General features: G+C 51.0%; 58 protein-coding genes and 17 pseudogenes across 58 annotated transcripts; 36 read left to right on the top strand and 39 right to left on the bottom strand.

Moving 5' to 3' along the window:
* Nucleotides 1-1,631: 1,631 nt before the first annotated feature.
* SAPIO_CDS0382 (uncharacterized protein) lies at nt 1,632-4,225 on the top strand (the record flags this gene model as incomplete). Its single annotated transcript, XM_016783177.1, has 8 exons — nt 1,632-1,681; nt 1,973-2,315; nt 2,374-2,525; nt 2,606-2,862; nt 2,943-3,335; nt 3,399-3,593; nt 3,656-3,760; nt 3,819-4,225. 8 exons carry the CDS (start codon nt 1,632-1,634, stop codon nt 4,223-4,225), a joined length of 1,902 nt encoding a protein of 633 aa, XP_016646377.1.
* Nucleotides 4,226-4,837: 612 nt separating this feature from the next.
* Nucleotides 4,838-5,377, top strand: SAPIO_CDS0381 (annotated as a pseudogene; the record flags this gene model as incomplete).
* A 175-nt stretch (nt 5,378-5,552) lies between these two features.
* On the bottom strand, nt 5,553-6,737 carry SAPIO_CDS0380 (annotated as a pseudogene; the record flags this gene model as incomplete).
* Nucleotides 6,738-7,671: 934 nt separating this feature from the next.
* On the bottom strand, nt 7,672-10,293 carry SAPIO_CDS0379 (uncharacterized protein; the record flags this gene model as incomplete). Its single annotated transcript, XM_016783176.1, has 9 exons — nt 7,672-7,883; nt 7,943-8,108; nt 8,245-8,302; nt 8,374-8,592; nt 8,690-9,268; nt 9,390-9,902; nt 9,996-10,039; nt 10,123-10,178; nt 10,245-10,293. 9 exons carry the CDS (start codon nt 10,291-10,293, stop codon nt 7,672-7,674), a joined length of 1,896 nt encoding a protein of 631 aa, XP_016646376.1.
* Nucleotides 10,294-11,242: 949 nt separating this feature from the next.
* On the top strand, nt 11,243-12,760 carry SAPIO_CDS0378 (uncharacterized protein; the record flags this gene model as incomplete). Its single annotated transcript, XM_016783175.1, has 3 exons — nt 11,243-11,780; nt 11,920-12,467; nt 12,533-12,760. The coding sequence occupies 3 exons, from the start codon at nt 11,243-11,245 to the stop codon at nt 12,758-12,760; spliced, it is 1,314 nt and encodes a 437-aa protein (XP_016646375.1).
* Nucleotides 12,761-16,059: 3,299 nt separating this feature from the next.
* SAPIO_CDS0377 (MFS general substrate transporter) lies at nt 16,060-17,891 on the bottom strand (the record flags this gene model as incomplete). The annotated part of the gene is made up of 7 exons (XM_016783174.1): nt 16,060-16,183; nt 16,237-16,698; nt 16,754-16,996; nt 17,068-17,188; nt 17,245-17,362; nt 17,417-17,545; nt 17,616-17,891. 7 exons carry the CDS (start codon nt 17,889-17,891, stop codon nt 16,060-16,062), a joined length of 1,473 nt encoding a protein of 490 aa, XP_016646374.1.
* A 1,266-nt stretch (nt 17,892-19,157) lies between these two features.
* Nucleotides 19,158-21,113, top strand: SAPIO_CDS0376 (Uncharacterized protein YjcS; the record flags this gene model as incomplete). Its single annotated transcript, XM_016783173.1, has 3 exons — nt 19,158-19,964; nt 20,028-20,342; nt 20,403-21,113. 3 exons carry the CDS (start codon nt 19,158-19,160, stop codon nt 21,111-21,113), a joined length of 1,833 nt encoding a protein of 610 aa, XP_016646373.1.
* A 1,107-nt stretch (nt 21,114-22,220) lies between these two features.
* SAPIO_CDS0375 lies at nt 22,221-22,703 on the bottom strand (annotated as a pseudogene; the record flags this gene model as incomplete).
* A 1,118-nt stretch (nt 22,704-23,821) lies between these two features.
* Nucleotides 23,822-25,372, top strand: SAPIO_CDS0374 (annotated as a pseudogene; the record flags this gene model as incomplete).
* Nucleotides 25,373-26,854: 1,482 nt separating this feature from the next.
* Nucleotides 26,855-27,757, top strand: SAPIO_CDS0373 (annotated as a pseudogene; the record flags this gene model as incomplete).
* Nucleotides 27,758-29,400: 1,643 nt separating this feature from the next.
* Nucleotides 29,401-30,481, bottom strand: SAPIO_CDS0372 (Dimeric dihydrodiol dehydrogenase; the record flags this gene model as incomplete). The annotated part of the gene is made up of 2 exons (XM_016783172.1): nt 29,401-29,973; nt 30,071-30,481. The coding sequence occupies 2 exons, from the start codon at nt 30,479-30,481 to the stop codon at nt 29,401-29,403; spliced, it is 984 nt and encodes a 327-aa protein (XP_016646372.1).
* Nucleotides 30,482-32,850: 2,369 nt separating this feature from the next.
* Nucleotides 32,851-33,279, top strand: SAPIO_CDS0371 (annotated as a pseudogene; the record flags this gene model as incomplete).
* Nucleotides 33,280-33,829: 550 nt separating this feature from the next.
* SAPIO_CDS0370 lies at nt 33,830-36,733 on the bottom strand (annotated as a pseudogene; the record flags this gene model as incomplete).
* Nucleotides 36,734-39,178: 2,445 nt separating this feature from the next.
* On the bottom strand, nt 39,179-40,454 carry SAPIO_CDS0369 (uncharacterized protein; the record flags this gene model as incomplete). The annotated part of the gene is made up of 5 exons (XM_016783171.1): nt 39,179-39,210; nt 39,267-39,621; nt 39,693-39,796; nt 39,894-39,942; nt 40,017-40,454. The coding sequence occupies 5 exons, from the start codon at nt 40,452-40,454 to the stop codon at nt 39,179-39,181; spliced, it is 978 nt and encodes a 325-aa protein (XP_016646371.1).
* An 839-nt stretch (nt 40,455-41,293) lies between these two features.
* Nucleotides 41,294-43,532, top strand: SAPIO_CDS0368 (putative 2,4-dichlorophenol 6-monooxygenase; the record flags this gene model as incomplete). The annotated part of the gene is made up of 5 exons (XM_016783170.1): nt 41,294-41,495; nt 41,555-41,635; nt 41,711-41,856; nt 41,932-42,548; nt 42,629-43,532. The coding sequence occupies 5 exons, from the start codon at nt 41,294-41,296 to the stop codon at nt 43,530-43,532; spliced, it is 1,950 nt and encodes a 649-aa protein (XP_016646370.1).
* Nucleotides 43,533-44,188: 656 nt separating this feature from the next.
* On the top strand, nt 44,189-45,235 carry SAPIO_CDS0367 (annotated as a pseudogene; the record flags this gene model as incomplete).
* A 5,588-nt stretch (nt 45,236-50,823) lies between these two features.
* On the bottom strand, nt 50,824-52,283 carry SAPIO_CDS0366 (uncharacterized protein; the record flags this gene model as incomplete). Its single annotated transcript, XM_016783169.1, has 5 exons — nt 50,824-51,310; nt 51,391-51,841; nt 51,918-51,954; nt 52,016-52,041; nt 52,112-52,283. The coding sequence occupies 5 exons, from the start codon at nt 52,281-52,283 to the stop codon at nt 50,824-50,826; spliced, it is 1,173 nt and encodes a 390-aa protein (XP_016646369.1).
* Nucleotides 52,284-56,504: 4,221 nt separating this feature from the next.
* On the top strand, nt 56,505-58,688 carry SAPIO_CDS0365 (uncharacterized protein; the record flags this gene model as incomplete). Its single annotated transcript, XM_016783168.1, has 4 exons — nt 56,505-56,595; nt 56,677-57,067; nt 57,128-57,524; nt 57,588-58,688. 4 exons carry the CDS (start codon nt 56,505-56,507, stop codon nt 58,686-58,688), a joined length of 1,980 nt encoding a protein of 659 aa, XP_016646368.1.
* A 2,021-nt stretch (nt 58,689-60,709) lies between these two features.
* On the top strand, nt 60,710-61,749 carry SAPIO_CDS0364 (uncharacterized protein; the record flags this gene model as incomplete). The annotated part of the gene is made up of 4 exons (XM_016783167.1): nt 60,710-60,975; nt 61,034-61,133; nt 61,221-61,359; nt 61,466-61,749. 4 exons carry the CDS (start codon nt 60,710-60,712, stop codon nt 61,747-61,749), a joined length of 789 nt encoding a protein of 262 aa, XP_016646367.1.
* Nucleotides 61,750-62,300: 551 nt separating this feature from the next.
* On the bottom strand, nt 62,301-65,199 carry SAPIO_CDS0363 (Xyloglucan-specific exo-beta-1,4-glucanase; the record flags this gene model as incomplete). The annotated part of the gene is made up of 3 exons (XM_016783166.1): nt 62,301-63,345; nt 63,952-64,742; nt 64,831-65,199. The coding sequence occupies 3 exons, from the start codon at nt 65,197-65,199 to the stop codon at nt 62,301-62,303; spliced, it is 2,205 nt and encodes a 734-aa protein (XP_016646366.1).
* A 1,549-nt stretch (nt 65,200-66,748) lies between these two features.
* On the bottom strand, nt 66,749-68,809 carry SAPIO_CDS0362 (uncharacterized protein; the record flags this gene model as incomplete). Its single annotated transcript, XM_016783165.1, has 2 exons — nt 66,749-68,188; nt 68,252-68,809. 2 exons carry the CDS (start codon nt 68,807-68,809, stop codon nt 66,749-66,751), a joined length of 1,998 nt encoding a protein of 665 aa, XP_016646365.1.
* A 1,447-nt stretch (nt 68,810-70,256) lies between these two features.
* SAPIO_CDS0361 (uncharacterized protein) lies at nt 70,257-71,161 on the top strand (the record flags this gene model as incomplete). Its single annotated transcript, XM_016783164.1, has 5 exons — nt 70,257-70,334; nt 70,405-70,603; nt 70,659-70,747; nt 70,813-70,985; nt 71,047-71,161. 5 exons carry the CDS (start codon nt 70,257-70,259, stop codon nt 71,159-71,161), a joined length of 654 nt encoding a protein of 217 aa, XP_016646364.1.
* A 1,780-nt stretch (nt 71,162-72,941) lies between these two features.
* On the top strand, nt 72,942-74,634 carry SAPIO_CDS0360 (Prostacyclin synthase; the record flags this gene model as incomplete). The annotated part of the gene is made up of 3 exons (XM_016783163.1): nt 72,942-73,153; nt 73,246-73,671; nt 73,728-74,634. The coding sequence occupies 3 exons, from the start codon at nt 72,942-72,944 to the stop codon at nt 74,632-74,634; spliced, it is 1,545 nt and encodes a 514-aa protein (XP_016646363.1).
* Nucleotides 74,635-76,768: 2,134 nt separating this feature from the next.
* SAPIO_CDS0359 (uncharacterized protein) lies at nt 76,769-77,392 on the top strand (the record flags this gene model as incomplete). Its single annotated transcript, XM_016783162.1, has 2 exons — nt 76,769-77,170; nt 77,366-77,392. The coding sequence occupies 2 exons, from the start codon at nt 76,769-76,771 to the stop codon at nt 77,390-77,392; spliced, it is 429 nt and encodes a 142-aa protein (XP_016646362.1).
* Nucleotides 77,393-78,197: 805 nt separating this feature from the next.
* On the top strand, nt 78,198-79,084 carry SAPIO_CDS0358 (uncharacterized protein; the record flags this gene model as incomplete). The annotated part of the gene is made up of 3 exons (XM_016783161.1): nt 78,198-78,249; nt 78,314-78,673; nt 78,795-79,084. 3 exons carry the CDS (start codon nt 78,198-78,200, stop codon nt 79,082-79,084), a joined length of 702 nt encoding a protein of 233 aa, XP_016646361.1.
* Nucleotides 79,085-82,102: 3,018 nt separating this feature from the next.
* SAPIO_CDS0357 (uncharacterized protein) lies at nt 82,103-83,953 on the top strand (the record flags this gene model as incomplete). Its single annotated transcript, XM_016783160.1, has 6 exons — nt 82,103-82,363; nt 82,450-82,696; nt 82,751-82,830; nt 82,926-83,623; nt 83,692-83,842; nt 83,918-83,953. The coding sequence occupies 6 exons, from the start codon at nt 82,103-82,105 to the stop codon at nt 83,951-83,953; spliced, it is 1,473 nt and encodes a 490-aa protein (XP_016646360.1).
* Nucleotides 83,954-84,406: 453 nt separating this feature from the next.
* On the bottom strand, nt 84,407-86,358 carry SAPIO_CDS0356 (Uncharacterized protein; the record flags this gene model as incomplete). The annotated part of the gene is made up of 4 exons (XM_016783159.1): nt 84,407-85,280; nt 85,349-85,604; nt 85,664-85,786; nt 85,854-86,358. 4 exons carry the CDS (start codon nt 86,356-86,358, stop codon nt 84,407-84,409), a joined length of 1,758 nt encoding a protein of 585 aa, XP_016646359.1.
* A 1,702-nt stretch (nt 86,359-88,060) lies between these two features.
* Nucleotides 88,061-88,648, bottom strand: SAPIO_CDS0355 (uncharacterized protein; the record flags this gene model as incomplete). The annotated part of the gene is made up of 3 exons (XM_016783158.1): nt 88,061-88,291; nt 88,347-88,438; nt 88,510-88,648. The coding sequence occupies 3 exons, from the start codon at nt 88,646-88,648 to the stop codon at nt 88,061-88,063; spliced, it is 462 nt and encodes a 153-aa protein (XP_016646358.1).
* Nucleotides 88,649-89,703: 1,055 nt separating this feature from the next.
* SAPIO_CDS0354 (uncharacterized protein) lies at nt 89,704-91,504 on the bottom strand (the record flags this gene model as incomplete). The annotated part of the gene is made up of 7 exons (XM_016783157.1): nt 89,704-89,968; nt 90,030-90,197; nt 90,284-90,561; nt 90,617-90,644; nt 90,705-91,114; nt 91,177-91,243; nt 91,305-91,504. The coding sequence occupies 7 exons, from the start codon at nt 91,502-91,504 to the stop codon at nt 89,704-89,706; spliced, it is 1,416 nt and encodes a 471-aa protein (XP_016646357.1).
* A 2,010-nt stretch (nt 91,505-93,514) lies between these two features.
* SAPIO_CDS0353 (Uncharacterized protein) lies at nt 93,515-95,136 on the top strand (the record flags this gene model as incomplete). Its single annotated transcript, XM_016783156.1, has 4 exons — nt 93,515-93,706; nt 93,764-94,321; nt 94,381-94,681; nt 94,763-95,136. The coding sequence occupies 4 exons, from the start codon at nt 93,515-93,517 to the stop codon at nt 95,134-95,136; spliced, it is 1,425 nt and encodes a 474-aa protein (XP_016646356.1).
* A 2,308-nt stretch (nt 95,137-97,444) lies between these two features.
* SAPIO_CDS0352 (putative fad binding domain-containing protein) lies at nt 97,445-99,488 on the bottom strand (the record flags this gene model as incomplete). The annotated part of the gene is made up of 3 exons (XM_016783155.1): nt 97,445-98,409; nt 98,479-98,870; nt 98,959-99,488. 3 exons carry the CDS (start codon nt 99,486-99,488, stop codon nt 97,445-97,447), a joined length of 1,887 nt encoding a protein of 628 aa, XP_016646355.1.
* Nucleotides 99,489-101,019: 1,531 nt separating this feature from the next.
* Nucleotides 101,020-103,389, bottom strand: SAPIO_CDS0351 (annotated as a pseudogene; the record flags this gene model as incomplete).
* Nucleotides 103,390-104,820: 1,431 nt separating this feature from the next.
* Nucleotides 104,821-106,781, bottom strand: SAPIO_CDS0350 (uncharacterized protein; the record flags this gene model as incomplete). Its single annotated transcript, XM_016783154.1, has 8 exons — nt 104,821-105,012; nt 105,070-105,199; nt 105,263-105,986; nt 106,062-106,101; nt 106,176-106,258; nt 106,334-106,462; nt 106,529-106,638; nt 106,705-106,781. The coding sequence occupies 8 exons, from the start codon at nt 106,779-106,781 to the stop codon at nt 104,821-104,823; spliced, it is 1,485 nt and encodes a 494-aa protein (XP_016646354.1).
* Nucleotides 106,782-107,704: 923 nt separating this feature from the next.
* Nucleotides 107,705-109,632, top strand: SAPIO_CDS0349 (Uncharacterized protein; the record flags this gene model as incomplete). Its single annotated transcript, XM_016783153.1, has 6 exons — nt 107,705-107,776; nt 107,850-108,403; nt 108,498-108,768; nt 108,838-109,120; nt 109,184-109,418; nt 109,476-109,632. The coding sequence occupies 6 exons, from the start codon at nt 107,705-107,707 to the stop codon at nt 109,630-109,632; spliced, it is 1,572 nt and encodes a 523-aa protein (XP_016646353.1).
* A 460-nt stretch (nt 109,633-110,092) lies between these two features.
* Nucleotides 110,093-111,681, bottom strand: SAPIO_CDS0348 (CFEM domain-containing protein; the record flags this gene model as incomplete). Its single annotated transcript, XM_016783152.1, has 4 exons — nt 110,093-110,540; nt 110,619-111,294; nt 111,367-111,502; nt 111,562-111,681. 4 exons carry the CDS (start codon nt 111,679-111,681, stop codon nt 110,093-110,095), a joined length of 1,380 nt encoding a protein of 459 aa, XP_016646352.1.
* Nucleotides 111,682-118,846: 7,165 nt separating this feature from the next.
* SAPIO_CDS0347 (uncharacterized protein) lies at nt 118,847-119,137 on the bottom strand (the record flags this gene model as incomplete). Its single annotated transcript, XM_016783151.1, has 2 exons — nt 118,847-118,908; nt 118,972-119,137. The coding sequence occupies 2 exons, from the start codon at nt 119,135-119,137 to the stop codon at nt 118,847-118,849; spliced, it is 228 nt and encodes a 75-aa protein (XP_016646351.1).
* Nucleotides 119,138-121,698: 2,561 nt separating this feature from the next.
* SAPIO_CDS0346 (Uncharacterized protein) lies at nt 121,699-122,580 on the bottom strand (the record flags this gene model as incomplete). Its single annotated transcript, XM_016783150.1, has 2 exons — nt 121,699-121,825; nt 121,886-122,580. The coding sequence occupies 2 exons, from the start codon at nt 122,578-122,580 to the stop codon at nt 121,699-121,701; spliced, it is 822 nt and encodes a 273-aa protein (XP_016646350.1).
* A 333-nt stretch (nt 122,581-122,913) lies between these two features.
* On the bottom strand, nt 122,914-123,314 carry SAPIO_CDS0345 (uncharacterized protein; the record flags this gene model as incomplete). The annotated part of the gene is made up of 2 exons (XM_016783149.1): nt 122,914-123,056; nt 123,113-123,314. The coding sequence occupies 2 exons, from the start codon at nt 123,312-123,314 to the stop codon at nt 122,914-122,916; spliced, it is 345 nt and encodes a 114-aa protein (XP_016646349.1).
* Nucleotides 123,315-127,091: 3,777 nt separating this feature from the next.
* On the top strand, nt 127,092-127,919 carry SAPIO_CDS0344 (uncharacterized protein; the record flags this gene model as incomplete). The annotated part of the gene is made up of 4 exons (XM_016783148.1): nt 127,092-127,126; nt 127,207-127,522; nt 127,737-127,803; nt 127,873-127,919. The coding sequence occupies 4 exons, from the start codon at nt 127,092-127,094 to the stop codon at nt 127,917-127,919; spliced, it is 465 nt and encodes a 154-aa protein (XP_016646348.1).
* Nucleotides 127,920-129,861: 1,942 nt separating this feature from the next.
* Nucleotides 129,862-130,277, bottom strand: SAPIO_CDS0343 (uncharacterized protein; the record flags this gene model as incomplete). The annotated part of the gene is made up of 3 exons (XM_016783147.1): nt 129,862-130,023; nt 130,082-130,093; nt 130,182-130,277. The coding sequence occupies 3 exons, from the start codon at nt 130,275-130,277 to the stop codon at nt 129,862-129,864; spliced, it is 270 nt and encodes an 89-aa protein (XP_016646347.1).
* Nucleotides 130,278-132,624: 2,347 nt separating this feature from the next.
* SAPIO_CDS0342 lies at nt 132,625-133,563 on the top strand (annotated as a pseudogene; the record flags this gene model as incomplete).
* Nucleotides 133,564-136,960: 3,397 nt separating this feature from the next.
* On the top strand, nt 136,961-138,807 carry SAPIO_CDS0341 (uncharacterized protein; the record flags this gene model as incomplete). The annotated part of the gene is made up of 5 exons (XM_016783146.1): nt 136,961-137,331; nt 137,387-137,534; nt 137,655-138,469; nt 138,535-138,729; nt 138,789-138,807. 5 exons carry the CDS (start codon nt 136,961-136,963, stop codon nt 138,805-138,807), a joined length of 1,548 nt encoding a protein of 515 aa, XP_016646346.1.
* Nucleotides 138,808-139,004: 197 nt separating this feature from the next.
* Nucleotides 139,005-140,008, bottom strand: SAPIO_CDS0340 (uncharacterized protein; the record flags this gene model as incomplete). Its single annotated transcript, XM_016783145.1, has 3 exons — nt 139,005-139,544; nt 139,689-139,781; nt 139,847-140,008. 3 exons carry the CDS (start codon nt 140,006-140,008, stop codon nt 139,005-139,007), a joined length of 795 nt encoding a protein of 264 aa, XP_016646345.1.
* Nucleotides 140,009-140,552: 544 nt separating this feature from the next.
* SAPIO_CDS0339 (uncharacterized protein) lies at nt 140,553-141,831 on the top strand (the record flags this gene model as incomplete). The annotated part of the gene is made up of 5 exons (XM_016783144.1): nt 140,553-140,579; nt 140,669-140,789; nt 140,866-141,019; nt 141,097-141,526; nt 141,811-141,831. The coding sequence occupies 5 exons, from the start codon at nt 140,553-140,555 to the stop codon at nt 141,829-141,831; spliced, it is 753 nt and encodes a 250-aa protein (XP_016646344.1).
* A 664-nt stretch (nt 141,832-142,495) lies between these two features.
* On the bottom strand, nt 142,496-144,354 carry SAPIO_CDS0338 (uncharacterized protein; the record flags this gene model as incomplete). Its single annotated transcript, XM_016783143.1, has 5 exons — nt 142,496-142,567; nt 142,624-143,402; nt 143,458-143,549; nt 143,613-143,934; nt 144,216-144,354. 5 exons carry the CDS (start codon nt 144,352-144,354, stop codon nt 142,496-142,498), a joined length of 1,404 nt encoding a protein of 467 aa, XP_016646343.1.
* Nucleotides 144,355-144,744: 390 nt separating this feature from the next.
* On the top strand, nt 144,745-146,492 carry SAPIO_CDS0337 (Uncharacterized protein; the record flags this gene model as incomplete). The annotated part of the gene is made up of 3 exons (XM_016783142.1): nt 144,745-145,942; nt 146,018-146,204; nt 146,267-146,492. 3 exons carry the CDS (start codon nt 144,745-144,747, stop codon nt 146,490-146,492), a joined length of 1,611 nt encoding a protein of 536 aa, XP_016646342.1.
* A 526-nt stretch (nt 146,493-147,018) lies between these two features.
* SAPIO_CDS0336 (uncharacterized protein) lies at nt 147,019-148,852 on the bottom strand (the record flags this gene model as incomplete). Its single annotated transcript, XM_016783141.1, has 5 exons — nt 147,019-147,158; nt 147,477-147,611; nt 147,667-147,888; nt 147,941-148,148; nt 148,208-148,852. 5 exons carry the CDS (start codon nt 148,850-148,852, stop codon nt 147,019-147,021), a joined length of 1,350 nt encoding a protein of 449 aa, XP_016646341.1.
* Nucleotides 148,853-149,709: 857 nt separating this feature from the next.
* SAPIO_CDS0335 (uncharacterized protein) lies at nt 149,710-152,275 on the bottom strand (the record flags this gene model as incomplete). Its single annotated transcript, XM_016783140.1, has 5 exons — nt 149,710-149,826; nt 150,719-151,140; nt 151,284-151,351; nt 151,419-151,792; nt 152,174-152,275. The coding sequence occupies 5 exons, from the start codon at nt 152,273-152,275 to the stop codon at nt 149,710-149,712; spliced, it is 1,083 nt and encodes a 360-aa protein (XP_016646340.1).
* A 4,460-nt stretch (nt 152,276-156,735) lies between these two features.
* On the top strand, nt 156,736-157,764 carry SAPIO_CDS0334 (annotated as a pseudogene; the record flags this gene model as incomplete).
* Nucleotides 157,765-158,146: 382 nt separating this feature from the next.
* SAPIO_CDS0333 (uncharacterized protein) lies at nt 158,147-158,877 on the bottom strand (the record flags this gene model as incomplete). The annotated part of the gene is made up of 2 exons (XM_016783139.1): nt 158,147-158,803; nt 158,875-158,877. 2 exons carry the CDS (start codon nt 158,875-158,877, stop codon nt 158,147-158,149), a joined length of 660 nt encoding a protein of 219 aa, XP_016646339.1.
* Nucleotides 158,878-160,454: 1,577 nt separating this feature from the next.
* SAPIO_CDS0332 (uncharacterized protein) lies at nt 160,455-162,116 on the top strand (the record flags this gene model as incomplete). Its single annotated transcript, XM_016783138.1, has 2 exons — nt 160,455-160,760; nt 160,854-162,116. The coding sequence occupies 2 exons, from the start codon at nt 160,455-160,457 to the stop codon at nt 162,114-162,116; spliced, it is 1,569 nt and encodes a 522-aa protein (XP_016646338.1).
* An 864-nt stretch (nt 162,117-162,980) lies between these two features.
* On the bottom strand, nt 162,981-164,876 carry SAPIO_CDS0331 (Uncharacterized protein; the record flags this gene model as incomplete). Its single annotated transcript, XM_016783137.1, has 4 exons — nt 162,981-163,273; nt 163,378-164,383; nt 164,461-164,621; nt 164,678-164,876. 4 exons carry the CDS (start codon nt 164,874-164,876, stop codon nt 162,981-162,983), a joined length of 1,659 nt encoding a protein of 552 aa, XP_016646337.1.
* Nucleotides 164,877-166,372: 1,496 nt separating this feature from the next.
* SAPIO_CDS0330 (Linoleate diol synthase) lies at nt 166,373-170,096 on the top strand (the record flags this gene model as incomplete). Its single annotated transcript, XM_016783136.1, has 5 exons — nt 166,373-166,578; nt 166,640-169,262; nt 169,335-169,553; nt 169,613-169,889; nt 169,966-170,096. The coding sequence occupies 5 exons, from the start codon at nt 166,373-166,375 to the stop codon at nt 170,094-170,096; spliced, it is 3,456 nt and encodes a 1,151-aa protein (XP_016646336.1).
* Nucleotides 170,097-170,323: 227 nt separating this feature from the next.
* Nucleotides 170,324-171,340, bottom strand: SAPIO_CDS0329 (annotated as a pseudogene; the record flags this gene model as incomplete).
* A 1,562-nt stretch (nt 171,341-172,902) lies between these two features.
* On the bottom strand, nt 172,903-179,908 carry SAPIO_CDS0328 (Uncharacterized protein; the record flags this gene model as incomplete). The annotated part of the gene is made up of 3 exons (XM_016783135.1): nt 172,903-173,736; nt 173,803-174,126; nt 174,191-179,908. The coding sequence occupies 3 exons, from the start codon at nt 179,906-179,908 to the stop codon at nt 172,903-172,905; spliced, it is 6,876 nt and encodes a 2,291-aa protein (XP_016646335.1).
* Nucleotides 179,909-181,533: 1,625 nt separating this feature from the next.
* SAPIO_CDS0327 lies at nt 181,534-182,610 on the bottom strand (annotated as a pseudogene; the record flags this gene model as incomplete).
* Nucleotides 182,611-183,553: 943 nt separating this feature from the next.
* SAPIO_CDS0326 lies at nt 183,554-186,229 on the bottom strand (annotated as a pseudogene; the record flags this gene model as incomplete).
* A 1,824-nt stretch (nt 186,230-188,053) lies between these two features.
* Nucleotides 188,054-189,211, top strand: SAPIO_CDS0325 (annotated as a pseudogene; the record flags this gene model as incomplete).
* A 723-nt stretch (nt 189,212-189,934) lies between these two features.
* SAPIO_CDS0324 lies at nt 189,935-190,744 on the top strand (annotated as a pseudogene; the record flags this gene model as incomplete).
* A 613-nt stretch (nt 190,745-191,357) lies between these two features.
* On the top strand, nt 191,358-192,632 carry SAPIO_CDS0323 (putative dioxygenase; the record flags this gene model as incomplete). The annotated part of the gene is made up of 2 exons (XM_016783134.1): nt 191,358-191,457; nt 191,620-192,632. The coding sequence occupies 2 exons, from the start codon at nt 191,358-191,360 to the stop codon at nt 192,630-192,632; spliced, it is 1,113 nt and encodes a 370-aa protein (XP_016646334.1).
* Nucleotides 192,633-192,771: 139 nt separating this feature from the next.
* Nucleotides 192,772-194,827, bottom strand: SAPIO_CDS0322 (Iron transport multicopper oxidase FET3; the record flags this gene model as incomplete). Its single annotated transcript, XM_016783133.1, has 4 exons — nt 192,772-192,997; nt 193,054-193,279; nt 193,347-193,923; nt 193,985-194,827. 4 exons carry the CDS (start codon nt 194,825-194,827, stop codon nt 192,772-192,774), a joined length of 1,872 nt encoding a protein of 623 aa, XP_016646333.1.
* Nucleotides 194,828-195,508: 681 nt separating this feature from the next.
* Nucleotides 195,509-196,214, top strand: SAPIO_CDS0321 (Plasma membrane iron permease; the record flags this gene model as incomplete). Its single annotated transcript, XM_016783132.1, has 2 exons — nt 195,509-195,664; nt 195,768-196,214. 2 exons carry the CDS (start codon nt 195,509-195,511, stop codon nt 196,212-196,214), a joined length of 603 nt encoding a protein of 200 aa, XP_016646332.1.
* A 1,626-nt stretch (nt 196,215-197,840) lies between these two features.
* Nucleotides 197,841-199,784, top strand: SAPIO_CDS0320 (Formate dehydrogenase; the record flags this gene model as incomplete). Its single annotated transcript, XM_016783131.1, has 5 exons — nt 197,841-197,843; nt 198,073-198,120; nt 198,573-198,727; nt 198,817-199,361; nt 199,438-199,784. 5 exons carry the CDS (start codon nt 197,841-197,843, stop codon nt 199,782-199,784), a joined length of 1,098 nt encoding a protein of 365 aa, XP_016646331.1.
* Nucleotides 199,785-200,594: 810 nt separating this feature from the next.
* On the bottom strand, nt 200,595-202,338 carry SAPIO_CDS0319 (putative permease C29B12.14c; the record flags this gene model as incomplete). Its single annotated transcript, XM_016783130.1, has 3 exons — nt 200,595-201,776; nt 201,834-201,913; nt 201,975-202,338. The coding sequence occupies 3 exons, from the start codon at nt 202,336-202,338 to the stop codon at nt 200,595-200,597; spliced, it is 1,626 nt and encodes a 541-aa protein (XP_016646330.1).
* Nucleotides 202,339-204,215: 1,877 nt separating this feature from the next.
* SAPIO_CDS0318 lies at nt 204,216-205,208 on the bottom strand (annotated as a pseudogene; the record flags this gene model as incomplete).
* Nucleotides 205,209-209,997: 4,789 nt separating this feature from the next.
* SAPIO_CDS0317 (GMC oxidoreductase) lies at nt 209,998-212,122 on the top strand (the record flags this gene model as incomplete). The annotated part of the gene is made up of 5 exons (XM_016783129.1): nt 209,998-210,172; nt 210,239-210,525; nt 210,586-210,709; nt 210,773-211,225; nt 211,293-212,122. 5 exons carry the CDS (start codon nt 209,998-210,000, stop codon nt 212,120-212,122), a joined length of 1,869 nt encoding a protein of 622 aa, XP_016646329.1.
* A 3,835-nt stretch (nt 212,123-215,957) lies between these two features.
* SAPIO_CDS0316 (uncharacterized protein) lies at nt 215,958-216,455 on the bottom strand (the record flags this gene model as incomplete). Its single annotated transcript, XM_016783128.1, has 3 exons — nt 215,958-216,011; nt 216,075-216,151; nt 216,221-216,455. The coding sequence occupies 3 exons, from the start codon at nt 216,453-216,455 to the stop codon at nt 215,958-215,960; spliced, it is 366 nt and encodes a 121-aa protein (XP_016646328.1).
* A 4,225-nt stretch (nt 216,456-220,680) lies between these two features.
* On the bottom strand, nt 220,681-222,104 carry SAPIO_CDS0315 (uncharacterized protein; the record flags this gene model as incomplete). The annotated part of the gene is made up of 4 exons (XM_016783127.1): nt 220,681-220,998; nt 221,099-221,338; nt 221,515-221,829; nt 221,949-222,104. The coding sequence occupies 4 exons, from the start codon at nt 222,102-222,104 to the stop codon at nt 220,681-220,683; spliced, it is 1,029 nt and encodes a 342-aa protein (XP_016646327.1).
* Nucleotides 222,105-224,109: 2,005 nt separating this feature from the next.
* Nucleotides 224,110-226,091, top strand: SAPIO_CDS0314 (Iron transport multicopper oxidase FET3; the record flags this gene model as incomplete). The annotated part of the gene is made up of 4 exons (XM_016783126.1): nt 224,110-224,478; nt 224,550-225,265; nt 225,324-225,974; nt 226,052-226,091. The coding sequence occupies 4 exons, from the start codon at nt 224,110-224,112 to the stop codon at nt 226,089-226,091; spliced, it is 1,776 nt and encodes a 591-aa protein (XP_016646326.1).
* Nucleotides 226,092-227,608: 1,517 nt separating this feature from the next.
* SAPIO_CDS0313 (uncharacterized protein) lies at nt 227,609-229,353 on the top strand (the record flags this gene model as incomplete). Its single annotated transcript, XM_016783125.1, has 9 exons — nt 227,609-227,638; nt 227,736-227,767; nt 227,843-227,938; nt 228,013-228,054; nt 228,230-228,313; nt 228,380-228,589; nt 228,697-229,024; nt 229,151-229,233; nt 229,320-229,353. The coding sequence occupies 9 exons, from the start codon at nt 227,609-227,611 to the stop codon at nt 229,351-229,353; spliced, it is 939 nt and encodes a 312-aa protein (XP_016646325.1).
* A 2,497-nt stretch (nt 229,354-231,850) lies between these two features.
* Nucleotides 231,851-233,228, top strand: SAPIO_CDS0312 ([Skp1-protein]-hydroxyproline N-acetylglucosaminyltransferase; the record flags this gene model as incomplete). The annotated part of the gene is made up of 2 exons (XM_016783124.1): nt 231,851-232,268; nt 232,327-233,228. 2 exons carry the CDS (start codon nt 231,851-231,853, stop codon nt 233,226-233,228), a joined length of 1,320 nt encoding a protein of 439 aa, XP_016646324.1.
* Nucleotides 233,229-233,858: 630 nt separating this feature from the next.
* On the bottom strand, nt 233,859-234,749 carry SAPIO_CDS0311 (5-valerolactone hydrolase; the record flags this gene model as incomplete). Its single annotated transcript, XM_016783123.1, has 2 exons — nt 233,859-234,561; nt 234,664-234,749. 2 exons carry the CDS (start codon nt 234,747-234,749, stop codon nt 233,859-233,861), a joined length of 789 nt encoding a protein of 262 aa, XP_016646323.1.
* A 5,709-nt stretch (nt 234,750-240,458) lies between these two features.
* Nucleotides 240,459-241,450, top strand: SAPIO_CDS0310 (uncharacterized protein; the record flags this gene model as incomplete). Its single annotated transcript, XM_016783122.1, has 2 exons — nt 240,459-240,671; nt 240,761-241,450. The coding sequence occupies 2 exons, from the start codon at nt 240,459-240,461 to the stop codon at nt 241,448-241,450; spliced, it is 903 nt and encodes a 300-aa protein (XP_016646322.1).
* Nucleotides 241,451-241,836: 386 nt separating this feature from the next.
* Nucleotides 241,837-243,264, bottom strand: SAPIO_CDS0309 (Uncharacterized protein; the record flags this gene model as incomplete). The annotated part of the gene is made up of 2 exons (XM_016783121.1): nt 241,837-242,900; nt 242,991-243,264. The coding sequence occupies 2 exons, from the start codon at nt 243,262-243,264 to the stop codon at nt 241,837-241,839; spliced, it is 1,338 nt and encodes a 445-aa protein (XP_016646321.1).
* A 1,235-nt stretch (nt 243,265-244,499) lies between these two features.
* On the bottom strand, nt 244,500-245,714 carry SAPIO_CDS0308 (uncharacterized protein; the record flags this gene model as incomplete). The annotated part of the gene is made up of 3 exons (XM_016783120.1): nt 244,500-244,712; nt 244,818-245,004; nt 245,113-245,714. 3 exons carry the CDS (start codon nt 245,712-245,714, stop codon nt 244,500-244,502), a joined length of 1,002 nt encoding a protein of 333 aa, XP_016646320.1.
* Nucleotides 245,715-247,628: the final 1,914 nt, after the last annotated feature.

Here is a 247,628-nt window from a genome sequence, read left to right as displayed (position 1 = left end):
CAGAAGCTGGGACTGGCTCACTTGATGCCTTGATGATGCCGCCTGCCAGTCTGCCTCGCAGGCCGTAATACCTGTGTAGACCCGTCCTTGTCCCCGAATCGTGCAACTAAGAACAATGACAGGTCAACGACCTGCCGGATTCAATCAAGCCGCACCATTCTCAACAAAGACAAACTCATTCGGGCCACCTTGGAAGGCGCATCTCGGGTTTGAAATGCCCGACGAACAGTTACAGTCATAATGAATTGATGATACCGTGTCGATTGAGTGGTACGTAGTGTAAGGATCCGCCATGGGAGACCCAGTCTAGGTCACGCACGCACTCGATCCGCTACAAATTTTTTTCCAACTTTTTTTTGTCTACTTGTTTTCATCCCAATCCCCAAACTTTAGTGGTTCGACAGGGTCATTATCCAGGGTGCAAAGGTTACTTTGAGCAGATCCTCCATGCATTCGATGGCCTGTTCTGCCCCACACTCTGGAACTCTCTGCACGGCTTCTCCCCAGAAGCTCCATGTACCGCAGATGGGCGACGCATGTCCGTTCCGGCTGTATCCCTCGATTTTTTGTCTTCTTGGTTTTACTTCGTACTTGTATTATTACGTCTTATATCCTACCTGTAGATGTGAGTACTTCGTACTCCGTGCACCACTCCCAGCTCCTGTCCTGGCCAATATCGTCTGCTCCCCAAGAAGACACTGAAAACCGGCTGCATCACTGCATCAAAGGACATCCAGCTCGATGCAAGCTCGACCTTTTACGTTGCCCTGGGCTTACTCTCATACACCCCTTCCATCTCGATCAAGGCATACTCTGGACAATACCACGCCATGCATCTGCCATTGCGGCGGTCTGCCCGTCCGCTTGCCCACCTTTCCTCCCTTGTCATACCAATACCGTGCCCTGTCCAGGTTACCCGCCGACCACCACACCACCTCCACCCACACACATCTCCTCCTCACCCCTCACACGTCCCCAGTCACTCCCCGCGGTAGCCCCGGTCCCAGTCCCGGTCCCCTCCCATCCCCCTGCTCATCGATCACCAAACACAAACATCGAGCTCGAATCTGCCATCTGCACCTCATTCACACGCCATATACTGTAAGTTCTCGGCCTCGAGCCACGCAGGACTGCTCGTGCTTGCAGGTTTTCGCGCACCCCGGACAGGGCTGGCCCCGAACAGTGGACGTGACGACACTGGTGGATTTGTACCGGGTGTAATGGAATGAATTTAGGTTCGTGTCATCCTGTATAATCAAGGTGACTAGCTCCAAGGAGACTCGCGTCCATGTACCTTTTCTGGCCGGCTCAAGCGACGTCTTAGCCTTTTTCTTGTTTGATCCAGATGTGTATTGTTTTCTCCGCTGGTGGGACTCCTCATCTATAATATCATCTCAGTCCCGACCCTTTCTCATCCATCTCCTCTTACCCTCCAGGCCATCCACTTCCTTTGCCTCCTCTCCGTAAACGCGTTGACTTTGTGTTTCTTTAAAACCCTAAGCGAGTCCCCTCCTCATCGGGCCGAAGCAAGGACGCCAACTCACCCAGACAACGCGACCCCAACTTGAGCAATTGAGCTCGTCGCAAACTAGTCTCGGCATTGAACGAGCAAGCAGGACATTGAGCCCACCATGTACGACGAGAAGAATGTTATCGAAAAGGCCGATGGCGACCAGGCATCGTGAGTTCCTACTCCTATTTCCTTTCCCCAACTGGTCCGCGTGAATTCTCTTTCCCCAGCCGCCATCTCCTTAGCTGCCCCCCCCAAAACCTTAATAGCTGCCGGCGCTAGTGACGTCTTTCCGTCTTTCCGGCATTCGTTCCCCCGCAATTCTCCAATAAAGTTCCCAGTCACTCGTTGGAGCACTTCACGATGCTCATTGTCGCACACCAAATAACAACCAAATAATGATATCCAAAAAGAAAATCAACACAACTAACATTGGCTTCTTATCCTTCACCCACCCTGCAGTGTCCACGCGCCCAAGGTCGACGCAGATCGCCTCAGCATCCTCAACGAGAACCTCGAAGGTGAAATTCGGAATCCCTTGAAGGGAATCCCCCGCGAAACCCTCTTCGAGAATGTCACCCGCTTCCAGCAGGAGAAGGGCCTCCCCGAGGACATTCTCCCTCTGCTCAAGAAGGGTGCACTTGTCGCGCAGGAACCCGCCGCCTTCCAATCTCTCGAGGATCTAGATGATGATGAGAAGAGAGCCTTGAAGGAGGAGGTCACCCATCGTTGGAAGCACCCGTGGCCTCTTTACTATACTATTTTCCTCAACTCCGTTGCTGCCGCCATTCAGGGTTGGGATCAGGTACGTCTGCTCTCCTGCACTCAGTTCCATATTTTTTGGCATCTCTGACTAGCTCTAGACTGGTTCCAATGGTGCCAATCTCAGCTTCCCCGTTGCCTTGGGCATTCCCGACTCTGGTGAAATTTGCAATGGGAATCAAAAGCTTTGCGACGACAACAGCTGGCTCATCGGCTTTGTCAACGCCATGCCCTACATCACTATTTGGATCTTGTAAGTCCATTTCCCCCAACAACCCTTTGCTCTTTGCGGCTCTTGACCGGTACTAACGAGGATCCTCCTTCCTCCTACAGCGCCGGTTGGATTTCGGACCCCCTCAACGAATGGCTGGGCCGTCGAGGTGTGATTTTCCTGGGCGCCATCTTTTCCCTTATCGCACCCTTTGGTATGGCTGTCTCTCAGACCTGGGGGCAGCTCGCCGCCACTCGTATGCTCCTCGGAATCGGCATGGGTCTCAAGGAAGTCACTGTCCCCGTCTTCTCTGCTGAGAACTCGCCGCCTTTGATTCGTGGTGGCTTGGTCATGTCGTGGCAGATCTGGACCGCATTCGGTAACGTCTATCCCATCCCAGAAACTTATACGTTCAAGGCGTTCGCACAATCCTGCTAACATTACATTCTTTACATCAAGGTATTTTCCTCGGAACCTGCGCCAACCTCGCTGTTGGCAAGACCGGTGATATTGCCTGGCGTCTCCAGTTCGCCTCCGCCTTCATCCCCGCCGTGCCGCTCGTCCTCGGAACCTGGTTCTGCCCCGAATCCCCTCGTTGGTACCTCAAGAAGGGCAAGTACGACAAGGCCTGGAAGTCGCTCCTCCGTCTCCGAAACACCCCCCTCCAAGCTGCTCGTGACCTGTACTATATCCACGCCCTGCTCGAGCAGGAGGTCGTCATGGTCAAAGAAGCCGGCTTCGAAGTTACGAACAACATGTTCACGCGCTTCATCGAGCTCTTCACCGTGCCGCGCATTAGGCGCGCAACTTGGGCTTCGGGTATCGTCATGATTGCCCAGCAGATGTGCGGAAGTAAGTAATCTAACTTGTTGAAATAATGCTGGGGGCCTTCAAAATACTAACGAGTGGAAAAAGTCAATATTATTGCCTTCTACAGCAGCACCATCTTCAAAGAGAGCGGTATTTCCGACTACACTGCCCTCTTTGCTAGTTTCGGCTTCGGTCTTATCAACTTCCTCTTCGCCTGGCCCGCCGTGTGGACAATTGACACCTTTGGTCGACGAGCTCTGTTGCTCTTCACTTTCCCCAACATGTTCTGGACTCTACTTGGTATGCCACCCAATGAAATTATAGTGATATATCCGCACAGGCAACTGACAACATCTTAATAGCCGCTGGTCTGTGTTATCTTATCGAGCCCGGCGTGGAAGATAGCAAGGCGCGTATCGGTGCCGTTGCCACATTTGTATACCTCTTCGCCGCATTCTACTCACCCGGTAAGAACTGCGGAACATTCCCTATTCCACACATTAAAGCAACTAACAGGTCCCACAGGCGAGGGTCCCGTCCCATTCATGTACTCTGCTGAAGTCTTCCCTCTATCCCACCGTGAGATCGGAATGTCCTGGGCCGTCGCCACCAACAACTTCTGGGCTTCGATCCTCTCTCTCACCTTCCCCCGCATGCTAATCGCCATGACGGCAACGGGCGCATTCTGTTTCTACGCAGGCCTAAACCTCGTGGCGCTCGCTCTCATCTTCTTATTCGTGCCCGAGACGAAGCAGAAGACCCTCGAGGAGCTCGACTACGTCTTTGCCGTCCCTGATAGAAAGCACGCCAAGTATCAGCTCAGTACCGTGCTTCCCTGGTGGTACAGGAAGTGGATTCTGCAGAAGAAGGGAGAGAAGTGCCCCGAGCTCTACCATGAGGATAACAAGCCTCTCACCCAAAACCAGGCTTAGGCTTAGAAATCCGCGGCCAAAATCGGCTTCTAAATCCTATTAACACTTCGTCGCGTGATGACAAGGTTTAGGAAACTGGGGTGGTCCTAATACAGAGCTATACAGGTGTGAAGAGGAGACAGTTGATAGGTCCAGTTGACTAGGGATGGGGGTGGGTTTTGTTGGAGCTAATTAAACCATTCTTTTCTACCAGACCACACCATATCTTATTTCTTTCTTTCTTAAGATACCTCTTTGCTTGACACAATATCGAGTTGCCCTTTCTTTCCTTGATTTCCTAGTTGCTAGGTTACTTCGTAGTTCGGTAAATGTGGACGCTGGCTGTGGACGCTGGTTGTGATCGACAAGAGTTCAGAGTCACAGGGACTTGTGCACTCCTCGTTGGCGACAAATTCTCCAAAAGCGGATATTCTTGAGTGGAAGTGTAAAATGAGGATAGTCGATGAGGGCTAAACAAGGCCCCACCAACCTAAAAATCCAGCCCAACATACATCTTTGGCAAGCCCTTACTGCCAAGATCAAGGTGAGTGGGCCATTTGATCAGTGTTCGAGTGTCTAATCTTAATCAATTATATCAATATTGATGACTGACTGACAGTTAGGACTCTTGCCATGGCCGAATCTCGTTTTGAATCGGAGCAATACTCCTCGGAGGCGTTCGTCGAAAGTGTGGGGGGAGTTTTATTCCGTCTGTCTTCTCGGGAGGTTTGTGTGCTACATCTTTTGGAGCGCGACGAGTATGTGCTGGCCAAAGGACGGCGCAACTGCGGAGAGTCTCGCCAGGTAACGGCCCTACGCGAGGTCACCGAAGAGACAGGCTTTGCCTGTCATCTCCTTCCTTTGAATATGCATACTCGCGCTCCGCCAGCGGTGGAAACCGAGCAGTTGGACGACCGTGCGCCCTTTTACACCAACATCTGCGAGCCTTTTACCCTGCAAATCCGCCGCCTTAGCGAAAGGCAAATCAAGCTTATTTGGTGGTTCGTAGCTGCTGTGGATGAGGATACGCAACCAAAGGAATCGCCGGAGAAGGACAGATATGCGGTGGAATTTCACAGCTACACTGACGTTCTTGACAAGTTGACGTTTCAGATGGATCGCGACATGGTTAAAAAAGCCATCGAGCTTGTGGAGAACACATATACGAAGTGAAGCGGATGTGCAGAACTCTCTGTTGTCTTGGTTGTTGTCTAGTAGCCCAACACGACTAAAAAGAAAGCAATAAGGTTTGGAATCAGTCATATCTCAAGAGCAGAGTTTGTTCAACAAACACGTTTGGAAGAAATATCTTGCAAGACCCCTTTCGGGGTAAGAATATTGGAAGCTATTATTTCCTCTCGAACAAATAGAGCTCTACCAGGTCAGGCTCCGAACCTGTATGTAGCAAGTACACCGTAGTCTGTTCTTTCACAACCCACCCATGCGTCGGCATGAGGTCAAAAAAGGCCCGTTCCGACGAGTGGCGTGGCTTCGTAGCCAAGAAGATCCGCAGCGGGTGCTCACGCGGCAGTTTGTTCTGGGATGTGGTTTTTGACTCTAGCTGCGAAAGTGTCTCGACGAGCGAGGGTATAGTGTCGGTGTTGTAGGTGCAGTCGCTGATGATGACGACATCCCACGATGGTGACATTACAGATTCGTCAAATTTGCCCTCCCTTCCATCCTCCCAGTCCAGATTCTCATACTTCATTTGTGGCGTCTTCCTTTCTGCTTTCTCCTGAGATTCTAGGAACCCCTGGATATTCGCCGTCGCCCTCTCCTCGGCTTCCACGATGTCGGTCATCAGGAATCTGTACTGGCCCAGGTAGTCTTCCTCTTGTCTGGACGTAGTGAGGAGTCCCGATAGCCCAGTGCCAAGAACACCCACGCCGCATCCGACCTCGATGATGTTCAAGGGGCGCTGCTGTCGTATCATGGATTCTAAACATGGCATGCTCCCGGCGAATCGGTTCTCATTTCCTAAGTTTCCCAACGTCTGGGTGAGGAAAGACACTGCTGCTAAACCACCGTCCCAGACATGGCGTGCAATGCTATCGCCGAATTCCTCCTCGAATTCTAGCACGATATCCTCTACGAGATGTAGTTTCCGCAGACACACATCTGTCCGGCCCTCAGTCCGATTCCCTTGGCTGAAGTCAAACCAAACAGGGACGATTAACCCAGGCGTGCCCCGCACGTTTCCGGATGGAGATGCCAGTCGCGAGAATTGGCGGGCGGCAATATTGATATCAGCGGGCCTGATCAACATCTGCTTCCAAGGCTTTGTGGGAATGGGAATGGAAATCTTGAGCACTCGGGCCCCTGGCTTCCAGCTCAAGTTGGTCTTGAACTCTGGCTTGAGTTGGTGTCCCTCATCCCTGCCCTGGGTGAAGAGACATAGCGTTAGAGCTAAGGGGCTGTTGACCGAGAGAAGGGCATCTCCGAGATCGGTGGATACGACTAAAACGAGGCTAAGGCTCGATTGTCCCTTTTGGACGTCAATGGCTGGCGGTCGTAGGAAGCGAATGTAGTGCATGGTGATAATCGGTGCGGTTGATGGAGGAGTTTTGAGTGGGAGCCTCGAGGTTGAGAAATTTTTAGTTGGCGCGACTTACCACGCGTTACGTGAGCAAATCGCCCACTTTACCTTAACCCGAACCTGAAGAGTCAAGACTAGAGGATTGTCTCTGATCTCTCGTCGTAAATACTTGGTTTGATTGATTAGTTATTTCTCTTCTTGGCCGAGCTACGAGTATCATCGCAGCCCGCTTTAGGCTGTTCTTTTCATCAGTCCACCTCTTTTGGGCTGTAAAATGAACCATGGCTTTATATGATCAGGGCGGCTTCAGAGTTCGCTGCATTCGGCTTGAGGTCAGGTTAATCGGTGATGATCACGCCAGAAAGCCCGGACCTGGTGCGCTAGTGCAATCCGGACAAAGTCGGTTGTATCTATGAAAAGGTGGACCACAGGTTAGACCCTATCGTACAAGGGTAACATTATCTGAGTGGTATAAGAATCAAATTGTCAACGTGTAGCCCAGGTTCCTCTTCAGTCCATTCAACTTGTCTTAGACTTGCTCTGCTCGAATTTATTCTTAGAAAATACCTTCTCTGCACTAGTATTCGCATAGGAGCTAACCCTGGTTGGCATTCCTAGACATTTTGCTATATCTCTCCTCGCGAGGTTAGGCTGGACCGTAAAGTTCTTCTGTTTCCCTAGGCCCCCAGGATCTCAGAACTTGCCACTGAGAGACGATGTCACCAGACGTGCGGGTTAAGCTGAGGTATGATTGACACGTCTAGTCCGCTTGAAAAAGTCGCCAAAAACCCATTAGGCTTTCGATTAACTAAGTGTCTGCCTCCTTTATGTGCCGCACGTTATTGCAAGGCGGATGCCCATCCTTGCTGGGCTGCACGTGTATCTACTTTGATGTATCACCGGAAGTGAATTGAGCAAACAATTTCATAAGCTACGACCTATTTGCTTTGAAATAGACATCTTTGGGCCTAAACTTGCGCTTGCCAAGCTGCAGCCACCAGCGGTTTTCCCCCGAGTTCATCTGGGTATGCAGCTCGAACTCGACGATAAACATCAACTTGCCATTCACCTCCCCTCGCTTGAGATGTTTGGCGGAGTTCGCATCTATCACCATCTCCAGGACGATCGGGGCATTCTTGAGTCCTTTTAGGCAAATTTAGCTTCAGGGGCTGGGATAAGGGGTCTTATCAAGGGAGACTTACGAGGTTCCGGGTGATCCTTGGTGTCCGGGTACAACGGCAAGTCGTTTATATCTTCTTCGCAGGTATGGATGATGACATCCGTTTTGAACTCTCCGCCATCACGAACGCTTTGCTGGATGATGAAGTCAGGGTATGACTTGGATACTCCCTCGCGGAACTTGTCTCCCTACAAGATACTTAGTTAGACGAGACTAAGACAGGGTAAGAGAAGGAAAGAAAAGGACGCCTCTCTCCAATGATAAGTCCCTTGACCCATTTCTGCACATTTTACAACCCTGAAGCTACCTTAATCCCATACTCACCTTTTTTATATACCAGTCGATGACCTTGACTATCCAGCCGCCGCTAGAGTCCTTGCATCTAGTTCTTGTCAGTATACTTGGAATCTTAAACGGAAAAAGTAGAATATTGGCCCTTTCCCTGGAACATACGGTCGGCTCTTGGCATCCTTGTGTCTCTCTTCGTCATATACCTCCCACGCCTCGACACCGTACGACGCTGTGGCGACGATTTGTCGCATTCGTATGAGCATCGGACCGGTTATAGTGGGCGTCAAACCAGAACCAGGCGATGGTTCAGCAGGGCGGAAAGCTCCTGCTCCAGAGGCGGAATATGCGTAGAGCACAGCTCCTTTCGCTATGGAGAGTTTTCTGCTCAGATCATGCAAGCGTTAGTGACGACAATGACAACATCGGCGAAGCGCGTCCTAAAGGACGTGCCCCTGGCTAACAGGGAATCACCGCTTACCCGTCGGGCACCTTGAGAAGCCCAATGCCCCGGTCAAACTTCCTTACGACTCCTTCCAACCTCCTTTTCAGGTACATGTTCTGTCCGAAGCCGCCAGCAAGTAAGACAGCTTTGATATTGCCTTCGCGGGCCTTTGAAGCTTCCAGGTGATCCTTCACAAGCTCTTCGATTTCATCAAGAACGGGATTAAAGACTTTCTCCCGTATTTCCTTTGCGGTGATGGGAACCTGGCCCTCGTCGATACCGTACCCGACCATTCCATCGGCAGGAAACCAAAACTGGTAGTCGTCTTTTTCGGTGCCCGTGAAACCTTCCTTGACTGAGGCCTCGAACTGTGCTACCATAGCTCGTACGCACCGCTTCAAGGTCCTCTGAAACTGATCGACTGGCCATCCTCTCTGCGCGGACCTGCGTGCCGTCTCTCTGAGGCGGCTCTCAATGTAACGCTCAAATAGGCCGTCGAGGAAGGTGCTCCCACACAGTCCACCACCGCTGATACAGAGAGAGTCTAGCGACATCTCGGGCCCACGTGGGCCGGTGTTGAACTTGGCAATCCGGTACGTTGAAAGGTCGACGGTGCTTGAAGTCGCGTGTTAGGCCAGTGATATCAGAGACGACTTGCACTTCTGCCTCTATTTTTTTTTTTTTTTTTTTTTTTTTTTTTTTTCCTTTCAAGGGGAAGAAATGAAACGCAACTTACCCACCGCCAGCGTCAAGGATCACGAATGACTGCCCTTGCTCCGGCGTCAACATCCTGTGGCCCAGCGCATAGATGCCAGCAGCTTCGGGCTCGGCAACAACCTGGATCTTATCCTTGTTAACCTCGAAGGCTAGGGCAGCACACTCTCTAGTGAGGTCCTTTGCCCGTGGTGTCCACATGGCAGGAACAGTGATGGTGTACAGTCGACGTGCGTTCGCGTATCCCGGATGCAGCGCATGTACTGATGTACGGAAGTAGTTGTCAATAGCGCGCCGGATGTGCTTCAGAAATGTGATGACCAGATTTCGACATTTGGCGAGACTCAGACGGGTGGCAAGATGCGCTGGATTATCGGGCAATATGGTGTATAGCTTGGACGTCGCAGCCCGGCGGGATTCTCGATCAGGATCGAGGCCGAGTTTGAACCATTCATACTTGTCGTCGGAATGCGATCCGTTCATTGCGTCCCTTCCGTACGTGGATGACGTGCCGTCTCCTTTCACTCTCAGGATGCTACAACCGGTATGAATGTAACCTATTAGTCGGCTTCAACGGGCTCGAAATCACGAAGAAGGGTGACAGAAGTATGCTGGCAATATTAATTACCTTGGAATCCTTTCGGCTGACCACTGTTCCCAATCCTTCATAACCTAGCGCAACATGCGGCATAAGTATCTTTTGTTGCCAGATAGCGAAGTCGCCTCGTAGCCTCGAGACGGAATATTCCGCTCACCTCTACCTCGACCTGAGCATCGGGTTTAAAGTATGCGACGGATGTGTGAGTGGTCCCTGTTGACCCTTGGGTTTTAGTATTGAGAAAGAAAATCAAGAGGGTTCGTCGCAGGAATGCCATACCGAAGTCCACGGCGATGAAGATTGTTGAGTGGAGAGAATTGGAAGTCATCGTGTCTTGATTTCAACTCAGAGATAATTGAAGGTGCTCGATCTGAGACATCGGATAACATGCGGCGTTGAAGAGTCAAGGAAAGTCTCCATCAGGCTGGACTGGAAGGGAAAAAAGGTGGTCGAAATTATAACTTGAACCCCTCTCTATTAGAAGACGAAACGCACTGCGAATGATTGCACATTCTATTTGCATCTATTGGATTAAAAATGGCCATCTCCGCACCAAACAGGGGAGGCGTTGAACAGGAGACTTGCCGAGCCTTGCTTGGAGGCGTGCCGCACCGGAGTTCTATTGAGTTCCATCGAGCAATTTCCACACAACCAGCTGGTCAAAGCAAGAGATGCCAGAGCCTGGTGTTAACGCCAGGCCAAGAGGGTGCGGTGGGATGACTGCCAAGTTATCACAAAACACTTAGAGGTGGCGTTGAGGGGGTTGCAGGCAAGGCCGTTATGGATGTCCGTCCTCTCGTATATGAGACAGGGTTGGGGGAAGGGGGAGGGGTGTGTGCGTCGGGTCTAGGCTATGCAAATGCTCGTCAAGGAAAAGGCCACCCACATCAGCGAGACTGCTTCCACCCCCCTCCTATCAGCCAGTCAGACCGCTACCCGACATCCGTCGAGAGAGCCACGTCAATATCGGCTGCATACGCCCATTCCAGTTCCCCTCCCCCTTCTTTTCCTTCCGGTTCCGAAAACCGACAAAATTTTGCCCAAGAGTGCTGGCCCGACAATCCGAGAATTCTTGGAGCCCCAGGAGTCCCAGACTCCTCGGAGCCCAGACGAGCATCGACCCAACCCATTGGGAGATGAATGAAGACGTAGTTCTGTGGGAAGCCCTATTCTTGTTTTGAAACCGGTTTTTGAACCGCCATAGACCCAGAACATTTACGCTTGGTTTTGATTTTGTCTTGTGTCTTGTAAAGCGCCGACTTCTCCGCTTGGCCGCTATGGACTCGTCCGAGTCGTTGACCCTAGACAGGGCGATTGGCCATATCGAAGAGCTCGAGAGACAAAATAGCGAACTGATCATGAACATCCGACGTCTCCAGAGGGACTATAATGTGATCACGGACACTGAAATAGAAGACGAGTACGTCAAGCTCCAGGTCAGCGTCGACAATTGGATTCGGACCTTGGTGCGAGAGGTCAGGGACCAAACGGGGATGAGCCTGTCCCAAGTCTTTCGAGAATCCATCCAGTCCTTTCACCCAACCACGATAGAAATGCTCTTTAACGTCTTGGCTTCGGCGACGTCGCCCGACGAGCTGTACAAAATGAGGGCCAACTGGCAGGCGCACCAGGCTGGATGGGTCGCTTGGTTCGCGAAATACACCTCGTCGGTCCACATGATCTTATCACTGGAAATTTGGAAGTTCCTCCACGAAAAGATATTCCTGGTCAAGCTCCCGGTGGGCACAAGGAAGCACTTTGGTAGGCTTGTCACAGAGATGGCACTGGCTGATGATGTTTCATCCAGCGATGGGAGTAAGTGCCTTGAAATCGGGTGTGTAGACCGTGAGGGGAGAAAATGTGCTTTTTTTTTTCTTTTCTCTTTTTTCCTTTCCCCCTTGCCAGGTGAGGGAGAGAGACCCGTGAGGTTCAGAGCTGACCAAACCGCCGATAGAGTATTTACCTAGATGGAGGACCGAAACCCTCCGAATGTTCGTCGAGTCAGAGACCTTTCAGGTAGACAGAGAAGAAGCGATAAAATTGCGACTCGACTCCTTAACACGCACTTTCGAACAATGGCCCTTCATGACTGATATCAAGAAGGATGTACTCGCACCGCATCTCTCCAGTTTCGAGGAGACTGTCTTCCGTCCCGCAGTAGACCTACACATGGAGGTTAGGCGCTCCCCCACGTTATATTCTTTCAGAAAACCCGCCATCTTTCTCGGCGACTCATGGGACACAGTGAACTCCGGCTACTGGAGGTTCAAGGAAATCAGCCAGTGGGTTGACTTGGTGGAAGGAGAAAGCGCGGAGGATATTTTTGACTGCCTGGTACCGGGCATCTACCGCGTCGACAACTCGGGACGTACCCTTCAGGTGTCCCGCCCCGTGATGTTGGTCTACGACTCGAGGCCCTCGGGCTCCATCAGCCCTCTTTGGGACCACCCTCCAGCTTCAGTACACCGCACCTACTCCTACCATTCGAGTGCAGGCACACCAGTATCAGAGTTTCCCGTCCACCGATCTGGAGATTCGGGGCCGCATTCCCTCTCCGAATCAGCCAGTGGCAGAATAGGGACGAGGAATACGGAATCGATGAGGTCCAGATCTCGACAGCAAGCACGCAAGGAGAAGGGAGAGAACTCGCATCCCAGGCAAAGTCCGAGACGGGAGAGCACATGGACTCTTTCCAGATGGCCCAAAAGCTGGTCGCTACCTCTAAACTCAACCACGCAGAAATCGCAGAAACACGCACCCCAGAAGTCATCGCGAAGACCATCTACTTCTCATGAAGACCGTCCATCTCACCCGCCAGACACCAGACCGCCACGTCGTAGCCGAACAACACCGGTAGGGGGATTAACTGGGAACATTGGAGAGCGTAGGATGACATTGTCAATGAACTCTACGGTGGGAGACGTAAGCGAGGGGGTCGAAGCCTCTGCCGTGGCAGTTTCTCCTTACAACAATCACAGAGGGTATCGGATTGATAGCACAGCAGATGATTTTTATAACGAAGTAGAGATAGTTCTGCAGGATTCGGATCCAACTTTCTCAGAAGGATGCGGGTGGCGATAAATAGAAAGGAATATTACTGTAAAATAAGTTCGCACGAGTGTCCATCCCAAGGTTCCTTCGCTACATGTTACGCCATGTAACCTCCATTCATCGTTATAGCTCATCAACGCCGACCGACGCTATTCATCAAGGCAACCCCGAACGGGGAGTTATATTCCACCATCTTGATCGATTGACGACTCGAGGTCCTGGGGGAACTTGCCGATCGGACCCGGGACTGACTATAGGCGGAGATCTCGGTGGTCTCGGTGGTCTCGGTGGTCTCGGTGGCGGAGGCCGCACTGATTCCTCTGATGGAGTCGATGACGATTCCCACGATGGAGGGCGCCGATTGCGGCGACGGTACCGGCGTCTGTTTCGGGATACCGCGCAACAATAACACGTAATAATGATGAAGACCCCAAGCAGAACGCCGACGATAATCAAGACAGTACGGTTCAACTCCTGGGCATCACCACCATGCGTCGAGGCCGGGGCGGGTGCTGGCTGGCTGGCTCCAGGTCCTGGTTCTTCGGCCGTTGATTCGGGGGTCGTGCGCGGTGAGTCGGGTGCGATTGTCCCGAGCAACAGAGTCGTGGTAAACGTAGTTGAACCCCGGACCACGGGTATAGTGACATAGTATTCGACCGAACGTCCTCTCAATGCAACATTTTCCTTTCGGATATTCATCCTCCCCTAGATCGTGCATTCGAGAGAAAACACCGTGTAACTGCGGTCTGACGGGGAAAGGAAGTATCTAGGATAAACTGCGTGGCTGCCCGAAAGGTTAGACAAACGGGGGTACGACCTATTCGCACCATTCCCGAGCCTCCGGTGCCGACTCGTGTGGATTTCTCGTCCATTTTTTTGTAGTTTATCAGCGGCGCAGGACAATTCCAAATCATCCCGTATCCCCTCTCTGGAGACAACGATGGTGATAGACACCATTACCGAGCCTCATTCTGGGGCGACCCCAGCAGCCTGGCCCCAATATTCGACGTTTGCGCATCTATAATGCAGACCGGACTGGAATTTCTCACCATCTCATTGGAGTATTTTACGTAAAACTCAAGTTGGTGTGCCACACGCTATCACAGGAAGGCGACCACTGAGGGTGCAATCAATGTCTCCTCAGTCTGCATTAGAGGCCTCGCAGGCGGTCGCCGAGCCAATGGCCTCAAGTGTGGCTTATTGAAGTGCTCGGAGCTAGCAATCTCCCGGGTAGTTCTAATTCTTTTCGACTTGCACGCCCCGGTGTCCGACGGCTACATTGATTCACCAACTGGCCCTGCCGCTTTCCCGGATGTGACGATTTGGCTTGAGGGGAGTTGAGGTACCACGGAAGTTGCGTGGGGTCACCTCGTGCGAGGCCCAATTATTAACCAGAGTCGTGTACAAGTGTGAGGACATCGGCCGTGGATGCATTGCTTAGATAAATAAAGCGAAGGACTTACGTGAGTTGCCATGCTTAAGAAGAAAGATATGTCCAGGCACACCCAAAATCGAACCGGGGTCCGCCTCTCTATGGTAGTGAAACGGGCTGGTGCAGCCTGCCCGCACATCACACATATGAAAAAGGAACAGGTGTTGCCAATGGTCTGGAATAGCTCTCGCAAGAAGCCACCGCAGAGCTCTGACGAGGATTGGCAAACGTCGATTTGATTGATCAAGGGGATCCTCTCAACTCTAAGGGTTCAGAAACGTAAACCTAAATCGCATAAGTAGATAGTCGTGATGTCTTCAGTCTCTGAGGGTTAGGATCTGCAGAAGAAATTTGGGAGAATAGGCATGCAAAACACGAATTTGAACCCAAGGTCGTTATTAGAATACTTCACTTGTTTTCAGCAGGCTTTTAGAGGCCAATCTCTCTGTACTCCCGCACACTGTTCGCTTTCGCTACACGTCTCGGGTTTCTTCATGGCGCGCACTTTAACGATCTAGGGTAGACTAGAGAAGGGGGTTTATCATTATCCGAGCTTGGTAAAAGGTAAAATTACCAGGCGCGCGAAGAGCATAATCAAGATGAGATATATAAGGGCAAGGAACAGTAGAACAGTACTGGGCCACTAACTCAAAATCTCCTGGCCATCCCCAGTCCACGCTCAAACTTACGGGCGTTGTTCTTTTTGGACACCGCATTCTTAGTCCATGTCGCAGCTACGATACCTGCCTGCCCTTCTTGTCCATTATCCGCTCGTCAAATATTGTCTGCACTAGCTAGATGAAGACCTCCGCCCTTAGACTCCTTCCGCCCGTTGCTATTGATTATCAAACGCATCCCCAACACAGCTTAACCGCTTCAGTATCCAATTTTGATGAGTGAGCCATACCGGTACAAAGCGGTCGGACCGAGAACGCCGAACGGTCGAAACCTAGAGGACATGAGTCCTGAGCATCCTTCCGGTGAGTACGGCAAAGCACAAAGGCCAAGAAATATGCCGGGTTCTTTCAATCGTAGTAATTTAGGGTGTTGTAACAAATAGAACATTGAGGAAGTGCCCTTCGATACGCTCCGGGCGATCTGAAAGGAGATTGAACCGAGCTTCACTTGTGCGAGGTTTCATTGTTTCCCTCAAGATTCCGGTAAAGCCGAAGCTGCGCCTTTTTGGGGCTGCGGAGAAATAAGGGGTCAAACTTCAAACCACTCTCAATGTTGAAAAAAAGATATTATCAAAGGGGTTACCTGGTGGGGCTGCCGAGTATCGGAACTCAACTTGGCCCGAGGTGGGCCCCGGGAAGCCTTACGATTCAGGCGCCCTGATCAATCCGCGTGCCGGGCCCGCACTTTCGGTATGCATCGAAGATGGTTGTAAAAGCTTTTCCTAAATTGACTATTTCCACTTCATAGCCGAGGTACGAAACGATGGAAGAAACTTTTCACTGTAGTTTTTAAAGTCTATTGGAAGGGACGAACAGCGGTAGAACTCGACATTCAAGTCGAAGTCTAGGCAGTACAGTTTCCAAGACGCAATAATGCCGAACCAGCCTGTACCTTGCCTGCGATGGAACTGGCAAAGGGTAGAAAACAGCAGATTTAAATGGTATACCGGAAGCTAGGAAGATCCTCAATAACCTTCTCACCCTTATCCGCCTTGCGATTGCTCACATAGAAATGAATGCTGAGCGCAGCGACAATGACCAAGATGATACCATTGGCCCTACGCCACAAGTTAGCGAGCAGCGAGACCTTAAGGGCTGCGGTATAACTTACGTGATGCACCCAACCATTCCAGGCAAGTACGAGGGCTTGTCCTGGGCTCGGAAAATGAGCGAACCGGCAATGCCACCAGTGCCACCGAAACTGATCATGCTACCACTGCAGAAAGCTCTCTTCCAGGGACCTCGGATGTTGTTTGCCTGGTACACCATGACGGATGCGATGTTGGCACTGGCTCCGGCCGTGACGAGAAGCGAACCAAGGTACTGAGCCCCAGCCACCGGCGCCCACTTCATGAGAACCAATCCCGTGATGCTAAGGATAGCGTTCATGATGAGGACAGGCGCGCGAACGCGGTGCTTATCGGAAAGCCAACCTTGGATGTACATCAAGATCATGGCGAGGACATACGGAGGCGTGCTCAGAACCTGAGAGATAGTAACGGAGAAGCCCATGTTTCCCTGGATAATGATGGGCAAGTAGAAGCCGACGGAGTAGGCCTGAAGAGTGGAGCAGCTGAGTAAAGTTAGCGGAATCTCTTGCCGAAGAATTTACGAAGCGTGTGACCTACAAGAAAAGCATGGCGAAAGCCCAGACCTTGAGGTCTTTCGCGGGCTTTAGGTACTTCCTCCAGGCAAACTTTTCAGGCTCGCCGTCGTCTCGATCACGGTTGATTCGACGAACGATGAAGGCAGTTTCCTTCTCGGTAAGGAAACCCCAGGCCTTATGCGCATTTTCGGGGAAGTCGACCATGAAGATGAAGCCTAGTATACCGACAATAATCGTAATCAAACCTTCCATGATGAAGATCCACCTATAAGTCGAGTCGTTAGAACCACCAGACCTCTTTAAACTTTTTATATTGTCGAACTCAGGGTAGCATACCTCCAACCATTGTAGTTGGCTATACCCTTCATCTGGGAGAATAACAGGGCGAGAAGTCCTCCAAGGGCAGAGCCGGCGACACCAAGCAAGTAGAAGACTGAAACCCTCTTGTGCAAGTGATCTGATGAAAATTAGCAATAAATTGCCATTACGCTATGCTTATACGGCGCTACTAACATCGTGAGTACCAGGAGGAGATGAGATAGTACTGGCCGGCGAAGCAACCAGCCTCGAGAGCGCCAAGAAGCATTCGAAGAGCAATCAGAGAATGCCAGTGCTGGACGAACCCAAAACACTATAGGTTGTCAGCGGAAGTCTCCCCTGAGTAATTTCGAATGTATGAACGCACCATCATAATGATACCCCAAGCTGTAACAATGGAGGACAGGAACATGCGAGGGCCGAGTTTTCGGACGAAGGCACCGGCAGGGAATTGCAAGGCTACGTAAGGACCGAAAAAGACGAGAAGAGTGATAGACTATCGACTTGTGTTAGTTGGGCTAGTGCTTAGCTGCTGGCTAGACACTTGAGTTGAAAGAGATACTCACGTAACGGTTTGAAACCCCGAGAGCCAGGTCTTTGGTCATTCCCGCAATCGCAGCGTTCGACATGTTCGCGCGATCCAAGAACGACACGGCCTGCATGGCTCCCAGAATGATCAACAAGCGGCGGTCGACCTTGTGAATGATCTTTCGCTGCTCGGCCACCGTGTACTCCTCATCGTCGTCAACATCCTGGGGCACGTTGAAAGGCTTCTCATCATACTGAACGTCTTCCGGCCCTGGTAGAGCCGCCTTGCTGTCCCTGGGTTCGATGGCCGCCATTGCCTCCAAGTCTAGAATATGGGAGTTGAGATGTGAATAGGACAGGATGCTCGACTGTGGAGTTTTCGAGGATCACCAAAGGAACGAAATCCGGGGTAATATATACTAGGTGGAGACGGTGTGGAGTAGGTTTCTTAGCGGCATTCAGATGGGAGCCCGGGACCCAGGACTCGGCAACGCATAGAAGCCGATGACCATTGCCCCATCCAGTTCCCCGGTGTGCTTCCCCGGGATGTTTGTTACTGCCATGCGGGGAGAACATGAGATCATCCCCCCGGCCGGGGTCCGCGATTCCGGCCGTAACGACATAAACTACCAAGATCAATTTGTTTGCGTTTAGTTTTGAACATTGGCCCCCGGGCTTTGGAGAACGTCCCGCATTCTCTCTTTCACTTCCCGCCACACACTGAGGCTGTTATGCACTATAGACCCGGGCTACAAGTTGCTTTAACCGTTAGACGCCAGGTGGAGAGCAGATTAGAGCCGCTCCCCGGCCCCCACATCGGATATTTAAACGGCCACAGGGCTGATGGGAAAGGGAATATTAATCTTTTGGTGCGGATCTCGGCCTGGGCGACCTGCGCTCTCCCGCTCCCGTGTCCCCCGCTTCCTATTTCGGCTACCTCCATCGAGGTAAGTCATAGCGTCCGATCTGCAATCTTTTGCGGGACATGTTGAGATTTCACCAGCTCCTTTCGGTATCGCCTCATCTAGGTAACCGACTCCTGTCAACCCTCAGATTTGGGTCGAAAATTGTGTTAATTTTTTCCGGACAATGCGGGGTATCTGTGCGGGGATTACATTTCGCGGAATTGGTCTTGGTCAATTTCTTGGCTCGCATTCGATTTGTGTGTAGAGGCGCTTTTGAGGCGAAGATTGAAATGATCGCGACGAGACCGCGAGAGGATACGGCCAAGTCGGCTACTGTCAACGAAGCCGAATGCCTCGCCTTGCCATGAGGACAAAGAAGAAAAATACTCCTAGAAAAAACAGTAGCGACGAAGCCGAGCCACTCAAGTAGAAGCCGAGCCACTCAAATAATCACATTGTCGCTAGCGGCAAGCAACTTGTGGCGTCTAGCGCTTCGAGCATTGGTTGCAAGCGCACAATAAAGACGAAGTCATTTCCCTCCATTTTTGGAGTCGCGAGAGTTCCGCTATCTCGGCGTCTCCTGTTTACCTTCCCATTTCCACCGCCTGCAAGCACAGACTTCATTTCTTAACACTTGCATAACTGCCGGAACAGGAAATAAGAAAAGAGGACGCAATGACACTTCAGCCATCATTTGAGGATAGGCAAGACTTCGTCGACGCCGAACGAGGCTTTATCGCGAAGCTCGAACCTGGCGTCATTAAGAACGCCGCCGGCGATGTGGTGTGGGATATTGACCAATTCAAATTCCTTCATGGAGAATGCCCCTCGACGGCAAACCCGAATCTATGGCGCCAGGGCCAGCTGAACTCGAAACAGGGTCTCTTTGAGATCTGCCCCGGTATCTACCAGGTTCGCGCCTTCGACTTGTCCAACATTTCCATCGTCGAAGGAAAAGAGGGAATCATCATTATTGATCCTCTAGTATCGTGCGAATGCGCGGCAGCGGCATTGGAGATTTACGAGAAACATCGTGGCAAGAGGAAGGTGACTGGTATGATTTACTCGCATTCCCACGGCGACCACTACATGGGAGCCGCAGGTGTCATTCCGCAGGATGCAGGCGACTCAATCCCCATTATTGCACCGGAAGGGTTCATCGAGGCCGTGATGAGCGAAAGCATCATGGCTGGCCCATCCATGAGGCGTCGCGGAGCCTACATGTATGGGAGAGAGCTTCCCCGGTCGCCCGAGGGTCATATCGGCGTCGGCCTGGGAATGGGCTCGTCTACTGGCGTTACCTCTCTCATTCTTCCCAACACGCTCATTCAGAAGACCGGCGACGAGTTGATGGTCGATGGGGTGAGGATTGTCTTCCAGATGGTACCCGGCTCAGAAGCTCCGGCCGAGATCAATTTCCACTTTCCCGAATTCAAGGCGCTATGCATTGCAGAGACAGCCACAAACTGCATGCATAATATTGTAAGTGGTCCAAAAGATGGCCTTAGAGGTGTGCAACTTAACTCGGTACTAATGACATTCTAGGTGACGCTACGTGGAGCCCAAGTCCGCGATGCCAAGGCGTGGTCTGGATATCTTGACGAGGCTATCGTAATGTTCGGCGGCGAGACGGATGTCCTTTTCGGAAGCCACAACTGGCCCACATGGGGACGAGAGGACCTGACGCGGAGGCTGGAAGAGCAGAGGGACATGTACGGCTACATGCACGACCAGACTCTTCGGATGATGAACTTGGGTATGACTGGAGTCGAGATCGCGGAGCGCATCACGCTTCCTCCCGCCATCCAGAAGGCCTGGCACTGCAGAGGGTTCTACGGGTCTCTGAGCCACAATATCAAGGTATATATACCGCGAAGCCATTACTTATGCCTAAAATTGACTTACATACATTATTAATAGGGTATCTACCAAATGTATATGACTTGGTTCGACGGCAACCCTTCACATTTGTGGCTTTACCCTCGCGTCGAGGAAGGCAAGCGCTATGTGCAGTGCATGGGTGGCACCGACAACGTCTGCACAATGGCCAAGAACTTTATCGAAAGCGGCGACTCCAGATTTGCGGCGACCCTGCTCGACCACGCTTATGCCACGGAGCCAGCCAATGGCACGGTGAAGGACCTCCTTGCCACCGCCTACGAGAAGCTCGGGTACGGTGCCGAGAATGCGACTTGGCGAAACTTTTATTTGGTTGCCGCCCAAGAACTCCGCACCGGCAGGTCGGCAGGCATGATTGGAGGTGGTCGAACCCCTCTCGGTCCTACGCTCACCGTGGGCCAATGGCTTGACATCATGTCGATTCAACTCGACGGGGAGAGGGCGACGGGCGATTCCTTCTCCGTCGACTTCGACGTCCTGGATGTGAAGGAGAAGTGGAGACTGATTCTCAGCAACGGTACTCTACACAAACGCAACCTAAGCTCAAGCAAGACGGCGCCTATTGCGAGCGCAGACTTGACGCTGCGTATGAATAAGGCGGAGCTGCTTGAGGCTCTTCGCGGGAAAGGGGTTGCCACGGATCAAGTAGAAGGCGATTTGAAGGTCTTGGATAAACTGAGGGATTTCATTTCCGTATCTAAAAGCTCCGGGCGCGGCCCTAGTCAGCTATAGGCAATACTTGTACCAATGGTCAACTAAAGCAGTGATCGAACGACAGCTCGCTGCAGCGCCGTATAGCGATGTTTCGTGGCCTCGCATGGCTTTCCCTGATGACAAGCTGACCGCTGGAATATATGAGGAAGTTACTAAGCATTATCATAATCGCATGTTCTGCTTCGGGTACACGAACAACTACGACTGAAAAGCAGCAGGTTATACACCGGATGATATTAAAGTCTTTCCGTCGAAAATGGCCAAATATGGAGCCGTTTTCCAGATCCAACCGATGTGGGCGGCGCAAGGTATACAAGCTTTCACGGCTCGGAGCACACAAATACTCAAGGATAAGGGAATCGCAGGCTATCTCGAACAGATCGTTGAACCGGCGAGGGGAATGGTGGAAGGCGGTGCAGCGGGGATGGGAAGCTGCCTAGCTGACGCTTCGGTTTGACAGGACTAATTCTAAAAGCGGGTATTTAAATCTAGAAGGTTGAAGACTAGAGCTTTTCTACAATAGATCCTTCTTTCTTTTCTTAACTCTTTTCTTGTTTTCCCTTTCTCTCTTTCTTCTTTTTTTTTTTTTTTTTTTTTTCTAGTATTATTTTTATTTTTATTTTTATTTTTAGAAAAGAGCTATACTACCTAGTTTTGTATCTTACTCGACGTAAAAGAGGCTGGGTGAGGACGTCTTATTGTTAGGCGGTTTCCCTATATACAGATCTTGTCTGTTTATCTAGCATAACGTAGATGTAGATTAGGGACTGATTTAGCTGAGGATAGCAATCCTATATCGAAATACATTTAGAGTCTTGACTCTTCTTGATTCCCAGGAGCTCCACCTGCTCTGACTTGAACCTCGACGACCAGAGTCCTGTGTCTTCCCACTCGTCACCATCGTTGTCTTCCTCCCATTCCGACGATACTCTCGAAGGTATATCTTCTAAGAGTCTCGTCCCTGTGGGGAGAACCCTCTCAAGAAATAATACAGACAGTGTCGCGATAGCTGCAGGAATACAGATCGATAGCTGCATACCAAAAGATACCATATCATTTATAAAGGGTACAGGTTCGTCAAAGTTCTCTTCCTTCTGCTCTTGCAGATACTGGAGTCTGATGGGGTCACGCTTCCAGCGCTTGTTGAGTGGGAGGATAGCAGCAAGCACGGCGAATGTAGATGCCGTAGGCAGGATGAATGCGAATGCCGCTACCAGAATCTTTAGCTTGGCCCGCCCAATAGCCCGTGGTCCAGATGACGGTGTAAGGACACCTTTCCAGGAGGTACCAGCTGGGGATCCAGGCCACAAGAGCGGATCCTAAGGCAATACCTTTATAGGTGAGGATTGGCGCAAATATCTCACGGAAACGTTGTATCGCGATGCTCTCGATATCGCAGTTGGGGTCAGAAAGGGTAGAGCTGGCGGCTGTGTGATTCTCGAATTCTTCGGATGGGTTCTTAGGCGAGCACGTGGGTGAAATTCGCGAGTTTGATAAAACGAAAGATAAAACCGAAAATGCAAAGAAGAAAAGATGAACAAACGCAACGTAGACGTTGGCGAGGGCATTCGCTAGGCGGCGGTTGGGGTAGGCGCAGCAGGACGGCATCTTGAAGTAGGCAAGCCTTCGGGAGAGTTTGATAAAAACTGGCGCTGCAACAAATTTACCTTGAACTCGTGGATAAGGGAGGTGGATGGTTTGGTTTTGGGTCACACAACCTACCCCCAGCAACAGGGGCAAATACAAAGTAGAAAAAAGGGGAAGGGTGGGAAGCTCAGCCCCTCGGCAACCCCCCTGCAGCGGACATTAAAGTCAATGCGTAGTCTTGATGCTATTTAGTCGTGGAATGGTCACATCCAAGACGATCAATCCCCATCCAATTAGGACAAGCACGCGGCATCAATTCACAACACGAGCTCACCAACACGCCTGATTTTCGGAATGAGCCTTTGCATCGCTTGCAAAAAGTTCGATATCCAGCCATTCTCCTCCTCGGCGCAGAGATGGCGAAATATCCCCATGACAAATGTTGAAAAAGGAGCCCATGGAGGGTGTCGCTTTTGTAAGCTGCTGCTAGACAGCCTCCAGTCGGAGATAGCCAGATGTAAGAGCCGGAACCCTCCACACGTCGTACGTATCTACTTTTACCGAGACGTATCCCGCCGACTGAGGTGGATGCGTGCGGAGATTTCCTCGTCTTCGCTTCCTACTTCGGAACAGTGTCACAGGGATCGGGAGAGCTGGCTCTATCTTGGCAAGCTACATCTTGGCTTCCACGTTATCGCGGACAAAGGTAGGAGCCCCAGAGACAACATAATCGTTTTAGCAAGCACGAGTGTAAATCAGTCGCTTACCATCTCTAACTAGGTACGCCGGCGGCGACATCTGGAGATGTTGCAACCCAAGATCTCCCCGATACCTCGCCGCTCGATAATGTCCCGGCCATCAACTCATGGTGGTCTAGCTGCCAACGGCATACGGTATGCAACAAGACATTCTCAGGCTTACAGGCCGTCGATTCACTTCGAACGCCACTACCTAGGCGATGTATTCGCGTAACTCGGTTAGCTCATTCCCCTGGGTACCGGCTAAATCTCGAGGAAACGGAAAATCAATGCGGGAAGTATATCTGCTTGAGCCACCGCTGGATCCAGCCAGACACTCGGAATACCTCTACGACGACTTCAAATTACCATCAGCGGATACATGGCTTTGTGTGCGACGATATGCCTCCTGTATTTCGACACGTCTTCCGCCTCAGTGCAAAGCTCAGAATCAAATACGTCTGGATCGATTGCCTCTGTATCGTCCAGGATGAGATAGCGGACTGGCGGGCCGAGTCGAAGAAGATGGGGAACTACTACCAGTTCTCTTGCTTCACGATAGCAGCAATTGGCACATTTTCCGACGAAAATATTCGTCAAGGGCTGGCCAACACCCTAATCAGACCACAAAATTTAGCCAGGCTTCCATATCGGGATAGGAAAGGAGAGAAGAGAGGTTATTTCTACGTATATCCTACGACAGAAGCCGGTAGTCTGGCCCAGTTCTATGAGAACTACATCACGGACAGTGAGTTGCTCACCAGGGGATGGATCTTTCAGGAATGGATTCTCAGCCGCCGAATAGTATGTTTTACGCCATACGCACTCTTCTTGCAGTGCCAATGTCCGAAAGAGGAGCCCCAGAACCATTTAGGCGAATACGTAAGGCCATACCCAGCAGAACCGAAGAAGCTCCTGAAACCACACGAAACACCCGCTCCTGAGTTATCCATCAAGTCCACCTTGAGTTTGGATCCCCCCTGCCTGCTCGGAGCTTACTGCATATGGGAAATGCTGGTAGAGCAGTACAGCAAGACAACTTTGTCAAGGCCGCAATCAGATCGAGTTATTGCACTTAGTGGTGTCGCCGGGGAGCTCGAAAAGCTTATAAAGTCAGCACTATCTCGCCTTGAAAGTGGGATGGCAGCCGAGGAAATGTTCGTTGCCGGGCTCTGGATGGGTGATCTATGCCGAGGTCTGCTCTGGGAGCAGGTTGTAGCAGGCCGACACCAGCGGCTCACTAATTTCCCCACTTGGTCTTGGGCATCTGTTTACACAGGGATCAGGTGGAATGCCATCCAGCACGGGCGGGGATTTATCTATTTTGCCGGAGACTCTGATGATCCCCTTGAGGGTTGGGTGCGTGACCGGATAAGCATCGAGTGTACTATTGAGGGCATTACTCCAATTCCTAGCAGCCAGTTCCACCTCGGCGACGAGGACACTGCCACCCAAGAACCAGATTCGCGCGGACAGAGCAATGGTATTTTTGACAATCAAGGCGACATCGATGGATGCTTCCTGGCGGTGGGTATCCGCGGCCGCCTCATAGCCGTCGTGGTAAGTCGACGCTTCGGTGACGAGGAGACCTTTTACTCGGCTTCGGACAGGACTGGCCACGACGCAAGGGCCATTAAAGGATACCACCAGCAGCGAATTGTGACCATTCCTTTGAATGGAGATATCACCTGCGGGTGGGCCTCAGTCGAAGAACCAACCCTCCAGAATGACGAGGATTTTAGCCCGAACCCAATGATTTTCGCACTTCTTGTATCGATTGTAACAGTCCGTGAGGGAGTATTTTCCTCAGAGAAAGCACTCAATGTCCTTTTTCTGAGGAGAGACAATAGGATCGTCGATGGGTTTGCGAGGATTGGTGTCGGGAGGATGTTTGGGAAGGTTGCGGAGAAAGGATTCAGACTCGCTACCATTCGGAACTTGAAACTAGTTTAACTACAAAAACAGGTAACATGATCGTACCTGGAGAATGAATCACAATATCTGTCTTACTATTTTTTTTTCTTAAACCTCTCCAATTCCCTCTCAACGGTACTTTGGGGAATGCAGCCGTAACGGAGCATTCGGGGATTCAAGCTTAGTAGAGGGCCGAGAGGGCCTAGCCTACAGAACCGACACATCCCTATTACCGATCCTCGCGGCCCCGCCTGTCATCCAAAAAGGCCCTAGAAGAGATAGGTACCGGGGCTAGGACAGTCTCCGAAGAGTCCTCTCCAACCCGCATTGAAAAGCTCGGTCGCGAAAAAAAGATATCACATCCTTCTATCGTACCTGCAACATAGCATCATGCTGAGGCGAATATACCGAGGAGAGAACGTGTTGACCAACTGGCTCCTGCCTGAACTCTCTGCCATTTGGCAATCTCAGATTTGACGAGTGACCTCGGGTGCCACTGGCTTGTTTCCCTGGCCTCTACGCCCCTACCCCTCGAGCTCGGCGATGCAGTTCTAGACGCTTATAATGAGGCACTCTAGAAGGGCCTTCCAAGCCAAGGTTAGTCCAGTCGTATCTCACTGTCTTAAGCACCAGTCCTGGCCGACTGTGGGATGTCGGCGTAGGGAACCGTCTTAGGACGGCCCCAGCCTCCAGAAGCTAGCCACGGAACTGTGATCCATTGCGGATTTGAGCTTGGAGTGCTCAATCAGGTTGGCAGGACGGACCTTCTTCGCGCTCTGTGTCGGCTTCAGCTGGAGCGCTGAAGCATCTAGCTATGCTGATTCAGTCAAGGCTGTCATATAGGACCATCCTAGGAGAATGTCCTCTAGGTAGAAATATTTATATTCTCCAAAGCATGATATTTATTATTACTTCTAAGAGTAAAACCTTATCCCCCTACAGTATACTATCAAATGTTATCGATAAGAAGTCTACAACTTTGCTAAATTCCTACAAAGCCGCATTCTGCCTGGTTGCAAGCTTAGGTAGATGTATAAAAGCGTCGTTTAGTCTCGTATAGATCCTCTTTTAACAATAGCTGGTCGTAATTGCCCAGATCGACGCTATCCTCGACCAGGTATAGTGGTCAAGCCAGAGTGGTGAAATGGCACAGAATGCACGCGCACTCACCTTAGCAATGGAACGGAATGCGCCGCTTCCATCACCCCAATGAGAACCTGGAATTGCTAGTCGTATATTTCGTATAATATAATGCCGTACATGGCTGTTTGATGTAACCATCAGCCCCAACGGTGACGTGTTGCAAGTACGCTCGATGAGCTCCCTCCCGGCACCGCACTGCCGAATTGGAGCTCACGTGAGTCTGTGCAAACAGCGGTCACGGACTCTCGGAACATCAATGGAATTATGTCGTTCGCAGTGCTCTTCGTCCATTCGCTTCACCACATATTGGCTTTGCCATCAACAAATTGCACTTGCGCTGTCTTGCCTTGGAGGTGTTTTTGATTCCGAATCTCGAGGATGGAACCGAACCAACAGAAGCAAAAGGCAGCCATTCAGCGTCGCCCTGTCCCTGAGCAGGCGCCGCCTCCGTACGACGAAGGGCTATCAACGACGCCAGCTCCCGAACCCGACCAAAAGACTTCGGGGCCAACTGCAGACCTACCTTTCAACTTTCCTGCTGCCGCCCCTCCACCTAGCTACACCGGCCGCCATGCATCGTCCTCCAGCCACAAGCCCATCGCGATTCCGCAGACTAGCCCGGAGACTGCCTCGCCTTTTGTAATAGCATACCCGCCCAGTTTATTGCGTCACGGTATCACAAGCGAAAGCTGGTATTCCTTCCTCAATACGCTGTCGGCGTTTTTGACCGCCAATGTTTCCGAGAGAGCCCTGGCCCATGCTGCCGATGCAACCAAGACACTCGCCGACACGCCCAAGGAAATAGCCAGGGATGTTTACTCCCACGCCAAAGACATCGGGAAGGGTATTTCCAGGGACGCCAAAAGTGGAAACGTCGTTGGCATGACAGTCGGCGCCGTGAGGGGTGCTGTGTCCATTCCTCTATCCGCCGCCCTCGGTATTGTCCGCACGATCGTCACCCTTCCCTCTTCCACGATATCGGCAGTGTCACAGAGGCAACAAACCCCACGGGAGCGGGCGACCGCGGATTTGGCAGTTGCGAATAAGGATTTCTTCAAGCCTAGGGGCTTATTTGCTAAAATTATGAGTACGGAGGAGCTTGGACAGGCCGTGGGGACGTCTGCGGAGATGTTGATACAATGTGCAAACACTGCGGGCGATAGCGGCGCAAGAGGCCAGCTTAGGTCGTTACAACAGTACCTTGCACCTTTGGAACTCAAGGAAGACAGCCAGCTCGAGATTGGAATACAAAACCTCTGGCTTGTTTTGACATTAGTGTAGGTCGCGAGGCCATATAGACTTTATTCTGTTGAATGGGACACTATTCCTCACTAGAAACAACCTCGGAAATAGAATATAGAAGAGTTATTGCGTTCTAAGTAGCTACCGAGGAAGAAAGAATCAGAGAAAGTGCATATGTCGGCCGAGAGTACCTCCAACTAGTCGGAACGGTTGATGAGATAGTTGATCGAGACAACGTAACGAGGAATACGCCGAATATAAATCGTTCCAGTACCTATTAAAGTAACCCTGAGCAATACCCTAAAGGCCTCATTACTAGTGGTGGCGGTAACGCAGAGGGAATGGTTCCTCGAAGCCCAATGATTGGAATCGCTGGTATTTCAGGAAGTCTAAATGTTAATTCTTAACATATTTTAAATATTCCAACTCGGGGTTGGGTGCGACTGCTAGATATTAAACTACAATACAAGCGATATCAATTTGGTGAAGACGCTTTCCTCCTCATCCAACCATAATACTGTCTGTATTCGATTTTGTAGCGGTGTTCCCTTCAATGCCGTTGGGGCAGCCTCTATCCCCACCTAATTCCCCTCTTCGTATCTTGGAAGACTTGAGCTAAAAGCTCAATCGTGAGCGCGAAATGGAATAGAATCAGCATGCCGACACCGAAGGCCACGACGCCGGCCGCAACCACCAGCACCATCACGCATGTAAACCAACATAAATGGGTCCAAAAGGTCGACAATGCGGGCCACAGCTTATACCCGCCCACACATACTCGCCAGGCGGTAACCAAGACCCAGTACGAGTCGACGCAGACTAAACCAGCGGCGCCGACGCTAGTGAGTGTGGCGCCAAACAGGCACCTGCGCGATGACAGGTACGGCTGCATCCATTTGGAGAAGGTTTGTCGGGGTCGCCATACTCTGCTGTCAGTGTGCGAGGTCTCTTGCGGGGTTGAGCCGTTCTTGGATCTAGAGGTGAGGATAGCCAGCCAGGCTAGACAGGCTACTGTGAGCGGCCAGAATGATGGATGGTGGACATGCTGGTGGATGTCTAGCCCAGATAAGGCCTTGCAATTCGGGTCGGTTGTCCATATCATTTCAAGGAAACGGATGAGGAGTATAATGAAAGTAATAGAGAGGAAGCGTTGGTTCGTGATCATGGTGCTAGTAGAATATTGCAATGAAAGGCGTCTTGCTATTATCTTGGGTTAAAACCGGCCTATCTACGAGAAAGAACTAATAGAAAAGAAATAGAAAGAAAATAGAAGTCGCTCGATAAGACTAACAACCATTTATTGATTAAAACATATTCGATGGGTTGAGGAGGCGCAGACCTCCCACCTAAGGGGAAGGAATAATCCAGAGGTAATGATCGACATTCACTGCCTCGGAAGGATAGCGAATGATGTGCCCTGCGATGTAGGACAGTTGGCAAAGCAAGGCATAATGTCACTTCCGAAACCCGGTTTCCGGACCGAGTCTCGACGGGTGTCTGTCTGACCACGTCGTGACAATTAGAACACGGGTCGTTGATATGGGCTCAAGGTATAACTTCGTTTAATAAAGGGCAGTATTGTCGGTGCAATAGATTCTTAAAAAATTGTCTTTACGGGCTACACCTACCCTATATGTGTCCTTGCGAGAATTTTTAAGCTTTTATTAGACTGCCCTGGCTCCTCATATTCCCGGTCCCTTCCCTTCTATGTTCTCTTCCTGTGGAAAGATTCCACCACCCTGCCTCCGCGCTTCATCCAACAACTCCAAAACCCGAATCGTTTCCGCCCACGGCATGGTTGAGTTCTCCTCGCGCTTCGCGGCAACATCAGCTGCAACAGCATCTGCTTCAAAGTAGAAGCCAAAGCCCGGCTTGTCAAAGTTGTATTTCCTCGGCTCTTGTCCGTTTATATTCACAGTAAAAGATTCGGGACACGAGGCAGCGCCGCCTTGAACAATGATCATTCCCTTGCTCCCCTCGATTCGGCAAAATTCTTGACCTCCCCTGATGAAACTTGAACAAGTCAGAATGCCCTGCTTTCTGCCTGGATAGAGGAGAAGGATGGACGTGGCGGCGTCGACCCCGTCGAGGAGGTGTTGCTGAGCAGAAACCTTGGGCTTCTCAGCGGTTTCCCCAACACCGTTGTCGAGGGTCACGAGGCCCCAAGTAAGACTGTAGATGCCTATATCTAAGAGGGTGCTGGCCCCGAGAGACGGGTTCCTGAGTCGAGAATCGGCAGGCAGCGAGGCGATATTCTGAACCAACGAGAAGTCACAGAATACTCGCTGGATATCGCCAATAACCTTTTCAGAATGAAGTAGCCTCTGGAGTTCCTTCACGAGAGGAAAGAACCGGGTCCACATGGCTTCCATAACAAAAACCCTTCTCCTTGGCCGCTGCGAAGACCTCCCTAGCCTCGACGGCATTTAACGTAAAGGCCTTCTCACACAACACATTCTTGCCATGCGCGATGGCGTCGAGACAGTTTTTCTTGTGGAAAGCGTGAGGGGTGCCGATGTAGACCACGTCCACATTGGGATCTGCGTAGACTTCCTCATAGCTCCCATACACGGTAGGTGAGGTGCCGGGGATGTGTTTTTCGACGAAGGTTTTACCCTTGTCGAGGGAGGAGGAGCCGACGGCTTGGATGATGTGGTTTGCCTGCTTGTTGGCTCGGTCACGGATGATGTCGGCGGCGAACCATGAGGAAATGAGACCAGTGGCCACGATTCCCCAGCGTACGGTAGGTAGTTCGGAAGTCATGATTGCGATGTTGAGGCATGAGATGGCGATCTAAGTTATGAGGTATGAGGTCGAACGGGTTTCGCTGTCTTGAGCATGAAGATGAATGAAGGTAGAGGTTTTGTAGAAAGAGCTGATAATTGTCCCGCGGGGCTTCCAACCAGAGGGGGGAAAACAACCTTGGCTTCCGGCTTAGAAATGCAACATCTGGTGTTTGATCGGCTTGCCGCCCCGAAGCTCCGCAAAAGTACCACTCCGGAACGACAACGATGACTAAAAGGCGCTAAGGCGTGTTCAAAGTAGAGCGGCCGTTGGCCAAGTCCCGCGAGCTTTGACCGGAAGGACGGGGTGGCCGAGTGAGGAGAAGTGGCTCCGCTACAGTTGCCATGTCCACCCGGAGGTAGACTCAGAGCAATCCACAGACGACCGTGATCACGCTTCCAGATGCCCAACCGGCAATACGAGACAGGCCGGGAATCGTATCGCCCGAGTAGTGGAGGTGAGATGATGCCTTTTGGTTGACGACCTGCAAATGTATGTGATTTACATCGGCCGGCAGCTTCCAATCTCTCTCTAGGGATAATATTGTAAAAAAACGAAATCAAGTTTTATTTCGGGGAAACAAAACATAATACATGATCCTTCTTCCAAGTCCATAGGATGGGAGTGTCGAATTGTCACTCAGTTAAAAAGCCCGCCACGAGGGCAGCCACGGCGATTCCAACACATAAGACATTACCCCCTAGTCTCCTTGTCCCAGCGTTCTCTTCAGAACTCCCATTGGTCGGCGATTCCGAACCCGGAGCCGTCTGCGTTTGTCCCGGATTGGCGGTGACGGAGGCCGCCCACATCGTGGTTTCGCTCGCCGGGCATCCCCCTAACGAAAGTAGTTTACTGTAGCCTGATATAAATGCCCCAGCTGTGAGCGTGACGACCGCCCCGCTGTCGTACGTGAGTTCCGTTAACGGAGGCGGGTCAATCTTGTCTGCCCCGGCCGTCATCACAATAGGTAACATATGAGCCACGGCATAGCAGTTGTCGTAAATTGTAGATTCGATCCGTACGTTGCCGGCTGACTCGATTGTTTTGGAACAGTCAGCCATGAGTTCGGCTCCGCTACTCTCCGCATCGGATCCCACTGTGCATCGCCAGGTTGTCGTGCTATTATCCGCAGGATAGGTCGTGGTCCCTCCCCAAATATCGGGTTTTGTGTGATAGATGTTGGCCGGGTAGATTCCTGCCGCACGGCACGCATCGTTTTCCGGGGACTTGGAGGACGGGCAGTCGACTCGGAGAGAAACGGAAACTTGGTTGCTAAACACTCCCCTGGTGGTTCCCGAACGGACAGCGTCAGAGACATGGAATACAGTGGCAGAATGGGATATAACAGATGCATCAAGAGAGAGAGGCTCCGAGTCTGGAATGAAGGCTATATCAACAGGATCGAACGCGAGGGAGTGGAGGACGAGGAGGGAAATTGCGAGTAGCCATCGTGTTGGGGCCATGTTGGCTGATGGCGCAGGTGTTGCTTCAAGACAAGATAGCTCTAGGCCTCATGAAAAAGACGAGATGGAGCCAGAGCATTCATAAATACTTCTCTAGGACCTTCTACGTACATTAACCGCAGTGTCTACCTACCCCCGTATAATGGCGACACTCCCTGATAGGCCAAGGATAATTGTTATCCCTAGCCTGAAAATGTAATAAGATTACAAGTGGTCCCAGGAAGTTTTAAGCGATATGTGAAATATCCGGGGGTTCTATGCGTAGGTAGTGAAAAACTGGGAGATTGAGCACCACTAGGCTAATTAGAAGCGGTAGTATAGACGGCACATAAATTGTATTAATGGAAGCCACTTGATATTGGTCAATCGAGCCAGGGAGTGTAAGTCCAAGGAATGACCCGGTCGTCCGAGTATGTCTAGGCCGGCATCTGTTTGACAGGGCGAAGGAGGAGACAGCACGCGACAAGCCTGGCACACGCTCATATTGCCAACAGCATTTTATAGGAGCCCGATCCGACGTACCCAATTCTGTGGGAAGTCTGCGGCATCAATAGCCAATCAACCGCGTGAAGAAGGAGGAAGCTTCAAGGACTACGTCGAATCGCGAACGTAACAGACTTGGGCAGAAAGATACGCCCGTAGAGTTGGCAAGCCCAAGATGGTTCGTTGGGCTTCGTGGCAACTTCTCCTTTTATCAGTTGAAACCGGCGATATAAAACCCAGAGTCTTTTTTTTACTCTTCTTTTGTATCGAGGGAATATGATGCTGTGAATCCGTGTTCTAAGCCGTTGATCAAATAATTCTCGTGCCTGTAAGAACCTTTCCTTCGCTGCTCGAGAGGTTATGAACTAACTATTTATAAGAACACGCGGTCTCCTCAATGTCATGGCGGCTAGCGTTCTTAGCATCGTCGGCTTAGCAGCCAATATTGCCTCCACGATAATTACTACTATAAATAAAAACAAGAATAGACGCGAAAAACGCCAGCAATTCACTCGATCTATTGTGAGACAACTCTCAAGCCAGGGCTACAATGCGGTCATTGTGGCCGGCCCATGGAGGGCATGGGGCTACGAAACCATGTCCGAACATTGCTTCGAAGGCGTGCAATATACATTATTCGCCGCGCCCAAGGATCGCCTGATGATTGTCGAAAACCGTGGGGATGGGGGCTACGAGAACTGGGCTCTCTGCGGATCGAATTGGGTGCGCTGGGGGAAAATAGTCAAGTTTCATCCTCACTGGAATTCGCAGACTATGGGCACGCCATATGAAACCCGCGACCAGAAAGACTTCCCTGGATGGCCTGACTAGTCAGGAGGGCAGGAAGGCGGATTATCATGCCGAAGAGTTTTGAGGACAAGGTAGACGACCACTTCAACCCTAGGCACATCACCTACTTCGAGGTATCATGGCACTCTTTGTCGTTCGCGTTCTCGTCTGCCAGGGGTGCCGTTTCTGGCGAAGAGCTTGGTTGCCGAGTTAGGCTAACAGGGGCGTATGACGCTTGCGACGCTCCCATGCTATATAAGTCTGGATCAAAGGTGGAGGACTTCATTGAGACCTTGGGCAATGGGCAGGCTGTTGGACTGGCGTCCTCTGTAGAGTACGATACAGTATGTGACATCGAGCACTTGATCAAGATGCCGATGATTGACGGATTTGACGTTGTTTTATCGCCTTGTTCCTCAAAAGACTAAGTGCATTCATTACATTGAGTAGTACATAGTACAAAATACAACAGAAAGTACAATCAAAAGCGAGGTGCGATCATGTTGCCTCCATTCTCCATTCCCAAGTTACACAGCCCAACGCCAGAAAGCCCAATAAGACTATTAAACAAATTTGAAACATTAACATACCATCAATAAGTCGTCAGCCCTGAAAGCACATCATGAATATCAATAGGCAACTCTAAATTCCTCCAGTCCAGGTCCGGCGGCAGAACAACATCAGCCGAGAGCATACCAGGCGGGGCGTCAAACAGCGCCGCGTTTATTATCGACGCACCCGTGGGCTGCAGTGAACTGCCCGGGGATGAGGCCATCATAAACTGCCTGTCGCCCCGCGACATCTGCATGAAGTCCAGTATCGACATGGTCGGCTCGCCCTCTCCTGGTATCGGCATGTGCATCCTGAGATAATCCAGCCGTGATAAAGGACTGGTACTGCTGGTTTGCATCGGGCTCGCCTGTTGCTGAGATGTGCAATTCTCACTCATAACAGTCACTGGTGGGCTATTAGGGACTAAATGAGGGAGCGAAGTGGTGATTTCACTCGACTCCGGGTGTATTCGGAAATCGCGATTCCGGCAAGTCGGAGTGTGCCGTGTCCCGGACAGGCTTGGGCAATGCCGTGCGGTGTTGGACGTTTCCGAGGCCCACGATGGATATCTGCGGGTCACTCGGTCATTCGCATCGTCCCTCAAAGATCCGGATCTTGTTGAGTGGGCGGAATCTCCTCCTCCAGACTCTGCCGGTTGTTCCTGGCCTTCTAGGTGCATTTCCAAGGACTCCAGGTTCTGCTCCAGTGCTGTCTTGGTGTCCCAGAACTCGACACACCTCTTGTAGGTGAGATAGAGGACATCAAACCGCGACTTAACCAGCCCCTGATTGACGTTGCTCCCTCCTATGTACTTCCTGACCAGCTGCACTGCAGCACCGAGCCAGATAGTGCTCGCCATGAACGGATTAATGTGCTGGACGTGATCGTCGCAGCTACGACTCACGAGCATAAGAATGTTATCCGCGGCCTCAAAGTATTGGCGTGCCACGAGATTATCTGCATCTTGGAAACCTGGCGACCGTGGCATTGAGAGGTTCGAGTGTTGTTTTGTCTGGGTATGGGTGCCGAACATGTCAAATCTATGAATCATCAACCGCGCAAGTTGCGTCATGGCATATATGTTGTAAATGGAGCAATGAAGTTGTCTCATGGACCCGATCTGACCAGGCACGGGTGGTTCGAAGCTGAGATATTGGTTGCGGTACTTCAGGTGCGCGGGCAAGGAGAGTATAAAGCACTGGACAGAATTCAAGCATGCTTAGCCTCTGCCGAGACTCCTCGACAGGGTTAACGCGGGGTCCTTTCCCGTTGCGACAGAGGAACTTGGCGCGTCGGCGTTGGTCGTGGTCCGGTTGATATGGAACTCCCCGAGGGCTCGATATTACTTGCGCGTCTTTCATGAGCGAGTTGATTACGAGGAACCAGGCTTTGGGAGACTGATTGCCACTCTCCTGCAGGGCCTTCCAACGGTGAACAGGGTCCGGCTCCATGAATGCGCTAGGGGCGGGTCTATTCTGGAACCAGTCGGCGTCGTCTACCGGCAACAGCGTCTCCATCTGGGTCCAGTCGATCGCCGTGGGAGTACGGCGGACCGTGCTAGCGAATACATCCATCTCCCAGATGGCCCACCACGCGCGGCGCTTTTCCTCCGCGTCGCGCCAGCGGATAGGGTCTACGTCTTTGTCCGATACCTCCAACGCATCGACCAAGTGCAGGTTTAGCTCGTACGCCAGGCGAACGCAGGTTCCCAAAAGTCTCCACGCTTTTCCTCGTACTCCGCGGGCAAGCTTGCAGTGCGCGGCGAGAATTAACGCCTGGACGACACAGATGGGTGGAGGCTCGTCGTCGCACTCGACAAGCGCCTCGTCGACGAATGCGAGGGCCTGCGTTAGGAGATTATCGGGAGAGTGGGATGGGGCCTCGGATCGTAGGAATTCCATTTCGGGATGGGCGTCGAGCTCCGCTAGGTAAAACTTGGCAGCAAATCCTGACATGGCTGCGATGAGAGCGCAGATGTGTATGGGCGTGTCGAAATTGGCAATTGTGTCGGTGAACGTCGGCTCGTGGAAGAGGTTGATGGCGACCATGTGGTTAAAGTAGATACGGATCCTATAGAAATTGGAGACGTTAGTGCCCGTGTGATCTTAATGTCGCGAATGGCATCTTGGGGCATACATAAACCGCGCCATTTCTTGTGAGAAGCCGAGCATATGACATGCTTGCTGGATTCCCTGCTTTTCATGTACCGGAGTGTCCTTTGTCGTTGAGGTCCCCGGATCTTTTTCAGGCGTCGAGGTCTCGTGGGAAGGATGTAGAATGAAAGATAAGCTATTGATGTTGAGCTTGGAGTTTCGTCTCTTCTCGCTCCAGTCGGTACATGTATCAGGGTCCAGCTGCGAGTGCGCATCCGAGTTCAGCTGATCGGAGAAGGAGATGCTTTCATTGGGATCTCCGCCATCGATACACGCTTCTCCGTCAATCTCCGCATTCCCCGGCGAAGAGGAGGCTTTGCGACTTTCCCCATCCCCTTTCTTCTCGGATCGATCGACGGCCCGACTTCGCCGCTGTTGGTTTCGCCTCTTGTGCTTTTGTAGTGACCCTGGATGTCAAATGCTCTCAGTATGAGGCTCCAAGGGACAGGGAACGGAATTTGCATGTACCCACCTATCTTCGGGCCTGGCTTTTTGGGTCTGAGAGGGTAGTTGCACTCTTGAGCTGTCTGCTCGCAGACGCGGCAGGTGGGGTATTCTCGGTCGCTGGAGATATAAGAGTTGGTGTTAGGAGTAGCGATTCTGATGGCGACATTCGACGTCCCGATATTGAGCTTACCATTTGACCTTTCGTCTACGAGTCGCCATCGTCAGTCCATTTAATCCGATACATTTATAGTTAGCGCGGGGCGAGCGACTTACTTGCGACAAGAATGGCACGCAATGATGGATCTTTGAGACCCTTCCTGGGTCGCGTCTGCCTCAGAGAGCATGCTTTGCTGTGTGGTTTCCCTGATTCCGTTCAAGATTTGGTTCTTGGGCTCCTCGACTCGGAGTAAGACAAGCCAGGCTTCACTGTCCTCATCTAGAGAAAGACGAGGATGAGCAGATCACAGACAGCCTCGAAGGAAATTATCTCGTCAGATCTGAAGAGTATCCACATTCATTCGTCATGGTGTAGGAACCAAAGCTAAGCATGCAGGACACCGAAGCACTGTTCCAGCCAGAAAAGGAGGCATCCATCACCGACAAAGGATGCTTGAACCCAAGCCACTAAACTTTTCTCCATTCTCCCGGCTCACCCCCGCATTTGGATTTCTAGGGTAAGGTGAACGCTCTAAGCTCTATCTTCTGGGGGATCCATGCTACCTGGGTTAGCTTGCGGGGTTTAAAGTTGAGCGCAGCCAACGGGGAGCGTTCAGTGGTCATCAACCTCGGGAGTTCGTTTGCACTAGTGTCGAATCGGGGATATCCCACAGGATACACATGGACTAGTGGGTATCCAACCCCCTGGGAATGGGTGGATAGAGGAAGGAAATCATCCCGAAATCTGTCCGGCTCTGCGCCCAGCAGTCGGACTGGCATGTGGGGAAGACAGGAAGACACAAAGACTCGCCTGCATGTTGTTGTGTCTGTCTTGATTCCCTCTGCTCATATTTCCTGTCCTCTGCCCCCGTCAAGGTAACATAAGCAAGCCGTAATCATTAGTCAATTGCTTCGCCAAGGTGCTTGCGGGTCTTGAGCTGGATCAACTGCCGATCTGCTCGATCTCGACGCCCAGATTATTCGAGGTTCTGAATCACGCAAAGCTAGGTTCAGTTCTGGCCGTGATCGTAATCCAGCATACTGGGTTGGTCTCCCTGCTTGGCAGGGGAGTGAGATCACGGTGGGTATCGAGTATCTTCGAACCCAGGGCGTACCACTCTTCATTCTGGTCACAAAAAGGGAGTCTCTCGTGAAGAAAGTCGAATTAGTTCTAGGGAGGCAGTCCATCTTTGTACTCGAGTCCTACACGATTTACAATTAATAATGATCGCCCGGACCCTTGACGGTCTCCGGATCGGTCGGGGAAATGAATGCACAATGGGTGCAATTGCAGTTTTGCTTTGTTGCGTGAAATCCTACCGTACACTACATATCGGCGACGATTGGATATTCGTTTCATGGCTAAGAGGGCAATATAAACTCTGGCTAGGCGGGCTTCTACATTGTCGGAGGAGCATGTAGTTTGTTTGTCCCAGCCCCTCGGTCACTCAACCTGACAAGAGAAGGGGGAAATGGCTGTATTTGCAAGCGAATAGAGCCTGCACAAGTGGCCAAAGATCGAATTCCTCTGTCTAAAGAGCACAGCACTTGGCGGCGTCATACTTCATATTCTTGCCAAATGCAGACTGCAGAGTCCTTAGTAGCGACGCTAGCCAAGGTGTGGTTGGTTCATGTTTCTCTTCCACCCCAGAAAGCCAGCAAAGCTGGCCAGCATTTTTTGGGTGTAGAGAAAAAACACACCGAAGATCGTCCGGGTGCCCAGAGTGTACTTCGACTCCGCCGTTCGCCATGTCCGATCACGACCAGCCCCCACTCCCCAGACTCCCCAGACTCGCAAATGGGACTAGTGTTATCACGAACGTATAGCGTGCACGCTTTTCTCCTCTTTTTGGTCTCCACGTCCTTGCTTGCTTAACGTTCCATGGAGTGGTCAAAGCAAGGTACACTTTGAACCGACCTTTGCCTGGTACCAAATTCGGCAACAGCAAAGTTAGAGAAAGGGGTTCTAGAATCCGAATCCCCTTCACCTACATGTACATTTTCGTCTGCAACCCGCCGTTTTTGGGTCGGAGGGAATATGCGATACCGCACTGCGAAGCATACCTCTCAGGAGGAAGCATTCCAATTCCGACCTGCCGATTAAAGTTACCGAGGAGGTGTTTCGCCACATTTAATACGATATTTGCATGGTGTAACGGGCAATCGCTGTCGAATAGTGACGAAACTTTATGGCCAGGCCACTTGACCTGTGGCACTGCGAGAGAAGGGCCTTGAATATAGATCTGCGGAGACCCCGCAGACGTGGATACAGGCGGCTTTAATCTAGTTCCCTGAACCCCCCGTGACACCTGGGGTGAACATGGATCCTTCAATAGGCAGTGGTATTGCAGCATCTATCCTATCACTTACTTATGGTTTCCAGGACACCGGTAGGCCATTGCGTAGTCCTGCGAATGCATAACAAAGTTGTTTGCTATGTTGGACTCTGGGTGTCCCTCTAAACAGGAGCACAATTAAGGGACGCTGCCTGATATTTTGGGATGGATTTCGTCGAAATTGTACATTCTAATCCTGCGTATCTAGGAGCATTGCTAGATATGATAAATTTCACTGGACTACCGCATCCCGTCCTATGCCACTAACGCGCAGCCTCCTCGCCGCCGTAGCATTCATTATTCCAAAAACCCAGGCGGGACATCAGGACCTTGGAGCGAGTCAGCAACGCTGCAATAAAAGACTTCCATCTGGATAGCTACTTACCCCAAACATGCAAGTTGCCAGGCGCAGCCAGGCTCCGATTCATCTTATAACTCGAGTTTACCAGATCGCCATCGACGTAGTGTTCCAGGATGAACTTCGAAGGGTCAAACCAGTAATCGAATATCTGGCTGCCCATGATGTGCCTACCGACTCCCCAGCAGTTCTTGTAGCCCTTGTTCTTGAGCCAGTCATGCCCGAGAAGTTGAGTATCGAAGTCGTACGTCTCGTACGACGAGTGGTGGACATGGTACTTAGGACCCTCGAAGATGAAGAAGCAATGGTGGTCAACCAGTTCTTCTCCACGATCTAGATGAAGGAAAGAAGTAATGTCACGACCCGTGCCGTCGTGAACAAGCTACAAGCGAGCGAGCGTTAGATATCAACGCTTCCCAGTAACAATGTAGAAGAGTGAAATTTCGAGCTTACATCGCTAGGAGCAAAGTTGAATCTGGTCGTATAGAAGCTGTAAGCTTTTGCGAAATCCGTCACGCACAGCCCGAAATGTCCTAGCTTGTGCACCGGCGCAGGTCCTGCTCGAGTCATCGGCATTTTAGCATTCAACTCGCGAAGGAAGGAATCCTGTCTCTGATCTTGCCGCGTATTCAATAGAATCTGCTGAAGACGCACCTTTTTGGAATCTTTGGAATTCATTTCCTGGCCGTGTCTTGAGAGTGGGCTGAAACACGGATATGGTCATAAGAATCAGGATCAAAAAGGGCCAGTCGCCCTGCAAAAATCAAGACTACTCACAAAATTAAATCGCCTCTGAAGTAAACCTGCATCGCTCTCCTCCACAGGTGTTTGTCCATACACCAGATGGAATGGGAACCCATCAACAGGGTCCTTGAAAGTCACTCTAAATCCACCTCCAGGCTGTTCCTTCATCTCATGGACAGGAGTCGCTCCTGGCAATGTTTCGGCAGCATAGTCTAGGTCCTCCCGCGACTCGACCACGAAAGCGGCTCCACCAAAGACGTCCTCAGATCCGGCCGTGGCGCAGTAGACAAAAGGGTCGGTGCCGGTACCCCGATAGTAGGTGTCGGTACCGGAGGTGAGTGTCTCTTGGAAACCAAAGTCATCGAGGAAGGTTTTCGCAGCGTCGATGTTCTTGTGCGTGTAATAGACATGCGCAATACGTACGAGATTGATCCTACGGAACTTGGTACCGTTGGTGCCGTTGGTAGCCATCTTTTTCGTCTGTGTGAGCGGAGTGGTAATATCGTTGACTGGGGAGATGTTGTGGATCGCGATGAGTTCGATCAACAGAAGCAGGACCATGAGATTATCGAGATGCACTAAATATCACCCTCGCCATGCTCCATTATATCCACTTGCCTGTATCGGCAAGACAAACGGTTGTCTCGTACTAAGATGCCGTGTTAGTGGGGCTGCAACCAGATCTCCCCGCTTCAGGTGGAATTCATCACGGCAACTTGGCGATTATCCATACGGCAATCATCACCCTCCTATGAAGAGTATGCAAAGATGGGCCGAAAAGCTTCCGATAGGCCGTTTGTAAAACGGTCCGGCCCGTATGTACAGAGGCGTGGAGAAAGAGATGTGGAAAAGGCCCCGGGGCTGTCGACGGACCAATTTCGGGGTCAGACCCCGGGATATTTACGCTTCCCCACAAACGCCTAGCAATTAGAACAGGCCATCATGTACGCAAGTGGAACCTTCAGGGGCATCGTCAAGATCTTAGTAAATTTTACGAATACATATGATCGGCTGGGGTGTGATGCTGGATATTCGGGTATAGGATGAGATGTTAATGAAAGGATTCTAATTCGTGGAGACGCGGTCACCATCGAGCCTCGAACATGGTCTTAGAAGACATGTGACGCATGCCACTTGGAGAGAAGGCCTGCAATATCAAACATTCGGATTCCTGGCGTCGTTATCAAAGACCAGTTGCTCCTTGTACTTATTGTGTCCAATTCCCCATCCTTCCAAGCAACGTTTCAACAGTGCAATAGCAATCTGAACTGAGTTCCATCCTTTCCATCTCAACGACTCCCTATCACAAAATGTCTCCCCATAGCACAAGAGACATCAGCACCGAAAACGCCAACGGGGCCGAGGGCTCGCAAACCAATGGCACCCAAGCCCAGGGCAGCATTCCGGCAGTGGAACAGGGCGATGGAGCCTCAACAGTCGTCGAGACGGACTTTCTTGTTGTCGGATGTGGTCCAGCAGGCGCATCCTTAGCTTGTTTCCTGGCCTCGCATGGTTAGTCCACCCCCAATTCACTGAGAAAGAAGGAGTACTAACAGGTAGAATAACTCTAGGACTTACCGGAATCATGATCGGTGCCGCGCCGGGCACTGCCAATACTCCACGCGCACACATCACCAATATGGCCGCGGTCGGTACGTTTTATCCTGGTAGAATATTATGAAAGTGTCTTCTAACTATAGCTAATCAATATTGTGCACGCTTTATAGAATGCCTTCGAGACATCGGACTCGAGCGAGACGTCAAGCAGGTTGCGTCCACGGGACACTGCATGATCCATACCAGGTGGTGTCACAGCATGGCCGGTGCCGAGTATGCGCGGCTTTATTCCTGGGGAAACGATCCGATGAGGAAGGTAAGTGAATCAACAGACAAGCTACCATGTCTGTGTCTGGGCCTGGACTTAGTATACTAATTTTACGGTCCATAGGGGGACTACGAACTTGCGAGTCCATGCGAGCCTGCCGACATTCCACAGACCCTCCTCGAACCTATCCTGATCCGTTACGCGACACTACACGGATTCAAAGTCCTCTTCAACACGGTTCTTAATTCGTTTACGCAAGACCCCAAGACAAGTTTGATCACGGCGACGATCCGCGACAAGATATCCAACCTCGAATACAAGATCCGCACAAAGTATCTCTTTGGTGCTGACGGAGCGCGAAGCCAAGTCGTGAAGCAGATCGACCTCCCGTTGGATCGCAAGCCCGGGCAAGGCCTTGCCATTAACGTCCTCGTGAAAGCAGATCTCTCCCATCTTGTCGATTCGCGCCGCGGTAATCTGCACTGGGTTATGCAGCCGGATCGCGAACATCCCGAATTTGGCTGGATGGCTATAGTGAGGATGGTCAAGCCTTGGGATGAGTGGATGTTCATCTTACTTCCAAGTCGAGACGCCGATGTCAGCATGAACCCTACGAATGAAGAATATCTCCAACGCGTGAAGGAGCTTATCGGTGATGATACTCCTGTTGAGATTCTCAACGTCGCAAAATGGTACATCAACGAGATCGTGGCGGAGAAATACTCCGTGGGAAGAAACATGTAAGATCCTCCTTCATCACCTGGACCCGCCTCCTCCCTCCCCCGGCTAGTACATCAACTAACCATTCCCCGGACTCAAGATTCTGTCTCGGAGATGCAGTCCACCGTCATCCACCCATGAATGGCCTCGGCTCCAACACTTGCATACAAGACGCATTCAACCTCGCCTGGAAGATAGCCTATGTGCACAAAGGCCTTGCGTCCCCTTCCCTCCTCGACACATATACCGTTGAACGCCAGCCTGTGGGCCGCAGCATCATCACCCGTGCAAACCAAGGTTTCCGAGACCACTTTCACGTTTGGGACGCCATAGGCGCCCTACCCACAAATGTTTCTGAGCGTCAAGCTATCCAACGTGAGCTCGAGTCAGCCACGCCAGAAGGGCAGAAGAGAAGACGCGCCCTTCGTGAAGCTATCGAAGGCACAGCAAAAGAGTTCCATGGCCTCGGCGTCGAGATGAACCAGCATTACTCGGGTCTCGGAATCTATGATGCTGATGAGGCCCAGCCCTTCGCGTGGACCGGACGTACCGCTGAGAATCCCGTCCTTTACCATGAGGCTAACACTTACCCCGGATCGCGCCTCCCTCATGTCTGGCTCAATAAGACCATCCCAGAGACTCCTACATCCACCATAGATCTGGCAGGTAATGGCAAGTTTGTCATCTTCACCGGTATCGGCGGTGATGCCTGGAGGGATGCCGCGGCGAAGGTGTCGACCGAGCTCGGCGTGCCCGTCGACGTGCACTCAGTTGGGCTTCGCCAGGACTGGGAAGACTTTTACTATGCGTGGGAGAAGGTCAGAGGCGTGGAGGAGTCTGGAGCCGTACTTGTTCGGCCGGACAGGTTCGTAGCCTGGCGGGCTCAGGAAGTCCTCCATAGCATGGAGGAATGCTCCACGAAGCTGTTGGACGTGATGAAGAGTATATTGGGGAAAAAAGACGACGAAGTCGCTGTCACTGGCGAGAAGACTGTTGAAGTGTAGAGTCGGTTTTGTTGTTGATACGAGGAAGACCCCTCTTTTCGCCCGTTAAAAATTTGGTCTATTCATGTGGTATTGTGTTTTCTTGTGTTCTCTTTTCCTCGTGTGAATTGGATTTGTCTTTGCATCTTTGCATATAATCACATGAGTTTTACTTACGATTGGTACTATCCGATGTCTAGTTGCTGTTCTTGCCAGGATGACACTAGCAAATTTGATGGGACCCGTGAGACACCGCCTTCTGGAGCCAAGGTCACGTCGACTGCCTTCGTGTAAGAACAAGGAATGCAATTCCCAAGACGAGTCTATCGAGGAGCTGAGGATTATCTTTCGTATGCAAAGAGTCGAAGACGACGTGGCCCGATCTATATTAAGCATGAAAAAAGGTGTCGGACAGTTTCACTAGCGCTGATAATCCGTAAACTAACGAAACTAATATCAAGTGATGATTTCACATGGGACGCTCATAATCAAGATAGGGTGCTATAAGGACCCGTTTGTGAAGATACTTTCTCTGAACTCTTCCCAGAAACAAAAATTTTATCCAATTCTCACTTATACGCTCCCCGGTTTCCCAAGAGCCACATTTCCATCCATGCAAGCATCAACTCTTATTATCTCCCAAACTTGGATACATTGACAGAACAACATCCTTGAAAATGAACCACGCAAATATCAAAACGACCTTTTTCGTCCTCTCCGACACTCACGGACAAAGGCCGCGGCAGATCCCGCAACAAAAAATTGATGTGGTTGTCCACTGTGGCGATCTCACCCAGCACTCAAAGCTCGACGAGTTCACGATAGGAATCGAGCTGCTTAAGGATATCGACGCTCCTCTAAAACTTGTCATTGCTGGCAACCATGACTTCTCACTGGACGTGCCTGTATTAAAGAGAAAGCTTGATGAAGCAAATCGATTAGCAGGCGAAACACTTGACGCAGATCTCGTCACGAGCGAATATGGTAGTTTTGGTGAAGCCCAAGAGCTATTATCACGGGCAGCCCAATACGACATCCACTTCCTTACAGAAGGAACATATTCCTTCTCCCTCGAGAATGGAACCTGTCTCAACGTATATGCGAGTCCATATACCCCATCGCCTTCATCGGCAGACGACCTCTGGGGCTTCCAATACAGCTCAACCCACGATTTCGATATCCCAAGGGGAACTGACCTCGTTATCACTCACGGTCCGCCAAAGGGTCTTTTTGATATGACGGCAGAGAAGTCGAGAATAGGCTGCGGGAGTCTCTTTGCTGCTGTCGCCCGAGCACAACCCAAGATTCATTGTTTCGGCCATGTGCATAATGGATGGGGATCGAAGTTTGTCTCTTGGAGGCCAACCATCTCGGAAAACCCGTCGCATTTTTCGGATATTGACAATGAAAAGTCAGTTCTTATTTCGAACCTTACTCGGGAGAAAGCTACGGCGGAAGGAGATCTGCCAACAACTTGTAGGACGAGTCATTGCAGAGAGGATGAACACCCATTGGAACCGGGGAAGACTCTCTTTGTTAATGCTGCGACTGCAGGACCTGACGGTATTCTGAGCCAGCCGATGTGGCTCGTCGACCTCGACCTCGCCTCTTCTTTAAAAGCCTCTATGGATCGAGAAACAAGCGACATGAATCAAAAGAAGCGCAGGAAAAGCGCCGACTCCATTGATGGCGAGACACAGACGAAGCGAGCCAGGATAGCTTGAGTTCACGACCCGAAAGACTTTAGAATGAAATATAATGATTAATGATCATAGAAAGGAGAACATACCCACTATGTCTCTATTCCATACCCTATCAAGCTAATACATACGTTGTACTACTCTGCCACTACAAGACGTTAATGCTCGGAATCAATACCGAGGAGTCCAGCTCCAGTGCGGTAATTTTTCTGTCCCAAAATCGCCGCAAGAAGCAAGCGATCAAACGGGCCAAGGATACTGCCCGCCTCGATCATTCACGCAATCTCCTGGTCCTGGAGTTCCGGGAGAATCTCTCCATCCCTAGCTATCCCCTAGAGCAGCCACCTGAAGTCTTCGATGTCTCTAACCCTTCTCCTCTCTACCACTGTCGCGGCCCTGAGTATTAACAGGTCCGGCTTCGATGCTACTGAGCCATTCAAGAATGGCTCCGCTTGACGTATCTCATCGATGAAGCCATCCTCGCCGCCTACTTGGATGAGATCGGCGCGAATTCGAAACCCGCCAGAGCAGTCGAATGTAATCCCTCCGTCTGGCTCGAGGCCGAATCGATCAGGCGAGGCGTCCACTGCCTCTAGGATGGTGACCAGCACATCTGGGGGCCCTGCGATGTCCACATCCTCGGTGTACTACGTCGCCGAGTGCGCAGTACTCGCCGCTCCGCCAACAAGGATTAATTTTCGCTGCTGGTCGGGCTGGACTAGGCGAGTGATAGAATCGAAGCATTCAAAGAGGCCGTCTCGCAAAGGAGCGGAAATCTCGCGACTACTCGAAGGCATGGGGAAATATAAAACTAGCAGGCTAGTGTACTAAGTAGAGATGACCGAGATGAACTGGAGAGAAGCGATAGATCAGCATGACCAAATCCTTGAACGTCTCGGTATTAATGTAGGAATGTCTAGACATACTGTTGCCAAAGAAAGCGAAAGAAAAGACACGGTCCTTATCGATCAATGTATTCGAATATCGAAATTCTTTGCGATGCAATTCTAGTAGAGTAATGGGAAGCAATAGCGAGTACCGATACCAACTAATTAACAAGATCTTGACAACGCCTTCGATGGAGAATGTATGGTTATGTTCGTGGAGAGTCATGTCAGAGCGATGCACGGACATATTCTTCTTCGCGGCAGGTAAGAACAAGGCAGTGAACCTGTGGGGTATCCTCAATCCACTCCGACAGTGCTAGAGCTCAAACAACCCTGTATCACCCAGAATCTGCAGCGAGTGGTAACCATCCAGTCACTGAAAGCTGGGCGGCTGGCGCAATGGTAGCGCGTTGCTCTCCTATTCAGAGCACCAAGCAAAGGTTGCAAGTTCGAGTCTTGCGTCGCTCGCTTCTTTTTTGCCTCTTTTTTAATTTCCGTTCCACCCGTTCGGAACAGCAACGAGAATGAATTGATTGAAAGTAAGCCGATTATGTTTAGAGAAAAAAAAAAAAAAAGAAAAAAAAAAAGGCTCGATTGGCTTCGATCAATAGAGTGCGAACTAGGATCTAGGCTGAAATGACGATATTGATTTTGTTTTCTTCGACCTCTTTTCTAAACCATCAACATAAATAAGGCTATTGCTAGATTGCGCCCGCTCAGAGGCGCCCTTGATCGGCTTTCAATCATATCAATATCAATCGATGTTTAGCCGTGGCAGAATTCTTCGCGGGCCTTGAGAGAGAAAGGATAAGGTTTGTATACGTCATAACTTTGGCCTTCCAGGGTTGGAGTGATGGAGAATTGGGGTGGTGTGAGCAGAAAGAGTACACTTCGTCCATGAAATGTTCTGACCATCACTGATGGAAGCTTCGATGTATAAATTAGATGTACTTGAAACTTGAAGAAGTCACTTGATAAAATAAACCCGCACCTTGTATCTATCTATCTATCCTGAAACCAAATCCCTTTGGACAATCGATTGCCCGTAATCTTCAAAATGTCGAAATACTCGTCTCGGCAGACTAACGATGTGCTGTCCGAAAATATTGACCAGAGTGCTCCAGAAGGCCAGGCCCAGGAAAGCGGCAACGTCCGGCGGACAGGTCCGAAAGAACAGGCTCCCGTCATGGAGAATGCGTCTCCTGGAGACCCTATGAAAACTAGAAGAGCCAGCTCGGGCCCACAACGAGGTAGGACGGGCACATTGAATTAAGCCCTGTTCATGATCAAGAGTCATAGGAGTTAACTGCGACACCATAGCCCAGGAAGAGAGGGAGGCAATTGAAAGGTCCCACGTGATGGAGGAACAACCCCATGCCCCAGAACCTCATCCTTGTACCTGTGGACCTACAGGTCGGGAAATGGGAGGGGACCAGTACGGCCGATGAGGGTATGTCTTAAAAATAGAGTGCTGGCCAGAGGCAAAGCAGTGTTGGGGGGAGCATTAGATGGGAGAGTCCTAACTTATATCGCCACTATCCATGGGATACATCATCGAGGGATAGTGAGAGGGAAGGGCTTCACGAAATACTTCCCCTGATCCACAATCATCGATCCAGACTCACAATGTTTCCTGGGACCGTGTGTTACTGCTTCTGTGAATACTAATGGCCATCGTCCAACGACTCAGTGAAGGTCGTAACTCTGATGAAACCATTAATGCGCAAGTATGAAGATGAGGGGAAAGTGGCCCACGGCCTCGGTCTAAATCCACAACCCCGTTAAGACCGCGCAGATATACCTTGAAGATGGTTGAAATTGAGACCGAGGGCAAAATCGCTGTTCCAGCTGTGGCATTTTGGTCTCGTATCTTCCGGCGGCGGGACGTATTCTATCGTTCACGCGAATCATCTGTAAGCTCTGGGTAATGGGTAGTGCCTCGTCCGTAGCAAACTGTGCAAGCAGAATCAATAACCTCACTAGCAGCTATCAGGCTTTATAAATACTGGGATATTCACGCCTTACGTCGTAGGCCCGCTATCACAATGCATGCTAGTTGTCAGGATCGGTCCCACTCCAACGTCATACCCATTCATATTCATGAGATCTCTGTCATACATGTAGTGTGCAGCCGAGCGTTGTATTGGAATTTAGGATGGGTATCTAAATAGGGCGATACCAGACAGCCGGCACTCTACCCTTTACCCAGCAGCATGGGCGGGTCACCATATACTCGGAAACCTTGGCTCATGGTGGCAGCTACTCCTTCTGGAGCGCAGATCTAAAGAGGTTGTGAGGCTTAGCTCGGTCAACCAAGAGGGTATACTGCTGGATTAACGAGGACAATCGGAAGATATTCCTCACAAGTTGCATGCCAATTCATATATCGACTGGGGATGATATTTCTTTCCGCATGGTTTCACTTCCCCTGGTGGAAAAGTACCGTCGAGGTCGAGGTTATAACAGAGGCTCCGTATTACCATCCGTACTCTTGAGCCGCTTGAAATGTACTGTCGCTGCACTCCTATCACATAGCTAACACTCTACCGTCCGTGTCATGGAAGCTACAGTATCTCAGCCAGGCGTGGAGACTCCCCTTGGGCGCCAGAAGCTCGCTTTCGACTGAGCATGACTGGAAGCCATTGAAAGACCCCATTTTAAGATCTCCTTCACCGGTTGGCCTGAGTTCCATGAGTCTATTCTCCAACAACACTGACCAATGATCTCACTTTCACCATTTCCGGAGCTTCCGTGTAGCCCTTTAGAAGGAGCTGCCTCAACCGCTATTAATTGTAACCCTACCCCAATTTCACCACTCGTTAGGACATGTTAGTTGTTTCGGGAAGATTCAAGTGCCCGAAGGATTACAGGTATACGCAAATGCGTATTGATAGCTAGAGAGACAGGTCGACGTCCTGGGACTTGCTTGGAAATTCACCAACCCAGCAGTTTATAGCGAAACTGAATCCATTTTTGACAAGTCCCGGAGATCGGAGATCGGACGTATAATGTGCCGGCCAGGTGAACTCAAGTTGTCCGAGATTCCTAGACGAGTCTAGTGCTTACCAGGATCTGGGGAATAGGGGGAATATCAAGACAACAGACTAGTGAGTGGAGATATCTCTGGATCCTGGCTGGAAACTGAGCCGGCTCCACATCGCGCATAAACACAAATATCCCTCAGGAGCCAGAAGAAGTTCCCCTCTGGAGAGGAGAAGAAAAGCGCCGTCGTGCTCTCGAGGAACACGACGGTTAGCCTGCCAAGCAATTGCCATGTTAGGGCCGTTTCGGAAATAGCTTCATTGAAATCTCTAATTGCCTCGTGAACCATTGCCTCTTCTTTCATATGATGAGAAATGTCGAGCCGGAGCTCAATTTGCTCGCCCCCTAGTTTTCAAAGTGTCCCCGGTTTTCTGCTCTCTTCCCGTGACGGGCTCTCGGAACGGGCAGCGCAGAAAGGAGGTGAGGGGCCGGAAGCGCACTGACTGGAGGAAGCACTGTCGTTGATTAGACTCGGTATTTTTTTCCGAAGAGACAGGTGGCAGCTTGGGACGCCCGCCCGTTGAGTCTGAAAGACAATGTAAAACCCTATCTGCGAATGAAGGCAAGCCAATTAGCAAGTGCCGAAAACTTACTGAGTCATAAAGGAAATTGGAATCGTAACGCCCGTTTCCAAGGTTAGCGAAGAAGGGAGCGAGGAAAGGAATCGTTGTCGCCCCTGGTGGTTTCCTCTCCAACCTCCCAGCCATTGCCAGGCAAAATTTGCTGACGTTCGTCCCATTCCCTTCATTGAGTATAGCGTAGTGCAAACATCCCCGGTTTCCCCTTAGTCTCTGTTAGTGCTTATAGTAGCGCCGTGAAAAAGCAAAGCAATGACAAATGTTGAGAAGGAAAACCCTTCTCTATCGCGATCTTTTAATTCGGCACTGGGAGATGGGGGAGCTTTCCCCGATCAAAACAAGGGGACAGGCTAGCCTTAACATAGAAACCACACTATGCCACTACTTCGTAAAGGTGATGTTCATTTTATCTCTGAAGTTGCCCGTTGCAGGGGATAGGATACGAGAGACGAAGAGAATCAGGGACCCATCCCAAGCATAGATTACCCTGCATCGTAGAATATCAAGGTCCTCCACAGACCCACAGACAATGACGCTAACGGAACCCCCCGAATCACCATCCAAGAAGCACTTGATCAAGGGGGCGTCCATGAGTGGACGACGAAGTACGAAGCACTTACCACTTACAGTACGAAGTAGGAGCAATTCATACCCTAGTGGAGCTCTGAGAGAGAAGGGGTCCGCCGGACAAAGGAGAATTTTAGGATGGTTGCCACTATCCTTTGTAGTTTAACTATGTTCATCTGGGGGGGTGGGACAAAGGGGTCCTTGTTGACCACCATCTTGGAGGCTGGAAGTGCTGATCTTGACGCTAGAAATCTTCGATTAGAGAGGGACCAGGCGGCTACTGCCTCCTCTCCATCTCAGGTGGCTTTATGATAAGTGAGAGTATGGGGGATTCTCGTGGAGAAAATCTGATAGTATATTATTTAATTTTCATGGGGAGTTAACTTCATCCAATAGTTTTATACGCTGCATCAACGCCATCCTTTTTTAGAGTCTTCCAGGGGTAGTCAAACACCAACGCTGATAGTATCCACCAACACTGCTCCTGCCAAGACAAAAGAAATCCACACCCCGTGTGGCAACCATCTCCCCTGTTTTATTATGCAGGACCTGGCGCCTTCAAGTCACTCTGCGTATCATTGTCGTAGTGCAGCTTGACTTGCGTAGTCCTGAGGATGCCGTTATATGTCATAATCTCTTCCTCGGATCCACTGGGTGAAACACTGCGGCACTCCGTATGCTGGCTCCTGCTTCCCCTCATACCCTTGAGGGCAATGCTAGGGCCCGTGCTAGTAATATTTTGTCGGTGGGTACCGCTGAGATGGGAACGACCGTCGCCGTAGAGATTGTGAGTGTTCTTCTTGCCCGAGAGACCGTACTTGTTCGTAGAGCCGCCGAAGAGAGTAGGCAGCCAGGCACGGAAGAGAGGTCGGAGGGCGGGACCACAAGCACAGATGATGGCGAGGTTGACTTCGACCGTGTTGAGCGTGATGCCGATGTTATGGTAAGGGTCCGCATCGGGATCTGGTGGCGCGTAGAAGAGATTGTAGAGTTGAACGAGACGAACGATGGCGATGATAAGCACTCTGTAAAAAAGCACGTTTAGTTAGCAAAATCAAAACATAGCAACTCCGCTGGAGGGGATCATAACGCCTCATCGACTTACGCAATACCAAGGGTGAAAACACCCATCAAAGCAACCTTGGCTGCCTTAGGCATCTTGAGACCTAAGAAAATCCAGAAAGGAATAATCAACACCAAGATATCGGTAAAGATGGTTAAGCACGAGATAGTAACGTGAAACGAGACATCGACGCATTTAGCCGTCGCCATGGCCGCCGCATCCCAGTTGGCTGAGATGGGGATACATTGCAAGAGAGCGACAAGGAAAACGGCGATGGCCTGGAGAGCGTTAAAGGTGTTGAGGCCATAGATGAACCAGCGGACCCAACGCTGATGCGACCCGAGACGTAGGAGGAAGACGAGAACCGATGCCTTAACGAGGGCGAGGACGGGGTTGTAGAAGAGCTGGGCGAGGTAGAACCACCACTTTCCTGGCGCGGGATCGAATTCGGGCACATCCTCCATTCTCCATCCGATGTATGATAGCTTAATGTCTGCGATGGGGTTTTTACGGTTAGATTCTGGCCCACTATCATGACGATCGCTGATCTTCATCTTATGGGGACCTACCCATGTAAAAGGGACCCGTCATCAAGAGAGAGAAGATCTATCCAAGTTATCAGCACCGTCTCCAGTTGATCTCTTCCAGGATCATTGTCGCGACATACCAATGCGGCAACGATCAGCCAGTCGTCTAGGATCAGAAGTGAAAATTAGCGACTCTACTTCATCATTAACGATCGGAATCGCGATATAAAGCATACCGAGGCCCCATTGACGTGACTTGACCCTGGAGAACACTCGCAGGCCTACTGCAACAACAGCCAAGGCAGGGAAGAAGAAGTTGATGAAAAGAGCGGTCCGTTGCAACGGCGGAGTGGGAATCGTCGTCACGTCCGGGTGAGGCGGACGCCTCGCCTCCAAGATGGCCGCCATGGTATCGAGATCGAAGTTCGAAACAGTCCCGAGTTGACGGTGGGCAGTCGACGTTGTCCACGGGCGTTCGAGGCCAGTATACCAGGAAAGGTCAGAGTTGAATTTGAAGACCTCCAAGGACGGCTCGGAGCGGGATCGTCAAAGGGATAAGGCTAAGATATAAAGCCCAGGAACTGACGATCCGTACCGAAATTGGAAAAAAAAAACCAAGTCTAAAAGGATACCAGCTGAAAGAAAAACTTCCGTGGATGGATGAAGACAAGTGCCCGGAGCCTTATCCCTCGGATCCCTTGGTTGATACGATATCCAAACACCACCAGAGAGCAGAGGAGAGTAGATTAGGGATGGTCAACCGCCGGAAGTGTCCCGGAACCCTTCTAGACTAGCTTCTCTTTCACCTAATTTTGTTCCTAGTGTTCGGACAAGGGCTGGACTAGGGCCGGGTGAAGAGAACTTGAGGGAGGGCAGAGCGCTGCACCCTTCAGGAGCCTGTTTGGAAGGTGGCACTGGCGAACTTGTAACTAGGAGATCATGGAGGTCATCTACCCCTTGAACTCTTGGGGTTGGGGGCTGAATGTCGCGATTCCCTGGGAATCCCCCCCTGTTTGACTAGAATAAGCTCAGTAGTCTCAACAAATAGAGGAAATATCATTGCCGATCACGGGAACCGTACCGGTGCTGGAAAGAAGACATTCACCCGGGCAAGGGCAAGGGAGAGGAGTGTGATCGCTGTTGGGTCTTTTGATTTTACTAACATGGACTATACTCATTGAGGATTTTTCATCTATGCAGCCAAGACCTGTTAGCCGATTACCCTATATGCTTGTCCGGACCATCCACTGCTTCCTCCATGTCTGCACAGGATCCGCCTTGCCTCCTACTGCATAGTAGAATCAGAATCCCTATTACTAGTAGGCCGTGGTACGAGAGTCTTGATTCACGGGCTCTACTTCGTCTGCTCCATCTGCGGAGGACAGACTTCTCACTTGCTTCCTACGTCCTCTTCATATCACAGACAACCGACTTCATGGGCGGACTCGTGACTGGAAGGACTGGGGACGAAGAGAGGAGGATGGTTACATTCATGGGGGCGTGGTGGATACTGAAGTCGGCGCTAGTTTGTCGCATGGATGAGCCGGCGTGCTGGTTTGAGCTCCTTGAGCACGCTAAGAGAGTCGGTGTATTTCCGATGGGGCATTTGATATCCGGCTTGCACTGTCATCCGTAAATCTTTTCCATTTTACCTCATAGCCCATCGCGCCGCCCGCGGTCGGATAAAAAAAAGTTCCTTAGTTGTGATGTGGAAACATTCACAGCATAAATGTCGTAGGGAGCGGGGGAGAGGGGTGTACTAACACTTACCGAACAGAAGTAGCGTCTTCTCACCGAAAGGCGATTTCGGATTTCGAACACGGCGTGGATGGTGCCCAGAGCCGACTACCGGCAGAATTCGGCACTCGGGGGATGTTCGAACGGCACCGTTATCATATGAATTGAGTGCTTCGCTGCTGGGTACAACATGACAGGGGCCAAAATGGAGCTGGATGCAGGTGATGTGAGATACAGCCAAAGAGATGGAAGGATAGTGACCGGGTTCTGCTGTTTTCAAATACTAGAAAGTAAACCTTGCTGCTTGACGTCTGGTTCCCCTGCATGAACCTGTCTATTCGGTGCATGCATGCATGTAGCTGGACAGGTGGAGCCGATTGATTGGGATATGAGTATGGGGGAATGTGGAATATGACACGATCAACCAGTGGGCCGGTTCTTCCGATGTCAACGCTGCAAGTCAGTGTCCAACTTACAAATCCTCCATACAACCATACCCGGCGTAATGACCGCCCAGAGATCTAAACCCGGAACGAAATCCACATCGAGGGGTCCTGGGGCCCCTGGAGCCAGCCACCAGCCGCACCTGCTGATACTGTGGCACTTTTTTTTTTTTTTTTTTTTTTTTTTTTTTTTCCAGGGTTAGGGTTCCAGCGTTTTGGGGACCATGTGGGTCATTCATCCTTGAATGTGCTAGAAAGAGGGATGCTGGGGTTGTATGGATTGATAATGTCAACTCTCAGTGGAAGCTATTACGAAGCACGAAGGATCTGATGCGAGCCAAAACCGAATCCAAATGCATCATTCCCTTCTTGGTGAAGCTTGACCGCAGTAGGACGGCGGTGCAATCAGTTCCTGGTGCAGAACATTTTTTTTTCTTCTTTTTCTGTTTTCCCCCTTGCGTGAACGCACAACCCGGAAGAAGTAGGAAGTAAATACTCACATACTCACTAAATCCTTGTAAGTTGTTGAAGAATCCGAGGATTTGGAAATCTTGCATGGTGGCGTCTCCCTTTTCTTGGCCAGAAGGACCCGTTGGCAGCAGTGGAGAAGATGAGGGGATGTGGACCGAAGTTCAACACCAGCAAAGTTATAAAAGAGCATTGGTCCAGTCAAGCTTACCCAGACAAATAAATCCTCCCCTCTCCCTTTCCGCCGTATGGGGGCGACCTGCAAGAAACAGAGCAGATGAGGTTTAAAGAAACTTACCTTTGCGTCATTTTTGTGGCCATGCTGCCTGGATTATGAACCGGCTCCATCCGTGGCGTCGCCGTCCTAAACCTCACCGCCACTGGCCAGCAGCAATATCACGGAGTCTACGCTCCCATACTCACCAGCAAGAGAGAGCCACGAAGTAGCGTATCCAGAGTGGATCAAAGTGGATAATCCGAACCGCGCAGTCGGTGATTTCACCACAGCCCCCGCTTTCTTAGTGGTGCTTGAGAACAACAACAGAGAGTGTCGACCGACTGTACTGGTGTTTACTGGTTCAGCTTGTATGAGTGCCCTGAAATTTCCGTCGCTCACTATGGAATCCCACCATCCGTTTCTGAGAATAATTACTGACCCTCCCCGAGGACAACATTCTGTGGTGAGACCATTTACAAACGGGCCGCAGCGTACTTTTAGACGCCATCAGCGCAAGCCATACCTCGTAAATTCGTCTTGGACTCGCCCGAATAGGCACTTCCCAATTTGCTGGAACCATTTCCATCGCGATAACGTCTTGGCCATGATCCTAACGGCGAAGATGTGGGAAGAAGCATTGCAGCAGGCGGGAGAGTGCCTGTATTGGGGACTCAGGCAAACGTCCAGCAGCACCTCCTAGAGCACAATTACACAATTACTTTATGAGGGCAATCTGAACACGGATGAAGTTATCAAGTCCAGCTCCCAATCTCGGTTACAACGTACGCTACGTAGTGTATTCGTATTCTCTATGGCGGAATTGTCGCAATCGCAATCCTGTCTCCCACGTGCGTGCAGCGAATGCGAGCTGCCCGGCAGACAAGCCCCACTCATCGCAATTCCCGCCTCTCCACCTTGTATCGTAGCGGTCCCGGTGGATCTGGAAGATAATGGGCAATGCCAAGCGCCCAAGGACGCCTCTTCCTTGCCGTCTGGAGCGCCAACGACCCGCTATTTCCATCAGACCCATTGAATTGACCAGGGAGGTCTCCACTTCTCAAGCCGATCCCTGCTGAAGCAATTGCGGCAGATTGGAATTGACGAATCTCGTAGAGTCCTCGCTGTGCCTTGGTACTCCACTGATGGCAGACCGCACCTCATGCGTACCCGGCACTGGGTGCCTCCTTCGTATGCAACCAAATCTGGCCCCCAGCTTGTTGTTATCATCCCTCCTCGCTCCATATGAGCTTCTATCCTCTGTCGACAGAACGGGAAAGAGCCCCATCTCTTCTCGAGACTATTGCCCCATCTTGCATGCTGTCATTTCCCTCTGAGATCCTCAATCAGGCCAAAAAAGACCCAAAACAAATTTGATAGACCCATTTTACCCCATACATTCCACGAAAACACCCACGCGAAGAGACCTTGCCTCGTGGGGAGCCACATGGCCGTTGCGGGAGGTCTCCACTTTCCAGAAGCTTTCCAGGTTCTCCTATCCTCTGGTTCCAGCGGCTGTACCAGCTTCTCGGCTCTCTCGCCCCTTTCGCGTCTCGTCGCATTGATGGATCGGAGGTTCTTTTAAGACGAGCTCTCCTTCCACCCCAAAAGCAACGAAAGAGCTCCTTCTCCTCACCACCACCTTCTCTTAACACCTACCTCCCTCCATTGGCAAGCCCTTCTTTTATCTTGCCAAGATTATATCCCCTTACCCCTCTGCACTCTTGCCTGGTGAAGTGGCATCCCGGAGAAGGGCCAAGTTTCACCATGCCTTCCCTTTCCAAGGCCCTGCTGTTGGCCTTGCCGCTGGCCAATCTAGTGGCCGCGCAGACCATCGTTGTCGATGGCGAGGAAGTCGGTAAGTCCCGTCGATGCGATTGGCAACATCGCACCATCTTGTTCTCTCTGGGCAAACAAAACAAGCTAACACAATATCCAGCTGCCGATGCCGACACTGTCGCTCCCGCTGTGGAGCAGATCGCCAACATTGAGGAAGAGGCGACTGCTTTCCAGCTCACCGACGATGTCCTCGCCAACCTGACCAGCCTTGAGCTGTCCAACATTACCCTCTTCGCCTTCGGTGACGAGGACGCCACCGAGTCCGCCGTTACCAAGCGCTCCAACTACAAGCGCACGTTCGACAGGTGCAAGACCTTCCCTGGCGACCTCCTCTGGCCCTCGAAGCTCACCTGGAAGGTATTCGACCTCTTGACCGGCGGCGCTCTCATCGAGACCATCCCCATTGGCGCCGTTTGCTACGAGAACAACCCGCATTACGACGCTGCTGCCTGCACGGAGCTCCTTGCCCACTGGACCGAGTCGGCCACTCAGTAAGTTATACCGCACGGCGCATCCCCTTCGATAGCCGTGGATACTAACCCCCAACCCAGTGCCAAGGATCCCACCTCGGTCATGTCTCCCTTGTACCAGGGCCAGACCTGTCTTCCCCAGAATGCCGCGACCGGTACCTGCACCATTGGAGGCTTCCCCTCGTACGTCGTCAAGGTCAAGAACGTTGGTCAGATCCAACTCGCCATCAACTTCGCTCGTAACCTGAACCTCCGCCTCGTTGTCCACAACACTGGTCACGATTTCCTTGGCAAGTCCACCGGTGCTGGTGCACTTTCCATCTGGACCCACCATCTCAAGGATATCAAGTTCATCGAGAGCTACAAGACCCCCTCATACAGCGGTCCTGCCTTCAAGCTCGGCGCCGGTGTCCAGGTCGGCGAGCTCTATGCGGCTGCCAACAAGTATGGTGTCACCGCCGTCGGTGGCGAATGCAAGGTAAGTCCCCAGAAGACATAACCGAAAATCGCTAAGGGATAAGAGCTAACAAAGTTCATGCAGGGTGTCGGTGTCACCGGTGGCTACATTGCTGGCGGTGGCCATTCTCCCATGTCTGGTGTCTACGGCCTCGGTTCTGACCAGGTCCTCAGCATCGACGTCGTCCTCCCCAGCGGCCGCTTCGTCACCGCCGACGAGCACAACAACAAGGACCTCTTCTGGGCCATCCGTGGTGGTGGCGGCGGCACCTTCGGTGTCGTCACCGGCATGACAGTCAAGGCTCACCCCAAGACCAACTTCCCCGGTCTCACCTTCTCCATAACCGCCGGCCCCGGCTCCAACATCACCACCGAGGCCTTCTGGGCCGCCGTCGAGGCCTACTGGCGAAAGTTCCCCCAGTATGCCGAGCTCGGCAACTACGGTTACTCCTCCATCTTCTCCATGGGTCCCGGCGCCGGCTTCATGTGGAGCATGAACCCCTGGATGATCCCCGGCTACACCCTCGCTCAGTTCAAGGCCGTCGTCACCCCTCTCCTCGATGAGTGGAAGGCTCTCGGCTTCGACCCCAGCCCCACCTTTTTCGAGCACGACAACCTCTACGATGCCTGGACTCAGCACTTCCCCACCGAGACCGTCGGCAACACCAACCTCCACACCGCCTCTCGTCTCTTCCCCAAGAGCAACTGGGCCACCGAGGCTAAGCTCAACGAGACCATCGCCACGATCCGAGGTGTCGTTGAGGAGGGCTCAGCTCTTATCCAGTACAACATGAACCCTAAGGCTCCCGCGGGTACCCCCGACAGCGCGGCCAACCCCGCCTGGCGTGAGGCCATCATGTTCGGCATCGTCGGCAGCGGTTGGGCCCCTGACACCCCCAAGGCTGACGTCGCCGCCATCAACAACAAGATCACCCACGACTGGATGGAGAGGCTCCGACAGATTACTCCTGGCAGCGGTGGCTACGGCAACGAGGGTGATGTCATGGAGCCCAACTTCCAGCAGGCCTTCTTCGGCAGCAACTACGACAGACTTCTCCAAATCAAGAGGTCTGTCGACCCCTGGGATCTCCTTTATGCTCCTACTGCCGTCGGTAGCGAGGACTGGTACGTCACTGGCCAGGAGGATTGGCTTACCACTCAGACTGGCCGTCTCTGCCGCAGGTAACCGGCTGGAATTATGACAGTTCCTGGTTCATTGGGGTGGATGATCGTTTTGTAACATGGGGTGTTCCGAACTGCCATGAACTTTGTATATAACCACAATCCTTAGAGAGACTTCTTCCCTTAAACCACCTAATATTTCCACCAGGACTAGTAATCTCGCCACGATTGTGATTGCTTCTGTATTTGACGTCGTTATTGAGACCCTTTCATTGTTGGCTTCGTGGTACATCTCCACGCACCTTTGATCTATGGCCTCCACTACGTCACCTGTCTCCAGGAGTCCCCCGGTTTGTTCTCGTATCTGCCGCTCGCTGTGGCAAGCTTCAAGCTTCAAGACTCAAAAGGAACCGAGGTCGAGGCTCGGTGACCGTGCTGGTGGAAAGGGAATTTCTCACACTGTTTCCCGGATGTCGCCGCAAAAGAGCCATTGGCTTAGACTTCTCTCATAGACTTTTGCTTTGTAAAATTTGCCTTCAATAATCTGCTGAATTAAGGTTCCGCTTATCGGGGCCGATGCGCTTCTGCCGGCTTCTCACAGGTGATCTCGCCCCGGGAAAGACACTCTTGGCCCAGCGAGACGATGTGAAGTCTCCTGCGAGCTTCGGACAAGGGGTTCTTACCTCGTAGCCGCCCGAGCTATTTGGAGGGCCACCGGTCACGTACTCGAGAAGATCTAGATGCTCTAGGTTATTGCTATGCGACGCCGATCATTGGTTTCTCCCCTAGGTTTCCCCTTCCGCACTTGACTACTTAATTGCTCTTCCTATTAGCAGCCTAGCTTGCCTTGCTAGATTGTTGTGGAGGATGGTAGAAACTAGCATGAAACATGTGAAGAGACAGAGGAGCCCTGCTCCATGGATTCGCATTGTTCGTAAGTTTGTCATATAAGAGGAAATTAGGCGACTCAGGGATATCTATTTGGGCTCACAGATTTGTAAAAGCCGACCTCATACTTGTCGCGTTTAGTCAAGCGTGAAAATGTAGTATCTAATAATATTCTTGATCCCACCCAATACACGGGAAGCGGATATCTACACTAAAGAGCGGGAGTGCCACGAGGAAATTTGGAGACTAGCCACGACATTTCGGACCGTCGATAATAGATATGAAAAATCCGCCATGCCAAGAAAGAAGGAAAATAGAACGACAAAAGAGAAAGAAGAAAAACAGGAAGAACGAAAGAGAAAAGCAGAAGAAAAGCATCGATGCCAAAATATCATGTTATCCTGTCAGCCCTAGTCTGCCCCAAATCTCGGCTAGACAGAAAAGACGGGGGGGTTCGTCCATACGTTGGAGCCATCGATGTCATCGATAGCGACGGATCCGAAGCTGAATACTTCTCCTTGAGCATCCCACTGATTGCCAAGTCTGTTTTTATTGGATGCCCCTGGAAGTATGGCAAACGTGCTGATGATGGAGCTAGTCAACAAACTTTGCTAGGCCCTCATCATTGCCCGTCCATCTGGCATTGTGAAACGGCTATCTATTGATACATGCTCCCGGACACGGGGAGGAAGTGTGGAGGAGTGCTACGTAGGTGCGGGAACCTGGCTTTTGCTGAGCCCCAGAGGCATACCTTGTAGACCCTACATGGGTCTAGCGGTCTATGCTTGGAAGGATTCGTTCCAATCGGGTCTAGTCGAGACAAGCTGAGGGTAAAAAGATAGAGATCTGCATGGGGATTTTTACGAAGCATGTATCCTGGTCGAGCACAGGTACGAGCAGCTTGGCCAAAATAATGATGAACAATCAAGTTCCTGCATCCCCAAGCCAAAGTCACAAGACCATTGAGCTTGGACAGTATGTCTAGATTACTTTCGCCGCGATCTCCGATCTAGTTAGCTTGGCACTCCATCCGACCAGGAATCCAACAAGTATTTAGGAAATCCCATTCCAACAAACTTCGATTTTATCGTCATTCGGCCTCTGTTCACTTCCTAGGTTGCCTCATTTCCTTGACTGGCCGACACTAATGTGCGCCAAACCCTCCACGAGGCCGTATCCCAGGCCAATGTCCCAGCTATGAACTCATTCTCGACCGAAGCTTGGACGTTCCTCGCTCTCGGGATTGTGACCATCCTCATCCGAACGTACGCACGATGGAGGCTGGTTAGATGGAAAGGCCTCTGGATCGACGACTACCTGATGTTACTCGTCATCATCCCCTACGCGATCGAGACTACACTCGCCCATATCGTCGCGACCTCGGCACATGGCTTGGCGAATAGTGGGATGACGGACGAGGAGAGAGCAGGTTTGTCTCCCGATAGCGATGAGTATCGTTGGAGGTCAGCAATTTAATCTTACCGCTCAGGTTCCTCGGATTATGCTAACGCGCTAGATTAGGGTGCTGGGATCCAAAATCCAGGTCGCAGGTTGGAGCATGTATGTGACCGTGCTCTGGATGATCAAGGCCGCCTGGTGTGCATTCTACCTTCGTCTGACTGTGAGTAATACACCCGGTCGGAGAGCCTGCCACGAGAAAGCGACAACACAACGGGCACGAACGAGCATACTAATTTGAGTTCTCCAGGGTGGATTGTTTGGGTATCACACGCGGTTGATGATTGGTTTCGTCGCCATCGTCGTCACCTACCTCGCGGTGCTGTTGTCGATCCTGTTCGGCTGCACTAAAATGTCGAAGAATTGGCAAATATACCCAGACCCAGGAAGTAAGCCTTTGTTGATTCAAGGGTGTTCCCCCTCGAGTCGTGATACGCCACCCGAGGCTCATCATCCGAACTTATCTAACCGAATCTCTCTTAACTGCACGTTTAGACCTTTGCCAGCCCGCGTTATCCAAGCTCGACATCTTCATGACGATCACCTTGAATATATCCACCGATGCGTACCTCGTCTTGACGCCTATTCCCATACTCTGGTGTGCCAAGCTGCCAGTCATCAAGAAGATCGGACTTATCGTACTCTTCTCTGGTGCAATTTTCGTCATGATCGCAGGTGTTCTCCGATGCATCCTGATTCTAATGGTAGGCCGGTACCGGAACCCCGATTCTACCCCAGCAATTCACGCTAAACTACGTATTAACGACCGCCCCGTCTAGAACCCCATTACCGGTCCGACGAGGGCCTCATCATGGGCCGTCCGAGAATCGTTTGTCGCCGTTTTCACTTCAAACCTGCCCATGATTTGGACTCTGGTCTACCGCCGGTTGAGGAGGATCTTAAATAGTGATAAGAAGAAAAGAAAAACATCAGGACCCGAGTTCGAAAGCATGATGCTTTCTGATTTTTGTCACAGCTCGGACTGGCGGCCACATCGACATCAGGTTAGTGTCACCACTCAAGTGGGGAGTAGGGGAATCAATGAAGATTTAGATGGCTGTTTCAACGACGGGACCTCGCAAGACGGGATAATCGATAGGGAGGGAGTTTCTGGTCGCATAAGAAAAGATGTCGAGGTTGTTATATCAAGTGACTGGACGGATCCTAGGCGACACGAAGATGGATCCGGCCCGTCTGGAGAACTCACAACTCCCGAACGATCATACTACAGGGAGACACGTCCATCCACGCATGAAAGCTAGTGGGGAGGTAAAAGAGGTAAAATCATAGACTAGATATAGATATATTGTTCTCTAACCACATTCCAGTTCTATTCAAAGGACTCTGCAACTGCCTTTGCAATGCTTATCGCATCCTTCCTCAAATTGTTGACAATTGTTTCGGCATCGGCAACAGTGTCAACCAACCCGACACCCGCACCAGCGTACGTGGGCTGCCGCCCTTCAATACCCCAGCCCTCATCCCCGGCTTTGGTAGACTCATCAAAGGCCTTCTTCAGCTCCTCGTATGGAACCTTGGCCTGGAAATCATCCCAGGTACGGTTCGTAACTCCACGGGGACTGTACTGCTCTGGCCAGTTGGTTCCGCGGAGCTGATTATATATCGTCGTGCGGACCGTCGACTTGGCGCCATCCTTTGCGTCAAGGACCGCCCGTTGATATCCCTTTTTAACGCGAGCCTCGGTGGCCGCGATGAACCGGGTGCCCAGGGCGACACCCGCCGCTCCAAGGCTCAGCGCCGCTGCGACTCCCCGACCGTCGGCAATGCCTCCGGTAGCGATAAGAGGAATACCCGAGCCGCGAATAGCATTCGCCACTTCCGGGAACAGCGTGACGATGCTAAGTCCATCACTAGTTCTTCCGTGCCCGCCAGCCTCAGTACCCTGTATTACCAGCACATCAGGGGGCGAACTGCTGTTTGCGGCGGCAGTTGCCTCACCCAAGGTACCAACTTGGATCCATATCTGGGTCTGCGGAGAGACGTTGCGCAATTCCGATATCCACTCGTCCAATTCCCCCTGGCCAGTTCGTGGTGCGAATAGCCAGACAGCGACAGGTCGATACTTTTCAACCGTCGACAGCGCCACCTGCTTATCGTCGCGCCAAACGATGAAGCCAATTCCAACGGGCAGCAGACCGCCGGAAGCGAATTTGGAGAGGGCGTCACTAGATGTATCTTGCGCTTCTAGTAATTTCTTCACGTCTTCGAAGTCATCGATTATGCCTTGGTGTGTTCCGTTGGGATTTATGAAGCCGAGGCCCCCGGCCCGAGAGACGGCGACGGCAAGATGCGGGCCGGATACCGGGCGCATCGGCGCCAAGACGATGAGGGGTTTGGAGGTCCATGGATAGGCCCTTAGAAGTTTATTCGTGGCGGCCAGTTGCTTGGATGGCATTTTTTTTTTTTTTTTGCCTTACGAATAGCCAGATGGGTTCAAGTTCGACACTTTGTGAGTATTGGCCCGGTGCGGTGGATGGGCTTGGATTTAATCGACAGGGGGATGACGTTGAATTTTAAGATGAGCGGCGAAAGAGGGGGACAGGAAGTCCTCGGAGATACTCGACTCTGTCATGTCATATTCTTACGTCTGCTTATGATGAGGAACCACTTAACCTACTGCAGGTGCAGCATTAGCCAATTACTCGAGTTCCCGAGGCAAAACAAGCTCGGAGAGTCTGGACCGTCACGTCATGGACGAGTTGAGTCACAACACAATGCGAAGTTGGTTCACAAAAGGGCGCAAATCTGCAACATAATATCGAGGAGGAAAATAATGCCCTAATTTATATATCGAAGGTAATCCATCAGTCATTTTGGGGGGAGACACCACCATCATGCTGCCATCGCATCTCGCCCATTTTTGTTTCCTGTCCCAGAAAGATATATACAAGCAAGAAATATGTACATACAGGGTACGGTCCAACATCGAACTCACGGTCAGCACAGCTTCTTAGACATACTGCTTGAGCAGAGAGTTGTAGTACGTGTAGCCGGTTCCGCTCGGGGGCTCAAAGCTGTAGATGTAGTTGCCCCACCAGGGACCCGCAGCCCACCAGAGAGCGCCCAGCCAAACATCGCTGTTGTCCTGGAGGTGGTTGAGCATGCCGGTGACGGCCTCCTTGCAGTTGGCGTTGGCGCCGCCAGCAAACTCACCGAGGAAGCCCACCTTGCCATTGTCCTTGAGCCACTTGGTCGCGGCGGTGACACGCTCGACACCGATGGTGTTGGAAACACACGCCGTGGAAGTACCGGAGCCATCAGAGTCGAGGTACTGGTGCATCTCGTAGACAATCTTGTTCTGGGGGTCCTGCAGACTGACAAGGTTGGTGTTGATCTGGGTCCAGGTCCAGGCACCGCTCCACGAGTTACCCTCGACGAAAATGTACTGGGTGGCTCCGGTCTCGCGGATGCCGTTGATGGCAGCCTGGTTGAGGTCGAAAACGAGAGATGACTCCATGGTGTTGTACTCGTTGTTGGTGTCGAAGATGACCTTGTCGTTGTTCTTGAAGTGGGTGGCGAGCTTAACCCAGAAGGCTTTGAAGGCGTTGGTATCAGTGATGACGTTGCCGTTGTATCGCCCAAAGTTGTGGGGGTCGAGGACGGCCCAGGCGCCGTTTTGGGTGATGTGGTTGACCGTGGCAGTGAGGTTGGTCAGGTAGCCTTGGTCGAAGTTACTCGTCAAGCTGCCGACAGCCATACGCTCCATGGCAAAGGCAACACGGAAGGTGTTGTAGCCCTGGGAAATAAGGGTCTGCAGTACAGGTTAATCCAATATGAACATATCGCAAATGGCTCCCTTGTTGGAGCAGTAGCCTTCTTGTCAGGATGCACCAACGTACCGAGACAGCATTGTTGTCGGGAAAGTAGAACTCCTTGCCCCAAGTCCCAGGGTAGGTACCCTGGCCAAACTCGGCAACGGAAAGGTTCACGCCGACCCACTTCATTTTCTTAGACCCATTTCCAGGGTTAGACGTGCTCGTGGGAGGGCGGGTGCTGGTAGTCAGGGTCGTGCTTGGCGCCTTGGTAGTCGTCGTCGGGACTTGAGACGCGGGAAGACACTGGCTGTACCAGTCATTCTGGTAAACGCAAGTATAGCCCGAGATGCAGCTCGTAGGGCCAGACCAGTTGATACCGCCGCATTGGCCCCATGCTCCGCTCTGGGCATACGCGCCCCACGCGGCGAGACTAGCTAGGAGAATCGATTTCATCTCGAGATAATAGCGCTGGCTCTCTGCAAGGGACAAGTCTAGATGGCTGAAGATGCCTTGTCCAATGAAAACGGAAGGATCTCGTTTGCAGATGATGCGGATGAGCAATGAACAGTTGTCGGTGGACCGGGACTATGAGAGCTCTATATACATACCTCCAAGCCCAGGAGTTCACCGGCCACTACGACCGTGATGGGAGACTTGACCCATGCGGAGCTAGTGGCTTCTCGCCGTTGGACCCGAGCTTGATTTGCCACCTCTTGGAGAGCATTCGGTCAAGTAATCTCCGCGATTCAAGGATTATCGTGCTCCTTTTGATAAAATTCCAGGTCCTATAGAGGTACGAGTGGCTCAATTCCCTCCAATCATTCTAACCACGGATACAGAGGCGACCAGGATAACTTGGGAAACTGGGTAGGTTCGGCGTGCACTTGCCAGGGCAGGGAACTTGGATCATAGGGCAACATCAGCGACGTCGTTCGACAGGGATCAGGGTGAAGGAGCCTCTGCCCACTTCGCAAAGAACGATTAATTATCGTCAACTCCGGATAATGTGCCTATTGAACAGTGCTCCGATCCTCTGAGCGCTGCGCTGCGCTGTCCAACTGCCTCGCTCCATCAATCGGTATGGGAAGTCCGGTTTTCCTCTGGTTCTCTCAATATTAGTATTCTCAACAAAGGTACTGACGAATTTTTTTTCGCTCGTTGAAATCCTCAGCCAAAAAACTCGCAGGGTTATGGTCCCTTTGATCGTCACTCCGGGCTTCGCTCGACTTGATCAGCATTTTCATAGGTGGAGAAATTCGGAGAGCCACCTCTTTGAGGTTGCATCTAGACCTGGATTTTGGAAATCCCGGCACTTGGAAATCACTCCCGCGGTTTTGCGTAATAATTCCTCATGCAACCTCGCGCATCTGAAGTGAGACGAAGTAGTGGCGTGTTTCTCTACCCTGCAGTGCTTCTGGAAAAAGACGAAATTGACTTGAACTTCTATCTGCGCCCGCTCTTCTCTCTCGCCGCGTTGGCCAGCTAATAAAGCTCTTAAAGCTCTTAAAGTCAATCGAGTAGACCCTTCGGCCCAAATTCTCGGGATTTAAATCCACCTGCGCGCGTGCAGTCTAGTACCGAGTTCTACGGGTTCATTGTGCAAACTCGAAGAGTCTTCCTCCGAGCAACGCCAAGGTTGGATATGAGTAAAATTGCCAAATCGCAATATATATCACTTATTCAAAAGTGAACCTATAATAAGATAAACATATAATTTCCTCTGTACGGTTATAATATTATATATAAACATCTTATTCTGTAGGCCAGTGTATACATGTAATCTCTGCCTCTTTTTCGAACCGGGCTTGAATGCGTTCCTTATCTGAAGCACTCCGCGCAACAAGATTATATTTATCAGATGTCTGTAGCCCAGTTCTATCTCAGTCCTGGAGTATCTCGGTCAGGTACCGCGTACGTCTCAGGCCTGCGCCCTGTCAAGAAATGGGATATACTGTGCTATGATCAGATCCTCAATAGGAAGGATACCGACTTAGGATTTATACTATCCCACTTTCCGTGTATTGCCGCTTGGTGCTTCCTCCAGTAAACCCAAAATCTCGTCAATAATGCCAAAAGCCCTCGCATTACACACCGAAAACGCCCCCTCCCCTCTCCATAACTCCCTGCACGACCTCAACGCCTCAACCACCATCCCTCTGGGCGCCGACTCTCCCCCGATCGCCACGTCGAGCGCCGAATCATCCCGCACCAGTTGACAGCAGAGAGTCATAGCGGCTGTGAAAAAGTCGAACCGGAAGAGCCCCGCGAACCAGGCCGCCGCCGTGCGGTCGACTTCGTGGAGGGTACGCTGGTGGGAGAGGATGGCCAGAGCGCTTTCGAGGGAGGATATGTGGCAAGCTGGATAGAGGATCGAGGAGTTGGTGAGGAGGGCGAAGCGGGAGGTTAAGGCGAGAAGCGTTTGGCGGAGGAATATGTCGACGGTGCAGGACTCGAGGTCGTGATGTGGAGATGCACCAGTTGTTTCGACGGGATGGAAATGAGACGTATGGAAATTGGCGATTGGTCGTTGGAGGTAATTTCGGAGCCGGGACTCGACTTCCATGACCTGTTGGTATGAGACCGACTCGTCTGCGAAGGTGGCAAGTTCTAGAGCTCTGAGTAAAATAGAGCCTGTGCTCCCCAAAATTATCCGGTCAATGGCACTGGTTCCAATCCCCATAACCTCCCCATCGTCCGAAATTGAAGTCTCCATGTTCTTTCCATGAGAGAGAGTTGATATATCTCCGGGTGGCAGGAGAAGGGGCATTCCACACATAAGCGACTGTCTCATATCAAGGTACAGAACTGTGGCCCATAATCTTTTCCCATCCGCATCGGCGCTCAAGTGGAGACCCCTACCAATAGAGAGTCTAACAATCGTGCCCATTAGCGGCCAACAAGTATCAGACTCATGGCACGACATGCCGTATATCTGCTTGACAATGACCGTAAGACACAGTGTCCGGATAGTGGCGAGGGTAGGCCGGAGCATGAACGGTGTCTTCCGAAGGCATATCTGAGCGTCGTTTACGAGTCGAGAGGGTAAAGTGTTATATAGCCCCCCTGTGTTATCATCCCCATTACCCTCTTCGGTGATGGAGTTGCGACACAGGCACCCTAAGGAGAGGACCAGCAGGAATTGGGCAAGCCAGTCGTCGCCGGGAGTCTTTTCCTCTGACCAGAACTCTTTGAGCTCCGCCTCGAAAAGGGTTCGGTTGAGGAAATGAAACCCTTCCTCCACAGTTTCCATATAAAGTGAGACTAGCTCCCGCTGCATCGACTCTGGGGGTAGCCCACGGAGAATGGATTCGGTGGATTTGCTATTGCCTGGGCCATTGCAAAAAGGATAGTTGATGGAGAGAGATATACACGGGCGAGATTCCCCAGGGTGGAAGTCGTGCAGGAATGGTCGTCTTCCGCCGGTCACCAGATACTCTTGAATCTGTTAAGAATTGTTAGATCCACAGCGCTCTCTCATCTTAGGCTAGACGACCTATCAACTCACCTCACGGTGGAGCGTACCCCAGTGCGCCCGGGTTCGGAACCGCTGATTCCACTGCTTGTCCTCGTAAGTCACGGCAATATCCTTTGTACTATCGGCCAGGGTCGAACTGGAACTAGCTCCATTCCCATGGAGGTAGATACATTCCGAGCCCTTCTTGAGTCTTGCACAGCGACTGCACGGAACGTTTCTGTCACAGCGTACTTTATGTTTTCGGCAGCGCACGCATGATATGATGGGGCGATTTCGACTGAGCGGGGCGTCCAGGTGGTCGAGAGGCCGCTCCCCCACCGCAGGGGCGGTGTTCTCCTCTCCGTGCTCCTGGTTGGGGGCTTTCTGATTGCCAATGTCACGCATAGAGCTCGAATCATCGTGTCCATCCCTGCCATCATGCTGGATGTCTTGGGGCTCATCGGGTGGAGAGTACAAACACTGTACCCCCACGCGGCTACAGCGCTCGCATTGAGGTTTGGTCCTGTCGCAGCGAACTTTACCCTTGCGGCATCGCAAGCACGCGGAGATCGGCCGAGCGCGTGCGTGATGTTTTTCCGCGTTCGTCATGGCTGAGTCGAAAGGCTCTGGGGACTTCAGGGATAAAGAGGGGATGGAAAGAGTCGGCCGATGATGCCAAGTCTTATATCCGATCATTCGAGCAATAAATTCTGCCGTACGTTATGTTTTGGTGATTTTTAAAAAGCGGGGGGGGAATCTCGGCCGAAAACGATCGGATGCTATCTCCGATCCTGCAGGTTTATTGCCCGCCCACACCTCCGGCGCTGCCGACACCGGCCGGGAATTTTTTCAGGGGTACGGGATACCGTTGCAGGGTAAGCATTTCGTGTCAGTCATTCGTTCCGCCGATTACACGAGTAGGGCCTCTAAGCGAATATATATATGACTTGATTTCCTGGACGTCTTGATGTTCTCGATGGGAGCCCGTATCCGCACACCTTATCCGCCTAACCCCGTTTTCTTGCCCTAGATATCTACCACAAGTATTATTCGCTATGGAGATAAACAAAGACGGGAGTTTGGATACGAGCGTGGCGCTAGCTCAAGAGAAGGACCAAAGCAACCCTCCTAGCCTTCGCTCAATTGTTAAAACGCGGTACGAGGAAATCCTACAAGAGCGAGAGTCGAACCCGGACAGGGTGACCTACGATGGGCGAGGCCTGGAACAACTCGACCCGGGTAAGCCAATTTACGAACCAAGTTAGTGGCGTTCTCCTCTGCTAATTGGACGGCGCAGACCTAGTTGTCCTCAGCCAGGCGCATAGCGAGAACCCTCGGGTAATAGAATAATATACCCCAGCTCTAGCCGTTTCCCAGCGACATATTCCCACAGTCCCATGTATATCTAACATGAATACCCGACAGGACTGGACACGAAAGAAAAAATGGATTGCCACATTTCTCGTGGGGTCATACTGCTTCTTGGCTCCCTTTACAAGTCAACCACCCCCTTGTTCATGATAAGCCAAACGCTCTCTCTCTAATAAGAGTTTCAGGCACCATCTTCGTTCCCTCTCTGCCATCGGTAATGGAAGACATAAACGAAACAGATCCTACTCTTGGCGCCCTCCAAATTGGGATATTTCTGTTTGCTTTTGGAGTTGCTCCGCTCGTGCTGGCACCCTTGAGTGAGGTCTTCGGAAGAAGAGTGGTCCTTAGCGGTGGAAACGTCGTCTTCATCGCGTTCGGCGTGGGCTCTGGCTTCTGTAACACAGTTAAGAAACCCCCTTCCTCCTCCGAGCCTCGTTTTCCCTCTTTCCCTTTGCCTGCGTGTCTAGGATGCTAACGCGTGGGACAAGACGGCCCAGTTATCTGTCTGTAGGTTCTTCGCCGGTGTGGGGAGCTCCGCATCTCTTGCTGTCTTCGGAGGCGTGCTCGCCGATTTGTGGGGTCTAAAGGAGCGAGCAACGGCTTCTTCCATCCTTGGAACGGCGCTGTAAGTGTGCTACGATTGGAAAGGGGGGAGAGGAGAAGGGTATTGATGAGATACAGCATGATGGGTCCGATCCTGGGACCCGCCTGTGGCGGATGGATGTCTGAGCGCGCCTCCTGGCGGTGGACTTGCTGGGTTCCGGTTAGTTCTGGCCTCTTCCGGATACAAATACCTTCCTCGTGAAAACTGACAAACTTTCTCATCTTTTAAGGCCATTTGTGCGGCCGTGCTAGAGATCGTCGCCTTTTTCTTTCTCCGCGAGACGTACATCCCTACCCTCCTCAAGTGGAAGCTCACCCGACTCAAGAGGAACGACAGAAATAACAAAAGGTACACTGTCCTCGATCTTGCGAAAACAAGCCCGGAAGGTCACATCCTCTCTGACTTGGCGTCTGCAACCGCCCGTCCTGGTACGCAACTCTCTAACATTCTCGTCAATGGAAAGTTCCTTCTAAACGTGGCTAGTAATGTACCTCGCTCTTGATCCTGCCTTGCTCCTTTTATCGGTATATTTCTCCTGCATCTTTGGAGTGCTCTATCTCGTCGTCGTTACAGTAAGTATCCTATCCCACCTACATCCTGGAAGAGTGGGGTTATAGTAACGCTGATCCTGTAATAGTTTTCCTTCGTCTTTGGCAAAGGGTACGGCCACTCTGCAGGGATCGTAGGAATCGACCTTCTCGCCGAGGGCGTCGGCGCCATGATCGGCATGTTCGCCACCACGAAGCTTCTCAACGCCATCTACAGCAGACAGATGAAAAAGGAGGGAAAGCCCTACAAGGCCGAGTCTCGGTACAGTTTATACACCTACTGACGCTCCCTACTGCCGAAACTGACTTGGGCTACGATCTAGTCTCGTCGCCGGGTTCCCTGGCGCTCTGCTCGTGGCAATCGGTCTCTTCATCTACGGCTTCACGGCTCTCAAGACACATTTCATCGTGGTGGGTATCACATCCGTCGCTGCGTAGCTAGGCTTTGCTAATTCTGAGAACAAAAACACGTGTAGCCACTGGTCGGAATCGCTATCTTCAGTATTGGAATGATGAACGTCTATGTTAGTCCTCGATGTTATAAAGCCTCGAAGCAAAGTGTCACGCTCGACGCTAATCTATCACTTCTCCAAGCTTGCCATCCAGCTGTACATTATCGACTGTTTCGATTTTCCAGCATCCGCTATCTCGGCCCGTAAGTTCTTCATCCCATGTCTACTTCTCTCAGCTGAACTATGGTAGTTTCAACTCTTCGTTGCTTGTTTGCTGGAGGTAAGTTAATCAAATGGTTAATGGCCCCGCCAAGTACACCTTGCAAACTAATTTCTCCGAAAGGATTCCCACTTTTTGGTGAACACCTCTTCGACGCGCTGGGGATCGACTGGGGCATTGGCCTCTTAGCCTTTCTCACTCTCGCCTTCGGGATCCCGTTCCCGCTCGTACGTTTCACCAAAATGACCTATAAAGTCTCTATCCAAAATGCTAATAAATTTGAACAGATGTATAAATTTGGACCGCAACTTCGGGAAATAGGGAAGAGACGCAGGCAGCACTCACGATAAACCACCGATTAGCGACTGTCAAAGAGTTCGGACGACCGATAACTATCGCTTTGGGAGAGGGGGGATGGGGAGAGGGGGGATATTGAGATAGATCACCGATGACAGCTTGGGAGTTTTCATCTGCTTCTAGCTTCTATTACAATTCGGACCTTGCCACACGGTATTCCGAACGTACTCCCGTATACTACGTTAGGAATGCTTAGTAGTCTGTAGTCATAGACGTCTACAGTTTCCCGCTTCCTCGATTAATTCAGTGTGTGATAATCAAAATCAGAGCTGGCAGGAGACTTGGCCATCGTTGTCAATTCTTATCTCGGCACGAATACGAAGTCTAGGCCGTTGGACAAGGACGTAGACCTTGGCGAACTTGAGAGTCACTGCCAGCAGTATAGGTATGGAATCCGAGCCGAGGGCGACCAAAACTCGGTAGATGCAGCTGCTTCATCAGACCACAGAAACTGTTATGACCCCCTGCCAAAACTGGAGAATGTCAAGAAAATTTCAGTAGTCCTCTGGTCTGCTTACACTGAACCGCAATTCCTTCTACTCAGGCAGGTGGAAGGACCCTGTTGCCCTCCAACAAGAACCTTGATGGATGTATCTCTCTATGTTCTCTCCCCTCTTTGGCAAAATCACCTGCCCCTGGCCCCCCAATTTCGTGAGTAAATCCCCACGCCCTTGTACACAAGCAGGCATTGCCCCCACAGTATTTCCAATGAAGTGTTTAATGAGCTCGGTGTTCGTTTAGCACGTTGCCTTCGAGAAAATGAACTTGAACCTGTCTCTAGAGTGTAGAGTTGAGGACAATCTGACGTGAGGTTGATACTGCGTCAGGAGAACTAGCTGAAGCCAGCATAGCGGTATAAATTATAATTATATTTCTACATTTTCTATTTTATATAAAAATTTTGATCGAGTACTTAACTAAGTATAATAGTAATTGAAATATGCAAATAAAATTAATACACAATTTTAAATCGCTGGCAGTTAGATTTTAAATAATAATATAATTTATTGACGGATTATATTAAACCCCGGCCCTATGAGGAGTTGTAGCCAGGTTCTGGAAGGATTCAAAACCACAGCCACACTTGCCACACCTTCTCGTTGCGCCATCGCAGCACCGCCCTTGCTTCTTATTTCCCCTTTTCCACGCGTCTGAGGACGGAGCCCGATGTGTTTGTCCCCGAGCAACCATGTGGAGCATCCTAAGTGACCCCGTTTCGGGTGTAGACCCCGCAACTGCAGCCGCCGCTGCAGCGGTGCCGGTCGCGGTGTATCTCGTCTGCCGCATACTTTTCCCGAACATCGACCCTCGCGAGCCTCCCGTTCTTCCGCCAACGATCCCGTTCCTCGGCCACATCCTCTCCCTCATGCGGGAACAGAATAACATGTTTCACCGCCTTTAGTCGGTTGGCCTTTTCATTTTTTTCTTCCCCCTGCCAGCCCCCCCTTCCCTTTTTCAAGTCAGTGGCCGTTCCTAACCAAAGAGCTCTCCAGCCAGGAAAGAAAGCTCCCGATCTGCACCTTGCCTATGCTCAATGGCAAAATGTACGTCATCAACGAGCCTAGGCTAGTCGCCGCCGCCATGAGAAACCAAAACCTCTCCTTCGAGCCCTTCGCCGTCGAGTTCTCCACCCCAACCCTGGGCATGGACAAGAAGCACGTGGAGATCTATTCTCAACCGGGTACGATGGACGAATTCTCCCACACGATCCAGCAATCCATGCTCGGCGAGAATCTCGCGGTCATGAATAGCGCGGCTTTGAAAGAAATTGCCAAGACATTGAATGATATCTCCAGTAGGGAGGGGCTGGCGCTTGAGAGCGGGTTCGAGTGGTTGAGGGAGCTGATGGCTCTCGCGACTTTACGGTCCATGTTTGGGAGCCAAAACCCGTTGGGAAAGGATTCATTGAATGATTTGTGGTACGTTTTCGGAATGTAGTCTTTTAAGGAACTTTAATTGTCTGACCAACCCTTAGGGAATTTGATAAGGGGCTTGGCCTCCTAGCTCTGGGATTCGCACCGAATCTCCTGGCCCCCAAGGCTCTGAAAGCGCGCGACCGCCTCCAAGAGCGCCTGGAGCCGTACTACCTGAAAGGCCTCGACCAAGGCGACGACGTATCGCCTCTTATGAAATTACGCGGCGCCAAGGAACGTCTCATCGGATTCCAAGACCACGAACTCACAAAGCCCGAGTCGTCCATGCTCTTCGTCGCGACAAGCAACACGATACCCACGCTCTTCTGGCTCTTTTCTCACGTCATGAGCGACCCGGCTCTACTATCGCAAGTCAGGGCCGAGGTTGAGACCATCACGACCGTTGAAACGGACGCGAACGGTCGCCGAATAGCCGCCACCATGAACCTCGCCGTTTATGAAAAGGAGTGTCCCATGCTCCACGCGGTCTACCGCGAAATCTTACGCCTCTACTCCGATCTCGTCGGCACCCGCCGCGTGATGAACGACACGACCATACGTGACCCCGTCACCGGACAGGAGTACCTCCTGCGCAAGGGTATCAACATCCAATGGGCCTCTAAAGTGGCACACCACGTGCCAGACGTCTGGGGCGACGACTCGCATGAGTTCAAGCCTGAGCGGTTCCTTCATGCCACGGCCGTCGACGAAAAGAAGCGGAGGGGCGCCATGATCCCCTTTGGTGGCGGCAAGCATCTTTGTCCGGGACGCAATTTCGCCAAGACGGAGAACATCGGCTTGGTGAGTGCACTCGCGCTGGGCTATGATGTCGTTGGTGTCGCCGTGCCGCCGGCGGGAAATTCGTACTTGGGGACGGCAGTGAAGAGGCCGATATTTGAGCAGAAGGATCCCGTGCGGATCACGAGACGGAAGGGGTGGGAGGATGTTACATGGACGTTCAAGTGTTAGCAGGCTTCAGGCTAAAGGACATGATTGTATTGATGTTTTGAACAATAATTTGAGATCGGCATCCATTGTCAAAATTTGTGAGTATAACAGGCCTTTTGTCTAGCTTAAGGACAAGAGGGTAGACAATAATCGAGGGTAAGTATGCGACGAACCAAGCAGCAGAGTTCTAGATATGGTAGGCCCCCCATCTGCTAGAGTCTCTGACATTTGTTTCCACCGAAGATATCCTTCATCCTCAGGACCATGACTGGAGACGCAAAGATCGGCATCTCCATCGTCCCCAATGCCTATACGGAAGGGCTGACCTGGTCGCTGTGACTGACGACACAGCGACTCCAAGTTAGCTTTGAAGGCTTAATAGGATGGTTCAACACACTGCCAAGCTCGAGGCGAAGACAACCGCTAGGTTATTAGCACGAGGAGTCTACCAACCGAGAGCAATATAAATAAGAAGCAAACAGAAATTGAGAAATAGGATCATGAGTTTGAGGAAAATAAGTACCTTGAATGCAAGGAAAAAACCGTAGATGAAACCGCAGGAAAATTCGAGGGTGGGTGAAATAATGTAGTCTGCGATGACCGGACTCATCGGCTTGAGGAGATCTATGACCAAGAGCTGAGAGACCTGGCCCTGCCAGTTTTGTATATTTCCCGGCGCTTTTTCCCTCGTCGGTATGATATGCTCATTCATAGCAACTGTGCGGAGTTGCCCAGGACTGGTACTATTAATGCTTTTCACCCGGGCCTCGTGTGTAGAATTGTCGCCATAGTCAGCGGAGGAGGAAATGTGGACGTTACCGCCTTCACCACTCTGACCGTGGCCGGTCGCTGCTCTCTTGTGATCACCCTTGAGCAGCATATTAACGTCAGTACCCACGCCGAGCAGAAGGCTTGTGTCACTCTGAGCACCTCCTTCCGTTCGAGGTACCTCAACGGTTCCGGGAATATGCTCCCTCCCCGGGCTAATCCTAGGACATTGCTTCCATCCGGTTTTGTGGGGCTTTTGCGGGTTCTTTTCGTGTTGAATCTGCCGGCATATGGGCCTGGATCATCTTCACCCACCCCATGGGTCTCTCGCAGATATTGCCTGGGACATCGACGGAAACACATTTGGGGCCTAAACGAACCTGTCTCGTCGGCTGCCCGACTTTCAAATTCTATATCGTCCTCATCTCCCCGGTTGGTACCGTTTGGTACCTTATTGCAAGCTCGGCGTGAACGTGTACAAGACATTTCGTTGAAACGCTCGGGGTTGCTTTCGTGTTTGCCTTTGATGCCTCGCGTTTTCGTTAGACTCAGCGCTGTAGAAACTCCGAATGGCAGTCTCACCCCCGGCGGGAAAACTCAGCGGGATGAACCAGATATATATCTCAGTCAGAAAGGGGGGCAGCCTTCCAGTAACAAAGATAGGAAGAGACATAATCTCCTTCTCCGCTTTCTATAACTTGTCACTCCAAGAACTTTAACTGGTATGTGGTTTTTCAGATGATGTCGCCTTCTCTTTATTCATATCTGCGGCTGGAACCGCTTTCAAGTTTCTTGGAAAGTTCATCTTCTCCCTTTGTTTCTTGCCTAGGCTGCGGCTTGTGATTAGGAGTAAGTAATGAGATATTACTTTATATATATATTTAAAGGCCCTAGTCATTTCATTTGTGGACTGCTTTATAAAACTACTCTCGTCTTCAGGGAGAAGAGCTGGTGTAGTAGCAATAGGAGAATAAGTACCGAGAGTTACAAAGAAGAGGCTCCTCGTCTAGGTATAGCTACAGTGTCTTCTAAGAAACAGTCTGGCTCTTTTATCTGCGGTTTGTACATTATAATTTAGCTACGTCTTTGTTTTATAAGTTGTAAAGATGGCACTTTTAATTGTGCTTCGATATTGTATGTTATACTTGGCTCACTACCTCAAGTCTCCATTGTAGGACTGCGAACGGAAAATACTATATATAACAACTTTTCCTCTCTCTGGAATTGACTGCGCTGGAGCTCCCCCATCTCATCGTCTAACCCGATTTCTCTTCCACTTATTGATATTAACGATCTCTGCTCTCCAACCTTGGACGAGCTATACCTCGGAAAATGAATCCAACTTCGCGTTTTCCTTCCCACCTAAGGCATTGGCGGCGAGGGCGAGATGCCCCCTCGCGATGGGCTCGACAACTACGACAACAACGGCTACAAGACGGACACACGCCGCGCCGTCGAAATTGAACATTCCTCGGACGGCTTTCGAATCCTTCGATTCACCGTCGATCCTCACCGAGATGTGAACCCAAGTCCCGTCGAGATAACCCCTGGAGGCGACGGGATCCGCCGCCCAAGCCCCGGAAACACCGACAATGGCAATTTACAGGGAGTCGATCGCATCCGGCAGCAACTTGATCTTTGCTTCCACCAGTCGTGGCAGCCTCGGGGTTGTCCCCATCCAAGCCGGCCTAGGTCCATCTGTCTCCGTTTCGATTCGCCAGATGATAGAGCCGGCCGTGTCATCTACTCCTCATCGCATCTCGACAATCCACCAGCACCACCTGACGTCGTACGTGACTGCGGTGAGATCGTGCTACGGCCCCCAGACAGAGAGCATCCTCAGAGCGGATCGGCAACGTCGAGCCCGAACTTTCAGCCTCTTTATAGAAAAGCTGTCCGCGGCGCGCGGTGGTCGCCCGTGTTAGCATCTTCGACCTCAATATGTAGAGTGATCTGTTGAAAGTCATCTAATGACTAATGGCAGTTCTTGCCGAGGAGCGGCAAGGAGTAGCTATTGGATAACTCGGTAAGTAAATAATCACCGTCATCCCTCGCGACTGACAAAGCCTGTGAGCACATGTAGTCACCATTAGGGGATTTGTATTCCCACTGACGGACGCATAGGCTCTGCTGTGTACATGTTGCTGTTTGCCCGAATAAACCAAATTTTAGCCATCTTTGCTAGTGCCTTTGATATCCGGTTTACATCAGGGTTTCCATTGGTGTTTCCGGACGTCTTCCACAGAGACTCTAGTCTTTCTTTGACGGCCCTTTGCTTTTCATGAGTCGGTTTGTTGGAGGTGCCCCAAGAAAGACCTTGCCAATCGCGTGGGCATGCCATGCCATGCTCGCTAAGGGCTTTTGCCGGCGTCGAAATTGCGGGGTTCCTTGGGAGATGTCTCGGTCTTTCTGGTAAGTGGCACTCTAGGGTCGCAGCCGGCCGTCGGGACTATGATGCTGCTGCGCGCGTATTGCTGGAAAATCTCCTGGAAGTCTGCTTGGCGTCCATCGTGATAATTTTCGCGGTATTCCAGCAATTGGATATATCCTTCCTGTCACCACGCAGTCCTCACCGTAATAACCGGGGCTGGGCATTTGCTCTCATGATATGGTTGAGGAAGCTGAAAGTACGACCGAGTTCCAATGGCCCTGGGTCTGGGACGGGGAAGCAGCTTTGAGCAATGGCAAACTGACTCTATTTAAGTCTTCTCATCGCGCACGCAACTAGAAACCTTTCGGTTTCTATTTCCTATACTAGATACTGCCACCCTGTTTGAGAATAACGTGAAATCAACGACATAATTGCCGCTACGACGATGAAGTTCCTCTCGATCCTTGCCGCCCTTGCGGCGACTGCCCAGGCTCATTGTAAGTTGTAACGAATGACGAATATCCAATATGATATTTAAACGCAGTGTGCTGACCAGCGTAGATGTTTTCGACAAGCTCATCGTCAACGGCCAGACGACGAACCAGTGGCAATACGTGCGCGCGACCGATAACCGCCAAACGACTGGCCCCGTCACCGACGTTACGAGCCCGACAATTCGATGCTATACCAGCGACACAAGCGTCGGGTCTCGAACTGGCACCGTCAACGTAGCGGCGGGCTCAACTGTCGGCTTCACTTCATCCCCGGCCATCTTCCATCCGGGGCCGCTGAGCTTTTATATGGCCAAAGCGCCGACTGGCACCTCCGCTTCGAACTTCCAGGGTGACGGGAAAGTCTGGTTCAAGATTGCCGAGACGGGCCCGACGATTACATCGTCATCTCTCCAGTGGCCAAGTGATGGTAAGGACATTGCCTATGGTCTTACCCCGCGTCTCCACATCAACTCCACAAGGAGAGGGGGTGTTAAAGGCGTGGCGATGTACGAAGTACTGGTATCTTCTAATGCATGTTTCTATAATAGGAAAGAGTACCCTGAGCGTCACCATCCCCAGGTGTATTCCGGACGGCGACTACCTCCTCAGAATCGAACACATCGCCTTGCACTCCGCCTCTGCCGTGGGCGGTGCGCAGTTCTATCTGTCCTGCGCCCAAATTCGAGTCACAGGTGGTGGGAACACGCTTCCGGGATCGTCTTCGATGACTTCGTTCCCTGGCGCGTATACTGCGACTGATCCAGGTGTTATGCTTAACATTTACTGGCCTGTGCCACAATCATATCGGGTACCAGGACCATCTCCCTGGACGTGTTAGGAGGCAGAAACCACAGGGCCGGAATTGGCCGGGATGAGGGGAGAGAGGGGCGATGCGGCGGGGAACGGGGAGTTAGGGTTAGAGCCAAGAGCTACAAGGTTTCCCATGTGTCGAGATCGGGCTAGCGGTAATTGCTGGTACAAGTAACATGCAGAACAGGTCGGAGCAAGGGGGTCTCAGTGTCGCTTAGAGTAAAGAAAGCCGCTCACCACAGACACCCTAAGAATCTCTTCTCCAGATGCCTTTTAACACTATTCTGCGATGAGACTCAGAACTAGTGAATCAGACATTCATTGCAGACCAGACGATTCAGTCTCTTTCGGCGTTAAGACCATTTTTAGCTTCTCAGTGGCTGGAAGCTTTCGGGGCTTAACCCCAGAAACAGCCTAGGGTCTTTGCGCCGCTGGGTTTCCGACTCGGCGGTCTAGCCTCATTGTCCCAGTTTGTTAATATCGACCGTAAACCGCCCAGTAATAATCTCACTTGCATGGTCGGTGTGATATCTGCATATGTAGTGTATATGGCAATGCCTGGCCAAGATAAATATAACCAGCTAGAGGATGGTACTCGACGCACCTTCTTGCCTGGCACGTGGAGGGAATGCGAAGATTGCGGCTCTTCCAAGTAGTTTGCAGCATGTCGATTGTTGATCTCGTTCCAGGCCACGCACTCACATGCGCACGGGCGATGGAGGGTGCTGTCGAGTCAAATTGGCTTTCCCGAGGTTGACCTCCGGACAAACAACGCTGTCACAACCTGTTCTATGCTCCCGCACTCTGGCGATACCATTTCGTGAACTGAGCTCATGGCCGCCAGCGATTGGGACATGAGTTATTTCCGACGAGTTCCTTTCGCGGAAATTCTAGGGTCGCAACTCACAACTCAAAAGCATCCCCGCACACTTGCCGGAAGACCCCGCAAGATCAATTCAGTAATGATCGTCGGCGTATCTTTTCTCAGGATGCCAAGAGAAGACCGCTCTCTTCAAGATCTCCGAGATCCCGTCACTCGTTGAGGGGTGTCACCTTCGAGTCGAGGTTCAAAATGCAACATACTTCGTACGTTAGAATTCAGGTGGTTGCCCGATGTGGCGCAACATCGTGAGATAAACTCTATGCACTCTGTTCCACGGGAATTGCCCTCGGCATCTTATGCATTAAGCAAGTATGTATATGGTACCCCTTATCGGGTAATACAGGATAGGGCGTTGGAAAGTCAATTCTAACCTTGAGATGGTAAGAAACGAGCTACCGATCCCAGAGCCTCGGTATCTACGTAAAACCGGGGTTTTATCCTAGGAATGACTTGATCTCAATAGAGGTACATGTTGTGACACTGTTGCAAAGACGCATCATGGCGTGCTGAAGGACGAAGGAGTTCGAACCGAATGTTGGCTCGTATCATCAATTCTCAGCTTTGAGAAGGGTATGGCAAAGCCCCTGTTCATTTCTTCTTGTCTGAAATGCTCATCTTAATTTTGCTATTTTTTAAAAGATTTATTTTCATTTTAAAACCCTTTTATTTCTTCTTTCTCCGCATTATTCCAACCGGCAATGGCACCTCGAATGAAGGGAGGTAACGAAAGTGTTGACCAATAAAAATAATAATGCCAAGAGAGAGATAGATCCAGTGGAAAAGGAAAAGACATGAACGAGAAGCAAGCAGTCTCGTCCCCAAATCTTAGTTTAGCATTGACAGAAAGGCAGTCCTCAAAGACTGATCAGCGTGCCAAGGTCATTCATTAGATAGGCAAGGGGGATTTCCCCGCAAGGGGTGAAGCGTGCATGAGCCTAGCCAAAATCGGGTCTCATGGCCATGAACAGCCCAGCTCCGGGCAACTTTATTGGACACCCACGATACAATATCACCAGATGTCAGGGAGGAGAGAGGACATCGATGCTACCCCAAGTTACCCTGTCTCTTCCCCACAACCACAACCGACACTGCTGCTCGCCCGCCACACACTTTGCTCGCCTTTTTCGGGCCAACCCCACACGACACGGCACATGGGATATCCTACATAATATAACCACCGTACTTTGTAGTATGAGCGCACGCCCAGGTATGTAGCACCAGAAAGCGTCGACCTGGAGGATCGCAGAGATATCTGGGCGTTTTCCGGTGGACATTTCCGGTGGAACTGTTTTGTTTGCTCTCCATGCATGGCCAGGCCACCTCGACCTCACACTGGAGTCACCCATAACGTGGCCTATACCACCTTCCCCTTCTCCAGCTAACCTCAGAATGGAAATTACACCGACACTATGTAGCGCTGGGCTGGGGTAAGAGAGCTGCGGAAGGACTAACTATTGCTGTGGTTAGATGGGGAAAAAAACGAGAAGCTAGCACCCCCCGAGCCAAGGTCCGTCCCAACCTTAAACAGCAACAGCCAATTAAACATCCATGAAAAGGCAAAGGACGAACTGCGGCCTCCTCACCCCATGGGGCAACGAGCAATGAATGGTACGCTTCATATACTTGTATGTAGTTTAGTTCCGGGGAATGTTGGATTGCCACGTACTCTGTACGAAGTAGACTATTCTGTAGTGCAGCAAACCTTGGTACCCCGCACAACGCTAGGAGCTCCTCCCTTTACGATGTAACGGACACCTACTACTACCCCGCAAGGGTCAGGGAAGCTTGGCTCAAGTTGAGCGAGACCTCTTGCCCTCGAGCGGGAGGGAAACGGGATATGGGGAAGCTGCCTCGGCAAGTTTCCGGTGGTCACGCTCGAAGGCGTCGGGGGAGAGAAAGAGGAAGGTAGGATATAAGGTGCATGGACACAATGCTATATCGACTTCACCTATTGCAGGGCAGTCGCAAACCGACGTCAAAGGTCCTTCGGCAGTCATCACGCGGCCAATCTGTACCTTAAGACCTTTAAGACAGATCAATTTGATTGAGATCGACTTCATATATCCTTTACACGTCCCCACCCTTTGTACCCCGTTTCCTTTTTCCAACTTCGCAAGCCGTCATCAAGCTTCGAATTCCTCTCGGGTGCAAAATCCAAAAACAATGGATCACGACTCTGAGAAATCGGCCGTGGCCCAGCACATCCCCGATCTCGAGCCCCAACAAACGGGCAAGAGCTTCGACGATGTGGCCGACCTCGATATCTCACCCGAAGAGGGGAGGGCCATCATCCGCCGAGTCGATGTTCGTCTCGTCATTACAGTCGGTGTGCTCTACTGCATGTCACTGATGGATCGCACAAACTTGTCCGCTGCGGCCATTGCTGGAATGACAAAGGAATTGGTCTTGGTTGGCAACCGATATGTAAGTCGATATACTCTCGCGTGCCAATGGGTCGGACAGCAGCCATACTGGAGCCGTCTCTTCTAACTTCTCCCATCACTATTCAGTCCATCGTCACGCTGGTATTTTTCGTCACCTACATCGTCTTTCAACCACCATCAACCGTCATTATCAGAAAGATCGGGCCTAGGATCCATCTTGCGCTCATCACTCTACTTTGGGGTGCCATTATGATTGGGATGGGTTTCGTCAAGGTGTGGAACCAGCTTGCAGCCCTAAGAATCATCCTTGGTATTCTCGAAGCCGGATTCTTCCCTAGTTCCATTTACCTGCTGAGTACCTGGTACACCCGATGTAAGCTCGCCTCTCCATTTTCCCCCTTTGCTCGTGGCTAACACACTAGTCCAGATGAGGTCGGAAAGCGATACTCGGTCTTTTACATTATTGGTTGCGTCGCCTCTGCTTTCGCGGGCATCCTTGCATATGGGGTAAGAAGAGAATTGGAGGCCGTGATCCTCGTCTTGGTGACAATGGAACACAAATTGAACAAAAGCTGACTGTTTCCTCTCTCCTCTCTCCACAGTTGATGCAAATGAACGGTCTAGCCGACTTGACCGGTTGGCGTTGGATCTTCATCATCGAGGGCGTCCTCACGTGCGTCATCGCCATCGCCAGCTACTGGCTTCTCGTCGACTTCCCCGACTCGAAGCGTGCGTCGTGGAAGTTCCTCACCGATCGCGAAAAGAGCTACATCATCGCCCGCGTCAACGCCGACCGAGGAGACGCGAAGATCGCTCCATTCAGCTTGGCCAAGTTCCTCCGCGCCGGGCTCGACCCTAAGATCTGGGGCTACGCCATGCTCTTCTTCAACTCGACAACCGTCACCTACTCGATCGCCTACTTCTTGCCCATCATCCTTCACTCGAACATGGGCTTTGATGTCGGGCAGTCTCAGTGTCTCGTCGCGCCTCCGTACGCCTTCGCCGGTTTCATCATGTTCGGGACCGGATACGTTGGCGACCGATACAAGGTCCGCGGCCCCATCATCGTCTTCAACATGATCCTTTGCATCATTGGTCTCTCCATTATGGGCTGGCACGAAAATAATGCTGTACGGTACTTTGGCGTCTTTTTCATGACGGCTGGAGCCAACTCCAATGTTCCCGCGGTCATGTCGTATCAGGCAAACAACATCCGAGGCCAGTGGAAGCGTGCGTTCTGCAGTGCTACTCTGGTCGGTTTCGGAGGCATTGGTGGCATTGCCGGAAGTTTGGTATTCAGGTAAGTTACATTGAGAAAGCTTGGTTTCTTTGCAGGATGACAGCTAACAGTGGATGGTACCACGACAGGTCTCAAGATGCCCCCGCATACAAGCCTGGTCTTTACGCTTGTCTCGCTTGCTCCATACTCAACGTCGTCCTTGTCGGCGTGCTGGACATCGCATTCTACTTCCAAAATAAGAAGGCCGATCGGGGCGAAATTTCCATCGAGGCCCATGAGGTACGTCATGCAGTTCAGAATGCCGGTATATCCGACTTCCCAGTACATCAGGCTAATCACACGACTCCCTTGCAGGATGATTCTCAATCCAACTTCCGGTACACCTACTAATTTGGGAGGGTGGGATTGGTCTCACATCTTTATATCGGTCCTATTGATGTACAGCGTCGAACGGGTCATGGAACTGGGTTATGGCTTATGAGTTGGAATTACGACGTGCTTTTTGGATAGTATTTTACGAATAATTTCGAACTTGTCTCGAATCAAATGATGACTCCGGTGATGAGAAGATGAGCCTATTCATCCTGTTCATCCTGTGCAGAAACCTAAAGTGATGGGTGTTGTAACACTGCTTTTGGCATAGAGATCCTCTGATTATTTATTGGTGCATCTCCATACATCCTGGTACATTCATTGATCCCATTGAGGTTTATTCTGTAGTAGCTATGGTACGCCAATAGGCGTCTGTGAAAAAGGGAACAGCAAGAATAAGGAGCGTACGCCCAAGAGAAGGGTAAAGATAAATTACATCCACGATACTTGGCGCAATGACACAGCATCAACTTATCCAGCTTTCTGAAGCAAACCGGACCTCAGGAACGGCACTTCAAATCCCAACACCTCGCCGCTCTCGGCATCCGTGACAAAGATGTACCTGTCCAAAGGCTCCTTGCCGTAATGCATCCAATCAGCCAGCGTCCACGACAAGCAATCCTGCGCCGTAACACCGACCCCAGGCAGTTCGGATTCCTCAAAGTTGACAAACTCGCTCCAGTTCAGGCGCCAATCTTCTCGAACTACGGCCCTCGTCCCATTGCAGAGCTTTACCTCGCCCGGTGTTTTGACGCCGGTGGGGAACAGCCGCGGGCCCGCCACGCCTAGGCCTAGGATACTGCCGAAAGCCTGCGAGAAAATAACCTGGAAACCTTCGAGGATGTCATGCCCGTCGCGGTTCAGAGACTGGATAATGATGGAGTCGTCGTCGAGTTCGAGTGTGGCGTTGACAACGACGCCGTTCGAGATGGCACCGAATTCTCCTGCGTATTGCTGCGCTTGCTGTCGAGCGACCTCATCGATCGCGGGGACTATGGTCGTGAGAACAGCGTCATATATCGGTGTTAGAGCACCCGATGCGCCAGCTGTGAGGATGATAATCCCTACACCATACTCATCGATAAGGGAAAGTTGCGAGCGGTAGTTGTAGGCACCGCCGCCCTTCGCGTAGATATCGATGACGTGGGGGTGCTTCGGGGTGAGGTTCGCGGTGCGGAAAATTTCCCACGGAAGACCGACGAGAGAGTTGAGGCTGCCAGTCGCGGAATTAGGTTTCAACCAAGCATTGATAGCGGCCTCCGAAGGTAGGATCTTGCTAGAGCGTGAGAGTATACCGTGGGCAAACACAGACAAATCCGAGAGGGTGGAGACGAGACCGCCGCCGCTATTTGATGTATTAGCTACAAGGCATTCCCGAGAATGGATCGGAGTTGAACGACTGAAAAAGCTTACGGTGCATTGATGCCGTAGTCACTTCCCCAAGTGCTCTCTCCTGGAGGAATAACGGCCTTGTCATCGTCGCCGGGGCTCTCGCGAGTGCTCTTGAGGCCAAGGGGCTGCGAGATGAGCTCGTCTAGCAGCTGCGTATAATTGTTTCCTGTAGCTTCCTTGAGGGCTAGGGCGATCAAGGTGAAGGCCATGTTGGAGTACACTGGCGTGGTGGAAACCTTAGCTACAGGGTAGGAGTCTACGAGACCCTCTTGAGTGGCTGATTCTGTTGCATTAGAAGGCAGTTCTTGTATTCTAGTTGTGGAAATATATACATACCTTCAGCATCGCAACCACCGTTGAGAGCAATAACACCGCATTTGGGGTAGTCGGAGTCCTCAAGACGCGGGAAGCCAAGCAGCTCAAGCACATCCTTCAGATAGTAGTATTCAGAGAAGCCATCTAGGAGTTCATTATGAGTTTCTTCCTACCCAACTTCTTTTCGAGGGATTTGGAATCTTGGACTTACAGTTTGGCGGAATGCCAGCTTGATGATTGCCCAAATCCCGAAGGGTTATGTCGCCCCAGTTAATCGGTCCTCCATCCAAGGCAGGGAGATATTTCCGCACTGGCGTATCAGGATCAACGCCGCTCTTCAACAGGATCAGATCCGAAATGGCCTTCGATATAGATCCGATCAAGTACTGAGAGTCCCGGTCGATCTCCTTTGTACCCTTCTCGTTGGCAGCAGAAAGGTGGTGGAACTCCCATACTGGAACAGCAGGGTCGGGCTGATCGAGCGAAACGACGGCAATTGAGAACGAGCCGTTTTGTGTGTCCCATCCGGCCTTTATTTCACCGTCGATGGCCTTTTGCAAGGTGCTGCCTAGTTCCTCGAGTGCCGAGTTGATGGTTTCCGAGCTGGCCAGGTTCGTCGGTCTGGGAACAATGGGGCCATTGGGTCGACAACGCAACTCGGCTAGAGCTAGGCCGCTAAAAAGCGCCGACAGGAGTGAAAAGGAAAAGGGAGCCATGATGGATTATTTCGCTACGCAATTCACCGAGGCATTGGGATTGTGTTTTAGCGATGGTAATCGATTAACAATTCATCGCGCCATCAGGTATGGCGATGGCATTTAAATAACATTTTGAATACTCATGAGCTTTTTGAGGCCGGCGATGCGTGATGAGGACCGTATAGATCGCGATCTCCAAAGAAAAATTGAGCGAGGAATACGGCTCCTCCGCCGATCAATTGCTGGCTTGCGTCACTTGGGTGTGCTGTCTCAACTGGCTCCAAGACTTCGCCAAGGCAGGAAATCACGCCAAGCCTTCAACCCCGGTGGCGCGGGTCCGGGTCCGAGAAATTGCAATACGAAATACGGTGCAGGGTAGCATTCTGAAGATTCTAACCAGTCAGACACTCGACATATCGTGAAAGATCAACGAAGCACTCAAAATGGTTCTCGAGGGGAACCACGTAATCCTTCACATTGACTTGTTGAACGTAACATCACCCAGGAAGAGGCAAGGCGCCTTTGGTCAAAGAAGTTGAATATGAAATGAGAAGTGATCGATCGATCGAAAACGGACAATCGAGACGAGCGGTCATCGAGTAGCACAAGTGTTAAGTCGAACAAGACATGGAAGACCCAAAGCCATGATACTAGCAATCATTGATCTTTACCGTCGAAGCTATCTGTATGGTAAATTCCCCTACTATTGCTAATTTACTTGAATTGACTACTGAAGAGTCTTGGAAGACAGACTAGATGCTCAGAGGGCTTCGTAGTTTATATAGACGTTTTCCTTCCAAGCTCTCCAGGGTGATCGTAGCTTTTTCTTAACTGATCGGAATCGATCGCCTCCTCACATGTCCGATCGCTTCCTGGCGTCCGCCCGTCGGCTGCTTGCAGCCGCCCTGCCATTTCTTTCTGCCGTGTCTTACCGCTTTTTGGGCCTGCATAAAGGTCAGCCGCGAGAGTTCTATGACCGTCATTTCAGGCACCGTGACGCCCTCTTACTCTAAAATTAAGATAGCACAGTTTTTTTCACAACGAATCGGGGGGTTTGCAGACTCAGCGTACCTCGGCTCACCTTGCTCAGCGCATCATTTCATTTGCTCACTGTGGCTCACCTAAAGTCTGGCAGCATGGCATCTCGCCAGACTTCACAACCCCGAAACTAGTCTCACAATAGAGGAAGCAAATAGAGCTAGGACAACTCGGATGATACTGACCTATGCTTAGGCTATTATCATGCTCCGTCTCTCATTCTACGGTGATGAGGCCCTATATTTACTGTCCGCTTAGCCACTAAGGGTAATGTGGGAAAATTTGGCAATATCCTGATCACTCACATGTGCAAGTGTCCGGTTCAAAGACTGGGAACATCCCGCAGCCATCCGTCTGACGTCGCGGTGTTTGCCGATAATGACGATATGGCAATATTAGAACAAGACAGTGGAAACAAGTCTCTTTGCCAGATTGTTGTAGAAAGGGCAGTGCCTCTCGGACAGAACAGGTACTTCAATTGAATGTCAGACGAAACTCATCATCTACACAGCTTATATGCAACATCATGCGGCCTAACAGTAGTAGCCGTTTAGTATAGCGCCATGGATTTGTGGATGGGTCCTTATCAATGTGACACGCTGGCCTCGCGTCTACAGTCCAAGGCTCACTATCAACCATCTAAACTAGCATTTGCGCCGCAATTCACTACGGTTACCCAGCCCTAATAAGGAGGCAGGGCGGCAACTGCCTCGATCTCAATCGAAAAGTTCAAGGGTAGCCCGACCTCAATCGTCGACCGGGCCGGCTTAGGGTTGGGTAGCATGCTTCCGTAAATTGCATTCATCGCCGCATAGTCATCCATGGAGGCGAGATAAACCGTTGTCTTCAAGACGTTCTCCCATGATGTGCCGGCTTCTTCAAGAATAGCGGCAATGTTGTTGATCACAGCGGTCTAAAAAGGGTGTCAGTAACGATGGATATTGCATCTTAGGGAGAATTGAACCTACAGCCTGCGCTTCGATGCCCTCGGGAACAGTACCGTTAACACTCGGAGTCGTTCCGCCAATAAACAACAAGTCCTTGGTGGCAACAGCGCCAGCTACGTCAGAATTAGCGCTGTTTGTATTAGGATGTGAAGGTAAGCCCGGGATGCCGAGGAGCACTTCGTACATAGAACAGATCCCAGACTCCCGCCGTCACCAATGTGCTTGATTGGTGACCAAGACTTCTTGTTCCGGCCCGGGGATGACGCTGCGACTATAGGCCCCAGCGTGCTGAGCAGCAAAATTACTGTTCGGAGAAACGCCATCATCGCTGTGGTGGGTTGTTTTCTTAGGACTTGTATAAGCTCTGATATTGTATAACTGCAGTGAGGAGGATGGCAGAATGGAAGACTTTGAGGACCGAGGGCTGGGAATGGAAGTGCTCGATAGGACCTCCCTGATTTTTTATATCCTCTACGATCTTTGAGTCCCCGCAATATATAAACTACGTGGCCACAGAAGTGGGCTCATGCCTACCTCGCTTGCTACTACACCACCGTCCCAGAGTGGAAAGGATGGATGCCTAGTACTACCCAAGCTGTTAACTATTACGAGAAGACAATAGCCCTCGATATCATCGCTTATGCACATTCTTGTCTGCCAAGACAAACTATCAGTTCCTTCGAAAACGCTAATAAGGAACTTATGATCCAAGCCGGAATCCCCAACCACCGAGGTCCGCGATCAACGATGCGGTGGAAGATGTAGACATCGGCTACGAGCGTGGGTAAGCCGAAGAACCTGCCGACCCCGACAAAACCCTCCGCAACTATTCCAATTTTAGGTAGGGGTATCAAGGAGAACGCACGAAGGATGAGAAATAGGGAATAGGATGGCACTTTTCTTTGCGCTACCTCTCGCTAGTGCTTGCTGACGCTTTTACCGGATGGATGCTTGACCGGCAGAGGAGGCAATCATACAGGCGTACTCTCCGGTTTATCATCGTGGCTTTGGCCGATCGTAATCCGAGCCTGATCAACCGACAGAAAGAGGCCGCCTACATCACCAAGCCATCTTCTCTAGACACAAACTCGGGGTCTAGATCCGCGTTAATACGCTCTTCTGCTTGGGGGGATGGTAGGTTGTTCTTCTGCTTGAGAAAAAAGGAGGTTGTTCTTCTACTTTAGAAAAAAGGAGGTTGTTCTTCTGCCCGAGGGAAAGTAGGTGGCTATTAAGCTATACAGCTAAATATTCTAGCTACAAGTTATTCAAATATAGGCTTAAATAGTGATTCCTATCGATTTAGAACGTCCGAACAGCTGGCCGTAAAAAAGTTAAGGCTACGGGATCGGCCCCTCATCGCACTCATGAGTCTGCGGTCCTACCTGAATTTTGCGCTCTGGATCTGGGTTAGACTCTTCGTCAAACGCTCCAGCCCAACCCTCAACCTGTCTTCGCCGACGGTAAACGTAAGTCTAAACCATCCCTTTTCAAGATTGTCAGGTTTATAAGTCTCTCCATCGGCAATATTCACCCCGTTTCTCAGACAGGTCTCCAGAAGTTTCGCCTTCAGCGTCGCATATTCCTCAGCGCTGCCATCCTCGGGCCAATCGATGAGCCGAGCCCATATAAACAGGCCAGCGTTGCTATCAAAGTCAGATTAACGAAGAAAATCAAGTAATAAAAAAAAGTACGCATATTACTTACGTTCCCCTGAAATAGCTTGCGCCGCGCTGCTCTAGGTAGTCCCTAATGATATAATAACTAGCCGTCATGCGCTCCGAGTACGTTCGGAAATACTGATCCAGGTAGGTTTCATCCTCGAGCAAGCGAGCCCACGAGTTTTGGGCGATGAAAGGTGGTCGAGTTAGTGAGCTAGAATGGCTTTTAGCAGTATTCTTTATAGTGGCGGTAACTGGTACTGGATCTTTTGTTAGCGGAGGGACGGGGTGGGTTTGTACCCTATTCCAGTGACAGCGTCAATAAGGTCTTGGTTACGCGACTGAAGGACACCGAGGCGGTATCCGCTAGCCGCGAAGTCCTTGCTCATGCCGTACAAGAGATGAACTAATTTCGGATCTATGAGATGGTTCAGGGGTAGGGAGAGAATGGAAGTAAAGGTCGTGGCGTTGGGAAACTGATCGTTCGTGTAGACTGATTTTGCGTAGATCTCATCCGAGAATAGATGAATTTTACGCTCGCCGCAGAAACTGGCGATTTCTTTCAGCGCGGCTTTGGACTGAAGAGGCCATTAGTGTGTTTATAATTGTCATTTCTGGAAACTCCAAACTTACATAGCAGCGGCCTAGTGGGTTGTGCGGGCTGGTCTTAATTAGCCAAGCGGATGACGATGCGGGTAAGTTGGATGAATAGCGGACTCACTTTGTGATGATAACACCTCTAACCTTGATACCTGCACGAGTGGCGTTGTTATACGCCCGCTCAAGGGCCGCCCTATTGGCAGCAGCATCGAATGCGCTGTCCATGGAGTATGTCTCATTATCCCACACGAAGGAGGCTGGGATAAGTTTACCCTTGCTCCGGAATTCTATGTCACGGGGAAACGAGTTATAGAGTGGTCTGGGGATAATTATGCCGTCTCCTTCATTACAGATATTCCACGTAATGGTGTCAATCAAACCGGTGACACCAGGTCCAATGGCAATGCTATCTGCGCAGACAGGTTCAAGAGGTTGAAACTGAGAGTTCAGATAGGAGGCAAGTGCTTTCTGCAGACGAGCAGAACCTATCGATGGCCCATAAGTCAAGTCTGTGGGGTTGGCGATCGTGAACTGCACATGGACAATATCTTAGATACTGGGTGCATTTTTGGGAAGTGTGATTGTATACTAACGTTGTTCTCGATGTACGCAGCCAGGTCGTCATGCATGAGGTAATTCTCGGCTACGCCAAGGTTGACCCTATTGGGTAGTAAGTCCGTACAGGGCTTGGGGTTGGGCACTTGGGGCGGGGGGAACGTACAATCCGTCTGGATTATTGTTCTTGTCATATATAGAGGCATAGGTTTTCTTGTTCGATGCTATTGTGCCTGAGCCGGACTGGGCAGGTTCGATTCCTCTCTCTGCCAAGTAGGGCGATACATCATCCCGACTGGTCACCGCGGCAGTGGTGCCCAGGGAATGGATCGAGAGAAGGAGGAAGAGGGACTTGAGAGTCTGCATGATGCTTATACTTGGGGGACGGCTGAGGGATACAATTGTCACGGAGTTCGAGAAGGTAGTCCTCTTAAGCGGTGAGCAACGGGTCCAATATCAGACGGGTCGAGGAAGGTTTATATTGTTGCGAATCCAAAGCCAAGGTTGAGCTTCCCCCGTGGGGAGTTGAGCGTAGTCTATTCGATCGTATTCTTCAAAATGCAACATATCACGTAGGATTCTTCGAGTGTAACACAACCCTGTCCAGTTGCGATGTCGAGTGTCATCGACAACTCGTCGGGTTGACGGCTAGTCTAAGAACAGCTAGAAAGGCAGCCATTACAGGTTTGTCGTGCCACTTGCGAACACAACGTCGGAATTTATATCGTAAAAAGTCACCGAAATGAGGGGCGAAGCCGGTCCTGGAGCTGCCTGAGCGAGGTGGCCGAAGAAGAAACTTTTCCGAATACATATCCAGTCAAGCAACCTATGTGGACAATCGACCGGGCCAGTACGGTAAGAATTTGGCTCCGTGTGCGCTGGCCGCTCCGTCTCTCACCATCAACCCGGCAAGTCGGACAGTTTGTTTCGTCCGATTGCTTTACTCTAACGATATAGAGCATGAGATTTGTGTTGTAGGACAGACGTGGCCGCGAGGACCAAATGCAAATCTTCGTCGAGGTTCCTCGATCTCCGCTCGGGCTTGATGAAGCTCGAGACCCCTAGAAGATGTGCGTGGTGGCACGGGTAGCAACGGAGGCACTCGATCAAGTCTTCTTCAGGCAGACATCCACTGGGAGACACTCCCATTTGCCCTGGCTGCTCCAAGGGCAGTGCTTCACGGCATCTATCCTGGCCATTGATGTTTGTATAGGCCGTTCCGATCACCGTAGCCTATGGAGAGGCGGATATGGCAGGCATCCTGAGGAGACTTGGCGGCATTTTGCTACTGATTATTAAATATAATTGCCGGATGAGGTGGCATTGATTATCAGTGTGAATTACACTGCGTGGAACTTTTGACCTTTTGACACCAACTAGACTTGTTAATCGTGTATGCACGTTAAGTTGGGGAATGGCGGGGTTGAACTTCGTAGGGCCGAAACTGATTGACCAGTCCACGGACGGGGAAATATGGGGAAAGGATATCAATCATCCCATCAGCTACAACGCTTCCAAGATCGTCATTCAATCGCGCCAATGACAGTGCGACCGCGTCATGTTGATTGGCTGGATTGGTTGTTTCTCGGTTAATGCTGTGTGGGGGAACGCCTGACTTGGACGCACCCCACACGCACCCCGGTCTGTAGTACGGAGCATTTGTAAAGACGGAGCTTTTCCTGGGGTAAACTTGTCACACGTGGCTCCCGGCTTGGCCCCGCCGCCACACCCCGGGTCTAGGCCTATACGGAGTACGGGGTACGGGGTACGGGGTACGCACGCTATTCCCCGCCCTCCCGGCGTCGAGGGGTAAGGCCAAAGCACCCTGATCTCTCTATCGAGCATGGTCAAATCTGCACAAACACTAACGCCGGATTCGCCGGTTAAGACCGAGTTATGGCACGGTAACCTTGAGGGCATGGCGCGGAGACTTTCAAGAAATCCTACGGAGCATTTTCACGTCGTAACCCGGAAGCTGTACGGAAAAGGAAGGTGTAAACAAGGTCAATCCCACATTGTAAGGCCACCCGCATCCGGCAGTCCCACCAGAGCTCATCCTTCCCGGTTTCCGCCAATTTTCTCTCATTGTCTTTCCTGCGGGCGCCTTCAGTTTCCTATGCGAGTCGGCGAAAAATAGGAGCTTATTGATAAAATGTGAGTGGAAGTGGCGAAGCAGCAAAGCGAGGGATCCGCTCACCCGTAGTTCCTACTGCTACTACAAGAACGATAGCAGTCCCACCGAGTGAGCCACTCAGTTTTCGTTTTATAGTTCTCTCTTCATCACTTCGTCAACAACTCGTTATCCTACTCTACGGTTCCCTGCAATTTCCCTGATACCCATTCCCTATCTTAGTGATATAAAATATTAAAGTTACTATGTCCGATTTGGAAAGACCTCCCTTTCCTATTGAGGCTGAAAAGGCCGATCTAGAAAAGGTCGACCTTGAGACCTCTTCAGGCGATGGCAAAGCCGACAGCTCGGGAATCATCAACATTGAGCGTGCTCGGCTGCTGGCGAACCTGCCAGACCCCGACGCAGGCAAGAGTGAAGAGGAACGCCGCGAGATTGTGAGTTGGCTCATCAGCAGGCTGCAGTCCTAGAAATATCCTAACTAATGTGGACAGGATAAGAAGCTTATGTGGAAAGTTGACCTATGGCTCATTCCCTGGCTTTCTTTCCTCTATCTACTATCCTTCCTTGATCGTACCAACATTGGCAATGCCCGTCTAGCTGGCCTCGAAGACAACCTCAACATGAAATCTGGAGACTACAATAACTCTCTCACCATCTTCTTCGTCAGCTATGCCCTTGTTGAGCCTATTACAAACGCCCTACTTAAGAAACTTACACCTCGAATCTTCTTTATAATTGTTATTATCGCCTGGGGTACTATTATGACTCTTATGAGTCTTGTACACAATAATTCTGGACTGCTTACAGCCCGGTTTTTCCTTGGTGTTGCTGAGGCTGGCCTATTCCCAGGTGTTAACTATTACCTTTCCTGCTGGTATAAAAGTTCTGAGATTGGTGTCCGGTCTTCCATCTTCTTTTCAGCTGCTGCTCTAGCTGGCTCCTTTGGTGGTCTACTTGCAGCTGCTATTGCCAAGATGGACGGAATCAGTGGCAAACCTGGCTGGGCCTGGATTTTCATCCTTGAAGGTCTAGCCACTGTTGTTGCTGGAGTGTTCTGTTGGTGGCTTTGTTTGACTGGCCTGAAACTGCTCGGTTTCTTACCCCTGAGGATCGCATCCGTGTCCAGCGCCGCATTATTATGGACCGCCAGGGTCTTACCGCCGACGATTTTGATAAGAGGCACATCTATGCAGCTCTGAAAGACTGGAAGACATATGGATATATGGTTATCTATATGGGCTGCCTTACACCTCTTTATGCTTTCTCCCTCTTCCTCCCTACTATTCTCTGTGGTATGGGCCACCAGGGCACTAAGGCTCAACTTCTCTCTGTCCCTCCATATGCTGTTGCTGCCGCTTTAACCATCGCTGTTGGTTTCTATGCTGACCGGTCCCGCCACCGTGGATACTGTAATATGGCTACAGTTACACTTGGTATCATTGGCTTTATTATGCTGATCTCAACTTCAAACCCAACTATACAATATATAGCAGTCTTCCTAGGAGCTGCAGGTATTTACCCTACAATTCCAAACACCTTATCATGGGTTAACAACAATACTGAGGGCTCCTTAAAGCGCGCATTTGTGTTGGGTATGGTGGTGGGCTGGGGCAACCTGAATGGTGTCACATCATCCAACATATACTTAACGCGCGAAAATCCTCGCTTCTGGACTGGCCATGGCGTTATTCTTGGCTATCAGGTCTTTTTCTTGCTTTCTGGGTCAGTTTTCATGCATTTTGCCCTCCGGAAGATGAATAAGGACCGCAGGGCTGGCAAGATGGATGAGGTATGGAGCACCCTCACGGACGACCAGAAGTGGATCCAGGGCGATGTTCGCCCTGACTTCCGGTATACTCTGTAAGGGGATTAGAGTCAGAACCCTGATTCGGCTGTTTGGGGAGAGCCTCCTGTATTGCGAAGGACGCCCTGCCTTCCCTTTTGCTGTTGCAGACAGGATATATATTAGAGGATGGTTCGGACTACCTCACTACGAATTTTTCTGTCTCCGTCAAGCAGGATCCGCTCTACCTTCTTCACAGCATCAAAGAATTTCAACCGTTCAACACGTTAAGGAGGCTTCTCTAAACCTCGGCCTGGCCAGTCCTTGGGTCTATGGATATCTGTATTTGACGTTGAGACTGCATATATTCTCATAGACGAGGAAGTCGGCCTCGAATTCTTCTGCTTCAAATTAATTCTTGATCTTTGTTATGGAAGTGATTTGTCATACACCATACACCGGCTTCGGGTTCCGCTCGGGTTCCGGCGCCGGCTTTGTTGATTCAGGTTCGGTTCGCAACTCGCTCGCAAGACTTACGCAGTATCGGCCCACTACTGTTGACAATGCCTCGCCTTCGCGTAGAAACTAACCATGCCGGAGGAATAGTTGAGGTTGGCTTGTGTATCTCAGTGCGGATTAGGAGGCTAGAGGATATCACTGGCATAGCAGGGCTTCACACCACGAGAGAGAGGACATAGAGGCCGCGCAGTGATGCTGGTCGAATCCTGTTCTTCGTTCGCGTCAGTTTCCTCCTAGAATAATAACAACATCAACTTATAGCGCTTATAGCCCCACTCATCTCGATTATGTAGTACTGTTATTACTAGGCAAAGATTGGCTCCAATACGACCCAGAAATTTCCAATAAGCGACACATATTTAATGCAGAAGCACTAAGAGGGAAGCCCTTTGCAAATTAGGCTAGAGAATTGATTCCTTGGGCCTTGCGATGTATACCACTCTTGTTCCATAGCATGCACCGATGTACACTATGAATATGTTCTAATCTCCAGAAGAAATCGCATGCATTGCAGGCCGTGCGTTGTCTTCTTAACTTAAGCGAGCTGCTTCTCTGAATCGATCAGAGAAGGAACTCCTCCAGCGATAGCCGACAGGGAACGCGATAAATTTGGCGTCTTCCCCTAGTTGGTTGGCTTTCTTCCCGTGTTCAACCACAGCCGTACCATATGCGTTACTGAAGCCCGAACTCTCTATATGGTTTCCGGATACAAAACCACTTAATATTTCCCCAATGGTTGCGAACATAGGAACAATACTGACCATTTTGATGCCCTGTACATTCGTGTTCAAAAGATCGTAGGTCGAAAGCTCTCTGCCGCCTTCCCTATGACGCTGTTGCAAAGCGTATACTGCATCTGTTAATACTGAGTCGAAAGCGGTCATGCCTAGCCCCAAATCATCCTTTAGGTCTTTTGCAATATTATACAGTTCATCCTCGGAGACTTTGTTCTTTGACGCTTGGGCCTTCAGTCCGAACGCGATGACGAGAAAGTTCATCGTAGACATGGAGTGGGTGAATATCGAAGGCGGCTTTCGGCATCCTGTCGAACCAGGACTGCTGAAAAATTCCTGTTTGAGATGAGAAGGAATATTAAAGCGAAGCTATAGCTCTTGAACGACCAAGTTGGGAATGTCACGTCGAGCCCCCTGACATTCGAGAATATCGTGACTTTGTCTGCGAAGATGCTACAGTCAGATCTTTCGAGTTCCCAAAAGACCGCCGACCTTGTGGTATTGCGGAATGCATCTATGCTCTGCTGCTGAGAAGTCGTGAAAGGACTCCTACTCCAGACATCATCGAAGGAAGTCCTGGAGAAGATTGGTCCACTAAGGAACTGAGCCGTATTATGGAGGGTTTCTAGCATTTCGTCAACCACCTCGAGGCCAAGGGGGGCCTGCTGAAAATGTTGAACCAAGGCCGAATCGGAGAGATGCTTTCTCAACGCCGTAGCACTTGTACATATCTCCGCCAAGTTCCGGCGGCGGAAGCAACGCACCCACTGAACGAGGGAGCACAGGGAACTTCAGTACCTTCACACGCCAAGAGACTGTTGCTCCTCCGCCTTCAACCAGCGGGAGCCATAGGACTGAAGAGATTTCTTCTTCTACCAATACTTCGAGCATCATGTCGGCCATAGCCACCGACACTATTATAGGCGTCGTCGCCATACCAGGGCGGTAGGGGCTTACTCTTTAATGAACGGACTGGTTGATGAGCTGGGTTGTCGTCGAATAAGCACGAAGATATTCGGTCTGTCACCCAGCCATTGCATTCACTACTAATGCACTGCCGATCCACATCCCAACAAAGAGACATGGAACCGTCCGCTACCTATTAGCAGCTTCCTCCGGGCTGCCGGTACTTGAACTCAGTCGTCGTCATTTTCCTCTTCTCCGCGTCTCCCAACCCTGCATAGCCTCCCGTTCTGCGACCGTGGATACCCATCCTCAGTCCTAACCTCCCATGCATCGCTCCCCACCGTCGTCTGCGCCCAAAACACACCCCACGGGTCCCAATCCCTCTTAATCTCCAACAAGCGGGGATAGTTGCTCCCATAAAACGCTTGCTTCCAATCCGGCTCTCCCGGATCACCCTCGTTCATGTAAGCCCCAGCACCCGGCGTGACGTCGCGCCACGTCTGCATATACTGCTGGATTTTTTCCTCTTCGTCCCGGGCCTGTTGTGCCGTGAGGTTCGGCGGTTGGGGCCCGATGAGGATGGCATGGAGCACGCCGTTTCTCCAGGCTGGGTTGACAGCCCCGTGTCTGCCAGGCCACCCGGCCACTTCCTTGGTCGCAGAAATCGCTAGGGCGTGGAACGTGTAGCCCGCCTCGATAGATTTTCGGATCGCGTCGAACGTCTTGGCGAAAAGGTCGTCGTCATCCCAATTCTTTCGAGGGAACAGCCTGGAGCGGTAGCGCGTGTCGGCAAGGGGTGCTGCGGGCGCTTCTGAATGACTGGCGTATGGAGTCGGTGCGAGGTTAGGAGGCACGTCCAAGTCGATGCCGACATTCCTCAGGTCGACGTAGAGCGGAGCCAGGATCTCTTCGACCTCTTCCGTGGTTCTGTTGGGGAACGTCATGCCGACGGTGAATGTGTACGTTTCGTTGCCCATCGGAGTCAAGTAGCTCCAGTCAACGCCACCAGCATCCACGATCACTGCCGAGAACCTGAAATACACCTTCATAGCCTCCCAGAATACCTCAGGATCGTCAACTCGATACGAGGTGGACGCGTTGGCGCCGGTCTTGCTCGACACTGTCAAACTCGCTCGAATCAATGTCGTAGGGGGATACGCCTTCATAACGACCGAAGTGACTATCGCATAGGTGCCTAGGGGATTCAGGCATTAGCCTCTTCACGTGCCTATCTTCACATCTGCTGAAGGGGGAAAGGTCTTACTACCGCCGCCTCCTCGCAGGGCATAGAAAAGGTCTTCGTTCTCGTACGGATTCGCAACCACGTAATCTCCGTCGGCTGTGACAGCATGAATTTCAAGCGCCTGGTCGCATCCGAGTCCATAGAACGAGGCCAGATTTCCGTGTCCGCCGCTCGCGAACCAACCGCCATTCGCACCAACTGTTCTGCCTCCCGCTGCAGGGATCGAGATGTTGTGCTCAGCCATGTAGTTATAAAGCTCCCAGGCTTCTAGACCGGCGCCGTAGCGAACAGCCATCCCCTTGTAACGGCCCATTCGGTACTCGGGGAGAAATTCGAAGCTCTTGAGGTGGTGAGTCCACACGCTAAGAGAGCCTGCACCGACAGATCTGCCGCCGAAATCGTGTCCGGTGTTCCTGCGTCGAGTTAGAGGGGGCTCTTTGCTCCGGCATCCGAACAGGATTCAAATCCGAATGTCTCCCGCGTGTCTGAGTTTAAACTTACTTGATCACAAGGCGAACGTTGTTGTTCCGCGCAAAATTAACTGCAGCCTGAACATGCTTAACCCTAGTCACATTCACCACATACTCCGGATATCCGCCCCTCGTGCAGTTCCCCTTAGGACTCAGCCCGGGCAAGCAGGTGCTTCCTTGCAGCCACTGGGACAAGACTGTAAGGGGGTCGTCGATGTAGAAGTGGCTATCTCCAGCATGCAGGATCAAATCCTTGCACTTGGCCTCGTTGTACTCTGGGCCATCATAGCAGACAATAGCGGGCGGGTTCGGTCGGAGCAGTGCGCCCTCGAGCGTGCGATTCAGGCGACCCCATTCGCGTTCGCTAGGCCAGTCGTCTGTTCCGGGGAAGGCTTTGCAAGAAGATCGTGGACGCCAGCGCTGGTTCCTGTTTCCGAAAGATAAAGCCGTGAAATCGCCAATATCCTGGTCCGTCAGCTGAGTTGTCTCAAAGTCAGCAGGAGCAGACAGCACGAGACTCGCAAGGGCGGCGTAGCCGAGCCATTGGACCGGGGGACGCATGTTGAACCTTGCTAGTGGACCTCAGCTGGCTCTGAGATGAGATGTGTGTGTGATCATCTAGCAGCCCTCCCACGGGAAAGGAGAGGGGGAAGAGCTAGGCACATATTTGTTTGCTTTTGGGGCAGACGTCTCCACTGCGGCAAGGATAATCTAACGTAAAGGGCCTTTTGCCCTCACCAGCTGCAAGCATTTTATCTGGATAAACGGCCGTCGAGAGGAGTATCCAACCTATTCACAGCTGCATATCTTGGCCGGGGTCAGAACGGGGGACTTTCCCGCTGATCATGCCGTAGCACAGCAACAGATCGTGCCGCCCGAAGCTGTGGGGAGGATCAACAACGCGTCGATATGAAGTGCAGCGGCACGAAAGTCCGGGACCGGAATAATGGCACAATCCGCACCCGCACACAACCTAGCTCCGCTATATGAGAGGCAGAGATACGATATGGGGAATGGGAGGCAGGGGACACCATAAATACATCGCGCAAGTGGCAGCAAGCGGGCCATGCAAGAGATTTTCCGGCAAGATACCCACTACTAATATGGGAGACATGAGAACTTGCGGCGGGGATGTGTCCGTTTTGCCAGTCACCCGAGCTGGAGGTAAGTGGAAATGGTCGGCGGGGCATTGTCCTCCTCGGGTACGATCTTGATGACATGATGTTCAGAACATGGAAGCTTTGAAGCAGGGGCCTCTTTTACATTTATTACTTTTATTCATCTCTCTCTCCCTCTCCCCCTTTTCCGATATCTCAGGTTCAAAGATTAGGTTTGGGCACAAACAAAAGGAAATATTAACATTTCAGCTCTCGGCTGAGACTAACCCGCAGGGGTGGTATGAATGGTCTATTTTTGGCAGGACGAGGAGCTCCCGGGTTGAGGGCAATTCAGCCTCTGGGTGTTTTCATTTACAATGGCACACACAGAATGGATGGGCCAGGAGGGTGGTCAAGCTAGCCAGGGTCCTGCGTTCTCGGGCTTGGCGGCTGAAGAGGAGGTTGCCTGGCTGATTTCACTGATCAGTGGTTTGATCAAGGAATTACTGGCTACACAGCAACGTCGAGGGAATTTCCCTCCCGATCCAGGGGCTGAAACTGAAGAACGAAGCCAGGAACTGCGTCGGTCATGTGGTCATGTTAACTCGGCTAAGTGGGCGATGTGCGTTCTCGTATTCTTCCACCGGCAGGTATTAAACGGGGTGGTTCTGTTAGATGCATACTCAAGTATCTCGGTGTCTAGGCCCCGATAAAGTCACAAATGTAGGTGTGACCCAGCGGATGACTGGCACGCCTTCACCACCCATTTTCACCCTTTGCCCTTTTCCAAATTCAGAGCTTGGCCCGAGAAAGCGCACATTAAGATAAGCTAAGACCTGGAGAATATCTGTGTGGTTTTTCGAAACAGGATTGCATATCATGGAATATATTTTTATTTCTTCTCATTGTCATTATCATAACGGTCATGGCTATCGATATTGCTGTTAATCATACATCCACCTCTAGTAACATCTTCTATGATCTATCGCCATTAATTATATATCCATCTTCCCAACAGCCTCTTCTCTGAAGTGACTCCGCTTATTAGCTTCCATCTCCCCGAACGACCTGGATCGCTTCGTCCCCTTCGTGTCAACGGTGAAAGCCCTATCGAAATCAATCGCCATCAACTTCGATGTCGTAGCGTTCCACAGCATGTTGTAATCTCGAATGTCACCGTGTTCGACGCCTCGGGCCGTGATCTCACGGATGATGCGGGCGGATTCGGATGCCACCTCTACCGCGACCTTTTCTTCCGGCACCACGGCGAGATTAAGGCCGCCGAAGGACATGAGCAGCAGCTTCGCGATGCGCGCCCCGTTGTAAAGACGGTACGTCTTTACGAGATCGATAGTCCCCAAACAGACAGGAACATCCTGGCCTTGTAGGTCATCGAGAAGATCGTACACGTGGGCCTCCTTCTCTGCGCGCCAGCCGTCGACGGCCTGCACGCCCTTTGCGACAAAAGTATAGCCATAGCCGTGGAGAGTTAGCTTAAACAGGGCCCCGATAGCACCGTACATTCCGTACTTGTCTAGGGATTCCCAGTCATCCGCGAAGCTCAATGCAAGCTGCTGTTGGACCTTGAGGCGGAACTCGTGGGGCAGCAAGATGTGATGTAGTTGTTCAGGCTTCTCTGTCATCATCGCTGTCGTCGTCCCGTTTTCCAGGGCCGTCTTTTTGTGTGCGTCAAGGTGAAGCGAAAAATTCGGGCAGCTCCGGTCCAGAGCTCCGCATTTTCGCAGCCCGTTAAGGCACTTTTGCGTACAGAAACGGTATATCGGCGGCCGCCTTGTGGAGGAAATTGTCAATGCATCTGCATCTTCATCTAGCGTATTGATCTCGCCAGTTTGCCGTACTTGCTGTCCAGATGCGGATCCCGATCCTGGCTGTCGGTGCCTGCCAGTGACGACTGTTCGACTACGATCACCTTCCTCTGTACCCGTGGATGATCGAGAGCCGGCTGGCGGTGGGGGTGGTGGCATAGAACCACCACGGTCTTTGGGGTCGTCATCTTTTCGGCGTTTTCTGCTAGACGATCGAGAAGAAACCGGAGACTCCGCGCCATCATACGCCGAGGGCCATTTCCTCAACGAGGGATGGACAGTCAAGGCCCATGCGTCGCCCTGGGGAGTTGTTGGCCAGGCGAGGGATGCAAGAGTCATGACCTTCGCGAGAGCTGTGTTGGAGAGTTCGTCGCGGTGGGCGAGGGCAAAGTCACGACTTTCCTCAATATCGTCCGGGATGGGAGGTAGCACCACATCGCTCTTCGGGGTACAAAGAGAATAGTACATGGTGGTTGGCGTCTCGGGGTTGAAGTAAAGCAGGATCAATCCCTCGCCCGTACTAATTACACCATACATCAAGCCATACACGACCATGTAGTGAAAGAGCTGTGCCAGTGATGCTGCCAGGTTTGCACGGGTTGCTGCTGTGCTTGAAGAAGCCTGGGGCGATGGCGATAGCGCCTGTGGTGAATTTGGAACGCGGCGCAGATCAGCAACCAAGGATACTTCAGGAGCATTGTCTCCTAACATCTCCAAGATGTGGTCCGGTGGAACCTTGTGTAGGGCCTTGTGGTCGAGAACCAGAATCGGCGTCAGCACTTCGGCCTTACTTTCGGCCTCGGGAATGACAGCAGAGACTGGCGCTGCCTCGATCCGTAAACCCCAGGCGTCAGGCTTGCCACCACCGACGCTAAGAGAAGGAGAAGGTTGTAGGCCACCTGCAGTGCTGGAAGAAGGTTGTCTCGATTGCTCGGGAGACGATGAGCTGGCTTCAGAGTTTGCCGCGGATGCGGATGTCTTCTTGTTGGTGAGAGTTGGGAAGTCCGGCCGAAAGGAGAGTCGACTGGGATGATCAGGTGCGACTACTCTCCGGTATTTCGTGACTAATTCACAGATTCCGCTCTTGAATTGGGTTTCGTATGGTTTCACTCCCTCTTCGGAGCCAACTGGGCTGGCCGAAATCGACTGACTCATACCGAAGAGTTCAGAGAAGGAAGAAAAAAGCTTTTTGTCACCGAAGGCTTCGCAGAAGCGAGAGAAATGCCGTTCGTGAAGAGCGGGAAATTCTGCCCATTTTGTCATGGTTTTGGGGTAATATTTTCCCACAACTGATGTATGTCTGCCCTGCGATCGGTTCTTGGGATCGGGATCCACGGAGAGACGAGCGAGCATGAGATGATGGCGGTAGAGAATGCAAGGCAGGAATTGAGTCCTTTCGATCAGGAGCTCTGCCTTGATACGACGACGACGCTCTTCTGCGACCTCTTGTTCTCGAAGTCGACGCTCTTCAGCCAGTTGTTCTTCACGAAGCCGTAGCTGAGCCTCGAGCGACCGGATGTACTCTTCCCGATCCGACATGATGATGATGGTAATAATGAAGATAATTGAAATAGAAAAGGGCGGCTTGACAGGAAAGAGTAGATTAGATTAACCCCCTTGGCCGGGGGAGGTCCTAACTTCTAATTGAATGAAAAACACCACCGTTGGAGAGAGAGAGGAGAAGAGGTGGGGAAAGACGCTGTTGCCTAATTCCTTGGTCTCTCGTTCCTTTCGACGGCGCTTAGGCATGGGTTTGCGACGTGGGACTGTTTCTGGCGGGATCAAAGACGGGGGTATTTTTGTGTTGGATGTTGGATGTTGCAACATAGAAGGGACCGTTTTCAGCGGCTCTGTGATGGAGATGAAGACGAGAGTGGTTCCTGCACTCTTCATTGCTCTAACTTAGTAATCGACAGGTGAAGGAAATTACTGGCGGCTGGGCGACCCTGTCGCCAGCTGGGTTTAGATGCCGAATCTCGAAGAAACCAGGTCTTCCATCACGAAGAGAAACTCAGAGCTGTACCTGTATACACAACTCCGGGAACCCGTTGACGAGTCCTGTAGCAGTTTGGGGCTAAATCGGCAGCGTAATACTGAAGAATGACATGTCGGAGAACAGCAAGAAATTTTTCTAGAAGAAAAGAAGAAATAATCGGTGCCCGTCTTGTCTTGTGAGGCTTGACCACTCAAGTCAGCTGTTAACAGACTAGCCGGGCCGCCAGAAAAACAACCTGAGCAGTGTTGCGAATTCGGCGAACGACCAGGCGAAAGTTCCCCGGTACACTGAGCACGGTACTTCGTAATACGCCAGGCCAAACGCACACTCCAAAGCACAAGTCGGCACAAGGGCACCTCGAAGGTACGGCTCTCGACCGGCTCTAAGGAACTATTGTTCCCACGAGAGCTAGATGCAACTGGAGGTGCTCTGTCACGTATATGGCTCAACAGTCAACACTCTATCTTGTGGATAAGGATACATCTCTCAATCGAGGGGTTTGGGAGGCTGCGTGTCGAAGCGTGCCGTCAGGTGGTACTTACCCTGAAGCCCTTGTTCCTAGTACTTGGCCACGTGGGCAAAGCTGTGGAGTAGACTAAACTAATGGGTGGCGCTAGGGCTGCCAAGAGGCCGGTCGATAACTTCGTAATGCGACCAGCTCAGTCGAATAGAACTGTTAGCCCCATCATCCGCCCCGAACCGGGGCAGCGGCGAATGAACTCAAAAGCCGAGACCAAGTAATCATTATTGATGCGTGGCAAAAACTCGAGAAGAATTTTTAACGAATTCCTAAGTAGTTGATAGGCGATAGGTAATCCAGGCCGCTATGAGAACAAGGAACCCGGGGTATTATAATAATTAACTACATGAAGCGTACATGAAGTGGAGGTGCGAGCTTCGAAGAAAAGCGTACGGAGTGGACAATGGGTCTTTCAATTATGAGAATGCGACGTGCCATATACACGGGCCGTCGTTCAATTGCTAGCCTTGGTGCTTCGCCTCTCCAAAGTCACGACGGCAGCTTTTTCTCCCTGGACGTCCGCCTCATGGATAACCTGGACATCGCCAAAGATGTCTGCGATCTCCTCGAGGGACTTGCCCTTAGTCTCGGGGTACGCGAAAGCAAACACGATCGTGCAGAGGAAGTTGGTGAGGATGAAGAGGATCTTGAACATCATGTTAGATTTCCTTTTGTTGTTATAGAGTGAAGCTGGTAGACTTACATAGTACTTCCAGCCGACTGCGGCGAGGGCGATGGGAGAGCACTGGGTGATGACCAAGCTGATAGAGTAGTGAATGACTTGGACAACGGCGTTGGCTTTGGCTCGCAACTCGGTGGTGAACACCTCGGGACTAGATTCCATCAGTATGACTACCAAGGGCAAGGAATGACTTCAAGAAGCGGGGCTAACTTACGGGACAATCCAGGTCATGGGACCCAAGAGAGCCGAGTAGTTCGCAGACACGGCAAAGATGCAGGCAATAAGACCACGCTGGGCCGCCTCGTTTGTGGGGAATCCGGGACGTGCGGGGAATACGGCAGCGAGGATGGTGATGATGGTGTAGCTAATGCAGAGAAGACCGGAGCTGGTGACAAGAATCTTCTTACGGCCAATCTTGTCGACGAAGAAGAGCGAGATGAAACACGCGACGGGGGCAACGGAGCCGTAGAGACCGCTGATCAGGAGCTGCTTGTCCTGGCCGTACTGGAGAGTCGCGTAGATAGCCGTCTGATAGTATTGCACGAAAGAAATACCCGACAACATGGCGGCAGCCCAGACAAAGGAACCGACAAAGAGTCGCTTTCGGAACGGGGGAGTCTTGAGGAGGTCAGCCCAGCCGAGACGGCCCTGGGCCTGGATTTCTTCGGCGATGTTGGCCTGGATGAGGGAAAACTCGGCAGCACACCACTCGTCGTTCTGGCCGTTGTAGTGATAGCGACGGAAGGCCTTTTCGGCCTCCTCGTGACGACCCTTGAGCAGGAGCCATCGGGGGGACTCGCCGATGAAGAGAACCGAAACGCCTAGGATGAGGGCCGGTATGCCCTGAATGGCGAATCCCAGCCGCCATTGGTTGGAATTGTGCCATTTGCCCTCTCCAACGCCAGTCCAAAGAGCGACGAAGAATCCCCAGGCAACCACTGTCAGGACGTTAGGAACTTTGTCTATACCTCTCGTGTGCAGGTGGAGTTGGGGGAGTTAAGGTATGAACTTACTCATTTGGTTTACGGCAGTAATCCTACCTCGCTCCTCGGTCTAACGGAACTTGTTAAATCTGCTCTTTGCGCATGCTCAAAACCCCCGTCTCCAAGTCAGTTGTAGATGCTTACCTTCGCAATCTCAGCGCCAAAAACAGGCGCGACGCCAGTAATAGTGCCGACAGCATATCCGATCAAGAGACGACCAATAATAACTAAACGAAGACGGGGAAGCATGTCAGAATGAATTTATCTCACGGCTTCCTCTGCGTCGGGAGTTTGCCACTTACGCATAGCAACGTGGGCAGCACCCGCCATCAACGCGCCACCAATGACTCCAAAGATGCATCCAAAGGCGATGGCTTTCCGACGACCGAACTTATCGCTAGTATAGCCAACCGAAGCGCTACCAAGCCATGCTAAGATTTATTGTTAACACCATGGGGTATTGAACTTCGCGACGGTAGATTTTGTAGATTTCGTACCTCCTGCCTGATAGACGGAGACAATGGCACCTCGAAGCGGTGGATCGGGATTTCCGAAGTAGCCCAGGAAGGACTTGAGAGCCAAACTGGGTGTGATGATACCGGAGTCGCTGAAGACCCGTATGTTAGCTTTGTGTTCCAGCACGTCAGGTGGAGGAGGACAGAGGAGTGCGTACTATCCGTAGAGGAAACCTCCAATTCCCAGGAGGAGGGAGGTGAGGAAAGGCTTCGTAAGCCAGCCGACTCCCTTCATTGTTGCGTTGAATTAGGATCAGAGTTTTCTCAATTGGGATGCGCGTATGTGTAGTCGTCTCGAGATCGGGTTGCTGAAGGAGTTCCAAACTCCGTTTAGATGCTCCTTTGTGATTGGAAAGACGAGGACACGACAACAACAAAGTCTTGGAAGGAATCTCGAGGGTTCTTATCAAGCAGCATGGGAGAGCTACATGACTTGGCACGTCGTCGTGCAGATCCCGGGGTTGCATTCTTGTACCGCTGGAGATTGCCGTCGTGTCTGAAAGGGGCTGGCTCACTCGACCAGGCCAAGGTGGACTAACCCCGCGCCCCAGATCTGCATCCAGTTTAGTGTGCGGAGTAGTTCCAGCAGTAAAATCAGTAAAATCACTAGTGCGACCCCGGCATTTTTTTGGGGCGTAACAGTTCGAAAGCCTGCCCCAATGCCCCGGATCTTGCCACACTTCTTCGCCTACCCCAAGACATCGTTTCCCGGATCCTCGGTATAAACCTATCCAGCCATGCCGGGTTCACCAGGGCGGTGGGTTGTGCCATGGCTCCGTTTCCGGGCTAGCGGCAATTCCGGCAGTTCGTTGATGCGGGCTGTGCGTCAGAATAAAAGCAACCAAGCTTCCTTTCGAGCCATTCGGCTTTGTTGAATGTTCTGCGCCTTCTCTTCTTTTGGAACACGAGGACTAGACTATGTTTTATTGCCCGTAGTCCCTTGTAAAAATTTGCCTGCGTGACTTCGACAAAGCTACTACTCAAACAATAGAGTGGGCGGCAGTCAGGGTAACATTTCTGTCAGGAAAGGGCCAAGGCCACGCACACCCAGCAGGACCCCTGGTCGCGATTCGCACGTCCGGCATCTTTTCTGCCAATTGAAAAGTTGTTCGTTTCTTCCACGATCACCTACCCCCCTCCTCAAGCCTCAAGTCAACAATGTACAACACCGTTCTTGCTGTCGTCGGCGCCGCCGTCGCCATCTCCTACCTTACGCTCTCTTACCCCAAAGTAAGTTTGAATCAAGTCTCAAACCTGCGATTCCACGGATCCCAAGTTAATTATTAACCACAACTCCCCGCAGTTACGGCAAGAATGGCAACTCCGCAGGCACCGCTCCGAACTACCCCCAGGCCCCAAGACTCTCAAAGTCGGGATCCGCAAACCGTGGCTATGGTTCCATGAGCTCACAAAAGAATACGGAGACGTCGTCTACCTCCAAATGGGGCCGACCCCGACCATCATCCTCGGTTCTGCTCAGGCGGCATGGGATCTCTTGGAGAAGAGGGGCGCCATCTACTCGTCGAGACCCCGCTTTGTCATGGGCGGCGAGCTGCTGTCCAATGGCCTCCGGGGTCTCATGGCCCCCTACGGACCTTTTTGGCGTCGGTGGCGCAAACTCTTGCACAGCGGATTCATGCAGCGACGCAGCGAGACGTACAGGCCTCTCCAGAGCCTTGAGTCCAAGGTCTTGATGAATGATTTGCTCGATACCCCTGCGGACTATAGGCGACACCTTGAGCGGTACGCTGCGTCGGTCATTGTCACTGTCACGTACGGACGACGAGTCGAGGATGTGACCTCCGATATTGTCGTTCGTCGCAATGCCGAGTCCATGGAGCGACTAGTCCAATCCAAGTGAGTAGAGTCGCGATCTAATCCGTACTGGGCGGCGTTCTTGCGGAAGGTATCTTGACTAACGGAGTCTCTTCTTTTTTTTCCACTTTGGTAGTATCCCCGGTAAATTCGCTGTCGAGCGCTACCCAGCACTTAAGCACGTCCCAGGCTACCTCGCGCCCTGGAAAGCCGAGGTGCTCGCGCAGCGACAGAAGGATATTCAGCTGTACACTGAGCTCATGAATGAAGTTAAGGACAAAGTATCCAGGGGCGTCGCTCCCGAATGCTTCGCCACTCATCTGCTCGAGCAACAAGAGAGTCTTGGCATGTCTGATCTTGAAATCGCGTACACTGCTGGTTCTCCGTTCGGCGCTGGTGTCGAGACTGTAAGTCAAGCTAACTCCGGCGGAGTTCGTTTTTTCCTTGGTCCGAGTAGCTAACAGCGGTCATTTTAGTCTGCCGGCTCTCTCGCAAGCTTCCTCCTTGCTTGTGTCAAGTTCGGTCCCCGATTCATCCCCAAGGCCCAGGAGGAGCTCGACAGAGTTGTCGGCAGTGATCGTCTCCCGACGTTCGACGACCTTCACGACCTGGAGTATATCCGTGCTATTGCTGCCGAGACTCTGCGCTGGCGACCCGTCGCCGTTCTCGGCGGTACCCCACACGCGAGCACCGCTGACGATTACTACCGGGGCATGTTCATACCCAAGGGAAGCACCATCATTGCTCCGCTTTGGAGCCGTAAGTCCCCGCCGAACTGTCCAATAATTCTAAAGGTCGATAGAAGCTGACGGGCGAGAATAGTGCACTTGAATGAGGCCGATTTCCCCGAGCCCCACGAGTTCAAGCCCGAGCGATTCATGGAGAAACGCGAGTACCCCGGTCCTTGGGGCCACAGCGCTTTCGGCTGGGGCCGCCGTGTCTGCCCTGGAATGCACCTCGGTTCTGCTTCCGTCACGATTAACATTGCCCGCATTCTCTGGGCTTTCAATGTCCAGGCCGCGAAGAACCAAAAGGGTGAAGACATTGATGTGGATATGTAAGCGCAGGTCCGGTTGCTATCGAGAGGATATCAAACCGCTAACTTTTGTAACAGCTTCGCTTATACCGACGGGTTCAACTCGGTCCCGCTGCCGTTCTCCTGTGACATCATCCCTCGCTCGGAGAAGCATGCGGAGGTCATCAGGAAGGAGTGTGTTGAGGCCTTAGAGCAACTCCAAACTTACACCGCGGTTACAAGCAACATTTCTTAAGTATTCAATCCGAATGCTCAATGGCGACAGAGAAGGAAGCGCCTTGTAGATACCTATAATTAGATTGACGTACATGGTGTTTGGTTGGTCTGGGGTGGATTTAGGTGAGCCATTGCATTTTCTGCAGATGGGGGTGATTATTACTATATAGATTGGAATAGCCTACGCCTTGAATGACATTTTGAACAATACGTACGATTTCTGATCCTTAATCTCCACCTGGGAGGGGGCGTGGGGGTCGAAGCCATCGGGACCACTCCCCTCGTGCACCTAGTTTTATAGAATCTAGTCTTACGAGTTACGAGCGCTCTCGCGGCAGGATAGTCATAACCATGATATTCTCAATGCAGTGCTAGTCTAAAATAGGGTATAAGGGTTGATCGACATGTTTCCTAGCGCTCATTAAATTCCCATCAAATACACAGGTAATCTACTTGCCATCTGGCACTCCTCCAAGCTCTCAGCGCCTGTCTTCGGGGTCTAACCCTGACGATGCATCACTGGTTGTTGGCCTCGCCGATAAATCTCGCATATGAACCAGGCTCGACTCGTCGCTGTATTGTACATCAAAAGTCTTCTTACACAAAATCGCGTGATCGGGCGGCTGGGCTTCTTGAGACGGCTGCCCAGTGAACGTGGCTACGGCACGGCTATTCGTTATCTTGCTGGATTGGTTCTGGTATCCGGCTCCGTAGCCAGCTCCGTAGCCCGTCCGGACAGTCGATTCCTGGAAGATCCTGAAAGCACGAGCGAGGGCAAGGCGGAGTGTTGGCATGCAGGCGCAAATGACTCCGACGTTAATCTCGATGATGGACCATTTGGTGACGGGTGCGTTGTCCCAGGTCTGATTCTGGGAGGTTGCGAACGTTACGAGCGAATGAAGACGAAGGATACTGACGACGGTGACACTAGAAGGAAGGGATCCTGTTAGAAGAGAGAAAATGGCCGGGGTGCACAGCACTAGCGTAAAAGAATCCATGACTTACAAGGTGCCGACGAAGAACATTAGCGCGATGCCGACCTTCCTCTTCCAATGCAGTTTAATCTTGGGCAGCTGGCTCAGTGGAATAGCGAGCATCAGTATATCTAGCACAATGCTGATAATTGCATTAGCCCATGCCAGGGCGTTGACATTGACACATTTGCCCTTGGTCTCGCCAGTCCAACTCGTCCAGAAGTGGCTAATCGGAGTGCACTGGAAAATAGAGGTGATAACAAAGGCTACACCAACAAGCACGTTCAGGATCTGGGTCGCCCAGAGGACTCGTCGGATGCGCGGCTCCGGGAAGATGCGGAGGTAGAAGAACAGGATCGACACTTTCAGCAGGGTGACCTCCGCAAAGTAGAAGACCTCCATGATGTAAAAGTACATGCCGAATCGCGTTATCATATCGAATGGCAGGGTCCAGACATCCTGCCCGACACCGTTCGCTAAGGTGCCGTAAACGATAATCACTTTGGTTACTGCGCCGACAATCGTCGTGATGAGGATGAACCAGTCGTCCATAGATAGTCCCATCTTCGCGATGAATTGTTTGAATACGAGTCGTCCGGCGACGAGGACTCCGGTGATGATGGAGAGAATGGTGGTGACATCCTTGATCCCCCGCGACCTATTCCGTATGGGCGCGTTGCAGCTACTTTGCGTGACATTTTTTGCAACTTACGAACTCCATTAGCGAAATTGGACTGATAATAGAGGTTAAAATATTGGGAAGGGCAGTCCACGCTTACAGAGGGACTCCTTCATCGTGCACGAGGCGAGGGCGCAGTCTGTGAGGGCATTCTGAAGATCAGAGTTGGTACATAGGCACGCAAAATCATCGATGCTGCAGGCCGAATTGGTGACCGACGTCTTGAGACAGCGGATCTGTGGACAAGGGGCGGGTTAGAAACAGACGATAAAAGTCGGCAGGGGTGCCGGCGTACCGCACAATCGGGAAGCGAATCGAGGGAAGACGGCAGCGAAGACGGCAGGCCCTGGCTGAGGGTCACTGGGACCCAGCCGAGCAGTAGGGCCGCCGGGGCGAGTATATGTCGTAATCTCATGAGGGCACGCTCCGTCGTCTATTGTCCAGCATCACGAGGCAGCAAAAAACCGCTGGAACCGAGGGAGGAACAATCTGAGATTATGCAGGGGCTCGCCGCTCTTCTTATCAGGTCCGAAAGGCGAAAAAAAAAACTGCCCCTCGGGGAGGAGAAAGATGTGGATCGAAAAGAAACGTCCAGGGTGCACACCTTCTAAATTAGATCAAGCCACCCGGGCGGTTTTCCTGCTCCGGGCTAGTCACCCATGCCTTCGGTGGATATTCGAAATTCGATAGTGCGGGTCGACGTTTGCGCCACATCGGCCAGTCATCGAGTCGTTGTCAGGAACCGATGTGCTTCTGAGCCGAGTCCATGTTGCCAGAAATGGTCAAGGTTTTCCTCGCTTGACAGAAAACCGAGCTTGGTCCGTCTATCTTAATTTGTTTGAATTTTTATTTTATTTTCCATGTTTAGCGTGGAATGTGACCAGGGCGAGCATGTTTCTGGAGGATATCTTCGGAGGTAGAGAGCATGGAGGGGTTTGTTTGACAGCCATTCGTAAGAACTCAGACGATTTCAGTCACTTCGTCGGCCCATTCGGTTACGGGTGTTAGCCCCTAAGGGCAAGGGCTGCCGATTAAGCTTTGATGCTAATCCATTTAAATCCCACTTCAGTATCGTGCGTCTCGCGTGGTGTACCTGCTAGAGGCAGTCGCTAGTTTACTCCATGAATGAAAACTGATGAGATAGTGGATACGGATGAAGCTGAACCATTGATGGCATCAGCGCTGCCAAGTCCCGCCAAGGGATATTCCTGCATCCTCCCTATTTTTTCATCTCTTCTCGCTTCTCTCCAACGTGGCAGCCATCAATTGTCGACCATCCATCCCGAATGCCGCATACGACCTCGTACCTCGTACACTGAACGGTCTAGCGTAGCGTAGTTCGGAGTTAGGAGTGTAGTGTCCCGTAGCCTCGGCACAATGCGAACGCATGCATTAAACAAATGAAACAAAAAGGGGGGACCATTAACGAGCGAGCGGAGTCATCGTGGGCCAGACCAAATGATGGATGAAGTCTCATACATTGGACTAGTGCTGTTTTAAGAGCTCTCCGTCGCCTCATTGCCGGAGGAAGCTACGTTCTGGGAAAGGTCAACCCGGCCGACTCTTGTCCTGATTCGCTTCTTCGACTCGAGCAGCTGCGGGTCCGGTCAAGGGTGCCAAGGCCCTAACGCACAGATTGCCTTAAACTTGCTCCTGATCACCCGAGCCAGCCAATCGATACGGGGACTCGTCACAACTCGGATCGATCGACAGCGTGGCCGCCTGGATGGAAAATGCGCAATTGCTGATTGTCAGTTACGACCAGGGAGGGACAGGGAATGATCGACACGTGCGAATATCCGGAGAAACTCCACTTGACATGTTGATGGCATCTTGATCTCTCTGGAAATCCACTCTCCAAAGTACGCGACAAAGAGGTCCGTGTTCTCGACTCCCCACACGCAATGTCAGGAAGGGATCACGTCTAGATGACTCGTATCAATCTATCAACCCGTGACCAGCTGAGGAGCAGGGACCATTCTAACGGAGTCGCAGTTTCGTATTCGACAGGCCCGAGTGTAATGTGAAGCAATGGGCATCGGGAGAACTGTGAGTTGGTATCGGAAAAATTAGGGAAATAAAAAGAAAAAGAAAGAGAAAAAGAAAAGGCCAAGACACAAACCCTATTTGGGGCAACGGAGCGGGGAGGGCTGAGCAACAGGGATAAATTCTGGGGTAGCAGACCTCATGCAGATCGGTGACTAGGATTGTGGGGTCGGTCCGCCCAATTTCAGCAGGGGAAGCTGATCAAACTTGGTCCTCGGGCCAACTTGATCGCACAACATGGAGATCGTCTAGATCTACCTCTGTTAGTTTAGCTCAGGAGAGTGTTATCTAGTGACCGCCTTCGCTTAGTCGGATGAAGAGCTCGATGTGTAGGGGCTTGCAGCACATCACGAACTTTCGGGCAAAGTTGATGGCTGGGAGGCGAACTAAGACCAGACCATGGACAGACAATGACCACCTATCTTGCCCAAGACATCAATACCGGCGGTGTGACACACGGCCTTATGGGATCCTTGAGCATGTGTCACGGAAAGAGGATCGGCGGAGATGAGGGGTAGTGTGAACGTAAGTATATAGTTTACTTGTGATTTTGGCAAGCCCCCCACCCTGATAGATCTACATACAGAGATCGACGCTCAGACCCATTTCCTCTTCGACCTTCCAAGTTTGGCGATTCACCTAGCAAGGGTAATGTCGGGATCTTCCACGCGAAATGCCGGGCTTCACCCGTCCCTACTTGCCTCTTCCTCGCCTTCCCGTTCTTCATCATCGTCTTTTTCTTTTTCTTCAACACAAGTCTGATCTGGTGAGAGCTTCAGTGGCCTAAAGTTTGCACAAGCAAGACGCTCTCCCATGTAGTCATGAACGACCAGGCTTCTATTGCCAACAAAGGCAACATTATTAGGATTCATCGAGCTGTATAGATCCAAAAACCTATTCCAACATCTTGTTAGCGATGTATAATGAGAGTTTTCTCCAAACAGGGCTAGATGAACGAGATTTACCCAACTAGAATCATATCTCCGGCCACCGTGCCGTACTTTCCACTCAGATCGCCCACTTCACAGGATTCCGGAGCCGAAGATGCGCAGGGAAAGTCCATCCCCCTACCGAAAGGATCCAAATGACCGCCTGCTTCGGAACAATTGCCACTTTCTGGGACTATGCCTTCATGTACATGGAAACCTAATGTGTGTTTTGTCAGTGTCCAGGCTCTCTAGATAGATAGTAAGCGATCCAGACACACCGAAAGGGCCCTTGCCCATAAGAAGCCCGAATAGGGTGAAATGGTAAACTGTTCCGCTCCCTATCGGGTCCGCCGCTGCGATAACCCTGCCAGTGATTGCTGAGTTTTCCGTCTCCTTAAACTCCGCTGCAGCGGCTAGTCCAGGCGGACTGTCATACACCTCGGCTGCATACCCGGGAACATCATGGTCATGTCCGGGATGTGCCGCCGTCCACGCGAGACTGACTAGACCGACGAATGCGGAAGTAAGCTGCATTATTCCACGTGTGGGCCGGGCAGTGTGTCACATCCGATCCGACTCTAGGGGCAGGTTTAGTGGAAGGTCAAAGCTGGCGTTGCATCGTGGGAGGCAGGGTTTGTTTCTTCGCTTTATACCCAGCGGAATTATCGTGAAAACTACTCAATATGGGCCCGCCAATTTTTTCTCTCGTGCTCTCTTTTCTCGGTTCATATTAGAATTAAACTTCCGTAAAGTAGTCTACATCTGTATTCTTCGGCCTGTTGAAAATATTTACCATCAATTTATCTCTATGCCACTTAGTCCTACACTGGTGCAGGAACGTTAAGGTTAAATCTCGAAACGGCTTGGCATGTGCGGGGGGATGCTCCAGTGAAGACGCTTGCTAGTCCGCGAGCCAACCCTAGAGCACCGGTTAAGTAGCCTGAGCAAGTTTCTATAGTAGCGTGTAGTGTGAGAATGACCTAAGCTAGGTGTGCTTTATTCGCTTACATTGCGCTCAGGTCCCGGGCATGCTTACAACGTTGCGGCGTCTGTAAATGAAACTCGAGAACAGACACGACACTAGTGAGCCTCCGCTGAGTTGGCGAATGAAACCACGGGAACCACGGACGCAGGAGACAACGGCAGCGGCTGGAGATATCTGTCGGCGCCGAATCGCGGATCCGATGTTCGATATCTAATCAGATCAGTATTAGCACTGCAAGTTCAACAACGAAAGCCAGGAGTGACAGGATAGGATACAGCACAACAAACGAAATACAAAGTATGCCGGTGCCCTCCAGTAAGATCTAAATCTAATCGGATAAAATTAGCAGTAGCTGTCGAAGTTTCTCTCCGGAGGAGACAATCCGAATGGTCGCGGATTCTCCGATTCGAGGACTGATTGAAAGTGAATTTCCGCAGGGCTTCGCATGCTAGTCGTCGCGAAATGTTTTCCGCGCTACCATCGCCTCCATGGTTTACAGGAGAGCCCCCATTACTTGCTCTTGGATTATCTAGTGTCTCCGATTTTCCTGTCCTGTGGTCATTAGACGGACCAGTGCTGCCTAGCTACGGAACCATACATGAAGGAACAGGAAATAAAATCGAATTAGTTAGGCCAATGGCCATCAGTCAGAACTGCACGAAAGCTGCTGCAATCTCTGTGACAGAACTGATGGACGCCAGATCGGTTGATCAACTGAAAGCAATGGCGAGGGCACAATGGGGAGCGCTTCCGCGGAAGCATTAAATGGAATGGCAAACTTGTGAGACACAAGACACGCAATGGGCGCTAGGGCCCCGGAATCCTAACTGACAATGAAAAGGACTAAGACTGAAGTGAAGATACCGAGCGCAGTACTTGAATGAATATGAAAGAACTGGCCTCCACCCTGATCCGGAAAGATCTTTTCCCGATTCCCACACAGTCTGTGGCCATGCTCTCAAACTTGGGGAAAAAGAAAACGTGCAGTCGTCACGATTATCTGCTATCTGCACCTCCCTATCTCAGCATATCCAGAAACTTGCTTCGGGCAGGACTTTCGTAGTTTTTTACGAAGGATAAGAAGTAAATAAACAAGTCACCGGTAGCAAGGCCGTGCCGTATGATTGTGGGAACCTCTATTTAGCATGGGCTATCAGGACTTGGTTTTGTTCTTGAGGTTAGAACAGGAGGCCGGCGTGTCTTGCCCGCCCTGTTGTTGTTGCGCGTCAATAGTGCCTGATGAAAGGTGGAGTATGATTAGCGAATTCGCTAGATTCTGTCTGAGGCGAGGTCGTACGACATGTTCGGGCTGAGGCTCTGGGCCGCCTGGGTCAAGGAGCAAGGAGAGGCCCCTGTCGAAGTTGAGGAGATGGGATGGCAGTCCGTGGGGGTGGAGGACTGCTAATTACCCTTGTGGCTCCCCGTGTTTCGATCTGGTAATTGATTGGGTCGCGAGTCCAGTGGGGAGTGGGTCGAGATGCTGTGGTTGAAGCGTAAACCCCCGGCGATCAGCAGAAAGTATGCACTCATCGAACGCTGCACAGACATAAGATTGCATAAATCAATGGGGCCAGAGATTACCAGAAGACTTGGAGTCTTGAAGAGGACGCCCTTCTTTCGGGTGGGTATTTTTAAGCGACAGTTTCTTGGCGGCCAATCTCACAATACGATGTTATAGTCCCACTTCGCAACCGGGCGTCGAGTACCGGATCCGAATCCGGAAATGAGCCTCCATCTCATCTCTCATCCGTCAGCTTCCAATAGTGCTGGATCGATCATGCGGCTGCGCTGGGTCCGTGATATTGGTCGACCCCCCCCCCCCAAAAAAAAAAAAAGCGAAAAAAACCCCCCACCCCATATGGTGTAGTGGTTAGCATAATGCTCTCTCATCTAATGAGCGCAGCATAGACCCTGGTTCGATTCCTGGTATGGGAGATGCTAAAACATCTTGATTTTTTTTTTTTTGGGGGGGGGGGGGCTTCTTGTGCCCGCGTCAACTTTGAGGGCGAGCTGCCAGCGGAAGAGCAACAGGTCCCTCCACCAATACATCGTCAACCAGGGCGGAGAGCTTGTTCTTCGCATCGAGTAAGATTCCCCTAAAACACAGAGCGCTGAATTCCTAGTCATTCTAGCCGGGTGGTTCTCAAGCCCAGTGGAGATATATTACTGGCGTAGCAATAAAACAAATGTTCAAAAGCGATATTGGATTCGGAGGAAGGCTTAGCATTCAATAATAACTGCCAGGGCCGAGATAGGCTACCTATGCGATCTAGAGAAGTATCAATACCTAAATTTATTTGTAGGGTCTGGTTAATATACAAAGGATACACGGCCTGGAAATTTTATAATTCGGTTTGCGCTATCTTTTGTACTAAATATGAGCTTCTCAACGTTAATGTCAGCTATGGCTCAACATAATACCCAAGATCTCCCGAGACCTTGAAGCTACGACGCCTCGCAAGCATTCTAACTCTCCTCGCCTGGAATCAAGTGTTAATAATTCATCCCAAGTCGGTTGCGGATTTACAAATGGCAACGATGGCTATAGACTGGAGTTGTCCTGTACGAGCAAGAAAGAAGCCCTTGGAGAAGAGGTGTTCCCTGAGGAGTGGCGCCTTCCTCCTAGGCCCTGTCGCCGTTTGATATGGGCGCTTTCAATTTTCTGATTGATTGATCTAAAAATATTTCATACTTGACAGTCGCCGGACTGTTTGCCGGGGTTATGGTCTTGTTCATGTAGTTAAGGGATTGCAAGCTGAGAGGCTTGTCAAAAGGAGGAAGATTGAGGTTCAGGCGGGGATTAGGAATGTAACAATAACGAAGCCGCGCCGACGAGTAGGTGATTCCTGCGATTCCCGTTAGGGCATGTCGAGAATGGTATCCCAGCATTGATGGAGTGCACGCAGGGACGGGGGACTTTTTTGGGTCTCATGTTAGCATGCTGGGATATCTCGGATCTCTTTGGTATTGGCCGAGTTGCCTCGAAGGACATCTTGCCTCGATTCGCTAGGGTTTTCATTACCCCTTTTGGTGCATCATTTATCTCAACTATATCTCATAGCAACCCCCCCCCCCCCCCCCCCCCCAACCCCGGGACCCACACTCGAACGGGTAGCTTATGACGATACTTTTACGGCTCTGTGCTTTCTAGATAGTCTAGCATCGAGGATCCAAGGCCTTGTCTCGTCCCTCGGTGTTCAACGCATCGAATCCCGGGCATCATTCCACCAGCTTGCCTTATGCCACATCCCGACACGTCACGGAGAATAATCAACTTCCATCTTTACGCGACATCGGAGCAGAGATAAGGTGTCGATCCGTATGGACGCTGTCGGGTTCAGTTCCGCCTGAAAAGCCGAGTGCCCGGCCACCGATTTACCGGGACAATATTAATAGTCTTCGAATGGAAGGACATAGGCAGTGATGATGGGCTCTCAGCGAAACGAAAAACAATAAGATTTATTCATGGTAATGGTATCGATCTTTGGTAAATTATCCGTTCATTCAGCCGTAATCCCAACCAGGAAAACCCTCTACAATAATAATATCCACCCAAACCGTGAACGCCGTCCGTGTATCCCTGGTATGACGTTCCATATTAGGCTCGCAATCCAGGCAGTTTAACCCCATTGCCTCGGGGAATTCGCAAGATATCGGGAGTACATGTTTTCCTTGTGCACATCTGTAGACATAAGTCAGGGTACAGAACTACGGACGGGTTGGGATCTTGACGGGTCACACTAACATTGGGCCTTCGCCTTGGTCTGTTCCTTGGCCTGCTCCTTGGCAACGGCAACAGAGTCGACGGTCATGATGCTTTCGGAATCATAGTTGGATGCTGTGCTAGCCTTGACGGATCTGCCAGAGACCTTGGGGGTGGAGGACTTGGAGGACTTGGAGAATTTGAACATTTTCAAGGCTTGTGAAGGGAAGTCTTGTTGATTGGAAGGGTTTATATAGGATGAGAGGAAATAGAATACGGTATAGAGAAGAGTTTGAGGAGATGTTAGTGTTGATATATTGAGTGTGTTACACTTGTTGTTGAGCTGGCTGAGAGAGGCTTCCGTAAACCTGAGGCGGGAAGAGGATTCACATACTCTTTATATACACATGGTGGAAGCGATACATTGCGACTTGCCCGCTTCGATTTCTAATGCCAGTTCCTAAAATCGTAAGAGGCCGGGCAGAATGTTGGGTTCAACCGCCTGCGTCAGCCACAACATCACTGGGCTGGCGTATTCGTCTTCGTCTTGGAGAGGGCGCAAAGTGGGCAGGGGTGGTGGGGCTTCACATCTCGCCGTTGCCGTTGTTAGCTAGGCCCACCAGAAAAAAATCCTCTGAAGATGCACATAAGATACACGCGGCAAAGGTGTCCAGACCACCAACAAGGTAGGTACCTCGCGAGCAAAAACATGAATGACGCCTGATTCTAGATTCCACTTTCCAGGCATCCACATCCGAACTTGGTTAGCTCCCATCGCCGAACGAAGGTAAGATGGACACCCCAAACATTGTCCTATGCTGTGCTGTGTCTTTGACTCATTCTTCTCTGGCGGCATAGCGCTTGCCTGAGTCACACGGCCATCGTCGTGTCTGGGTGCAACAGGCCAAGATCTCTTGGCATTTGATATCTCGATGTCCTCACACGCTATGCTTGCGGCTATGCTTTGCGCCTCGTGTTCGGCTTGATTCGTTTCTGCATTGGAGTCACAAACCGCAATCGATCGATAAGATGAACCCCACCGCCACCTCAATCTCCATCAGCACAAGGGAAGCAAAGCCTAGTCCGTTCTAAAATATGGAATGACAAGGGCGTTGGCCTGCAGAACGACCTTTTGGCGTGACTCGGACCAGATTTTGTGGAAGCGCATTTCTAAGCCGCAGTGAAACTTGACTTCTTTCAGTGGTTCCAATCAATGCCTTGAGGACTGACGAAATACGCTCATCCCCTGGCCAAAGGCGCAGGGATTGTCCACACTAGTCCAGAAAGCTTACCCGTGGGAATCAACAGAACAGGCTCTTTGACACCCCACGAGAACCTTCCAGCATTATTAATGGAGTTTTCTTTTTTAAGGCATTTTTAGCAACTGCAACGCCGTGTCATTTCTGCGCCCTTTGAAATATCGTCAACCCTTGGACTGCGGTTGAATTTGATTTAAACCAACTCGCTGTTCGGATTGGAAATCCCACGTCACTAAACCCCAATTTTCCACTAAAATGAAGAGTCAGTCCTAACTGTTTCTCCAGGGACATGTTCAACTATCTCCACTTGATGTTTAGATGGATAGACAAGGTTAGTGCTGAGTCTACAAGATTCCAAGATCTGCACCTGGTTCCCTGCTATACCCTGCCATTTCTGCAATAATACCAATGGCCCCGTTCTTAGTACGCGAAGTTAGAGTTCCTCGCCTGAACGTGGGGTATTTCTTGTCAGAGCGAGCGCGGGCTATCGCCCATAAATCCCGGGCCACACCAGCTCGCTCCTCACGCTTTATCGACCCCTCTACCGCGTTGAGCGGCTCGGCCGTGTCCTCTCGAGCCGGCGAGAGAGACATGACTTCTTCACGGTGTTTTGTTCCGCGTTGTCAGGTGCACCTCTTTTGTTTGGGTGATGGCAAAGTGGATAAATGGGAACTATCTAAGCAGACCCTACTTAGAAAGGATGGAAGTTGATGACTAGAGGTGTGGTGAATTCCTAGTTAACTTGGGTCATTGTTAAACGGAAATGGTGCGGGATGTTATTTCATGGCATATGGCGTTGGAAATCCTTCGTTTATATCCTTGCACAAAGATTATGAGTTTTGAAAGGAGAAGGAATATGTGGTCATAGATGTTACGCAATCCGAAACACGATTCTGCAGAGAGTGCTATGAGCAGTCTCGGCAGCCCGGCGGGGGCGGCAGCGCCGTCCTCAATCAAAGCACCCACGCTCCAACGCGGCAAGGCTATGGCCACCTGAGGATACCGAAAACTTCTCGAATTGAGAGGCTGTTGTATACCATTGGAAGATATACCCAAATATTTCCTTGGGCGCACAATTACGTGCCGTATAGTCCAGTCTATAAGAGAGACTGAGTACTACAATTAATTAAGCTGCACAGACCGCAAGAGAGCCTTCAACTCCAAAGAAGACTTCGATAAATACAAGGAGAAGGGTCCAGTCATTGTTCCGCGACACTGCTGAAAGATGCCACACGTAGTAGGATGTCCTATCACTAGAGAAGTAGAGTTAAACAAGTCATTCAACACGTAGCAATCGGTGGCTCTATAGATGAAGATAAGAGTGATATCTTGCCCGACTTAGCGTCCTGAAGGTAGGCCTCCACGACCCATCGGTGAGATTTACATGTAGTAGGCTAAGAGTCTGCACATTTTGACGGAATCCCCGATAATATCACAAAATAGTTTAAAGAAAGCCTAGATTGCGGGCCTCCTTTGACCGCTGTGATTGTGAGATATCCTACTTATAACTTTAAAGTAGATATCTATACTCTGGTGACATGTCTCCTAATTCTGCCTTTTCTTCCTCCGTTAGGGTCTCTCCCTGCGAGCTTCTATCCCTCTTCTTATTCTCGAGCAGGCAGGCCATACCGTATAGGCTACAACAAATAGCGGCAAATGCGGCGAAAGCAATGCACATAGCGTTGCCAGAAACATACCTCGGAGCATCCTCTTTTCTAAAGGTATATACGGCTATAATGCTGCCAATATTCCCAAAGGCTACTTGCCATGCGCTGCCGACAGATCGCCTCTGGTGGCCTCCAAGGTTCATGTTGAACCAACAGGCTAAGATGGGTGCAGTGGTGTATGCACCGCTGACAGCTAGAAAAAGTGCGCCATACTTGAGGTCTCTGTTGCTGCCAGCGAGTAAGATAGTGAAACCGGTGACGCAAATGCAGATAGAACCAATCGCAAATCCAGCTCGATGTTGTGTTTTGTCGGATAGAAATGCAACAATCATAGAGACGCCGAAGGAGACTGCCCAAGGCGGGACGCTATGCAGCTGGGTCTGAATAGAACCGTACCCATACGTTTGAATGATAGCTGGTGCGAAGTAGGCATATCCGTAGATAGGAACAACCAAGGCAAAATACATGAGGCCTCCGAGAAAGACCCTGTGATCTCGCAGCGTCTTGGTGATATCCTTAAATATGACAGGTCGCTCTGCGTTAGAGCGGCCTTGCTCGATATGAAGCCGTGCAGAGGCGTAGATTCTCTCCTCTTCAGTGAGCCACTTGGTGTCTTCGGGGAAGTCAGGCAGAAAGAAGTAAAACCCGAACCCAAAGACCACCGTGAGAGCTCCCTCGATAATGAAGATCCAACGCCAACCGCTGTAACCTCGTACGCCTTGCATTTTGCCGATGGCAGCTGCCAGTAGACCTCCAAAAGCTCCCGCAAGACTGGTGCTAGAGAAAAAGAATGAGAATCGTTTTTGGGCTTCGTGACGACGATACCACATGCCAAGCAGGTAGAATGTCACAAAAACAGTCATTAACCAGCGTCTTCGGAGTAAAACGCAACGCTTTTGAATATTTTGCGACATACCTCCGGGAACCATACCCGCCTCAAACAGACCCAGAAAAAAGCGAGTTGCCATTAATCCACTATAATTTTGAACGAACCCTTGTACCAAGGTAACTAGGCCGAAGAGGATCATATTGCCACTAAGCCAGACGCTCGGCTTAAATCACTTGAGAAGAATGTTTGATGGGATCTCGAATAAGATGTATGGAACAAAGAAGATGACGAGAGCATTGTTGTAACGGGTGCCGTCGAGGTGTAATTCTCCCGACAAACCAAACACATTAGCGTTGGATATATTGACTCGATCTATCACCATCAATTGTTAGCATTGTTATTCTGTTGGGGTACAATGTGTTACTCACCGAGGAAAGCCAGGAGATACATGATGCTGAGGAACGGAATGACATGAAGATCAATCTTGGCCACCAATTTGCGTTCTGTCGTATGAGGTGGGCATTGAATTACTGGTGCGCGTGCCTGGACTTTACTCGCTTTGAGCTCAAGAGATTCGGGGTCATCTTCATGTTGTGTATGGGGGACCAACTTATCGCTGTTGGTAGCCATTGTTGATTAGACGTTTCCTCGATCAATAGCTCGCGTAAAGAAAGACTAGGCTTCTATACCCAACTTGAAGGGAACGGAGGAAGGATTAAAGAGAGGTAACTTCACATATAAATAGACACAGGATTGAGATGCGACTTTAGTGTTGCATTAAGCTAAATGGCTAGATTGCGGGGAAACCGACGATTTCTGGGGTAATAGTGTGGGGAGAACAGCGTTTAAGCGCTGGCATTGTCATCAAAATACACCGAAGGCTCAGACTCGGCATTCCGCCAAGGGTGGCAACCTCCGGAGTCTGTCTAGGATGCTAATCCCATGCTGCGATCCGAGTCCGCCTGACGTACAAGGACCAGCATCATCGGGGGTAAATGGCGGGGAGGGATTTAATGTCTGGGCCTATATAATATGTTGGCGGGCCTAGCAGTTCCCTCAATTTGATGGGTCCGGGCGGAGGCAAAGAAAGAAAGGAACGAGAAACTACAAGAACCACCACCTTCCAACAGAATGGAAGTAACAATATAGGATGGGCTAACTATGGGCATTATTAGCTGACGCAAGCTCCATACTTCGCATTCCGGATCCTATGTAGGAAACTTTCGGAGCGTGCCACTTTTCCGAGATGGAGATCTTTTTCCTCGCAGCGTGGTTATCCACCCTTTACCCTTTCCCCTGGTCTCCTGCTGCATGGTTGGCTCAATCAGGAAGTTGCTGTTCAGGATAACCAACCTCTGGATCGGACCCCTGCTTGTCTATCGCTACAAAACGCACCATACGAAGTAATGTGCGCTTCCTTGGTCGTGCCATTCAGATCTAAACGAAATTCCAGCGCAAGAAGAGTGTAAAAATCGGTAGCATCGTCGAGTAGTCTGCCGATATTTAATCGATTTGTGGGCTCCAGCCGTGTAAACCAGCTTCCGAAATTGCCGCCGTCGAGTTGTGGGGCTCGGAGAATTTTGTGCCCGGCGTAGGGGTAAAGTAACAAGTACTTTGGGGCGCTACCAAATCCGGGGTATGTCTGGTTGGGGCTCGTCCGGGGAATTAGACCCGCGTTCGGAGATTGGCACCGCAGAACGGGATCGAAAGCCAATGGGACCAAGTCTCTCTCACAAGCAGTTTGTTCTTCATGTCCTGGTACCGCGTGAGTTAGCAGGCGTTGTCAAAATAAACCTAAGACAAAGGCCGAGATCGCCTGTGATTGCGAACATCCTGGTTTCTGCGCGGAGAGAGATGGATGGTGAGAATCATGGACCAGGGGACGCGTTATGTAGTTGCTTCCTAGGATCGTTAGACGCAAGTAGAGCGTACTGGGTGAAGGACGACAGCAAAACGCACAAACCCGCATCTAAGTAGTAATGAGCGCGGAAATGTGTGCCTATGTTAAATCAAATCCTGCAACGTATGCCTTGTGACCTGGAGGTTTGGTCCACATCCTAATTTACCCCTCAGACAACGATGCCAGAACCTTAGGGAATCGTACGATGGATAGTTCCTTAGCTCTTGTATAACGGCTCACGTTTGGAAACATTTTCTATTAAGAGGTAAGAAGGCCTCATCAAAGATATTCCACTACTGCAACCAGAGATAAAAACCGGCGTTTGGTTCCTACCGAAATGAGGACATCCTCAACTAGGCCCCCGCCTGAGCCAATCTCCCAAGCCCTTCGGCAGCTCCCTGCCTCCACGCTTCGAAGACGAATTTTTGCGAGGGGCATAACTCCTTCTACTGTCACGAAAAGTCCCTTCGCCGAGAGTTTTAGAGGTGAATTATAACGCGTACCGGAACCCCTGCTGCAGCCTCCTTTCCGCGGCGGCATCAATGGCATCAGTGCCTTGATTGGCGGCCGTGCGCTGCAACTTCTGAATTTCATTCTCGGTCAGGACGCTATTCGGATCGTCCAGGCGTGCTAGTTGCTTGTTACGCCTGATGAGGATGAAACGAAGCGCAATGCCGCAGAGGGCAGCACCGACCGTCAAGCCAATATTTACGCCTATTACTAGCGTGTACCTGGGACCGAAGTAGATGAACGAGGTCCAGGCGCTGAACTGTTAGCCACGCTGATGATAATAACGTAGGCGGCAGCTCTCTTCGCGGGAGGCCGAGGAATAGAAGTGGCGATCCAAGCAAATGTGCTCGCAGTGATGGTGAAGATGCCAAGCATCAGGAATAAGCTGAAATACTTGGGAGCAAAGCTGTCCCAGAGAGGTCCACATGGCCAGCCCTCACGATGCGGGGAAGCTTCCCCAGGTTTCAACCTGGCGGATTAGCCCTCTTTTTTGGGGGCTAGCCCCTTTTTTTTGGGTTAGCCCCCTCTTGCTTGGCCTGTGGGGAAGCCGCTGTAATGTCTCTGTGCAATGTGATCTCGTCAAGATGAAAAGTTCGAGATGGCATCTGAAGCCTAAGATGTAGACTCGATAAGCTTTACTTCCGAGGGCTTCTTGCGCTATCTCCCTCTTGCTCTGCACTGGGTATAAGTCTTTGGACCAACAAGATCTCTCCTGCAACACAACATGTATGGTAGGCCACCAAATGACGATCTCATATCCCGGCTGTAAGTCTACTTAAGCAAGACCTCTCAAGGGTCTTGTCTTAACAGAAGTGCCAGGCTTAAAAAAGCGAAAGAAACTAGTAAAGCCAATCTTCCGTGGTCGTCGTGCATGTCGCTTTTATCTTGGGCGTGATCGCGCTCCTCTCCCTCTTTTCTCCTCCTGCTCCACCAGCTGGGACGTATTGATAATGACGGTCCTCGTAGAATCCGGAGGCCTCAATAGCCACGGAACAGCGCGCCTAGTTAAACCGCCGCTGCACCGTCTATCGGCCCGAAAACTTCCGCTTTGATCCGACAAGGCCGCATCTCCGTCGAGTTCGCAAATGCACTGCTCCAACACATCAAAGAACAGGATCCCGTTGTGCGCGCCTGGGCATACCTTGATCCCTGTTTAGTGCTTTCCCAAGCCAGAAATCTTGACAAGATTCTTCCAGCAGACCGAGGTCCACTCCATGGCATCCCCGTTGGCATCAAAGACGTCTTGCTCACCAAAGGTAAACGCTGTACTCCCTGCTTTCCTTGCCCAAGACCGTCAGTCAAAACTTATTTCTTCAGCAGATATGCTAACACGTTACGCTTCACCAATATACCGAGATGAACCGGCATTTGGCCCAGATGCCACCTGTGTCGCCGCGCTTCGAGCCGCCGGCGTCCTCATCATGGGCAAAACAGGAATTACACCGTTTCCGCCTTTTTTTTTTGTCATATCATTAAACATTGGCTCATTTCCCCATTTGCCGACGTTTTCCCCAGGGTTCCTGCCTCATATTTCAAGTTCCAATGGAGCTACGGTTCTACATATTCCTCCCGCTATGACTCTCTCATCGGCAATGTAGCGAAGAGATCCACTTCAGCCGACTGGCGCACACTTCACTCCTTCCCACCACTAATCATTCAACATCAGTCTGATTGCGCTGCTGTGAACGATAGTTGTTGCACACGCACGCACCTCGGGGCCCCGGCTTCTCCAATCGAGGCCCCCCCAAAAAAGCTGGGGTTATTCGGCAGATGTATACAAATGATACTTCGCGCAGAAGTGGTCCAGCTCCCGTCGACATACCATATAAGACGAGGTTACGGCTTCATGGTTCAGTTTCCTACCCTCTGCCATAGACGTGCTGCCCAATGGCGAAATCTAATCCGGTCCTGAATTACTTCAAACCTTTCAAAATCTGGTCGGTATTGACCACGAGACACCCGAAGAGCTTGCAAGCATCAAGGGAAATGTCGTCGCAATGGTCAACATAGGCAGTGTTGGCGGTGCTTTCCTGTATGTATCCCAATTCCCCGTCCGCCGTCGCACACACTCTCTGGTCTTTCGACACTGGCTGACCTATCTACCTCTCGCAGCGCATTTCTGGTCTGCGACCGCATCGGTCGTCTGTGGGCCACCAGGCAGCTGTGTCTCCTGTGGATTCTCGGCATCGCCATCTTCATGGGTAATAATGGCAGCCTGGTTGCAGTCAACGCAGGGAGGTTCATCGCTGGCCTTGGTGTGGGCCAGACCACAGTTGCTGCCCCGGTCTATTTGACAGAGATCGCCCCTGCCTCTGTGAGGGGTCTCGCGACTTGTTTCTTTACCGGCGCTGTTTACATGGGCATAGTCTTAGCCTACTTTGCAAACTCCGGCTGCGCCTTGAACTTGAGCGACGGTTACGCTCGCTGGGTGAGTTCTCCGCTGTTCAGCACTCCACTTTGTGTGCTTCGACACAAGTATTAATGATAGGTGAGAACAGGAGATTCCGACAGCGATACATCTCATGTTCGATGCAGACAGGTGGTGAAGATTACCTCCCCTTTGACCAATAAGCTGGGGGCGGCGAGGGCGACCCTGGCGAGCTTGTGTAAGGGACTCCAGCGCATTACTAACCGGGGTTCAGAATGGAGAGTTTGGCAGGGGATCGCTACCAGAGCACGCTCTCCCGGGTCCCGAAGGGAAGTGGACAAGTACGTGAGGCTCAACTTGAGATGAAGCACTTCAAGAGGGTATAACGGTTACGCCTTAATTTCTCGAAGTACCGGGAGACATAAGAGGTCCGCTGAAGATAGCCTACGACGACTAGTGAGCGCTACGACGTATCATATTGGACCTGGCTCTCAGACGCCCGGCCCTTGCACAATTCTTCTCGGATGGACCCGAGCTGACATGCCGCCCGTGATATGAGATCAACGCCACAAACAGAATTCCTTTGGCCGTTGATTCCTTACTCATTTCTCTGTATAACTCCACCCCGCTTAGGTAAATCATCGATCTCTATCCAAAATGTAACGAAACGATGGTAGCCTAGCTGTGGTAACTTTAATCGTTGTTGCGTCTAGCCCTTATACGATGCGTATTCAGCGATAGCGCGTAATTTCTTCACTTGGGTTTTCCCACTTCCGGAGCATCTCTATCAGGGTGGCGTGCCGGGCTCGAGACGCTAACCTGGCTACTCTTTCGCTCTTTCGCATCGATGCTCAACACTTGGCATATTACCACCATATAAAGCAGTAGGTGAATGAGATCAGGACGATCAGGACGCTCATGCTTAGTGGCCGCTTCGAGTGCGGTGCATTTGGGACTGGAGCCGCGAAAGCGCCGACGTCAGCACCCAGCTTTAGGAGTATCCGAGCGATCTGGAGATTTGTTAGACAGGTGGGTTCCTTAATTGCTGCGGAAGACTTACCCGAGTGCTCGGCCTGCGCCGGCTGCTTGACTAGGTCCTGCCGTTTTGGGCGGAGAGGAGTCATGAACACCCTCATGCGCACCCGCGTGGCGAACTAATGGACAATTTTCCGATGCAACCTCCCGTAATTTGAGCTCGAGGCCGTTCCCCTGCCGGCGGGGATTAGCGGACGGATGTGAAGACGCCGGTTCCCCCACTCTAATGGCATGCAGCCACCAGCGGTGCGATAGGGTATGAGAGATCTGCAGATCTCGGGCGCGCGACCCTGTGGTTTTGATGCGATGAGGGTCCGTGGCTGCTGGAGAAATCCTGATTCACGAGAGTGTAGGGGTTCTGCGGCGGTTCAGAGCAACGAGCGCTGCTGCAGTCGTATTTTACAGCACCAGACGTGTCCTGGGAGCTCAAACCAGGGTTGGGACGTCTGCCAAGCAGGCTCCCAACGCCAGGGTTCATGCCCTGCTCTGCGGAAGTCCCGAAGATACTATTGAATCCCTGATTACATATATGGTAGTCCTCGCACCCGACACAAGCTCGATAGACACACAAGTCTGTCAATATACTCGTATCAGCCCCCAAGTTAGTCCCATGGCATCGGGTAATTCGAATGATCACGTGTCAAACAAGCAGATTCTGGGGTGGATACGAGTATATTGACGGACTTGTCTGTCTCCCGCATTCATTTTCTAATGGTTGCAGGAAATAAGAGAGAGACACTACTACATTCTTCTGAGAAAAGAACCACTACATTCCTCTCTTCCTATTCTCTAGCGAATCTGTTCTTCCGGCGACCTTCCATTCCAGGAAGTCCGTAAGTTCCTCTTAGTACTAATAACCCTATCTTCATCATCTAGGTAACACTGGAGACCCAAATCATCTTCCAGTCCTCCCTTCCTTAAATATACTTGAACCCAACCAGTCTCCTCTTGAGAATCCTCTTCCTCCCTCAGTATTCGCCATCAACCGAGAGGCTTCTCGGGGCCCCTTCTTAGTCAAAGTCAACAACAGGAAAGAGACTGGGTATGAGGCACAACCTCAACGCTGACGGTGTCTAATAGCGATTTGCTTCGAGCGTTCCTTTTTTAAGACTCCGCCACTCAAGCGAGCCCTGGTTGGGTGCATGCATCCTTTAGGGCATTTACACAGAAAACACCTTCTGCAGAAAATATAGACCAACTAGTATTGAAGCCACGGCGGGCGTACAGACATCGATCTGGACGGGAGAATTACGTCCAATATTGCTATGCGTCGTTCCTCTGGCTCAAAATATCATTCGCCACTCCTCAAATATCCTCAGATATACCCCATCTCGCACTTTTCAGCTAAACCTGCAACGATCCCTTCAAACCTCGACACCAGAGGTCCCAAGGTTCAAAGCATCGACAATGGTCTCAGGGTCAACTTCGCCGCCATCTTCGGTCAAACCGTTACAGATAGTAGTGCAGGTAAAACAAAAAAGGGCATTCGCGGCACAAGGTCCTGCGCACAATCCAGTACAGGCCTCCTAGACGGGTCCATTAGTAACAAGCTGTCTATCGGAACCTAAGACAGCCGCAACTCACAGGGGTGAAGCCCTAGGATAACATTAGCCACGCGGTTTCCAAGTATTTGAGCTTCAAACGCTATGGTAAAGGGTCAGTTGCGAAACGGCTGTGAACTCACTCTTTTCTCCTTGCTATCTGTAGCTGGCGATTCCTGAACGGGAATTCCAAGGGCAGTGCCCAAGAAAGCCACGGCAATAATCGCGGATACGTGCATGTTGGAAGTATTGGATAAGGATGGAAGAGTAAAGACAATTTTTTTTTCCGAGATGAGCTAGTTCGGGTGCTGGAAGAGAGATTGTCAGGATAGAGCCGAATGATTTGGATGACGAGATAGGCATTGATGATTTTTATATTCCGTTCAGCTCGTTAGACCAAACATTTCTATCCTATAGAACCGCCCAGGAAGTCCAAGCATCTGTTCTCCGAGTTCGTTTTCGAAGGCTTGATCATTTGACAATCCACGAACAACATCATTTGACATAGATTGGCCGAATAGATTGGATCCCGCGTTTTGGTCCAACTCCTAGACGGATAATCGTAGTATTTCTCATGGTCTATTATCTATCTACACTACATAACAGCAATGTTTCTCGTTCGGCACGCACAGAGACAGTAATACTGCATATTCCCCGTTTGAGTAAGCGTTAATAGTGCCTCTTTTTGAACCGGTGTGCTTTTTGTAGGACTTCAGAGATAGAGAATTGACTGTATTGTCACTGATGACTGTTGTAGCCCACGTCGGATAGTACAAGAGCTTGATGATAGATTCCCTGGCACCCATCGTGGGGTAGCATTTGCGAAACAAATCGAGGCGTAGGGGCGGGAGTGTAACGTAACCCATAGGACACGATTCAGCCATATGATTAGAAAAGAGGTGACTGCCGTCGTGCGCGTCGTATAGCACCAGCCCTTTGACGGTGAGATATATGAGCTGGCTAGGTTATATCATACATCACATGGTGTGAGCTGGCTTGTGTAGTGTATTATGGTGCATTACACAATATAGGTTAGCTTGCATGGTGTATCATATAATCATATAATGTGAGCTAGCCGGCTTGTATCATGCATCGCATTGTGTGAGCTGGCTTGTGTAGTGTATTGTGGTGCATTACACAATGTCATCTGGCTTGTGTGGCGTATCATATAATCATATAATGTGAGCTCGCTAGCTTGTGTCATGCATCACATGGTGTGAGCTGGCTTCTGTGGTGTATTATGGTGATTATATTTTGATCAAGCTCTCCGTGTTGCGAGAATCCGGGCAATAAAGCTCCTGGCCTGCGCTCTGGTCCGACTCCATTCGAAACATGCATCCACCAATCGGCCTGCCAACCAATCGCTTGCCCGCTCAACCATTTCCATCCTTCTCTCTATTCCCATCTCCCTACAAAGTTCACGGTATCATAGAGCAAGATACCATGAAGTTCACCATCGTCATCCCTTTACTCTCACTGCCATGGCTTGCCTTAACATCGTACTCTACCGCTGGATCATCAGAATCCTTGGTTACTCATACAGTTAACTCCATACTTACTTCATATCCCCATGGACCACCCCATAAGCCACACGTGGACCGAATTCTTCACATAGATATTACCTTAAAAACTCCATCCGAGCAGGTGTCCCATGCAGAACGCATACTGAGAAGCCTCTCAGATCCTGAATCGAACACATATGGTCAATGGCTAACAGCTCGTGAAGTAGACGAGTTGCTGTCACCTCCGGAAGAAGCGGTACACTCGGTTGTTCAATGGCTCATCGATTCAGGTATCTCTATGGCAGGCATATCTCGAGGTTTTGGTCATATTATCTTCGAAGCCAACGTTAGCCAAGCGAATTCACTTTTGAAGACCGATTTACTTGAATTCGGGAATGACGAGACTTCCTGGGTGATGGCTGACACCTATTATCTACCTCGATCGATATCTGACATGGTTGACTTCGTCACACCTGCGGAACCTTCGTCTTATCGTAGGTCAGTTTCTGGTCAGCGGTCCGCTGCTGGGTACGTCACAGGGTCTATGGTAAGACCCAAGTCACAGGCTACAGCGTTCCTGTCAAACGGGCAATCCAACTCATCCGCCCTCCCAGTTAACTGCCACGATTGGGCCACCCCGGATTGCCTCCGCCACCTGTATGGCTTCCCAAAACTCAACCCTGCAGAGCCTATCCATCCAAACTCATCATTTGGAGTGTTCCTTCCGTCCATGGCAACCTGGATTCCCGCTGACCTGGACGCGTTTTTCTCCAGATTTCAGCCGGAGATCGTGGGACGGCGGCCAGAGGTGCTCGAGATAAATGGAGGATATCGTCTAACAACGAATCTAAGTTGGTTGTTCAACCTGGAAGCCAATCTGGACCACGAGTACACGATGGCCCTGACATATCCGCATCCCGTGACTAACATTCAGGTAAGACTTGCCATACTTTGTTTACTGCGTGTGTAGACGAAATTAGTAACATGGAATTGCCCATGGGACCCGCTGGAGAGAAGACCGTGGTGCTAACATTTGCCATTTGCCAAGGTCGGGGACAGGTTAATCGGTGGCAACCTCAACACGATGCTTGCGGCCTTCTCACGCGAGTACTGTGAGACAGGCCTGAATCCACAATACGACCCTGTCTATCCCGATCCGCTTCCAGGAGGATACAATGCATCCGATTGCGGAGTCTATACGCCTCCAAAGGTCATCAGTATCTCCTACGGCTGGAACGAAGCCTCTTTCCCACAGGAGTACCTTGAGAGGCAGTGTCAGGAGTACATGACTCTTTCCCTGCAGGGTATCACCGTTGTTGCCGCGTCGGGCGATACTGGAACCACAGACCAGCTCGGTCAATGTCGCAACCCGGCGACGGGCGGGCTACAACAGGGCCACGGGCATTTCAGTGTGCTTTTCCCTTGCTCCTGCCCATACGTTACCTGCGTCGGTGGTACACAGCTCTCGGAGACTGACGAGACGTGGAGTGCCTCAGAGCCGTCGTTCCCACCTGAGGCCGCGCTCTTCGCTAATGTCTCTGGGGCCATCGCCAGCTCGGGAGGAGGATTCAGCACCATATTCGACGCACTGTCTTTCCAAGCCCCTCACATCGCCGACTATCTCACAAATGACACCCACCTTGGCGACCTCGCAGCATCAGGCTACTACAATCCCAACGGCCGTGGCTACCCAGATGTCTCCCTTAGAGCGCACGAGTTCTTGGTGCAGACCAACGGCGGTCTCCGTCGTATCACGGGCACCTCGGCCTCGGCGCCCGTATTCGCATCAATGCTAGCCAGAGTGAACAACGCACGGCTGTTGGCGAACAAGACTACAGTGGGGTTTGTCAATCCGGTCCTATACGCATTCAAGCAGGAGATTATGCGCGATGTGGATACTGGGTATAATTTCGGGTGCGGCGTAGACAGGGCGTTTGAGGCAACGTGCGGGTGGGATGCTGTTACGGGGCTGGGCAGTCCTCAGTTTGAGAAGTTGATGGAAGTATTTCTTAGGCTACCTTAGCGGTTCTGCCTGGGACTGTGTAACCGGGCCAATGGACGGCTCTAACGCAGGTTAATCACTGAATACTACCGGATGTACACGAGGTCGTTGACTAAGTTTATTCGTGGTCCGCCGCGCTGTGATAAGCGATCCAAGAGGCGACGCAAAACATCGCTTGTCTCCAATATCCGAGTTGTGGATTCAGGGCGGGAACTGTTGCGGTAGGAATCCGCCGCTTGAAGCAGCGAGATACAACCTGGTCCCTAACCCGGGCTCCATCGCTTCGACCGTGCGGTAGAACTGGTCCAGGGTCCGCCGCAGATGAACGGAGCTCGGAGGTGGATCGATGAACAGATACTTGCTCAGAAGCAGTTCGCTGCACCCTTGGGCTGTAGCGGGAGAATGGGGCTCGTACTCCGAAAAAAATCCGTCTCTGCCTCTTGCACGTTTCCGGGAGAGTGTCCCTTAGATTGTTGCATCTCAGCCATGTTCGCCTCCGTTCCCCGGCGACAAAGGGCATCTTTATTTCCGTCAGCAAAGGTTGCTCTCCTGATCAAAGAAGTGAAGCTTTACCTACTTTACACGAAATTCTATAAATTGAAATAAATATAATAAATTATATTAAAATTTGTCTTATGTTTAATGAAGCAGCACTGCCGATTAGTGGACTGGAGCTTTCATCACCACCAGCACAGTTTTCCGATGGGTGTGCAGTGATGTGGCTCCGGTATCAGATGCAGCCGTGGCTATGTCGGATTCTTGCCGCGGGAAGGGATCGGAAGCGTTGGCCAATGGATCCTCGCCGTTCTTCTTTTAGGTATGGTGTTTGCTCCACCAGCTGGCCAACCGGCACCTGAGCTACGGTTGGATCTACAGTTGGAGCCATAGTTGGAGCCGCGCCTGGAGCCGCGCTTGGGGCGGGCCTTGGAGCACGCCTTACGGCAACGGCTGGAGCAACGATTGGATTTCCCGGTGCCATTAGGTTTCAAGCCTAAAGGCCTGACATCGCTATAAATTTTCATAAAGAGACCACATGCGTTGCAAAGAGGTCGTCCCTCAGGATTCCGACGCCATAGCGGTGTGGTTTGCGTGAAGCAATTGATACAAGTGTTCCCATGTCCTTGATTCCCGGCAACTTCTTGCAGGTTGTCTGTGGAACTTTGGGAGCCAGGGGAGGCAGAAGATCGCTCGGGTGCAGCTGAAGAGGCGCCAGAAATGTCACCTCTCGCGTCTTCCGGTGCGCTGAATTGCACAGGTAGAGATCCATTCCTCTGTAGGCCAGCATTGCCGGCGTACATGCCTGAATCGTCCATATCGGACGAAAAATCTCGGGGTGATTTCAGACCATGGTTAGAAAACGGTGGTCCATCCTCATCTTCATTTTCCGAGTGAGCGTCGGAACCAAATATATTTTCCCACAACAGGTTAGCCCCTGGAGAGAGAACTGGATAGTCTCGCTGGAAAGTTTGGCTAGGATTAACGTGCCCAGAGTCACCGGTGGTGCCGAAGCTCGCCGAACGGTATAATCCTGCTACAATAGGAGGGAATATCGAATTGCCATTCAGATGGTTTATGAATTGCTGATCTGGGGAATCGCCCAAGAGACCTGAACCTGGGTGTACATCTTGAGGTCTCCGGTTGCGTGTATCCGTTAATTCCCAGAAAATTCCCCGTTCATTATCAGGTATTGGATGCGGCCTCGAAAGGGCTTGCCGATAAACAGATCTTGGCGAGGAGGAGGATTCCCCAGCGTGAGGAACATCATGTTGCTCATGTAACTTTGGAAATGGTCCGTCAGGGGTCCCCGGGGAGCTTGAAGGAGAGAGGGAGAAGGTTTGCTGACAAGGGCCGCCGCAAGCAATGATAGGGTCGTTTTCCATGTCGAAGGCGTCCAGGAAGCAAGGTAGCTCTAGCTGATGAGGTATCTGAGTGAAACTGATTGAGTCGGAATGATCTAGCCAGTACTCATAGAGATCAGGGTCAATACCGAGCTCGCTGGACACGGAATTTCCGTCCGCTGTAGTAGGAATCGGACTGGAGAAATCAGTGGGACGCTCGAAGTTTCCTGTCTGATTAGATCAATATCGTTAGCTGCCTGCCACCTGCGCCAATATAGAAGCGGAAGAAAAAAAAGAGCATGAGCTGATAACGATTATAAATGAACTTCACACTCACGCGTCGCTTGTCAACACCGGTTTCTTGTAGACGTCTAGCAACATGGGTGAGTTTGTCCCGAGTTCTTTGGTGCGGAGAAGACCCAAATTGAGAAATCAATTGTTGCCTAATTGTCGCGTCCGGCGCGACGGGAGTAGCTGCTGGCATAGCAACATTTTCGGCGAAGTCGTAGTCGTCAAGATTCATATGTTCAGACTGTGGAGAGGTTCTAGGTTGATGATGTCCTCGACTTCGCAATGCTCCCAAGTGCGTTTGTGTCTCCATGGGCAAGTCTGCCGAATTCATCAGATAAGCTACGATACGGGTAAAACTCAACTGAATAATTACGCACCGAGCCTCTTCCTCGAACCGTTTCTTTCTCTGATTACCTGTGGAATGTGTCTTTCTGGTGACAACGGCCCGTCTCTGGCCAAGCAGCTGCATTACGTCTCCATACAGGTGCTGCTGGACTTGGACTTTTGCGGGGAAATCAGTAAAGGAGAGGGGAGATTAGCAGAGTAGTGGCTGGTGGTGGCTGAAAATCAGCCATGAGGCGAGGGCGGCAGTTCAGGAAGCAGCTTTGTCATCAATTCCTGGCCTCCTCACCTTCTGCCAGCCCGATATTGTCACAGCCATCAGTCATCGTTTCTACCGCCACTAGGGTATCCGCTACTCGGCCACCAACTCGCGCATTCAAGACAGAACAGCTTGTTCCAATAGTCACCGTCATAGACCCGTCGCTCAGCGTCAACTCCGGTGTTATCTGCGAACATAAACTAATCACAGCCAAACACCCGGATTCTCTCGATACCCAAGGGTTCTAGAAACAATTTATCACTTGATCTCCGGGATCTAGCGGATCAGATCCGAGGGGCGTGTACGTATACGTCGGCAAATGCACTTTCCCGAGATCCGGTCCGATTTTGGTCCGAGTCTGATGGTCGTTTGAGTTCGGGGCGGACCTACTCTCAATGTCGAGACCTTCCCCGCTATTCAGACGTCGCAACAATCCTAGAGAGAAGCTCATTAATATGTCTTCTCCTGGCCATTCACCTCCGAGGAGTACGCCTCGAACCTGGAGAGCATGCGAAAACTGCCGCAAGAAGAAGGTTTGTCCGTGAAGCCTCCTACCCATGCCCATGCTTTTATTGAAGAGATGTGCAGAAAAAGTGTAACGGTACCACACCTTGCAGCTTCTGCAGCGACCGTAGGCTTCCATGCATATATTCGGACGCAAGCGACAACGCTGCCAGGAGTCGACGGTATGATCGGAATTGCCCCACTACATGGATATTCTGGGCGGCTAACTTACGATCTCAGTGATGCAATTAACCTGGGCATCCAGTACGACAGGCTCGACGGCCTGTGCGGTCGGATGGAGCAGATGATAACACGGCTCTCCACCGCCGTTGAAGGACTCGAAGAGATGCCCAAGGCAACCGATCAGGCCTCACCACGACGCCCAGCGAGCAGAGTTCGAACTTCAAGCTTGTCCGACCGGGAAGGCAGCATTGCGGATGGAGACTCGGATGGAGACCATACGACCATTAATCCAATGGAATCTGAGGATAACGTGCCCGATATAAGTCTCGCAGAAATAAGCAACCTCATACCAGATGCGAGCAACACTTATAGGTACGGAATGTCGAGCTTCATGCACGTCGTTGTAGCCAAATTGACCACTCTGCAGGTACATTGGCGGCGCAAGCAACACGCTCGCTGTGAATATCTTTCAAAATTACAGAGCATGTCAGACAGCGAGTGTTACCACCCCGACGTTTCCTGACTTGTTGGCCTCCTCATTGTTTGGGGCGAACGAAGCCACGCCGCTTCGCAGTGTAGGTTTACGGGATTGTAAACACCCCCCACGCTACATGAGCGATATTCTTGTCAATCTCTTTTTAACGGGAATAAATACCATGTTTCCGATCCTTCACGAAGGTTCTTTTACCCGCCAGTACGAGGAGTATCTGGGCCGTAGCCTTACAAACCAGGAGCCGAGTCCTTTTAGGTCCGTTCTCTTTGCAGTCTACGCCTGTGCTTCCAACATGCTGGCCGTTCCTCGCCAGAACCAGGAGGACACCAATGGGAGAGACTATTTTGAAGTTTCTCTCCTTGACCATTATCGGAATTTAGGCCGCGGCGGGCTGGAAGAAATCCAGTGCCTGGCCATCCTCGCCACATGCGCTGCTAGTTGGAACCGCCTCACCGAAGGATGGAGGCTTGCCGGCCAAGCCGTCCGGGCGACCCAGGATCTGGGCCTCCACATAAATTTCGCAGGTAGCGAGCAGGACCAGTCACGGTCACGTGTGTGGTGGTGCGTGTACACGTTGAATAGCTGCTTGTCGACCTGTCTCGGCCGGCCGACAGGTATACTCGATTCCGAATACGATTGCCGACTTCCCGAGATCGCCGAAGATACCCCCACGACCCCTAGTACTAGGAGTCCTTTAGGGGAAGGCCTCGCGAGAAGCGAGTCGCCGCCGATAGCTGGTTTCGTCGCCCTAGCCCAAGGTTGCCGCATCCTAGATACAATCAGCTATTCCACCAAGGACCGACTACGAGATGCTCAGGGCCACGACCTTGAACACTACTGGATAGGAGACAACCAAGCTGCCATGCTGGAAACACAGCTCTCCGAATGGGTTCGGGAAAAGATCCCGGCATGGGTAAAATTCGCAGCCAACGAGCCAGAAAAGCATGGTGGCGTAGACCTAGCGATGTGTACGCTCACCTTCATGCTCCACGCCATCGCTGTTATCAACTTGAATCTGTGAGTAGCATCGCATACGAATCTCCGTTACTCTTACTACTCTTGGGCAATTAACGAAAGACCAGTCCACTCATAGAAGTATGGGATATCGATGCCACCATGTTTGAAACCGAAGACGTTGGTGCCGGCGGCAGTGTGTGTAAAGTCATCACAGCCGCTAGAGGCATCGTCAGGGGCTCCGAGCTTATCAGCTCAAATATACCCCCATCCCACTATCTTGCGTTCTGCGTACATGTTCTCTACCTATCAGGTTTTGTTCTGTAAGTTGCCTCTTCATGGAGTTGAATATTGCTAACTACGAAAACATGAAGCCTCAAAGCTTTCCAGGTATCACGTAACGCAAGAGCTGCAGAGGAAGTTCAGTTATGTATAACACGGTTAGTCCAGCTGGACGGAGTGTATCCAGGGGTCCTGCAGCGCAGCGAGACACTTCAAGTCCTCCTACGCAATGCCTACGTAAATTGAGTGATTTCTACGGATCCCAACTTATAAGCGGATTATATCTTATCGTTCTCTATAAAATCTAAAAATAATTCTAAGTGTCTGCGCCGTTGAGGCTTTCCTTTTTAAATCGTTTCATATCCCCAGCAACCAGGTGCTTCAGCTTTCCCATCTCACTCGTCATCCATGCTGTAAGAGCTACGATGTCGGCGCCGCAGTTGACAAAGTGGAACCCCTGCCTGACCCGCTCGGCCGCCTCTTCGGCGCTGAGCGCAAAATGTCCGACGTACTTTCCGGCTGCGAGACCGGTCTTGAGCACGTGTGCGATGGCCTCTTGCACCTCGGGAATCGACGCGTGATCGGCAGCTACGTATCCCATGGACGCTGCAAGGTCATTGGGTCCGATAAAAAGCATGTCGATGCCCTCCACACTAGCTATCTGCTCGATGTTCTCCACGGCCTTCCGACTCTCAATTTGCACGCAAACCATGACATTATCGTTGGCGCTCAGTAAGTACTCTCGGTCTGTCTGGTTGAACGCAGGAGGGGCGAACATGGCGCCGACGGGGCGGAGGCCCTGCGGCCAGCTGGCGGATAGGTACTTGCAACACCGTACAATCCCTTCGGCTTGTTCCTAGGACCACAGTTTCAGTCGATGATTGGCGTTATCTGAGAGCATCTAATGTACCTTGGTCTCACACATTGGCACCATGATAGCATGGGCTCCGAAATCCAGTGCTCGCTTTATCATCCAGGGCTCTGACGCAACTACACGCACAACAGGCGACACCCCAGATGATGAAACAGCCCCGATCTGAAGTGCCATCTCGTTGTCGGTTATGTTGCCATGTTCCGTATCAATGAGGACCCACTGAATTTGCAATATCATTACGAGAGTCAGCAAATCAGAATTCAACGGGACCTGGAAACACCTACGTCTGCCCCCAACCGCGCTACCGTTTTGGCCAGTGAGTACCCAGGAAATTCAAGCCATTGCCCTATACTCGGTCCCTCGCCTCTCTTTGCCTTCTCGAGCGAATCGCGTAGCCGTGTTCTACCAGTCCGGTCCACCACCGGCGATAGGGTTTGGTTGGCCATGATCAAGGAGGGTGGGAGTGGTCGGAGGGTGGTAATGAAAAACGATATCCGAGGCAGGAGCCGACGAGCGGAAGACTGATGGGGGAAAACTTGAACACAAAGTATCTCGAATAAATCCTTTATCAAGTATACTTGAGTGTGGAGCCTGTCGGATCTGATCCGTCGAAGCTAATCAGTATTGGAAGCTGTACCTCTGCCCACTTCGGATCTCTTCCGCTGCACCAAGCTAGTGAGATTTACTGCCATGATAAGAAACCAGGTTTGTTGGGTCGACTAGTTATCCTTGGCTGCTCACGCTAAGCAAGGTAGAACTCCACATTCGAGCTTCCAAAATAGTTCATCATCGTCAATCCAAAGCCCATGTTACAAATCTCGGCCGGATCTCAGCTACTGGCGGGAAGGCACCCCGATGACCACCACTAGAAATGGAAGCATGCCACACAAATCATCCACACACTTTGATCTTCGGGTCCATGAGATGTGATTCTACAACTTTCGGACAATGAGAGCACAGTCTCACTAGCAGGCCAGCAAAATCTTCAGCATGGAGTCCGGACCGAGCTTGCACTTGGTGCGTGTCCCCTGACTGTCAATCCCTTTCTGATTCTTGTTACCTCCCACGGTTCTGCTGGCACCAAAATTGACACTTGTTGTTTGCAGATGGCCTATGGCGTTGGGACGCTATGGTTCAAAGACTCCGAAGGAGATATCGACGATCGTACAGTCGAGGCTATTCAGGCAGCAATTGGCGCAGGTTTTCGCCATTTCGACGGGGCTCAGAGTAAGTTGCAACAACATCACCCAAGATTCCTTGCAGCGTCGTCGGGTTGAACTGATGGGAGATTTCACTACCACAGTGTATAACACAGAAGCCGAAGTTGGACTGGCGATCGAGCGGTCAGGGGTGCCCCGATCTGAAATTACCCTGACAACCAAAGTAGTACATCTCGACGATGTGGAGGCACGTCTGGAGGATAGCCTCGTCAGGCTAAGGACTGATTATGTTGACAAGTGTGTACAGTTTCCGTCTTCTAGATTTGGTGAAATTAATAGAGTAGTCCTTTCTGACACAAACTTCAATCTGATAGCTACCTCATCCATTCCCCCTTCTCGGCCAACTCGTCGACGAGCGCGCTTCAAAACGCATGGCTGGGAATGGAGAGGTGCGTCCAGCGCGGCCTCGCACGTCACATTGGGCTTGCAAACTTTGCCATCCAACATCTAGAACCGATCCTAGAGATTGCCACTATTAGACCAGCCCTCAACCAGATCGAAATGCACCCGTACCTACAACAGCCAGACCTGCTGGCCTACCTTAGCCGCAACGACATTAGAGCTCAAGGCTTTGCCTCACTGACACCGCTGACGAAGGCATCGCCAGGGCCGGTAGACGACGTCTGCAAGCACTTGAGCGAGAAATATGGTGTCAGTCAGTCAGCCATTCTCCTGAGATGGGTCATCGACCAAGGCGCTTCGGTAGTCACGACCAGCGGAAATAAGAACAGACTACAAGGATACGTAAAGGAAGTGACGGCATTTCATCTGCAGAGAGAAGAGTTGGAGGAAATAAGCCGAGTGTCCAGGACTAGGAAGTATAGATCTTTTTTTGCGGACGAGTTCAGAATACTAGAGGAAGGGCAAGATCTTCCCGGCTCAAAGACTTGCTGTTCAGTCTAGCGAAGTTCTTGTTGTTTACACTATTTAGACCCCTAGAGTATATCTAGAATGACGCCCACCATGAGTCTCGAGCTGATGGCCCCTGCCCTTCGGTACCCTAACGAGGTTCGCGGTTGTGTCGCCAGTTAGATGAATCCATTAACTAGGACGACAAGATCCCTGTACCTCAGTAGCGAACCAGTTAAATTGAAGTATCCATGCGAGCTAAGCAGTATGTATCTGGGTGCTTGCGCTCTATCCCCGCGCCAGATACAAAAGTCCCCTTCAGAAGAGTATGATCCGTATTAAGGGGGCCTGACTCTGTAATATGACTCTTTTACGTTGGGTTACTAGCCAAGCAAAACATCTTCGAGCGTGGAGAGTCGTTTGATTCAGCTTCGATGATGTCAAGTAGAAGAGGACTGTATGGACAGGTCGGAAATCTTCACTCCCTGGTTAGCACCCGCCTTTTCTATGTGGGTCACCTGAGGATTGGAGCCATCGGCGATGGGGACACGGAGTATCAACTTGGAAAAGATCAAGTGAGTAAACATAGACAGCGAAATAGCGGCTTGGTGGTACGTTGGTGTGTGGAATTCGAATGCTTGTATGCAACTTCGAGCGGCCCGAATGAATCACGGACTGGGGGTTCTCCAACCTGCGGGCTTTCCAGGTTGCACATAGGGATAAGTGGGCCAAGTACCAGATTAATACAGGAAAAGTTCTTATCTATTCTATATCTTTTAAAGACAAACTTTCGGAATCAAATGTAGAATGTAGATTTAGACCATGTCGCCGTCTATAAGTGAGTACCGAACGGGTTTGTATACCTTATATCGTCTCCTTCCAAAACCGGCTCGTGACTTTGCTTACGCGCTTTACACCCTCATAAATCTGTTCTCTCTGCATTGCAAGACTGTTAGTCTCGGAATATGACGAGTAACTGTAATATTTCTTACCGTCGGAGTTGCAAAAGAAAACCGGAAATAGGCGGATCTTGGGTCTGCTCCACGAGCTTTTGTAGACATTTTATCAGGTCCTTGCCAGGCGTGATAGTAGGATCCCGGAGTCAGTAGGACGCGCTCCGAGATCATGGCTTCCCATAGCTCTTGAGCAAAAGCTTGCTCCGGGTCCTCCAGAGCTTGACCCTCCAGTTCAATGAAACGGGGAACATCGTCGAAGTAAAATTTTGACCATACAAACATTCCGGCTTCAGGATCCGTGAAACTGAAGATGGCTAGCAGCTTTGCACTCCTCTTGTCCTCCAAACAGGCCACATAGCCTTGTGCAGTCGGCACTGGTGACTCGGCAGCTGGGACAACTGTAAACTGGTCATAGAAGGCGGAAATTAACCAGTCTCGTCTAGTTTTGTACTGGAATTGCAACTTCTGAAGCCACGTCAAGTATCCGTCATCACCCCATTGTTGGAAAAGAGCCAGAGTAAATGCTTGGCTGAGACCTGCAGGATCCTGCGTCTCCACCTCAGTCGCTCGGAGCAGTCGTTCAGTGAAAAGAGGATTGGCGACAAAATATCCTAGCCGCAAGCCGGGAAACAGCGTCTTAGAAAAGGACTCAAGGCGGATAACGCGGCCTTGGGTATCTATAGAAAGGAATGACGGGGTTAAAGAGTTCAAGAACTCCTCTGTAGACTTAAGCTTGAAAGGTTGATCTACTCCTTGGGGCGAGTATCCTGGGTATTGCAGAAAATAGTACGGATCATCTTCAACAATGACCAAGTCTAGTAAGGGTTAGCGAACACGATGCAGCCAAAAATGGAATTTCTAATTACATACCAAACTCAGTGGCGACTGCGTAAATTTCTTTGCGTCGATGCGCCGAAATCGAGATCCCCGTTGGATTGGAGCCTACGGGAACGAGGTAAAGCCTATAAATGGCCCTATCAGCACCGCTGAGCCATAATCAAGATTAGAGGATGGGAGATGCTCACACCCTCGGCCGTCTCCCTCCTGTAGCGTTCTCATCCCAGTTCTCGAGCAGTTCTCGCAAACTCGTTGCTAGTATACCTTCTGCGTCGGCTGAGACCGGGGCTGCCTTGATTCCTAGCGGAATCCACAGCGCTTGGGCAGATGGATAGGTGAACTCTTCAACAATGACAAAATCATCGTCCTCGCAAAGCAAGCCAACCACCTTTGACCAGGCGTTTGTATTTCCCGGATGCAGAAGGCATTCATACTCACACAGTGGTGCGTGCACTTGCTCCGTTAATTCTTTTGCGAGCTGTATAAGCTGTCGGTTACCGGCACCGGATCCTGGGGTTGAACGGTCAGCTGCCAAGGAAGGACAAATGGGATCGGTTCAACGTTGGTTCCATACCATACTGTAGGAATTGAGTGAGATCCAAATCTCCCGAGGGCAATCCTCGACCAAGATCAAGGCTCACTATCTGGCTGTCCGTTGCCCCTCTGGACGGAGACGAAGGGCGATGACAGTCGAACTTAGCCCTCTCAAGCGGGAACAACGAGGGGTGGGGAAGGCCTTGTACTATCATCAGTGTTGTTAAGGTAATGCCGCGATCGCTTTGTAAACTGACCTCCAGCTAAGCTGATCATGCCATCGTAGGCCATGAATTTAATGATATCTTTGAGGGGCGACGGATGGCGAGACTTGCTCTTCACGTTGATGTGATGAGAGAGGTCTACCGGTTCCAGTTTGAGATTGAGGCTTCCCATAATTGTTTCTGCCTGCCGCTGCTGCTCAAATGCGGTAGTAATGCGTTAATGCGTTCATCCGATATGAAATTCTGCGTTATGGTTTACCCTTGTACCTTGCTTGCGTGTTGTTGATAAGGGAATTGGAGGCCCTGTCTGTCATTTTTAAAGACGACCCGTATTGGGTTAGCCGGGGACTTGAAGTGGCGAACAGGATTTAGATCCGGCCGACAATGGGACAGCCCCTATAGCGGGATGAAAAGCCGATTGTGGGCGGGTCGGATCTCGGAACATAGCAAAATCAATGTAAAGAGGGCCCCTGGACACAATTGTTAACCTTTCATCCGAGGACACCCTTGCTTGAATCTACCTGGGACTCACGTTGAAGCCAGTCATTCGTTCTAAACCAAAATGGGGAATACCATCTCATACGACCAGAAGCCCTTTGATTTGAGTCTCGGCGATAAGGGAACAATTCGAGGACTCCAATTTGACGAAAAGTCTCGTCGATATGCCGGCATCCCATATGCGCTTCCACCAACTGGCGAGTATCGCTGGCGCAAGCCGAGGCGACTTCCGCCAAATTACACCTACGGAGATGGAGGGAGTAACCCGTTCGATGCCACCGTCTTCAAAGCAGTCTGCCCCCAGAACGCATTCCATGTCGGAGAAAATGAAGACCCATCCGGAGTATACAGCGAGGACTGCCTCTTCGTCAACGTTTGGACCCCGGTGGGCAACGAAAACGGGAAGCCATGGCCTGTCATGCTGTGGTTACATGGGGGGTGGTTTCAAATGGGCAATCCATCGCAAGAATCCGACATGGATCCGACCGAACTGATCTCGACCGGTGGCCTAAATGCCGTCGTCGTGGCTATAGGTTATCGATTGAACGTCTTTGGCTTTCTTGCCGGGCAGGATTTAGTTGAGGAAAGTAGAGGAGATTCGGGAGGAAATTTTGGGCTTTGGGACCAGCGGATGGCTGCCGAATGGGTCAAGGAAAATATCTCCTGGTTTGGGGGCGACCCGAATAATATCACCCTTGCTGGTCGGAGCGCTGGAGCATACAGCGTTGAAGCTCAAATGTGTTACGACTTCCGCAAGCCGGGCCCTAAAACTTCCTTGTTCCGACGCGTGTTTATGGATTCGAATGCGATACCTGCACAGCCGAAATCCTTGCGAGATGCTCAGGTTCAGTTTGACGAACTATGCAAGCATTTCAAGATTGAACCCAGTTGGTCTGCGGAGAAGAAATTTGAATTTCTGCGGAAGCTCAGTGTTGAAGATCTTATGGAAGCCATTCCCCGGCTGGAGCATCACACTTTCCGTCCGGTCACCGATGACCTTTTTATCTACCCGGGAATGATGGAATATCTTCAAACCAAAATTTTCGCAGATGAATTCAAGGCCAGGGGGTACAAAATTCTCATTGGCGAGGTTGCCAATGAAGAGACTTTATACTCTACTTACAACAGTCCGACGGAACCCACCCTCGAAGCATTGAAGATTCAGGTCATGAACTACTACGCCCCAGAAGTCACGGAGAGGGCAATCGATTGCTACCCGCTGCCAGCTTCTAAAGACTTGGCTCTTTGGAAAAATCTTTTCGGTAGGATCCCATCAGACGAACTGAAGGGAGTATCTGGTAAGACACCAATCTGACAACGTTATTTCGATTCCTTAGGCAACATTATCTCCGACGGCCAGGTCCGGGCGCCGTCCAGGGCACTGGTGAAGCATCTGGAAGCGAATGGTGCTAATATCCGTGATATATGGCGCTATCAAATCGCCTACCGATTGTCATTTATTGACGAAGCTGTAGCACCAATGTCGTTTGGGGTTGCGCACGCAATGGACAAACCGTTTTGGAAGTAAGCCGTTCAGCCCCTGCTTCTTGGCCTCGGACTTTGGGTTATTAACAAGTGCGATAAAGTTTCTCGATCCAACTTGGGCCGACGCCTGAAGAGAAAACATTGATGAAAGACTGGATTCAGATTCTAGTTGCCTTCGTCAACAATGATGAGTCGTACGACTACGGTACCAATACCGTGCAAGAGATAAAGGTGGCCACCCCACAAGGCAGGATCGAGATACAGCTGGATGAGCGTTGGGACGAGCTCACTAAGATTGGCGAAATACTTAGTGGCGATAAGCAATAGGCTCTAATCATAGAAAATATTATGAAAAAAAGAAAAAAAAAAAAAAAAAAAAAAAAAGAAGAAGAAGAAAAATGGGTGCCCTACGCAAAGATCGCCTTTGAATAACTAGGCATATCTAGACACACCTCATTAAGACCTGTTATGGAAGCCCATGTCATATTCCCCCACGGGAGTGGAGATGATAATGTCTTCCATGTATAATTTGGCCAGCCAATTGACAAATGAACAAGACCATCGGAGAAACGAGCGCACTTTGCCCACCCAAGCCTAGACTACTACTACCCAGAATTGCAAAGTAGAGGTTACGGCAGCGGCACAGGGGAGCTTGAACTCCGCAGAAAGGACTATGAGCAAGGTGACTTAGAAAAACCCCATGTGCTAGAATTCCTACTGCTATCTCTAGTTGTTACGCTCAAAACTAGATGCAACATGACGGCATGCATCGTGTTATCTGACGGATAAAGCCGTCCTCGACCTCTTCATGGCCCATATCCTCACACCTCTCCTCCGGTTTGGCTAGCAAGAATTAATACTTGTACTTGAAGTGAATGTTCTCACGGTCAGTCATGTCGGCTTCCGCATTCGCTGTGCCAATTCGTTCGCTCTCCTCCTCAGAAATACCTTGTTCCCGAATGAGCTTTGCCCGTCGGCGGTTCTCCCAGATGTCTGAGTATATCAATTAGCCGAGTTAAGTAGAAATGGAGCTTCAAATGCTTACAGTAGAACCGCCATGTCGCCATGCTGCAGAACTCTACAAGGTATAGGACAGCACAGGCCGTAATACCTCGGATATATCTTGGTGCGTCAGATGCAACAAACATCTGAGCTCCCACAGCGTTACCGACACAGTAAGCGATGAAGAGGATTGTGGCTGTGACTGTCTTTTTTGTTCGGCCCGCAACGTTGGATGGCAAGAAAGTCCAGATCACTGGTGATGATTAGCAGAGGAAAGGCCGTAATGCAGAAGACTGACTGAAAACTTACTGAGTCCGGGGAGTGACCCAAACACTTGAAGGATATACATGCCCCATCTTGTCCACTTCATAGTATTTTGAGGCAGAAATGCGAGCGCCATCATACCAGAAAATGCAGGCACAAGAGAGAACATCATCATGAGGACTGAGTTTCGAGTCAGCCCGGAGATAGCAGGACGGCACTTCTGACAGGAACTTACATCGGAGATTTGGCTTCTTAAGCGTGACGAATCCAACAATCAAGAACCAGCAAATGCTCACACAATAATAGGGCGTTGACCCCTTGATCAGTGTTTCCAAAGGCGTAAATCCAAAGGACTTCCAAATCAGTTTTGAAAACGTGGTATTGGCACCGTTTGGTAGTGCGTTAACGATAGTAACGAAGAAGAAGAAGTAAGTTTGAGGGTCTGCCAGCCACAGAGCTTAAATCAGTTTTTGTCGTCAACTCCATTAAAGGCTCATGCATCATCATACCTTTAAATGTGGTCCAAACCTGATCCCACTTGAACTCAGATCTCTTTTCGCGATCAGATCCTGTCTGGTTTGTAACAATGCGAGCGATTGCAGCGCGCTTCTCGTCTTCGCTTAACCAACGAACCTCACGCGGAGTTCCCAGGATAAACCAGACAAGGATCCCACAGGTGATGGTCAGGGCCCCAAGTAAGAAAGAGATACCTTTCCACTGGAGGCATAAGTTAGATTTTTGAAGTTATGCTTGGTTGGTATAGGAAGATATCTTACCGCAGCAAGGCCACCTGGGTGCTTCTCGGCATGAAGACCAATGCCGTACATGCTCAGACCGGCTAGGATGTTCATGCCAGCATTGGATGTTCCCCAAATGAGCGAGCGAAGAGTGTGTTCTTGGGAAGTATACCATGCACCGGTAATTAGCATATAGGTCGGAGAAATGGTGCATTCTAAAGCGCCTTGAAACGCGCGAAGAATCATGAGATGGGCAAAGTTTTTGGCAAAGGCGATGCAGAGCACAATAACGCCCCAGAGGACCATGACGATGGATAGGAATTTGCCCGTGTGACATTTCTGCATAAGCCAATTGCCGGGAGCTTCGCAGACCATGTAAGAGAGATAGAAGATGGTGCTCAGCCAGTTGAACTGTTCACCCACAAGGCCAGTATCTTCTCGGATGCCGAACACGGCCTGGACGCTGAGGGAGGTCTTGTCGGTCTGTTGCGTGCCATAGCATATCCACATCAGCGGTAGAAGAAAGAGGTCAATCTTCCACAGGAGCTTCCGGTAGTACTGGTCAGAGTACTCCGCGGCCACATCGACTATATTGTCATGGACGCCATCTGCCAAGGGCTTGTGTGCTATCTTGGTGTCGGAAAGCTTGTTGTCGTCGGCGACTTGAGATGCTTTGTCAGTCATTTTGCTTGGGGTTGTGTGTCGGGATGGGATGGATGGTGCTTGCGCCGATCCAGGAGCAAGGTGTGTCATTGAATCCTTCTTAAATACGCGACGCACATCGGTCCCAGGCGCGTTATCGTCGTCCCATCTGGGCACTTGGTGATGTCCCGCGATCTCTGAGCTAGGGGTGGCGGCCGGATCTCCTCCGCTGGGCGTTTGGGTGGTAATGGGAGATAGCCCGTGCACAGATAGCATCCACAGATTACCATTGATAACCAGGACGCCTATTTTTGCGGGGTACGGCACTAGCTTATCCGCCTGCCCCACAAACACCTTTGAACATCAACGTAGCGTGGATCGACGCTATCGATTATGGCCATGCTTGAGCTCGGAGCTGGTCTGTGGCGCTTGTTGATATGACCGTCCGGGAACCAGAAATACCCTCCGGTGTTCCCAGGTCCATATTTGAGCCTACAATTTACCCATCCGCGTTGCTATCGTGACAAATCGGGAGTAGGGAGACATAGATCAGGATACATTTCGCGTGTACATTTGTCGGACTCAACAGTCGAGTTGCCATATACCACCAACGTAGATTAGGGCCAAACATTTACATTCGATTTCCTTTTTGGAACAGGATAGCACTTGAGCGCGAGGTCTCCTTTAATTCAGTCGTTGAGTCCGCCATCGTTCTGTGATAGGAACAGGCAATGATCCTCTTGGGTGACCTTAGAGAGCCAGTTCCCGGATGTTCTTAGAAAGCTTACTCTGGAACGCAGATCGACTCCCATCAGCCGCAATGGTAGGGTGTTCGAAGGCAGTCGTAGTTCCGATTCCTTTAACAACTTCCTTCTGGAGACCCAGGCCTCATGGTCATTTTATGCGATGGCCACCCAAGTGGTGTGGACGTAATCAACGGCGTCAATCAGGTTGATGAGGAACTCTTCGACAAGCTCATGAACGACGACATCCACCCTCCTAGCCTCGTCAATATTCTAATCGCCTGTTCGGCGTCAGAACCTAACCAGAACTAGGCCAGGGGAAAGACGCACTTCCGACGCATCTTTCCTCTTTTTCAATACTCAATTTCGGATGATGCCAATCCACTTTGCTGTTAACGGGTGAATGGGTTGTCGAAAGCGTAGGATATGCGCATGCTCGGCATTCGACTGCAGCCTCAGCAGCCAGGCCCGGCTCTATGACTCTCGGGAGAAGCGAACGGGGGTAAAGTTCCAACATCTCTCCTTTCAAAGGACTAGGTGTCTCGATTCTCGACTCTTGTGTCCAACCATCCATGGCGCTGGTTCCACCAAAGTGCTAATATTACATTGGGAAGCCTGAAGGATACAATTCTAGGCCATGGGCTTGTCTCGCGGCTAGTATGTCAGTCAAACGAATCTTAGCAAGGACCTACGCTCGACGACAAACTGATACCGAAGTGTCTCCAACCAAGTATTATGTCTCCCTCCGTTCCGTTTCGCCCACAACCCGACACATCACTTCTCCAAGCAGCCCAGACTTTCCCGGCATCTCCCAGATGGCTGGTAGCAAAAAGTAACTCTACTGTCACCGAATCTGTTGAATGCTCGTCTGATCTCCGGGTATCATTTCTCGATTATGCATTCAGCGCCGCACCTATCGTGGGCCAGAAGATGATCCGAATCCGTACATTACAATTCGACATGGTATCTTACATTGGCTCATTACGCATTCCACCACCTTTTTCATCTCTTCTTAATTTTCGCTTCGCGGTTTCCGTCGGCGCGCCTAGTTCCGTTGATTCGGTACCTCCAGCCGTTGGGCCTTGTTCATTTTAATCCTTCTCTTCGTGCTCCATTCCTCCACGATCCCCCTTCCTCATCATTGCCTACCTTTTTCATAGCTCACATGGTAGCCTTTGGTCATTCGAATTTGATTCCTATGCGTCGGTTCCTCTCCCGTAAATATGCCTCCCGCCTCATGGTCGTGTGTGTGGCCCGACTTGCCAGCCACCGTGTCAAGCATGTACTCTTCGCTCGTGTCGTCTCCGCTATTCGTCCTCGCCGATACGGTAGCAAGGCTGATTCCCGCCTTGTGGAGCTGCTCCCTCCTGGAAGGGTAGCCCGACCAGTCGTTCCGTCCGCCATCCCGAGTCGTGTTGCTGTACTGGTGGTGAGAGGCGCCGCTGGAGCCGTGGGCCGAGGAGCCGCCGATGGTGGGGAACAATTTCGGGAATATATAGGTAAGGGGGAGTTTGCACATGGGGAGACAAGCGCAGATGATGGCGACGTGCATCTCGATCATAGTCCATAAAGTGGAGGTGATGTCATCTGTTGAAAAGAGACAATGTTAGTGGCTGGAACGTTGGTAAAGATACGCCGTTCCTGCGCTAGTAGTGACTGTGGAGGAATATCGGAGGATGTTGCGTAATCAGGGCGTGGAGTTGTGGATATTGATCGGGAACCTAACTTACACGTCGTGTCAGGACTTGTGGTTGAGAAATTAAGAGTCGTTGACCGTAGGATACTCGTTACCGTGACGCTGGTTCACAGAGTTAGCGATCTCAAGTTGCCCCAACCCTTCCGTGAAACCCAGGACATTCACATACAATCCACCAAGTGCAAAGACGGCCATCAGAGCCCTCTTCTGATTAACTGGCAGTTTCGACTTCCAAATAGGATATTGCGGCAAAAGTATAATGATGATATCAGTGGCGATGGAATACCCGGCGTTGGCATTCCAATTTATCGTAAGGGAGATGCAAGTCCCGGCAATACTCCTGTCCCAGGCTCGAGGAATTGGAGTGCACTGGAAGATGGACGACGCAGTCGTGGCAACCATGTAGGCGATGATGATCGAGAGGAGAGTGTAGCACGTGATGCAGAACCATCTCTGGACGAAGATTCGGAGGAACAGAAGGACGATGGAGGCCTTGGTGAGATTGATTGTCAACTTGTAAAAGATTTGGGCGATATAGAAGAGCTGTCTGGTTGATTAGCATTCGTCGAATATCGAGGGGGTGTAGGTTGGTTCCGGTTGATCGTATCCACGATCCTGGGCCTTGAATGATACGAGACAGGGTACAGAAAAGAAAGAAAGTAACATCGGTCCTTATTACCTTGAGTGCCATGAGTTTGTTGGGGACAGACAAGTCTTTCATGTGCTTTCCAAAGCCATATTCACAGGATATCATCATCAGAATCGCAACAACCATAGTGCAGACCTAGAGATGAAAACACGAGATGTCAGCGTCCATATTAGCCGTGGAGCATTGCGAAGAGGTAAGGAGTGCCGTACAAACGAGACCAAGATCGTCCAGTCATCCCAGGACAGGCCGGATCGCAGTTTTATTCTTGACCATACTCGGATTCCGACGAAAATGGGCGTGAGCGCGAAGAAGACGATGCATGGGATTTGGACCATGAAGGCATTGCTCTCGCCGGGAAGGTTTCCGGAAACTGCCATGATTGTCAACGGCCGACTGGGCCGGAAGACAGTCGAGGAAAAGGTTCTAGTCCACCCAGTCTTAAACCATAAAGCAGAACAAGTGACGACAAGCCGAGGGCGAGATTCGATATGTCCTAAGAATTGGTGTGTCGACTGGGTGATATTGAGAAACAGTCAGGCACAGGCATCGAAGGAGGGGCCACTCCGTGCCGGGGATCCTGGAGGGGGAGACACAGATTTTTATGGATCGGATAAGTCACAGTCACAGAAGCGACGAGGAGAAGGATTCGGCTGGGGTTCCGAGGATTTAAAGTTGCATTGTGAAGACTGCGGCCTCCACCGTTAGGACTGACATGACGCGACCTCGACGATCGGCAGGATCAGAAGTGAAAAAAGGTGAAAAAAGCATCCAGTGACATGCCGGGCACGACTCATGACTGGCCATATTCGGAGAGGGTCTTGTATCTACATACACGGCACAGAGAGGGGTGGGGCGGAAATCCCAGGAATTGTGTGGGAGCTTTGCATAACAAAGTGGGCTTGAAGGGGGAATCTCAGCAGGGCTGAGTAGAGAGATCACCCACCCAAGGAATGTAGTTTCACATCAGGGGCTCCATCTCGGCCCACGGTTCCCAGCAGGGAAGGAAAGTTTACTTTTCAGAGAGCCCTGCAGAGCGCAAAAGTCCACTTAAAAAATGTGGGACACGGAACCCCACGGATGGTTAGGTGTGTCTCAGTTCTCGGTTTCCAAAGAGGAAAAAAAACGATGAGTCTCTTCTGGAAAAGCTGAGGGGATCTTTGGAATTCTGTGATTCCTGCATGTGACGAACAAAATGATAAACTACGAAGTACGGAAGGAGGAGGCAACGTGAAGACCTACACCTACAACGTAGTACTCTTGGTTGCTCCCTTGCGCCATGCACTCGCTCAGTCAGGCAGGCGGGAATGCTCTCGCTCCCTCGGTGTACGATCAAGGGCGAGTTTCCAGACAGGCCAGGAAATAAGATTGCTTGGCAGCCCAGCCGCCAGTAAGTGTGCGCCCACATTCTCTATTCCCATCCACCCCAACTTGGGTCGCCAGGTCCTGGGGCTGGCTGAATGGCTTTCCGAGCATGCCGAGTCGTCTTGTTGGGACACCCACCTTAACGTCGAACGAACTGCTAATAATGTGCTCAATTTCGTCAATCCTTCGCGGGTGAGAATACGTGAGTAATCTGTTAATAACGAAGGATTTAATGATGCCGGCAGCGGTATCGGCGCTAAGTCCGGCATTCTTTGAATCTTCGTACGATTCCAATCTCTAGCGGGTCTAGCAGGGTGCTTCGTCTACTCCGGATCATGGAGCCGGATATGCCCAGGCGGTGGTGTACACTAGTTAGAGAGGAGAGAGAAGAAAATCTCGATTAATTCTCCACTGGATGTGGGTGTTCAGCTGGCTTCTTTTGTGCCGCCGCTCGCAAAGTTCCGCTTCCACTTTAGTGCCACCAATTACAATCCCTGGTGCAGGGCCCCGGGAGGTTTTAGGGGCCTTCTAAGGGGATCCATTCCCGAGACTTTTTGGTTTTGGGATTCGTGTTTGGGGTTTCTGAGAAAATGTTTCCTGGAATTCTCTCATCAACGTTGCATTGCATGGAAAAGTTACTTTGGAGGTACGAAGTAATTAGTTCAGTAGCCCTTCTTCAACCACTGCTCTGTTAAGGCCATACACAGAATTGTACCTCGGTACACATGAGGGAGGAATCAATCGCTTGAGAATTCAAACTTGGACCTTTGGGAGATGAGGACACAAAATAGTGTCTTCGCAAATCCCCATTCCGGCTGATCGAGCCGATCCCCCACCTCGAGGCGTTGCTCATCATTGCTATTAAAGGACAAGAGTGCATGCGATCGCCTAGTGTCGCGATGGAGAACAAATGCGCGAACTCTTTATCATGCTTCCTACCTTTTGATAACGATCTGAAGCCGGTCCAGGCGAGCAAATTCGTCACCGACGAAGCACGAAGTAAATGCCAACGATGCCAACGATGCCAACGATGCCAACGATGCCAATGATGCCAACTTTGTCGACGATAACTTGAACTTGAAAAATTTGAAGGAATGGTGCATGTACTTGCATCAATTGGTCAATTTTGGGATACCACCGACACCGCATCTGCATCTACGTGCGACGAATAATACCTCGCAGTTTTCTGTCGCATGTCTTCCAAATGGCGGCATCCGGTCTTGTCCGTAACCCTTGTCCCTTCGCATCCTGCATCTCCGGTCAGCCACAGTCATATTGTACTAATTTCTGAGATGATATCGTCCTTCCCTCCTACAACAGTACGGGATGCTCAGGTCTGTAGAAAATGGCATATTATTTAGAAAGCTAAAGGTATGGGTTGCGCAAGAGAAGTGATGCGCGCTCTCTGGAGGAACTACGAAGTACGCTTGACGAGGCGACATGCCAGGATGCCGCCTGGATTATGTAGCCGTCTTTACGGAGAGAGAGGAGTGTACAAGAAGGCTTCTGGAAATGCTGTGAAGTAAACTAGACGGGCTTGTAGATCGATTGCTGATCTCTCCTCATCTTGTCTGAATGTCGGCGGTCATGTCGCCGATCGACGTGGTCGCGAGGTTAGATTGATAACAGCCACTACATCATCCTCTTGCAAATGATACCTTGAGCAGGCGGCAGGTGCCAATGGCGAAAGTTCACAAGATATCGTGTTTTGGTATTCGTTGAGGTGTCGACCATAAGATTCCAATTAAGAGATATGGATCCAGGAGGAGCCAAGACATGAAGGCAAAGAATGGGAAAGAGAACATGCTTCAATGACGAAAAGGCAAGGGAAGAAGAAGAAAAAAAAAAAAAAAAAAAAAAAAAAAAAGAAAAGAAGAGATAACCCTCTGGTACATCGGGTCATGCACACCCAATGTTCCAGACTAGATTAGGAAAAGGGCCAATCCCTCGGGGTACTTCTCCCACATTCGCTCCAATAAGATTGATTGATGGGCAGCTCCGCGCGGGCCGGAGATTGCGAGCGCGACTCATCCCAATCAAGAGTCTGTGCAAAACCTAAGCTCCTAACTTTGCATTTTGCTTTTGTCGGTCTATCTTCTCTACCAAGTACTTAAACCGCGCTGGCTGCCACACCTCCTCCAGGAGGACCTTCCATTTCCCATCAGACAGGACTAAATCCTGCAGGTCCCTTTGCGATATTAGTGGTGCATCTTTGCTTTTTTTTTATATTTTTTTTTTTTTTTTATTTTTTTATTTTTTTTATATATATATTTTTTTTTTTTTATTATTAATCTGCACTGTCCCTCCATTCCTACATTCCCTCCCTCTTCAAGACAGAGGCCCAGGGTATTTAGCCCAGGGCGCTCAGGACAGCATGTTAGATGCCCTGCTGATGCAAGCCATGGCATTTATGGAAGGTCAGCGTCGTAGTATAATATTGTGTCGGGTGGCATTCTCCCCCCTTCACTCTTCGAGGGTCCCAATCCGCCCACGGGGAGCGCGGAAACAACCCTTACAACCCTTTAAATCTCTCGTATCTGCAAGTCAGGGCAGGGCACGCCACCCCCTGCTACCAACACAAAGTGTGCCATTGCATGGCCAGGCCAGGCTAGCTGGGCACTATTAATCTCTAAGACATCAATCAATAATTACGCGTTGAGAGTGGAATACCCACAATGTCTACTCGACGGTCTTTTCTCCGGTTCCGACTCGCGATGGGCTGGACAACATCTGATTTAACTATCGGTTCTCTTCTTTATACTCCGAGTCCTCTTTGTCTTAACTTCGTGCACGAGACTCCGATTTGGCCGGGGAGAAACTGGGGCATTTTTTGATCTGTCTGGGATCTCGTAGGCACCGATATGCTGGACATTGAGTGCCTCCGGCCCGCGACATTTTAGGCTTCTCCACACACGTCCACCCGCACAAGTGAGGAAATTACCATGATTTTTCTGTAGCGAGCGTGTTATACCCCGCTGGAGTCGAGAGCCAATTTAGACACTGGCGCACTGCTGGCCCCAGCGGGCCAAGGAATGAGAGGGATCAATTGATCAATCACGAAGGAGAATCGGAAGTGTGCTGGATTATTATAATTATTGGCAGTACAGAGATCCCAAGAAGGCAGGTCGTGAAGCCAGGGGAGACAAGGTTAGCGTGGTCCTTCTTAGGTTCACCAGTGCCGCACTACCGTTCCTGAATGCTAACAGCAAACCCCGAAGTGTTCTGTATTACCCATCAATTGATCTGTCGTCCCATCCCGTGCCATCCACCCTTTACATTCTTTTCGTCTTGTGAATTTCGGACGGGACCCTTTTTCTTCCATTCCCATCCTCCGCCTCTCGTTCCATTCCTTCCGTACCTTTCCGTGTCTGCAAGCCACACCTGTCGGGCAAGCGCTCTCCGATTTCCTGGAGCCTTCCCGCCGTCCATTCGTTATTATCCCCGCACCCATAAGAACAGTCTTCTGTCGCTCACGATGAGGCTCCTTTCGTTCATTTCTGCCGCCCTGGTCGCCATCGGCGCCTCCGTCGCGGCTGCGCAATCCAACGGCACCGTCGTGGAAGGCCCCTTCCCCGCCGACCTCAATGGCTCCAACTTCACCTACCCCTACCCCGTGAAGTTGTTCCGCTTCACCTCTCAGGCCCGAGAGCTGGAGATGGCCTTCATGGACGTCGCGCCGTCGTGCAAGGTTCCCAACGGCAAGACCGCCCTTCTGTTGCACGGAAAGAACTTTTGCGGCGCCACGTGGGAGGGCACCATCAACGCGCTGAGCAAGGCCGGCTATCGCGTCATCGCACCCGACCAGATTGGCTTCTGCAAGTCGTCCAAGCCCGACTGGTACCAGTACAGCCTTCACCAATTCGCCTACAACACCGTCGGGCTCCTCGACACCCTCGGCGTCGACAAGGTGACTGTCATCGGACATTCCCTCGGTGGCATGCTCACGACCCGCTTCGGTCTGCTTTACCCCGAGCGCGTTAACGAGCTCGTCATCGTCAACGCCGTCGGCCTCGAGGATTATACTGCCAAGGGTGTTCCCTACGTATCAATTGACACCACCACCGCCACCGAGGCCGCATCGTCGTACGGATCCATCCGTGGCTATGAGCAGGTAGCCTACTACGTCAACGAGTGGCGCCCCGAGTACGATACTTGGGTCAACATGCTCGTCAACATTTACTACGGCAGCGAGCGCGACGCCTACGTCAAGATTCAGGCCAGGATTGTCGACCTCGTTCTCACCCAGTCCGTCGCCCACGAATTCAAGAACCTCAAGCCCCGCACTCTTCTCATGATCGGCGAGAAGGATATCACCGCCATTGGATCCCAGTGGGCTCCTCCCGAGGTCGCTGCCCAGCTGGGCCACTTTGACAAGCTCGGTCGCCAGGTTGTTAGGCAGTTGCAGGATGGTACCTTGATCCGCTTCCCTGAGCTTGGTCATGCTCCTCAGATCTCGAACCCTAAGTTATTCCACAAGAAGCTCCTCAAGTGGCTCGACAACTAAATGGAGATCTCATCACTGGGAGGCATGTTACGCAAGTGAAAGTGTCCGCATGTTGTGCCATGCGTCTTTATTCACGAATGCCTGGTTGACAAAGGGGCCGAAACTTTATACTTTTTGTACATTAGTGAATTTGTTTCCCCAATGGGAACGCGTTAATATTTCAATAACCAGCAATGCCAAGCTGTATACTAACTCTAAGAGCACGATAGGAGTGATAGATGTCAAGGTTGGATATCGCTTCACCGCGCTCAATCTTTCACCGTAGAGGGTCGTTTTCAGTAGCCTCCAACCTCTGACGACGACCTTCGCCCAACAGGATGATTACTCGCGATGGGCTGAATTAGGTGCCAGATTGAAGAGTTACCCAGACGATGCGGCCCAATTACTCCTTCCAAGCCCACCGCCCGCGAGCAAGCCGGACAATGTACACCAAGCCCAGAAGTACCGGAACTTCAATCAGCGGGCCTACAGTCGAGGCTAGTGCTTGATCACTCTCCGGACCGTACGTAGCCACGGCCACCGCAATGGCAAGCTCAAAATTATTGCTCGCTGCCGTGAAGCTCTGAGTTACGCATAGAGGGTAACTGAAACCGAATTTCTTGGCTATGCAAAGCGTAAAAAAGAAAATAGCAACGAAGTAAACGACAAGCGGCGCCGCGACACGGACGACGGAGACGATTTGATGGACGACTTGCCTGCCTTGGGACGTGAAGAGGACAATGATTGTGTATAGCAGACCGATGAGAGACCACGGCGCCGCGAATCGGAGAAACACTCTGTCGTACCATGCCGATTCGGCCAGGGCCCGCAAGGAGAATCTGGTGAGGATGGCGGCACCAAGCGGGATGCCTAAAAAGACGCCGACACTCGTAGCAACGGTCTCGTATGACACTTCCAGATGTCCCTCTTCACCGCTGATTACTCCAATGGAGAAAACAGCGAGCGGTGCGAAGAGCACCATCTGCAGAATGGAGTTGATGGCTACGAGGATGGCACAATACTCCCTGTCTCCAGCCGCCAGGCCGTTCCAGATGAGGACCTAAATATCACTGAATAAGCGTATGATCTAGCACATATGTGGGGGTTAAACGTGGATGAGAATTAACATACCATGGCGATACATCTTCCAAGGCCCACAAGAATGAGCCCAACTCGCAGTTCACTTCTGTCTGGGAGGAAGGCCCATGCAAGTCCAGGCTAAGGAGAAAGTTAGAACAAGCGTATGCGTTCCAGCTTAGCAAGACTAACCGTACCATAAAGAAGGGTGCGACTATTCAGTTGAGAATAATGCTGAAGAGGATTTGCCTCCACATGGCTCGTTCGAGCGAGAAGTTTGTGAAGCGATTCATATCGCACCTTGCACAGGATCAGATACATCATGACCAACAGTCCGACGGCTAGAACATTGACGTAAGTTTGAGCCCCTGTTGTAGAGAGAGGAATGGAAAACAAAGATGGAGAGAAGGAAAATGCAAATCAGCACACTTACCTATGGGAACCGAGACATGGGCAAAACTTTCCCTTTTGAAGAGCAGGCCCAGTCGATGGGACAAAGTTGCCGAGGATGATTCCTATGGCCATAGCGAGAAATATCCAAAGAGCTAGGAGTCGATCCAGCCATCCAAGAGCTTTCAGAAGAGGCTCTTTTGAACTGGATTGTGTATCCTTGGTAGGTTGATGTTGATTCTCGACATCGTCGTCGGAGCATCTTGTTTGAGTTCCCTTTTCCGTTAAAAGCGTTGACATATTTGGTGCTCTTGGTCTCAGATCGGTCTTCAAAGCTCACAGGCATGCGTTTTACTTTATAATTTTTTCGGCTTTTCTTTTTCAAGTTCTTGTTGATCGATGTCAAAGTAACCGTTTAGTCCGCGTAACTTCTGTGACTTATTATACCCAGGCTTGGGAGAGCTTGGAAATCCCCAAGCTTCACCTTTGGAGCTTGCCATGGGGTCTAGCCAATCAGGTCGAGGAAGTGACAGGCAGCTTTGGAGAATTTTTTTGGTGGATGCCTTGGATCCTGGTCAGTTTTTGATGGATCGTTGGACTACTAGTCTAATGAAGGACTGGTGCCTGAGAACCACCTCTGGTGACATCAATTGTCTGGCTCCCGAATTTGTGAACCCCATGACCAACGCCCATGTTGATCCATGGACCACCTGGCTTGCCTCTCAAGGAGCAGCAGATATGGATAAGCGGAAGACTGTAAGATCAACCTAAGCCACGGTTTCCAATCCACTCCACCGGAAAAGACAACCAACGGCCCAAGTTCCCGGGACTCCCCCCTCCACTTCTTCCGTATCCGGCAGAGATAGGGATATCACGGATAAATACGCGGCCTCCGACGCTCGAACTCGGCGAGATAATATACCCAGGATAAGGTTAAAGATTCTATTGCGGATTAGTCACCTTGTAAAACGATGGCATCATTCTCGATGAGAATGTCGACGACCGTCGTCCCGTCCTAAAATCCCCGAGACGATGATTTCGTATATATCCGGTGGTTCGAGTCGCAATCCGTGACGCGTCCCATTTCACCCAAAGTTTTGGGGTTTCGAACCATGATCAGAGATCATTTCAGGGGCCGTTCGGCCAGCATAAAAATGGCTGGCTGTTCGTGTGCTCTTGGCATGTTCGCTGTCATCTTCAGCAATCCGCAGATCTAAGCCTATCTTCCGTGTGTGCAATTCATCATGTCAATCCTCGCGGCAGCCTTGCGGCCGTGGACAACTCTGTTTGGACGTGGGTCTGAAGAAGAGCTAGAACATGCACGGCAGGAGACTCTGCTGGAAACGCCAGAGCCTTCTCCTTCACTCGAACCCGACGATGAAGTCTATCCTGTCCACTACTTTGATGATACGCTCATCAACCGGAGCATGATCATGTGCTGGACGATGAAGTTCGACGAAGTCCTCGATCCGGCGGCCCTCCACACGGCCTTAGCCCGGGTTCTGGAAATTGGAGACTGGCGAAAGCTGGGTGGACGGCTGAAGCTGAATGTAAAGTAAAACCTGAACCCGTCGCTATGTATTAGACGAAAAATGTGATACGATGCGAGACGGAATGAACTAACAATGTTCCACCTTATATAGAGCCGAAGGAAGCTTGAAATTCACGTTCCGGAAAAGTTTACTGAGGAGCGTCCTGCTGTTCGATACTCCCATGCCAAGTTCGAGATCAACATAGGAGAACATCCGCTGGCCTCGCAGTTTCCACGAGCAACAGACACACCGTCTCTAAATCCTGGGCCGGAACACTTCACTTCTCTAGCAAAAGACCCTGCGTCTGCAAACTCCATCTACGACTACCTGAGAAACGATGAGCCGCAACTAGCTCTCCACATCGTCTCATTCCAAGATGCGACGATTGTTTCCCTCTCGTGGCCCCACACCTTGACCGACGCCATGGGTCGATATGCTCTAGTCCAGGCGTGGAGCCAAGTTTTAGCGGGAAAGGAGTCGGAAGTCGTCCCCCTTCTTGGCGCCCGAGAGAATGTTCTTGATCCTTTGTACGAAGACGCGGGGCCAGATGTCGAAGAGGAGCCGTATGCATTGGCCGACCAAATGTTAGGTCCATGGCAGATGCTAATGTTCGTCTTGTATTTCTTTATCGATGTCCTCTGGACGTCTCGAGTCCTTCGAACTATAGTGCTCCCGCAACCAGCAGTAGCCACTCTGGTCCAGGAAGCGCGGGATGACGTCTCGAAAATCCACGTCGAGAGCGGCCCTGCGTTCGTCAGCACAGGCGACGTTCTCACGGCCTGGGCAACCCGTCTGGCAGCCTCAGAATTGCCGATGGACTCTGCGCGGCCTGTGATGATAGGGACCGTCTTCGAACTTCGCAGCCGACTGAAGTCGCTTTTCCAGAGCGGCGGCGCCTACGTCCAGAATCTAGTTTTGTCCGCAACCGCAATCCTGCCGGCCAAAGAGCTTCTGGGAAACAGCCTCGGGTACGTCGCCCTCCGCATTCGGCAAACAATCACTGAGCAAACCTCGGAGGCTCAGATACGGGCACAAGCCCGTCTCATCCGCGAGTGCTACGAGAAGAAAAGGCACGGCCCCGGATTCGGAAAGGCGAACAACTTCATCGTAGTCTTTAGCAATTGGCTAAAGGGCGACTTCTTTAACATTGTGGACTTTAGCCCTGCGGTCATCTCCCCAACCAAGGAGAAGAGCGCCGATGGGTCGAGCGGGAAGCCAGTGTATTACCACTGCCAGACGCTCCAGAAGATGCCGACGTCTAGCAACATCTTTAACATTCTGGGAAGAGATAGGTCGGGAAGTGTCTGGATGACGGGCTATCTTCCCCTCTCCGTCTGGACCACCGTTCAAAAAGAGCTAGATAGGCTGGCATAATTCACGAGGGTGGTGGTAGGGTGTCGGTTCTCGCGAATGTTGGACCACATTGGCGCTGGTGCTTCCATCCTACTTACGGAATTCAGGTATCAGGCAGTATCGATTTATGCGACTTGTACAAGAGGGCGCGCTTCGTACTTCGTATGTATTCGTCAAGGGCATGCTTTATGGAAATAAATATATATATCAATCTATTTAGGGAGAGAGCGTAAAAATGAGAGATATTTCCTTTCAATATTGCATGATTAAGGCGGGTAAGCCGTTCTGCACGGAACCAAGACCTTAGCATCCCTGGATACTTGCGCTGACATTTCAGCGGGAAGAAAATAAGTTTTGAGGGCTGGGCTAGGTCCCCGACGGTTTTAGTCTAGATTTGATAAGATATTAATCAAGTGAGATGAATCATGCCAAAGTCGGTTGTGACCACGTCAGCTTCTAATCTCTGGGTGGAAGGAAGACGAATCTGTCGCCTCAGCTGTTTGATCGCCCCTAATGTCTCGGCCGTATACGTCCCAAGTAGATCCCTTTGTTCCCGGGTACTGGCACGAGTATATGGAAGGACGGCCCGATCCTCGTGGGCTCCTGGTACTTCGTGCTCGAGACCTAGTTCGTAGCTTTATGGGCTGAGTTGTCTAGACTCCAAATCAGGATGCAAATCAAGTTTAGCATCACATGCTTCCAAACTAATTGAAGGCCGAAGCTAAATACTATTAAATTTTATCTGTTCGTTCTTACAATTTGAAGTACACTAGTCTAGTCTAACCATCTTGTAATGACCCAAAGCAACGAGTTCGCGTTGTCGCTCCATCCATTTCCAATCTCTAGTGCTAGCCAAGCCCTATTAACGCATCTTCCGTGTCCTCCCTAGTCGGTGGAAGCCAGGATGTACGTCTGATGGTCAGGATCGGGCTCTCCATGGTCTTCGGCAACGGGATAGACTTTGGCGACGCAGTTGTTGTGCTTCAAGCAAGGATCTAGCTTTCCGCCGTGATTGTTTTTCGGGTGGTAATTGGGATCATTTTGCAGCCTCCAGAGCACCGATTCGTGTAGAACTGCGTCTCTTGGGATATCTCGGCATGCGCCTCCGTTAAGAGGAAAGCGGACATTGACCCATTCGTTTTTCTCAAGCTCCCATCGTGTGATGAAAGGGTACCATTCTTTTCGGGTCAGTATCGACAGTCTCAGATAAAAAGTAGGGGACCGAATGGCATGGGGATGCGGACAAGTCATGGTAGGAGTAGAAGAAGAAAGTTACGCTTACCCATAAATTTCCAAAGCAAAACCGTAAAGAAGCCAGTGCCGGAGCTAAACTGGAGCGAGTCATGGATGAGGCCATTCAGAGCCTGCTTCTTCCTTTTCTGGAACCTCCTCTTGAAGCCGTTCACCCGGTTGCACCATTTAACAGCAGCAGAAGGATCCTGCTTGCCCACAAGCTCGAGCTCGCGAATCATCCACGCTAGCGCTAGATCGCTCATCTGGAACGGATCCTTGGCGACGTCGTGGCTAGCCTCCTTGGGTTTGCGGGTGACCCAGAAGTTCTTGATGCGTTCCCAGATGGTCATGTTCTCTGTCTTGTTGCTGTCGAGAGAGTTATTCTCGACGGCAGGCCAGCCGCCGCCAACGTCGCCGTGGCATCCAGGGAACCAGACCTCCTTGATATCTTCATGATCGTGGCTCTTGCTCCGAATGTCCTGAGCGAGAAGCGCGGGCTTGAACTTGACACGTCGTTCGTCCACGGCGACGGCGTGCCGGACAAAATGGGCGGTCCCTTTGACAGGTACGGGAACGGGCGTCTTCTTTTCAAAGACGGCTACGGAATTGACACAATCCCACATACCAAGGAAGTAGACTTTGATATTGGCCTCGACCGCCTTGCCGCAGTGCATCGTCTTTTCCTTACGGCAGAAGGTATTGCTGAAGGCAGTAATCTCGTCACGCGCCTTTCTAAACTTGCGACCGCGCCGCTTCAGTTTCGGCTCCTTTGGATTACCCTCAGCGTCAAGCTCCAGCGACTCCAGTGCTAGAGCTGTTGTCGAGGCCTGGTCGTTCTCGCCCTGTGGTTCGTCACCCGCCCCGTCATCTTTCTTGTCGCGCTCGCCCATAAAATCTTCAATCTCTCCAGCTAGATATCGCTGATAGAGGCGGAATGCAAATGGAACCATTTCCTCGTTACCTTTGCAGAGAAGGCCTACGGTATGGATCATGCGAGCGAGAAACTTGGCTGTGAAGGCGCCGCGACTAAATCCGAACATGTAAATCTTGTCGCCCTATTGTTTCCAAATCAAGGATGGTCAGTAAAGCTCAGTGTCCGCATTTCTGGTGTCTAGTCATCTAATGTCCTTACAGGATCGTAGTAACGCATCAGGAATCGGTAGCCGGCCATAACATGGGCGTCGAACGTTGTGCCGACCATTTGGTCGACTGTTTTGGAGACGGAGCTTTGCATCTCCCCGAACCAAGACTTGTTGACGGACTTTTCGTTGACATCGTACGTCCCGATTCCGGCTGGTAGAAAGACGTGAGCGCGGAATAGTCAGGTTAGAGACAGACGTAGCACTCACTCTGATAGTAGTGGTATTGATTGGGGTCATTTCGATCTAGCTTGTGCAGAAGCTTGACCACGTTTGTGTCGGCATTAGAACCGCTGAACTCGTTGCCAGTACCGTCGAAGCAGAGGACAAGCTTCTTGGGCTCCGGAGCCTGGACCTCAGCTGCAGGAGGGGCCGTGGAGCCACTAGAGTCGTTGACAACAGAAGGCATGTTTTGTTGCAGTGAAGGCACAAAGTGGACAACTCGTCTGGAGGAAAAGGAGACGACCTAAGAAAGAGGGTCTGTGGAGGTAGCAGGGAGGAAACTGAGCATCGGTCTGGAGGGCGGCTCCATTTAGCTCCATTTATCAACCACGCCGTGCATATCCCCTAATGCGAGTGGGCATCTTTGTGCCTGCTTGAGTAGCACCCAGATGCCGGCGTTGCTCAACTTGGTCAGACCGGCTTTGCCTTCAAATGAATGTCCGAGACCTTTTTTTACTCACAAACAGCTTGATAGACCCTCTAGAGATATCCGTTGGTCTCGAGATGACTAGGTGGTAACTTACACCGGCTTCGCTTTTCAAAAGCATGCAACGCGTCGTGCCGATCGCCTACTTCGTACCCGTTGCTTTTCCTCCCTTGAGAGGGCTCAGCTAGCCACCGGGGTGAATCAACCCCACTTTCCTGAATTTGTGTCCGCCGATCCGGCCGAATCTGGTCCATGTGAGACTTGTTACTTTGTATAGATATGGCTAATGTCGGGATTTACGCTGCTCGCCGAAGCCGTGATGCATTTGTTAAAAGCTCAGCGGGCGGCATGCAGCAAAGCTTCAGCTAGCCATGATTATCCCTTTTCTTCATCGTGTTTCCCCGTGACCTAATTGTTTTCTGCGCTCTTCGCGCCAAGCATTGACATCTCCGCGAATCTACCTCAGCACATTCTGCTTAAATAGACCTTATTGGTGTGCTCTACGGGTCTTATGTTGCAGGAAATGCTTGAGAGGCTTCCAATGAAGGGACAGACAGTGGTCAACAAAGCTCTACCGAATGGCATCCATTAGCTGGTGATAGGTACCTCTTCTTCTTGGCTTTGCAGTAACCCAAACAGGTGCTGGCAAATCACATCCACTGAGATGTAATCGGACTGACACGGTTCCGTAGAGCAGGCAGCCCCATTCCCTCACAGACCGGTAGTGAGCATGACGATCCGCATTTCCTTGGGATGATGCAACCAATAATTCACGGCCTAATCTTATCCTTTCCAGATAGGTCATAATACGCGGGCCGAGCCGCATTGCTAGCAGGTGAGCTAGGAAGGTTTTTTTTTAACCCTTTGTCCCTCCGTATGGCAGCCAATGGTCCTTTATTCTTGGCTACTGCCGCTACCCACATTCCCCCCCTCACCTAGATGGCGTGGCGTGCATGCATGGCAGGATTATGTAGTACGTGATCAGTTTCAGCTTCAGCTTCTCCTTGTGCAAATGTGTGAAGCCCGTTTTCCGCCTTTCCGCTTCAAACTGTGAAAGGATGGCTGGAGGGAACATTATCTTGTGGGCCAAGTAATGAGGAGAAAGAGGGACGAGATGGGTCCAAGTCTCCAAGTCCCCTTTATATAATGGCTGGGTCGAAACTCGTACACAGAACTCTTTTTCTAGAAATCTCCCTATTATTATGATTTCAAAGCAAAGATAGGGAAATACGACAATTTTTCTGCAGCCTGCAACCATGTCTTTCGATGAAAAGTTTCAAGCCGGCGAGGCGTATGGGGATTCAAAGGGCTCTTCTCCCGACCTCGGTGACCCTGTCAAGCTCGCCACGGCCATTCTGAAGGATTATTCTGGAGTTCGCAGCCGGATATCTGTGACTGAGCTTGTCAGTGTGATCAAGACTATGCTCTTCGACAAGGGTAAGCCCCTTGATGACAAGAACGGGTAAGTACCGTGATACGTTCGGACATCTTGCAATATATGCACTATTAACACGTCGTACCAGAACCGCCGAGCTCCTAATTGATATTCTTACCTGTCTCCCATCTGAGTCAAAGGTCAGGACGCAGCTCACCAACAAGTTCATTGACACGCTCTGGGATGTCCTGCAACACCCGCCTCTGAGCTACGTCGGTGGCAATGTCCAATATGACGTGCTCAACTCGGACGGCTCCTATAGTGGAGCCAAGGCCAAGGACTACAATACAATTGAATTCAAGGTCCCCGGCACCAATGTGACATTGCGGGAGAGGGTCCCTCAGGCACCCGACGGCATGCACCAATACCGCATGCCTGATGGGAGCTTCAACAACATCCTCGAACCCAACTTGGGAAGGGCCGGCACGCCCTATGCCAAGTCGGTTTCGAGCTCCAAGGCTCTCCATGGCGTCAAGCCAGATGCGAGCCTCCTCTTTGACCTTCTCATGGCTCGGGACGACAAGAACTTCAAGGAGAACCCCGCTGGTATTTCAGCCATGCTCTTTTACCACGCATCCATTATCATTCACGACATTTTCCGGACGAACCGTACAGACATGAGCAAATCCGACACTTCATCCTATCTCGACTTGGCTCCTCTGTATGGATCATCCCTCAAGGACCAGCTGGAGATTAGGGCGATGAAAGAGGGCCGATTGAAGCCCGACACATTCCACGAGAAGCGCCTCCTCGGGCAGCCTGCGGGTGTGAACGTCATGCTGGTCCTTTACAGCAGATTCCACAACTACGTCTGTGACATCTTGCTCAAGATTAACGAGGGCGGTCGCTTCACCCTGGCATGTGGTCCTGATGCTAGTGAAGAGGACAGGGCTCGTGCCATCGCCAAACAGGACCATGACCTATTTAACACCGCTCGTCTCATTGTCGGTGGTCTGTATATCAACATTTGTCTACACGACTACCTCAGAGCCATCACAAACACACATTCCACCAACAGTGATTGGACTCTGGACCCTCGTGTCGAGATTGGCAAGCAGTTCGACGGTCAGGGCACTCCACGCGGCATTGGTAACCAAGTCAGCGTTGAGTTCAATCTCCTATACCGATTCCATTCGTGCATCTCTAAAAAGGATGAGCGTTGGATCAACAACTTCTTCCTCAAGCTATTTCCTGACCGCAAAGCGGAAGATCTCGCCCAAGTCGGTATGGCTGAGCTGGGCATCGCCCTGCAAGAATTCGAGAGGAGCATTCCCAAGGATCCCAGTGAGCGAACGTTCGACGGCCTGAAGCGCCAGGCGGACGGCAAGTTCAGAGACGAGGACCTCGTACGCATTCTGAAGGAAGCCATGGACGATCCCGCAGGCGTGTTCGGTTCCCGCACAATCCCCAAGGCACTCAAGATCGTAGAGGTCCTGGCCATCAACCAAGCACGCAGGTGGCAAGTTGCGTCTCTGAATGAATTCCGCGAGTTCTTTGGACTCAAGCGACATGAGAAATTTACCGATGTCAACTCCAACCCCGAGATTGCTGACCTCCTGGAAAAGTTGTACACCGATCCGGATATGGTCGAGCTTTATCCCGGTCTCATGATTGAGGACTTCAAGCCCGTGCGCGCCGCTGGCAGTGGAATATGTCCTACCTACTCTCTTGGCCGCGCAGTGCTCTCTGATGCCATCACACTGGTGCGCTCCGATCGGTTTAACACGATTGACTTCAACGTCGCCAATCTGACCGCCTGGGGTTTCAACGAAGTCAAGCAGGACAAGAAGACCCTCGGTGGATCGATGCTCTACAAGCTCATCCAGCGCGGTGTTCCAGGCTGGTTCCCGTTCAACTCCGCGGCAGTTATGCAGCCCATGTACACGAAGAAGGCCAACGCAGAAATTGCCAAGAAGCTTGGTACCTTTGACCAGTTCACCCTTGATGACCCCAAGCCCCCTGCGAAGCCTGTCGTCATCGCCTCCAGCGCCGCTATCAAGAAGGCGTTGGCAGATAACAAGGCATTTGTGGTGCCGTGGCTTCAGCCATTCAATTTCCTCTTCCCTGGGAAGAAGGACTACAGCTGGTACATGCTCGCCGGGGACAAGCCGGAGAACTACGCCCACCGCACCACTTTGGTGAAGGCGCTCCAGAAGATCCCGAACCTTCAAACTACTGTACAGGAATTCATTGAACGCGTGGGCTCGCAACTTATTGACAAAGAGGGCTTCAAACTCGCCGAGGGCCTTAGCCAGGTCGACATCATTCGAGACGTGGCTATTCCTCTTAACACACAATTGCTTGCGGACTTGTTCTACCTTGATTTGCGTACCGATGAGAACCCTGATGGCAAGCTGAGCACGGCCGAGCTGTACAAACACCTACTAAACGTCCGAATCTGGGGTGCTAATAACACCGATCCCGCCGAGGCCTGGGGCCGTCGCCGACGAGCTCAAGAGGGAGCCAAGATCCTCACCGACACGACACGCAAGCTCGTGAATGAGGTATCTGCCAGCCGCGGTCTCGGTCTCGGTGTCGTATCTGCACTGTCCAATGTCGTCGGTCCCAAGTCCTATCTCAAGAAGAACTCTCTGCGTTCGTGTGGCTTGAAGCTTGTCGAAACCTTGTTGGCGCAGGGCGAGTCGGCGGACAGGATTACCGACACTATGTGGCTCAATGCGTTTGGAGCTGTCGGTGTGGCAGTGACAACAGTAGGAATACTTCCTCGAATACCCCCATGGATGCGCAATATTGAATGATGCTGACTGTGACTCCCATATCAGTTTTACGAAATCCTAGCATACTTCCTCAAAGAGGAAAACGCTGCTATTTGGGCCCAAGTGCAGACTCTCGCGCAGAAGGGCGACATGCCTGCAATCCAGGCATACGTCCTCGAAGCTCAACGGTTGTCAAGCTCCCAACGCATCATGCGTGTTGCGACGCAGCCGGCCGAACTTGAGGGCAAGTCAATTAAGCCCGGCGATTCCGTCGTGATGCTACTTGTAAGTTTCGTTTGATTACGTCCTCATCGTTCATCATTCTAACCCTGACCTTTTCAAAGGGCGAGGCCGGACGCAACCCGACCGAGATCGCCAATGCCGCCAAGTTCGATCCCCACCGCAAGGCGGAGCCTATCACGGCCTTTGGATACGGCCAACATAGGTGCTTCGGAAAGGACATCGCCCTTGCTTTCATCACGGGACTTATCAAGCTCGTCGCCGATCTCAAGAATTTGCGTCCTGCGCAGGGTCAGATGGGCCTAGTAAAGACGATCCAAGTTGGAACTGAGAAGGTTTATCTGAACGATAGCTGGTCTTACCTCACGTATTATGCAAGCAGTAAGTTAACAAGTTCCCTCGCCCGATGTGCGGGATTGCTGCAATAGCCGTGGCAAGTGTACTGACCATCAAACAGCGTGGAAGCTTCACTATTCTGGTCGTGGAAAGGGTAACTTTGAGGGTGACAGGGCTCCCAACAATCCCATTGATATGCAGCAGTACTACTACCTCCTCCAGAAGCGAAAGACTGGCGGGTTCCTTGGTTAATTTCGGCAATCTTGGTCAAAGGGAGAGAGATAATAGTCGTAGCGGCGTATCCAATATAAACTCAATATAAACATCCCATCTCCACTAACGCCGACAACGAAAGGTAGAGAATTCTAGTGAAAGTTTAGACCAGGACTTTGTGTTTATTATAATCCTACTGAGCTGTTTTTATCTCCTCCCACCCTTCCTTATTATCTTCTCCTCTATTAATTTCTCAGTTCCTCTTCTCAAATCGACACTTTGAGAATGACTTTGCCGTTCGTCCTCCTGGATTCAACCTTGTCAAAGGCCTCCTGGAATTGGTCAAACTCCAGGATGCTGTCAACGAGGGGCTTGAAATCACCCGCGTCGATCAACTTGGCGATCTCACCCAGCTCGCTTCCAAGGGACTGTACGATAAAGAATGCGCTCTTCGCCAGAGTTTTGGTGTTGTCGGAAGGTTTGGCAGTGTCGGGAGGGCGCGAGATGCTCAAAAAGGTGCCCCCATTCTTGACCGCGGCCCAAAGCTGCTCCATGGAAGGGCCACCGATGCAATCGACGATGAGGTCGACTTCTCGCTTGGCTGGGTCTTTAGCTACCCACTCATGGACACCTTGAGTCTTGTAATCGATAGTGTCCGTAGCGCCAAGGGCGCGGACGGCGTCTGCCTTGGCGCCCTGGCAGGTGGCAACGACACCACCCGCACCCGCGGCAGCAGCGAACTGTGCCGCCCATCCGCCGACGCTGCCACCAGCGGCGGTAATGAGAACACGCTTCTGGGCATTCCGTTTCCTCGCTTCCTCGTCGCCAAAAATCGCCGTCGACTCTAGGGTGCCCTGAGAGAAGAGGGCTTGCCATGCCGTGAGAGCGCTCAGCGGGGTTGCGGCGGCCTGAGCCCAATCAAGGCTCTTAGGCTTGAGCGCGAGCTCGATTTCCTTGGCCAGGGTGTATTCGCGGGCGGCACCTGGACGGACAGCTTCTATTCGGCAGAAAACTTCATCTCCAGGCTTAAACTTGCTTCCTTCGTGGCTCTTGACGACGGTCCCTGCCATGTCCTGCCCGGGAACGGGCTCGCGGGGCTCTTCATATAGTGATGGGAAGTCACGCACCCACCAGAGTTCGCCGAGGCAAGGGGCCGTTGCGGCTACTTTGATGAGCACATCGTCAGGCTTTGTAGGGACGGGGATTGGGGTTTCGACAAGAGTGAGTTTGCTGGATTTGGGATCTGTCTGATGTACAGCGCGGATGGTGGAAGGGAGGGCCATGGTTGAGGTAAAAAAAGTCTTGGAAGTTGGGTCAGTGGTGGTGTGAAAATTGATTGATCTGAAGATCTAGCCAGGTTTTTGTGGTCACTCCATCGACGCGAAAGAGAGGGAGCGAGATGACTATTTATGTTATCTCCATCTAACTCTTCGTCGATATTCCTCGCGACATGAAGGCATAGCAACCGACGAAGGGATAGACAGTGTCATGACGTAGCGCCGAGAGGAGGCTTATCCAACGCAGGAAAAAAAAAAAAAAAAAAAAAAAAAAAAAAAAACGATGCAACATCATATGGTAATTTGGAATTAATAATGTGGAAGGGACAGAAACTCAATTCTTATTGCGCTACATGGGCGGCTTCCTTCCCAGTGGTTGGATTGGGACTCAGGACATGGGCGGGATGCTGCATTTCCGCGGACAAGGACGGACACGGAGTACGTGAGTGAACGTGAATGAAGACACTACATTCTCGCGTTCCGGTGCACATATGTCCATCCTGCGTGAGAAGGCCCAAACTAGCCCATGCTAGGAGAGGAGATACAAAATAGATACATTAAATGCTTTGATTCGTCAAGGGATGAGTGCTCCGACACTGCCGAGCGATGTATCGGGATGGCGATGGAGCGCGAGGAAAGCACGAACTTCCGACAATGATTTCGTGAGTCAGGCCGCCAGAATCCATCGTTTCGCGCTTTTTCACAGGTAGATTAACTTGAGAGGAATAAGGTTAAACATGAATGGACACTGCTAGAAATCCTACCCTCATGCAAAAAGGGAGCCTGGAACGAGTAATACGGAAGAACATTTGATCCACGCACGTAGAATTTGACGGAGGATGACAGTAGAAATCGAAGCCCAAGACGGCGGGCAGGGCAACTCCAACGGTGAGTTAACGGTGTTCTGCTTAGTCATCTTGAAACGGACAAAGGAGAGGGCGGCACATGGCAGAAGACGCGAAACTCCGAACGCCGATTCCATCGCGGATCGTGACAATCACTTTGGCCGACCAAGCGCGAGGTTATACGAATCGATTTTGCCTTCGTATAGTCGAGTCAATCCCAATAGTTATTTACTATGCGATTTTGACCCATGATCTCAGTGAGTTATTTGCTGCCCCCTTTTCTAGGCTTGAGGAGACCGTTCGCTAGAGAAAGGGAGTGAGAGATCGAAGAAGTATGGCCTGCTTCACACAAAACATCTGAGTCGTTTGAGAATATATATTGTTTATATATTGAAGGAATAGAAAACGACGAAGGTCCATGATACATGTGGCACAAAAAAAAAAGAAAAGAAAAGAAAACAAACTCGATGCCTCCAAGTTGAAAGAGTGGTAAGTCAAACACAAGCGAAGAACCAAATCGGACAACCAAAGCATCTCGATAGAAAGATAAGCACACAATAAATGACTAGGCTGATGAAGAGATAAAGAGGATGGATGACACGGCATATCTTACGCAGCTGAAAAGAAGAAAGAGGTGAAGGAAAGAAGAAAAAGAAGAGAAGAGAAGAAAGAGAAGAAAGACAAGGCCAAAAGGCTGTTGAATTGAAATCAAGCGATAGCGGCTCAAGTTGGCTTCTCAAACGAGACCATCTCCGACTTTCGCAAAACAGTATCGGCCAGCACAATAAATGATGGAGTGCTGAGCATATCCAGGATCTGAAGCGCCGCACCAAACTCGCGGGTGATCCAATTTCGAATTTCAATAGCCACCAGCGAGTCAAGGCCGTAGAACACCGTGTCCTTTGTGCCATCGAGCTCTTCTCGGGGAAGCATGAGAACTTCCGCGGTCTTGTCCAACAGCGCCGAGATGACGATGCTGTGGGCCTCCTCGTACGACTTGGCCCGCTTCAGCGCTGCACCGGGAGAAATCGCAACTGCACCTCCATCGCCGCTAGCATTCTCTAACAGAGTGCGCTCGCAAAGAGCAGTGAACTTGGCGTCAGACGCCCAGAAGACGCTGGAGAAGGACGATGGTAGCTTAAGTCCCGTAACGACTTGGGAAGTGCAGGTCTCTTCTGCCTTTCCGGTGATTGCAGCGGCGACGAGAGCGAGAATTTCCTTTTCGCTGATTGCTTCGCCGCCGATCTGCTCCATGACTTCCTTCTGGCGCTCAGCATTCTCTGCTAGGTATCCGGTGTCGCTAACGGCAGCGAGGTTGAGAACGGTAGCGGCAAGCCCAAGTCGTCGTCGGTATTGGACAAACGAGTCCAAGTAGGCGTTCGCCGCCGAATAGGCCGCTTGGCCACGGTTGCCGATAATAGCGGCGACGGAACTGAGGGCAATGAAGAAATCGAGAGTGACGTCCGCCAGTGCGGTGTGGATATTCCAACATCCCGCAACCTTGGACTTGACGACCTCTTCCCACTGACCAAATTTCATGTTCTCGAAAAGGACGTCCTAAATAGTTTGGTTAGCGTTAATTCCTAGTCTGCCATTTCTCCCTGGGGAATCCTGGGCACTTACATCGAGAACCATGGCGCTATGGACGACGCCACGGACGGGAGGGAGGCTGGATTTGACCTCGCCAACCATGCGCTGAACATCGTCGGCATTGGAGACGTCGCATCGGTGCAGAACAACCTTAGATCCGAGTGTCTTGGCGTCCTCAATAACCTCAGCGACTTGAGGGGAGATTCTATCCGAACGGGATACGATCACTACGTTCTTGGCTCCCTTTCGAACCATCCACTTGATCATGCTGCGACCGATACCTCCCGACCCACCGATAATGATATAGGTAGCGTCGCCGCGGAGAAGGTTATTGAAAGTCTTCTCGGAATACGTGACCTATGTAATTATTACCATCAGCAGCTGATACGAAAATCACGAGTAAACAGGGATCAAATCTCACCTTGACCATATCATCGGCGTTAGCAGTGACTAGAATCTTGCCGTGTGTCTTTCCGGCTTGGAGTGTTCGGAATGCCGTCTCAAGGCTAGAAATAGGGAACGTTGTGATGGGGGAAATAGGCCGGATGCTTCCATAGCTCAAGAGACGGAAGACATCATCAAGAAGGCGCTTCATGACAAGAGGCCTCTCGGCAGCTACGACAGTAAGATCAACCGAAGCAAACGTGGCATTGTGCTCAAAGACAGCCATCTGCAAGCCGGAGTTGGCAAGGATATCCCTCTTTCCGATCTCGATGAAACGACCAAAGTGCGCCATACACTCCCACGTGGCGCGGAGAGAGTCTCCGGCCAGCGAGTTAAGAACGACGTCTACGCCACGACCGTTGGTGGCGCGCTGGATCCCCTTCGCGAAAGACGTGTCGCGACTGAAAAATATGCGGTCTTCAGAAATTCCGTACGTCTCCATAAGGAACGTCTTCTTGGCGATGCTGCTGACAGTGGCGTAGATCTCGGCTCCCATCATCTGGCAGAGCATGATGGCGGCTTGGCCGACACCGCCTGCCGCGGCGTGGATGAGGACGGACTCGCCGCGCTGGAGGCGACCAATGTCGAAGAGACCGTAATATGCCGTGCAGAAAACAACGGGGATTGTGGAGGCGGCCTCGAGGCTCATGTCGTCCGGCACCTTTGCGGCGCTGGTGGCTTTGCACCGCGTATAGGTCGAGTAGGCACCCTCGGAGCTGGCGCAAACTCGATCGCCCACCTTCAAGTCGGTGACCTTGCTGCCGACGGCATTGATAATACCCGCGCATTCAACGCCGAGGTACGGGCTGGGCACTTCACCCATGGAGACCATAATGTCCTTGAAGTTCATACTAGTAACCTTGACTTCGATAGAAACTTCATCCGGTGCAAGTGGAGTCGAAGCCTGGATGTCGTCAATGAAGTGAAGCGTGTCGAGCGCACCCTTCGTTCCGACATGGATCTTAAGCGGGCGTCCCGGCTGGCTGAACGGCTGGAGGAAAGGAGTGGTCGAGGGGTTGGTATTCTGCTCGACAAAGGTGTCCATGTCAAAGTCGTCCACAACACGGCAAACGCTCAGCGACCCCCCACGCTCCTGGAACTCCATATCTGGAGACGGTGCACCTCCCTTCCTAAACACGTGTTGGGCAACCTCGTGGATCTGTTTTGCCGCCTCGGCCGTCGACAGCTTGTTGATCCCGTCAAGGTCAAGAGTGGCAAACTTGAGAGCCGACTCCGAGCGAATGGTTCGGGCGAGACCGAGAATCATGCCGCTTTGAGGATCAGTGCAATCGGAGTACGCACCTCGGACAACCCAGAGAAGGCCCTTGGCAGAGGTAATAAGCTTCTGCAGGCGGGAGAAACGTTCTGCGTTGAGGGTGGAGAGGAGCGGGGAGTCTAGCTCCATGAGGACGACGTAAATCCTCCCATCGGTCTTCGCTTCCTCGAACGTCGTAATGTCGGCCTCTGCTTGGCTGGATGATGCCAGGAGTTGCTGCAGGCTTAATGGCAATGACTTGTCCTGATTGGCGCTGCAAATAATGGAAACCTTGTCCGTGAGCTTGAGAGTAGCTGGGCTTGCGGCGACCTCATCGCCATTGGATTCTGGCACTTCGGGTGCGGCGAGAGGCTCCCAGGTCACGCGATAGCAGAGCTCTCTTGCAGAGGCTTTGTCGGAGACACCGCTTGCCTCGAAGATGGGGTCAATGACAAGGCCCTCCATATGAATCCTCTCAGAAGCCCCGTCCATGGTAGTAGCAAACATGGTAATCTTGGTGGACCCAGGGTTTTCAAAGTTTGGATTTCCCTCTCCATATACTCGGAGTTTCTCCCCAGGTTCTCTGCATACGTCGGCAGAAATGGTGAGGCTCTTGAAGAAGCGAGGCATATAGAGCGCTGGAAGACGGCCGCGACCAGCTCCCAGGATGACCCAAGCGGCATGGGTGAACTGGTCAAGGAATGCCGGGTGAATATAGAGCTGGGGCTCGAATCCCTTTGGCATTACCCGCGCTGTATCGGGAACGACAATGTCTGCCACGCAGTTCGTGTCGCTGCCGGTGCAGTTCTCCATGGACTTAAACTGCGCGTTGTACTTGGCCGACACTCCCTCGAGTTCGTCGTATAACGCCTTCTGATCAACTTGCTCTTGGCAACCGGCGGCAATTCGAGCAGTTCGCTCAGCAAGGGAGGCATGATCTTCCTGGGTCGAGTCCCGGACAGGGTTGGTATCGGTGCCGTGCTCGACTCGGATGAGACCGCGGCAGTGCTCAATCCAGTTCCTGTCCCGGTTCCAAGAAAATACCCTGAATTCATCCCAAATTTTGGATGATTGTTTCGTGCCCTCGGCGAATGGTCGGAGGGTAATGTTGATTTCCGAATCAGAACCCTCTTGGATGACGAGAGGACGGCTGATCGTAACGTCCCTAAACAGAAAACGGTCGAATGTCTGGTTCGATAGTTTTGCGCGCTGGGCAACCGCTTCAACTGCCATGGAGAGATAGCCCGCCATGGGATAGATAATCATATCCTGCATTACATGGCCTCGGACCCAGGGAACCTCATCAGTTCGGATAATAGTCCGCCACGTGGGTTCCAGGGCGTTTGAATAGTCTGCTAGAGTACCGACAACGTCGTTTCGGGGGAAAGGCCTGTGCAGATGGGCCTTGCTGATGCGCGATTCCCACCAGTATCTGGTCGTATGGTTCCAAGCATATCGCGGCATGTCCTTCAGTGGCCTGAGCGGCTTTGCGGTTGGGACGGGGAAGTTCACACCACCAAAGTCGATGATGGCACCGCGTGTAAACAGGGACCCCGCCAGGTTGAGTGTTGTTTCAACAGCATCCTTGTTCCTAACAAGAGAGGGGAAATAGATGGGCTTCTTGGTTGTACAGGTGATGGCCTTGAGAATCTGCTTAACTGGGCCCTCAAGAGCAGAGTGAGGTCCAATCTCAACAAGAATGTCGACCTCGTCACGGCCAGCTGTGGGAGTGCACATGTCTGTGAGGGCCTGGGAGAACTTGACAGGTTGCGTAAGATTGTTAACCCAGTATGACGTGTCAAGCTCGGAACAGTCGACGAGGTGTCCACGGAGGGAAGAGTAAAAGGCGACGTCGGACGTTGCGGCGGGAGTGAGTTGGCCAACAGCCTTTCCGTACCAGCCTGACACTAGTTCCATATGATGGGAGTGGTAGGCAGTATCGACCCTAACTCTCCTGTTGAAGAGCTGCTTCTCCTCGATCTTCTGCTGCAGCTCCGTAATGGCTTCCGAATCGCCTGAAGCAGTGATGCTTCCGGGACTGTTGAAACATGCAATGGTGGCCTGGCCCGATTTCAATGTCTTAATCATGGGCCAAACATCATCCGGAGATGCGCCGACAGCAAGCATACCACCCTCGAGAGCGGGATTGTCAGCCTTCAGCTGGAGGACTGCCTGGCCACGGCTGTAGGCAATAACTGCACAGTCATTGAGAGACAACACACCAGCGGCATAGGCAGCGCCAATCTCACCGCTCGAGTGGCCGACAACAGCATTAGGACGGACGCCCCACGAAACGAGGAGATCGGTGAGCGCAACCTGAATGGCAGTGCAGCCAGGCTGACTCAGGTCCGCATCCGAGAGACGCGACGTCTTGGGATCACGACTAAGTTCTTCCATGAGGCTGAACTTGGCTCCGAGCGCCGTCAAGCACGCATCGAACCGCTCGAGGGATTCCTTAAAGACAGGATATTCGGAAATGAGCTCGCGACCCATGGCGTGCCATTGCGCGCCCTGGCCGGTGAACACATATCCGATGGTGGGTTCTCGAGTCGATCGACTTGGGTTGGGGCTTGCTGTAGCGATTGCGACACTTAAAGTCTTTGCATCCACGGCGGAAACGGCAACTTTGTACGGCAAATAGGATCTCCTCTGACCCAATGTGTAGGCAAGGTTGGCAAGGAGATCTCGTTGGAAGGCGGACGGGCGCCGCTCCAGATAGATTGTCAGGTTTTCCATCTGCTGAGCCAGAGACTCCTTGCTGTTGGCTGAGAGAACGTAGAGCCGGCGGGGTTCAACATCACTTCCCTTCCAAGGAACTTGGACATTTGGCCGCTTGGGAGCTGCTGCGAGAACGGCATGTGCGTTGCCTCCGCCGAAGCCGAAACTGTTGATGCTGATGTATTTCTTCTGCTTGGGCCACGGAATGAGTCTAGAAGGGACCTTTATTCCCCACTCATCGAAAGGGATTTCGGGGTTCCCCTTTTGGAAGTCGTAGTTAGGTAGGATATACCCTCTTTCCAGCATCATTGTGGATTTTATGAGGGACGCAATACCGCTAGCACCCTCTAGATGGCCGACGTTTGTTTTCACCGAGCCGACATAGAGCGGACGTTGCTTAGTCCGGCCTTCGTGGAACATCCGGTGCAGAGCCTTCATCTCGATAGGATCTCCGACTTTGGTGCCGGTTCCGTGTGCCTCGACATATCCACACAGAGTTGGATCTAGCCCGGCCTCGGCATACACTCTGCGCATCAAATCCAATTGGGCATCACCATTCGGCATAGTAATACCGTTAGTTCGGCCATCCTGGTTAACACCAGTCGCGACGACGACAGCGCGGATGTTGTCGTTGTCCTTGAGCGCGTCCGCAAGAGGCTTGAGGATGATGACGCCCGCGCCTTCTCCTCGGCCAAAACCATTGGCACGGGAATCAAACGCATAGGACCTACCATCTCCGGAAAGGAGACTCTGGGAAGACATGGAGACGAAATGATCGGGCAAGAGGTTCAAATGGCTGGAGGCTAGCACAACCACTGACGAGTCGCCGTTTTGAAGGCTCTGCATCGCAATGTGCAGCGCAGTCAAGCTGGATGAGCAGGCAGTTTCAATGGTGTGGCTGGGGCCCCGGAAGTCGAAGAAATAGGAGATCCTGTTGGACATGAGCGACGGGGCATTTCCGGTCGATTGATACATGGGAGCAGTGTCGAGATCTCGGAGGTTATTTAGCTCGTAGTCCGTGAAGGAGCCACCAGCATAAACACCAACATTCTTGCCGATGAGTTTGTGCTTGGGGATACCAGCGTTTTCGAGGGCCTCAAATGTACATTCGAGGATTAATCGATGCTGCGGGTCCATCGAGATGGCCTCTCTCTCGGTGATGTTGAAAAAGGGAGCGTCAAACAAGGCGACATCCTCCGTCAAGAAGCATCCGCCGACTGGATTGAAGGCACCGAGCTTGTCGGGGTTTGGGTGGTAGTAACCGGGTTTGCTCCACCGCTCCGGGGGTATCTCGCACCAACCGCTGCGGGCGCGGCAGCAGAGCTCGTAGAACTCTTCGGGATCGGAGACATTTCCGGGGAGACGGCAGGCCATACCGACAATGGCGACGGGTTCATATTTGGGAGTTCCTGAAGACTGGCCTGGAAGCGATGAACTTCCGGAGCCGGCGCCATTTGCTATGTGGGCACCATTGGTGCCGTTAGTGCTCGACGTGCCATTGGCAGCGGCAGTGCCGTTGGCGTTGCCTCCGGCCAGAACGCCGTCGACCACAGGGGCTCTGCCACCATTGGGAAAGATTCCGGCAGGATACTGTACAGCAGGAGCAGGTCCGTTGTCGAGATCAGCCGCGATAGCAGTGGGCGCAGGGACTACCGGGGGTGGTGAGGTGGGGTTGGAGTTCGCCGGGTTCGAGTCCTCGGCTTCCAGTGCTAGCGGCGACATGGCGGCAACGGGGAGCAGGTTGGAAAGGCTCGAAGTAGGACCCGGCGCAGAAAGCGAACCCTCACCAGCTCTATATATTGAATCTTAACAACATATAGCACCGGTAGGTACTAGGAAGGTGAGCTATGGTGGCAATTGGCAGGAGGGAAGAGATCAGCGAGCAGGACGAGATACTGCTTAAGAAGCTCTGATGTGGCTTGAAATGTAGAAGCAGAAGAAAGAAAATAAATTGGGTTCTCTTTGGGGTATGTGCCGACGCGGCAGATAGGCCGGGATTTGGCGCCTTGGTGAAGGGGGTGGGAATGCGAGATAAGACTGGAGAGTTGACTTTCCTCTTCCTTCTGCTCTTATTCTGACCTCCCTTGATAAGCAGTGGCCCATGCTACTACTCTATGAAGTATAAATGGTAGAGAGGAGACACCGGGGGTAGAGGAACCACAAAGAGGAACAAGTGGACCCCCGTTCCGGGGATATGGAAGAGGCCCGACTCGCATCGGAACACATGTAGCGAATAGGCGGTATTAGAATGACTGAATGAACGACTGCATCTGGAAGGCGAGAAAAGCGGCCGATACCTCGCTACGTTTTGGGAGTTCCATTATTTGTGACACGCAATGCTAATTCTTTATCCTCTCACGCAGCGGCACGTTCGTGAAATCATCGTCGAGGTCCTGTATCAGCATCAGCCATCAATATCAGTGTGGAATTCGGAATTCAACCGACGAAATGAGACAGACACGTTGACCTCGAATCTAGCGTGTGATTGTAAGCAAACCTTTCGCTCCAAGTGTAAAGTGGCCTCTATTACAGCCGGCTTTAACTCGCTGTTTCGGCCAAAGTGTAGAGAACTAAAGTGGTAAATGGCATTTGTCGGCGCCAAGACTTTCCAATATATTCCGGGACTTGGGGTCAATTTAACCCACGCCTTAACAGTTCCAGTCTTGGCACATCATTCAGTGCGCCTCGACAGCCTGAAACTCGCAGGAGTCTGATGGGTGAAAATTACGACTGGCTAATGGCCCGAGGAGCCCCGAAGAAGGTCCTGGACTCCTGGTCCAATCGGAGGCTTTGACTATAAACTCTATCACTTTGCAGGATGTTGAAAAAGGTTACGCGTACTTGGAAGGGGAAGAAGTAGCGAGACACAATCCCAAGGCCACGCCAGCAGCCATTTAAGAGTGGGAATTTCCCAAAGTAATAACTGTCGGAATATTGCCGTATTCTAGCCGGAAAGTGCTCCCGCCGCAGAGCGTCGAGGAACTTTTCTCTGGTGCAGGCTGGCTTACACGTAACACGAAAACCATCATCCACCGGAAGCTCCCAACCCCTCGAGTGCGGACACGTCGTTGCTCATTGCAAGGCGACCTATCACATCATACTGTCCTCCAATGACGGAGAGAAGGGGGGGGGGGTTAGAGTTGGCATTCGCCTTTCGAGGGGCCCTCGGATAGGCTCCCTTCTCTCCGATCTTCTTGCTCTCCCGATATTACGTACATTAAGACGCATCCATTGATCTTCGTACCTGCAGGAGATCTTGTACATTGTCCTTTCACTTAGTGCCCGCTCCCGCACCGCTAGCCACGTGCACTTGCTTCAGAATTCTGCATAGCTCCAATAGCTCTAAACTACTTCTTTTCTTCTGGTCGCCTCTTGAACAGGATCCATAAGATATCAGCAAACCACCCCAACCAGCCGCGGATCTGGGCAAGTCCAATTAGTAGACGTGTGTACCTGTAGACGAAAGCCTGGGAAGTTTCGTAGTCATGGGCGTAACAATCCCAGATGGGTGTGCCAGTCTCTCCCTCATTGGGTATTTGAACTAGTCTCGTCTCTCCATTTTCACCGTCTTCAACTACCATCCGCGGCCCGATCACGACAGCCCGGCCATAAATGCTCTGGTCCGCGACGAATCGTGTCCCTGCGTTGACGACATCCTGTAGCTCGGCAAGCCCGCCTCCTGCGAGGAAAAGCATGACGACATTGGCTAGGATTTTGGTATCTACAAAGTAAGGACAGAGCATGTTGATGCGTATCCCCTTGTGAAAGGCGGTTCCACGAAGACACCGGAAGAGCCCCATCATGGCATGCTTCGAGGCCGTGTATTGCGCGGAGCCTACGAGAGGCATCAGGCCAGCGATTGATCCAATGAGAAGGATATGGCGGTCCCTGCCAGGGGCATTCTTCTGGAGCCAGAACAGAGCAAGGTTGATAGTGTACGCCGCCCCGGTAAGGTTGACATCTAACACTTTGAGTCTTGGTGGCTTGGGATTCTCGGCGTCCAAGTCGACAGGATTTTCGAAGCTCCCGGGACCCATAGCTCCGTCATGTCCGATTCCTGCATTAGGGACGACTACATCAATGCCACCCGTCGGACTAACTCTGATGGCCGTCTTGAATAGTTCAACCTGGCTCTGCCAGTCCGTGACATCGCAGTGTTGGTAGTGGTGATGCTCTGACTTTGTTGCCTCGCGCAAGTTGGCCACAAGGGCTTCCCCGGCGGCATCGTCGACATCTCCGATGATCACATGCGCACCATGATGGGCCCAGGACTTGGCAAATGCCGCTCCGAGCCCGGATGCACCGCCTGTTATAAGGATCGTCTTTCCAGAGACCGCGTCGGGATCGTATGGCGATGACAGGTCGATCGGCTTCGACAGGTCGGGTTTGTCGCTACGATTTTCCGTTTGTTCTTGAGATGCCATCCTCATGTGCTGACTGAAAAGTGTAGGAACTCGGAAACGCAGCTTCGCCGTTATCGGTCCCGCACCGGAAGGATCTGTCGGTCTTCTGTGTGTGGCTGGAAAATCGTCCAAACCATTGGCATCCGATTTTCTTAAGACCATCGACTAAAAGACCATGAAAAAGCCTACATATCTATTACGTGCCAGTGACGGATTACCCGAATTACCCATGATTTTTAATCAATTGATAACCATGGGCGAGACGTTGGAGAGACACGTTTCACTGGACGAATGCTGATCTTTGCCGGATCGACCAGCGAACGCAGCAATTCATCGTCCAATATATCCTGATCTTATATTACCCCTCGCTTTTCATCTATTTTAACGAGAATTGCGACGACTGACATTTGCGGTTCGGCAAAGCTTCCTCCATGCCAGGAACCGCAGTGCTCAGGCCAGTCTCCGTTATACCCAATTTCAAGTGTCGTTCCATTCCGAGAGGTGTGCCGATTATTACTACTTCGCCTAAACATGAAGGTGAATGGGGTGTGGTTGAGTTAGTGTCTGTCATGGAGGGAGGATGCCCTTGTGACTCCGTGGGTTGATCAGGGTCCATGCCTCCGTGGTTCACTGCACGGCAGTCCGAGGTAGGAAGACTATTGCGGTCAATGAACATTCAAAGTCTATGGTGTATGTGCCCATAAATAGGCTCTAACTTTATCAAACTTGCGGTATAGAGCACATTTTTAAAAAGGATCTACCTGTCAAAGATGCATAGCTGTCTCGTTTATTACAACTTCCGAAGATCCAATTTTCGCGTTCATGTAATAGTGCAGTTCCAGATGACTTTATTAAGTACAGACATATAGGCAATGGTTATTCTCTGACGAAAGGTATGATAATGGCCCACATGTTGCCCGTGTGGTGGCGTTGAGACTATCCCTTCGGTGGCTGAGAGACAACATCAAGCCGCCTGAATAATAATCTTGTCCTCCAAAAGCCCGTTGGCAGTTGCAGTCACAGTTACCTCGCCACCAGATCCGGCCTTGGCTCGCACAATGGCAAGTCCGAGGCCACTAAAGAGCTTCCTCGTTGGTGACGCGAACGATGTCATATCGGTCGGGTCGCCGTTATCCGTAGCTACAAGCTCACCTGGCCCCGAAACTGCGAACGTAATCTCGTTGCTAGCCTGGGGAACCGCATTGCCCTCCTCATCGAGCACTTGGACGGTGATGAAGGACAAATCTTGTCCATCAGCGGTGATTTCATCCCTGTCAGCTGTGAGCTGGAGCTGAGCCGCCTTGCCTGCTGTGACGACCGTTGCATTGGCCCACTCTTCGCCGTTCTTATACGTAACGACATGCACCTCGCCTGACTCGTACTTGATATCATCCCACCGGAATCGGTATGAATACTCCTCCTTCTTCAGAAGGCCCTGCGACTTGCCGTTCACGAATAGCTCTGCCTCGTCAGCCGATGAAAACACATGCACAGGTGTCACCTGGCCGTTTCGGTTCGGCCAAGTCCAATGCGGAAGGATGTGCGCGAATTTGAGATCGGGCCGCCAGCGAGACTGGTAGAGATAGTAACGATCTTTCTTAAAGCCAGCCAAATCGATGATGCCAAAATATGAGCTACGCGCACCGTAGTACGGCGTCGGTTCACCAATATAATCCCAGCCTGACCACACGAATTCCCCGGCAACGTAAGGGTTCTGGTCTTGAGATGCGAACACTTTATCAGGGGACGAGCCGAAGGGTGTGGTGTACAATTCGTACGCGCTGACGAGCTGGGCCTTCGGGTCGCCACCAACACCATCGCTAACAGGAGCGCTAATTTCGTCTGTGACTGGGAAAAGGTATGTGCCGCGGGTACTCAACGAAGCCGACGTCTCGCTACTAAAGATAAGCTTGCCTGGGAACTTTTCATGGAAAGCTTTATAAAGTGGTGGTGTCTTGATTCCGTCCAGATGGGAATAGGCGGGGGCATCCCGGATTCCTTCACCTTGATAGTTCAAGCTTATGATATCCAGTGCGCCAGGGAAAGGCATGTCAGGTTTAGCGTAATTCATGGACGCCGTAGCTGGCCGGGTGGGATCCTCTTCGTGGGCTATCTTGCGCAAACTTTCCGCAGTGGCTGCCCCTGCCTGGTCAGTATATTGTTCCCCGACCTCGTTCCCGATGCTCCAAGCAATTACGGACGGATGGTTGCGGTCACGTCGTATGAATGCCCGGAGATCCGGCTCGTGCCAGTCCGTAAAGATTAAGTGAAAATCTGAAGGGGTCTTGTCGGCGTTCCAAGAGTCGAAAATCTCGTCGACGACTAGGAATCCCATCTCATCTGTAAGCTGGAGCAATTCGGTCGCCGGAGGGTTGTGGGACATGCGAATTGCATTGCACCCGAGGTCTCGGAGTATCTCTAGCTGCCTCTCTGCTGCGCGGAGATTGAATGCAGCACCCAAAGCACCCAGGTCGTGATGCTGGTTGACACCTTGGATAGGAATCCGCTCGTCGTTTACGATCAAGCCTTTGTCTGCATCAAAGACAACCGAGCGAATTCCAAAGCGGGTTTCGTACACATCCAGTTCTTCTTCATCCGCAAGTAGCCGCGTCACAGCTACGTATAAGTGAGGTTCTTGAGTTGGTGGCGGACCCCATAGCTTGGGACTATCTACCGTGGTTGATAGGTTGAGGGAAACCCGTTCTCCCGGTTTTAGACTCGCGGACTCGTTCGGAAAACTAGCAGCTTTTGGACCCAAACCGCTCGTATCGGGATCAAACTCGTGCACATCCACTGTGATATTGACCTCGCGCCCCTCACTGGCCTGATTCAGGACCTGGAGAACTAGATCGAGGGTCGCGGATTCCGTAGACACATCTTTAGACGTAATGTATGTACCCCATTGGGCCACATGAGTTGGGTTCACCTTGGTCAACCACACATTGCGATATATTCCGCCACCGGGATACCATCGAGACGAGTCGGTTGGGTTGTCGAGTCTGATTGCCAGCTGGTTGTCATCGCCTGGCTCCAAGTACGGAGTGAGGTCGAGACGAAAGGAGTTGTAGCCGTAAGGCCAGCCGCCAACAAGGTGTCCATTCAGCCAGACCATTGCATAGGACATGGCTCCATCAATATCAAGATAGATAGTTTTCTTTTCATCTCCCGGTGCCACCGTTAGTTTCTGGCGATACCATCCAACGCCGTGGATGGGCAATCGACCCATTCCACCTCCAACCACCGGATTGCCACCGGTGTAAAACGGTCCTTTGATAGCCCAATCATGAGGCACGTCGACCTTTTCCCACTCGCCGTCATCAAAGTCCGCAAGAGTGAAGCTGATATTCTGCCGGGGCGTATCGGCAGGCCGCTCATAGTGCTTGGAAGGGTCATCAATAAAGTCGTTTGCAGAAGGAAGAATCCAAGGCTTCAAGCTTTGCACATCACTCCCCACGGACAAGTCCGGACGCTTGTCGTATATGACCTTGTCAGGATTCGAAGTTGTCCGAGAGAAGCGCCACCCCTTGTTTAAGCTGATGCGCTCACGCCAACCTGTGTCGTTGTCATCGCGGGGGCGTTGCATCGCCCGACCTACCCCCAGGTGGGCAAGGGCGAGGAGGAGAAGGTTAAAAATCAACATCGAGATGAATTTTTTTTTGCCGTGGCACCGAGAACGAGGAGTCGTACTTATGGTCTTCAGTCAATTTTTACATAGGTCCCGCGGTGGGATTCTGTCCTTTTAACTAGCAGGTCGACGGTTCTATGATACGCATGAGACTGGTTTAGGAACGAATACCTCAGTCCATGATAAGAGCCGCTACGATCCCGCCGTTAATTAGCCTCCACGGTGCGCGACGCTCCGATCACATGAAACCCGTTTTCATTCCATGGAGCTGGATAGACTCTTGAAATGCACATCGAGATGATGCGAACCGAGGTTTAAAGCGGATATAGCTGGTAGAAAATATGAAGTTGGCTCTCTTTCGCCGTTCATTGGAGGATATTACCGTTCCGGTTGTTGTGGGCGAGGTCGTAATTGGGGCGCCTGGTCATGTAATAATCGATCACTTCAGTCGCCACGAGGGTAACCCGCATGTTCCCCTCAATTTCTCCAACATCCTAAGCATTAGCACCGTGGTAAAGATACCTTACAGCTCGTAGGAGTTATTATAGACGATTTATCCCAGGGTAGCAGTCAAATGGCGCCTCGTGAAAAAAATCCGAGGTTTAGGGCGAACTCGGATACGAACATGACATCTATGGCCACGTGGGTATACACAAAGTGAACGTTGAGAAATAATGATTCCTCCGTTCAGGCCCCCGGCTTCCCCTCATGGATAAAGCCCTGGGTTGGAAAGCATCCATTGAGACCCCGAACCCTTCGAGAGAACATAGCGGGTAGCCAGGAGCTAATAAGATCACACAACCTAGAATGTCAGCCTCCAGGTCGGATGCTTGGGGATGAAGCCCTCAAGGATGCCACCAGGCAAGTAGTAACTGTCACTCAATTCTCAGCAGCTTCCGATATAAACGTAGAAGATGTTTAAAACCCAGTGATCACACTGCCCTTAGTTATCGGCATGCCGCAATCCTCGCCGGTAAGTGGTTCCATATCCTTTGGATCGGGGGAGACATGGCGTAGTAGCGAGCGGCTTTGCCGTAAGTAGCAGCAACGTATGTTCCCAGGAGCTACTGCCCCTCGTGAGTGATCTAGCTCCCATTACTTTGAGAATGAAGGCTCGCCCAGAGTAGGCACCAACGGTCCACACCCTTGCACAGTAACAACAACAATCAATTGTGAGCCCTTGGTGTCTAATATGAGGGAGTCTTCAGTTTCAAAGCTAGGGTTTGACGTGTCGCGCTCTAGAGAAAGGTTTTCATGAGAATATTTCGGGGTCCAATCTAGTACTCGATGCCTAGGCCGTAATGACGCACCCTTGGGGATCTGAGCTGATATGGCGTCTGGTGTTAGACTTGACGGCTTCTACGGACACCTCGTCCGTGACGGCACCCTGTTGCACGTAAATCAATGATGGAAGCACCGTTCTTGCGATCTGGGGTTCTCCCTGCCAGACATTTGTTTGCAAAAGGCGGGCAAGTAATCCATCTCTGTTAAACATGTGCTGGACGGATGGCCCGCGAAGCGAGAGAACGCAGCGCTCTTCATAAGAGTGGGAGATGTCTTATCTCAGAATCAGAGGAATTTGTTTCTTATAGATGTGATGATGATTGGCAGAAGTGGGAAGTGCAGTTAGTTAAGAGGCGATATCCAGCTGAAGGATTCGAGTAAGCATAAATGCCTCGATAATGCGCTGCTATGTGCTGCCCCGATGAATGCATTCCAATGAGTGGTTTAGTATTAAGTGGGATATTGCTTTAAGCACATCAACATCTTGTCGTTTCATTGCTGCCTGCGTCGAGTGGGAAAAATTCCAAGACCGATCTCCGAAGATTCAACAGCAAGATGTCGTCGTCTCAGGCCCATCTGCAAATTTACACCGGCCCAATTCATCGAGATGACGGAGCGAGCTTCCACATCTTTCCCCAACTGCCTCCCGAGATTCGCTGCCTCATTTGGAGGCAGTTGCTCGAGCGCCCGCGCCTGGTCAAACTCTGTCTTTGGGACAAACGACGCATTGTAATCGGGGCAGATAGCGGTTATCGTGTTTCTGCGGACAACGCGCACAGGTTGAATAACAGATTGCTACGAGTTAACATGGAATCAAGACAACTCGCCTTGAGATTCTATCGAGTCCACATCCCCTGCACGTTTACGAAGGAAAGGATACAATGGGACGCGCCAAGCACACGAGAAGAGCGTCTCTACGTCAACCCCGAGTACGATTTTCTTTATATCACGTCGGATTCTTCCCACCTCCATACGGCCAGCTTCCTCTACGACCTCAAGACAGTCTACGACCCCCGTAATGTTGGTCTGCTGAATCTGGCCATTGACTCCAGTGAGCTGACCATGCTGTTCTACTCACTCGATGTTCCGAATCTCGCCGCCCAGATTAGACCCGAGGTTAAAAGTGGCTTCGCGAATGTCATTTCGCAACTACGCGAAGTTTTCTTCGTCACTGTGACATCGGTCGGACGCCAAGTTCATCGTTACTTGCACGGGTTCTTCCTGGACCGCAACGTGTTCAATCGCTCTTATCCGATCATGGCAATAACGGCCGACTTTGATCGTCTGCATCGGGATCCGCGTGATATTTCCGAGGATCTCAAAGATATACTCATGGTGACATTTCCACGGCAAGACATCTTTCACTTTTGGACACAACTTCTTCATAAATTTGAGATATCTCCAACCCGGATTTCCTATCGATTACTCCTAGCTAGCAAACCGTTCCCAGCGTTCAAGCGTATCAACGATCGAGGAAGCGCCAATGCATGGCTACAAAAGGAAGATGATATGTGGTGGGAGGCTTCGAAGGAGGATCCGCGCGAACCCAACTCCAGGCCCGATATGGAACAGGCCGTGAAGCCGGCTATAGGTTTTTGGCTGTTTCCTATCGAGGCTCTGGATGCAATTCCTGAGGATGGCACACCATGGTCGGAAGGTTCCATGTTGGACTTGTCGAAGTATTGGCCTGAGCTCGCGCTTTTCAGTTTGTAAAAGAATAAGCAGTCTACATTTTTAGCTATCGGCGGAGAGAAGTCTATTAGCGGCCTAGGTGACACTCTGGCGTGGTTACTCCGAGTCCTTTCCCATACTAGAAGAGACATTTAAAGCCGCGGACCATTATATCGGATCCTCGTCTCTCACAGCTTGTCCCGTGCGGCCATGCCCGAGACTGCAGAGGATGTTGAAGGATCATATTAATAAATCGCTGTGTTAAGCCTAGCCCTAGACTTGTCGGGTTTATCCACGAGGTGTGAAAAAGTACTGCCGGGTTCGTCAGAAACTATATCACTCCAGGTGTGCGATGGACCAACGTTTCCTGATAGAAAGAGAGCAAGCGGGTCGTGGTGTACATAGCCAGCACAAGGCAGGCGCTCGCTTTGCGGATAGTGTTCGGGAGAGAAATGTCCAGCTTCTATGATTTCATTTCAGGAACTGCCGAGCTTTTTGCAATATGCCGAGAATGTCACGCACTGTCCCAGCACCTCCACTTTCTGGCGTTCCAGAACTTTTAAGATCGGCTACCGTCACTCCGCAAGTGGAGGACAACTTGAAGACTCCAGGCGAAAAAAATTATCAGAAATCCTGGAGAGGCGTTGACGTCATAGACACATTGTCGTCTGCGTCCCGACGTCAAGCAATCTACAGTAGACTTCTACAGGTGTTGTTGTCCCATCAAAGCTCATCGGCAAGTCAGTCCCCGGATCATTTCATACAATGGTGTCAACCCGGTGGCCAAATGGGACCAAAGCCGCGATAAGCTTCACCATGGATAATCTCGGGGAGGCGCAGGATGTCAACAAAGGCGTCTGGCCCGCCGATGTCCCCGTCGGGTCTCATTACTCTGTCAAGGAGAAACTCCCTCGGATGCTAGACATGTTGGACAAGTACGGCATTAGAGCCACATATTTCGCTGAATCATGGAGCCTTGGAGTTTATCCCGATGCTGTACGATCGCTATCAGCCCGCGGGCACGAAGTCGCTTGGCATGGATATCAGCACGAGGTCTGGCACAGTCTCTCGCGTGAAGAGGAGATCCTCAATTTCCGCAAGAGCTTCGCAGAGTCTGAAAAATACGGAATACGCTATAAAGGGTTCCGACCACCTGGTGGTTCAATCAATGAGAGGACGTATGAACTTTTACGCGAGCGCGACGTCAAATACGTCTCCCCTCTCGGAAAGCTGGGTATCGACAACGGCATCGTTGTGCTGCCATTTGAATGGAAAACCGTCGATGCCTTCTACTACATGGGCAAGTTTTCGGGCATCAGAGAGTCTCACGGGGAACAAAAGGAGGTTCTTGCGCCAAGCGATCTCGAATCGTACCTTCTTTCCAGGATCGGAGAGGTGGTTCAGTCGGGCGACTACATTTCGATTCTTTTCCATCCGTTCCTCCAAACGAGCGAGGAGAAATTTGCCGTCATGGAAAAAATCCTAGCTCGCATCAGCCATGACGAGGAAATATGGTGCGCTCCATGTGGCGAGGTGGCAGATTGGGTGGCAGAGCATAGCTCGGTGTTTCGATAACGCCCCAGCCATATTTTCTTAGAGATTTCTTGCCCGCGCAGAGCTGGGGTTTGTAGCCGTGGTCAATCCCCCGTTTCCAGAGACCCAATTGGAAAGGCCTATTTTGACTACGGGATCTCGCAACTCGGGTCGCCTCCCGATTTTCCCCAATCACCAAGATGTGTGCATCTTATCCCGCTCAGATCGCACAAGGCGTAATGGCAACCGGCGTCTTCCGAGCCGCTCCCCGCCGTGCAGGCGTGAAGGCAGACGGCGAGGAAATCGTGCGTCGATAAGACTAGCGGCTATCATTTGTTGATTATTACCTCAGATAGCTCAGGCATGGCGTCGAGAAAATGGTTTGGTAGGATGGATCAATGAAATAGTGTCTCGCCTGAGTCCCCTTATCATTGCCCGTTCTCAGTGACCAAGATAAGAAATGGGGACCCGGCGACTACCGATCCCAGCCTCCTGCTGGGGTTTCGTCTATAAAAAGCATGTCCACTCGCGTTTTTGAGGCCGGACGCATTTTTCACCTCGCAGAAAAATCATCGACCGTAGACAACGAACTTACGCACCACCCAGCAAACTTTCTCAAACTCGCCCAGAACCTTTTCGCTTTTCTCTTGTCGAAATGAGCTCCCAAATCAAGGTTGAACCCCTCGTTGTCCCGAAAAGTTCGGACGTAAACTTTGGTGCGACAGTCACCAATGTCGATGTCGAGAATCTGAGTGGTAAGATCCGAGTGATTGATGCTTGCTTTGTGTGAATGTTTCCAAATTACTATCTTCAATCGAAGGAGAATACCCGTAAAATCGGTAACCTCCTGGTAAGGCTCCCATCTCAGACCGCCTGTTTTCTGCTTCTTACGGTAACTAACCGTTGAGCACCAACAGATGCGGATTTTGATATTCTCCGTGATGCCTTGTTCACACATCAAGTGCTCGTCTTGAGGAACCAGAGCCACGTTTCTCCCAAGGCCCAGTATGAAGTTACGCAGCGCTTCGACCCAGAGGCCCAGGGTTCGTACGGCCATGGCAAGACCCTTGATGCCAAGCGTTCTGTTCTCCACCCTGATTTGAAGACCATCCCGCACCAGCCCCAAGTCCAGGTCATCGGGAATGGTTTCGTTCCCTCCTACGAAGGCCTGGAAAATATTCAGCTGCGCCATCCGCACCACCGTACTTTCCACGAGACAGCCATCCCCGATGAGGACGACCTGGATTACACCAGGTTCTACCGGTGGCATATCGACGCCGCTTTGTACGGTCTTGCTCCTCCCGTGGCGACGACGCTGCTGGCTGTTAAGGTCCCATCCGGACGAACGCAAACGCTGAGGTACGACGACGGTTCCGGAGACGAGATGCAGGTCCCCCTCGGCACAACAGCATTCGTCAACGGAGAAACCATGTACGATATTCTTTCAGAGGAAGATAAGGAGCTTGCTCGCACCACCAAGGTCGAATATGCGCCGCATCCGTACATCTGGATGTCCTCGGCCAAATCCCGCCCCACCGGTCTTGGGCTGGTGTCTGAGGGCAAGGAACTCGACGAATCCGAGCTACCTCTCATCGACCCGGCCGCGATTCAGATCCTTCCGCTCTGCTGGAAGAACCCCGCAACCGGTCGCCTGGCCTTGCAGGTTCATCCCTCCGCGGTGCGCAAATTGCATCTCGGGGACGGGACCGTGATTGACGACCTCGAAAAGGTTCGTGATTTTGTCTACCGCCTGCAGAGGCCCGGAATCGCCCCCAATCTCGTTTACGCTCACGACTGGGAGGAGGGCGACTTTGTAATCTTCCACAACCGAGGTGTCCTTCACTCTGTCGTTGGGGCCTTTGCCGAGGACGAAGTTAGATTGTTCCGGCAGTGCAACATTGCAGGAAGCGAAATGCCGGTTGGGGCTTGATTCCTATTCTGAAGATCTCAATATTGCGCTTGGGTATAACTTGGTTTTTCTATTCGCTTTCCTTGTCTAGCTTGGTCGTCCATGAGAATGCAGAAAAAAAAAAGAAAAGGAGAAGATCAATTTCAATACAATGCTTGTTTTACCTCCCGGAATCTCTTTCACTGTCATGTCTCGAATTAAATTGATGATGAGGCTCATCTTCAGCACCATCTGTATGCCTGCCGATCAGCGGAGCCAAGGTGGGCGATTCAGGAGGTTCTGGCTCCCCTTCTTGGGCTGTTATGCCATACCAACCCACAACTCCGACTCCAGCAATGCCCATGATGCAGCTGAAAATGAAGGCAAATAAGCCACTAGCCGTGAACCTGAGATGGCGTTAGCAAATGTGAATCACCTAGGGATTCCGTTGCCGTATACATACCCGTCTGGGAGCCGAGGCGGAGGAGCATTTTGGCCTGTCAAATCTAACAAATTATGAGTGTTTCCAGCAGCGTTCCCAGATACAGGAATGTTGCCAGCCGCACACGCCTTCAGGTGGTCTTTGGGAATGGTGATCATGTCCTGGAGGTCCCTAGGAGCCTCAACAAATGTTGCGACCAGACCGGAGACTACGTGCCATTCGATATGACAGTGGAAGAGCCACACACCTGCCAGCGAGATCATTCGTTAGATTTTACATTCCCAACGTTGTAGTTTTGTAGAGGCCGCACTCACCTGGATTGTCGGCCTTGAATCGCAGGACAATGTTTCCATTCGGCCACACTACTAGAGTATCCCGTCTTATAGGCGACTTAGGCCAGCCCACTTCCGAGATCGCAGACTCATCAAACTTCCCACCATCTTCAGCAGAGCGATGGATAGCTTGGAATTGATGCCCGTGAAGATGGAAGGGATGGCGGGCATCGTCCAGATTGTTGACCACAATTTGGACGATCTCATCCTTGTCCAGGACAAAGCTGTTAGTATATTCACCGTAGATTCGTGAGTTCGTTACAAGGTCGCCAGCACTGAGGACGGTGTAGAGACTCGGCACTTTAGGTGCCTTATAGGTGATATTGTTGAAGAAGGCGTAGTTCGCCCCATCGCGGAGGTTGTCCATGATGACGTCGAGCTCAATGACACGGTCCGGTTCGGGCAACAACGGTTCTTCGTCGTAAGGAACCAAAGTCACGTCATCAATGGGATCAAACTCATCGACGGTGGCAGGCTGCGGGAGTTCCCTGTCTTCGTTATACACTAGCCAGCCAGTAACATTCCAGTTCAACTCGGGTGGTAGAACATCAAAAAGTGACTGAATAATTAACCTCAAGTAAGTAAGGATTCAGGTTTTGGGGTGTGTTATCGTAACGTACAGTGTCCATGCTTCCTACAAAGGCAAAATTCTCTCTGGCCTTGTCCTTGGTAGAGAGCAGGAAACTGCATCGTTGGCCGGCCGAAAGAGAAATCATGTTGGTTTTGACAGGTTTCGTGTAGACGCCATCCACCTCCACGATGGTCATTGAGTGCCCCTCAAACCATAGGTACTGGGTGGCAAAAGCACCAAGGTTAATAACTCTGAACAGGTATGTTTTGCCGGGATGGATCGCTACAGCCAGGTTCTGGGTTTCGTTCACAAGCGCAGCTTGCGGGACGGGCTCAGCACCGGTGGGGTTGTTCTTTGCCAGAAACTGAGGGATGAGCTCTGACATTTGGTCATGGTACCAATCAGATAGGGTGAGAACAAGCTCTTCGTCGTACTTGCTTTTGAATGGTGCTTCGGGGTCATGGATGATGAGAGGGCCCCGGAGTCCGTCAGGGTATTGACTGTGCGTGTGGGAGTGATACCAGTAGGTTCCATGTTGCTCAGCCTTGAATTTGTACGTGAAGGAGCCGCCTGGATGTATCGGGCACTGGGTCACTTGCTCTGGGCCGTCCATGTGAGGTGTGCCCTGCATAAACATGCCGTGGAAATGTAGCGAGGTAGACTGGTTGCCAAGGTGGTTGTTGACGTTGACGATAATCGTATCGCCGACGTTCGCATCGATACGCGGCAGGGGCCACTGCCCGTTGATACCGATAGTTGGTCGGACACAGGCATTGTCGGGGTTTGCATGCACCCAACCAATATCGAAGTTGTGTTCAACAACGGCGGCCCAGGCCTGCTGCACGACGGTGCAAAAGACGGAGAACCCGAGCACCCCTCGCAAGGAGGCCATGATTGCAAGGCTCGTGGGGTAGGCGCAGCTTCTGTTACTTGCAGAGGCAGATCGGGTCGGACAGTTGGGGGGGGGAAAAAATAAGGAATCAGGTGAGTGGATCTACACCCTGGAAACGCGTAACTTCCTCCGTCGCTGGATGAGCGAGAGTCGGAGCTCTGGGGTAGAGCCCACTTTTTTTGGTGAGATGTTTTTTGGGGGGCAAAGTTAGAAAAGGAACAGTTCAGGACCAAATCCATCACCTAACCGAACTTGGCATTCTGCTGCGGCGAGTTGGACGGACCCTTTCAGTCCTGACCCTGACACGTGTGCGGCAATCTTATCAATCTGATCAGACGCAAAAAATCAGCAAACTTTATCACGGGAGGCCCAAGCAAGGCAAGGGGCAGGGGCGACGGACAGAGAGGAATTCCCTCTTCGATTATGTAAGGTCTCGCGTGATGATGTGGTCTGCCCCAAATTTTTCTCGCTTCTCGACCGCTATCGGACTAGTCGGACGTGAGCAGCAGATCCAGTCTGGTGTTTCAGCGCTCAGCCAATGGGACAGGGACTCCTGGATCAGTCTTTTCTCCCCGCGGAGTTCTCAAGAAATTCTTCGCGACTCGAGCAACGACATCTCATCTCGGCGAGGAGCTAGATAGAGAATCCCTTCGTCTCGTAAGTTCGTAACCTTCAGCGACCATGGCGGGAAGCTTGTTTTCCGTCCCGATTTTCCTCGTCGTCTTCCGAGAGACCCTCGAGACCGCCATCATCGTCTCGGTCTTGCTGGCGTTTTTGAAGCAGACTCTAGACCGGCCGGGCCAGGATGGCAAGATCTATAACGCCTTTCGGAGACAGGTATGCATCTCCCAAGTTCCTTGCATCTTGCCATAACTTGTCGGTCGTGCCCAGACGCACATAACTTTTTGCGCAACCTGACGCGAACGACCACACCATCTAGGTATGGTTAGGCACAGCCGTTGGGTTTTCCATCTGTATGACGATTGCGGCGGGAATTATCGGTATTTTCTACGGGTTCGGGAAAGACGCCTGGCAAGACCAAGAGTATTATTACGAAGGCATCTTTTCTCTCATTTCGTCGGTCGTCATCACCGTCATGGGCGTCGCTCTGCTGCGCGTCGGTCGCATGCAGGAGAAATGGCGCTCCAAGCTGGCGACGGCGATCGAGGCCCCCCTCAGTGCCAACGTTGGACAACCCTTAATCAAGCGCGTCTTTGAAAAATACTCCATGTTCCTCTTGCCTTTCATAACTATCTTGAGAGAAGGCATTGAAGGCATTGTGTTTGTGGCCGGTGTTTCTTTTTCTGCTCCAGTAAGCGCAATTCCCCTCGCCGTGCTCGCGGGATTTTTGCTAGGAGCGGCCATTGGATATGCTGTTTATAAGTAAGTTCTACTTATTGTCTTATTGACCTCTCAAGGGGAGTTAACAGGATTGGGGTTGGGGGGAGCCGGGCGCCGCCGAAATTATTAACATTCGATTTAGGGGCGGATCGGGCGCAAAAATCCAGACTTTCCTCGTCTTGTCGACATGCTTCCTGTACCTAGTCGCCGCAGGATTATTTTCTCGGGCCTTTTGGTGCTTCGAAACGCAGCAGTGGAATAAAGTCATCGGCGGCGACGCTGCGGAGCTCGGGGATGGACCGGGATCCTACGACATCGATCGGAATGTCTGGCATCTCAATGTAAGATCCCGTTTTCTCGGGGTTCGGATTTGTGCTTATTTTTACGTTTTTCACTAACCCTTCTAAACCTACTAGTGCTGCAATCCCAGACTAAACGGCGGGGGTGGCTGGGGGGTGCTTAATGCGGTCTTTGGTTGGACCAACTCGGCGACATATGGCTCTGTGATATCATATAATTTGTATTGGGCTGTTGTTATCTCTGGATTCCTTCTCTTGAGACATCGAGAAGCCCATGGAATCTTTTCCTTTCAAAAGTTCCGAGATTCATTGGCTGTTACTATCCCGCGTCTGAGGATCCGTGGGGATTAATGGGGTTCCGGGGGAGATTTCGTTAGAGTACCGCCGAGTGTCTTCGTGTTAGGGCTGAACTCTGCGATTGTGCCGTTGCCTTTAAAAAGTTCAGCACTTGTCCATCAATTACTTATTACCAATTCAATGCGTCGTATCCAGGTACGCAGAGTAATGTTAGGCAAAAGTATCTATTTTTAAATCCTCCGTCGTTGTCCGTTGATTTGCAGGGCAGCCTATACTCTGTGCTTTGTGTTGGTCGGCGACCGCCACCAAAGGTATCAAAGGAGGAGTATTAGAGCATCGTTGTAATTTGATATGGGACGTATTTTATCGTGTGTTTGCTTGCATCCCGTCCGCCCATCCGCATGTCACCACCCATTAAACCGAGCAAGGGGGAGGAACATGGAGGTAGGAGTACCATGCCCAGGAATACACTGGGGTAGAAACAGGGCCGAAAAGGTAGAGCCCGGAGAGCTTGTTACAGGCGACTCGGAGTCGAGCTCGAATTCGGTATCAATATGCCGAACCCCCTCATGCCCGCATTGATCCGCACGCTTAACTCAAAGCGGTCAGAAGCTCCACCTTGTAAGTACCGAGCCATGCAGAGGGGGGAAGAGCACGAAGCGATGAGGGGCTGATGTGGCTCGAAGCACATCCCATGTAAGGATGTGCGACACGACGGATGAAGGAGAGGGAGAGGGAGAGGAGAGCATGCTCGCGCGACTGTTGGATGGGGGAAGAAATTTTGCCTATACCACAGGTAGGAAGGGAGGTGGGGTGGGATGGGAGGACGGCTTGATTACCTAGTGCCTATACGCAATAATCGGCATGTCGCTTTGATCATCAAGGTCAATGAAGCCATCTATAAATATATGTTCGCTCCCTGTCGAGAGGGGGTTGTCTTGTTCGTCATTCCATCTCCCAGTTTTCCTTTACTGTTTGGCAGAGAAACCTCCCATATAAGCTTCGACACTACTTCGCCATTCTGCTCGCTTCCAGCTTCAGCAACTAAACACCCACGTCACAACACATCAACCAAAATGGTATTGTTTACCCGGCCCTCCATATATGCGTTGATATTTCTGGTCTTCTATATGGAACAATATAGAGACGGCAGGGGACGTGTGCTTTGTTGTTGGGTACCATATCCTTCCTCAAGAGGAGTGGCGCGTGACACAACAACTGCCCCTGTCTCTGCTCCTATCCCGTCCCTCAAGGGCGAAGATGCTACCGATACTAGAGTTCCTAATACTGACGGCTGTGTTCAAATAGGGCAAGGTTCTTCTCGTTCTATACGACGGTGGCCAGCACGCCGAAGATGTGAGTCCATCCCCGTTTCCTCTCGCGTGGTCGTCGTCGTCCATCCCAACACTCGATCAAGCATATTACCCCATGGGCCTACCCCATAGCATGCATGCCATAAATGATACCCTGGTAGCTTCAATTGGCTTGCAATCAGATCCTGGGGAGAATCCGGGGGAGGAGCTGTTCGACCTTGATTCTTGGACTTGGGGGTCGGGGTGGGGTAGTCCGCAATCAAAGAACCCCAGTGCGGGGTAGCAAGCTTGACCATGTAGTGGCCCTATAATGCGATGCAGTGTCGCACGCTAGGCAGTTCTTAGTGCTTGGCTGAGCTGCGGCAGCTCCCATGGCCGGACACTTCTCGGTGTTCGGATGCTTAATCGACGATCGACGAGTGTTGGGCGGAAAGACGCGGCCTTAGAATGATCTTTGGAAACTGGACTAACCCCTCTTTCTTCCACACTTATCAGGTTCCGGAGCTTCTTGGCACCACCGAAAATGAGCTTGGTCTCCGCAAGTGGCTCGAGGATCAGGGCCACACTCTTGTGACCACCTCTGATAAGGAGGGTGAGGACTCTACCTTTGATAGGGAGCTCGTTGACGCCGAAGTCATCATCACCACTCCGTAAGTATCTCATATTCCTCATTCAGCACTTCTCTTGATATATAATTGACTAACGAATCCTTTTTTTTTTTTTTTTTTCTCTTCTGCAGCTTCCACCCCGGTTACTTGACCGCCGAGCGCCTCGCCAAGGCCAAGAACCTCAAGATTGCCATCACCGCGGGCGTCGGCTCCGACCATGTCGACCTCAACTTCGCCAACAAGACCAACGGCGGTATCACCGTCGTCGAGGTGACCGGCTCTAACGTCGTCTCCGTCGCCGAGCACGTCATCATGACTATCCTCGTCCTCGTCCGCAACTTCGTCCCCGCCCACGAGATCATCGAGCGCGGCGACTGGAACGTCGCCGAGGCCGCCAAGAACGAATTCGATCTTGAGGGCAAGGTTGTCGGTACTGTTGGTGCTGGCCGCATCGGCGAGCGTGTCCTTCGCAGGCTCAAGCCCTTCGACTGCAAGGAGCTCCTCTACTATGATTACCAGGGTCTCTCTGCCGAGACGGAGAAGGAGATTGGCTGCCGTCGCGTGGCGTCGGTCGAGGAGCTCGTCTCTCAGTGTGACGTTGTCACCATTAACTGCCCTCTCCATGAGAGCACCCTGGGCCTGTTCAACAAGGACCTCATTGCCAAGATGAAGCCTGGTGAGTTATATCTTCTTCTTCCCCTCACATGACATAGGATAACATGGGATGTTGTGATATTAACAAACCATATTAGGTTCCTGGCTCGTCAACACCGCTCGTGGTGCTATCGTTGTTAAGGAGGACGTTGCCGCTGCGCTCAAGAGCGGTCACCTCCGCGGCTATGGTGGTGACGTGTGGTTCCCTCAGCCCGCGCCCAAGGACCATCCCCTCCGCTACGCCAAGAACCCCTTCGGCGGTGGCAATGCCATGGTTCCCCACGTCTCCGGTACCTCGATCGACGCTCAGCAGCGCTACGCTGCCGGTGTCAAGAGCATCCTCGACAGCTACTTCTCTGGTCGCCACGATTACAGGCCCCAGGACTTGATTGTCCACCAAGGTGACTACGCTACTCGGGCGTACGGTGAGAGGAACAAGAAATAAATTCGTATGGTTGTCGATAGGAGAGGAGAACCGGTTGGGCGCAGTGTATAACTAGGCTTCCTGATTGATCAGGTTCTACTCTTTTAATGAACTCTTTTCTTTTAACAAAAACGAAGTAAGAAATGGATTGGTGAACTTTTACTACTGTCATTTCTGTTGCCAAGAGGAATACGATCATCATCCTTAAGAAGCCCACTCGTGCCAAGGGCAGAGATATGCGATGTCGGTGGTGCCATCGTCAAACGCAACGGTTCGAGGTGCAAAATCGGTGTTAATCCTCGCCCGGTTCCTGTCCGATGTCCTGCCCGTAAGCTCGCATCTCATCATATCCTGCTCCAGGGATATTTCGCGTTAACCCTTACGACAGGCGGGAGAGAACCTGTGGAATTCTCACAGAACCAGCCGAGGCCCTAACCGTCCGCCTCTGTGTCATAGAAACAGCGGAGACAGAAGTTGTCCCGCTTGTTCACAAAAGTATTGAGGATATAACGACCCAGCTCTAGGTCATGATATTGAACTGGTTTGGTCTTCGGCTTTAGTCGTGTTGTGTCGACTAGAAGCGATCAAAATCGCCGATCTACATGGAGAAACTAATGTTATTGACACAAATTAATTACACTGCCGAGCCCAAGTCCGCTGTACATATCTGGCACTATACTCCAGATCACACATGAACAGTCCTCTATGTGCTGGGGCGGACTTGGTTAGGCAAGCACAAGCACCAAGGCGAAATCCTGAAGCAAGAAACTAAATCGCGAGTCCTACATTGTTCTCGAACGTAAAGTCATCAGTCACAGAAACACATTCCACCTATTGCTCCGAAATTTCCGACAACCCCTTGGCGCCCTCTTCGTCCGTCCCTCGACTGCGATAGTCGTAGGCGACGTATACCTCGTCGATTGCCTCCCCGACTTCCAACCACTTGTCGCTAGTAGCCGGGATGGGAAATGCTTGACATAAACCCCAGTAAACCCCAGATGAGACGATGAAACCACCGAAGAAATTGACATTAAAGAGATAGGTCGCGCCGACAGGTACGTCCCTCCCAATAGCCCCAGCGAAACCAACGACGTTTATGAGGATACCTGCTATGTAGGCTGCATACCCACGCCAGTGGATGCCAAAGGTAAAGTAGTACGGACCGGTTTTGCGAGCATCATAAAGCCCCTTAATATCGAGGTATCCCTGGCGCACAAAGTAGTAGTCGCTAATCATGACTCCCGCGATCGAGCTGAGAAACACGCTATAGGAGGAGAGATAGAGCGTAAACTGGTTGGCCGATGTAAGCAAGTTGTAGGGACACATAGCGAGGCCAATGGCCGCGCAGATATATCCGCCACGCCGAATATTGAGATATCGCGGGAGTAGGGCAGTCATGTCCGTCCCAGCCGATACTGAGTTGGCGGCAATGTTGGTACCAAGTTGGGCAAGTGAGAACGCCGTGGCAATGACAAAAACGCCGAATCGTTGCCCAGAGCCACCATCATCAATATATCTCTCGAGTAAAGTCAACGGATCCCAGATCGGTCCGCCCTCCGCAGGGTAAATCAGTGTCGACGCCGAGGAGACAACAATGCCGATAAATGAGGTCACGGCAAAGCCGCATGGAATCGCGAACAGTTGAGACCAAAAGGCGTCCCGAGGCTTGGCGGCGAATCGCGTGAAATCTGGATCGTTTACAATCAGAGTCGCAAAGTTGGCGATCGATGACATGACTCCCTTCACGAACTCCCATGCGAGATCACTCCCATGAATTGTGTGCTTCTGTCGGACGATAGGCCCTATTCCTCCAGCGCGAACGACAGTCCATATGAGAAAGGCGATACCGGCGACCGGCACAAAATAAGATTTGACGGTGAAAAGATGCCGGACTTTGTGGACGGGAAACCAAATGGCAGGAAGCGAACAGAACCAGAAGATGAAAAAGGAGACCCAATCGGCCGTCGTCGTCCCGGAGCTCTCAGAGAATGTGTTCGGGATCTTCTCACGGTCCTGGGAATAGGAGTTAATAGGGGCACTTCTAGATCGGTTCATAAGACTCCAACGTACCCAGCTCTTCCAGATCGATCTAATCATGATATAGACGCAGTGTCCTCCGATATAAGACTGAACGCCGTACCAAACGCAAGCTGATAACAGATAAGCTTAACCGTGTTGAGAATTCTTCCCCATCAATCACTTCCAACTTACCCATTGCTGCGCGGTTAAAGACTGGCCAGAGGCTACCCCATATTCCGAATGAGGATCGACTGACAACCGGAAACCCGATATGATAAACGGCACCAATGCGCCCAGTCAGGCAAATGAAAATAGCGGCAATAGCATAGCCGATCCACACGCAGAGCCATGATTGCCACCATGATAGACCATTGACTATCATGGCAGACGAAATCATCCAAGTGTTGATATTGAAGGAATCAGCGATCCAGAAACCGACAAAGTTCCATGGTCCCCATTGGCGGCGTGCAGGCTCGACGGGTTTGAGATCGTGGTTCGTGAGCTGTGACTCAGTGTAAGCCGCAGAAGCCCTCGCTGTGGCTGTCGGCGCTGCCATTGCGTGGAGGATTTACCATCAGTTGGGCTGTCGTGAGCCCGGGCTCGGCTTCACACGGGAGCTTGTCGGCCCATCTTTGTATTTTTGACCCGAATGACATTGCTTATTTTGTTTGAGACAGCTATGTCGACCTAAGATGGGTCTCGGGGATTCCGTTCTTGTTTTGATCGGAATCACTGACTCGAGAACACAATTGACGCCAATGAGTAGTGCTTTTTCCTCCCAATGTTGATTGAGATGGTGATTCATGCAATGGATCGACCGAGACGAGAAATAGAAACAAACCTTTCGAGATAAATACACAAGGAGTGGGTGAGATTTGTATCCGGTGGCTTGATGATAGTTTATATCAAGGCATGGATGCCGCCTCTTGTCATAGTTGTATTCCACTGCTATTATCAAACGACAGCTCCAACCCCCACGTCCGACTGCCTACTCATACTTCTGTTATCGAAACCTTTTGCCGTTGTCGAGCCACACGATCGGCTCCTTACTCGGTTCCTCTCGATTAACCTGCAGGTTTCTCCCCTAACCCATCTGCGCAGTACTCGCTATCAGGGCTGCAAAGAGATGATGTCCCACTAACACAGAGTGACTGGTCGTGTGACTCGTGTCATTATTTTTTCCCCCTGTGGCACCAAAACATTTCCGCTTTTTGACATACAAGTCAAATTATTTGAAGACTCTGAATTTCGCCTTCATAGCATTTTCACCCATACGACTATGTCCCATCGTAGATTGGATTTTCTCCTTATCTGCGGCCTTATCTATGTCAAGTCGCAACCAGGGACCTGGTGGGAGGGGTTGCGTGGTTCGGTATGATAAGAGATGTGCCAATGAGGAGCTCAGTTACCCAGAGCCCCCTGCCAGAGTTCGGTCACTGATAGCGCAAAGGAGTAGGCTCTGTGGCCATCAAGATGGCGGACTCGTGTCTGTAAGGCATGCGGAGAAGGTGGAGGAGATGTATCCACCTTCTTTGGATGGAGAGTTTGCGACAGATGGGGAAGGCGGACACTCCCGGCGCCATCAGAGCAGCGCCAGATTATTTTGGTGTGGGCATTACTCGATCTTATCGAGTCAGCCATCTTTGCATATCTCCTGTCAGCCCCGCCCCGCCATTCCCATGCGCAAGGTTGTGATAGACGTGCATGCCCCGAGCCAAGACAATGGGACGGGTGATGGGGCGTGCTTTACTGTAAGCATACCTTACTCCCAATACAATCGCTTATATCATTATATGCAATGCGTAACATTGATGGCATTCCCACTGAAAAAAACCCGATGTACGCACCCGACCCCCACATAAAAGGTTGTTTGCAAGTTGGATTGTATCATACTATAATCTCCAAGTATTAACCACATTGTCAGAGCAACAAAGTCGGGAATCCCACCGCACCGTTACCATTCTTTTCGTCTCATTCCCTTCCTCGTTTTGGCATCCACCATAACCTTTACATTCAAGGTTCAATATTTATTCGTTTTCTTGACGGTCGAATGAAGGCAGGATGCGCCACCTCTGCTCTGCTTGTCTGATGACTTGCTCCACCTATATCATTATCTGGTCGCCTCTCTCACCATAACTCTTGCTAAATAACCAAAAGGTCGGCGGCCACACCAGGACGAGGAGTAAGCTCACGGGACATAACACCTGTCAGATGGAATATCCCGACCTCAAGCTTGTCCTAGGAAACAGATAAGTGAAATTTAAGTTTTCGGCCGAGTTGCGGTATGGGCGTTGTTCGCCAGCCCACTTGTGGAATGAAAGTCGTCCTCGCCGGTAAGAGAACCTGATTCGAAGATAAGGGCGGTAATAATAAACATCGGATCCCGTGCGATGACGACCAAAGAGCGGCATTCAGATACCGCGCCCAAATTCATTAGATAGCAGCGATAGACGCGATCTCCAAGCCACCGCTGACAACGTCCAAGCCAGTGGCCACAAGGCTCAAGCCGACATCAGGCACACCAAGCTGTGCGTAATTCCAAATCGCGTAGGCCAGCGCAGAGAAGCTGGCTATGGTCTCGCCGACTAACTGCTCTGGGAGGCTCCCGTACAACCTCAGCTGAAAGTCTGGCTTGCCCTTCTCCTTCTCCGAAGGTCTGATGACCGCCACAAGCCGGTCATATGCGTCCAATAGCACAATACTCCGGTGAGCCTTGGGCATGTCTTTGTCGCGCACCTTTCGTACTGTCCAGGTAAGCGGGCCTAAACTACTGCTCCATACCATGTGGCCAGCGCTTGGCGAGTGCTTCCCGGGGATCCCGGACCGCCGCGATACGTAGTGGCTGATTCCACTAGGATCTTGTTGGGGAGTATGAAGGATGAAATCTCGAGTGTCGCTAAATACCTGCGCAGTGGCTACCACTCTCTCGGGCGTGCCAAAAGGTACTGTGCCTGTTGATGCGCCGACTGCGAGAACGCGAATGTGAGGTGTAGACTTCTGAGGATCCCACGCCCTCAAAGATTTCTTCACTTTGGTATTTCCTTCCGCTGACATCCCCTCGGCGGGTGTGTATTCAATGGGTGAAAATCCCCTTTGGAAACCTGGCCATTCAATTCGGAAGACCACTCGCTCCCCAGACGCATCAAATACCGCAGTTGGAAATTTTATCTCGCCGTCGATTTTCATCTCATAGATCGCTGATGGGGAGATTGTGGAGAAGCGATCTGTAAAGTTGCGCAGAGTCGCCTCATTCGCTGGGACCGAAGGTGGCCCGGCCGGCGAGGGCGCAGCCTTGGTGCCGCTTTCGGTATCGATGAGAAAGCTGGCGTCTAGTTGCGGAATGGGATCGGAGTGCCAGGGTACAGCAACATATCGGATGCCACATCGTGGACAATAATGCGTAATTGAATAATATGTGGGCGCCATCATGACGCTGCAATTACACAATAGACATCCGATGAGGCCCATGGCAGTGTTTCCCGCGGCCCTATCGAGAAAGGTAAGAGAACGATCAGCACCAAGAATCGCTATTCGGCGAGACAGCCCAAGCAACATGGCTACTGTACCTTGCATCTGAGATCATATCCATCACCCTAATGGATTTCCCTACATGTTGACATGCTGGGCACCGCACTGTCTCTGGTTCGGTGTTTAGATGTGATATTGGAATTGGGTTTGCCGCCATGATGATGTTGATGAAGATGATGCGCTTCAATGGTTATTGGGGTTTTATGATACATGAGAGTGGTCGTTCGCGGATGATCCGGGAGCGGACTCTGGTATTTAAGAAGCACCCATCCCGTCTAATGTATGGTGATTCTTGCAGCAGGGATTCACTGAGCTACCCTCGGCTTCTGATCCCATCAAAAGGCCTAAACCGAGAAGCGAACCCATTTTCTACCAGCTGAGGATGGCTGTATTCTTGGCGCGCAGATCAGGGTATCAGTGCATTCAGCATTGCTTGTTCGGCAGCTGAGGTTGCCAAGACGTCGAAGTCGGTCAGACCACTTCCGTCTCCCACGTGGGACTAGTGATTGGGCTCTGTTGGAGATGCACCAAGGACATGGGCCAAAGACATGGGCCAAGCCCCAATTGATTATCAAAGAGACAATTCCAAACTGTCCGGTGTTCAGCAAATTTCGTATTGTGCCCAGCTCCTAGGCTAATTGGACTCCCCGCAAAGATGACCCCAAACTATCCTTGCTCGCAGCCCAATACGAACCACACACACAAACCCCTTCTTAAAGATCCGCGGCTCCCTTGGAGCCCCGTCCGGCCCACGTTGGTAGATGCATTCGCTCACTCGTCATGGTCCTGCTTGGAGTTACGGAGGCGTCCGACCACCAGCCACACCAAACTTAACGGTGGTGACGACTTGTCAAACACTTGCATTCTACAATTTTCTCGACGTGGGTTATGTAGCAAACACGAGCCGACGTGGCCGGCTCCGTCAAGATGCTGGGCATCTCCTCTCGACAACTCCATCTGTAGAGCCTGTTTTCACTCGGAATGGTGAAAATGGGGCAGTCGTTTTCCCTCAACAGCCGTCTTGCTTAGCGTTTGTTAGCGTCTTGTGCGTCTCGATTCCCTAGTCCTTTACTGACAAAGAGGACAAAGAGTTCAACGGGTATTGTCGTCCGCCAATTGGACATCGGCTCCATGGTAATAATTCCCTGGGGAAAGTCGAGATATGAGATCAATGTAGTGGTGAAAGTGATCGCTATTATCGTCAGCCTTCAATTCTCCCTCCCTGCCGCGCTCGAATCGGGTTATCCTGAAGACATCAGCAGCATCCGTTTATTCTCATCTCCGCCAGGTTGTAGATTATATGTTGAAGCCTAGGTTTGGGGCATTCGGGGATAGAGCTTCAGTGAATATTGATGGGCCCCCATTCTCCTCCCTGGTATCCATTGCTACAAGACAGAGAACCCAACATAACGGATGTTGTAGAGTAGAGAGCACTATATCGATCGGTACTCGTGATAGATATAAGCCAGGCGAAAGTTAAGAAATACAGCGAGTCCGTTTCGACCCTCTTCTGTTCCCATTAGTCAACATAATGCCAGCATTCTTCGAGAGCAAAAGGCGGGTTTAATTCGTGGCTCGTCGAAAGATTTTACGGGATTCCTGTAGTCTGTTGGCTAGAATTTGCGATGTCGCAGTTGGAAAGGGCTGTGTTGGCTGGCATAGCCTCCTCTACCTAGCTTCTCTCGCCATCCCCCACTTTCCTACTTCCGCTCCTCGACCGCGAGCACGGCGGCTTCGGAGTTGAATAGAGAGGCCGAAGAGAAGAGATGGATAAAATGTATGAGGGGAGGCTTCTAAATATGTATAATAGGCGAAATCAGTCACTCGTGAGTCGTGCCTGTCTGTACACGATGTATTAACAACTCATATTACTATCGCGGGTAAGATGACCCTTACGACGAAACGACCACTGATATGAGCGGTCTTGTACAAAACGGGCATAATCAGTTAGCTCGTTAATGGCCAGGACAATTCTGGGTCAGCCAGGCTCAGTAGGTCCAGCGCTTGCGCTTTTTGTCATTGGAACCGGCCCGCTCCAATGACCTTGCCTGGGCGATTTTGCTTAGCATATCGACGTTTCAGTCTCGCGGTTACCGAAATCGTGTCGGTGTGTGTCGAACTGCGCAGCATAGCCACCACAGATTTTGCCTGTCCCATGCGCCTCTCTTGGCTGCACGACGCTATCAGATCTAATCGCATCATCCTGGACGAATCAACAAGCTTCAGCTACAGCAGGGATCCCGCATTTCCGTTGAGCCAGGCTGGCCAGGCTAACCAGCTGAATGCACTTCTGCGCATCGGTACTCTCCTTGACGTCACACCGTTCAAGAAGTGAATTTCTTTCAAGGTCGAAGTTGCATGAAGCTGTGCCAGCAACATCAATGCATCTTTCAATTTTACCCTACATCCCACCATCGCGAACTTGAGGAGCTGAAGGTCATCAGTGTAAAGCCGACAATGAGCGAAACTACGTTTGCCCGTCTTGACATTTGGTGTGTATACCCGGTTAGTGGTTCATACACCCAATTCCAACGACTACTCTTTTGGATTGCGGTTTTTACGGCTGTTATTTTCCAATCCCACGAATGGCTTGCTGCTGGTGCGATTGCTTTCGCTTTCACATACTCGAACATCACCGCCATCCACTCGCTCTTTCTCGCTCTTCAGCCGCGAAAGGGTTACGATGCGGATTATTTTGCCGCTCAAATTGTCGTTCAATACTCTCTATTCGCTACTATTTTGTGTATTCTCTTTTCCCCACGACTACTAGGCAGAAACGCATTCGCATTCTACCTTTGGTGGTGTGTCCTGATGTTCATCGTCAGACAGGTCGCTACATATGCCATATTCGATCCTTCCCTAATAACAATACCTCCCGGCGTCGGCGAAAAGGGAGTTTGCCAAAATCCGTGCGACAGCCTGGAACCCCGGACGATGTTCCATGGTAATGGCGACGGCGGTCTTCAGCCTTTGTTGTGGAGTGCTATTCAGTCCAAGGTAACTTGGAACTCAACCTCCGGTAACGAGACACTTTGCTTAGGTCGTCCAGATCGGACGACGGGGATTTGCACTTTGAACCTGACACGACCCATCCCGGCTCCCAGCCCGACATGGAGAGCCTGCATCCCAAGTGAAGAATGGATTAAAGGCGCAGGAGAAATATCTTCGGACCCAAGGTACGAATGGATTAGAGACATCTGGATTCGGTACTACATCCTCAGCGCGCCTATGCTGTTTATCGCTCTTGCTATAGGCTTCAAGTCGCCTCTTCAAACCCGTAACAGACTTTTTAGGCGGCTGAGGATGAAGTATGTTGCTCGAAATCCTCGACAGTCATCCATCCGTCTCACATACATTTACGCCCTCATCGGCTTGAGATATCTCTGGATGTTTCTATTATTGCTCGCGCCGGAATTACATGTCGCGAGGGCCTTGGGTCGCTTGTTCTGCTGGGTGCTAAAAAAATTACATGTACCATTGCCGACTAGCTTCGGTAACCTTGTCCAGCTTCAACTTGCGCCTACGAAAACAAGATACCTGTTCGCCAAAACCATGGCAGTGATATGGTACATTTTCTCCCCCACAATCTACATCGCATGGATTAGTGGTGCCCTCTACCTCGGAATTCAAACAGAGGTGAACAGTTCTTGGATCCCAGAGTCTGAGCCCATTGTGGCGGTTGGCCAGTGGTCTCCATGGGTTGTATTTGCCTTCGGCGCTATTGCTGCAGTTATCCTCAGGATGAATGGGAGTTCAAGGTGGAAGAAGCAACCTATTGTCTTAGAAGAGGATGGCGACGAGTGTTTGGCACCAAGGCCGCTGCATGTAGCATTTCGAAAAGCCCAGAAGCAGACTGAGATTTCCGGTTCACAGTGGCAGTACTATATGAATTCATTCTGGTATTTGTACCATGAGTTTAAATACTGGTGGGAATATACTATAGATGCATCCGCCGAGGAAACTCCGGCAAAAGGATATAGAGAAGCGGTGGTGGATGCGGATATAGAGGCGTGCCCGGTGGTTTGGGACAATATGTCTCTCCACCCGCCGATGATGCAGCTGAAATCATCCGCTGCTTCCTCACGGGCAAGTCAATGTACTGCTAGTTCAGTATGAAGACTTCGGCAACCCTCTCAAGGCCGCTCTGTCCATGCTATACGAAGAACATGCAATCTTCCGACCTCTTCTAAGTGATTTTCCTCCTCGAGTGAGACATCGCCGTCCTGCCATCCACGAACCGAGGGCCGACTTTATCGTAAAAATTATTCAAGGAACCCAGACATCATATCAACGTAAGGAGGGAGATTGGAGACTGTTATCGGATTCTGATAGGTCTTCCTCGTTGGTATTGTCCATCGCGCCATGGGGACGGCTTCCTTAATATCGGGAGTTCTGCGACGGAGGGAGAGCTATACGTCATTATAGGTGGCGGTGTTGGATAACTGCAGGGGAAGGTCTGGTAATCAGCCGGTGAGGATATATCGTTTTCATCTAATTCATTAACCTACGACATATATTTGTGGGGTAGTGTCGGTATTTGCATTCAGCCAGCGGTTCGATTCCGGTTTCTTGTCAGCTCTTCGAAAGTGATGCCGATCTTGTATTTCATGTCTTCCAACAACCATTCACCAGAACTCGTCATATTGTCTCTAATTTGTGGTAGACTTGTATCGCCTCTTCTGCCAGGATGCGGTATATTCTCTGGAATGAGTCTATCGTTCTGGCGGCAATCGTCGCCCAAGCGAAAGCTGCCGGTATCCTTCGTGATTTCTCTGAACTCGAAGCCTCTTACGACTACATCGTTGCTGGCGGCGGTCTTAGCGGTCTCGTTGTGGCCAGTCGACTGAGCGAAGATCCAGATAGTATGTAGTAACGTTCACCCACCGTTGATGCAATTGAATTTCATCCGCTGATGACCTACGGATAAGTCACGGTATTGGTTGTTGAGTATGGCGACTTTGACGACTCCCTCAACGCTGCTCTGCCATACTATGCGAAGAACATGCAGTTTTCCAACCTCTTCTATCTCACGTCTGTCCCACAAGTCGGGTTGGCTAATCGAACGGGCGGCTTGGCAGTTGGCGCGACGGTCGGAGGAGGATCAACCGTCAATGGTATGGCATGGGATAGAGGATCGAAGGCCGATTATGACGCCTGGGAAGAACTTGGAAATCCGGGGTGGGGATGGGAGGGTCTTCTGCACTACTTCCGAAAGGTCAGCCCGGCAGCGTATCACCTCTCTTGAATGTCGTTTCGCTTACCATTTGCCTTGTAGTCAAGCACATTAACACTCCCTTCCGAAGAGCTCATATCCGAGTATCATTATGGCCTCAGCGGCGACGGCTTTGGTGATGGGCCGGTTCAGGTAAGCTTGCCAAGTTGGCAATGGCCTGCGACCTGTATGTATAATCTCCACGCTTCCCAGGGCTATGGAAGATGCTAAGGCGCCAACTGATTTGCAGACACCTATATCGACGCTTTCCAGGAAGCTGGGATACAAATTCGAACAGACGGCGGGACCAATGGCGTTAATGTCGGATTCCACTGGAATCCGTCCGACATCGACCCCGTCAATGGCACGAGGTCCTCGTCACGGAAGGCATACTGGGATCCTGCCAGCGACAGACCCAACCTTTCCCTCATCGTCAATACCTTCGCGTCAACTGTTAGCTTCGACGGCAAAACTGCCGATGGGCTCAACATTGTTAGTCGAGAGAGTGACGAGACGGTATTGGTGCTTGCATCCAGCGAGGTCATCCTGGCAGCGGGTGCCGCTCACACACCACAGATTTTGCAGCTAAGCGGGGTAGGACCACGAGATTTGCTGGAAGACTTGGGAATTGATGAGGTCGTCGATTTGCCTGGAGTGGGATCCAACCTCCAAGACCATCTATCGATATCTATGGCGTGGAGATGTAAGTGGACAACAGTCGGGAATCTAGTTAGAAACGCACACACTTATTCATACGTCCTCTGGACAAGTTACAAACGACATGGGACTGAATCCGAGCGCCCTCAACGACCCCGAGTTTCTTGACGAAGCGTTCGACGAATATTGGGCGAACAAGACGGGGCCGATTACCCACACCGGAAAGCATTGTCGTGTCATGCTCTCTCTTCAAAATCTCACAGAAGAGGTTGACGACATCGCCGCAGAGCTTACTAGTGAGGACCCGGCTCTCTATCTCGGGGACACCTACCTCCAAAGAGAGGAGTTGTTAGCCGGCTACGCAGCTCAGCATGCTATTCTCGCCACCATAGTTGGCAAGGACGAGGTGTCCGTCTTCGAACATACCTTCGGCGGCGGTGCTGACATGAGCTTCCATCCTCAAAAACCTTTCTCCCGCGGAACGATTCGTATTAGCAGTACTAATCCGCATCCGGCGAACTCTCCGCCTAGGTTAGACTTTAGAGCGGTCACTCATCCCTTGGATATGAAAATTGCAATTCTGGGCCTGAAATTCGGACGTCGTATCATGGCCGGCAACGCCATGAGCACACTGGGCACTCGGGAGATTGCTCCTGGATCGAATATTACGAGCGACGAGGAGCTGGAGGAGCTTTTCCGCACAAGGCACATCAATCCTAGCAATGCCCATCCGGTCGGTACCACAGCGATGATGCCTCGTGATCTGGGTGGAGTTGTAGACCCTAGGTTGCGAGTGTACGGGGTTGAGCGTCTCCGAATTGTCGATGCTGGTGTCTTTCCACTCTTGCCAACATGTCACACACAAGCCACTACATATGCAGTGGCTGAAAAGGCCGCCGACTTGATCAGGGAGGACAGGCTGGATAGCCAACGACAGTTCTAGACTGATGTGAATGAAGTTTCGCTTTTTGCCTTGATTTAGCTAAGAACAATCTTAAGCTATCAATACTTCGACGGTGGGAGTTTCGCTGAAATTGTCAGGGACAGCTGAACAACCAATTTTTCAATATTGGAGTCTGCCCTCATTCCTCTCTGTCATCCTCTTCACCTAGCCATTTAGTAAACATGTATATATGCAGCAGTTTAGGTTCTAAATGTCAAGCGACGAGGGAAGGCTCCCGACAGCTCGTCATATGTGAAAAAAGGTGTCCTGGTTAAATTTTCCTCGGCTCTTCCACCAGTCGTCGACGAGTCAAACACCAACCGACACAGTCGATGGATCTTTCGTAGCGTTTGCGGCAAGTTGGGGATAGCTTGTTCGGCGCGCCGAAGGGTTCACCGTATTCGAAGCCAAATCTATAAAGCGAAAGATGCTCCAGTGGAGTTCAAGAGAGTGGGACTGGTCGTGAATTGCCCACGTACCTGTCCTTTCTGCCCTATCTTCCGGTCGAATGTTCCATTCACTCTCACATTTCTACCACTCTCCGCCTTTCATAGGGGCTGGTGCTAAGCTCCTGGAGGTTTCGAACGAAAACTTCCAGCTGTTGGATCGCATGACGTCTCGGGGCTCCTCGCACATCCACGCACTCCCAGGCTGCAGGGTGGCGTGTCACATATTTCCCCACCTCGTCCCTCGGGGTAGTCACTTCATTCTTTATGGAGCTGGGATCATTGCCGAAACCGGTATGGGTTTTTCGCCAGAAATTTCCTCGGGATCCTTGCCATTTTCAGACCCTTCCGGATTAAAAGCGACCGGTGGGACGGCCCGAGAACAATCAACTAGGTTCCTCCATTGGGGAGCCTTTTGAGAAGGTCTACGGAGCTGGCGTTCAGCCGAATGTTATGTCGTAGGAAGAGAGGAGCAGCGTCGACGATGGTTCGAAGGAGACGGAGTCCGCCTCGAGAGCTTTGGATTTGGATTACCTGATTCAAGAAAGACTCGAAGCATCGGGAAGTGCTGCCCTTTTATGTCTATATGCAAAGGGCCCCGAATATGCTCTCGACTGATCCTCTAGTGGTGGACTTACTCGATGAACTGCAGCCCTCACCTGATGAGTTGCTACACCTGTTGAAAACAAGTCCTGAATAAGTGGACTTCCAGGGGAAGATCAGCGGTATTCTGCCGGGTTTACTTCATAGACGAAGGTCTTGAGAAAGACGCTGGTATTTGGCACTCGTGCGGGTGATTGGACACTATAATCAACGATCATCGCCTCCATCATGTACTTGGAACACAGAAAACGAGAGCGCGGCCCGAAAGATCAGGCGATACATCTGACTTTATGTTGAGAAAGCCAGAAACTGCACTAGCTGCCCCCTCATACGAGAGATTTCTCCTCGACTACGTCCCCGCCCTACCCGCCTTTCACACAAGCGACCCCTCACATTCTTAACCTCTTCAGAATGGCCAAAGGGCGATTACACATAGATCACCTTACCTAACTCGCGTGGTCCCTATCATCTATTGGAATCGTTGCAGCCATTCCCGGACTCACAGAAAACGCTTGGGAGACGAAAATTACCGGTACTGATCACATACAGACCGGACTACGTGCCAGTTCTACGTCCTCAAGCAAGCACAATGTGAGGAAAGTAGAGCGGGAGAGGGAGGGAAGGAGGTGGGAGACAGAGAGACAGAGAGACAGCAAGGGAGGCAACCTTAACAGGCTGTAAGACCTTGATACTCCGTAATGCCAAAAACGCAGGGTCTTATTCTCCTACAAGGTTACAAGAAAAGAGTTTTCCTCTGAAGTCATCCCTGCCTCCGAATGTTTCTGTGATCCCGGGGAATTAACAATGCCCATTATCCATATCTGTCCCACTTCCAGCCCTCGCAACGTCAGTTTCTCTCTTCCAAAGGTTCCAACCTGATTACCACATCCTATCGGCTCTACACTTCTGCCGACTATGCCTGTAGGTGTGTGCGCCAAGATGCAGATCCATACCTATGTCTCCCGTACCCCGTTTCGCGAATGACACCAAGGTCAACCACCATGAGGTCCATTCCAGAGCTTCACCTTGCGCCTCACCGGCCCAACCCGCCCCCGCTTTGGGCGCCATTTGAAAAAGCCATGCCTTTTCCTCCTAGACCAGCACCTGTTCGCGGGTTGGTGAGGAGACGAGAGTGCAAGCGAGCTAATCAGGACCGCCGCAGGTGTCCGCACTTTGACTATAAGTTGGACCCCCTACTTTCGGCCACCCCCCCCTTTCGGCCACCCCACTTCCCACCAAAAACAGCAAAAAGTTACAGTTTTTTAAGGCCTATATCTCCACCAATTCTTTAAATACAATAATAAAATTTTGTATATAGCTTATTTCTTATAAGGCTATTGCAGAAAAAAATTCAAATATGAAATTCAGTAAAAGGGTAGTGTGTGGTAGGTAGTTAAACTGTAGATTGTAAAAGCCCATACAAATTGTATATAAACATAAAACTTAAATAACTTTATAATAAATGGATTATAGATAATATAACTTATAATATAGTATTATAATATAAGTAAGATTATATAGTAGAAAGAACTAAGCTATAGTATTTTTTTAATATTTAGTTCTAGGGGGTAATTTTTTTCCCTAGTAAATTTTATATAGGGAAAAGTAGTTACTATAATACTCTAGCTTAAAAATACTTATAAAATAAAGAATAGTACTTTTTAAAAGACAATTTTTTATAGAATTAATTATATATTTTTTGATTATATAATATCTCTTATTACTGTAATTATATTAGTTTTAATTTATATATAATTTATATAGGCGTACTTTAACTATCTACTACATACTACCCTTTTGCTAAATTTCAAGTTTATATTTTTTTCCTAGCTAGTAACTATGAAAAGAAGCTATATATAAAATTTTATTATTATATATACAGGATTGGTGGAGATATAGACCCCTGCAAATCGCTATTTTGTATGGGAAAAGGGTGGCCGAAAGGGGGGGGTGGCCGAAAGTAGGGGGTCCAACTTATTCCAAATATCAGTTGATCAACAGGATTCCTGGTGTCAGCTTCGATGTAAGTAAGCCACTGTATGTAAAGTATCGGCCCGAGGTAGGAAAGGAATTTTTTTTTCCTCATTCAACGAAGATGCAGAGATCTACATTGGAAGGATGACAGGCTAATGTCGCTAACGCGTGTCGATGGAGAGAGGGTGGAGATTCCGCCGCAACTTGGTGCTGCCGTAGGATTCGCGGATGGACACCTTTTTGACCCGGCACTTCCTTGAGCCAACGCCGTGTCCTTCCGACGACGTTGCGCGACTGTTTCTCCATCACATCTGGTGACACGTAGGAAGCGTGTATTGTTAATGCATAATGAGAAATCGAAAGCCATGTTTCTCCGACAAGGGGGCGTCAGCCAGCAGACTTGGAGTAGTTGGTATTGTTTACGTGACTCCGTTTTGGCAGGCATATGCGCAATGAAACGATACAATACGGATAGGAGGCAGCAATTTAGAACCGCGCACAATAAGCGGCCAGCAGAGCAGAGCTGGAGATGATGAAAACTGGTGTATCTGTCGAACCGGCCACTGGGCAACGCTGGGTGAATCATGGCTGCTTCCAAGAGCAGACAGTCTCCCAGGGAAATGCTGAAACATATCAAGGACCGATACTCGACTAAAACATGACATTGACGGTTTCTCTAAGATGGAAAGAGACGATGGGATCGTTCAAGTATCGTGTAATATTAGATCATATTATTGACAAAGGACTCTTGCTATCTAAACTCGCATCTCCAGAAGGGTAAAGGTGTAAATTGATTAGACAAGGCCAATAATTTAGAGGAGGCTGCCGAGGGCAACGCAGGGGAGGGCAACGTTGACAAGACCAGCCTGTTTGCAGAGTTGAATTGTTAGAAGACTGTCTTCGGGGAAGGGAGAAGTTGCTGAGCATACCTGGTTGGTCTCACCGCCGTGGCAGCAGACGACGTTTTGCTTGCAGTGGCTGTTGAGGATGTCACCAACGCCAATGACTGTGGGGTTATTCCTTGTCAGTAACTGTGCGCTGCGGGAAAGGAGCGGGGAATGTGGGGTTGGCTTACGGCCGGAGGCAGAGAGGCTGGAGCATCCGTTGAAGATGCCGAGGCCGGAGACAAGGCCGGAAAGGAGACCGAGACCACCGAAGGCCTGCTCGTTGTTGCAGCAGCTCAGGGTGAGGTCATTGCCGCAGACGTTCTGGGCCTCCTCAATGGTGATGTCCTTGGAGGTACCCTTTCCAGGGGCAGCAACGGCCAAGGCGGCGATGGCAAGGGTGGAGATGATCTGGGAGAACTGCATTTTGAATGAGTGTGTTGGGTTTGTTGGAAAGATTAAAGTACTTAAAGAATGTACGGCCGTTGCTGGAAGGTGATTGAAGCTGGAGAGTTGAGTGTGAGTTGGATGATGATGAGGATGAGAAGAAGAAGGGATGAAACGGGAGAAGAGCTTGAGATTATATAGTTTATTTTCCGCTGCAAATCTCGATCTTCGGATAGGAAACCTCCTTGCTTCCGTCATGATATCCGTAAATTTACTCTACGTTGCGGAGGATCCATACTCATGCCGATCATTTACTCGAAGAAGGCAGCAACCAGTGGACCTTCCGCTGCGTCCGCGAATATGGACGGCAGTCATGTAATGATGATCATCACCATCTGACTTGGTAAGGCCGAGAGAAGAGGGTCCCGCTCCAGTCAACAAGGCGAAAAGAAAAAGCTAAGGCCAAATCAGATGACCACAGGAGATTGGTATGCTCTACTGAGGGAGACAGTCTAGCACGCCCATTCAATGTGTTCGTGTTGGGCGGACGAAGGTCGCCGTTGGGAAGTCATGCGGTTGTTGGCCGGCCTGAAACCAATCTCGACTGGGCCCATCGTTGGCTCTCGCAGCGCCACCTCGTTGGCAGTTTCTGCTTAGAATGGACAAACAACAAACGGTTAGCCGTGCCAAGCCCTCTAGCAGGTCGCAGCTGGCCAACTCACCCCATCTCGGCCAGCACGATGCAGGGGTGTGCGGATATTTTTTTCGAGAAAAATACGAGGTAGTATGCGGAAGGCCCAGGCCAGCCGCACTAGCCTCCGCTAGGGCTGGCTAAGATTCCTGATCGCTTTCCAGAAAGGGACACAGATCTACATTCCTCCCAAGGGAAAAGTCGGGGAGCTGGCATGAGGCTATAATTATCCTCACCTGATCGGCGATATTGGCCACGAATTCCACAATGTCCTGCCGCGCTAGGACGTGGAAGGAATTAATAATCGACACTTACTTCGCGGTCTTCGTATACGTCTGTTTGTGTCGATGATCATCGCGCCTGGTAAGGGGGGGATCGACAAACGAATGAAGGGATTCACATACCTTATTCTGATTTCTGAACATCTTTCCCATATCCGAGGTAATTCGGGTAGCCCTGCTTCGGATCCTCCCCATAGGGCTCCCCGCATAGAAGATGATCTACACGGTGGCTGTCACTAGCAGCTAGTGGCAGGGGTCACTGCTACGTTGTCCTTCGCCTTGTCGTGGATTGTCGTGTCAGCTCCTAACGAAGACAGATTTCACAGCAGAAGTCTGGATTCGAGCCGATGCTTCATTGGTGCACAACCCTAGCTGGCATTGGCCCCTAGCCGGCATTGGTCAACGTCGGAGCTAAAAACGATGATCGACATCTGGGCCATGCGAGAAGTGGCGGGACTCTACATGCCAAGAGACCTGAAGCAATCTAAATCCTGGTCTTGTTCTTATTGGACGGTGGCAGCCGTTTCTTGTTCACCTAACGTCTCCCGACCCCTTAAAATTGTCGCACCTGGGTTCTGCAGTAGTGCCAACAATGGCCCAACCACCTGTAGAGTAATCCCCCCAGAACCGACCTAAGGATTATTATAGACGCTGCGGTCATACGACATCTCGAGTTCAATTCCAAATTGCTTTTTCCACACCAAGACGCGGCCTTTCAACGACAACCACTGCGGTCGATGTTAGTAATCGGCCCGGAGGATTCGGACCCCAGGACGTGATGGATTTTGTATGGCTCTCAGCCCCGTCCATCCTCCATAGTCCAGCCGCACGGAAAACAGGCATCACACTGCGCATCAAGCTCGATCCTGATCAATGTAATCCAGTGATAGGATGGAGGCTGATGATGTAGCAAACAGCGCAAACATCCACCACTTGTGCCCCACGCAAGTGACTGGTGATCGTGGTTTCATCGTTCGGTTTGTGGGGCACGGGTACCTTGCAGTCAAGGCTCATTTGCCGACGGCTCCTGGAAGAGGAGCAGATCGGGAAAGGATCCAACTCCCCGTCCAATAGCCGTGGAGAGGTGAAAAATCTTCAGTGAGCGGCATGTCAGAGACGATGTCACGCCACGTCCAGATGACGGAAGGAGCAAGAAGTTGAACTCATGGGCCTATGATGGAAAGGACTCGGAATCATCAACTCCATAATGGGTTCCGCGCTATTTCTCCCGTCTCCTTTGTTGGCATGTCTGATTCAGGACTTTCGCCCTGCTACCTCGCACTTAGTGTTGGTACGACCTTCCTCCATCGAGAGACAAGCCCTCTTAGCATGACAATTTATATATAAGACCAAGGACTCCCCGCTGCTTTGACGCCCCTTTTGGGCGTCAGGGAAATTCAACAAGCCGCTATACTTTGTTGTCCGCTGGCGTAACATGGGAACAGATGATCCTAACCGGCCGCACTTCGAAGTACGTGCGACGTTCACCATCCTTCCAACATTGCGTCCTCGAAAATGAATTCTCAATGCAACTTGTCTCCACCTTCGAGCCTTCCATATTGCTTAACGGCGGGATGGCGCCTTTGCTTGATCCTGCACTTGATTTTTTTAATACGCCTTCGTTCTTTCTGCCTTCACTGTTTCTTCCGCTTGCGCTGGGAAGTACAGAAAGTGCCGAAGCCATAAAGATTCCATGCGGGCAATAAATGGCGAACGGGGCTGGCATCCCAATGTCACGCATCAATGTGTTACACTCGGACTGAAAGGACTTATCACAGCTGCACTCTCCCATTCCTATCACACTTCAAGTAAATATCGGACGAGGGCAAAGCACCGTGCCGTGTAGCGACGTCCCCATCTTTTGCGACTTGGATCGCTTCGTGGCCTCGAGGCCACCATCGTTGGGTCTACTATGTTGATGTAAAGTGATATGTCAGTCCTACACTCCATCTCCGTAGGCTGTATGCGGGCTGTCCGTCATGCCCGGGGATTGTTTCTCGGGTACTGTACTAGACCAAGATCATATTGAGACGAATGACTGAAACATCGACGAAACAACCGCTTGGCGACCTATGATCAAATACCAAAATCCACTGGCAGCCGCTGCAAATTCCTGAAAGAACTGACAGGCATCGGATTCGTTGATCAATGGGGGATAACCCCGGAGGGACACAACGGGGGTTCATAATGCAATGGGGACTGAAACAAGTTCGCAAGGCGGCCCTGTACGAAGCACACTTCACCGAAAAGGACGGAGAATATGTCGGGACCTCGTTTTCTGTAATCAGGGCCAGTACTCCGTTAGGGAGGATTGAAAAGACTTAACTCAATGAGGATTAGAAATTAAATGACGTGTTTTTTTTTTTTGCTGGTGATTGATGAACTGTATAACGAATGAATAAAGAAGAAAAGTAAACAAGAAAAGTAGACTTCCGCGTTGTGGACATGGAATTACGTTCTTCCACGTCAATACAAATACCAAATCTATGTCTTACCTTTCTGTTGCCAGATCTACCTGCCCGTTTGTAATGAGCTTCTCTATCCATATCATGAAGATGGCAGTCAAGACTCTCCAAGGTCAGGTTTTTGTTGTATGCATTCCTCGTCAATAAACTAAGAGTGTAGCAGGCAATATTGAGTATGAAACCTTCGTAAACCCCAGTAGTAGGGCGTTCAGCTATGTCGATGCACCCTGACGATGAGGAATATATCGCCAGGATTTATCAGTAATTGCAGAAATTGACTCTGTGACCGAGTGGTGTCGTGTCTCAGGCTGAGAGCATCATGGAAGCTTCAAGGATACGGTCCCAACTCTGCGCCTCACAACTCAGTCTAACTTGATGAAGCATCATTAAGCAGGATTAGGAGAGCATGAACAAGACATAAGTCATCTTGTATCTTGTCACAGAAATTAGCAACTACACTAAACTAAAGAGCCACCCATCCCTAACCTTAACCTTAATTTGACCCGTCTACCCGCCCCAAGTTCATATTATCCTCTGCGCCAACCATCCGGTGTCTTCGGTGTGACTTACTTAACCCTAGGGCTACTAGAACTGAGAAAGATAGCGAGAGAGAAAGTAAAAGTTGCGGATACTGGTGTCGATTCATTCAGGCGTGCTCTCTGATATATTGGTCCCTTCCGCAGTAGATTTCAAAATAGACAGAACTTGTAAGATACATAACGTGTCCCATGGGGAACTTCTACAACCAAAAAGGAGAAAAAAAAAAAATAAAAAAAAAGAAAAAAAAAAACCAACCCTGTCATTTTCATACTGATAACTCATGCGCCTTATTTCTCTTCTACCTCCTTGGGCGCCTCGATGGGAACAGTCTTATACGCTCCGGTCATACTCAGTCCTGCTTCGCCAACCTCCAAATTGTTCGAGTCCCGGTCTTGCTCAGAGTCACCCTCGATAGACTCCTTAGACTTCATAAACGGCCAGTGCCCGCGAATATCCTTGTACCCCAGAAGCAAGAATGTCACAATCACTGCCAACCAATAGAGGTTGTATGTGAGGATAGTGCTGATAGTGGCAGAGTTCGTCCATCCGAGGATACCATTAAATATGCCCCAGCCACCGCCACCGTTAAATTCAGGGTTACAACACTTTGAAGACGGTCAGCTCGGGACACAAGGTTGAGGAAGGGTTCCCGGGGAAAGGGGACTGGACTTGGGGGAGGGGAGAGTAGGGTCAGGTTACACGTACATTGACATGCCAGACGCTCCTGTGGAGATCGTAGGAGCCCGGCCCAGCTCCAAGCTCTGCAGCATCGCCGCCACCAATGAGAGTATTCCAGTGTTGCGCTTCAAAATACCAAACCGCGCGAGCCATGAGGCCTGCCGCTACCAAGTAGAGCAAGCATGTGGACCCAATGAGGAAGATTTGCAGTGACGTCAGGGAGCCTCCCCTTTGAAATTCGTCAGAAAACCCCGGGATACCGAGAGGCTCAAGAACAAAAAGGTAGGATGAGAAAGGGGGTTCAAGGAAACCTACTTGTACACAACCCAACCGATGAAGGCGCCAGCGATCAAACCTATGACTACGGGAAGAGGTATTGATGTAGCCGGCGCTGAGAATGAAACGCCGGAGACGAATACAACCCCCTCAATACCCTCCCTTACAACAGTGATGAACGACAGGATGAATAGCGAGTACTTGGCAGTGAAGCGCTTAAACCTGTTAACGCCGGTGGTGGTATTCACAGGGCCCTCCAAGGCCTTGGCCAGCTTCACGCGCCACTTTTCTTGCATCTTGCCAATCCGCAGGAGCGCAACTCCCATGACGGTGATGATGACACCGGCAATGAGGTAGAAAACTCCTCCATAGATGTTTTCAGCGGACTGCCACACATTTTTACCGAGTCGATAGAAGGTGCCAATGACAGCGCCTCCGATAATTAGGCAGACCAAAAAGCCAAGCAGAGCGCCAATCCAAACCTGTAAGGACACAGGCGTGTTGAGTTAGCTTCTGCCGCAAGAGATGATCCCAGACCACTGTCCGTCGTCTGTTCTCGCGAATTGATTCTTCAATGGAAGTCAGGGCAGGGCACTCTTACTTGCTTCACCATTGACTTGTAAACCGCTCTATCCCCATTAGGTCCACAAAGCGTCTGTTTGAGGAACGCAAGCAGGACAGATACCACGATGCCCGCTTCGATGGTCTCTCGGAGGACAATGAGGAATACGGGAACTGAAAAGACTTGAGGCGCCATTTTTGTCTTTCTTTCTTTTCCCCCTGCAGCAAGATGCGCACGACAAGTGAAAAATGGCCCCGTCTTGCGGGAGGGGAATCGCAATGGTGGACGGTGATACCGGGAGGGAAGGAAAAAAATTGAATGCCGTAATATATGGTGGCACGGGGTGGGTGGTCGTCGAGCTTCGTTATCTGATCTTTATTATCTGATCCGAGGCCTGCAAAAATCTCTTTTAGGGAGCGATATCGCTCAAATCTGGGTGGGTGGTTCCCTGTCCTCTCATCCGAGACAAACTTTCACGCTTGTTGACGTGAACGGAAACAAGACCGCCCCGCAATAAACAAGTTCGTACTCTGCTCTTTGGATAACGCAAATTGATACCCGTTTCGTTTAGCCATACATGTATCCCTACCAGTGCCCCACGACCATGATGCAGGGTGCGTGCCGAATACCCGTGTGACTGCCCATTGATAGGAGGAGTGGGCTGATCTACTCGAGACAAGCTCAGGGCTCAACCTTATCCCCGCTCGACACCTTCTCCCAAAGCCTGCCAAGGGCGGGAAGAGCTACGAGGTTCCAGACTTCTGGTTCTTCACTACTTCGTATCCGATCAGGCAATACTGAGAGGTTCTTGATTATCATCACTGATTATCAGGCGAATGGTGGATGAGATCGATAAGATTAGTGCCATGTTTGCCGCCATGTTATTTAGACTCAATTGCAGTTATTTCTGCTTTTCTTTTGGAAAGGATGTTTCTCGTCCATTGCTGCTGTTTCAATTCCCCTTTTCTCACCCGTTCTCACTCTTACCTCCCCAAGTCCTCTTTCCATTTATTTAGTTAGGCCCATAGGAACCCCCAACTCACCGAAAAATCTGCGACAGGACGGGTCAAGGGTCATGAAAAAATTTTCCTTCATTAGTGGCACTTTGGGTCGGGTAGGATCGGCGGGCGGCGGCGAGAAGCATTGGAAACGCTGGCGCCATTTTCTTCACATCAGATTAGATTTGACGAAAGTTAAGATAATACAAAAAATTCTACTGGACGGCCTATTTCGCACCCTTCATGACTTCAAGAACAGCCCTGCACACACTCGCAGAAGGACATCAACTCTCCCGCTCATAAAGGAAGTTAAAGGGACTTTTCGGAATCAGGATACCCTCGTGATGCGTCTCTTTCTTGGCGTTGGAGTTGGGGCCCTATGAAAAAGATTCCGTCGACTCCACCAGCATCTAAATTGGGAAACCTCAGACACATTAGTGTAGCCAAGACGAGAGGTCGCGGGGGGTAGAAAGCTTGTTTTCTTAAACATCGAGGTCCAGCCTCATTCTTTTTCACCCATTGTTCTGGCCCTACGGATGTCCAAAGTCGCGCCATTGAAGCGACTGGCATCAATCCGGACGACACGACCGGCGTCAAAACACACTTGACGTCGAATCAACAAGGTCCAGTGACTTTATCTGATCATCTGATAACCTTGGACCTGTTGGTCTGATGGAATCTTTTCACCTCGGCCCCTCCATCGCATTGGTGGTTGGGACCTAGCTTCTTTTCCACCCCTGCCTAGAACGGTTCTGTCGGCACGTTTTGGGCTAAAAAGGGGAATGGGGTCTGATATTGCATGGAATACCCGCAATTCGTGTGGCAGCGGGTCACCATTACAAGGTAGCTTATTGGGTGTCCTTTAGCGAAAGTGGTGCTATTGCAAAATATTGTGCGGCACTTTCTTTCATAGCCTTCGTACTTCGTATCGTCAGTCTATGCCATTGAGAGACCTACAGGATGAAAATGTCGGGAAACCGATATCGGGCACGCTTTGGTCACTTCCAAAAGCTTTGAGGAAACTCGCGGGTCAAATTGCAGCCGCGCCCGTCTCTTCTTACTCTTCCATGCAGTCCCTATTAGTTCGTTCGCTCAAACTACCCGCCGGGCGCCTCTGTTGTTAAGACTTAGATAATAAACCCCTTCTGTGTCCCCGCTTGCGTTCATCTGCAACGCTTGCGCTCATCACAGAGAAGCAAAAAATGGCCACCAACACCCGCTTCTCCGTAGTGAGATGCATTGCGAGTATCGCTGCGGTTTTCTTCGCCTTGTTCTCCCAAGTCCTCTCGGAGACTGTCGAGAGAAACTTTACCGTCGGCTGGGTTACCGCTAATCCGGATGGCGCATTCGACCGACCCACGATCGGAGTAAATGGGGAGTGGCCAATTCCCTTGATCAGAGCTACGGTCGGGGACACGCTCATCCTCAATGTCTTCAACGACCTCGGGAATGCGAGCACGAGTCTTCACTTCCACGGATTTTTCCAGAATGGTACCAATTCCATGGATGGACCTGCAGGAGTGACGCAATGCGCGATCCCACCTGGAGAATCATTTACGTACAACATCAAGGTCAGTGACGAAAATTCAAACGTCGGATTTTAGAGGCGCAACAGCCCAACGCTTACACCCAACCAATTCAGTTCACCCAACCGGGTACATATTGGTATCATGCTCACAATGATGGCCTATACCCCGAAGGTCTTCGAGGTCCTGTTGTCGTCCATGATCCAGAGGGCCCGTACGAAGGTCAATACGATGATGAGATCGTCCTGTCGTTTTCTGACTGGTACCACCGGTCGGTCCCCAGCTTAGTGGCCGATTTCATCAGTTTCAAGAACCCGACCGGTGCAGAGCCGGTGCCAGATTCGGCTCTCATGAATGACACGCAGAATTTGAAGATCAAGGTCGAGCCCGGAAAGACGTATCTGATCCGCATGGTAAACATAGGTGCATTTGCGGCTCATTATGTCTGGTTTGAAGACCATGAAATGCGCATCGTCGAGGTTGACGGTGTTTGGACGGAAGCAGCCGCGGCAAATATGATCTACATCACCCCTGCTCAGAGATATAGCGTCCTCCTCACGACCAAGAACGATACGTCGAAAAACTACCCTGTCGTTGGTGCTATGGACCAGGATCTCTTCGACGTCATCCCCGATGGTCTGAATCCCAACGTTACCGGTTGGCTGGTATACGACGAGAACAAGGAACTTTCCAAACCTGTTGAGCTGGATGAGCTTAATAGTTTTGATGATTTCGACCTCGTTCCATACGATAAAGAGGAGTTGTATGACAATGTGGACTATTCATTTTCGCTCGATGTCACGATGGACAATCTCGGTGACGGAGCCAACTAGTAAGAACACTGTATCCCCTCCCAGGCCCTTGCCGTGAACCTCTCTGACAATATCTAGCGCTTTTTTCAATGATATCACCTATGTCGGCGCAAAAGTCCCAACCCTTTACACCGCCCTCACCGTCGGCTCCAACAACTCCCTAGATCCGCGGGTTTACGGGACCCACACCAACCCCCACGTCTTAAAGCGTCACCAGGTCGTCGAGCTCGTGTTGAACAACGCTGATCCTGGCAAGCATCCTTTCCATTTGCACGGCCACCACTTCCAGGTCGTCCACCGCTCCGAGGAAGAGGCCGGCACGTACGTCTATGACGACAGCATTAGCATGCCGAAGACGCCCATGCGACGAGACACCTTGTGGGTCCAACCGAACGGCAATTTTGTGATTCGCTTCAGGGCGGACAATCCCGGAGTGTGGCTCTTCCACTGCCATATTGAATGGCATATGGTCCAGGGCCTAGTAGCAACGATTATTGAAGCTCCCGATGCTCTTGAGGGTATGGAAATCCCCGAGGACCACCTGAGGGTCTGCAAGGCGGCCAATATTCCGGTTGCTGGAAACGCTGCTGCAAATACCCAAGATGTCTTCGATCTCACAGGGGAGAATGCCCCTGTCGGTCCTCTTCCCAGTGGATTCACAGCCAAAGGCTACGTCGCCATGGTTTTCAGTTGTATTGCGGCCGTTCTAGGAATGGCGGTCATATCATGGTATGTAATAATCGATTCATTTCCATCGTCTCCCATACCCTGAGCCATACATTGATTGCTAAAATTCGAATTCACAGGTATGGTGCGCTGGATTTGAAGAAGGAGCGAAAGGATTGAGTGTATTTTATCTTTTTTTGTCGTTTCCACTTTCCCGGAAGAGCGAGCTGTTTTTCTCTTTTCTCTAATATCTATGGTAACACATAAAATTGATTCCCCATCAGTCAAAATCTTGCTGTCGTCCGTACGAACCACTGAGAGACATACATCATCCAAATTTCTTCCATCTCTGAGTGATGTTCTACCCAATATCAAGCCAACTAGTCTCGAGGAGTCGGGCGGGAGCCGGCCGCCTTACCGGGCGTATGGCGAGTAATAGAAGTGTGCGTTTCTCTCTTGTTGAAGCTGAGTCCGTGGATGCACGGGTGGAGACAGATGCCGCCCGTCCAACTGTAAGCAGAAACCCGCGCCGAGGAGTACGCCCTGGTGTGTGATGGACACACAATGACGCCTGGTTATATGTCTCCGTCGTGGAGACGTTGCTGCTATATGTCGTAGACCGGTTATTAAAGGCTGAGGGCCTTGTGTCGATAGTTTCCCGGGATCGGGGTCTTTCAATGCTGATTTCGAAGTTCCCTTCGTTTCTGAAAGTGGAGCGCTTGGCCTCCTTGTCCAGATAAATCTTGTTCGATATCAACGCAGTCATGCCCCCGAGCACAGAACTCAAATTATTGGAACGAAGTTCTCAACAATAACAGCCACGGACCTGCGGCTGCATCCGCTCCCAGCAAGCTGGTCTGTATAGGGATTGGTGATTCGACGTTTCCTCCCAACAGTTACCGAAGAACAGGGAATGACGCCACGCCAAGACAGTTGATCCACTTAATGAATCCCGAGGAATTGGAACCCGCAGCTGATGCCAAGATAAAGTGATATCAATGCGTGTTGGTCTTCTTAAAATACAATCATATTCATATGACTTCCATGCCTTGTCTAGCTCCGAACCAACGCCTAGAGAAAAAGTCGACCCGATCCTCTTTGCTTGGGACCGAGGTCCTCTGTTCGTATACGAAGCCTGGTTTACCTCGAGGCCCGAAAACCAGGTTCGTGTGCTAGATTCTCGTTCGTTCTCTGAATGGATGAACCCGATTTTCGCATGTCCCTGCCCAGGCGCCATTGGACTCAACCCCGGACCCCGCATCATCAGCCTCAGGCGGACGGATCCATGTCCCTGCAGTGATGTCTTAATTTGGGTTAGTCACCTTTGCCCAGCCCTCACATCGCCGTCTCTTGCAGATCTAGCGCGAAGTCAACAGAGAAAACCAGCGAGAATCAAACTGTGCAAACACTGTCTCAAACACTGTTTATAGCAAGCGGCTGAAGTTTGTTCAAATCATCAGCGAGACAAGTTCGTCACGCCCCCGTGCTGGCTCAGATTCTGAAGGAAGCAGGCGCGTAGGAGTCAGAACTTTCCTTTACTTCGTACCATGCTCTGGACTCCTTCCGTGATTGCGTGAATCACTTGAAGTTACATTTGCGGCTCACTGCCAGACTATCCCGCCTACACACAACTCGCCTCCTTCCCCCACCCCTGCGGCGCTGATTTTAAATCTGAGATACGGAGAATCAACTCGCCAATGGACCCCGCACCAGAGCGGATCGAAGTTGTATGCACCCTTACCTTGCCCGGTTTTGATGAACAACGTTCAAAGAGGCCAACTCTTAGCTGTGGGGCCGGAAAGTTAACTGTCCATCCCAAATTAGGATTCGAACCCTGGGTACGTCTTTATTGATGCGTAAGTTGCTGTCCATCCAACCGTGGTCAGAGAGAAAAGCAACCCTCGTCATGCTGACATCCAATGGGCACTTAGAATCGGAGCCGATACTTTCACGCTTCGGTCTTCAGCTTTCAAGTATAGATGGGAGAATGGACGACGTTATCATGGAGAACATGTCGATAGTTACTGGTTCGTTATACTGATCGTTAGATCTCCGTTAATTCTTGGGTGAAGCATCCTGCTCACACATTTTGGTTGGATAGGGGCCCCAATGATGAACAACAACAGGAAGCAGAAGATATCAGGTAGGTGTCCTAGGACATGGCTTGCAGGTGTCCCTCGATGCATACGCGGTCACCTCAATACAGCTTTCGAAACTAATATGCCTGGAGTCACTATATGCACACAGCCATATTAAACGGACTATATGAAACCCCACTGTCTAATGTTAGGGTAAGCATGCTATGAACCCCTGTGAAGTCTTGGCTCAGACTCTTACATCATCTCTCCTACAATACCGCAGCGTGTCCTTGACATCGGGTGTGGCACAGGTGCCTGGGCGATGTAAGTTAAAAGCCATATTGTACGCGCCTCATTCGGCGCTAATATTGAGATTATATCACCCATTAGAGATTTTGCCGACGAGAATCCTTCTGCCGAGGTTATTGGTATCGATATCTCGCCTATTCAGCCAAGCCTTGTGCCTCCAAACTGTCGCTTCGAAGTCGACGATATCAACAAGCCGTGGACCTTTCCCTCTGACTACTTTGATTTTATCCACGTTCGAAACATGCTAGGAACGGTGAGGGACTGGATGGAATTCCACAAAACTGCTCTCATGTACGTTGATTTGCAGGGAAGCTCCGTTCGGGTTTTGCCCTTCACATAACTTTGTCCCGCTATGTATCTCTCCGTCGTTTGTCTGATTTAACCATTCGTACCTGCAGGCATATTGCACCTGGCGGCTGGATTGAACAAGTCGAGATATCAGCTATTACACGGTCGGATGATGGTACCATTCCTTCAGGCAGTGCTCTCGAACGGTGGTCCGGTGTCTGGTCCGACGTCAGTGAGAAGCTCGGAATCACCTTCCACACCGCTGAGATATCCTTCGAAGCTATTCAGGCCGCTGGGTTCACCAACATCCATCAACGCATTGTCAAGATTCCTTTCGGGACTTGGCCCAAGGATAGGAAATTGAAAGCCTGGGGCGAGCTGTATCAATACTTTTTACTCCAGGGGATTGAAGGATTTGCCCTTCGTTCCCTGATAGACGTGCTGAAGGTGACTACTCCCTTTTCTATCCTTCGGCGTTATGGGTCTGTTCTTTTCTTACCACTATTGTGGACGTGCTTGTGAGAACTTGGTTGAGGGGTTGCTAATGAACGGTACCGGGCGTAGTGGAGTTACGATGAGGCTCAAATATTCCTCGCTGAAATACGGAAGGAGCTTAGAGATCCTTCCATCCACGGCTATAGCGAGCTGTGAGTGTTCTCTCAGTCCTCTCATTTGTGCATTGAGGAGCTGAGTATACCCGTCTCCGTTGAACTTGGACTGACTCAATCAATAGGCGTATTGTCTTTGGCCAAAAGCCATTAAAATAGATGACTGAGAATAACCCCATCATTAGACACCTATTGCAGTTTGTACAAAGTATAATCGCAGGACCTAATCTGGCACTCGATCACGAATGGCTTGGGGTTTAATAGATCAGAGTTCGGGTGAACACTTATTCGATCTATGACATAGGGATTAAGCTTATGCGCCACGGATGAGTCCCATTAGCTTTAATAATAACGAAAGTAGAGTCCTTCACGGAGTTCGCGATAAGATGACCCATGTACAGCCTCCACTCCCTCGCCGGGCTGTGGTTCAGTGCTGGGATTTGATCTCCACAACCAACTGCGAGTTCCGGACCTGAGCTCCCCTTCCCTTAACCCTAGGATCGGTCTTTGAGATCAAGGCACCGTTTGGCGGGTTTTACAACGTGTGATTCTCAGATAATGGTCTGTTCCGCTTGGTGAGGTGAGGGGAGGACTTAAGGTATATGGTATATCTAGCAATGCACAGACATCCCCTCTGTAACTGGTATTAAACTCTTACACGAATGGCTGGAAGGTCAGATTGTGCGCATGGCATCAACCAGTGTACTCCCTCTTGACATAGCTCTTCAGGGCCTGGCAGGGATAGGTTCGATATGGCCGAGACTTCAGCCACCACTAGATCCTCAACGGTACGGTCTGAGGCAGATGCGCGTCGCGGATACATGCGCCGAATTTCAGCTCAAAGGTTGGTGTGGAAACAGCTCCAACAACCACCATGGAAGAATCTACCCGGGGTTTATACGAGGCTTGCGCGGCCTGGAAAATCACATTGGCAAGTCCAACGGAGATGTGGAGGATGGGAAGGACAAGTGGAAACGGGGGACGGATACAACTGCTATCATGAGACAAGGGATAGGATAGCTCATCTCAGATCCAGATCACAATGCCAGGAAAGGCAAGACCTGAGTATACATCACTTCGTACGCTCAATAGTTTTTCGATGCTTTTTGGTGAAAAGGGTTTGCGTGCGATTTGAGGCTTCGGAGACAAGATTACCGACGCTAGGACGGAGACTGTAACGTCAAATCGGACTTCATGTGCATGGAAGGTCTGCCTGCGCTGGCACGGTTTTCCTGGGGTGAAATAGAAATTTCATTCAATTTACCACCTACATGGATGATGGAGGTTCTAGATCGCCAATTAATTTCTTCGCGATCATCTTTGTTTGACTTAACCGTTGGTCTCCGCGCCACAAGGGCAAGCGATCGATGGCACGCGTCCGCACTGACCGTGATTCCCTCGGGAGTATCAGAAGCAGTGAAAGCACCTCATCGATGATTTCCACCTGCGATCTTCCTCGCAGATTATGCTGTTGCAAATCATACGAGCGCTCAACCATCGAGGAGCGCTCCATGGTTTCAAAAAGACGCCCGATCCGGCATTCTAGCTGGAGCACCGTCAAAATCCACTTTATTTTCCGGGTCTGCAATTGGCACCAGCGGCGATCATTGACACGTTCTTGGTGGTGGCTGTGCAGGTTTCAGAGGAGGAAGGGCCGGGGTGCAATCCAGGAGTTTGACGTTTCACATCAAGAATTATTTTTGGCATGCATTTTATGCCCCAACACGCCTCAATTGACCCATTGTTTTCTCGAAGTCAATCGCCTCATTCGTAGCTCTGTGGCAAGAGGTGAAGCTAGGGTTGGGGGCACAATTGCCACTGCTATCATGACGGAGTTTGCTCCATCGAGTGAAAAAGAGTTGAAGCGAAATCGGTGAGGGAAAATAAGGGACAAAATGGGCTCAGCGGCCGAGAAACGGGCGGCAATCGCAATAACAATGGATATGTTCGCAGAGCCCCGAACACCTGGGCTCCTCGGAATCCCGACGATCGACGAGAGTGCTTGAGGATCTGTGTATCTCCCGTGTGCGGTCCATGAACGCGAAGGGAGATGTGCCCCTTTCCGTTCCAATTCTCCCCTTTTCCCTCACTAACCGCCAACCCAGCAGTACCGAAACAGGAGCTGCTTCACATTCTTGGCATCCCAAACAAGCAAGTGGTCCATTCACCGAGCTAATCCATGGCCGTGATCCCGGTCGTCAACCCATCGGGTCTCAGATGTCACTGTCATCTTGAATCATTGGCCAATCTGGGCGGGAGGGGAAAGGCGACAGGAACAGTTCAGACAATGTGTGGGTCGATACCTTCATTAAGGTTACTTGATCTCTAGTCCAGCTACCCCAGTCAAGCTTCCAACGTGCAACGCTAGGATGGCGAACGCCAGGGGGCAAGAAGGAGGCAAGAATGCATCCGCGGGGCCCCATACCAAACTATATCAACTCCCACTTCCAACCTCTTCAATCAGTCCAATCTCATGTCGATGATATTCCGTTCTCTCACCAGCTTCTTTTCTGCCAACTGCGGCCAGTCTACTGCGTAGACATTTTGTCTGTCCTTTCTATTCCTTTCCCTTCTCTTCGTTCAGCTCGACCTTTGTCTGAGCAGCTTTCGCTTTCATTTCCTACTCCATATTATCCCCTTTTCTTAACAAAACGCCATGCCATCTATGTTTTCTTTGAAAGGAGCTCTTTTGAGCACTCTTCTGTTCCAAGGCTCTTTCGGCCATGAGGCTGCGCCCAACCGTCGCCAATTGAATCTCGGCAATCTCCTGAACAGTGGCAATCTCGGCGACCTCCTCAATGGGGGCAATCTCGGCGACCTTCTTGGAGGGGGCCTCGGTGATCTCCTAAACGGCACTGCTTTGGGTGACGTCCTGAATGGCGGTAACCTGGGCGATCTCCTCGGTGGAGCCGGTGGCAACACGAATGATCTTCTTGGGTCCATCCTCAGCCAGCTTGGCCAGCTTGGTCAGGGAGGACTGGCCGATCTACTGAATGGAAATAACGCCAACCAGGCTGGCAACCAGAACAATAACCAGGATGGAGCCACGGGTAACCGAGGTAATAATGCTGGAAGTGAGTTGATGACACCATATGATCGAGTGTGAATAAGAATCTTACTGACCATGAGCAGACAACGCCAACAACGGCAACAACGGCAATGGCAACAATGGTAACGGCAATGGCAACAATGGCAATGGCAACGGCAACGGAAACGGCAGAAACAGGAACAACGGCAACAACGGCAACGGCAATGGCAACGGCAACAACAACGCCGATCTCACTGTCGAGCAATGCAGTGCCCTCTCCGAGGCTGCCGTAGCAGCTAGTTCTATCCTCTCCTCTATCTCATCTACTGCTGCGGAGACCGCCACCGCAACGGACGCCGCCACCAACACTGAAGCAGCCACAAACGAAGTCACACCCACTCCCGATATCACAACCCTTATCCCTGATGCAACCGCTACCGACGCTGGAACCGAGACCGCGACTGATTCTGCAGCTGCAACCGAGACAGCCGCGGATTCGAGTGCTGACGGAGAAGCCGCCACCGACAGCGAGGAAGCCTCTGGAAATGGACGAACTTCCAATGGCAAGTCACGACAACGTCGGTCTCTGCGGCGTCGACAGCAGGGCCGAGGCCAAGGAGACCGAGCCGGCGCAAGGGCCGCCCGAACCCGAAACCGAGGGGGCAACAGAACTGGCCGCACTCAACGTGCTGCGGAAAGGGCTTTGGCGCAGGCTGCCGCCGCTTCTGAGCAATGTGCCGCTCTTGGCGTCACGTTGCCCGTCGGCGATGCTGCCACTGCCACGGATACGGCTACGGCTACGGCTACAGCCACCGATGCGGCGACTGATACGGCGACTGACGCGGCCACAGACACGGCTGCGGATACCGCTGCTGATACCGCTACAGCCACCGATGCGGCTACGGACAGTGCCACTGATAGCGCAGCCACTGCAACGGAAACCGCAAGCGAGACTGCTACGGATGAGAGCGCAGATGCCACCGCCACCGCAGATGGAACTGATTAAGGCCTGTAGTGTGGGTAAAGTAAAGCTATCGAAGGTGTTGACGGATAGGAGTTTCTGGGCAACGGCCTTTATCAGACCGGGTTATATGGGATAGGAATTGTATTTAGTAAACTTGCTGGTCACTTTACATCAACCAAAATACCATGAACGGACGGGTTTGTACTATCAGAGACCGTAATATGTCATGGACCGTGTCCCTGATTTTTCGGGGCAGTCAGTGTTCCTTTTTCACACGTGCCTGCCCTCATGGCTATTATCAGCGTCGCTGTAATGAGACCGTACGGTTGGCAACCGTCCTCTGCCCTGGGGGTCGAGCTGTAAGGTTTACGCTGCCAACGGACTCGACACTCTATGCCTTGAGAAAGTTCCCGCTCTGAAACGTGGCTGTGAAAACGCATGTGGCCCTCCTCACACTCAATGAAGCGCGGCCCAGATTCTGCGTCGTGAGGGCCTACCAAACTTCCGCCTTCCAGATTGGTTTCATTGAGAGTCATATAGTGTCAGCTTTTGTTTAATTTGTTTGGTATTTCTATTATTATTAAAGAGCGCTTCAATATTGAGAAAGAACAATCCCGAAAGAATGGTATTTTCATTGAACAACGCCACCTCGGACGTTTCCCTTTTCTAACCTCAGGGTCGACCTGCATGAGGCACACTCACCCGCGTCGCCACGACGCTGCCCTCGCGACAACTCTTTCGGGCCTCTTCATGAAAGTCGGGGGCAATGCAGGCGAAGAGCGTTCGGCCGTCTTGTCCCCCCAACGCACACGCAAACACGCCCGAACCAGGGTCGATCTGGTCAACAATCTCACCGCCTTCTTTAACCCTTACTAGACGTTGCCCCCCGGCATCCGCGACCCAAAGGGCACCTTCAGCATCCAACGAGCAACCGTCCGGCATGACAGAGAGCTCCCCCACGGCCTTCTGGATATCCCGGTCCGGAAGTTCGCCAAAGGATGCCCATGCTCTTCGGTTGGTGAGCGACCCGTCATCCGAAATGTCAAAGGCCGTGATCCGGTTGCCGAATGTCTCGTTGACAAGCAAGATCCCGGTACTAGTGATGACGATACCGTTCGGGAACCAAAGATCCTCGGCAACAACGGAGACAGTGCCATCCGGGTCGACACGGATCAGCGATGCTGTCTCGATGGGCTTGCCTCCCATCAGGTCGAAGCCGAAGTTTCCGATGTAGGCACGGCCCTTGGCATCGACAACCATGTCGTTCAGGTAACCGCCAATGTAGGAACTAGCGTCGGCGTGTGTAACTACACGACCGTCTAGCTCGCGACGAAGCACTCGGCCGTTTTTCACTTCAGCGCTCGACGTCAGCACTCTAGGCAGTGTAGGACGTGTTTCCGGATTCACTTCACGTACTGGAAACCACTAAAAGGCGCCCGTCGGGCAACCAACCAATGCCAGAGGGTTGCTGGGGCACCTCGAGTTCAACGCGTCGATCGCTCCCGTCCTCAGCAACAGAGTATACTTGGTAAGTGTAGAAGTCTGCGAACCAAAGCCGTCCATCGTGCCAACGCGGGGCTTCAGTATATGTCAACTCGCCTGCCACCGTCGTGAATTTGCGACTCTTATTTGGTTCCATTGATATAGCTGCTTAAGAGTCGACTCGAGATGAAATTATTAAAACCCAGCAACCGTGTTGTGGGGTGTGCCCTGTGTCCAGTGAGTTGTGATTCGCGCGAATCGAGATCGATCACCAAGTTAACTAGATGGGAAATTGGGAATGAAGCAGGCAGGGTGAAACTCTCCGTGCATTGCAACTGTAATCGAGCAATCGCCTGATTCTGGCAAAATCGTGACCATATATACCTTGGAGCTTACTCATCGTCTTCGATGATGATGATGACCATCCGATCGTGACGGGTTAGCTCAACAGGTAGAATCAAATAGGTCTACCTACCAAAGGTCGAGGAACTGTAGATTTAGCCGCGGCTATCTTAAGTTCTTTACCCCGCAGCACCGTGCTCCTCTCGGCAGGTCTCCCCACCTCAGGGTCCGGTCGAGGTTCGGGGATGGCCTCACATGATCTATGCCCGCCCATCTAGCTCCAGCGCTGTGTCCTACTCCGATGGGTTAGCAGGTCTATTGCAAGTTAGCAGGGCCGAAAGTCAAGATGCAAGAGAGCTCTAAGTCACCGGATTCTGAGGCAATAATAGTCTTCCGCCCAGTCAAGCCCTTGGGAGATTTCGAAGGTCGTATGGTCGCCGGAGGTCGCGGGGGGTCTCTTGTGTCGATCCGGCCGCCTTCTCATCGATAGATATCGAGGGATCCCATGACGGCGTATCGAAGCCCATCGCAGCAGTAGAAACCGAGTTCATCCATGACTGCACATCCCAGGACTTCCTCCCATATTAGCAGCGTATCCCTGTCTCCTAAGATGTCGGACCCCACACACCATCGGGAGAGGTGCGCAAAGTTGACGGTGGCATCGCGTGGGTCCTCGGTCCATGAGCTCCGAGGTTATTTTCTCCGATGCAGCTGTTCGAGTTTGAGCCGACGGAAGTTGTACCTCACTTGACAGGGATCCGGCGGAATGGGCCAAGGAATTAAACGCTCACAGAAGAGCTATTTCGCCGTGACGGATCAAAAATAAACGCCTTCATGCCTGTTTTATTTTACGCTCTATCGGCCAGAGATTGCCTGTTTTTAGATTAATTGGTCTTCTCGCAGCTTTTTCCAGAACAGAGATATGCCCTAACTGGCAACCCTCGCCCAGGAGCAGAAGCCGTCCGAGTCACTTCCCCATCCTCCAATAAATCCCGTTCAAAACCCTAGTGGCCTGGTAAGGTCATGTCCTCCAGCTTAGGTTAAGGCCGATTCTAATATTTCATCACCGTCAACAATCATCATTCGCGCCTCATACTCTGTGATGTCTTTTCTCTGTCCTTCGCCCAAATGTCTTCACAGCAGGATGCACCGCTCAGCAACAGGATCAGCAGGTTAAAAGAAGAGATGTTACGGCTTCTGGATTGCAGTTTCCAGAGGACCAACAAAATCTCGAAGCCATCATCGATTACTACAAGTCCGGCGGTCGGCCTCTGGGCCATGGAAGATGCATACGTAACGGGGCAAAGCGAGGAATCATGCAGGACCATGCCGATGATCTCAAGGAGAATGCCCACGGGGTTTTCCATGCGTCGGTTCGGGTAACTACCAATATAGCCCCATCTCAAAGAAGAATTCATCCTCGAACAAAGGAACGGGAGCTCGCCTCCAATGGATGTCGTTCAGCAAATGGCTCAGTCTGCGACGGTCTGAGTCGGTCCTTAGGGCAACATGCATAGTCGGCGTCTAATCCATGACTTTGTTAGTTGTCGCCAGGTTCGAGTATGCCGAAGGATATCTTTGCAACGTCCAAGCTTAGGAGCGCTGCGGCCCAACCGAGCCTTCTCTGAACAAGAACACTACAACTTCGCAGGAACATTACTATGACGGTAATTTCAATTTTTGCTTCCTATATACTCATCTACTCTATTAGAGTATATCAATGAATATTAAGCAGTTGCGACCATCTCAGCCGTTGAAACTTGAAAGTAATCACCCAGGCCAACACGTTTGAAAATAACGGCGGCTTCGGACGGCCCTCTCCACGAACCAAACTTGGATCGCACTAATCGCTGATACCAGAAACACGCATGCTAAGGGCTTGAGTGCTCCCAAAGTCGGAGTCCTTGATTACCGGCAAATCTCCTAGGCACGGCGAAAACCCGTCGAGCGGCCTGGCTCCGTCGGGGTTGATGGATGAGGAGCGACATATAGGTGATAGATGACGCCCTGAATGTGCTTATTCCGGTCGGTAATGGTACGGGTATACTCAGGATTCGTGCGACTCCACTCGCGTTTTGATTATGGTATGGATACTGCTTGGACGGATACTCGTCTAAGGTAGGAGCGGTCGAAGGGGATAGTAGTAGACGTGCGGGTATTTCTTCCTTCTATAGGCTAGATCTGTAGGATGTATTGGGGCTGGGGCTGTTGCGAGATGGTTCTAGAGGCTGGAATGTCGGCGAACTTGCTACCGGTCCATTGTCTCGACGATCGATGCGGTATGCCTAACAGACTTGCAACTGGATATTTAAGAGTCCTGAAGCGTAGAAGTACTGCCATGAAACTGCCTATCACCCTCCTTTAGAAGGATTGTGAAAGCGTTCAGACGAGCAGAAATCACGTACCTCAACATCGCCCGAGTCTCCGCCAAAGTACATTGCTGGGATCGATCAACTTTGAATGGGCACGGAGATGAAGGATGATGCTTTCAACCTTGTGCGGTTTTTTCTTCACTATTTCTCCCTCCCCCCTTCTCTCTCTTCTGGAATGGTGCCAAGTGCTTCTCTTCCCGACAACCTCGAAGCCCCAGCCTATAAACAATCCGTCTGAGGGCCGGAGTGTATGTCACCCCTATGAATTAACACCAAGCCAGCTGAAACGAGAGCGGCGTGAACAGGGACAAAGGAAGCCACCCATTGCTACCGAAATCGGCATTTCTATTGGAACCAGAGGAACAATTACTCGGCACTGTTGGCGCCAGACTAGAGTAAAACCATGGCGATTCACTCCTTTTCGAGAAATCTGGTCAACTACCTATCAACCATCTAACAGTTCAATTTCCTGCCACATGGCCAGTACGATATTTCCGATGTCTCGTGCCCACGTCTAAGGCCTACAAGGGTTTGTTCAATAGCCTAAGCCAGACAGGGTCAGAGATTTATGCTGGTCAAATATGATAGAAATAGGCGAGAAAATGCAAGGTAATGGTGATGCGATTCGGTGACAACGAACGGGACGAAATTGGGGCCCTCGTATTTGTTGACCAATTGAGGAAGACCCACTGGAAGTGCCCAAAATGGCTGGCATCAAATCTTTTGCAGGGTTACATTTATGTAGCACCCACTGCCAGGGAGGCAAAGTGGAAAAATGGTGAACACCCAGCCCCCTTTTCAGTATGTTCAGTCTATTTAAAAGACGAGTGCGAGAGCATCCAATTCCTTCCCCATTCCCTCTCTTAATTGACAGGCCTTGAGCTACTCAATACCTTCTCAACCTCTTAAGAAAATTTTGGTTCATTGATTTCCAACCATTCCCCTCCATCATGGCCCCCGCCTGGCTCGAAAAACATATCGTCCGTAGGGACGCAACCCCAGATCCACGACGCAGCGACGAGCAACCCACTTTACAAATGCACTACACCGTGCTTCTGGCCCGCCGGCGGATCATGGGTGTAATGGGCGATAAGATACCACGCTACGAAATAAAACAACATGCCGTACTCGGATCCTTTGCATATAAGTGCAATGTCACATCACCTGTCGATGGAGGCAGGGAAGTGGCTACAATCGGCTTTCAGTCATCCAAGGTCGAAATTGTATTCCCACAACGCGACCGTGAAGTCACTATCAAGGCAATTGATGGGGATTATGAGTCCACTGGCGGACTCGGGTGTTTGCATTGGAAACCGACAGGCATGGTTCCGTTTGGGAAGGCCTCATGGGAGCTTAGGGACGAGTCGAATCTTGTGATGTCGGTGGAGATCGATGGTAATCAAATAAATGGAGTTCTGAGTCTCTGGAAGGAGGGTATTGACCCAGAGACAGTAGAAGAACTCATGGTCGTCGGGGTTTCTAAGATCGAGGAGTATAAGAAGCTGATGCGAGGTTCGAAGAGGTTCAGGGTCCAAATCGCTTCGAGTGTGCCATGGCTAGCAGAGGAATCTAGGGCTCAATATTGTTGAAAAGGTTTGTTGTTTAATATTACCGTCCCGTACAAAAACAACCCGAGACAGACTTATCACGGCAGAGGGCAGGCAAATTAGTTGGGATGAATGATGCCGTCAGCCAGACAGACTCTAAAGAGAATTGGGCATATCAATAAACTTAAAAACTTCACAGACTACCTAACTTGACTGTAATATAACAGAGAACAGGTTAATACTGCCTCGGTTGACCTTCAAAACACGGACGAGAATACAAAGGCGCTTCTACGGAGAGGGTGTCTGAGCCCGGATCATATACCGCTAATTCCAACTTTTTACCGAATAACGATTAAGCACGCAGGAATGTCTTCAAATCCTTGCCGGGCTGCGCGATCATATTACTTAAACGCAGCTGAACCTAGTAGGCTCAACACGGACTATACCCGAGACGGCCATCAACGAGGGCTTGTAGGAATGCCGAGGGAGCCTTACCCGTAGGTATACGAAGTTGAAGAGACATGTGCATGACGAAATCGAGAGATCTGTTTTGAGATCTAAAGCATTGATGACGGCTGAAGAACTAGTGGATCTTGCATTGAGGTCACGTTAGAGAAACGGCCAGATGCGGCAGACTACAATTGAATAAAACATCGTACGGGAGGGGAGGACACATGATGTTATTATTATAGAAGAGCTTAAGATTCTCAAACCGCAGACGAAATTGAACTTATATTCGCGACTACCATGGAAGATGCCTTCGGAATCGGGTCACAATGTGAATAAACAGAAGATGCCTGGCAGGGAAGATCTCCCAGCCATGGAAGCTGAAAGTTGTTTCGTCTTCCGCCTGCCTTGGGAATGGTTAGTCTCTGACTCTTTGGCCGTCCCCTCTTTGTAAAAAACACTCAAAGGCAAGAGTGATAAATGCGATGCTAAATCTATTGGGCTTAATTGCATCAGATTCGTAGTGATGGATGCGGGTCGGGAGAGAGTTTAGAACGTGCGCCTGCCAAGATTCTATCTACCCAGGCAATAGGGTCAAGCTTGGCCTGACCCGAGGGAATCACCGGCGGTTTGTCGCAGCAGGCTACATACAATAGGGCGGGAGTAGCTGAAATCGCATCGCCTAGTTTCCCACGCCAAAGACACATCTCGTCCATGCTGTTGAAGTTCATTTTTACTCCTCCGGTGCACAGGCAGTACCTGCTCCACTAGTGATAAATGTCTTCAACGATTTTTCGAGACTCGATTCTACTCCGAATTCCGCTTTGAATTGCGCCAACGCCCGGATGTAGGGAATTACTAGGGGCTTAACTCCGAAATCCAAAACGAAAAAGATCAGCGAATTGGCTCGGAAGTGCGGCACGCCACCCATGACAGGAGGATTGAAATCAGACGTTATTTGATAGATTGCTCCATCAGCGTCAGACAACACTGTCCAGAGTCTGACCTTCTCGTCAATTACTCCTAAGCCCCCAAGTATCAATTAACATAATCCAGATCATCAACACGCGTCGCTCTTTACCATGTCCTGTCCGGATTGCTTCAGCGGTCATGTCCATGAGGGGCAGCCCAGGGGGAAGACGATAAAGCTCCACAACCTTGACGCGTACGTGACCGAGCCGACGAACAACGGTCCAGTCCGTGGAATCATTGTTATCGTACCCGACGCGTTTGGTTGGGAATTTGTGAACAATCGCATCCTAGCAGATCACTACGCAGATAAGGGAAACTATAAAGTCTATCTCCCGGACTTCATGCTAGGTCAGCAAAGCCACCGCGGCTCCTCGAGCGCATTGAAGCCTACATCTGCTAATCCGAGATATAGGTCACTCAGCGCCATTATGGCTACTCGACACCATGCATAATTTCTTCCACGGAAGTCTCCTCTCAAAGCCGTAAGGAACAAGCCAGCGGCCCAGCCGCCCCCTATGCGACGGGACTCGGGAGGTTTTTCCACGAAGAGCTTACTGACAAAAAGAAAATGACAAATCAAAGTGTCCATGTATTCTGGGCCTTGTATGGCTTCATTCCTTTTATCGCACGAAATCGAATCGGTCGCTCCTTTCCTGTCGTGGAGAACTTCTTTTCTGAGCTGCGCAAGGCCGAAGGTGCCAACCTGCCTGTTGGCGCTGCCGGTTTCTGCTGGGGCGGCAAGCATACGTTTCTTCTCGCCCGGAAGGCTGGCGACCAAGCCCTCATCGACGCTGGCTTCGTGGGCCACCCTAGTTTTGTGGACTTTCCTGGTGATATCGAGAAGCTTAAGCTACCTCTCTCAATTGCCGTCGGAGATAAGGACAACCAGATCCCTCCCAAAATGGCGGCTGAAATCAAAGCTATGTTTGAGAAAGAGTCCGAGAGAGGAGCGAGAGAAATCCGCGTATACGATAATTGTGGACATGGGTTTTGCGTACGCGCGGACGCGACATTAAAAGATTCGGAGCCAGTCCAGCAGGCCGCTGAGGCAGAGGACCAGTGTATTGAATGGTTCAATAAGCACCTCGCGCCGAGGTCATAGCAATGACAAACGAAAGGGGGGAGGGACGGCGAGAGGCGAGATCGTTGAGCCAATCTCGGCCTTACTTGAACGTACGATTGATTTCGCGCCAGGCAGTGTAGGCTCAATCGGAAGATATGCGGAAACGGAACGTCAGGGGTGAACTTAGGTTAGGTTGTGTATGTCACGGAGGGTCCTTGCGCCAGCTACGATATCAGAATTTAATTGATTTTTTTTAACTCCTCTTAATCATTTACATTGGTAGTTTATTACACGAGAAGAGAAGGCACGACAGTTCTAACATATCGGGGTTGATATTGGATACTGAAGCACCTAGACTTAAGCTATTGCTATTTGGTAACTAATATACCAAACTCAAGACTCCATAAAAGTCCAATTGTTCTCTCCTAACCGGTGTACTTCAAGACATAAGCACCACGCTCGATACTGTTGAGAAGGATGTGCCCAGACTTAAAGAATGGATAGACGCTCCAGGTGCCGACAAACTCAGCTCTGCCATTAACATCATCATCCTCGGGATGGACATCGAAGAACCCAACTTCATGAATGCCTCGACCTGTCGGATCCGAACCTAGAGATGTGATATCGATAATCCGAAGTCCAGAACCGTAGTTTGCTTGATATGACAGGCCATCAACAACATACTGGTTATGGTCAATGGAGATGGCGGGGCTCTGGTAAGTACCAGTGAAGCGGGGACTCTTTAGATTGGAGATGTCGACAATGTAGGTAGTGGTATGTTGGTTCGCGGCGGGGCCACGGCGGCGCTGCTCATCTAGCTCGTCGTCCAGCAGGAGGAACCGCTGCTCGGGGTCGGCGATCCAGCCTTGATGAGTGTAGCTTGCACCGGTATAACCTGTACTGCTGATGGTTGTCGGTTTACCCTTAGAGGTGACATCAGTAATATCGAGAGTATCCTCGTTAAAGTTGAAGCAAATTTCGCGTCCGGTGTAGCGAGTGTCGGGGCCAGAATATATGACGCATTGCGCGTCGTGCACGTATCCGCCAGCAGAGAGGCAGCCAGGAGAGGTAGGGTTGGCTGGGTTGCTGACATTAACCATGAAGAGTCCGCCTCGGCACCCGGCATCACTGCCGGTACCCACTACGTAAATCATGTTCGTATCTTCGTGCGCAACGATGTTATGGGAGTTTCCAAAACCAGCGAAGTGAGCCGTAAGGTCAGAGGAGGTACTGAACACCTTCGGGGACGATGGGTCGATGTTTAGCAATTTCGTCAGGTCGAACACTTGCAATCCGTGACGGGCAGCCTCGGAGCCAATGTACGCGTGGTTTCCGATAACCTTCATGTCCCTCCAAGACGATGAAGTTGTCTGGGTCGGAAGTCGGCCGAGGTAAATCAGTGAGCCATCCGACAGAATTTCCACAAACGCAGTTCCGTCAGTCTGGCCAACGACACCGAATTCTCTTCCGGTGTCCGAGGTCCAGCCCCCTGTTCAGTACAACGTTGATTAATACTTCTCTAGCAGCCACTATGTTGATAATACATTGAGGAAGAAGCTGTCGCCGTTGGATCACTTACAAACATCATTTCCTTGCCGTGTGGACGAACCCAGATCCTGGTGACGGAGGAAAGATACGAGGTCAACGTTGTTGCAACGATATTCACCCGCTCGACCGTTCTGGCAGGAAATCGAGGCTGTGAGAGCTTCATAACGATGAAGGTCGAAAGCACCGGTCTCGGACAGCTCAGCCCATGTATTAAGCTTCAACTGCCTCAGAACAGACATGGGTTCGGCATTGACGCCGCTGCCGGCCAGTGAGGCGGCAACGACTGCGAGATAGTTGGCCTTCATGTTGTCAACTTGGTTTTCTGGAAATCAGACGGGCAGATATGGCGGGAAAGAGAGGTCAGAATTGCAGAGAAACCGCAATGAGCGTCCAACAAAGCAGTTGCAGTGAGGATAAGGACGAGAGGAACAAAAAGCGCAAGATGATTCCGTTTCTTCCGTATTTATGTCTAGACTGAGGACCACCCCGCTAGACCTCGAGTGCGAAGTTCGGGGTATGCATCGCAGAACAGAGATCAAAGCCAAAGTGATCACGAGGAACAAAGCGATGATCTCGGAATTCCACATCAATCTGGGAAGGTAACATGTTACCAGCCTCTCACTGTGATGGGTTGCAGTGGGCAAGCGCGTGCTATCAATTCGATGTTCCACTTCGAAATCTTTCAGGGCTCTGACATTCGCTGTTGCGAATCCTTGGCCTTCTTCGTGGGGGGGGGGGGGGGAATTCCGAAACGAGAAGGTGGATAGACATTTGCCGTAGAACACAACCCTAGCCTACGGGAGTGATCTTCAAGCTGCGGACACTGCCCGCATATTGCAACTGTACGGGCGGCTCTTTTGTCAGCCATCCGTGCGTAAGTGTAGCATTGAAGACCAACCTCTATACCTTACAAAAAGAGCGGAACTTTTGGCCCTAGTAATGCGACATAACAAGAAAGCGGTTGACGGGATTGATATCTCAACATTGAATCTTAACTGCCTTTCTAGGTTAGCTTTCCTCGATAACCCTTACATGAGCCCCACTGCTCCATATTTCGTCATTCCAGAAAGTTAGATTTTATGTTGTGGATATCGCGCATTCTTCAATGTGGAATTCTTCGCCATGTAACCCCTCGACGGTGTGAAGACCCATTAGAAAGCATGACATGGCAGACCGGACTTTCTGAGAATGACGAGCCAGAATGCTACAAGTCCATGGACGCGTCTGCCGCCTCCTCAGCGACCTGTTGCTCGTCGGTGAAAAATGAGACGGCCCCGTCCTGGCAACGTTCTGTTTTCGTGTTCGACTCGGCCCCTACCATGCCGCCTCCTGGCATCTCAAAAGGAGATCGAACGTGAAGGCCACCGTAGGTTGGCACTCGACGATGGGTCTGGTTACCACAGCCATGAAGTCTCCGGGGCGGATCCGGTACAGATTTTTGAGGAGCCTGAGCGTTTTAGAGATTGTTATGGTATTCCCGGAGTTGAAGGAAAATGGACAGTCGAAGTTGTGCACCCGCAACAGGTGATGTAGTTGTGAACTATGAGTCTGTCATCGTATCCGCGCCACTATCTTCAGTTGAGTCTCGAGAATCGTCCTGCAGGGCATTTTGCATCTCCCAGTTATATTGTCTCCATTTCGCAGCCTCTTCGACCTCGGATTTAGCGCCCCTCCAGGTTCTTCCTCGGAGGTGTTTTAAGCACAACTGCTTCCCTTCATCGGGGTAATAGAGCCACGTTGCCCACTTTGCCCACTATTTTTTTTTTTCTGTTAGTCGTCTCGGCGTACCCAAAGAGGGCCTCATGCCTCATGCTTGATTGATTTGGGATCGTAACCAGAGATATCGGGCGATACGTACATGACCTTCCTTCATCTGTGCTCTAGCGCGCTGACCGATCTTGTCTTCAATGAAGTCTCCTCGCAGAACCGCTAACCGCGAAGGGAATACGAGCTTCAGATAATGTGTAGTAGAGCAGATGTGTGGTTTGTCGTGCCAGAAAAAGACGGGCGTCAAAGGAATCTTGATATCCGGTTGCGATGCCGGACTGAACGTTCTTCCCAAGGATGAAGTTAGGTTCCTTAGCACCGGCGGAGTGGCCCCGCCTAGAGAGCTTTCGTATGACAGCATACGGACCGCCGGTAGGCAAACGTACTTAATGGGGGCCTCGGGTTCCCCCCCAGACTCAGATTCTCTCATCACACTCAGCAGTGGCTTCAGTGGAAAATCAGAGACTAGAGCCCAGTCGTGCTGCTGGATCCAGACATAGGGAGTCTCGGCCACTCTTAGAGCCGAACGGACAGAAAGGCCGAAGCCCAGTCGCCTCGATGGCTCTATGAATGTCACCTTCTTGCTGGGTGTCTGCGAGATTGTGTAGTGCACCACGTTTTTAGGATCCATTGGGCTCCCATACTCGGCCTCTGCGTTAGTCTGGGCGAAGGGAACTTTGTCTTCACTCGGATACAAGTCATAATAACTCTCAAGTATGAGATTCTTTACGCTATCCTTGTAGAGGCTATAGGCCTTCGCTTGATCCGGAGTAACACGTCCCTTTTTCAGGCGGGCTACAGGGGTAATTTGCTCGTAACCGTCGAACGTGACGATCACTCGGCAATCTAGCAAGCAGGGGCAATGGCGGCTGAAGGACTTGAGGACTGAGGATAGCAGTTCTGTCGAAGGTACAGAGGGTGTGACCGAGGTGGTGACGATGACCGTCAACAAGTCGCGAGTGGTCGGAGTTTCTGCTTCTGTTAACATTGTGGAGCTGTGCCCTTCTTGTATGTTGTCGCATGTGCAAGGCGCCATTTCCACAGAGAGAGGCGCACTCTTCGAGTTTAATCGGATGGTGCCGACCTTCAACAACTTCAGAGGCATCGGCCAAATATTTTTTTGTGGTGATTTTTCCAGGAATAGCTGAGTAATCAATCGCGACAGTGGCAGATTGCATCGGAAGGGACGAAAAGGAATTAATACTTCACCCTCTAAAAGTTCCTTCTTTTACAATTTACAACACCTAGCCCTAGTTAGGTTGTAAGTCGGTTCTTACATAAATGCTCGAGAATACTAAAGCAAAAAAAGGAGAGTCGGGAAGGAAGAGGGAAAAAAATAAAATAAAATAAAAATGAATCAAGAGGAGAACAACAATAGTAGAGAAAGAAAGCATTGAGCATCGAAGAGGTCGTACCCGGGTTCGAACCGGGGCTGCCGGAAACTATTAGTCGAAAGACTAGTCAAAATCCGGAGTCCTAACCACTAGACCATACGACCGATGTACCTCGTTGAAGTTCCGTCACTGGACTTTGGCTATGAATAACCTTTAGCTAGGTTCCCACAACAAACACCAAAACACACGCACATATCGACGTCTACCGAAGCTGCATTTTTGGTCGAGATAATTCAACCTCTGGCGGAAAAAGCATTTACCATTCTTACTGCGTGATAATATGGGCATTGAGGCTGTACCGTTCCCCATGAACTTGTCTCGGGGAACCACCCTCATGTCTCGGATACAATGTTGGCTGGCTGTTTCAGCAAGAACGCGAAACACAGGCATTTTTTTTTTTTTTTTTATAATTTTTTTTCTTTTTAATTTTTTTTTCTAAATGCGATTTCAGCGGGGTCGATGACTCTTGTTCAATTCCGACTTTGAATAGCAATTGCGTTATCATCAGGAAAATACGTACAATATTACTCATCTATAAATGATCTTGATAGGAAGTCGGACATTGCGGCACTATCATATACCAGTCGATCTTCAACGATACGTACCATTCATCCTCACTCATACTCTAAAGTAGTTTCATGCTGGAGCTGGAATCTTGTCTGTGCTCCCACCATCACGGGCCGCGTAAGGATCGAAGCGGTTACCACCTTTATTGCCCGAATCAATGTTGACACTCCCGTTCTGAATGCTGTGCGGCTGATACTCGTGTTGTGATTTCCCCATGCCAGCATCCAGCCTAGTTATACGGCTCGCTTGTCTGTGTGCGAGACGAGAACAATCCTAGCTGAGGCAAGTACATCTTAATCAGTGGCTTCAGGCGCATAGCAGACTCGCAGATAATGCCGAGATTGACTTCTACAACTGTCCATATTCCGAGAACCGCTTCTGTATAAGTCGCGTCCGATGAGTGGCCCAATTCAATGACGTCTAGTAAACGAGCTATAGAGTATATGACGATGCTGTTAGATGGTCAGAGAAAACGAAGGCTATCAGAGTCAAATTCTAGGAGAATGTACCCAGATCTTATAGCTAAGATGACTCTAACTGAGATCTTTTACTTCGTTTTTAAGCGGAGATTGTGGATTGTCCGAATGGGCACGGACATGACGGCGAAGTCGGATACAATATTCAGGACAGCCTGTGTTATAGCTACATATGGCCAAGACAGAAGGCTGGGCAGTCAAGACTAGTAGAAAAGGATAAACTATGGAAGTACACTAGATCACAGGAATACTAGATCACCTATACTTACAATAATCTAGGAGTAATCTAGATTATATAGGATTATAGTAAGCTAAAGTGATCTTAGGAGAGCTTAGAAAGAAAATATCTATATAAACTACAATTTACTCCATATATCTAGTTTATCTTTTAAGATTTTCTAGTAGTTAATTTAAATATAATTATATCCCTATACTTAAATATATACTTCTTACCTATATCTTATA

Source organism: Scedosporium apiospermum (assembly GCF_000732125.1).
Source record: "Scedosporium apiospermum strain IHEM 14462 chromosome Unknown SEQ_SAPIO_0022, whole genome shotgun sequence".
NCBI classification, from domain to species: Eukaryota; Fungi; Ascomycota; class Sordariomycetes; order Microascales; family Microascaceae; genus Scedosporium; species Scedosporium apiospermum.
The sequence above is the reverse complement of the archived record's forward strand: the minus strand, read 5'-3'. Positions and strand labels throughout refer to the sequence as shown.